Here is a 251,144-nt window from a genome sequence, read left to right as displayed (position 1 = left end):
TTAAAGAACAAAAGATATAAAGTTATGTGAGAAAGCAGCTTGCCATGAGCTTTTTACCCGTAGTCTGACTGTTAAAAGGAAGAAAAGCCACTCTACATTAATTTTCAAGAATCCCTTATTATGCCGCACAGAGAATTAAAACCACAGCATGATTTTAATTCTCTTCTGCAAGGCTATTGGACTATCCCTGTTTGTGCTGCAGCAGAGCACCTATGCACATGTGAGTGCTGGGGGCAGGAGACTGAGCCCAGTGAGCTCCTCTTGGGCAGAAGGGTTCCTTTTAGCAGCTTCCCAAGAAGCAGGGGCTGAGGCCTTTCAGGTTTGAAACAAGAGTTGGGCTGATGAGAGGAACAGAGATAACTAAGTCCCTGTTTGGCATGGCCTACTGGACGGCATTTCTACAGATTCAGCAGCTTGGGACTGAGAGGGGAGGCTTCAGGCACCAGCAGTCATCATCAGGAGCAGCTTCCTCCTCTACAGGGAGGGTGAGTGAGCTGTTCCACTGAGGCTGGAATCATGGGGTCAAAGAGACAGAGACATACCGTTGGCCCCAGAGGCTCAAAAGGAAAGAGCAGAGTCATTCCTCTCCTTCCTTGGAGGGTTTGTTTTGAGAGTCTTCTTCTTTTATTGCTGGAAAATCCAATTAAAATACAATGTCTTGCTAAACTTGGTATCTTCATCACAAAAGAGTAATAAGCTCTTTTCATTTTGTGTGTCTTTCAGCTAATGAGTTCTCCCCTTTTATAGAGAAGCTCTGAAGACAGATTTTTATTATCTTTTTCATTATTATTAGAAAGGAAAAAAAAGATTGTCTGAACACAGTACCTCTCAGACATCCTGCCCATATCAAGGGCTACCAAAGCATGTAGAGTGTGATTACAGTTTCCTATTTCATTGCTGAAGTGGCTCTATAAATATCAGTATTCAATGAAAATTGCTGGCAGAAGCATTGCTTTTAAAGCATAAAAATGTACTAAAAAATCTCCGTAACTAGATGCCTTTTTTCACCTAAGCCTCCTAGAGGCTTTATAGGTCCAAAAGGAACAGATTACTGTAAGGATTTTTGAAACAACTTTTTTCTACTGTGATAACCATTTCTGTTTTCCTCAGTTGTTATCAAAGATCTGGAAAGCCAAGGTCTGAAAAACCAAATTCCAGTTGATACTGAGACTGATTTATTTCCTGAGCTGAAAAATTAGCCTCAAATGAATTTGAGGTCATGGACCAAAAGGAAATTTTTACAGCCAGACTTTGATAGCCTTTGGGGTTTGAGGGGGAATCTTGACTCCATCTCTCACATTGTTATCACACATTTGCACATTTCAGCCAGTTTTCCAAGATTTAGACTGAGCAGTGAGCCTTGTCTAAGTAGATGTCCCCCCGATAGCTCTAGTCAAGAAGACATTGCCAGGCTGCTGTCCTCGGTAGTTTGTTTCAGTACTTAATCAATGTGAAGACTTAAAAAAATAAATTCAGGCTGTATTTCTTCTTTGAATTGATCTAGCTTCAGCTTCCAGCCTTCACTTTTTGTTATACCTTTTCCCCTAAGTTCAAGCACCTGTGAAGTTGGCAGAGCAAATGAGTCATTGCTCCATCTTTTTTTTTTCTTTTAAAAATGGGATAGATGAAGTAGCTTTGATCTCTCTTGTGGTAAGACAGTTCTCCAGCCCTTGAATTATTTTCATTGAGGTTTTTTTTCTGTACTGCCTCCCTCCTTTCAAACTGTATTCCAAAAGTGGAGCCCCAGAACTGTACCTAGCACTTGGTGGGTAACAAATTCTTGTATGGAGGGAAATAAGCAATCTCAATTACTGCCCATTATTTGGAATTGCCTTCAAGGATTGTATTTGTTCTTTTGCTACATAGTGCAGGTGACTGTAGGCTTGCTTTGTCTGTTAAATGCTGAACCATTTTTTAGGGCCACAGCTCTTTGCTATATAGCTTCATTTTTTTTTTCTGTAAATAGACTGCATCCCTTGTTCCCAGACCTATTATTTGCATAGGTCTATTTACAGAGCTGTTTGCTCAGAATGGGCCCAGATCACTGCCTTAAAAACAGTACATGGGTATAAAAAATTCAAATGAGAATGCTGTCCATTAAGTAAAGATATCTCAATAATTTTTGAGCATATAAACGTAAACTAAAGATGTCTATGTTTTCCAAGAGAAACTTCTCACGCCAGTTCCAGCAATACTTGGGCTAACCAGTTGTTACCGTTTATCCTTAAATTTTGAAAGGAACAAAGCTACATGTTCTTTTACAAATGCTTTATATGTGTTTATCAGTCATTCACAGACTGTAGGCAGCTTTTCCTCCTTCATGTGAATTGGTTTTGTTTAGCCATATATTATTCTCTGTTCTGTAAATCAAACCAGAGCTCCAACACTTTGTCTTTAATGCAACAGAGAAGAAACTAATTAATTTTTTGGTAATCAGATTGTTCTGCTTGTACCTCCAGACTGCTTTAAAGTACCATTAAAAAAAAAGTCATAATTTTGGATGTAACATACTCATGAACAGTTTCAAAAAATTTTGGACTTTATTAAGCAATACATTAGTTGAGCTAAAATTCTGAGCATCAAAGAGACTTGATTTACTTTCAAATAACTGATATTTAGCTTTAAAATACAGACTACTTGGCTCTCAGAGAAAGCTAATTATTTAAAATTTTTTGTTGCTCTGTTAACTCAGAATTATTTCTGCTGTGAGGAAGCTTTTGCAAACTTTGATAAATCAGAAGACGATTCTTTTATCTAATGGTTGTCCATAATCTAGCAATTGTCTTGTTTGAAGCAGAAGAGACAAACATCTTCAGTTTGATGAGAAATTCATACGTATCTTTGAATAGTACGTAATATTTTCAGATCTCATGAAGTATGATCCATGATTAAATTAAAGACTTTAGGATGCACAAAATTATCTAGTCATTGTCATTCACTTTCTTATGACTGCTAGGTTAAAATTTCCAAATATTATCAGGAAAAGAAAAATCTGTACTCTGTGAACTTCAGAGAGATAAATTTATCTCTTTGAAGAAAATAGTCCTTATTCCCACCAACACTACCATTCATTTACACCACTTTGACAGTGAAAATAGGATTTAGGGTGAGTGCAAACGTATCTTGCTCTAGCTATATGATTGGGAATAGAGCAATTAGTGTGAGTGTCAGCCCCTACCGTTTTGTCTCCTTTCCCCTTATTTGTACCTGTGTTCTACAGTGAGAATAGGGTGACATCTCCAGAATATAAGAATAGGGACAAAGAGCAGAGTGACAACAATTGTCACACGACAAAGTGATAGTTTCTTCTAGCCCTCTGTTGAGCCGTATGACCCGCAAATTATATTTTTCAGGGACTGTATTTCAATAGGGATTTTTAAAGTGATAGCGTGATGTTGGAGAGCTAGAGCTAGAGATAAAACCTCACCCAAACTTTCCGAAAGCCTGGAGCTGGCTGTGCCCAGGGGTCTGCCCTGACACAAAATGTTCACAGTGCTCACGCATGCTCAGCACAACTTGCTTGCAGCTGTTGTGCTGCCCTGCACCACAGCCAGAGTCACTGTGGGATATTTTCACTTTCATCTGAACTGTTAGAAGCTAAAAAACTCAGAAGAAAGGGAAGAGTGGGTGCACATCTCCTTCCCCCGCTCTATTTAATTTTCACTTGCTCTGTTGGTTGATTGTGACTTTTCGGTTGTGTAAGGCTGTCATGTCACGTTGGACTTAGCATCTGAAAGCCAAAAATACTCGAGGGGCTGGAGGATCATGTGGCTATTCTTCCAGCCAAGTTTCCTTCAGATCTTTAAGCAGCTGCTTCAGAAATGCATTCTTGCTGCAGACCTTCTGGAGACTTGAAGGGATTCATGTAAGGCCTCACTAATGACTCTTCTGTGCAGTGAACTTTGTGCCCAGGAATGCACTGTCTTCCATGAGTGCCAAAAAACACAGTTGCTCATTGGGGGTGGTTTGCTTAAGATAATCTGAACAGAGAGCCCACCCTTGTTCCCCTTTCAGGGAAACACACTTGGTTGTACTCTGACACATAGGATGAAGATGTTGATGAACAAAGACTGTTACTGTTATTACTGTAATGTACTTTCTTGAAGGATCAAAATAATTACAGCTTTGCCGAATGAAACCTGATGGACTTAAGTTATTTAGCTGACAATGCTCACCTTAGCTCTGAGACAAGCTTAAATGCATAGTAAAGCAGGGAACAGAAAATTCCATCTTGTCTCCAGCAGATGCTAGGCTGTGGCTTCTCTCCCTCATCTTAGATGCTTAAAGCAATCCCCAGTTGCTAGAACACTTAAGTTGCTTGAACACTTTAGAGATTTTGTTGCTCTTCCCATTTACTTTTCCCATTTACCATTTACTGTGGTATGAAAGTTCTGTTTCTGTGCTATATTTTAAATACCTTCTTCCCAGGGGCACCTAAATACAATAATTCACAATTCACTCAAGTAAAATAATCCCATTCCCACCAGTGTGAGAAGAGCGTTGGCCATGGGTGAGGGAGGAGGAAAACACCATGGTCTGCAGAGGACAGTCCGATAAAATAGAAATGCACCAGTGTCAGCATTGCTACTCATAGACCTCCACTTCTGATGTGGGTTGGGGCTGGTCTAGTGTCCTTCCCTTTCCATGTTTCCTCTGCTTGTGCTGCCAACTTGACAACACAAAGGGTGCAATTTCTTTGTGTAATTTTGACCTTCTGGCCCTGAGATTACATCACTTAGGTTTCCCCTTAGAGTCATGAACTTGGACAACTTCTTTTTGTAAGCAAACCTCTCCTGCAAGCTAAGCATTTCAAGCCTCTGCTTTACATCTTTGAAAGGTGTGATCCAAAGCTGAGTGAAGTCAATGGAAGGACTCTCACTAGCCTCAGTGTATTTTGGATAAAGCCCTTAAGTGCAGCTCACATTCCATACATTTTAGCTTGGATTTGGATTTTCATAAGCTTTAACACTCCAGAAAGCTGCCAGCTTCACAAATCTACATCCCATAGTATGTGTTTTCAGCTTCTTGGTTTTGTAAGAATGCTTTAAAGCTGAGAGAACAGTTAATTTGTCAGGACTATAACATGAACCAGTGAACTCAACAGCACAGAAACACCAGTTTTCACTGAAGATACTGTGTGTACTTCTAGTGCATGAACATTTGCACATAAGAAATATGAATGTACATAATAGCAGGCTCTTTTGCAATGAAGGAGGTAAAAAGATATGTACAGCAGGAGGGTGCACCCAAATCCAGAAAAAAAATTCTGAATGTATCTGCTTTCATTTTCACTCTTGCTTACTCAGTGTAGGCTCAGTCTGTTTTTAATTCATATCCCAGAGCAGGTTATTAGAATAGCACTGAAATTTCTAATCCAAACTGAGACTTATTAGCTCAATCAGTTCTGACCCTGTCCCAGCTAAAATCAAAGCAAAACTTTGATAGGAACAGAACCAAATCCCTTTGGCTGTCTGGAAAGAAGAAATACTAATGATGCCTGAAATCAGTACAGCTACATCCATTTACAGGGTCCCTGTCTGGCTCCTGGAATGCTTTGCTATTTGCCATGACTGTCTCAGAAGAGTAATATTTTTGCATTCATAGCAAAAATAAATGTAAACCACGGAATAGTTTTGTCCTGTGGTGATGATTAACTTCTGAATATAACCATGAAACTGTTTAGTACAGGAAGGAAACAGTTCTTTTAATAAATAAATAAATATTTTTAAAAAGTAAACAAAAACTTTTTTTGCAACTTTTTTGAGCATTGAATATGGAAATGAATCTATACAAAATACTTCATTGCAGGTAAAAATAACATGATTTGTTTACACTGGCCATAATACATCCAAGATAATTAAAACAAAGAGAGGACATTATGGGAGCTAGTTAAGTAAAAGCTCCAGTCATATTTTCAGGCTATGAAAATTTTGCATTCATTTTTGAAAGTATAATTATATAGTCAAAAGTACTATGCTGCTTTGTTTACCACTTGAAGTAGTTGCTGCACCAATGGGCATTTCACAAATCCAACTCCAGTCTGATAATACTAGGGCAAAGAGACCAGCTGAGAACTTCAAGTCTATCTCACTGTTACCTCCATTTGCACTTGGGTCTCCAGGAAAATGATTTATTCTGCTTTGCTGCAGGTTTGCAATAAAGGAGAAACCAGCAATATCGTGAACTCTTCTCTTCTGCACCTGTTGGTATTATCTTTTTTCCATGGTACAGCTGCCAAGGCATATGGAGGCTCTAGTTCCTTTGTGCAAAGAGATTCCTTATCATCATCTTTTCCAAGAAGTAAATTTAGGCTAACAGCAGACAGGAGAAATGTGACACGAGCTTTTGCTTATTGTGTATCAGTGTTCTGGCTGCACCTGCAGTTTATCAAGTTAAACATAAGAATGATTGACACTGTGGGAATAACAATCATGTAGACATGTCATTCAGGAGGCAATAACGCATTTTTTTCCTGCGCTTTGTTTTAAGGAAGTTGGTGTTCAGCTTGAAAGTCTGTAGAATAATTTGTTAGAGATCTGTAACATTTATTAGTAGAATGTGGGCATAAAACTAATAAAAACCCAAACCCTTGATATAGGTACTCTTTTTTTCACTTGACTCCCTGATTTATTTATTTATTTCTGAAAAAAAAAAAGCTGAAACTAACCAGGCTTAATGATTTAAAAATAGTGTCACCTAATCAACCCCTTCCTACTGTCTCACTCATTACTAAAAAGGAAGCTATAAAAACCTTCATTTGCACCCAATAACAGGATAGAGCACTGCTATATAGTTAGTCTGACATGTCTGAAGGATAAAGAACCTGAAGTAAAGTAACATCACCAGTCTGTAATAATGAATAAAGATCTGTTGGAAAAAATTTCGAATTTCAGAGCAGTCCTTCCTCGAAGCCTTTCCTGTCTCGGTTATCTTCATCCTGTGCTGTGTTTGCTTATGGCAGCTGGAAAGACTGTAGACCCTTATAGAGGCTGCTGGGCTGGGTGTTTTTTGCCCTTCTCTACCTCGAGACCTCTGCAGTTACCCACAGAAGCTCTTCAGTGTGAGCCGAGAAACTGAGATCTCATTGTCTTCCCATGATCATGTAAGGAAAGGTTATGAAGTGCAAAAGACAAGTATCAAGCTCTCAAAAGTCCTCTAGCAGAGCTATAGTGCTAAAATTTTACTCATTGGTGTGAATCATTTCATGTTCTTGCAGAGAAGTGCCATGAAAGGCCCTGGTCATCTCAACAAGCTATTTATCTTTCCTGGGACAAGGTATTTGCTGTTGATCTAATTTTTAACAGAATACAGAAACATTAACTTTATGTCACAAAAAGCAGCCCTCAAGGCTTAAGGAGAGAAGAAAACCATGTCTGGGTTTACACTTTGATCATGACAGGAAGGAGACTTTTTCCTTTCAGATCTACCCGATTTCTCAGCATCTTTTAATCAGAGTAAACTGCACATGCTGTAGGGTCTCTAGCTATATTTTGCAAGTGTTTTCTAGGGTTTCCTTCTTTTTTTTCAAAGCAAGACCTAAATCCAAAAAAGTCTTTCAAAGTTGCACTATCCTCCTCCTGCTACAGCCTACTTCTAACACAGGCTCCTGAATCTCCAGGCTTATAAATGTAGATAGTATTTAGCTGCTTTTCTCTCCTGTTTGTCTAAGTTGTGGGCACTGTTTTGGTTCCAGTGAAGGTGCCTCACAGGTCCTATGCACAGATCATGCAACTATCACACTTGAATAGTGTTGGCAGAATAAGTTGTTCAGTGGCTTGTTGTGTTAACATTGATGTTCACCCTCCCTCCTCCTTTACTTGCTCAGCTTACCAGCAAGAAATCTACTTCAGTGACAGCATTCAGCAAGACAGCATTCAGTAAGATAGCATTCAGTAAGGCTTCAAAGGTCCAAGCCTCTGAACTGGTCCCAGTAACTGTATAGCATTACTTGGTGCTACAGGTTTCATGTTCCCAGTTGGCCATAAATGTGATCAGGAGGCTGCAGCACCCTGCCTATGAAGACAGGCTTAGAGAGTTGGGGTTGTTCAGCCTGGAGAAGAGAAGGCTCTGAGGAAACCTTACAGCACCTTCCAGTGCCTAAAGGAGCTACAAGAGAGCTGGAGAGGGACTTTCGTACACGGGTATGCAGCGATAGGACAAGCTTTAAGCTGAGAGTAGTTTAGATTAGATATAAGGAAGAAATTCTTTACTGTGAGGGTGGTGAAGCACTGGAATAGTGCTTCACAAGAAGTTGTGGATGTACCATCCTTGGAAGTGTTCAAGGCCAGGTTGGATAGGGCTTTGAACAGCGTGGTCTTCTGGAAGGTGTCCCTGCCAATGGCAGGGGGGTGGGTTGGATCTAGATGGTCTTTAAGGTCCCTCCCAACTCAAAAAGTTCTTTGATTCTATCTATGAAATTTTTAAGGTCCAGCTGGCCTGACTGCTGTAGTCTGTGAGTGAACCACTGCTGTCACTTCCTTGTAAGATACAGACAAACCACCTCCTATCACACCTGCACACGAAGGGACGCCCTGTCAAACCAATCCTGCATCTGCAGAAACAGCTTCTGATGAGTAATTACAGATGTTTTATCCATGTACAATTAGGCAAATGCTGCATCTCCCCCTGGCCCCTCCTCTGACACTTGGCTTTAAAAATGGGACTCGCTAGTAAAGGAGGTTTTTTTTCCAGGGAAAACTCGTTCCTGACCGGCGGTCAGGCAGCTGAGAGGTGGGTAACCTGTGCCCCTGTATGGCCTGCAGGGGGGTTTCTCCACAGTGTTACTTTCTTTTCCTTTTTTTTTTTTCCCTCATTGTGTCCTTGCACATTGTGTCCCCTCTTAATCTGTTTGAATCATGTCTGTACAATAAACCCCTGAACTCCCTCCACGCACCCTGTTACCAGCCAAGCCCAAAGCCCTCAGCTTTCCTCAGCACCCCTCTGGTGCAGACCTCCCACTTACTCATTCTGACTCTCCATCAGAATTTGCGCGTTCCTTTTCCCACCCAGGACTTTCGACCCCAGCCACCACCTCACTGCAGTGAGGGACCTCCATCCTGCAAGGCCTCTGTTCCTGTATCTCCTCTGAGTTCTGTGGGAGTCTAGTGAAAGTCAGTTCCCAGGAGGCAAGGCCATTTCTCCAGGCACAGCAGCTACTGCATTGCAGCATCATCAGCTGAGTGTAGAGGAGACTGGGAACTTCACCATTTGCAGGGGCCAGGTTTTGACTCTGAGTGCAACAAGTTTTCTCCCGTGTCTTGTTATGCTCAGAGTCCTCAGGTGAAACTGTGGTGCTGGATCCCCACAGCCCCGTTGAGCTCTGTGAGCAGAAAGAGAGGCAAGCAGCCCAGACACTAGCAAAGTCAAGGTCTTTTGTGTGCATCAAGGGCTGCTGCCTTAACAGAGTGGTAAGGTCTGAGTTTCTGCCTTTGAGCATCAGGATCAAAGCAGTAGGGTCTGAACAACAAGATCTGAACAGCAAGGTGTCAAAATTCTTGCTGAGTTGTGAAGTCCGCAAGAGCCTTGTTCCAGCACAGGCTGCCTCCCAGCTGCAGGAAGGCAACAAAGTGCAACAAAGACCATCTTGCCTCAAGATTTAGGGTCTTAAATTCCTGCGAGGTGCTGTAGCTGGATCCTTTTCTCACTTTCCCAGACACATGAATGTCCGTGCTAGATCAACAGCATAAAATGTGAGGCCATAGAAGATGGCTCCATGCTGCCCCACATCCAGCAGGTCTGGCCCTGTAGTACATGGATTAGGAAAATGCTCTCAGGCAAACATCCACCTAAGGAACCCTTGCTAAGGAAATGCAGCAACTTGCTGAAAGTTGTTAAGTTCTTCCAGTTTGTAATTGTGGTATTTTAAACACTTTACAACCAGATGAGAGAGAATATAAGGTATCTGGACTTTAATTGTTTGGTGTGCCTGGGAGCTACCATCTGGGAACAGCTCTTTTGGGGACAATTTGAAGCAATTTCTTCTTGGGCAGACCAATGGAGACAAAGCTTCTTATAGCCCATCACTCTATTTCCACCTGCTAAATAGCCTTCCTCGCAACTCTGGGCCAAGGATTAATGGGGAACTTAAGTGAGGAGTCCTAATCATCTTAGACATGAGCTTCAGGGAGTCTTATTTGTATGTTTGGTGTATAATGATGAAGGTCTATCACTGTCATTCATTTTGCAAGAAAAGACAATCCCAAAACCATGGAAGAGTCAGAAGTGCCAACCTGCTACGGCCTGTCCTGCAGCCCCACTCTGTACACCATGTTCTGTTGCCTTCCCAGGTGGTCATGCAAGAGAGCTGCTCTGTGCAGCATTATTCTGTGCAATCCCTAATGCTACCTTATGGGATAATGGGGATCATATATGTAGGATAGGCAGGGCTTTTTGTAAAACAGCATTACTGGAAGGTACTGTGAAATCCTGGATATCAAAAGGGATTTATATGGCCAAACCAGTCTTGCTGCCTTCCTACAGTTCAAAACACTTCCAATTTATAAGAGAAAATACACCAATTAAGAAATACAAAGAATTCTTTTTTGCATGTTGCAACATTAGAACTTCAGTACCCTTCTTTTACTCAAAATAAATAAATACGAGTAAGTGTGTTTTGGCAGTGGTAGTGTGTGTGTGATTTTAGATTGTGACTCTAGGGATAGGTTTTCAGCTGAGTTTTCATCTACCTGTCCCCAGGATGGTAGGGCCAGGGATAGGGGTGTCAATGGCCATGCAAGGACAAGCCTGTGATGGAGGATTTCTGAGCTGTGGTACTGAAGTCTTGCTCTCTTTCTCCAGGCCTCAGGCTAAGAATAACAACTCACCTCTGTGCTGCTGTGACCACTTGCAGGTGCCTTTGCCACGGGAAGCCAGTATGTCATCAACTGTCTGACTTGTGAAAAAGATGGTGGGAGATGCATACCTGGAGGGAGATGTATATATAGGATATATGCATCCTTTCTCAGCTAGTAGTTTTTTAGAATTTGAGTTTATACCTGATAATGGGAAGGTGACTTAGTGCAAAGGAAATATTTTTTTTTCCAGTCTTGGTGGGAGAAGGGCTTTGCTAAATAAAAAGATAGGCAAGAGAGGAAACATGTTATTCCTGGGCATTACCTGGAGCAGATGTGATATCTCATAGCCTCATGGACCCTAAGATTCAATTCTTAATTTTTGATTGCAAAAATGCTATGCTGTGCTTATTGATATCCCGGAAAATAATGTTTTAAATAATGATATGTTACCAGATACATAGTTCACCTGCAGCATTTCATTTTGCAACCAAAAAGCAGGCAACATACAGCCTTTTTAATAAAATAACATACCCTGTTGATCTTATTTGCACCTAAAAAGTTGAAGGAAAAGTTACTTCTCCATGAATACTTTTAAAGTGGGTGCTCAACTTGGGTTGGGATGAAAGGGATGACAAAGATGGCTTAAATACTGTATTAGCTCTTTAATTTTTTTATTTATTTGTTAGCCCGGTATTATACCAACACAAGATGGAGGGTTGCTGGATCAATATGCAATTGTGGCTAAAAAACCCTTGCTGATGCATAGCTCCAGAATGTACCCAAAATGAACTTTTCCTGGCTAAAAACTCTCTGTACTTTCCCATGATAATATCTCACCTATGTCTAATTGCTGATGCAGGCATTGTAAGATGAGAAAAAGAAAGAAGAAATAACAGTGAAGTTTTGTAACTACAAACAAATTTGATCATTTGAGAATTTCTTGATTGGTAAATGCACTGATGTCTTAGAAGCTAGGATACCATGGAGATAGTTGCCTTAGCAATGTTTTAACCACATAGATAATCACAATCAAACCTGTCTCTCGTGGCAAAATGATGCTGCATTATTTTATCCTTTTGCAAAGGTTTTGTGAATGTGCAGTAATGCAGTTTATGAGTTTTTATCTAGATATAAGATTTTCTCTCAAGCTTCTTTTCTTTGTCGTTCTTTATTTTTTCAGTGATGTTAATTCTGAAAATAAATGTCTTTCATGCTAAGGCTTTGTACATGTGACAGCCTGACTGATTTAGTCTCTGTTCACCTCAAGATAAAAAAAAATCCCTCTTATGGGGTGAGAAACAATCAATTTTAAAGGTTGTGTTCAGGTTTTCATCTTTTAAAAACTTGTACAGCCTGAGTTGCTGTAGGTTTAATGTTTCCACAGCATGACATAATTTAAAAAAATCTGTGTATTTTCACAGCAGGCACTCAGACAAACCAAATGTTATGAAAAAATGGAATAAGTAGGCAGATATCTCTATTATGATTTACAGAGTATCTCAATAAAACCAATATGTAAATATATAAAATGATATTGAAGACAAAAACAATTATCTTTTTTACTTGGAGTTGGAAGAAGAAGTATTTGCATTTCAAAGTTATTTATTAGGAAGGAAGGCAGTTTGCAATTTTAGAACAGGCAAAACTGCTGCCTGGTAGGGCAGCAGGTTACCAGAGATGATGAGAAAGTGTTGGTGAGGCATGTGGCCTCTGTGTGGTGTGTGTTGGCCCTCCCAACACCTCCAGCTTTAGATTCCAGTGCTGGAGTGACAAACCTGGCTTTCCAGGACTTTCACTCAGGATTTTGTCTTGGATTACAAAAGATCTATGATTTTCAGCCCATGGAGAAGCCCTAGACTGGCTCAGTGACAGCGTTTGGTTTTGCTTCATCCATGTCTGTGCTCCTTACACCAGGTGAGAAAAGGGCTTGTCACCTTATGGAAATATCTAGAGGAGAGGTATTATCCATTGAAAATTGTAGTGTCTTTAGTGTTTCTTGATATACGCTAGTCATGTCTAAAAATGGGAACTCTGTGAAGCCAATAGCTGCTACCTTCTTAATTTCAGTAATTCACCACACTGTCCTTACCTTCCCTTTCATTTTTCTCCCTTTCAAGAAAAACAAGAAAGCACAAGTCAACAAAGGCTTATTTATGTTGATCATTTCCAGACTGTTAAACATAGTCTTGTAGAGCAGCTCAAGTTGGAAGGGACCTCAAAAGACCATCTGGTCCAATCCTTTGTGGGAAAGGGAGCCTAAATGAGATAATTTAGCACCCTGTTCAGTCACATCTTGAAAACCTCCAGCAATGAGAGCTCTACACTGTCCTTGGAAAGGTTGTTGCTGTTATTATTACTGTAAAAAGTGTCTTTCTTATATTGAGATGAAATCTATCCTCATGCAGCTTGTACCCTTTGCCTCTTTTTCATGTGGCTCCTTGTGATGAGAGAGCCTGTCCTCTTTTAGTTGCTTTTTAACTACTGGAATAGTACAATGAGGTTCTCTTGAGCTTTCACTACTGCAGGGGGAAAATACTTAAATCCTTTAGTCTTTTATCCAGCCCTTTGATCATCTTTGTGGCCCTCCTTTGGACTCCTCCAGTATGTCCACATCTTTTTTGAATTGCGGGGACTAGGACTGGACATAGTACTCCAACTACTGTGCAGTTATGGGAAGAGCCAAGTTTGCCAATCTACTTGTAAGGACAGATGAAGAAGACTAGGATACATGAACTAAGGGCATGGAGAATAGAAAGAAAAAGAAATGCAGGACTGGGGAAGGAAACACCTGGGGAATTTCTGATTCAGATTTGGCTAGCAAGCCTGCCTTTGCTTGGAGCCAAGACCTGTGTTTGTGGTGGCTTGTATGTGCAGTCTTTTTTCAGTAGCCTCCGTTACCTTCTAGTCTGCAAGATCGTGAGAGCGTAAATCTGCACAAAATCATAATTAGCTTTTTGTTATTTCTGTTTCAAGTGATTTCTCCTGCTGGGACTGAAGCAGAGCCTATTACTGTGCTATTTTTGCCCCACAGCCCTGCAGGTCTACCTGTGTGTCCTGTGCTGAATCTCCACAGGGAGGAGCAGGTATGTGCTCCGGCAAGGCTGTGCTCCCCTGCCATAGGGATGCTGGAGGCTGACGGGCCTGTTTCCTAAGCTCTTGCTGTCCCCTGCAGTGGCTTTGGTACTTTATGCTGAAATATTCCCATGATTAAACTCCACAGCGTGTGTTTAAGACAGACTGATCTTTAACTCAGTTATCATGTTGGATTTGTGCATTTTGTCAGATTCTGAAGTGTTTTTTGTAAGTTTTCACACTGAATTTTAATTATGAGAACATAAAAGATTTTGACTGTTATACACTGGTTTTTGTTAATAATCATATAATAAAACCTAATTTTTATCAAGGTTTGATTCACAATTCATGAATGCCCCTGGCAACTGCTGGAGCAGCATACTGTCTTCATAAAACTCAAGTACCTGCTCTCTACTTAATGAGGGGCCATCATCCGAAGAAGTCTGGCAGTATGACAGGGCTTTTCCAAGGGAACTCGGGGACTGGGAGGAGAGTGGTGTCTTCCATGAGGCTGTTGTCACTGCAGCTGCTGGAGAAAAGCTGCGTTGTGGTGGTGAAGCAGTGCTGGTGTAAGCTGGGAAAATGTTCTGCAGTGGTGACTATTGTGCCACTGATGCAGAGACGATTTTGGCTTATTTTATGGGACAAGTCAGTGCAAGTTGATGGGAAATTTGTAGGTAGAAAAGAAAAAAGTAGAAGACTCATGTCTGTTTCAATGCTTCTTATAATGGTTAATTTTGAAGTTTCAAAGATGTTTAAAACATTGGAAATGTTCCTGGTAGAAATAAACCAACAGGAGAAATATCCAAAAATGCACTCAAAAAAATCTTCTCCTTGGCATTTTTAACACGCTTGCACTGAAGTAAACATTGAGTCAATTCAATTTAATCCTAATATATTTGTTTTCACTTTCTTTAGGAGAACGCCCACCAGGGACAGATGTACTTGGATAACAAAGATGACAGTACAATTTCTAGACAACAAGAGATGGAGCTGAATCAGACGTCTTCACATCAAACCAGTTTATCTGCAAAGGTGGCAGCCAAACCGGTGACCAGAAGTTGCAATGAGCTGCATCTACTAAAAGAGTATCATGGCATGGTAGCGAGTCTTGGAGAACCACAGAACCTTTGTGAAAAATCAGCTACAGGGGAGGATGGCTGCATTGCTCTGGGGAAGGATTTCACTCCTGTGCCCATGCAGGGAAGGTAAGAATAAGGACAAACAGAATATTTTTTCTCCAAATGCAAATTAATTTTTATTTCCTCGTAGAGCAGATATGTACGTTCATTGAGTATTGTTTCTCTCAACCACATAGAGAACTGGAAGCTTAATGGGATATCAGAGCAGTTGTAATTGCCATGGAGGGGATGTGGATCACTGGATTTCTAAACTAATCTCAGCTTTAATAGCAGACATGGGCAAATGTTTTCTGTTTTCAAGATCAGACAGTTGGCTTTTCTTCCCTACTTGGTGTCAGAAAACACAGAGACATTTTTCACATCCCACCTCTTTACCTGTTTCAGAAAAATGCATCATAAAGCCATAAACAGAATCACTACAGCTAAGGCTGTGAACACTAAAGTGACACTAACAGCCACTAATGGCATCAACTGTGACAGCTGACACACCACCTATCAAGTGTACAAGGTGTGTGTGCTCCTCATGTATCCTCTTCTGCATCAGCAAAGGTGTAGGTTGGTGGGAAGAGGTGTTAATCTTTCCTATTGTGACAGATACAACATCAGCAATTCTATTTGTAAGCATTTAGAAATATTCCATAGACCCCAAAATATTTCAGGTGGCTTTTCAAACATTTCTTTTTCACCTGTTCACTTTGCTAGACACTTTTGGTAGCAGGATGGAGCAAGCTTTGCACCAGAAGAAACCACGGTGAGTGGAAGGTAGCCAGGGTGGACTGTCAACTTTGTCAAGTAGTTTTGAGAATTTTTGGAGGTGACTTGAGAGAGCCCAAAGTGAGAGAAGTGTTGTACCTATTCCCAAGCTCCCGTAGGGCACAGGCCTTGAAATGCTGCCTGGGGATATCTGCATCAAGCAAGATGGCTTACATTGCAGTGGTGAGTAGAGTGCCAGCACAATTTCCGGATGCTGGAGAACTTTGCTGCATGGCCACAAATTAGGAAAAAAACAGGGTAGATTTCAAAGCAGTTTAATGTTTAAATTGGATTTTTTAAAAACTAATTAAAATTAAACAAACACAAAAATATGATTTATTTAATGGCATAAATAAAGTGAATTAGAAGCGTAATACAGAGAAGAATCCTTCGTCTTAACTGTAGTCAGCCAGAATTTTTATCCAAAACCCAGAATTTTCTTTTATTTCTCTCTCTCCTTTCCTCCCTCCTCATCATGTGGTTCTCCATAGCTGTTCGTGTTCATGTGGCAGGTGTAGACCTGGGGCTCTCCCCAGTTCTGGGCAGGTTGGTCACATCTCTGCTTTGCTGAGAAGGGCTGTGATCTGTCTGCATCTGATGCCTCTGCATCTCGGTTAGAAAGAAACTTGCTTATTATACTGGGAAGAAAGGGAGTTTGGGGCATTTTGGTAAGTTCCCTGATTTGGGCAAAGGGGAGCCAGGCTAGCTGGGTGAGTTTTGCCGTGGTTCTTACTTATCTACAGCAAACCCAGTATGCAGATCTGAGAGTGTTTCTGTCAGAGTGAGAACTGGAAATCATTATAACTATGCTTCCAAATATTAAAAAAATAATCAAATTATCAGCTTTACCACAAAACCCCTATATATACTTTAGAACTTATTTTTTTCAGTGTTTGAGTATTTGTTGTATTGACTAAGAATTTTACTAAGAATTAAATCTTGTAAAAGTTCTTCAGTTCAGCATATGGGGGGAAAGAGCTAATGTCTTGTTCTGAAAGAGCATGGTAACTACCACATATATGTGAGGATGGGAGGAAAGCAGGGAAGGGAAGAACTGAGTGCATCTGGAAACCAGGGTTTTTTGTTAAATTCACATCTATGTCTTGCTACAGCTGTGTTTGCCAGTGCTGTTTACTATCCTGGCACAGGACCAGTTCTCACACTTCTGGTTAAACTTCTTTCTGTTATTTTTCTGTGAGTGATATGAATTTGTGTGCCGGCCATACACAACTTACTGTGAGCCCATGAGCCACGGTTTGGTAGTCGTGGTCACAGGTTCCAGAGATGGAAAATAGAAGATCATAGGGGAGCCAACCTTCCTGTGAGCGCAGGAAGTAACTCCAGGTCTTTTGCTAACACTGTTTTCCTGTTGAGTAAACTGTAGTCAGTGTGCGTGATTTAGGAACAGATGTACAATTAAATAGCCACCCCCATGTTCCCTTGCAGACAAATCTATATCTAGTCTTCTACTGCAATATATTAGGGCTCAGGAAAGGATCTTTTGAAATTTCTTCTTGTTGATCCTTAACTCTTGCTCCTCCAATATTGATTTTTTTTTTTTTTTTAATAGAGATGACACTTACCAGGCTCTTCTTAGCATGTGTTTTAACCAATATACATTAGGTGCAGTTAAAATACTGATGTGACATGTATGAACCCTCTATTATGACCCTTAGGTCACTGGGACTACTCAACACAATGCAGATAAAAACATGGATAAACCTTAGCACACTGATGAGTCGTTTGATTAGGTTCATTAGAATGAGAATTAGCTTTTAATGTAAATTGTTCTTTTACTTGCAAAGAAAACTATTAATGATTAAAAAAGAGGACACCAAATCTTTTTCCCTTCCCCCCCCATTAAGTGTTTCACTAAATTGGCACACCTGTATGGTTTGTTTTAATGTATCTACTTAGTGTAAATTGCTGAATTATCTTCCAGGTATAAGAATCCTAGGTTCTCTAAATTGTTCGAATGTACACTGAGACAAGACTTCCCAAAGAAACTATTTAACAGAACAAGGGATTTATCTTGGTCTCTAAAATTACCCTTAAAAAAGTGTTCTTGAGTTAAATGGGGCCCTTTTTCCAGGGACATAGGTGTTCACCCCATCCTGGACTGAACATTTCCATTTGACTGCAGGACAATCCTGCAGGTATTTTGTGGTCAGTCCATATTATCTCAGGCTGCCTGCCTGTCAAAATGCCTTCTTATTTACTTTGCATGTTGAAGTGCAGTACCTTCTGACTCCAGCTTTGACTGCATTGCCTTAGGCTCCCATGGCTCTGTGTGAGGAGGTCTGGACCATTCACATTGGGTCACTTCAATGATCTTGTCTTTCCAGAGTATCCTTCCCCCAGAAATAAGCCTGTCTACCTTCTTGTGAGCAACATACTTCCTTCAGTCCTGCTCACTCTGGGAAATGTAGGCATGCTTCTCTGAAGTGGACTATGAATGAGCTCCAGCGGCCTTCAGTTCTGTGGGAATGCACCTGGCCTAGGTGTATGTTTGCACTGAACTGTGGTGTAGTTTGGACTATCAAAAATGAAGGTTTTAAAGTACTGAAAAATGGCAGTGAAAACTGTATTTTGATTTTTCACTTATCTCGTCTTCCTCAGCCTTTAAACAACTGCTTTGTGGCAGCATGGGCAATGCTCTTCACCTCAGCACTTACATCTCCAAAGACACAGGCTGCTTCCTTCCATCATGTCTCTTGTATGTGCGGGATGTGGCTCCCAAAAAGCCCCTTTGGTCTCATCATCATCAGTTGGAAAAACTTAACAGCGTAGCTTTATATTAAGAAAATCTGAAATCCTCCTTTGTGATCCACAGGAAGGGGTGAAATCAGATATTTTTTCTTACGAGTTCATGAGCATCAAAGACCTCTATAGAAATGAGATGAAAGGGAATTCTTAATCCCATATAAGCAATTCACTCCTTTGTGATGAATTTGGATGAATTTGGCCCTGGAATTTGCTGGTCATTTAATATGATATTCCTTGGAAGTTTTTTTCTTTATTCTTTGTTCCTCATTTAAACAAAGATGGTCTTTGTACCTTAAACAAGAGTATGTCTTGCTGTCTTTAAATCTATATCTGAGTATTTTTTAGCGGGAGTCCAAAAACTATGTGATCCCAGTATGGGGTATAACTGGAATACTTTATTGAACATGTGCCTCGCAGTATAAGGGTCTTGGGGACAGGACATGTTAACGAGGAGGATGAGCTATATTAATTAGGGAGTTACACAAGTTTTGCTGCGGTTTAGCCAATAGGTTAATATTTTTCTCAACCAAGATTACATAGGGGGAAAGGGATTAAAGGGGTTTAGACATGGTGTGATACAATTATCTCAAGAGTCCTTTCTGATTTCTGCTGGAGCCAGACTTAATCCACAAGGCAGAGCTTTTACAGGTCTTGTGAGAAGGGTCCAACTCCTTCAGATCACAGGACTTTTGTCAGCCTCTGTTGCCCAAGGGTTATGGCTAAGATAATTTCTTATGTCTGCTGTGTCATAAAGAATTTCTACACTCCAACATTTTTTAGATGTGTTCTGTGTTAATATGATATGATATTTAAATACCTTGAGAGCTAAAAATCAACCCTCAAAGTACTTGTTCTCTTTACTTCAAAGAGTAAATTTGAACATAATTGTTACCTGGTATTAAATCTGCTCTTCACTCTTGTGATCAGTGACAGGAGTTGAGGAAAACAGCATGAAACGGACTGAGAGGAGGTTTAGGTTAGATATCTAGAAAAGGTGGTTTAGCACTGTAACAGGATCCCCAGGGAAGTGGTCATAGCACCAAACCTGACAGAGTTCACAAAGTGTTTGGACAATGCTCTCAGGCACATGGTGTGATTCTTGGGATGATCTGTGCAGGGCCAGGAGTTAGACTTGATGATCCTGATGGGTCCCTTCCAACTCAGCATATTCTCTGATTCTATGATTAAGAAGATTTATCTATGGGATAATGGAATTTAATCTCTTGGGGTTTTTTTGAATCTACTTGAATTTGTTTTTAATCAAGCAAAACTATTTGTCTCAGCATTTCTCCTGCCCCTCAGTTTCACTTACGTAATGCTCACTTATGTAAGAAAAAGTTAAAAAAAATCAATTAAATCCAACTCTTCCTTTGTCCTGAATCTGTGGATCCAGAATCAGCAGGGAGATTGGTCTGCAATGAGAAGATCAGTGACTTAAAAATGTCTATTGAATTCTTGGTTTGTAGCAATACAATGGAAAGATTGTAACTTTATTTCCTGTTAGTTGGAGAAACTGAGAGAGGATAAGATATGCATGGTGAAAAGTCAATATGAAAGTGAAGTTACGCCTTTAGCCTTGAGGGCTTATAAATCTCAATTTTGATTTTTAATTATGTTGATGCATTACTACTTTTAAAAGACATTTATGAGATTTAGAATTAGATGTCAGGAAGACATGGTTTCTGTCTAAATAAGTAAAATTTATGTGACAATTTAAAAACTTCTTCAGACGGGGAAAAGGTTGAAGGAAAAAACCCCCTCAAAACCAATAAAACCACATTTTCTTGTGTATCTTAAGATTAATTTTGATCTCTGGCTATTAGAGCAAATTGGGATCATTCTCTGTTCAACAGTCAAACACGGAAAGCATAATTTTCACATCATAATTGCATGTTTATGTAGGAACTATTCTGACTTTTCATGTCAACCACACAAACATTAGATAAGAGTTCAGGAGAGATAGATGACTTCACAGCAAACTGCCACCTTCATCATCATTCTCATGTGATTCCTGGTGATCTTGCTTGCTGCCTAAATGATGGCATTTCTAACTTTCTTTCCATTTCTTGTTAATAGTGAATGTTTCTGAGTTTTGATTCTCCATGAGGATCTTTAAATGCTATAACAATGAAAATATTGAAGAAGTTTTAAAGTCACAACTTTGCTAATTCATTTAGTTTGGTTCATTTGGTTTTAGATACAATTTCTCAAATATTTGTTGCTTACATGGAGGCATGTGGCTACAGCAGAGCTTGTCCTGAGCAAACTGTGTAGGAGCATGGGACTGCTGAGACACTCTTAACTTGGGTTAGAGTTCCCTGCTGTTGCCCCTACTGTATCATAAAATACCATTCAAAACCTAAAAAGCTCAAAAGAAGCAATAAGCACTTGTAGCAAAACTTTAGATTGAATGATTGGAAGTATAACAGAAAGATCACATTAAGCACAGTGGGCAAACAAATAAGTTATTGCAAGATTCTGCTGCCCTATTCTAATTTGCTGTTCCCCATTTCCTGGGAAAAAGGCATCTTGCAGTGGTAACGGAAGGAAGACTGAAATCTGGTTATACAACGCAACTTAAGGAGAGGATTTGACTTCATTTGAGTAAAGGAGCTGTGTTCAGCCAAGACTATTTTAACATAGTTTGTCTTTTAATGAAACTTAGAGAAACAGTCCTCACTCATAGTAAGTTTCCCTGAGTCCAAAGTTGTTTAGTTGCTTTGTTGCTGTGTATTATTCACCATCTCAGTGCTTATTTCTTATAATTATTCATGGTATCTGACATTGGTCATGTAATACAATTTCTGTTCTGCCATTGACAAACTAAAATCATAGAGCTGCCACGCAGCCACTCAAATGCTTTTTGATTCTGACAAAACATTTTGTAAAAAACCCACCATTTTTAATGTTTTGTCTAAGTGCTCTGTTGAAAGAAATAGGAGGTACTAAATAACTGCCTCACATTTTTCCAATTGTCAGGCTAAAAACTGAACTCAGGACTCAGTGAAAAACTTGCAGTGTACTAATCTCCAAAGATCCAATGTTTCAATTGAGTCCCTGTGACATTGCACAAAACTGTTAAATTTTGCAAGGAGCTGCTCTTTTCCTAATAGTTAATAATATGGTTATGTGGGTTTTGTCATTGTGAGACCTCTTAGGTCAGTTGTGGAAAAATGCCAGTGACATACAAGATGCAATCCTCTTTGGGGATGGACAGCTCTTTCCTCATGTAAACTGCTGTTTAAACAAGGAAAGGCTTTTAATGGCAGTAATGATTCTTTTACATTGAAGGGTTAAGCCAACCAGTCAGTCAGACTTTGAAATGTGTTGCATGGGGACAGTCACAGTTGAGCAGGATGGAATGCCTGGGGCATAAATAGTTGATGTGAGGAGCAGCTAGCCATGTAAGATGAAGCAAATAACTCAGATACTCAGTATCTCTCCATGAAGGTTTTTCATTGAAAAATTGTTTGGTGTGCTTTGTTCCTGGATGATGTGCATGTGTGCAGGTGGCAGCTCTGACATACTAAATAGTTTGCAGAAATCATAACTTCATATTTGCAGGTGGTCAAATTATACTAATTAATAATATTAATTAATAATTAATGAGATTTCCACTTTGTCCCAATTTTTCTACTACGTAGATGTGCAAAAGTTTTATGTTAGGAAGAACAATTGAGTCTTTGCTGACAGAGACTAGGAAGAAGGAAAATAAAGCATTTGAGATCAATAGTCCCTACACGTACCACTGCATCAGGTGGCCAAGGGGATATCCAGCCCCTGTGGAGCTGTTGTTGGGCAGCAAATGGTCTGCATGATAACATGGAAAATTTTCTGTGGGCCCAGGCTCTGAGGTTGAAGGATAGAACAAGACAAGACCTGAAAGTGAAGACAAAAATAGTTGAGAAATGGACTGATGCAGTCAGCTTGTGTCATTTAAATTTAAGCCATGAACCTCAATGAGCCTGAGGTAGAGCAGAAGCCCATGAACTTTGCAGAGCATAGAGTTTACAGGACAAGAGCAGCTTTATTTTATGGCACAGTCAAAAAAAGAAGTAATGCTACTGGGGCTCCCTTACTGTGAATGTTCCACATGGGATGGATGTGCAACCTCCACTCTGCTCTGAGGGGTATTAAACACACACCTCCTAACTCTTCAGTAAGTGTACGGTTCACCAGACTCCAAGGCAATCATATTTTTTTTCTTTTTTCAATATAACATTTGAAATATATAATAAAACATCAATTGAAACAGCAACTGTAACTTAGGTATTCTATTTTCTAAGAAAATTTCTTGATAATCAGCTTTTTGGATTATTTTTTGCTTTTATTATTCTGTTGAAAATATAAGGGCCTGAAGGAAGAACACGGAAAGGGTTTGCAGCCTTCCCTAACAGTCAGGCTGATCAGGTGAGAGCTTGGTTAGCTCAGCTCATACTGAGCATTTGACCAAAAAAATTGCTTCAGCCTCTGCCCGAGCTGCTGGAGAGCTACTGCTAATGGAAGAGAGAGGAGTCTGAGATACAGGTGTAAGAAGAAGCATTTGAAAGAAAAGATATCAATAAAATGCAGAGACAGTAGGAATACTGGGAAAGATGAATGGAAACCCTTCCGTGCAGCTACAAAAAGATATTGGGTGAAGGTGAAATATAGTGTGAAGTAGTGAGAGCATGGTGTAGTGACCTACGGACTGAATCAGTTAAAAGCAAGTTAATGCTTGTTGTTGTAAGCCAGATTCTGATACAATCAGTCCTGGGATATGATAAAAAACCCTCAACTCCACCCAGAGCTGCAGTTAAAAAAAGATTATGAACCTGTGAGCCGGACAGCCACATTAGCAGCATTCCTTGCTTATCCTGTATATCTTCTAGTAGTGAGTACTTACAGTTTGGTCTTCCAAACAAAAAAAAAGACATGTTAACAAGATAAAAACATGGCAGGCTATGATTCCTCATAGAGTAAAACAGTCTCACCTTGCAAGGGGTACAGAAAGAAACCTTTTCTTCCTTTTTTTTCTTTTCATAGCTTACTGTTAGGAGTAGATATTTTAGAACATAGTTCTGCTGGCGATAGGGATGTTTCAGTCTGCCCAAAATTTTAAATGTCTCTCCTGTTAGAATTAATTAACATCAGAGTGTTTTGTCCTCTTGTGTTAGGAGCACTGGAAATCATTCCTCAACTGCAGCAAAAATTTCCTGGATAACAATGGTCATGCATTTAAGAACTGCAGTTCATGTTAAATTGAATGTAGTTGATGGAAAAATAGATGGAATAAATTAGCCAGTAAAGTAAAAAAAAAATAAAAATAGTGTCACATTCTGTGGTCTGGCAAATCATATGGCTCTTTTAAAAACCTGCTATTCATAAGGAGCTCAAGTGATTTACTCTCTGAAATACAGAAAAAGCTGATAAATGAGTCACCAAAATCCTTACAGACAGTGACCAAGCAAGCAATTTTCTGCTTCATAGGGGCTAATGGAGCTACAGGGGCAATGTGCAATAATTGTCCTAATGTACCAGCAGCACACAGAGACCACACAGAGATCTGTCCACAGCAGGTTGAAGCTAAATGAAGGACAGCACTGTGAGCTGGAGCCAGGGCTATCAAAACTGGGTAGGTTCAGAAGTAAAGCACTTGAGTTTGTTTTTTTAGTTTTATTTTTTTCCCTTGCACATTTTTATATGATTTCTTTTGAGCGGGGTGAAATAGCAGTTACAGGGTGATTGGCAGTTACAGCTACTCACAGTTTTCAGAAGCTCAGCTGAAGCTACTTAGTCAGTCTTGTCTGTGAATTAGCAGCATCCAGAAGCAGCTGTTAAAGTCTGAAGGCTTTTGCTCCCACTTTCAGAGCCACTCTCTTTTCTGTGCTAGTCAGTAAGGACAGTAAACACAGCCCATTTGCCATTCGCTCCCTGGTATCCTTGAGCAGAGTTTCTGTAAGGACTCCCTTGCCCAACATGGAGCTCTGGCAGTGGAGGATTATGAAAGCATTTCTCTCAGATGGCCGTGCTGGCAGCTACCTTGAACCGATATGTCTGGCAGGGCTTTGCACTTGATGTTTGCGGAGGAAGCACTAGGCTTTTGAGGAATTTATTGTAAGAAGTCTAATCCTGGCTTAATACAGTACTTTCTTGAGAAGGGTAGGTAAATATTTTACAGGGACTTTTCCACTCACTCTTGTGTTCTTAAGTAATTTATTTTCTCTGCTGCTGAGAAAATAAAAAAGTAAAAGTAGTTTCAAATATTATTTTGTTTTTAATCTTTCTAGAAGTGATAGGAGTATCTCTACCTCTTCACTCATACCAGTGACATGTGACCTGCAATCCTCTTTAGGAATCTATTGACAGCTGGTTCATCATGTAAACCTCTTACAGTGAAAAGCATAAACCTGAATTTAGTGAATCTGTCTGCTAAAAAGAATAGTAAAACCAGAATGAGGGTAACAAGGAATACCCTTCTGTTTTCTCTGATGTGTCTTTAATCTTCCAAGCTAAAAGAGAAGGGCTATCTTGTAATATTATATAAATATGCATTTTTCTGTTGCATCCATTGGCAGCATATGTTTTCTTTGCTCAAGCAGACAGGATGGAGACTAGAGAATTCTGTCTCTTTATGCTTGCTAAACTCTGTATGAACCTGGGAAGATTTAGGTCATACATATAATGCTTTGAGATCATTAAAATTAAGTATTGACACCGGTTTCCTTATATGTAATGAAATTTATTTACTTGTACTCAAAGTTAATCATCAGGATCCTACCTGTGCTGCATATGTATCTCTTCCAAAATGAAGTTTTCAGGGTGTTATGGTCTACATCACATTTAGTCTTCGTTAACAAGAAAGTTGCAAGTAGGAGCATACTTTGTCCTATTGTGGTTACAGCATTTGGTTATGGACCAAAATAAATTAACATATAAACTGGAGTAACACTTCAGAGATGAGACTGTAACATACCTCTTGCCATGAGGAAAAAATGCTGATGGAGACCACGCTTTCTAAATCAATATCCTCTTAAAATTTTGTCTATATGCTTTTGTCTCAAATTAAAATCTGTTCTTTCAGCTCTGCTGTGTGTCATGATATTTTTTCTCTCCAGCCATACTTTTTTCCTAAGGCAACTGAAGGAGATAATTCCTGTAGCTTTAGTTCTTCCACTATTCTAATTAACTTTCGCATTCCATAATATTAAAATAGTACAGAATTATACTTTTCTCCGTGAAAATGTGCTATGGACCTCTGCTTTCTCATAAGCATTTCTGTTTGTTTGTTTTTAAAATGTTTCTTTGCAATTGTAGCCTACTTTTAAGTGCCACGACTCAAACATAATTCCATTATTTGGGCTTTAAGCTGTTTTTTTCATGTAGAGGAAAAACCATTATTCTGTGTTGATTCTTGAGGTGTAGAAGGGCTATCTCTACAGTAACTTTTAATAAAAACACCTGATTATGGGCATTTTAGTGTCTTCTTTTGTTGTTGTTCCTTTTGTTTTTGTCTTGTTTTGTTACTTTTTTGATTGTTCTGCTGTTTGAATATCCACTTTTTCCTTTGCACTTCCATATGGTCAGAATATGTTTCACTTTTCCTTATATCACACGCTATGGATAATTTCTTTTTGTAAAGTTCCCATGCAGACTGTATTAAAAAAGACATTTGTTGATGCAGTGACTGTTGACAATGGTTTCTGGAGTTGTCTTATTGAAAAAATATATATGAGATGCCATGTTTTGTTAGTACTTTTTCTTACATTTCAGATTTCTCTTGTTCAGAGGAGTTGTTTGTTCAAGAACACTAAACCTTTTTGATCCATTTGAGTTGATAATCAAATAGCTACATAACTGTCTGGTCCAACACATGGAAAATGACAAGACTTGTTTTTTTTAAATTTAAATATTTTTCTTTTCATCCTTTTAAGAATACTAACAGGTGTTTTCAAATGAAAAATTAGTAAATTATTCAGGCACTGTATTTGCTTGAGGAATCAAAACACATGTAAAATTTTTTCTGTCTTTAAATCTCTGTATTAGCTGTGCTCCACAGCATCTCTGCTCATATGGAAGCTGCTGGTACAGAAGCTGCTGACATAACCATGTCAGGATAGGCTTTCCCCTTTTCTGCAGATAATCCCTTGCTGAAGAATTTTCTTTTTAAGTCAGGGGCACTGACCCTTTCCCTTTTCTACTTTCTCTTTGTTTGGGAGCACAGACTGAAGTTTTATTGATGTAACCTCATTCCTGGATGGCCAGGAATTTTCATGTGCATGTGAACAGTTATTGTCCACATGGTTACTGAGCACAATATTATCTATTTTTTAACGATCAATGTCTAGGATTTATTTAGCTTTGATACAGTGCTGATTTTTAGAATATACATAGCTAGTAATATGGCATTTATCATCAAGAATATGCTATTTCAGGAGCAACAGGGAAAGAAATCACCTCTGTGAGACTATGGAGTAAACAAAGTTACTCCATTCTGTATAGGGCCAAAGGGAATGTAGTATCTGAGAGAAAAGAGTGGCATCTGTGTGACTGGGAGGAAAGAAGTGCTATCAAGAAGTATGATGTACAGTTAAACCATGTTGCTGTAACAAAGCCATCTGCCATGTAGGAAAAGGAATTTCCTTCTGAATTCTGAGAGGTATAATTTTGGGGGTTTTTGTCTTTTCATTGCACAGGAGTATGTTCTTACCTGGAGAAAGACAGAGCTTGAATAAGGAGGAAGGAAGGCTGAAATGTCATTATTATTCTTTGTTTTTGTTGTCAGTCTCACCACTCGAGGGGAGGCTTTCCGATTGTAATTTGCATGCTACTTTTCATGAGACAATAAAATTCTCAGAGTTTCTTTGGAATGCATTGTTTATAATCCTTGGGTTTTGGTTTGATTTGTTTGTTTAGATGTTGGTTTTTTCCCCCTTCTTTTTAATTTGAGAATTTCAGTTGAATATGCTTATGGACTCAAATTTTCTATTTCAAATTTGTCTCACATCAGCACTGAATCAAAAATCTATGTTTTAAAGCTGTTTGTTAACATAGATTAGATAGCTTCTCCTTTGACATTTTAGCCTTAAGGTCCTACAGATACTCAAGACCTCTCAAGGTACAAAAAGATGTCTGGTAGTAGAACAGAACCCAATACTGTGGAATGAGTTTCCTGAAGCTTGTAAAGTGCATGTTAATATGTTACAACGATCTTAATGAAGGGCTATGGCAGGGAAGAGCACAATCTTTGTGAGATAAAACCGCATTTATTCTTGAATGGTTGCACTGAATATTCTGCAAATGTATGAGAAAATATTGTATTGTTATAAACTACCTTTTTATTCAGTTTGGTTTCTTTAATTTATTCCTCTGAGATTTTCAGTGCTTTAAAAATTTTTGTGTTTGATATAAATCAAGATGGAAAGCAATGAGCAATAATGTGGAATTATTTTGTTTTGGAAGTTTCCTGTTAGGAAGTTAAGAATAAGTCATGTTTGGAAGGACTTGATATTTTTTTGTATACCTAATTCAACATTGACTTTTTGATGAAAAATCTTCTGTATGAAGAAGAGATTTAATTTAAGAGAAAATAAAAAGTACATGAAAAAAAGTACTTTTAGACATTGTTTGTGTAAGGCTTATATATTATTTAGTGAAGAAGTCTGTTATCTCAAAGTTAATTCCCTTATATTATATAACTATACAAGGTTCCTTGTATAGTTAACATGAGAGATGGGGAGGATGAAAATTATTTGAAGAGATCTTTCTCTTGCCAGTGACTGTAATTAATCATAGATCAGACTTTTAGATGACAAAGGTTATATGAATAACCTCAGTGTCTTATGCTCAGCCAGAACCTGATAAGGAATTCTTAATACCTCCATTAATAACTAAAATAATTTAAAAAGTAAATATAATGGAAGGACTTCCAATACACTTAAAAAAATACCTATTATTTTATCAGCTTTATAATGTTAATTCAAAATTTGGAAGCTATATCTCCCCCTACAAATTATTTATCTGAAAATTTTACTGCTCTTTCTTCTCTCTCTACCCTGAGTATCTCACGCCCTAGCTTTGAAGCAAATTTTAGCATTTTTGCTGGGTCTAGTCCACTGAGATCAGGATCTACATAAAGATTATGTAAGTTGTCCTAGTTGATTATACCTATTTGAAATACCTCATGAAATACCTCATGAGAACCTGACTATTTAGCAGAAATTAATATGCTTGAACTTTCCTTGTTTCCTTTCATTGTGACTAAAGGACAAAATATAAGTCCCAGCAAGCTTACAATAGTTTGGATCCATCATGTGGTTTTTTTTAAAACAAAGCTTAATTTGATGACTACTTGTTGTTTTTAAGATGTGTGGTGGCCTGTTGCTTGCCTTCACCTTTTCTGTCTAACACATCTCCAGGCACATTAATCAACCCTATTTTTTTGTGTTAATAAGCCTTTTTTTGTAGATGTCTGGCTTTCTCTTTTTTTTAAATCTAAGCAAGGGAGACAATTTTTTTTAGTGGCAAAGTTACTTTTTTATCTAAAAGTTGCAGTTATCACTAATGTTATATCCAAACTCCTGGAATGAAACACATGGAACTTCAATTTTCAAAGTGTTTAAAAAAAATGAAAAATAGAGTCTTCATTACTTCATAGCTTACAAATTACTCTTTTCAATCTCCAGAATTGGGGTGAGTGGCATAAGAATATATTACAAGACTATGCAAGGCCAGAAGCATAATTACATGTGACAGCTTGTCAGTACATTAATTGGATTAAGGAAAATTTTATCAAAATAATCCTGTTTTACCTTTGTGCATGAAAGTGTTCCCTCATCTCAGAAGTGGTCTGTGATCTTGCTTTAATAGTGCTTTCTTTTCTTGTATCATTCTTCAATTCAGCTAGTCTGTAAGTAAAGCTTGAACATATGTTACCCCAAACCTTTGAGACTATGACAGTGTATCACTGTAATTCTTGAAGAATAACCTCTCGAGATGGTCACATAAACCATTTTTTTCTCAGACCCATTCCTCTGTTCATGTGTCCATCATTCAAGTGCCCCATATTGCATCTTTAAGAGAGTCTGTTCAGATATAAATTCAAAATATTAAGTTGTAACCACTTCCTTAATGTTTGATATTCTTTAAATTACCTCAAGGGCTAGAAAAAAAATTTGATCCCCCTTTATTTGTCATAAATTAAGTTAGCAACAGAGCTGGTTGAGCTAAACCCCGTCATGAATGCCAAGGCAAAATGCTGGCATTTAAAAGCCAAGCCTGCAGAATATGCTAAAGAATTACAAATACAGTCATACTTTAAATGTTGATAAATTGCTTCCCTATTGTAGACTCATTTTTCAATATGACTTGCAGCATTTGCAGATAATACCTCTTAAAAGGTTATCTGTTTAATCCACAGAGAAACTGGGGGTTTGGAATTTGGACCACTACCCAAACTGGTTACTGCTACCTTTTTCAAATTTGCAGCTTGCTGGCAGTTGCTAACAGCTAAACTGTTAGCTAAACTCTTTTGGCAGCACCTGCTCCCAAAAAGTATTTTCTCCTTCAGACTGTCTGCAGTTTTACATGTGGTTTCCTGTAGCTTTCCAATTTTCTTTGCTGAAGCAGAAAATGTAGAGGAGGAAACAGCAGACACATTTTTCAGTGCAACTGCTCACTCCTTCAAATGGTAGGCCCTTTTGACCTGCCCTGTCACTGTGGTCCTGCTGGTTAGTCATGAAGGTCTGGGTTGGCCGAGGTCCCCATCCTGTCCCTGAGCCCTTGTTGAGTGTTGTGGGACAGACTTAGGCTGGGAAGGTCATGGCCCTGCCAGATCCATGTCCACCCTCTGGACCTGGCTCTCTCCCCCAAGGCAGTCAGACCTCATGGTACCCTGACATGAGAACAGAAAATTTGTGGAGAAAAACTTAGTCCTCTTAGGTAGAGTCAGAGAAGCTTCAGGGCAGCTTAAGTGTTCTTTCTTTTATCTTCACCCACAGCAGTGAGGTCCTAGTCTGTTAACTACCTCCCAACGTCTTCTTGATGAAGACATTCCCTGACAGAGGCAGACAAAGACTCTTGAGGTACACTACCAAGTCATGGAGATATCTGAAAATTTAATTTTATTTTTTCCAGGAAAGTACTATAACCCTACAAAGCCCAATCTGATTTAAAAAAGGAACCATTGGAAGCACTCTATTTTTCAAGCTGTTTCTGAACTTACAATTGCCCTTGCAGAACATGTTCACTCTCCAAATCCATCAGAAGTGAATGAAGCAAGCATATTGTGTATGCCCTATATAAGGAATCATTTCCATCTAGGATAAGCTCAGCACACATTTCACTACATCTTCCTTAAACATGTTCTTCAATTGCTTGGGGTCTTACCATGGTATATGCTTATTAATTTGGAATCACAGAATCATTTAGGTTGGAAAAGACTTTTAAGTTCATTGAGTCCAACCACTAATCCAACCCTGCCAAATCCACCACCAAACCCTGTCCCTAAATGCCACATCTACCTGTCTTCTAAATATCTCTAGTGGTGGTAACTCAGCAACTTCCGCCGGCAGCCTGTTCCAATGCTTGACAACCTTTTCTGTGAAATTTTTTTTCCAAATATCCAATCTAGACCTCCCTTGAAACAACCTGAGGCCATTTCCTCATGTTCTGTCACTTGTTGTCTGGGAGAAGAGGCCAATCCCTACCTCACTGCAACCACCTTTCAGGTTGCTGTAGAGAGAGGTAAGGTCTCCTCTGAGCCTCCTTTTCTCCAGGCTAAACAACCCCAGTTCCCTCAGCTGCTCTTCATAAGACTTGTGCTCCAGACCCTTAATCAGCTTATTTGCTCTTTGGACAGTCTCCAGCACCTCAGTGTCTTTCAACATGAGACCTGCCTGTTGGCTGTACCTTTCACAGTACTGTACCTCTTGCTGTCAGGTAATGCCAGTGCCAGGCCCACATGATCCACCTTTGGGGATCCCTCTGGGGGATTCTATACAGTCCTGTCTACTAGAAAGGAAAGTCAAAGAGAAAATGAGTCTGTATGAGGTAATGCTTTCATTGCTAAATTTTCCTGACATCTTAATGGTGCATGCTTTTAAAGGGTCTGGAGGTTATTTTTTGATTTAAGTGAAGCTACATAAAGCAGTCATCAGAAAACATCTGGAGCCTGTTTAGAGAGGTGAGCTCGGGAGTCTTTGATCCTTCCCTTGGCTCTGAGCATATCAGTTGACCATGCTTCATTTGCAATGGGTAGTCATAACAATTTCCCCTAACATCCTACCACTGAGGAGAAAACATCATGGAGGTTGTGTCTCCATGTGGGCACACATACATCATAATGTTGATGGATGTATGAATGCATATGGCTGCTTAGCACACAGTACATGTAAATGTTTAAGAGCTGAGTGCTATGATGTTGGTCAGCACAGTTTGTATCATGTAACTCCAAAAGTAGACTTTATTAGAAACTAACAAATAACCAAACTAACAAATAACCAATCTGGTGGGAGAATGTGTTTCAAGTGCAGACAAAAGCCAGTGTGTTGTGTTTTTTTTTTTTTTTTTTTGTGTGTGTGTTTTGTTTGTTTGTTTGTTTGATTGATTGGTTGGGTTTGGTTTTTTTTCTTTCAATTCTGTTTTTCAATTTATTTGTGCATTATGCTTGTTTACAGATACGATAAGAGTAATTACTTCAGTACATATGATTTAATATAAATGTTCACTATTCAGGGAATAGGAAGATTCTGAAACAAAACTTTAGCCTAAAAGAATATCGAAATGATAAATTAAAATCATGCTGTTGTGACTAGTCTCCTGCATGATTATTTAGTTCTCATATTCTTACTCTGGACTTCTCTTCTAGGAAATTTTGCTTAAATTGTTGTTGTATTTGTTACAAACTCTTGGCTCAGTAGTGTTTCTGAGCTTTTGTGTAAGAGGTAACCTCACGTTTATAATCATTTTAGTGATTACTAATTCAGGGAAGCATGCTAACTTTTTTCCCCTGAAGAGATTGTGCTTTTAATTTTTTTATATAGTGAAATTTTTAATAAGTTATATTCAAAACTACTGATGTTCTTGCACAATACCTATGCTTCCATACTCACATCTTCTTCAATTCTGACTAAATCTTTTCCATGGAATTGAGAATTATTGGTTTCTGTTGTCATAGAAATAGCTCTCTTACTGATAGTTGTGTGCATAACGTGGTATATGGGAGATGAAGCATTATATTAGCCGATATTTAAAATGTATGCCTTTTAATAGGGAGTGAAAACTTAATGTATTATGTGGCATGATTTATCTTTTCAATACAAGGCAAATAATCGGTTCCAGTCAAACTTTGTGATTATTTTAAGTGTTTGCAGCCTAACTAGGATGAGTATGGTCTTTTTCTTTCTCAGGTTCTTGTAGGATGTTTTTTTTTTTGGTGTCCTTTGCTGTAATGCATTTGGGATTGAAAGTTTGCTTATGGATGAACATCAGTGCCACCACAAAGTCTTCCTATTCCTTTTGTTTAAAGTAGCAGGTGTAATCACATTAGCAAATGCTTGAAAATGTGGTCAGCAGGCAGATCTAGGGCTCAATGGCTGGAATTAAGTTCTCTCTTTCCACTTCATCCAAAGTCCCCTGAAGATTTTGCAAGTTATCACCTACAGGTAATGGGAAACAGCAGTGTGTTGTAGGTGAAAATTGCAGCCCTCTGACTAATATCCAATGAGTCATCAGCCCATCAGTGGGAGCATCTGGAGTTGCCCACATTCCCTTCCTTTCCTGCTCTCTCTTTACCTCTCCATAGGTCCAGGAGGGCAGGGGGAAACTGCTTCTCCTTAAGCTGCTCAAAAGAGTATAGGAGATTGAAGACGATGTCTCTGGTGTACAGCTGTAGAGAAGTACAAAATGCCACCAAAAAAATGTGACCCTTTTTCATCCATGGCAGCAGTGGCACAGCCACAGGTTTTCAGGGCTTCTGCAATAGTTGTCCAAGGTTTGCAATTGGACCCTCATTTAATGCTGTGGGTGAGGTCCTTCTAGAGCTGCTGTCAGGCAATCAGAACTTCACCTGTGGACATCTTCATGACTTGGCAGAATATGCTGTATCATCTGGGGTGGGACAGCCCTCCTACAATGCTGGTTCTTACTCTGGGTTACTATGGAGACAGAAATTGCAATTTCTTGAAAGATTAGGCATGGGAAAGTATGTCTTGGACTGCAAGTAACCAGCTCAAAAGACATGCTTCCTTGGAACAAACCTGTACTCCTGCAGAGAGAGCCAAAATCTGTATATATAACTGTCACAGTAGTAGCCATGTAGTTAAGAACACAATCTTCTGTTAGAAAGATTCCTCTAAATTTAAAAACAACCCATGCCCAGCAGCAGCAAATGTGAGAATGAATATGCTCCCAGTAGTGGTTATACAGCAGGCAGGACATGCTCTTCTTTTTCTGATGTCAGTTCTACATGGATCTTTCTTTGTGAGTAATGTTTTGCAAGTGTTTGAAGAAGTCCTTGTAAAATACTTTTTTCACAGGGTTTGGTTTTAGTTTTCTCCCATCATTTTGACTGAAAGGGAAATGAGAATGTTAATTTTTTTTGTGTGAAGATCTGTGTGCATATCTAAATATAAATGTATACATGTGTAAATGCAATTATTTCATGTTTCTTCTGAGCAGCCTGATCTAGTTGAAGATGTCCCCTCTTATTGTAGGCAGGATTGACTAAATGACCTCTAGTCATCTAATCATAGAATAGTTTGACCAACTCAAACTATTCTATGATTCTCATATCTGATGGAAAACATGCTAATGACTTTTGGATCTGAACCATGAGAGAAGAATGGTGAACACAATTGGTGTCCAGCTAACCAGCTCCTCACCCCCACATAGTATAAATCCAGAGCAGTCTTCTCATCCTATTAACAGTCCTACCCACAATGGGTTAACGAGCTGATCTGGTGATTAGCCTCTTGGTAGTGCTTTTGAATTGCTCAGTAGACATGGATTGCCTATGGGTATAACCAAATTTTCCAGGTATTTGATTGTGAAGAAACATTCAAATGTAAACTGATCCCAGCTTTTGAAATGTGTCACATTGGTTTTTTTCCTTATTTACACAGTGTCACAATTACCAGCTACATGCAGTGTTGAGGGGCACCAAGAATGATGTTAAGAGGGTTTTTTAGCACTGTAGACTTGTTCCTCTATTAACGGGGGATCCTTGGGCCTTCCTATGCTTTGCTTGCAGATGATCTCTGTTATCTTTTGATTGAGTGGGTGATCAAATTGCACCAATAGCATCTGTAGTGGTTTGAATCTTGTTTTCCCCCCAGAGGCTAAGAAAAAGTGGTAACCCCCAAGGGGTGGAAACCCCTGGAAGTTTTGAAGTTCTGTCCAATGGGCGCTCCTGTAGAAATGTAAACATACCACAATCAACCGGAAGAGATGAGTTGTAGTTTGGTTAGTAGGTAGAAGTGGCCATGTTGTAGGAGCCACGAGGAGAGGGCAGGAGCCCTCTGGGGGAGGCAGAGGCCCCCCCCCACCCCAGCCCCAGTTGGGGGCTACAAAGACTTGGAACAGTGTTAAGCTGGACTATATGTCTGTAGCTGTGAGCTGGGGGATGTTTTTCCACTGTGAGTGAACAGAGACAGAGCAGAAGCGGCGGCAGCGTCCAGAGGCTATGGCTAAAAGCCAACTGATAAGACCTGAACCGGAGAAGCAGCAGAAGCTAGCAGCAGAGCTACAGAGTTCTGGGGGTAAGAACTGATACCAGAACCCCCAAAAACTCCTTTGAGACCCCTCTTGGAAAAGAGGGAGATGGACTTCTATTTTGGAGAGCAGATTTGGACATGCAGCACCAGAGAGGGAGAGAGAGAGAGAGAGAGAGAAGAGCTGAGAAGCTTAGAGCGTCCTGGGAAGCTGGACCAGGACGGAGAGGAATGTGGAGGAGGGCTTTGCCCCACCCCCCGCTGCCTTGAGACAGAGCACGGAGCTCTGCAAAGGGGAATTTGAATCCCCTGAGGAAGGGACTTTCACGAAGATGCCCCTGCATTTCGTGATATACCTGTGGTGACGTGAGTCTTGTCCCTGCTCGCAGTCCACAGGTGAGGCCTTCACTTGGACTGAAGGAGAGCCGAGGGGCTTGGAGACCCCCTTGTGTGTATGGAACAGAGATCCAGCTACAACAATCCAGTTACTGCTGCATGCATGTGATGAGGAGACCTGCTGCCTTAGAAGAGACTCCTGCTGTTCAGAGACTGGAAGGGATCTGTCCTTCTTTCCCTCCTGGACTTTTATTTGGAGGGGAGAAGAGATCTGATCCATTGTAAATACTATATGTCATGGTAGAGATAGTTGTGATCGTGTGTATAATGTGTTATAATATTTATTTGTACAGTCATTGTAATATATTCCCTTTCCCCCATTCTGAGTCTGGTGTGTTTTGTCTGGAAAAAACTCATCTCACATTGGGTTGAGATGTGGGAGGGGGAATGGAGCTAGGGAATTAGGATTTTGGGGTATGTCAAACCATGACAGCATCTCTGCAGAAGTATGAGGGACACAGAGGGGCTTGCATTAGGCTCTCTGTTCAGGGATGACTTTAATTTTTATAATCCATGCTATTTTTTAGTGATGTTTTTCCAACTTTTCTTTCTAGAGCTTTCAGACTTCAAGATTCTTTTATGCCCTAATTAGCTTTATTGTTTATATTGCTCTCATTCTTTAATTAGCATAATCACGTCATGGGGGAGTTAAGGCTCTTCTGCTTTTTCTCTAATTATTTTTGTTTTGTCAAGCCTGGCTGTTTCCTGCTGCTTATTCTTGTCTATGTGTTTTTATTCTCTGCAAATTGATGTTGTCATGCACTAATTGTTTTCACTTTATCTGAAGACCTTTTCCATTTTTACTGTCTTCATCATTCTTGGACATCTGTTCAGCTCCGCAGTTCCATTTAAAAGTGGCAGATAATATACCAGCAATTGGGGGCAACAGAAGTGTAAAAAGAAAGTGAAGGTGATGTCTTTAACTAGCCTTCTGGATTCTTCAACTCAGGTTTTGTCACTTAAACCACTTTCCACCAAACCTTTGTCCTCTCTTTCTGGTTGCTGTTCCTGTGGTTGCTTTGACTTCAGCACTTTTTGCATACTGGTCATTCACAGTAGTTGTGAAGAGTTGCTGAAGTGAGGATTGTCAGTGGATATATATGCCTGAGTAACACAAAGCAGTGTTGGTACCAACTCCTAACAAGTAGAAGAAAATGGAAGTTTTTGTAGAAAGTGTTCTGGTTAATAGTCTTGGAATTTGCACATGTCCTAGGAAGTAGACAAGTCAGTGTGGAAAGGTTAATGGTGTACACAATGCGAGATTAGATAAGAACAGTACAGAGTATATATTATTTGAAACCTTTTTTTTTTTTTCCTGTGGAACAAGTCACATCGTTTTGTTTAAAAGCAGAAACAGCTAATTGATTGATCTTTGCATGAGTTAAACTTCTGAATGCACAAATTTAAGGTCCACTATCAGAATTGTTATCACAATTGTACCCTTTGGGTGCAGACTGAGTATAGTAGAATGCTGGGATTAGCCAGGAGCGTATCAGCAGCTCTCAGTGAGCACACCTTTAAAGTCCTGATAGCATTCTTGCTATCCTTATGGGTTCCCTTTTGTAAAAGCTCTAGGCAGCCATTCACATTTAAAACCATGATAAGATTAGAATAGCACTTGTTTCAAAATAGAAGTTTCTCCACTTGAACATCTTTGTGTGAATGATATTCTCTTATTTAAAAGATGTGCTTCAGAGTATGCGATCATCTCTTCACAGATGAAGCGTCAGTGCAATGACACTGACAACCTGAGTTGTAACCCGCCCAACATTTGACTCGAGGTACTGGATAATTCAATCTTTCTAACTCATTCATTCTCTTCTGTTGAGACTAAAAATATGGGCTAACAGCAGAGTTTGAATGAGCGTTGTGGCCACTCAAGATTGAAATAACCATATCCAGTTGTTCCACACCTAGCATATCTTCTGAATGAAAACACTACTGAACAAGCAAGCTGAAGCATTAATTGGAGGTTTTAATTTTTTAATTTTGAATTTCACAAAGTTTTACATACATCTTCACAAATTGCAAGAAATTTCTGTCCTCCATTGTGGTATAAAGTCAAATACACAAATCCTTCTTTTTGGACTGGCCTTATATTTAGAAGATTGAATTAGCAGTCACCTCTGTGTACTTATTTGGTTGTCTAAGATTTTATAATTTCTTTTCTCTTGCAGTCCAGCAACAGTAAAAGAAATTTCAGGTTTCCTCTAGGTGTCTACTTCTAGGTGCAGATGTTTTGACTGTATGTCTAGGAGATTTCTTCGAGACCTTCTGGTGGTGGGTGGCTGCAGTTTTGAATGGAATAAATCAGAGTGTGTCCGAATAACACTGATTTTGACGGGAAATGTCTCTGAAAGAGCCAAGTCTTGGGAAGATGTTCTAAAATGACTGCAATTGTCCTTGATTGTCTTCAGATATTTCTCAAGCTTTAGGATTTATGCTTTAGCAAAAGGCTTTTTAACAACGCTAAGCTGCAATACGGCAAGAAGTAGCTTGCTCTCTGTTTCATTATCTGCAGTACTAGGACCAAGACTTGACAGAAACTGTTTGGAAGGAATTGTGTTTCAGGAACGACATACTTGTATCGAGATAAAGTTTTCTTCCCTAATACCAAGAGTGCCAAGATTACTGTAGAGATTAGTGGATTTGTAGATGGTGATTCATGTCTGAATTAACATTTATGAGAAATAAATTATCCTTTTGTTTTAGATTTTCAGAAGTATGTTAGTGTAAACTTATATGAATGAGTCCCCCGCAAGCAAAAGGAGGTAACTACCATGTCTAGTTCAAATTTAATGAAAACCTGAATTTAGGTGAGCACCATTCTTAGAGAATATTTAACTAATTAGATGGACTTGTAGCAAAATGTTCCATAGAACTGTAGTGAATCATTTTACTTTAGACTTATTATTCTGTTTTGGTTTTTTTTCCCTCCAAAGATATCACTTCAATTTTTCAAAACTATTCAGCTCGAGGTCAAAAAACACTGGCTTTACAGAGAAGACACCACTACTGAAGGTTTTCTCAGAGGAAAATGGGTGAGTTACTTTCATTTTACTCAAAATATTTTTTCCTAAGCTCTCTTCTATTTAACTGCATGTGGTTCTTTCTTATATCCTGACACAAAACCTGATGGGAAATAAAGTGAATGACAGGGGTTGTAAGTAAAGAATTACTCTGGAGGACCTTGGGAGGAGAGAAGAGGCTGTAAACAGGGAAGGATGTAGGATCTGAGGTCAGAGTGATTAAAGAGCCTGATAGAGAACTGCAGGTTTTGTGCTCTTATTTCCTCCATGTGGTGTTACATCATGTTCATTGAAAGACACAGCAGAGCTGTAGGAAGATCCTTATAACACAATTTGCACACCAAATCTTGAAGCACAACTGCCTGGTGTTATCAGAGAACTGGTTGTCTTGGGCGCACCTAAATGTTGTGGGTTCCTTGTTCTTGCTCTGCCATCTACCCAGCAGCATCACCAAGGGGAGCTCAGTCTGTACTGAATAATTCTTTTTCTATTAAATTTTCCGTTAAAATCTATCACATTGAACATAAGGTTTTGCAAGGTCAGTTGCATCTACTACCTGTTGAAATAAAGCACTGTTTTGTTTTATTATGTTTACTGAAAACGTGTGACAGGTTGCAGTGTATGGCTCTTCATAATCCAGATTTTACCACAGATGATGATTCATGGGACAACAGCTCAGCAGAATTTGAGCAAAGGTTTCAACTGGAAAGTGAAATGACAAGTTTTTCCAGATCTGCTTCTTCTGAGAAATATGAAATCTTGGACAACCTTCATGTCAAGTTCAATTTATCAAAGATGAGGTCTGACTTCAAATATTCATTTATTTCTGTTTCCTTATATATATATATATTAATTTCTACAGGTATTAGTTTATAAGCAGAGATGTCTAGAAAATGATTTATTTACACAAATTAATAAAATAGCACTCCATGTTTAGACCATATCTTGCCACTGATAGTTTAAAAATAAACACTGGTGAAATTGGTTACAGTCTCTACCTAGTGATTAATAACTCCTTGTTCTTACAAGCATCAGTCATACACCTATTCTAAATTGCAATTAAATATTTTCTATATTGCTTTTAACATTTCTTTAAAACCATTTCTTAAAAGCCCTTTGGCTTGATTCCACAGCTTTTTTTCTTCAGTGTTTTGTTCCTACATTTTAATTAAAATATGTATCTAAAAGTTTTTTTGTAGTCATTATAGTAGCTTTTCACATATACACAAAGCAAAATATAACTTAACATTCTTCTGTCTTGAACTACATTAACATATTTCACTCCTTACTTAGAAGTAGTCTTTTACCTCATTTAGGCGTGGAGGAAACTGAATCTGTTAATATATTAAAAGATAACAATGTGATAGGACCTTAAGTTCAAATTTTCACAGGATATTTTTGCTGGGGATTTAACTAGCAAAACCTTTAACCCTGGATACTAATTCCCTCTGTCCCTTCCAGAGTTTCAAGGGTTTTTCTAGTTTTGTTTGGTGTCTGCAACCAGCTCTGTAGATTTTCATGGAACCCAGCACTGCATGTCCCCATCTCCTTGTTGATCCATTGAGCCTTTCCAGCGAGATGTCATTGAATCTTTTCCTTCTCTGTATACTGTCTTAGCTCTCCACAGTTGCTTCCCTTCTTTAATTGTGCATATGGTTTTGTGTGGAGTGCTGCTCTTCTGCACTGCCACTGAACAAACGGAGCAGGAGAACTTCAATGACTGCAATTAGTGTAAAATGAGCATATGCAAAGGAGTATGGTGGGTGTCTTCCTTCACATTTATGGTAGATTTCCCTGGCATTTGATGGAACAAAGGTATTGATAATGAGTGTGGACTCCATCGTTTCCAGTACAGCATAGGTTTATAATCTGGGGAGGAGCACATTCTTCTGGCAGAACTTCCCTTGAAGCATTTTCATTGCTTTAGTGTGGGTTGTACATATGGGATCAACTCCTTGGCTGTCATAAATCTGCATAACTCTGCTGAGATAACAAATGAAGTTAAACTGCCTGACACAATATGCGGATTAGACTAAAAATCATTTGGTTTAGAACAGGGGGGGTGAAATCCTTCATAGATTTATGCTTTGTGCATTTCCAGCTGAAGTCAAATAGGATTGTGCCAGAGGCATATATCAGCATAGGATTTGGCACAGCGTTTGTACTTGCACTGTTGTGCCAGATTAGCACTGTAGAATGGAAGAGACAGATTGCAAACCGACAGGTGAGTCAAAAGCTAATCACATCTCAACTCTAAGCTGTTAAAAGTGCTGCTTCCCTAATAAAAAATGCCATGAAAACAAACAGATGAGGGGAAAAGATCGTTCTAAGTTCTACATTTAATAAAATAACCATTTCAAAAAACTTATTATACCTTGCCAGTGTCTTTAGATGAGTTTCTGATATTTACAGACAAGTGGTTATGAATTTATAAATGCTTAATTCATGTTTTTTTCTCTTATGTCTTAAAATAATGTTATTATGTTTCTTGTTTCAATAATAATTTGAATTATTATTGTAAATTATAATTCCTAATTGCAAACAAAAAAAATCGAGTACATTAAAATTAAACCAGTCTGGACCAGGATTTATGAATTCATAGCATAATAAATTCTCAAAAACACCAGAATAAAACTGTAATGTAGAGATGTGGAGAATAGACAAGCAGGATGGAAGCTTCATGACTAAGATAGCACTAGGTATTTTCCATAAATCGCACTATACCAATAGAAGTTATCAGTTATGAAGTGCTGATAATGGCTTTTGTTGTCATTCCTTTATTTTCAAACCATTATTATGTTTTTCCCCTCATTGCCATCTTGTTTTACAGTAGAGCAGGGCTACTTGGAATTTCTAGAAGCCACCTAACTGGCTTCCTTCCCGTCTTCCTCTGCCTTCTCTAGATTTTCATGCTGTGCGAAGTTTGTGTAAAGTTGTTACCACTTGTATTTCATAGAGTACTGTAGCCCCTTTGTACCAGTTTGTCTGTGGTAACATATTTTTATTAGCTGCTGGTTTTTATTAGCCTCTGTTTGGAAAATTCTAAGGAGGAGGAGAACTTTAGAAAACAATGTTTTCCAAAAATGGGTGTCCAGTCATTTACGTTTCTTTCAGTCAATGAATTGATTTAGGGACTTATTTCCACTGTGATTAAAAATTATTTCTGACACTCTTCAGACTACTCTGCTTTAATATTTTGTCCTGTAGCATCTATCAATGCAGCTTGTTTTTGCACTATTCCTTTTTCGACTAATTATCCTGGTAGCTTGAAATCTTCTCCTTCTTGCTTGTCATCAGGTTTAAATCAAACCTTACATTTGTCATTCTGTTGGAAAAGCAATGTTTGAATGTTTACTTTTGAAAAAAATGGATTAAGAACATTAATGCTTTCAACTAGTGAAAATATGTAGTGAGGGCAAATCAACAGAAAGATTTCTGTAAATTAAGACATCTGCATGACATCTTGATGGGCAGTCAGAAAATTATTAGTTGAGTTGTATTTCAGGGTGTGATTAAAAAAAAGAAATTTAAAAGTGCTGAATCTTGAGATTTGTTGCTCAAGAGCATGCATTTTCAACATCTATATTTTAATTTAGAGTTATTCTTGCTTAACCCACTCAATAGTAAGCTCTGACATTTCAGAAGATTTTATGGCATCACATTTCCAGAACAGGGTATTTTTTCAAAGGGCACAGATGTGCTGTGGAAAAAACACCTGGTTTTGCTAGTTGATTTAAGCTCATGTAGTATATTTGATTTAAAGAAACACTGTTAAACCCAGAAGATTCTTAAAGCTTGTTCTTGTCTTCAGGTGTTTTTTTCCCAATACCTTTCAGAGTGTATATTAAAAGTCCAGTTTTGAGGAAGTCATTCATGACACCATCCCTGTATGCAATAAGCTGTGCTTTCTGCACAGCCATGACACTTCCCTGTGACAGCAATGCTCCTTTGCCTCTCTGGGAGAGACCAGAAAGAGCTGATGGGTCTATGGATCTGTCAGGAGCCAGCAGTAGTAGTGGAGAAGTGGCTCCAGGATCCAGCACCAGCTCATGCTGCAGCCTTCCCTTAGCTTTCCCAGTGGGTAAAGCCTTCTTTCCTATGCATTGAGATCTAGCTGGCAGCAGATCTGGGCCGGGAGCCTTTTTAGTCACCAAGGCTTCCAAAGTCTCTGCTGGTCCTGCATCCTGATGTCCATACTCAGATGTGATATTATCATTCAAAAGTTCTTACCATGATGTTTTTGAAATGTCAGAGCTACTAAGAGAACAGAAAGATTTTAAACTAACCATATAGTAAATATATGTTTCTTGTGTTTCAGATGCTGTCTAAAATTCCTAAAAGTTTCAGGCCTTTTTATCTTTGTAGTTGTCTGCTCTGTAAGTATTGAATTTGCAATCTTCTCCTGGCCCACATTGCCTTAGAATTAGTTCAAAATGGGCTGTGATATTTTCTCTTAGCTCATAAAAAATGTCTCAAGGTTGGGGGCAAGATGGCAAAAAAAGACAATACTATACAGGGCTTCATGCCCTGTTCGGTGAACTAGTCACCATGCAGGGCAATGTGGTTGGGTAAGCAGTTGAGTTGGAGGAGGAGGCAGCTTACACTCAAATCTCTCCCTTATGGATGCTTGTTGAATTTAGCATGAGTCTTTTCATACTGGCACCTGAGGAATGCTCCTAGGAAAAGATGTGCTGGGGAAGATGCACCAGCAATGGCAGTGCCTCACAGCGTCAAAGCCAGAAGGTCATGGGGAGATGGGCCTCTCCTAACTGGGGTGGCCAAAGTGCTGCCCTCTCTTAACAAAATCTTCAAAATTAGAGAAATCTTAGACTGCAAGACTTGAGAAAAATTTTGAAAAGTTGGAGTTTATTCTTTTAGCTGTTGTTGGAACTCCTTTTTGAGTAGCAGGGCTTCTGTATCGGAGGAAAATATATGACACCCTGCATTTCCTAAGGTATGGGTGTTGTTTTCCAGACAAATCCTGTCCAAAAAGATATTTGTGTAAAATACATCAAATATGTGACTTGGTAGTAAGTTAACAGGAGGAATGCTACTTGCCCTTGTTAAGTACCCCAGAGGTGCTTTACAGCTGTGGTGGAAACACTTGAAAATATTGAAACAGTTTCACAATTGAATGTACAATTTGAGAGTCTTTTTTAGCTATTTGAGATAAGTTTAGCAGGTATTTTTCAGTTTTTGTGTCACTAATGAATGTTTGGTTTTTATACTTGCCCTAGATTTTATTTGGCATTTATCCAGATCAAGGTGTTCCATGGCAGATGTTGGCTGTATCACCTCTGGAAAGCTTCTGTATCCTTCTTTCATTGAAAACAACCCTGATCTGAAGTTTTATTGATAAACTGGTTGAAAGAGTGGGTGTTTTCTGTCTTATACCCTGGGAGGACTGGGTGTCCTCAGAGCCTTGGCTGCGCTTAGGCTTGTCCTTTGACAGAGGCCACAGCCATGCTCCCTATCGAAGTCTTACTGAATGGCACCTGTTGGGACCAAGAAACTGTTCAGAAGAACAAGCAACAGAATAACCACAACTAAAAATGATTCATCACAGGTGAATAGAGATCTGAATGTGAAAAGTCTTTGAGGGATGAACATTCAATTAGTAAACAAACAAAAACCCCCAAAATTACAATAAATTGTAATCAATTACGTTTCTTGTTCCCACTATGTTTTTAGTTTAATCAGTCTGATCCACAATCTGCTTGACTCTTATTTCACTAATGTTGAAAGAAAATTCACCTGTAGATATACCTCACAAACTGCTGGAAGGTTTCTTGTTTTGAAAAGCTGCAGTAGAATTTAATTTTGCAAATGCTGAGTTCTCCTCTTTAACTGGTCAGCTCCATGATTTTGAGCAGGGAGAGTCCATTTTAAATAGATTTGATTATTAGCATCCTCATTGTGGCCAATAATGACACTATATAATGTGCTAATTAGTAGGGTAAATGAGGAAGAAAATGTTAGTGCCTGAGGGCAATTTATAATTAAAAGTTGAGGTTGCTTTTTGGAGGAAATAAAGAGACTTTTAGTAGGATCAGTGACAACTTCAACTGTAAACTCCCATCAATACACTGTTTACATCAATGTTTTTGTCCTCCTTGAACCAGATGTATATATAGAAAAAAAGACTGTGAGACAAAGAATATAGTCAGATTTTAGCAAACTTTTCATCTTCCTTAGAGGTCCTAAAAATGGGTTTTTCTTCCACAGAGCATAAATTAACTTAATGAATGAAACAACCTCTCTAATTCTTTTTCCCGTTTGAATATTTTTTATTTTATAACTCTAGTTCTCTACCACACTCCTCCATCATTTTTCCTTACAGAAAACATTTTAAAATAATTCTGTTTGTTGATGTTGTTAGAAATGTACTAAGCATTTTGGCTGCAGGCAATGTTCAAGCTGTTAAATAGATGGATGAAGACCAGGACCACGTGCAGAGGCAGGCAAAGGAGCAGAACCTCAAGGCACAATTGACAAAATGCTATAGAAAAGAGTTTGTTAGGGACTCACAGAACTTCTAAAACTGATGGAGCACAAAGAGATAGGATGGATCCAACATAGACAAAAATCGAACTGGATTGCTAAAACTCCAAAAAGGGGGGGAGAAAAGTTATACAGCACTCTTCCAGTGGGAAGACCAGGAGGGACAGAGTGGTTACTTGGGTTACAAGTGGCTAAGCTTGTTATACCATGAGGATATGATGTAGAAACAACCTCATAAGCTACAAACAGGAATAGGAAATCAAAAGAGAAGACTACAAATACTGACGCAGAAAAAAACACAGTTAAGGACATTATGCAAAAATGGATGCTAAGACCCATGGTAATATCCTAGAGAAGCTAGCATAAGTGACCTGGTCATAAATCAGGACAAATAATATATAACTACCTCAGAAACTTGGTGAAAAATAATCAATACGTATAGCATTCTCAAGGTACATTTTACAGTAGGCAGAAGAGGATATACAAGTAGATGTTAAAAAAAGCCTAAAGTCAACCATGTGCATACAAATATAAGAGAGAATCTCTGTCAAATGTGACTTTTTGGCTGCCCCTGTACTTTGAATTAATTACATGATGAAGGGTAGAACAGGAACTAGATATTTTGTGGAGTGACTCATCTCAGCTACCCCTGAATTAGTCATCGTAGGCTCTCTTTATAGTAGAGAGAACTGACGTTTCTCATGAGCAATTCCTCTCATCTTTGCCTAGTAGTCTAAAATGAAGCAATGAATTCCATCTTAAAAACACGCTCTTTTCACTTTTTTAAGGAAGTAACAAACTCAGATGCAGATGTCCACAGTACACGTGCGTAAACTATGGTGAATGAATAACAATTTAAATGTTTAGCTACTGCATCCCATTCTGTCATGTTGTCTACACGAGCCACATAAAAATGAAGTAACATGAGTTGACTCTCACACACCCTTCAATACCTTTTAGGACCAACTAGTCAGAACACCAAGATCAGAAAAAAAGCAGTTCTTGGTTTAGCTGTGAGCAGCAGACCCAGTCTGGTGCCAGGTGTAAACACAGACAGCCACTGTGTAATGCTTCACAAAGCAAACACAAGCCCAAATCCCTTAACAGGCTAACTCACAGCAGTAATGTAGTTTCAAGAATAGAACTACATCAAAATGAGGCAGTTTAGCAGAAGTGAAATAAAAAAGAACAGCTCTGGCTGTAAATCATGTCAGGGAGATTTTTTGCTTTAAAGAGACACACTGGAGGCCACATTACAAAGAAAAAGTTCAGAAGAGAAAAAGCATGCTTAAACTGCAGAATAAAAGGAGATATTAAAAATAAAAAGATAGTTTCCCCAAAAGTTGGTCATATTTGAATGATTAAAATTTAGAGAAAGTCACGCTCTGGCAATTTAAGGGAGATATAAAACCGAAGTAAAGCAGAACAAAAATATTCTGAAGATCAGCTTGCTAAAAAAAAGTTGCATTTGGATTCATATAAGCATGTCTGAAGTTTTCTTCTGGTTTATTTTGATTCCACCTTTCATAAAGGCTGCTATCTCCTGCAGTCTAACAATGGAATTATGACAGCATCTCTAAAAATTGTTTGGAAAAAGATAATTCTGATGGGATTTCATACCCTCAGTGTAGACTGGTGAATGATGTTCTGTTGCACTTGCAATCAAAGGAGAACCTTTTTTTTTTTTTGCTATAGATCATTCTGATGGTTTTGTAAGTGCACAGAATGGAATGGAAAAAGTATCCTTATCTTTAGAGGAAAAGAAGGAAGAAGCCACTCTTCTTGAAAATAAGGTTTAATTTCCCTCCCTTTAATTTTAAGCATCCTTTCTAATAGCTCCTGAATGTGTCATCTAGGTAATTACAGGATTTATTTTAGAAGTATTTCTTAAAAGGAAGCTGCCATAATTGTGTGCACCAGAAGCTTTTCAAGACATAAATAGCTACACTCCTAGTAAAAGGCAGACTGTCAAAAGTTGTCCCAAACTGTTGGGTTAATGACTTCAGGTCAGCAGATCTTTTAGAAGTTATAATTAACATCTATAGTTAAAAGTATAGATATAGTTCTAGTTGATACTATTATTATGTATCAATCAGGATAGAAAGACTGTAATACCAAATGACACTTAAAACTTTCAGAAACAAATGAGAACTGTTGTAATTTCTGTTTATGTTTGCTAAGGGCTGAGTGTGTAAATTCTTCCAATTGGACTTGATCTCCTGATTTGTTGCATGTGAGGTTGTCTTTTTATCCTTTCTTTTGTGATTTCTTTAAGAAAATAGATGTGTGAGAGGTTAATTTTTTTAATGAATGGCATGTGGGTGTCACTGGTGGTGATTGCTCTGCTTGCCTTGCTAAGCAGGGTGACATTTGTATTACTTTGAATGCATTGGCTGCCCACCTGCCACTAGATCTGCTAGGGTCTTTTTTAGATTACTGTGAGAGATTACTAGATCCAGAAGTACCTCTGCATAATGTCACAAAGCTTTATCCATTAGACAGTGATCTAAAATGGATGGCGTTAATGAGGCTCACTGGAGGCAAGGCAGAGCACTGCTCTGGGTCCCTCTAACTATGCTGTGTTTTTTCTTCTCTTATTAAAGTCTCTGAGTTCTGTGGGCAACACAATTATTTTGATAGGTATACGATTTTTTTTTTACAGGTTCACTCTTTGTAGTAAGCTCAGTTAAATGTTAGGTGTTAAAACTCATTAATTAAATTAAAATACTCAAGCACGTGATTAAGATTTATGATTTAAAGAGAACATATATGTGTAAAATCAAGGGGGTTTTGTTTGTTCATTTGTTTGGTTTTTTTTTGTTTTGTGTGATGTCTTAACTTTCTGTCTGCCACAGGTGGGCATAAAACAATTACAGTATAGCTCTAGTATAGTAACAAACGAAACTGTGAACTGTTTAAAAGCTCTGACTTTCCTCCCCCCAACCCCTGCCTTCTCCAACACACAGGGATGCTTCTTTTTCAACCATGCCAGAAGTGGACTGTTACAATACTAGGTTTAAATAGTCCTAGATGCTTTGGGAACAATAGAACCAGAATTTTGAGTGGATTTGTGGGTTATGATTGGTTGATTTCTCAATTATATTAGACTAGGAATGTAATTTGACCACATGTCATACGAGATATCTGAGGAGGAAAAAAAGAAAAAGTAGATGAGGGAGCTGGAGGTGAAGGAGTCTGTGAGAACTTCAACTAAGAGGAGCTTGAAAATAGGTCTTTCAGATGTTTGAAACGTAGTGAGCAAAACTTTGCCTAAGAAACAAATCCTCTGGCACTAATAGGATATTGATTTAGTTTTCCCTGTGGTTGGAGTTTCTACAATTTCTACAGTGTTTTCACCAGTACAAAGTCTATGATGTTAAATTGCTGAGCTAACGGTGCAGCCTTAGTACAAGCGCTTAAAAAGCCGTACTTCTCTGTCTCTCTGTGTAGTTCTGTATACTATTTTGAAGCTTTGCTATATCTGCGATAGCTTCTGAAAGGACTGATGATCCCAAAAGTCGCCAGAAAGGTGTATTTGTTTTGAACTTGCAACTCCTGTTTTCTTAAGAAACTTGGTCAAAACAGTATTGCTTGGTGAAGAAGTAGACATTTATTCTGTTCTTTTCACAGTTTCTGAAGCATTTCAGCTGAAAAATGTGTTTTTCAATATAAATTGACCAATCTATTTTTTTTCCTAGAGTTTGTACAGCCTATACTCATCTTTATTGGAAATGTTACACCTTAACTTTATTAACAGCTATGAATCTGACTGACTTTCGTGACTCTGCTCTGTTGAAATTAGATATAGGAGGCCCATTTGGAGCACATGTAGTTGATGAGCAAACAGAAGAATACATCATAGTACAAATCAGCCAGAATGAAGACACAGGATCAAGGAGGAGGCGCCAGCAGCAGGTGATGGCGTCTAAATTTTCTTTCAGTTTTTCTGAGATGTGTTTTATCAGTTATATTTCCATCACCACTGTGTGAATTAAGTGGTCGTGCTTTTTCCTGCTGTGAAGTGTATCAACTTCAGCATTAGAAAACTTACTGTAGTAAGAGTAAAGTTACATTTTCTTTTGCCTTTATAAGACTTCCTCAGCTTCCTATATTAAAATTTCACAAAATTTACGCCTCTTGGCTGACACAGAGCATGGAAATTCATGTGTTTAAACTGCCAATATTTAAAAAGTTGTCTTTGAAGGCAAAAATGATTGCAAAGTGCCTTTTTGTGCTCAGTGAAATACATTTTCACATTTCATTGCAAATTATTTTCTCAAACGTGAAACATTTATTGGCTTTGTTTCTCTTAAGTCTTTCTCATTGTTGATGTGTTTGTAATGAGTTCCTTCTGCTCTTCCCAGACAATTTGGTAAAAGAGGATTTTTTACAGCCTGTCATTGGATATCACTGAAAAATAAAAATAAGCCTCATCATTTAATAAATAGCACTGACATAAAAACAACTGCCTCTCATTCTGTATACATGACAGGTTGACCTGCCTCCACCAGGGCCAGCACAGCTGAACAATGCCATCAGTATTTCCACTTACACTCCCTCTCACAGTCTACATCGAAAGACTAGTCCCACTACCTCAGTGTGGCGAACAATACCACAACAGCAATTACCCTGTTAAACCACCCAGCCCTGTGATGAGGAGGTTGCTGCAACCTGTGCTGCTGGCAGTGATCCCCAAGCAGCCTTTGTGCTGCTGTGGGGCAGCCAGAGCACAGCTGACTGCAGCAGCCCACCTCTGCTGGCACACCAGTGGTGATCCATGACTAATGGAACGTTTTCTTCACTGAATTTCTACTAAGTCCTCTTCGTGATGTCTTGGGGTCATGATGTTGCTTCTGTACTTTTCATTGCCTCTGCCTCATGGATGTTAGTTTTTCTCCCAGTCAGTTTTAGAAGTGAACTATGTTGCAGTCATTGAACCTGTCTGCCCTAGATGCTCCTTGTATTCAATGCAATGTGTGATTTGGCATCCCTCCTCTGGAGGACCTCCAAGAGGTGTCTGTCATTTCATTGATTGAGTGAAGGTATGAGGATGAGTTTGCTCCAATCTCAATATCTGTAACATACCTAGTCAGGGGGAATTAATTTAGACTGATATGTATTATGCCTGACCCATAAAAAATTCTCCTAAACAGTCAGGAGAGAGAAAAGGAGGAATAAAACCCTAGATCAGAGGCGTATCATTATCACTGACTTCTGTTAATATTGCCAAATGTGACTCTCTTGCAGGTGGTATACAACTGGTCTCTACCCTTAAGTTCAAGAAGAAATCAGCAAATCATCACAACTAGAACCTTTCAGATACCAAACAGGTTGGCTAAGAGACTGAAAAATGATCCATTGAAGCAGTAGTTTACATAGACTCGATTATGAAGGAATAGAAAATGTTTTAAAAATAGTCTATCGCTGCCTGATTCAGAGGGGCAGGAAAGGATGACTTCTTGTTTCTTTTTAAAAGGATTTACAAGGCTGGTTTGTACTTAAGTTACTTTCCAAACAATACTATTTAGAGGGATAGAGTGAAAATGTTTGAGGATTTGCTTGCAATTGTAAAGATATAACATATATATTTACAGGCACTCAAGATAAAATTAATGCACAAAAAAACATAATGTTATTTCATTCCAGGAATAAGCAAAACTTTTTTTCCTTTCACCAGAGGCACCATCTTCGTAAACATTCAAGCTTTCCTACAGGAGTCTGGAAGCGTTCCTCTCTCCATGAAGCATCAATACCTTCATGCAAATATAGAGGCACAAGTAACAGTTGCATCCGTCATCTTAGTAGGTGTCTACGTGCTGATCATATTTGAAGTAAGCCAATCTTGTACTTTGATTTTATTTTTTCCCCTGCACTGTAAATGGATCACAAGGAAGGGTTTCATTCTTAGGTTTTGATATGATTTTAAAATGTGTATGCAACTTCTTCATATGCCATCAGTATTGCTAATGACATGAATAAGATATGTATGAGGAAATTGTTCTGAATTGTAATTGATTTTGGCAAGTTACAGTGATCTTGTACATTTTTCTATTAGGTTCTAGAAGTTTTTTAACATTTCAAGAGAATTATAGTTTGGCCATAATACATCTGTATTATCTTGTAAAAGGTGTGAAAAATTTGTTTTAAAGGTAATTTTTTTTTAAGGTAAGGTAAAAGAAAAAAACCCTTTGGTTATTTGCCTTCTCTAAGGTACCTCGAGCTATGAATTTAGTGTAATTTTAAAAGGTTAAAATGAACACACTTTTTATTAAGTAACATTTAGGCATTCTTTCACTGTATTATTTGAAGAAAAATGAAGTCTGAGTTAAGATGAAGTCAAGGGACAGGGAACTTTAAACATACATTGCAATGTCATTCCAAAACCTTGAGGTACCAAATCCAATGAAAATGCATTGCATCACAATAAGAATGGAAAAAAAGTGAGAAATTGCACAGAAGTCCAACTGGTTTATTTGAACTGAAAACACTTACTGTCTGGTTAACTTAAAAAAATAGTAGATGGGGAGGAACGCTTTTTTAAAAATTTGTTTTTAATTCATATGAGCATTCACACTGTCAATGAATTCTCTGAGTTGAATCATATCTGATTTACATTAGTATGAAACAAAGAAATGAATCGAATCAAATCAAGTCTACAAGGTGCTCCATAGTTAATATGTCCACATGCTCATTTTTCTTCCACGTCTTGCATATTTTTAAGCTTTTCATCTTGTTACGCATTAAAATGGTAAGGTAGTTGAACACCACCTAATCAAATATCAATAATGGCTTCACACAACATGACAGATGCTTCAGACATTTAGATTATGTTGTTCAGCAATGGTGATTTCTTTATGGACCGAAAAATGCCTCTATGTACCTTATAAATGAGGAATGAGATATAATATTAAGTGTGGAGTGGGATTGGACTAGATTTTACTGTAAAGATATGTAGACATGCAGCACAGCATCAAAGTAATCTTAATACTTTTAAATGCAGCTTTTATATTCCAAAAACCCCCAACTATGCAACTCTTTAGCAATTGCAAAAGCATCAGGTTTTAAATGTATGTAAAGGGTGGTTTTGTGTTTGCATCCTGAAAAGCTACTTTGGAACAATGCATGGGGAAAAGGAAATAAAGGCTTGAAACTGAAAAGCAGAGATAGGGAAAGCATTCGTTTTCCTGTTGTTTTTAAGAAAAAGCTTTAAAATAACTTGTTAACTTATTGTTTCTGTGAAAATATCAAGGAAAGATTTCTGTTGTGGGCAGAAAAATTATTTCTGCAAATTCAAAGACAGAAATGAATACTTAGAAGTAAACTTCTTTGAAATTTAAGGTGTGGAAAGTTGTGTATTGTGTCATGATGTTAGCTATTTTCTCCATAACATCTGTAGGAATGACAAATGCTACAACCAGAGTAAGTTTTAAACTATAAGTTTTTAAGCTGGAAATAACTATCACAGAAACAAAACTGGAGTGTTATATGGTTCCCTCATGGATTTCTTGCAAGCAATGGATGTTAGTATTGTGAGAATATGTAATAGTCACTTTCCTTTTATTCAGTATTTATAATTTCGGTGACTGAAGTCCTGCTTTCTCAACACATTTCACTCTATCCCATTAGCTGTTATCACTGTTACAGAAATCAATGGGAGCAATTTTTCATGGATTTTGTTGCTGCTCCCCATCTTTTATCAGTCTTTATTAGTTTCCTGTGTTTTACTAATTATTATTTGCAATATATCTCCAAATTCAGACAGTGTTGACACCCAAATCAGTTTTAGAGCTGTATGTTCACATACTTTCTTTAAAGATGAAGAAAGATGAAGCATTTTATCTTTTCAAATCATGAGAGCCACACCTCTCAAGGCATACCTCCTGTTCCTTCAGCACAGCCCTTTTCCCCAAACATGAATCATAGATCTTGTGCCCACAAGCTGCTCAGCCACAGTGTCCTTATCTTTTAATCCTTCCTTCCCCTTCTCCCTGTAGTCTTTGCTACCTTAGTCACCAAGGACTGTGCAGAACAGGCTGCAAGAGCTTCTGCATCCTGCAGATACAGATGATGGGAGAAGCTGATGAAGTAAGAGGTTCCAGTTGGAAACTGAAGTGCATTTATTGTAAACAGTCATCTCCAAACTTTTACCACTGTAAAGACACAGGGCAAATACTGCTTTGAAGCAGCCGTTTGTCTCTATGTTAGCATGAAATTTCTATATCCAGCATCATTCTTTGTTAGTGAAGAAGTTTCAGAAAGTGCTGTTCTTCAGAAAACATCCTAAACTGTTGAATTTAATTTCTTCAGGCATTTATTTAAAGTATTGTTTCTTTGAAACTGATTACATAAAATATATACATGTAAAATTCAAATATTCATAAAATACAAATATGTGTTCGGTAAAAGAAGATGCCTCTTTTCCTCCTTAAATTCTAATGATTTTTATTTTCATGCTTACCATAAACATGAATAACTCTTTACTTTGCAATTCTACTACTCTACCTCTTGAAATTTTTACATATTGCTTTTAATTCTCTTTAGATGATTATATCTTAGTTACATTTTCTGTTTGAAATCTGAGGCCTTTTTTCTTTTTTTCCTCTTATGCAATTGTCCTTTCCTTTGGTAACTAGATATTAATTCTCTTGAAATCGATTTATCTTCAAATATCAATCAGTTCTCTCTTTGCATTTCAGTCTTCTAATCCCTTCCCTTCTCCCAAAGGAGAAAAACATTCTGATTTTTGTGGTGTTTTTGCTTAAATCTAATCTCTACTATTTTATAGACTTGATGAATACAACAATGTTGTTCTTGAAAGCATCCACTATGCAAGAATTTCAAACAGGTGCATGTTAGAAAGAGAGAAAGGAAGAAAGTGGAAGAAATAGAGAGAAAGAAAGAGAGAGAAAGAGAGAGAAAGAGAGAGAGAGGTTTACCTTTTTTGATCTCAGCTCTACTGTCTGACCTGAGGAGCACAGGTTAGGTGGGCTATAAGTATGTTTTCATGTTGGTCCACAGGGACATCTGATGTACAGTGCTGATGTACAGAGTTCTACCATGATGTTGCTCTACTAAATTAGTTCACAATGTATTTTCAGATAGGTTTTTTCTAGTGTTGATCCTCAAAATGTGTAGCCTCTTTTGATTGAGAACTTGAAATAAATCAAACAAAGAAAAATTTAGAAAATTTAATTTTTTTATATTTTTTTTACTTTTCTGCTCCAAATATCTTTGTTCTTTCAGCTAAGAGTGTATTTTATCCTTTGCCTTCTTTGATATCTGTTCTTTTTTCCAGAAAAGCATTTTTCTTTGAATATAACTAAAGTGAACATTCAGATTCAGTAAGCAGTGGCGTATGGTTGTTTCTGGTCATACAGCCTTGTCAAGGAAAAGTAGTGAAGGTAAAATCTGTTGTTAGATATTAGATAAATGCAGTTAGATATCTTTGATGTGTCCCATTTTCCCTGTATTGCCTACACAGAGAATTGTAGAATACATCGGTTACACTAAAAAGAGATCTATCTGTCTATCTCTATCTTAAAATATCTGTTAAAATGTTAAAGTGTTACTGGTATTCAGAAAAGTTCCTTGAATTGCTAACGCTCTTATTAGTAATCATTAACTGCTTATTCACAGCTATGTTGAGGCTTCATTAATTTGAAATATGTAAGGAGGACTGTTAGACATCAGTTATAGCTCATTAATTCATTAATTGAAATGAATGAATGTGTACCCTTGTCCAATATTTTCCTTTAATAATGTATTTGTTTTGTGTTGTGTGTTAAAATGGAGTGTTAGCTGTTTATGCTACTTAAATGAACTAGCAGAAGCAAATATGAAAGTAATGGCCTTTTAAAAGCTATTTTATAAAACATTTCATTTAATCAGGAAAAAAAGGCAGAATGAAATTTATAACATTAAATTATTAAAAAAATTAGAAAAAATAGGAGATAGTAATAGCATAGCAAATAGCAGAAAAGTGATACAAGCAAGTATCAGAAATTCTGTGACAGTCTCCATAGGTCTGTTTTTTTTTATCACAGGTGTTATTATTTAGCTTCATATCCTGTCTTATAAGTATTCCTAAAAAAGATCTTGCAGGATCTTTTAAATAGCATTTTAATGATCTGTCATCTTGAATAACATTTACATGTCCGTATTTCTTCTTAAAACACAAATATTTAAAAGTGCAAGAACTGGCCTTAGAAGCTCTAGATTCTTACTAGCATGAAGTATGTGCTTATAATCACAATTTTTATTACTTTAATGGAAACGGGGTATGTCAGTTTCCATATTACTTTTCTATTATTAACTAGCTTAAATTATGAATAAACATCCCCTAAGCTTAATTTCTTTAACTCAAAGCAGAGTGATTTTTAATAGTGTCTAAGCAGCAGAAATTAGCTTCAGAGACCAAAACTTTTATGTGGTTTAGTCTGACTATTTTTCTAGCATTGCGGGCTTGTTGAACCACTGTTTCCTTGCAGGAAACACTTTTACAAATGAAATAAGATGTTATTACTGCAGTTTATGCTCACACAGTCCAGTTTTTGCCTATTTCCAGTAATGAGGCTATAACATCAGAAAATTATGCTCTAGAGAGGGAATAGGCAAAGGAAAGAAATATTCATTGGTTATATGAGGTATAATACTAAGTGATAGCAATAGGCTAATCTTAAGGGAGATTTTTCCTGATAAGGAAAGTCACAGAAACTGTGACTGATCACAGAAGTGATTAGCTTACTCAGCATGGCTTCTCAGTTCCTATCCATTCTTGTATTGATCTGTCTTTAAATATAGACTGAGAAGAGTGTGGATTAGAATGTTCCCACCTCCACATATATCCTCCTAAAAGATTGGTAGCAAAGGAACAGAAGAAAATCTATAGCCATTATTGGAAAAGATGGTGCAAAAAAAGAAAAGAGTAGTTGCTGCACTCCCTAGGCCTTGTGGGAGAGAAGATATTCCTACTGCTATTGATTTCATTTGTTCTAGGATGAAAAAATTGTGAAGAGGAATTAAAACACTGTTGTAGGACTTGGCAGAAAATTAGGGTCTGATTATTGGAACAAACCACCTACTCTCTTTGGTAAGTCTAAGTGATACCTCCCTGGGCAAGAATAAAAGTTTCCCCTCATCTGCCCTCCGGTCTGGGGATGGTAGGGAGTAAAAGAGCCCAAAAGTCATAAATACTGTAACTCTGGGGGGTTGCACAGAACCTACATCCAGAGTAGGGAAACCTAAACCATAAAATCCAGTAGTAAAACTTATTTTGAATAGAAATCTAGCTTCTGGAACAGTCTAACTGCAATCTGTCCTGGGCAGCAAGTGGTTTTGGATCCAATTTGGAGTCCCCATAACCCTAAAGCATGATTACCATTCAAAAGTCTACTTTCCCCTCCCCCTTATCTGAAATGGTGCACTATAATGAGGGCACTCTTGATGTCCACGTGAGTAATGCTTTTAGGACATAAACTGAGGGTGGGCATTGGGAATGATATCAAGGCACGTCAAGCAGATAGATGCAGCAAAGCCTGGTGAGTTAGATGCTGGAGGACTGGATTGAACAAGGAGATCCAGACATAGGGCAGATCCCTCTGTCCAGAGTATAATACTCACCAAGTGGTACCCTAGATATTGTCTCAGAAAGAGCAGCCTGTCACTGAGCTACCAATTAAGCCGTACAGACAGTCAAGATTTTCTGTCATTCCTTAATGCCTTTCTCTAATTTAGGAGGAGGCTGTGACCTCTGTGCATTTTGACAGGCTCAAAGTTACTTTAAAGCAGCTGTGCAGGAGCATTACAAGTTGTTTCTTATGTGGAGCATTGAATCAGTAACCCTGAGGTGCCAGGATTTCTACTGCTTGTGTAGAGCAGAGCCACTGCCACCAAGGAGACTACAAAAGGACATAACCAGCATCAGTAAGATAAACTAGTCATTTTTACCTGCCCTAACTGCAGCAAAAGAAGTGTAAAGGAAGCAAAATACTGAAAGATGAGGAAGGGTTGAGTTTCAGTTTAAACAAAAATGAGAGTTGAGTTTCAATTCAAACAAAAATGCAGTATAATAACAAACAAAATTCTCAGCTGGATCCCAGCTTGATATGTTATAATAACAATTTCATATTATTAATCCAATATGAATATTGACTTTATGCTGACTATTGCCTGTCTAAGTGTTAGATCTGTCTTGGTAAAAGTCTGACTGTGCTCTAAATATGTGTGCTTTAAAGAAAAATACCTTATTTTGGGTGCTATGATACTTCTGAAGTATGTAAATTGTCCCTAATTAAGAACTTAATAGGAAAAAATTGCCACTGGATGGTGCTGCTTGCTATTCTAAGGACTAGGTAGGATTGTCTATTCTAAAAGATGTTGTTACCCAGGCTCCACTTTTCACAGAATGTGATTTTTTGAAATAATGGGAATCATATTTTCAACAGTAAATGCAAAAACTAATTCCCGAATGTCCATTTTCTATTTTCAATTGCCTTTTAAACCTAATTTTGAACCGCATTTTGTTCAATTTGTGAAAGACTGACAAACACAAATGTTTTTCCCTGCCTTGCATACTACGTATTTTGTGAATTGGTGTCTTTCTTTTCTGTTTGAGAGATGCAATAGAACATTAAATTAGCTTAATTGAATGCTGCTGTTCAGCTTCTACCCTGCCTACGGCAACCAGAGGGGTAGAGAGCCATGAAGTCTTAAAATTTTAACAAGTTGTTAGAACACACATACACTTCTAATGCACACAAACAAGAATGAGAACCACTCAGTTCTTTTTGAGGCCTCAAATGGTGTCTTTTTTCAGCAAAAGCAAGGCCAAAAGTGAATGAAAAAACATGAAAGTGTAGGGGGCAGGCTTGAAGGGAGGTGTTATGGCATGAATTAAAGAGGAAAAAAATTCTGAGTAGAAAAGTGATGTGAAGAAGAGAGGAGATGGCAGGGATGAAAGGCTCTCCAGAGGAAATGCTAGCTAGAGCAGAAAGTTTCCTGTAAAGGTAATGCAAGTACTGTGGTTTGCCATGCTGTTGTTCTTAGTGCATGGATGTAATTCTACATGGTTATGTTATCCTACTCTCTAAAGGAGGCTGACAAAGATTCACTCAGGGAAAATAAAGCATATTTCCCCCACAGTTTGGTGATTTGCTATATGAAATTGCTTTACTAGAAATTCACGATCTTATTAGTCTTTACAATGCCAAGAAAACTAGGGCATACAAATGGTGGCAACCTCTTCAGTTTCAAAAAATATCCTGAAACTGCAAATGTGATGAGGGTCTTTCAGTCCTCACAAATGATGTTTTTAGGACACAAAAAATGAGGGTGTATATTGGGAATGGTATCAAAGCATGGAGTGGAGTGGATGGAGTCAGCTAAGCCTGCTGAGATAGGTGCTGGAGGACTGGATTGACCCTTGCAAAAGGGTCTGCAAGACTGAAAGCTCATTGCTAGGCCATTCTGTTGATACACAATGGCTTTGGTCATGTCAGCCCACAGTAGCAGTTTGGTTTATCATCTTCTAGGTCCCTTACTGGCTCATGACCAGAACTCTTTACTTAAGTCATATAGCAAATGTTTTATGTAGGTAAAATATTACAGGAGTGTGTGTCTTTTTCTTACATCAGAGCCATCACAACAGGTAGAGGTTGGAAAACATCCACTTGTGACTGAAGTGATATAGATATGGCAGCCTGCTCTCTTCTGTATGAATCCAATAGAAATATTGACTAGATATGATGCTGTACCTTTTTATCCCTTTTTACTCTAATATTCTGAAGTGGGAGGTTATTTCAAAACCAGACTTTACTTAGCAGTCAAGCAGCCATTTTAACCCTCATCATATAAGATTAAACCCCCTTCTGGATCTTCTCTCCAATATTTGTACAAATACTAATGCCCTCCTTCCTTCCTAGCTCTACACTCTTTTTTCCAGCTTTGGTTTTCCCCCGAGGTTTCTAAGGTAGGAAAACATAAGAGTTTCAACAGTCTTGTTCATTTCATACACTAGGGATACATTTGTCTCTGCATTGTTAAAGGGTTGCTTTGAACCTGTTAATTCAATGGTCCATATCAGCATGAAGCTTTAGTCCATCTGGTTTTCTCTACAAAGAGCAAGCAGCGATATCACTGAGGAAGAAAGCTCACAGATACTGAAAATGCAAATTGTGCACCTTGTTCATTCAATGCTTTTTATAGAGCTGTGGAATAGAAAATACGTTTGAAGAGTATAGAATTGACTTACAGATTTTCTATATAGAAGAGGGAAAGGAATTATTTGCTTATCAAATCTGATTTCCTTTTATGACAGGATAACCCAACTAGTTGAACAAGGGAAGCCAGCTGATGTAATCTTTCTGGATTTTAGTGAAGCTTTCAATACTGTCTCTCACAGGGTCCTTCCAGACAAAATGTCCAGCACACAGCTGGATAAACACATCATGTGGTGGGTGAGCAATTGGTTCATGGATGGTAATAGGGAATGGGATAACATCAGACTGGTGATCTGTCACTAGTGGGGTTCCTGTGCTCTTCAACATCTTAAATGACTTGGATGCAGGACTGGAAGGGATACTCAAGGCAGTTTGCAGATGACACAAAACTGGGAGGAGCGGCTGACTCCCTCAAAGGCAGGGACACCTTGACAAATTAGAGGGCTGGGCAAGCACCAACCATACGAAGTTCAACAAGGGGAAATGCCAGATTTTGCACCTCGGATGGGGCAATCCCGGATGTCCGTACAGACTAGGAATGAGATACTGGAAAGCAGTGCCATGGAAAGGGATCTGGGGGTCTTGGTCGATGGCAAGTTGAATATGAGTCAGCAGTGCCCTGACAGCCAGGAGGGCCACCTTGTCCTGGGGACCATCAGGAAAAGTATCACCAGCTGGTCGAGGGAGGGAATTGTCCTGCTTTGTTCTGCACTGGTGAGGCCTCACCTTGAATACTCTGTGCAGTTTTGGGCACCATAATATAAGAAAGATATTAAGCCATTAGAGAGTCACTTGGTCACTTGGTGTGTTGAGCCTGGAGAAGAGAGACTGAGGGGAGACCTCATCCCCTCAGTCTACAACTTCCTTGTGAAGGTAAGAGCAGGAGCAAACACTGGTCTCCTCTCTGCAGTGACCAGTGACTGAAACCAAGGGAATGGCCTGAAGTTGCATCAGGGGAGGTTTAGGGTAAGTATTAGAAAAAGATTCTTCACCCAGAAGGTGATTGGGCACTGGAACAGGCTCTGCAGGGAAGTGGTCACAGCACCAAGCCTGATAGAGTTCAAGAAACACTTGGACAATAATCTCAGGCACACGGTGTGACTCTTGGGGATGGTCTTGTGCAGTGCCAGGATTTGGAATCATTGATCCTTGTAGGCCCCTTCCAACTCATATTCTGTGATTCTGTAATCAGATTATTTTTTCACAGAAAATAATTTGATCTTCTGAAATTTATCTCTCTCTCTTCTATGCACTATGTTTTACACATATACAGAATTGATGTCAGTTGATGAAAATTTATGTAGTTACCTAATCATAGAATTTCAGGGCCATCTTTCCTAGATAAAACTCCTAATATACCTTGTATTTCTTAGCCAGTTCACTTAATGTACCAGAGGGATAAAAGTGAACTATTACAGGCATTGTCTTGGACACCATATAATACTACTTTTAATAACTTTCTATTTTAGATAATCTTGTGTAGTGTCCTCCTATGTTGTGAAGCATTGCATCAGGAAGTGGTAGATTGATGCCTTCTATGACTTTCCTTAAGGCAGGGCTGTTTATATCAGGACTTCCTCCACTGACATCGAATCAGAACAAGTGATTTGGCATACTATCTTAGTGGAAATGGGTATTATAGCAGAATGCAATGGATGGGTACTTTCTTACCTTGGGGTTGTGTAGATGTTCTTCAGGAGTTACAAAGTTTGCTACAGAATCTAATGTTTCCATTAAAAAAAATAAGCGTTTTGGGGTTGGGAATTTGTCTTTAAAAGAGCTTATTGAATGTATAAGGAATATTATTTTCATAGTTCCACCAGCCATTTATTGTGCAATTAATAAGAAGGCATGTTAGTACTAAAATACGCAGCTAATGTTTCTAAATCTACAGATTTCTCCAGTCTGCTCTAAACTGGTCTTGGTCACATATTTCATGTGTATCGTAGTACTATTATACTGAATCACCATTGATTTCTTGTAAAAATGAGTAAGCTTTTGGTCCAGGATTTTATTTTTTTTTTCCAAGCAAGGCATAATGATGTACAGTGATGTGTTTTTGACGTATTTTGACTTACAAAAGTGAGATTAATAACAAGATTTTCTAAATATTTAACCAAATGTGAAGTCTTATTATAGGATTCACATGTCTGCATGTATAGAATACATATGAATAGTCCTAATCTGCAGACAAAGCTAAAAATAGCTGTTCTTGCTGTCACTGATTTCTGTGATCATCTATCAGCAGCGGTACCCTACATGCTTGCTTTAAGATCTACTTTAGCCCATCCCTGAATACTGCATCAGCATAAGTCGTACTCTCTAAACTATGTCAAGCAGGTCCCTTTTGCCTCATTAAAATCCCTACAAATGCTACTGTTTAACTAAGTAATTCTAAGACAATTAATTTCATGTTACCATTCATTTAGCACTTGCTGTTAAGACACATCCCCCGCAAGGGGGATACAGGAGGTGTGTTGCTCTGCTTTCACTAACTGGTACTGGTCAGACAGTCTCTTTACTGTAGGTGGCATGTAGAAAGTCAAGTAAATATATCTGGGACCACAGACCTTCCTTTGCTGCTGCTCTAACCTCATGAGTATCTGACTATATCCTGTATTTCTAATCTGTTGCTCTACGTTCTGTCCAAATTGTGCAATTTGCCAGAAATAAAGCAAATTTCTGTGAATTGAGAATTTGATACCATTCAGCTTTGAAGTCCATCTGCAGCAGGACAGAATTCAAAGTACAGCAAGGCTTTTTTTAATACTTGTTTTCTAACATAAGCCCAAATTTTCAGTTATGTTGCTTGACAGGAAAAATTACCTAAATTAGTTAGCTAAATTACCATTGTTTTTCTGTGATTTTCAGTTTTGATTTCAACTTCTGATGCTAGTTTTAGTCTTTGGCATTAATTTTCCAAACTATGGGATTTTTTGATCCACTTATGAGTGAATCAAATATGTGTACACATGAAAGACTAAAGTTTCATCTGTATCCTGCTAAAATAGCTCGAAGGCAAAGCAGACTACCAAAATTTATAAGGTACGTGATAGCAAATTATAAGATAAACACCATCAAGGGATCTGACTGAGGAACACATTTTCAGAGGCATTCAGGCTAATACTGTCTTGATTATCTATAGGAAAAACAAACTGAAAAAAATCTTCCAGTGCTGAGGATATCTTTTTTAACCAAACAAACCGTTATTAAAACATAAAAAGGAAGAGACACAAAACATTAAGTCAGGAAAAAAGATATCCTAGAGCAAATCTTACTCCCCTTCTCTCCCTCCTGTTCCCCTGAGAATAAAGAATTGAACTAGAGACTTTATAAAGTCTAAGAGGGATTTGCCAGTTGATTTTATAACGAAGATCTGAGTTACTCTGGAGGTAGGTGAAAATTGCATAAAACCTCTGTGTGGATATAGGCTTGGTAATAACTGCATCCTTGTTGAAATGCAGCAATGCTGCCACTCTATCAAATGTAAATTAATTTATCAGTAAAATAAGTAGTTTAATGCAACAGGCTTCTCTGGAGAAAAAATGGATAAGAAATGAATTGAGGCTGCATTTGAAACTTTATATCAAAATTACTGGCAGTCATCTTTCATCTGCTGTTTACCACTTATAATGAAGGACTTGTGGAAAGAAAATTTATCAAATCTCTTCAGAAGCATATTTTGGAAATATTCCTGCCCTGGATTTCAACTGGGAAATGTGTGCTCTGAAATGGCATACAGGTCACCATCAATTGGCTTCTAAATAATTTCCTTTTACCTCCTGGAACACTATACATGATTTAGTGATTGGAACTTTGAATCATTTTTATAATGATGCTTTTGTAGTCTACCAAACGATTTGATGTATGCAGTGTAAAGATTCCAGAGCCCTTTCAGATAGATAACGAAATTTAAATCTGGGCAAAGCCTAGGTTGTCTAAATCCATACTGCATTATATCTCTGGAATTATATATTTTTAATTAATATCAAGTACAAGAACTTGTGGAATAAATTATTTGTGTTGCTTTAATTTCTTACTTTAAAATAAACTCCTGAACTAGTAGTATGGAAACTGTTATACATAACGAGCATTCAGCAGATTGTGTTTATCACACAGCAGGCAATCATGAGACAAATTTCTACAGAAAATTATGAAACAAAATCCCTGTAGAAGTTTTTCCTATTCTTCACTTATTCTGAATTGACGCTGTAGCATTGACCCTAGGATGTTGCTATCAACACACCTACACTGTTGATGCTGCTTTTAAGAACCATAATTGTTGCAGCTTTGGGTATTTTCATTGCTTATATAAAATTCTGTAAATATCCATTCCTATTTTTGCAATTTCTTTATCTCTTAGCCTAGTAATGTCCTGTATCAGTGAGCTCTACAACTGAGTTGTGCATTGTAAAGAGTGAAATCTGGGCTGCATTGTTTACAGTAGCAGTTTGTATTGGAAGAACTGTCCCTTTGTAAAAGGTAGGCACTGCCCTTTACTGTTGCAGTAAGTGAGCACTGCTAGGCATTCTTCAGAAAAAAATGATGTTCATGGTGAAGATGCTCTTTCTACAAAAAGTATGAACTCTTTGTATGTATATTTATAGGTATTATATTTATATAAATATATATTAATATTTTAATATGATATATAATCTAATAGTCTGTATTAACATATATATTATATTTATACATATCTATAAGGTTTGCAGTTGGATTGGGAGGTGAGGAACTCTAACATGCAAACTGATATACCAAAAGCTGTGTATGTTTCTTGTCTGTTCTGTCTTTCTCATCTCAATGCTCATTGCTTGTTTTTTAAAAGAATGCACGAGGGTATGCACTTTCTCAGGCGTGAGAAGGATCAGATGAGTACAGATGATTTCTCGCTTAATCTTTAAAAATATCTTTAGATTCAGAAGTCCACTAAATCTCTCATCTTTTCTGCGATTAAATCTCTTGTGTTAATTTGTTTCTGAGTTCTTTCAATTCTCTACTTGAACTGTTGTTTATGGATACACTTTGAGATTCAACCTGAAAAGATACTAATCCTCCTGCCAAGCTTCTAAAGGGTTTGGATCAGATCTGCACTGTTTTCCAAAAGAATAATAATGGAACGTTACCTAACATAATGACCTCCAAATGTGTATTAGGTGGAACTGTGGTTCAAAGAGTGTGACAGTTTATAACACCCATCTCTTAATTTCTCCATTTGTAGACTTTAAAAAATGCCTTTGCAAATATATTATTTGTTTGGGGTTTATTTTATATGAAAAGAAAGTTAGAGAATAACCCACTCTTTCCTAAACCTTCCCAAATCTTAACTTTGAATATTTACATTAGAGTTTACATAGGTGTGCTTTCAAGGCTTTTTGTTACTTTAGAACTTTCACTTGTTAGGTTGCTGGAGTGAAGAGTTGTACATTTAATGAGTTTTTTGTAATAGGGCTTTGCACCTTAATATTCTTTGTTCATTCTTCAGGATGTATTTTTGTATATCCTTCTTGGATATACAGAATGAAGGAACTGACAGATGACTCCATTTGTACAGTTTCCATATCTCCATCTTTCTCCAGAAATTAAAGCAAACTTCACCCATAGGTGACAGCAAACTCTTGGAAACCGAAAATGCAGTCAACCCAGTGTATGCAATTAAGTATACAGAAGTGACAGCAAAAATGTTTATGTGGAAACATGCAAAAAATCCATAGCCAAACAAGTCTCAGGAAACCTATGATATCTTTCTGAGAACTGCAAAAGAGCTATCTAACGTGGGTGGTGATTAGATGAGGAGAAAACCTTCAGTCTGAGGATTTCCCAGTAGCTTACACTTGAACTTCCTTTGCTCTGGTAAGAAGCTGATCCCCTTCCCTAATAGACGTCTCTACTTGGCATCTTTTATTGGAGATAGCTGTAAGGTCTAATTGCTGCACCCGATCGTCAGACACAAGGACTATCAAACATTATCAAATACTCCCCACCTTTGCAGAATCAGAAGGGCCATATGTGTATGTACATGTAATCCTCTGAAACTGGAAATTAAAAATGCACCTGTGATTTATTACACACATTTTCTGGGGGAGCTGAAATCTATGCTATGTACTTTTAGGTTATTAGGACATAAAAACCTTGGTCTATTCTCCTGCATAATCATATAAGTAGGTTATTCTTCAGTGAATTTTGAAGAAAAACAGCGAACGAGACATATTTTTTCTTTACTCCTGAGCCCCGAAGAGAAGATACAAGGACTCCCTGAAACAACATCTCAGCCTTGGCCTTATTGATCAGCACAACTGGTCTACTCTGGCTTCCAACTGGGACGTCTGGAGACACACCATCTATAACGCTGCTGATGCTTTTGAGAAAGCACGCAGGATCACTCTTGAGGAGAAAAGACAATGCAGAAAGAATCATGTCTTGCAGAATATACCACCTAAGGAGTCTTTCTGCTGTGCCTTTTGCAACCAGACGTGTCTATCTGCAATTGGCCTTCTTAGCCACCAGTGTGCTTGTAGCAAATGCGGGTAGAGCCCTTCCCAAATCTTCGTCCACGAAGCCCAGCCATGATGATGAATTTGGTAAATTGTGTAGTTATTTACCATTTCTGTTAAAAATCTATTTTCATGGAGGAAAAACAAAATCAAATTTTGCTTTTCCTTTACAAGCACACAGGAAGGTCTTGAGATGCCCTCATCCTACTATTTCTTTTCAGCAAAATACTTTTTATGAAGTTGGCAGCAAATGAAATATTTCTAGATTGTCTTATTTCTTTCTAAGAATAACTCTAACTTGTGCCAGAGTAATATTTAAATACATTAATAGTAAAAACTGTTTATTAGATTTGGTCTTTTGTAGTGTGATTTTCATTAATTACATTCTTACTTAACTGAGTTATTTTACACAATCTGTGATCTTCCAGACATAACTACAAATGAGCACTTGGAGAAAACAACACATTTTCAGGGCGTTCTTGCTTAACAAGCACCTATAAAGAATCAGGTGGAGCACCTCCTAGGCATGCATCTTCTTCCCATGGGCTGTGAAGGGAAGCCAACAGGACTATGCTTTTTGATCCTTAAGTTAGGGAAGATGAATTGCTTTCTTTCTTGGGTGAACTGCTGGCAAACATAAGAAACTGGTGCTGAAGTTCCATCTCTACCTGGAGAATAGAGATGAGACTTCCTAGCAGGGTTTGCACAGGCATTTTTTTTGTGGGTTTCTTTTTGTTTGGATGGTTTTTTGTTTGTTTTTTCATTGTTGTTGCTGTTGTTTTGGTTTGGTTTTTTATGGGTTTTAGGGTTTTTTTTGTTTGATTGGTTTTTGGTTTGGTTTGATTTTAATAACATCCCATATTAAGGCAAGGTAATTAACCATTCTCTGGTCAGAAAAAAAGCCCAAACAAACCAAGAAAAGAATTGACTACAGCAATTTCTATCCTTTTCCCTCCTCCTTTTTGATAGCAAAGAGATATTTAGAGGAGTCTCTGGTCAATTCTTACCCTTTGTTGCAGATTGTTCACAGGACCCTTGCGGCGATGTTGGGCTCTTTGGCAGCTTTAGCAGCCTTAGCTATTGTTGGGGAGGTAAGTTACCAAACTGTAAGTGCTCACTTTGGTTTTGGGTATGGTGTCAGGTATCATAAACTTTCATATTTGCCCTTTTGTGATTGGGCACATGACAGAGTAGCGTTTTTTTAAGAAGGAGAGATGGTTGGACAGATACTGGGATGGAAAAACAAGTCAGACAGGCTACTGTATAGACAAGGAGGGTACAAAAAAGTCTGGTAAATGCTTTTTTGTTTTGATTTCCAGGAAGTGGAGTACAACCATTTTCAGCTTAATTCAGAGTTTGTTTAATACTGTTATTTTCAGTAATGTTAGGCTACCAAGCAAACCAAAATGGAAATACATTGCTTTAAACTACCCCAAATAATTACACTTCATGCTTGCATGTTCCAACTCTTTTGTTTCCTCACTGCTTACTCTTAGCTGATATATAGTGAAAATTCAGATTGATGTTCTCTGTTTTTCTCATAGCCACATCATTGCTATGTTCCCTTAAATTCCCTCCAGTTTGTTCACAGGTGAAGTGGTATGCTTTTGTTCCCTTAGCAAAAGGAAACTGGAGTGTACCATATAATTTGGTTATTTTTTATTTCTGTAATGCCATGTAAGGAACAACTAGACCAACCTATAGCCTAACGTAGGCTTTTGCTAATGACCCACTTAGGACGCCAGCAGTACTTTGAATTAGTAATAATACAGTAGTAATGGCAATAATACAGAGTCCTTTTGTGTACCTTATAAGAACACTTATTAATTTCCATCACAGCTTATTTAAATGGTTCATCAATTAAGTGGAGTTTGTATTTCATAGCTAATCACAACTTAGGTGTTTTGTAGCATTCACTGGTAATTGTATTTTCTGATTGCAGAGGCCAAGTATGGTCAAAGTGGTGGAGTGGATTGACTATGAGACACTGGCATTGCTGTTTGGAATGGTAACAAACATGTGCCTTTTGCTCTAAATGTGCTGAAAGAATGAAATTCAATACAGAGATGTTTTCTTTTAAAATATTTTGTTAATTGCACTTTACTGAGATAACTTACGATGAAAATTTGGGCCTTAAGGAATTTACCAAAATGGAGGATGATCAAATCCCTGAGTCTTTTGAAATGTTGTTCCTTTTCTATTTTTTTTTTTAATCTGTGAAATTGTTTTGATAACATGCTAAAAACATCCTCAGGGTCTATAAATGGAAAGACCCATTTAAGGGGCAAGTATTATCACTCTCATTTATCTTTTTAATTTTGTTTACTCAAAAACTTCCTCAAACACACTTTGCTGGAAAACTGGTTTTCTTTATCTTAGTCATTCCTATGTTTGGAGCAACAAAAAAGCAAGCCAGAAATGGAGAAGAAATATCTGATTAGATTATAATCATGTATTATTTTAATCACTTTGCTCAGAGCTATTTCTGGTAAAAAGAGTTGTCCAAGTGCTATTGAACTCTAGCACAAAATATAAAATATACAGAGACAAAATTACAATTATCTGTTGCCATTCTGAGCTTTTCTTATTTCCTGACACTGGTCCCTGCTCCCCACCTTCCCCACAGAAAAAGAAAGCAAAAAAAAATATTCTGATGGGAGCAAAGATAGAAGGACAGGAAACTTCCCAGACATGTGAGAAAATGCAAGTAATTCTTGAAGCCACTATCTTCTGTACTCTGTGGAGAATTACTGCAGAAAGCAAATAGACCTATTGGTTTTTCTTGATTAATGACATAAGGGAAATACATTGAGTAGTTAATGTATGATGCCTACTTGGTCACTATGAATAAAATTCAACCAGACTAGTATGACATTTACGGACTGCTTATGCTGAGAAGTAAATTTCACCATGTGATGTATTAACTAGAGATATCTGGCAGCTGTAGTGGACATTCTAATATGAAGGTGATCAGATGCTCAGAGCTGTGTCAGATAAGAAGTACATTTTTCAGTATCACAAACTGCTTCACTTTGTTTTTGAGTAATAATGCTGTTGCAAGTTATTATATTTTTCTTCCTCTTTTTGTAGATGGTTTTGGTGGCCATATTTTCAGAGACTGGATTCTTTGATTACTGTGCAGTAAAGGTAGGTTTGTTTTGGTGCTTGTAATTATTTCTGGATTAATCAAGTTAGTATTTATGCTAATATGTTACACCAAGCACTGTCTTCGAAGAACCTTGCTTAGGGTAATGTATACTTGTCACACTAGAAATGATAGTGGTCAACTTGTAATATTGGAAAAATCTTTTAAGGATGAAAGGAAGCCCTTAATGCAATTCTGTTTCTAGAGGAGAAAGTTAAAGGCCCCCAGTAGGGTACACAAACATATGGACAGTATAAAGCTGAGTTATTTCACTAACTTCCCCAGGATCACAGTTCTACTGTAACTGAAATCTCTACTTATGCCTGGCAATGGGAGAAAAGAAATATGGGAACTATCATTAGCTTTATGATCACACATGAAATATGGCCACAGACCTTTTTACAGTAGCAGAACAAAAGATTACATGAAAAGCGTTATTCATTGAATCATAGTCATAGATTCATAAAACGGTTTGGGTTGGAAGGAACCTTAATCATCTAGTTCCAACCCCCCCTGCCATGACCAGGGACACCTTCCACTAGGCCAGGCTGCTTAAAGCCCCATCCAACCTGACCTTGAACACTTACTGGGATGGGGCATCCACAACTTCTGTGCGAAACCTGTTCCTGTGCTTCACCACCCTCACAGTAAACCTACCCTCTTTCAGTTTAAAGGACTTCCTCTTATCCTATCATTACATGCCTTTGTCAAAAGACCCTCCCCAGCTCTCCTCTAGGCCCTCCCTAGGTACTGGAAGGTGCTGTAAGGTCACCCTAGAGCCTTCTCTTCTCCAAACTGAACAACCCAGATCTCTTTCAGCCTGTTCTCACAGGAGATGTGCTCCAGCCTTCTGACCATCTTTGTGGCTCTCCTTTGGACTCACTCCAGCAGGTCCACGACCTTCTTATGTTGGGGACCCCAGGGCTGGATGCAGTACTCCAGGTAGGGTCTCACAAGAGAGGAGTAGAGGGGCAGAATCACCTCCCTTTATATGCAGCCCAGCACTCAGTTGGCTTTCTGGGCTGCTAGTACACACTGATGTATCATGTTGAGCTTCTCATTCACCAACAGCCCCAAGTTTTTCTCCTCAAGGCTGTTCTCAGTCTCTCTCCCCAGCCTGTTCTTGTGCCTGGGATTGCCCTGATCTCCAGGCAAGACCTTACACTTGGCCTTGTTGAACTTCATGAGTTTTCCACTGGCCCCTCCAGGGCTTTATCCTATGGTACTCCACCAAGTAGATCTCTGAAGAGGCTCTTTATAAGGCCAGGTTAGTGAGCTTGCTTATGCACCCTCCTGTTTGCAATAATGATCTTGAACTCCACCAGTTCATGGTCACTGCAGCCAAAGCTGCCTTTGAAGTTCATATTCCTCAGAAGTCCCTCCTTGTTGGTGAGAATGAGGTCCAGAATAATATCTCGTTGTCTCCTCTTTTGCTTACAGGAGGAAGTTATCAGCAATGCAGTTCAGGAAACTCCTGGATTACTTATGCCCTCCTGTATTGCCCCTCCAACAGATACCGGGGACATTGAAGTCCCCCCACTGGGGCTTGTGAACCTTAGGCTCCTCCTACCTGTGTATAGAACGCCTCCTCATCTGCTCGGTCTTCCTGGTTGGGTGGCCTGTAGCAGACCCCCACTATAATGTCACCTCTCCCTGCCATCCCTTTAATCCTGATCCATAAACTCTTGGTCAGTTCCTCATCCATCCCCAGACAGAGTTCCATACACTCCAGCTGGTCATTGACATAGAAGGTAACACTCTCTCCTCACCTGCCCTGCCTGTCCTTCCTAAAAAGGCTGTTTCCTTCCATTCCAAAACTGCAGTCATAGAAGCCATCTCATCATGTCTCTGTGATGCCAATAAGATTATAGCCCTGCAGCATGCACATGTCTATAATTTATTTATTACCCATGCTAGGTGCTGTTTGCATAGGGGGGACTTAAATTGTGCCCCTGATGAAGCTGATTTAGTGTCTGGAGTGGCTAGAATTCCTTTGTGGTGATCTCCAGGTGCTCTCCTGTTGACCTGTGATCTCTTTTCAAACTCTGACCATATCTTGCTGGCACTGCCATCAAACTGGTAGGAGTGAGATTGAGAGGACTGAGGTCCCCTTCTCTGGAAACTTTAGTTTAAAGTCCTTTTCACCAGCTTGGCAAACCTACGATCAAAGGTACTGTTCCTCTTCTCTGATAGAAGGACCCCATCAGCCCCCAATAGACTGTTTCTCAAAGGAAGTCCTGTGGGCTAAGTAACTGAATCCCCCGCTGTGGCACCAGTCCTGTTACCATTTGTTGATTCATGAGATCTGACTAGCCCTTTCAAACCCCTTCTCTTTGATGGGGGGATTGATGAAAAAAAACCTCGAGCTCTAGAGTTCCTCATCACCACTCCCAGGGCTCTGTAACCTTCCTTGATATTCTTCAGGCAGGTCCTGGCTGCATCACTGGCTGTCAGTTTACTCTCAAAACACCCACCATTCTGCCTTGAGGGTCAGGAAGGATGAGGGCCCTTGGCCTGTGCCAACTGTTCACAAAACAGTTCCTGGTTGCTGGATTATGGAGACTTCAATTCTCTCCACTTGACCTGTTCTGAAGGATTGTTTGTAGGGTAAATAGTGCCCAGGATGAGGAACACTTTCATCTGCTGCAAAGCTTCATTTTCTTCAGAAGTGTGGAAAGAAAGAAATCAAAAGTGACAAGGAGGACTGCTTTGAACAAAACCCCTAACCAAACCGTATGTGAACACAATCTCTGCCTATACAGATGCCCAGTCTGTGTAGCCCTGGCAGTGCTGCTCTGAGGATGGGGGATGTGTGCCAGCTTGTGGAGGGGATAAGAGATCTAAGCCATGTTAGTCTACCTGGGCATGCAGGCAGAAGATGGGGGCTCAGCCCTGCTCCTGCCACAGACCCCATTCATGGCTGGCAGCAGAGCATGAAATTTCTTCAGACTTGTTTCTTCATTTGCGTAATGGGAATGTTTACCCACTTCCATGAAATGTTTTTCTGCTAAATTAGTTAATACTGGAGAGGGTGCTGTTGGAGGTTCATGGAATAGTAAATGCTCTGAGCTCACTGTTGCTCAACTTTGATCAAGTTGTTTTATCTATTGTTTTTTGAAAACTAAGCTGGAGTGATCTAGTCCCTTAATTTTGTTTCTTTTTTTTTTTTTCACTAGGCTTATCGGTTCTCTAGAGGCAAGGTATGGGCCATGATTACCCTTCTGTGCCTCATTGCTGCAATTCTTTCTGCATTTTTGGACAATGTTACCACTATGCTGCTCTTCACTCCAGTAACCATAAGGTATTTTATTGTTATGGTTTTGGACTTGGTCTTTTATAGCCAGCAATCAGTAGTAAACATGTGTGCAAATGCTTGTTTCGACTTTTTTTGATCAACTAAATGGAAATCAAAACTTCAAATACTCTTACTGTAGTAGAATAAAAAAGATGGCACTTTCAAAGGGAAGTGTTAACTTCTCCCGCTGCATTAATATTGAGCACATATCAATCCTGTTATACTGCTTTGGCAGCTAATTTTTCTGGTTCGTCTTCATATCTGAACTGCAATAGCATATTGGACCATATACTCCCTAGTAGACAAAATTTTTTTCCTGTAAAGCAGAGTGAATTTTTAGTTAAAGCTGTCTTATCCTTTGCTGGCTAATATCTACAATTTTAGATGTTTTAGTGAAATTGTTATTCCTTCTAATACTAGTGACAAATATATTTAAAAAAATCCAGATTTCAACTGTTTTGAAATATGGGACTCTGAATTTTCTTCCTGTTGGTGATCATGTAATTGGAACAGACACTGGTTAATCTCACAGTTTGAGATTAGATATTTGGAACTTTGAAAAGACAATGGTGAATTTAATTATTTCAGATTTCTGTAAATTGATAACACCTGATTTCCAACTACAGTTAATCAATATGAGATTATAAATTACTCTTTAACCTGAATTTAACCTGTGTCTGGTCTGGCAAATCTGTTTAATCCAGTTCAGTTTTGGAAAGATCTAGTGAGTTTTTAAAATGATCCTAAGTGATGTAATGCTTGCAGTCATTATCATGTTAAAGTACACAAAATTCCATTAAGATATGCCCCTACTTTAAAATGCAGTGTAAAACAGCAACAAAATATTTTGCAAGTTTAGTTTATTCTAGATTGGGAAACAGCTGGTGGATGAAAGCTTCATTTGTCTTCTGTCCGATTACCTTTTCAAGAGATCACTTTGCCATACCCCAATCAATTTTTGCACCTCTAGCAGTAAGCAGCACTGGAACTACTGAACACTAAGTTTTCTTTAGCTGTGTTGCAGAATATTTTGAATAAACTATTTCACAGAAATAGTTAGAAGGGACCCACAAGGATCATCGAGTCTTAAGTGAATGGCCCATACAGGGGATTGAAACTGCAAACTTGGTGTTAATAGTACCATGCTCTATAATTGGAAATAGTTTGAAATCCAGAGATTAATGTAGCATAAAAAGGTTTTCAGAGGCAGAGCTACTGTATCTTTTATTGTGTTTTTGAAGAATCATAGAATAGCCCAGGTTGACAGGACCTCAAAAGACCTTCTGGTCCGAGCTTTCATGGGAAAGGAAGCCTGGATGAGATTATCTGTCACTCTTCAGTCAAATCTTGAAAACCACCAGCAATGGGACTCCACTACATTCCTGGGAAGGTTGTTCCAGTGGTTAACCGCAAATTCTTTTTTTCTTATGTTAAGATGAAATCTCTCCCTTGTACTTGTTGCCCCTTGCCTTCTCCATGTGGACCCTTGTGAAGTGAGAGCCTCTTTGTAGCCTCACTTTATGTAATGGACTGTCATACTAAATGTATACCAAGTACGTTAGTTTTATACTAAATGAGCTTGTGACACTGAAGGAGGGGAAACTCAGTATGTGGGAAACATTTGTATTTGAATCACTATCAAAGCTAACATAAAGTTTTAACTCACCTACTAAAACCAAACAATTGCCTAGCTCAAAAAGCTTCATGCTGGGCATCCTTTTTTGTTTTTATATTACTGCCATTGTCTACAGCTTCACTGTGTTGCACTGTGCAGTCATTGCCATGGAGATAAAGCTCACAGAAATCTTACCGACTTATGAATATATGGCTTTCTATTTCCTTTAATAAGGCATAAACCATTATGCTTGTTTCACTCTGCATTTTGTAGTAAGCTGATAAAAAAGGTAATATTTACCCCTTTTAGCTGTAATTTATTTTCAAGATACTTTATTATTGGGAACTAGAAAAGGCTAACAATTGTACATGAGGAGTTATATAACCAGGGCAAGCAAACTGAAAATTGTGACCCTGACATATAGCTAACACAGTCTGATGGTTTTATACTTTGGGTTTAGTCTTTCCTGACTTACGTCAGAGTTCTCATTTCAAGTCCATCAGAAAGAAAGAATCATTAAAGGAAAGTTAAGGTTATATTTTTAAATATTTGGAAATCAAGGAGCAACGGAGTTAAAATACAAGTACGGTTGTGGTCTTGTACCACAATTAATATATTTGGGCCTGTTGTATTACAAAGTATTTTTTAGCTGAATGATTTCAAACTGTTGGGAAAAGAGTGTATTTTTGCAGAGTTATTGTTTTCTGGAGTTTTTATGTGCTGATATATATGTCATCTGACAGTGTTTTTTCTGGGTTTTAAATTGACACTTGGTGCTAACACAAGTGAATCAAATTAAGCTTTTGTGCAATACACTCTTCTCTTTGAAATATAGGTTTTAATAATACAGACTTAGACTGAACAGCGAAGCTCAACCCTTCCTTCAGGGAATTGTGTGACAGCACTGCAGTGAGAGCAATACTGAGAGAGCATTCTTGCTACCCACTCTTTCCCTCATCCCGTATTAGGTAGAGGGGGTAATAATTTCAGTGTGACCTCCATCTTTATGTTCTCGAGCAATGTCTTGATAAGTTGTGAGGAGAGTTCCTTATTCTAAAGTGCTTAGATGTGATTTTAACTTTCAGCCTTTATTGCCACAGCCCATGTTTAAACTCAAACATCTACTTAGAAATGAGTGGGTTATGTGGGTTTGTGCATAAATGTAATTTGTGTGAGTTGAAGTAACTGTGTGAAGACTGCTATGTGTAAATTTTAAGATTCAAGGCAATTTATGCATAGTGTAAGAAGTTAATTTCATTGTCTTTATACCACAGGCTCTGTGAAGTACTTAATCTTGATCCTAGGCACGTCCTGATTGCAGAAGTAATCTTCACAAATATTGGAGGGGCTGCCACTGCTGTTGGGGATCCTCCAAATGTGATTATTGTTTCAAAACAGGAGCTGAGAAAGAAGGTACATACTGCGGTCTGTTTGGCTACTAAAATTAAGTGGTGATATTGACTTATTCGGTGTTGATACTTCTTTTCCCCAGACAGCCATATAAACAGAACATAATCCTCGTTTTCTGCCATGCTATTTCTTTCTTAGTAGGATGATCAGGCAGAAGAGAGTGATCTTTTGGGGACAAAATAGTGATGAAGAATAGAATTTTTGATATGGACTGAGAATACCAGTTTCCTTGTTGTGTTGTTGGTGGTGAGGATTTCCTTATCAATGACAAAGTGAGGAAAGAAGTAAAGCAACAGAGAGCTGCAGAGGAGGCAACAAGTTGGAAAAAAAGAAAAATGAAAATGAAATTAAAACCCATCCATTTTTTTAGAAGAGGTTTTTTCTCAAAAGTTAAATATAATGAGACAATTCTATTTCTTTACAGCAATTCAAACCAGAAAGAATTGTCTATATGCAAGACCTCATAATATGAAAGGCTGCATTGCCCATGTCACACATGAGGCACTTTATCCTTCAACCACAGCCCAAGGGGACATGAGGGGTGGGAGGAGGGTGGAGGCTCCTCCCATGCAGCATGGGCCACAGCTGGCTCCCACCTCCTGCCAAAGTTTTGGTATCTCCAGGCTGCAGTGACAGATTTTAACTTCCACCACTTGGCTCTTCTATTGTTTGTTGGGCGTCTGGTGCCAAAGGGTGGCTGGTGCTCAGGGGAACTGCAGAACACAAGACACCTGCCAGAAGGAGCATCCCAGTCCCATCTTCTTCCACCCACATGGCCCTCTCTGCTCTGTGGATAGGCAGAGTTGCTGCTGGCAGGTGTTCACATTTGCAGCTTTCAGCATCTGCACAGAGCTGGTGTTTGCATGAGTTTACTGTGCTCTCAGCTATCCCTGCTATCCCTGAACATGAGGGCATCAAGTCCCCCTTCTGCCTCTGGCACTCCCAGTCACCTCTTCCTGGTGTGCTGTGGGGCATCAGGGAGGCATTCTGCTCAGGATGCAAGAGGCAGCCCCTCCTGTGTTGGGTCAGCTCTGTCCTCCTGCTGGCTCTGTGTCACCACCAACAAGCAGTGTGATGGAAGGGGCATTTATGTAATGTGCACATCTACAAGAACACCAGGAATATGTCTTCTGGTTTGGTCAGGTGTCATAAACCCCCAAAATAAGTAAATCAACCTAAAGTAATTTAATGTGAATTGACCTAGTGTGAAAATAACTGTGCGATTGGAACAAGGGAGTTGTAGTATAAAATCTTCTGGTTTTTTCAATTTTTTTTTTATTTAGAGTAACTTGTGTATCTATTGCCCTACGAAAGAAACATCTCTTTTAATTAACTGAATACACTCAAATTAAGTACTGTCCAGATTCGCAAATGTCTGAAAGTTCATAGTATTTAATAAACTGAATGTTTACCATCAAAATATTTGAAATGTACTGCAATTGGCTTGTTTGGAGGGTGACTTTGAAGACTGTAATATTCCCAGCTGAGGAGAGGATTTTACATTTTAAATATGAAATCCATGCAACTCTTTGAAACATCTGATCTAAAGGAGAATAATTAGCACCTGCCATGCAGGTCATTTTCCTAAATACTCAGGAACTCATCATCCCTGTAGAACTTTGAGAAGCAGCTATAAACATGGGAAATAATTAAGCAATTATATTGAGAAGGAACAATTTTACATTTCTCTTGAATTTTTAGGAGGACTCAGATGTGTAAATACGCTGGCAAATATGACATTATAGCAAATTCTATATCTGAAAAAAGCACAAAAAACTTTCCAGATGTTTTCACTCTGGCTTATTTTTTGTTCCATCACAGAAATAAGAACGTAATAAACCAGATCAGATTCAACACAGGACCATAGTCCTTGTGCTGCGTCTTCTCTGTATTCTCAATTGTTATATTTTTGTATATAAATAAAAGAGGGTCAAAGACCTATCCTTGGCTCTGAGGCAGAGTGGCATGGTTTGGCTTATGTCCTCACTGCTTAGGGCTCACCCCTTCTAAAGGAGATTTGCCTGGGAGAGTGCTGGTAGGAGTAACTGGATAAAGCCAAGAGTGAGGGCAGGGAGGGAGCTGGACCATCTGGCCTCTTACAGTCTGAGCTGTTCAACTAATAGCTTGATTTTGTCCACCTGCTCCAGCATGCTGTCTTTTAATCAGAAGGAGAAACACAGACATTGTTGTCTTGTTTCTAAAACTAGTTCTAGCAAAAACTGCTGTGAAGGAGGGTTACACGATCTGCCACAAATCTGTGTCTAAAATGCATGGGAAGCCTGCTACATTAGTACCAAGTAAATTTTTTTTTTTTTTAACTGTTCCAGAGGTAAAAGTTCTTGAATGCAACGATGATATTATGGAAACAGTTCTTCATGCAGTATTTTTTTATAGTATCTATTATGATTTTTTTTCTATGGAAAATATCTAATTTTCACCTCCTTTTAACATTATAGTCATGTTTTTGGACATTCTAGCGATTTTAGGAATTTCTTCCCCTTGATATTGTCATTGAAATTCCATTTTTCATCCTCTTTCACTTCCTTCTCAGTGTTATCTTTGCACAGTAAGTATGAGAGTACTTGGACAACTGCCCCTGCAAGAAGCTGAACAGTGAATTGCACTACGTAGATGATTGAGTTTTCTGCTTTATTAGGTGCTATCAGGAGTCAGATTTTACCAGTCTTCCTGAACTTTTACTGCTGTACAGCAACCTCTAAAAGCAGCCATGTAAAATATTAGGCAAGCTTAAACTTTTTTAGGAAACCTTGGCTTTTCAATCGATATAAAATGAAGTGCAGCCTTGTTACTTTGGGTGCTGTTATTGGGTTAGAAAATGTTAAAAATGCTTTATTCTTTGTTTATTGTAATGCCGGAGAGATTTTTCTCCCTAGGTTCAGGGCAAAACTCACATTATATTAAAAATACCTTATTTAAACTATGTTTGAATAAATGAGGTTTTTGTAACATTTTGCTCATTAAAATGTGGGGATAAGTCTTTTTATTTGTCTTGAGATGCAAATGAATGTCAAAAGAATTCTTCCTTTGTAGCTGTGCTAAATTTATAATCCTGATATATTCCCTACCATCATGACTGGAATCAGTGGAACATTTGCATAATAGGAGAGGAACATTTGTTGTATTCTTGCTTGTTCTTAGCTGGAGTGGGAATAAGTTTCACAAAATAGCATTTATGTTGAGATTTTAGGGAAGGAAAATAAGAGTTCTCAGTAAGAGCAAATGGAAAACTTGTTTAGTGAATATAAAACTTTTTCGTAGTGTTTTATTATCTTCAGAGTGCTGCTACTGAGTGGCTATTGTTAACAAAGTTATATTTTTATCTTGAAGAGATATGTCCTTCAGACTTTGGGAACTCCATTTATATATGCACAATAGAGTACGAATCAGTTGGATATGGTCATTGCATTCAGAAAGGTTGAACATCAAATCCTCTGTATTTGGGAACTTCAAAAGTATCTATAATCACACCTTTGAAATCAGAAATTGCTTGTGCTCTAAGCATAGGCTATGATTACAAGTTCTTTAAATAGTGGATTGGGAATAGGTCTCCAGAGCAAAATGACGGTGTGAACATAGCGATGGTGAACACGTACACTAGCCTATCTAGCCCTAATCTGCCTAAAAGAGGTAATGATAAGGGCAAAGACAGTTTTAGTATGTACTAGCCAGTGGATTACATCCTTTTATTTACTGTTTTTGTTAGCATGTGATAAAGCTTTTGCTACTAATCTGATATTTGTTGAGGATTTGGGGGTTTCAGCATCCCACTCAGAGTTATTCCTGCCATTTAACAGGAATTCCCTGGAAAACTCACAGATATCAGGTTTTCCTGTTCTGCCTTTTAAGGGACTTTCAGCCTTCATGCTGAAGGTGATATTAGTTGATTGTATTCAATGAAAAATTGTGGTACCAAAAATTTATGAATAAAAGTACGTACTTCTGAAAAATAGAAGAGAAAATCCTAGTGAAATGGATTCCTGTAGTTTACTAGGCTATTATTATTAAGTCTACTGTATACAAGCTTGTTAAAACTTTTAATCAGTTTGTAGAACTCTACCCTTTCAATGTTTCCGTGATCCCTTTCCTCAAAAAAAAAAAAATAAAAATTAAGTCCTAGGTAAAGTACATGAAATAAAATTTATGGGTTTACATCTGATTTCAAATTTTTTTTCCCATTTCTGCATGTAGTAATCATTAAAGAGTATAATGCAAAACAAAAAAGGAGGTTCATCAGTGTCTCAGATAAACATTATCCTCATGTAGCTGGGTTAGACCATAAGTGATTTCTGACTCAGTGACACCATGAGCAGCTCCTCCAAGACAATGTAGATCTCAGTCACCCAGCTGGAAGCATTGTTTAAACCAGTGTAGAAATTGCTCTTCCTCATTTTATTAGTTTTAGAATACTAAGTAAAGGGCATTGTGGCTAGAAACACAGATTTTGCTGCTCCCTGAATTGCTGCACCCAGCTATAATTTTTGCTTTTTCTTTGCTCTAAAATGGCATTTTTCTTCTGGAAGGGTCAGAATTACTAGAATTTAACTTCACATCTCCAAAACCAATAAAAAATAATAATCAAGAACATTTTGATTAAAGCTAACCTTTCAGGAAAACAGTATGATACTTCCTCCTAATATGAAATTGATATATTTGACTTTGCATTTTAAACTATAAACCAAGGAAAGATGCCCACTTTGTTTCAACTCTGAATCTCTAGGCAGTGGAACCTTTAGGCTGTTGTCTTGCTAAAACAAAATCTTTAGATTTTCTATCTGCTGGGGAACAGGAGATATTTGACGCAATCAGCATAGCCTCAAGGAAGGGACATTTGAAGCATGTTTTGTATTTATCTGATAGATTGAAATCTCCTGGAGGAAAAATATCTCTTGCCCATTGTGCATGTCAATTCTATTCCAGTCTATTGTGCAGGAAAAGAAAATCTTTGTCAAAATGACATTTTGTTGTATGCAGCAGACATGTAGAGCACTTTAATGCGTTTTTACAGCGGTGAATCCTGGCCCCAGCAGTGCGGAGGACTCTGGAGGTACAAAATGTGCTTTTCACAACCACAAAGGGTATGAACGTAGGCTCTGTGGAAATGCTGCATGCCCTTCCTGGGGTTTGGAAAGGGGAGCAGGAGCAACTGATAAAGCTACTTTACCACTATCTTGGTATCCTTTACTGCATCATTTGTATCTGTGGTGCAGTGAAAACCCTTTAGCCTCTTAAAGTTCTCCAAGAGGTTGCCAGTTGGCTACTAGCTACCATGTCTGGTGTGAAACTGGCCTTCTTTTTCCCTGAAAGCACATTCTCTGCGCTGCAGAGAGGCTGGTGCTAAACACCCAGCCCAAAACATCAGGGTAGGAAGTTGTCTGTATTTCACTGTAAGCCTTAGAAAGTATCAGCCATAAAAAGTAGTGCACTTGGTAGTCCTCAGCCTCCTCATGGCTACAGGGTGTCAGTTGTCCAAGGCTAGTGATCATCAGGATTCATTTTCACTCACTGTCTCTTGTGGATCGATACAAGGAGGTAATGGAGATGAAAGCCAGGAGCAAGGGATGGGAAGAGAATTAACTCCAGTCTTGGATTATCACAGGCAATGCAGTAATGCAAGCTCTTTTCTGAAATAAGCACACTCATGTTAGAAAACTATTTGTTTCAGCTGAATTGGAAAGAGCAGGGTAGCAGGTTTTCTATTTCCTCAGGGATCTCAGAGATAAGAAAGATCAATGGGGTGATATTATGAAGTTTAACAAAATCCTGAATCTCAGCCCACCTACTCTCTTTGAAAAGTTAGTGTAAGCCCTTGGATATGATGCCAAAAAATCTAGTAGACATTTTTTTTCCTCTTGTGATCATGTCTGCAAATCACTTTTAAGGCTTATCTACGTCAGTTCTTATGTCATAAAGCTGTGCTAATCCTGATTTTTTTAGGAGTATTTGATCTCTATCTCATTTCAGTTCTTATAACTATCAGTCAGATCTGAGACTTCCTTCCTAACCTCAGTATTTTAGTTTACCTTCTAGGTTAATGTGATTTTTTTCATCAAGAAATTAGTTTTGTGGATTTCAAGTGACACATTTCTTGTGCTGTATTTTTTCAGAAGCTTCTGCATTGTGGCATTGCAGTAACAAAGCACAGTTTTGTTTTATTTTTCTCTGAAGTTGGTGTGATAACAAAAAAGTAAAGGCAAGTGAATTTCTATATCTGCATTTCTTTGCAATAGGCCACTTCCTTAAATTCAAGGTCCTTTAACATGTGATGGAGACACCACGTATTTAAACTTGAAAGTTACTAAGAATTCTTTGGGTTCCTTTTTATGGTTTTTTTTCCTGCTTTAGCTTGTATCTTTATGCCTGTGTATCTTCACAGAGAATTTCTACTATCATACCTGACCCCATAGCTGGCTTCTTCATGATGTGGGCACATTGCTGCCAACTTATGACAAGCTTCATCTTCACTGTTTTGTTGTTGTTGTTGTTGTTGTTGTTGTTGTTGTTTTTAATAAGACTAATTTGAGTGCAAAAAAATAATTTTCTTCATTCCGGTAATTCTGTATTGAGCATATTCTGATCACTCCTAATTACTTTACTGCTCCTCGACCAGTTTCCCAGTAATTTTTTCTTTCACAGGATAATTTTTTTCTCCAGTCAGATTTAGGCATTATGATTTTGCCTGATGTAGCTTCAGTATTTTTACATCTTAATTTCCTTCAGTTTCCTACCTCGCTTTATGCCATTTTAGAGACATAGAAAACTGAATGCTAATTTTTGCATATTTTCTGAACTGTTTAATAGCACATTGTCAATAGTTGAGAAATTTCTGAACCAAGGCCAATTCACCTTTGCTTTTATGGTTCTTATTTTTCTGATCAAAATTTTCTATCTTTCTTTTTGGCTATAATCTTAGATGCAACTCATATAAAAAGTACATATATTGTCAATGTTAAATGACTTTAATTAAGGAAATAAACATGGGAGATATACTTTGGGGGCAGGTCTTACAAACACTGAGCCTTTGCAGGATTTCTTTTTGTTATTTATTGTTATTTGTAAATTTCCTGGAGTTATGAATGTTGATTTCATCCCTCACAGAAATGTCTTCTGTAGCTCTGAATCTTGACTTGATGCCCAGAGGCCAATCTTTCTAAGCATTTATAAAAATTGACTTGTAAAATCTATCTTACAGAGATGTCATACACCTTACTAGCTGACCTATTATGTAGGCAAACAGAATGAAGGTATATTATTTTCCATTGTGGTGTCACAGTCTTCTATCCAATTTGTAAAATAATCTCATTCCAATTCCTGAAGGGTCTTCCTTCTCCTTCCATAAAAGCAATGGTTGTAGTGAGTTATAGCAAAAGGCCAGCAAACGAGAAGATGTAGTTTCACCTTTTAGTGTCTGGAGAGTAGAAGAGTCAAGGAATCTATTATATAGCAACTAAGGATGACTTTCTTTAGCTCATGAAGCTTAAATATGTATTTTTAATAGGATCAAATTCTAACCCTAGGTCTGCATATTTACGGTTTGAGATTTATTTAACTGTCTGCAAGCTATGGATTTTTTTTTGCCAAAGAGCACCAATATTTATCTGGCTATGAAAGTTCTTTACGACTGTAATCAGTTTCTGGTGTCATGTGGCCCTTTATTATGCCCTGTGGTACAATAGAGAAACTTTTTTTTTCCTTTTTTGGACCAGAGACATTTCAGCTAGGAAATTTACACAAAAATTCTTTTGGTAGGAGAAAATATAGAAGAACACACATTTAAGGTAGTAAGTTCCCAATAGTCTTAACACACCGGAGGTAATATCAGCTGATGCTGCAAAAGAAACTGTTTTTAATATACATTGGAATTAAGGAAGGATCTGTAGGGAGCTCATAGTGAAAAAGCAAGGGACAATAAAGACACAGAGGTGTGTCACAGGGAGATACACTAAATCTCTAGAGTTTCTGTGAAATCAGTAGATGCTCTGAAAATTCAGTTTGGGCAACCTGAGCTATCCAGGGCTTGGACTATGCTTTCTGACATGTGCCACAGAGCTCCTCTGTTGGAATCAGTGGTTCAGACAACCTCTGCTCTGTGAATGTAAGATAGTTCCTTACTACCAAAGTACTTGGATGTGATCTCCCTTGGAGCTTCATGGATAACTGCTCTTGGGCAGGGAAGCCATAACTACAGAGAATCCCAGCCCAAAGGCTAACCCTGATCCATTACAGTGTGTTTAATATGGAACAACGGAATAGTTCAGTTGAAAGGTACCCTAGAGGTCATCTAGTCCAATGTTCTGCTCAAAGCATGGATAACTTCAAAGTTTTAGGGCAAGTTGTCGGTATTCATTCTTATTGTTTGAAAGCAGTAGCTTTATAATATGTTCAGCTTAATCTTTTTGAGAACCCCTTTATTAAAGGGTTCCATTGTGCAAAATCTTTAGAAGTGTGTTGATTTACTGACAAGGTGGAAAAAGAAACAGAATATTGACATATATTTTTATTGTAGAAGAATGGTTCAGATAGAATTATTGTTAAAATATAATTGATAGAATTATTGTCAACACTTTAACACAAAAACTGGTCATTAAAATGTAACTATTTCAAAGTTAGTGTGATTTAAAATTATTTTTCAGTAATTTAAGTGAGAAATGAAAGTTAATGATTCAGTTTGGGTTTATTTTTACTATCTGTGTCAGGAACACTAAATGTGTTTCAGAATAACTTGCAATGTTTTCTTTTAGTCCTCTGAATTATATGGCTTGTCTCCTCAAAACAGATGAAATACAGCAGATACTGTACTTGGAACTTACTTTATTGCTTTATATTTATTTTTGATTGCTAAAGTACATATAGCTGAATGGTTTTCCCTGCAGGTAATATAGAAAAATAAGTGATTTTTTAATTTAGTTTTTCGTTTTTATTTTCAGGGTTTGGATTTTGCAGCCTTCACAGGGCATATGTTTGTGGGTATCTGCCTTGTTGTTCTGGTCTCCTTTCCTTTTCTCAGACTTCTTTACTGGAACAAAAAACTTTACAATAAGGAGCCAAGTGAAATTGTTGGTAAGTGTGAGCATGAAAAAAAGTTATTATTGTTACACTTAAAATGTACTAAATGGAAACTGAACACAATGCAGTCTTCAGATGGAAGTACCCATTCTCCTTCAGTCTCTGAACATTAATTTTCCAACTAATAAGTAAGATTTTATTTTCAGTGGTGATATTTTCTGATTTTTAGAAATTGATGCATTTCTGGTACTCAAATTGAGGCTTTGACATGAATTATTAAATATATTTCAAAATTTCCATGGATATTTTGCATCATTTGTTATAGCCATAGGCTTGAATACCAGAATGTTCTGTATTCCATCACAAAACATCTGCTCAAGGTACTGAGTTCACAACATAGCTTTAGAAATAACCCAAGTTTCCCTTGTGACAGGAACTGATGCATTCCCCTGCTGCTGGTTTTCTTCCGTTGGATTTTTCAGCATTTTTTTCCCTGATTTATGGTCAGTGAAAGACATTTCATCAAAGTAGAACTTTCCAAATTCTTTCCAGCTTGCCTCTGTGGCTCTTCTAATCCTAAGTTTCCCTGGTGCATAATTTCTACAATTCAGGAGAACTAATCTATATCTTTTTATGTCCTGCACCTCAGTAGTCTCTGAAGCTGTTAAAGTAGCTTCAAGACTGTTGCCTATGTCGGTCCCTTTTTGTCTTCATGCTTTAATGTCTTTCTATTCAGTCATTTTGAAGTTTTCGTCATTATTCTAGGGCTTCTCTTTCAGTGATGAAGTTTAATAATAACTCCAAAATGTTCCCACTGTCTTTTTGAGGTAAGAAGTAATTCACTAAGTATAATTTCTTAGCAATCTTTGCACAAGGATAGTAGAGTATAACAGTTTTTTCCATGGGATTGATGCTTTTTTTACTTTTGGCTGCAGAAGACTTAGGGTTCAGGCCTCCATTGACCATGTAACAGATGCTTTAATGTGCCATATGACATCTCTGAACCTGGGTGTGTGGCATCTCTTTAGCATGGGGAGGGCAACTTTTGATAGGGTTGATCTATCTTGGCTTCATTTGTAATCTGTGGAGAAAGATAAGTGCTCTTAAAAACTAATGTAGCTGTCTGTGATAGAACAGTTATATTGCAGCCCCCAAAAGCCTACTTCTTTCAGGTATAAGGAGAGTCCAAGGTGACCAACTTGGTGTCAGAGACCTTCATGATAGGTAACTCATTTAGGCAAAATTAGTACCACTTATAGTGCCTTGCCTTCTTCCAGGGAAAATTTGCTTTAGAATTAAGACTGTATTAAAAAGGCAGAAGTGACAGTCCTCTCTGTAGTGCATTATACCATATCTCTTGACCCTGTTCTCATAAAAAGGTCAGAGAAGAGGTTTCACTGCTTAGGAATTTCTTGTGAAGACATTTTATTTTGAGGGACTTCAGCACCCATTCAGCACAAAGTGCTCTCAGCTTACCTGTATGTCTCTAGGGGCCAGAGTCTTTCTCAGTATTAAGATCCAAAACGTTTTTGAGGTGTTCTAGAGGTAATACTACCTAACTGTTTTCTAAGAGAATTCAGGAGAACCTTTTTCTTGGGGAGGAGAGGAACCTTTGCAAATTCCCAGATAAAATCCTGTGCAATTATGCATCATTATATAAAATTATTACTTTTCTTCATTGCCTGGAAACTCATTATTAAGTTCTTCATATTCAGCATTTTTTTATAACTTCCCAACTTTCTTATTTTAAAGAAATTAATCTACTTTTATTAATTTCTTATTTTCTATAAAAGTCATGGCTTCATGAACATTTCCATGAATAACTAGAGCTATTATATACTTACATTATCTTTAAAAGTACTAGCTTGCAAGGTATCTCAAGATAAGTAATACCTAAGGAGCAAGAAAATTAATTCTGCCAACTCTAATGGTTGATCCTGACATAATAGCATTATTCTGGATATATATTTTAGAAAATAGAATTGTTACTTTTTGCTTTTGGCTATAAACTTTTAAAGCTTATGTTTTGGATTTTTAAGAAATAAAGTCTGCATGACAATTTTTTAGTTTAATTTGAATAGTACACTTTATTCAATAACATAGTATTTTTGCCAGTGAAACACTGGTTAGCATATTTCCCTCATTTCATTTCTTGGTATCTTTGTTATTTGCAGCTTAGTCTGTTCAGATATAGCAGTCTCCTAATCAGTGTACCATGTGTTCTTATAATCAGCTCGTTGTCCTTTGCTGCGACCCTAATCGGTAGCTGTTCAATTAGAGTAAATGCTGAAGAGCCACTCTTTCTACTGAAAATTTCTGTGAAAGGGGAAGAGAAAGAGACCAACAGAGCTCCATTAGGAGATAGCTGTCATGGTTTGGATTAGCAGAATGGGTTCTAAGGTGCTTTCAGGGGTCCTTTCATCTCAGGTTGCAATGGTTCTGTGATAACTTCAAATGGCTCGTTTGAAGCAGCTGTTTTAATCAACTAAACACTAGCCTTCTCTCACCCTGTCCCCAATTAGCAATTAAACAAGATATGTGAGATTTAATTAGTATATTTTTTCCACAGATTTTTTTTTCCCTGTGAGCCATGTGCTTTAAGGTTTTTTCTGTTGCTTTAGGCTACACAGAACAGATTGTTGAGAATGGATTAGCACTAATTTTAAAAACAGACAATGCTTATATTCTGAATATACATTGTTAGCTTAATTTCAATGCTGTAGGTTACCAGTGTCTCTATTGGCTTCCAGACTGAACTGGAGCACCTCTGCAGCAGTAAAAATGCATGTTTATTCCTCAGAAACCACTATCTGCCTGCAGTGGCTTTAAGCAGGGCTTATTACAAAGGAAATAAAGAATCTGAAGAACTAAGCCATGAGAGAGAAAATCTGATGTTTTTTAAGAATGAAGGGATATTTTGAGGACTTTTTTGAGTCTGTCTTTCAGGTGACAAATTTGCTCCTTGTTCTATGTGATGCAGGAAAAGATGCTAGGGTTAGAAGAGTATGCTGAGAAGGTTTAAAAAGTACATATATCTACACTTTCCCAAAAGGATATGTAAGCGGAAATAATAATATATGAGTCTGAGAGGAATTAAACTTACTGTTCCCACTCTCCCTCTGAAAACCTGAAACCAAAGTTTTTTGTTCCCTTAAAGGTTAACAATACATTATTTAATTCCTGGGAAGCATAACAATACAGTGGACCTCAGTGTTTGGGAAAGTCGCTATCCCCAGGAGAGTGGGTGGCACATGGTCTAGTGACAAGTATTATTATTGCCATTTCTACCAAAGAGGAAGAGTTTTCTCCTAACACAACAACTTCTTTGGCACCAGCTCCCCATTTCTCCTCTGTTGATTGCTCTTGTTTCCTATTGTTTTGCTGGCTGAAAGAGAGATTCACCCTTGAAGCAGGAGTGGTGATGCCAAGGGGGGGGGGCACATTATTCTCCCTGGTGTAGTTCATGGTCTGCAGCAGCTGGGAAAATACTGATGGTAGTATGAGAGTCAGCATGTAAAGCCAACAACAGAAGGAACTTTCTAATTAATCATAGTCATGTGCAAAGTGCTTAATGTGTGAAAAACAAAGCACTGTTTCCCACAATGTGAAATGTGGTAACCAGATGAGTGAGCAAATCTTTTTCTTTCTTCCATGTGGAGCCTTACAGATGTTTCTCAAAGAGAAGAAAAGGGAGAGGAGGAAGGGAAAAAAGAAGTACCAAATGCACTGAAAATGTGGAAATCTAGAAGACGAAAGAAGTAGGGCAATGATAATTAAGGGTTGTCAGTTGTTCAATTGACAGGACTGTGCTGCCTGAAAGATGTCCAGGCATTGTTCCTGAATTTAAAATATGTACTGCTTGCATCAGGACTCATTTTGTGGGAATCTGTGCAAACAGCAGCAGAGCTAAGAGGATAGTCAAGAGAGAAAAAAAGGCAAAACCGAAAAACTCATTTAACAATAATGTCTGGTGAGTTTTCCCCTCTGTGTGCCATAGTGATTACAAATGTCTGCTGTAGTGCTTTGTGCTGCAGGTGATTGATCAAGCACAGACATCATCAACTGTAGTAGTACCTGAAGAGATGGTATAGCCCAGTGCTATAGCCTGGTATATAGGTGGTAAAGCCCCAGTTATTATTATTTTGTCCTTGTGAACCCACTTACCTGTCATAGCTCTGATGTGCCTGCCCGGGGGAATGGTTCCCTGGGACAGGTGGCTCTAGTTAAGAGTTTTGTTGTTTTCTTAGGGAATAGGGTATCTGGGTGGCCTCTGCATTCTCTAGCAGTGGTGGTGCATGCTATGTCCTCATACTATACCCTGCAGTGTGATGTGAAACCTTTAGGTTTACTGCTGGGGAAGAACTACTGTGATGACTTGCAAGAAAACCCAGTACTGCTTCAGACACTCTGAACTGAAAAAAGCCCACATAAAATAATAGTAATGTCCAGGGCCACAAGGACACTGCAGGGACGCAGAGAAAGCCCAGGATAAGGTGTTATGTAGCATCAGTACATGTGCTGCTCAGGCTCAGAGAACAGTCCTTAGTCCTCTTTTAGTTAGTTACATATTTGTAACTGCAGGGACCATCTGGAATCAGTGAGAGGTATATCAATTATGTAGCTGAATTAACTACGTTGACAAATCTCAGTCCTGAGGTGTGTCTGTACCTATGTAGGTACTTTAATAACTGCCAGTAAAACATTATTGGTATTTAATGTGATGTTGGAAGTAGTGGGCTGTACTCACTCGGAAGATGGTTCAAGTGAGGAAACCAGCAAGCAGATTTTGAAGAGAATAACGTCCAAAGAAAGGAATATTTCAAGATGTTTTCAAGCATTCAGCTCAATCTGTGTGGCAGTTTTGCAATATGCACTACACTCTGCTGTCTTTGCTCAGGGTGCTAATTTCATTGGAATACAAGAGAAGCATTTTTAGATTTTGAAGAATTATATGGAAGTAAAATGTGGGCTGGGTTTTTTTGACTTCCTCCCCCTCTCTTCTCTGCAATTCAGTTATATATATTAACATTGATTAGTGAATAGTTAACATTCTCACTCTCCTACTGTATATGTTAGCCTGCTAAACTAAAAGATTCAACTTTCTTATTAATTATATTGGTATCTAATATAACAACTTTCTGGCATATATTGTGTCTTTAATTTGAAAGGACTGTAAGACTTTAAGTCTGAAAGGAACTAGGCAGTCTTAATGTGCCTTCAGACATTTTGTATACTTCTTTTTGGATAACATATCAGGATCCCCTAGGGCCATGCCTTTATGTTCGAAAATGTAAACTAAAAGCTGTCTTTTATTATTTGCACCTTCAATAGCTCTCTCAATGATGAAAATAAGCGTAATTTTTTACTTGCCACACATTGAAACTTTCTAGATTTTAAATATTTTAGATAATTTTATGCTTAAATTCCTATATATGTTCTTTGAATTGCTTTAGAGCTAATGGAGTATTCCCCTTGGAAAGAGAAAAGCATTGATCTGTCTTTTCTTGTCTTCAGATGATAAAAATAGTATTATGACACTGCAGAACAAGGGGAATATGACAATCTCATATTATTTGCTTAGTGCATCGATAATGTAGCCATCACAGGAAGGCAGCTGGAATATTACTTTACCTGTCTTACGCAGAAAGAAAGTATAATATAGTGTCATTTTGAATCAATAGAGCTGCATTTCACAATTTATTACACACATTTTTCATGGAAGGAATCAGTACAGAAAAATCACTGATGGGAGGTAAAAAATTAGATAGTGATACCTCCTGTTTCTTTTACAGCACTTATGCCCATCTGTTTTTGTACAGGAACTTCAACTGTGAAACAGTTGTACAGATATACACTGGTTGGAAAGACCCAGCCTTTCCATTAACAGTGTTTTGACAAAGCTATGACAAATTTTTTCACTTTATTGTGATGGCTCCAAAGTTCATAAGATCTTTCTAATATACAGAGCTTAAAAGGACTCTTTTGGTTAACACTAGGTCTGTATCTGTTTGTTGTAGAAAGCTTTCACTGGGATGATGTTTGAAATACAAGTGTAATATTGACAGATTATTAATTGCTCCTGTCGTTTTTATTTATCAAAATGTGTTGAACATGTTAGTCACCATTTTTACATTTAAACCGTTGATGAAAGTTATTATGACTCTGAAGTGTGCTTCATTATTTTGCTCCTCACTTTGTCCTACTAAAAGCATTAGAGGAGGCACTATCTTTTGGAATAATCTAAAAGAGAGTTGTCCTCTTGTGGCTGTATCTTTTCATGATTCTTTTTCTCATTAATACCATCTGGCACCACTTCTGCTTTTCCTGGTATTGAAAAGACATCAGTAGTAGTCATAATTTGTACAAATGTTTATAACTGGAATGTATCTATTGACTTTTGAGCAGAGTATAGTGAATTAGAGATTTTTTTTTTAATTGAGACTTGTACTTTAATGGAAAATATCAGTAAAATTGATTTTCATTCTTAAGTCTGGCAGTCTGAATTAAAATCTTTTTATAGTGAGTAAACCAGAATTATTTTTCTAGATTTCACACCTGAGGAAAATTTTCTGAAACAAACTGCAGTGGAATTTTAGATAAATGAATGCTCAAAATACTTGACTCTTGACTTCCCATGACCCTGTGCCATTCTCAGTGTAGCAGAACAGAGCACTGTGAGCACATTAAGCAAGTGCTAATGAGCACACATAGAACCTAAATACATTCAGATTCCTGCTGTTAAAAGACAGGGAATTGCAGTAGATGAAACTAAGGGACAAAACCACAAGGACTGACATAAGTTTGTGGCTGTCAATCTGACTTACTCAGAGATGAAAACAGAGCCCATATCCCCTGAGAGAGAGGCATCCCACCTGTCGTTAAGGGACAAAACCAGTGTGTGTCTTTATCAACCATCCTGGAATGTTATGAGAAATCTAACCCTCTTTAATATCTGTGGATTATTCCATCTGAGTCTTATGTGACCATCATAGATGTGTTAAATTGACTATTCCCTTATAAGATGCAAGGGTAGGCCTTGTTGTACCTTCTTTCAGCAGATAAAATTACAGAGGGAAACTCAAAGAACAGTGAGGATAAAACTCCAGTTGTTTTTTGAAGGAGAAGGATACTTGCTGTATGGCAGCTTTCTGAACAGCCTAATCCTGGGCCTGCTGCAGCCTGCCCCAGCTTGCCCAGAGGACAACTCCTGGGAGGTGACTTAGGTGTGTGGCACCCTCCGAGCCTTGCAATTTTCTGCCCAGGCTCCAGCTGCTCTGCTGCAGAGGTGAGGGCATCCTGTAATTCCTGTGCAATGGATGCAATCCCATGCTGGGTAACAGAGCCGGCATTAGATACCTTCATTACCACATGGGGCCCCAGCTGTTGAATTGAGTTGAAAAGCTTAAATAAATGTCCTGTATTGCTTTATGCACCACTGTGCAGATTTCTTGCATTCCATTGCAAGTATTTAGCTAAATAAGGCAAAGCATGTTTTGTTGTAGTTTTGAAGACCTCGCAATGTTTATGTCTCTGCTTACCTTTATCCACTATTGATGAACTGGACTATGCAAAGGAATAAAGAGAAGAACATTTCAGTTCAAGGTTTTTCGCTGCCTCCTCCCCTTGCCCTTCTCCCCGAATTAGAGCCTTACTCTTGTGTCTGTTGAGGGGTGCTGCCTCTAGAAGAGAGGCATGAGCTATTGAGCTGAAATATCCCTCGAGGTGAATTTTTTCTACTCTTGGGTTTCACCTTTTGGATTTAGTTTCTGCACTTTTAAAATGGAGATGACACTTACTTATAGTCTAATAATGCTTAGAGGATTGATTACATAATATCAGGGATTTAAAAATTACTAAAAGTTATAGTTATTACTATTACTAGATTAAACTAGAATTCCTGATACTTAATTTGCTTTTCAGTTAACATTTAAACAGAAATATTCTTATTCTGAGAAGTTATCTAAGAAAAATAATTGCTTTACTGAAAACAGTTAAGCTACAGTAGCATGTGGAGAAAAAAACTAACCAAAACATTTAGAGGAACATGCTTAGCATGTTGTTAGTCACAACTCAGCAGTGTAAACTTGTGTTGCTTGCAAAAAGATAGTTAATGTATTTATTGCACGTGCAAGTTAAAACTTTCTGCTTAATGATAATTCTTATCATCTCATCAAGATTGGTCATGCTCTTCTGAGTATATTCAATTAACAAAACTGGCCTTTTCAGATTCTGAGATTAGAAATTAATTATACACAGTTTTTGAGGATGTCTTCTTTGTTATTGGCAGTCAGGTGGCAGGGAATGTGTGATTACTCGAGTGAAAATAAATCTGACTATTAATTGTCAGACTTCAGAAATAATATGCGTTTTTAAATTAAACTTAATATTCTTGAAAATGCAGAAAATATTTTCTAAAATGTCATAGTCCAGATCAGCAGCTCAAATTCCATTAATTTCAATGGATTCAGGATGTCATATTTGTGGTCTCCATGGCAAAATATGTTAAATGACAAAACCAGAATGGATTTGCAGCATAGGGTTTATATGCCTGATGATCCTTTATTTGATCCTATAACTAAGCCAAAAATTATTATTTTCTAGTTGTAAATGGATTTTCTGTTGGGAAAAAAAGAGACAGAAAAAGAATAAAAGATAATTTTTGTGAAATAATAATGCTAGGTATATTGCTGTGGTGCTCTGTGAGCTTTATGAATGTAACATATTCACAAAGATTTTAGTATCATAATGGGCTGAGTGTGCTGACTGAGCTGCATCTCTCCTGTCTTCTTGTACTCCAATCACTGCATACTAAACTTAGCTTTGCTTCTATGACTTTGACTACTGCTACTGCAATTGCAGTTAATTTAGCTGCTCTAATGATAAACTGCCATGCTACACATGTACCATTTCAATTACTAGCAACAGACCTAGCAGTGGTAGGATAAATTAGATAGTAGGCTGTTCCACCATAAAGCTAACCCTGTGAAAATATTGCAGATTGGGTTTGTTGGACAAGTGGAAAGAGCTCACCCTTAACATGACCATGTAGTTCTCTGAGGTCTTTTCCAACCCCGTTGATTCTATGATTCAATGATCAGTTCTCATACAAGGAGTGTACAGGAACTTATGGACATGGATAAACGGGGTGCGAGACCTTCCTATTCAGTGGCAACCAAATACTGCCCTTGTGCTGTTTTGGCCATAATTTCAAAGTGATTGATAAGACTCTGTAGCTACATTAGGCCCTTGTCCATGTGTAACATAGTATGTCATAAAATATCAGATGTTCCAAAACTCTGGGGGTTGCTGCCTAAGTGGTTTTGCAGACATAAAATGGGAAAAGTATAGCAAGAGGACTCAGAGGATTTTATCCATGTTCAGTGTTGATGCTGACTTCAAGGTCCTGCATTATATTTCCTTCAAATCAAAAACTACTGCTAATAAATATGTATCACCTGATGCCACAATGAGCTGTTACAATAAGAGTGTGCATGAAAGAGAAATATGAGAAACATTCCATGGAATGACCTAGAAAATCTCTTCACAAATTATTACAACAGGAATTGTAGCATAAAAGATGTATCAACTGTTCTCATTTTCAAAGTATAGTCTGCGCTGAAGTAAATTCCACAGCAGGTCAGTTGTTCACATCCTTGGGATGTTTAGAAAACTAATGACTAAAAAATCAAGCATAGTGTACATAAAGGCATGATCAAAGCCATGTATATATGCCACAAGTATAGTTTTTAACATAGACCAGAAAGCACCAGGGCGATCTCGCTCAACCTAGAGATTAGCCCCAGGGCACTTCAAATGAGGAACAGGAATTTCCAATGCCAAGTCATGCTACTTTCTACTCCATCTGTTTTTTTTTTGTGGCACAGATACAGTGATGATAGGTGCCTCTTTCTAAAGGAGAGAAGATAAAGATACTTCGTATGAAAATAATTGTTGGGGATTTGCATCTCAGTTAGATGGTGAATGACTCAACTTCCCTTTATCAGCAAAACCCTTGGTGAAATTTCACTTGGAAAGGATGGGGAGAAATGCTACAGCAGGATGAACAGATGTCATCAGAAAAGTTGTTGCAGCAAAGACAAGCTATAGGGAAGCAGAATAGCAAACTGGATGATCATGCTTCATGAGTGTTTGACAGAGAAAAAGACAAAACTACACTTTTTCTCTTGGACTGAGGACAGTTTCAAAGCTACAGTCCAACTGACTCAAAAACAACATAAGAAAGAGGTACAGAAGGGACTTTTTTTCCTCTGGGAGAGAGTGGAAAATTACTGCTTATATATTTGTGTGTGTCACAAATGTTGATGCAAAAGTAAATGATGACAGGAGAGCATCTCCACACAAAGTGACATAGATCCTTTGATAAGAAGGACCTATCCATGTTTTAATATAATTTTGTGTCAGATTATGCTCCTGTCAAGAATCACCAAACATATTATGAAGGAAAGCGGTAGATTCTGTACCTTTTTGATATCTGTGGTTCAGCTATTAATCTCTTCTGGGAAGAAGCTGAGCAGTAGTTTTTTAATAACCTAGGATAGTCATTGGGTTTTCAATAGTGTGAATTTATATTTCTGCTCTTGCACTGTAAAACTTAGTCAAACATTACCACTTTGACACACTTTGATGTGTGCTCCTCTATAGACACCTACCATACAAAATGTAAGTTAATTCTTGTTCAGATACCTTTTTTTTTTCAACTATGCAGACTCTGAACACACTTTTGCTTTTAAATGTTTGAGTTCTGTCAAGTATAATGCCTTCTCATGGTCAATCTTTACATGATTCACTCTGTATTATCATTGTAAATACTTAGTCACAAAGGTGGGGAATTAAACATATTTAGTACTCGTTTTGATAACAGATACCATGAACCACTAGGGATTTGCAGCAGAAAATATTAACATCACTGCCTACATCAAAATGTGTTTTAATTTTTCTTGTTATTACATAATTTATTTTTTTTATGAATAACACATGTAGTTTGTTTACATGACTTCCACATCCATCTTCTCCCAGTCAACCAGCAGTAGGACAAGAGGGCATGGTCTTAAGATGTACCAGGGAGGTTTAGGTTGAACATTAGGAAAAATTTCTTACAGAGAGAGTAATCAGCCATTGGAATGGAAGTGGGGGATTCACTGTCCCTGGAGGTTTCTAAGATAAGACTTGATGTGGCACTTAGTGCCATGGTATAGTAACCACAGCGGTGTTGGATCAAGGGTTGGACTTGATGATCTCAGAGGTCTCTTCCAACCTGCTTGATTCTGTGACTCTATGATATTTTAGGATAATAGCAATTTGCTGATTGAATAGGGATCTTAAAATATAAAGCCTCGAATTCTTGACACATTGTCTTCAACAACATGAAATTTGAGTGGAATAGAAAAGAAGGGTGAGGAAACATCTTCTTACTTCAACAGGAAGCACTTGTGCAGACAGTTTCTGAATGAATATTCTGCTTTTGTTTCTTTAGTGATTTCCTGTAAAATTTAAAGCTTTTTTTTCAACCTGCCCAGTTTAACATCCTTTTGAATATGAATGCCTGTTTTTTGATCATTCTGTGAAAAAAAAAATCAAAAAGGATTGAAAATCCTAACAAGATTTTGGAGTCTGATTTCAAAGTGTTAATCAGTCTGCCTGAACTTACTCAGGATCAGATACCATCCAGGTCAGCACAAAGGTGATGGTAGCTGTGTTAACGCATATTTTCAGTGCCTAAGAATTAGAGCCTCTTAGGAAACCAATAAAATATTATTAAACAATATTCCTTTAGACTCTGCCAAATTTCACTCTTGCCTTACATCGATAAAATTGCTTGTATGAACATACAAGCATGCTGTGTTTTCTGTGTGCAGTGAAGGAGCTTTTGCTGTAATGCCTAACTACAAAGTGAACTAGTGTCTTGCTAGCAGTATATTAATGTGTACTGACAGTTTATTTTCTGATGAAAAATGAATGTGCTACGATTTTAACCCTAAAGCTTGCTGAAGGCATTTGCAGACATTTGAAAACAGTACTTACTCTTTTTGAGAAAGGACTTAGTGATTAATTTATTTAAAATTTTGAAAAAATTGTATTTATTTTTCATTCCCTTTAGCTCTGCAAAAAAACAACAAAACAGCTTCCTAAGTGGAAAATTTTTGGGAAACAGCTTTGAGTCCAGGGCACACTGCACATATTTTGTGCATCTCTGGTCTCATACATTGAAGGAATTTTATTTCTTTTCAGAGCTGAAACATGAGATCTATGTTTGGAGACTGACTGCACAGCGCATTAACCCGGCCAGCAGAGAGGAGACTGCTGTGAAATGCCTCTTGATGCAGAAGGTGCTGACTCTGGAGATGCTCCTGAGGAAGAAGCTGAGGACATTTCACAGGTAAGCAAGGGCCAACATGTCCCACCTCTCCTACTCCAGTCCTCGGAGGAGACAAGCTGCAGGCACGGGCCATTCGTTGCATCAGTAGGGAGCTCCTACTCATCTCAGTCTACAGCCAGCAATGATAGTGTGGCTTTGCTAACACCAGGGGTAACATTTTTGTTTGCTTCGACCAGCCCAGGGCTCATACCTAGCAACTTCAGTAATATCTGATCAGGCATCCTCACTGGGATGAGACCTATATTCTTAGCTGTCTTGATCATATGGATGTTGGGGCAGATAGGAAGCCACCTTCAGCCTCAGTAAAACCCAAAGTATTTTAGGACAAAACTGATGTGTAAGGCCCAGAAAACAGATATCAATGTAACCCAAATTTAAAGGCTTAGAATTTTCAGGTAGATTTTTGTTTAAAAAGATCACAAATATGTCATTACACTTTTCTCCGCAGTTGTGGCTTCAGTGCAGTAAAATGTTGTAATTTCTTTTTTTTACTGAAAAATTCAAGTGTTCTTTAATGAATGGTTGAGTTTGAAAAGCATGTCGCCAGTGAATTGCTGTGTTTTAAAATTATTTCATAATCAAATTTTTATTTTGAACTTGAGTGTGGATATAATTATCTGCTTATGTATAGAAAAGAAGTTTATATAAACTAGGACTAACAAAAATTATAACCTTGTTTTGTTTACATTTTGATAAAACCAGATGTTATGCCATGGAATTTGATTACTGAGAATAGCAGTGATAAATATTGTGCATATGAATTGACTAAAGCAAAACTGTAATGATTAGTTTTAATTAATAAACATGTTAATATGAGCAAGAAAATGTAAGTATTATTTTTTAAACTATGCCAGTAATAAGATAGTTTTAATTATTTTTTATGATATTGTGTACTTTGAATTGAGTAACAGTATTAAAATTTAAAGGATAAAAAAGGCTATTAAAATTACCTCCTTTTCAAAAGGTTGTAGCAGATTATTAGACATTACAATACTCTAAAGAAGACACTTCTGAAATATAAATAAAAATTGTATATTCAATCTTGAAAATCGGGATTCCTCCAGCACAGCACATTTACACCAATGTGAAAATTCATTAGCATTAACAACAGTGCTCCTGAACTGCAAACCCCAAGGCTTTTTGCTGGAGGGCCTGACTATGCTGATAACGTGATGAGGTTATTTGGATCTTAAAAAACTTCATTATAAAATGCAAATGCGAAACATATGTGTTCTGACTTGTTAATGTTAGCACATGACCCTTGTTTTACTGCAAAGTGACACACATCAGCTCCTGAAACTACTAAGGGAACTACATATTGCAGATAGCCAGATCCTATGCTAAGGTCCATACCCTGGAGTCTAGCTCCTTCCCAGCCTGTGGCTCTCCATGAACAGAAGGGTTTGTGTATTAGTGGAGCTTGTTACAGAGTGGAGTCTTAACTGAATGCTCATGGGAATTTTGCTGCTGGCTGTAGGAAGGCTGTGACTCCTTTGTAATATGAGTTACTCCATAAGGAAAGAGGTGATGTATATGTTATAAGAGGGATTTATTCCAACACTCTTGGCACTCTGGAATAAAGCAGGTGTCATTTTCTTTCAGACAAATTTCACAAGAAGATAAAAACTGGGAAACAAATATTCAGGAACTTCAGAAAAAAGTAAGTAGATGGCAGTTTTTCTCAGTATTCGTGTAAATGAAGTTATGCCTTTATATTGGGATAGTGCTTTGAATCTAATGGAAATTTAATAACTCATGATAGCAGAAAAGTTGGTGGGCAGGGTGGCTGGCTTCTCAGTGGGACAAGGTTGTTGTTAGTGAGGTTTTGTTAGGTTTTATACTTTTGTTCCTTAGAAAAATAAAACTTAAGGAATCAAGAAATGATTCATCACTGTTTTCTTAAATTTTTCATCTGTGTCCAGAAAGGCTCAGAAAGTGTCAATAGGTTGTTTATAGTGACGATGAATGATGATAGACTACACTCCTCCTAATGTACTCAGTGCTGACTCTAATTTGCTATACTGTGTGTGACATTACTGCTTTTATTATTCAAGAAGGGATAAACGACTTGGATAAATCCTGTTCTTTTGGCTGAGCACACATTCATATCACCTAAGTCTTTATGATGAAACTGAGGAGATGTAAACTCTGCAGTGGGATTAATGTGTCCTAAATTTGATTGTGTAAATGTCACAATCTCTCTACGTCACTGGCATCGCTAATGAATCCAGACCTGTTTCTGAGAGCTCAAGTCCTTGACTGGGAGACCCCTGTCCTAGGTGTCTACCAAATGATACCAAATCACAGCAAACCCAACAGATTTTCTTACAAGGTTTTACACCTTTTCCAAGGCATTGCATAAGAGACAATTCTTTAAAAGCACAGAGATTTGTATTTTAGCAGAGATTTAACTCTAAACAGGGAAGGAACTCAGTCTGGGAGAAGGTGATTCCCTGGGTTGGTGACGAAAGTGAGATCAGAGCACAGAAGCAGAGACACAATGGGAAGCACTGAGTCTGACAGTTGAGGCCGCAAGAGGATTAGCACAAGGAAGCAGAAGCTGGCCACGGAGGTGTAGAAACTCCATAGCGATGATGGGCTTGACATGTCTGTGAGAGCTGTACAGGGGGCATGAAAGATTTGACCTCTAGGGTAGTTTATAGGTTTTCAAAGCACACATGAAAAAAAGGATGATTTCAGGCAGGGCCATGAAACCACAGAGTGCTTAGAATGCCTTCTGAGGTAGGAATTGCATTTCTCCTGGTGAAATGAGGTTGTGATTGGGGGTGGCTGAGCACAACTGAATGTATACAGCAGGTGCTAGATACTTCTATCTTTTAAAATACATTGGGCCACGTATTTGTGTTTTTCATAGGTATGCATAAGATGCATACTTATAAAAACTATTTAAGTAGTTCTGTTATTTTATACTGAAGAGGAGTATACAATACAGGATTAGCAGTTTGCACTTCACACATGCTTTTGTGAACTCTGTGCATAATAGATAGCTCCTTCTTTAACACAGTTATTAATTTTATTTTCCTGTCTGTCTGCAGCACAGAATAACAGACAAAATTCTCCTTATCAAATGCCTGACTGTGCTGGGATGTGTTATTCTTATGTTTTTTCTCAACTCATTTGTTCCGGGGATCTACCTAGATCTTGGTAAGTTTCATAGTTTTGTTCTATCTAAGTAAAACAAGCAACCTCTCTGAAAAAAGCACAGATGTATTTTTCTGAGTCTGGACCTTCTAGATCTTTTCAGAAAGCCATTTTTCATATGTTTCTGGCCTCACAATTCTACCAGGTTAATCAGAACGGCAATTTCTCAGAACAGGTTTTCAAATTCAGTTTCTCAAAAGGTTTTCAAAATGCAGTCACGTCCCAGTTACCCCAGGACAAATAACAGAGAGTGCTCATGACTTCATTTTCCAGACCTTCTGATACTAATAAGCTGGCTAAACATTACTGAATGTGCAAATTTGACCTTGGTATCATTGCACTGTACGTTTGAGTGAATGACCAAGATGCATTATAGAGATCAGGAAATAATCACTTCATGGAAGAACAAAGAAGTATAAAGAGCTTATTAAGTGTATTAAGTATTATAATTAATACTTATGTATAGAGAGCTCTTTGTGTAGCTTCTGGTCTCCAATACTTTATCACCATAATAAATCACTTGCTAACATAAAACCAGGAAGACACTGTATTTATGTGAAATAAAAGTAGTTGTATGCATACTTTCTATATATAGACATATGTGGAAGTTTTTATACAGATAGTTGTATATCTGTATGAGAACAAGATCTGCATATCCTGAAAAGAGAACCAAATCAAATCTCACATATAACTGAAGGACAGTAATAAAACATACCTGTGCATTGCCCAATAAAAAGTTGATCTTTTTGTCTGCTTGGCTGCTAATCACTTCAAAGTTATGGAATTTCAGATTTATGTTCTTCATGCAATCTGAATTTCCCCACTAGGTACATCCACCTCAGTGGCTGAAAGATGGAACAGTCTTGAAGAGGAATAGCTCATAATCAATAAATCATTGACTGGATACTCATATACACAGATATTATATTGACATTTATTTTTTCTGTGCAAAATACACAGCCAGTTAGAGCTCTACAATGGTAATCAGGTTGTAAACAAGACCTCCCACATCTGCTGCTGACAGACTATTTGCCATGGAAATGGGCAATGTTAGCCCATAAAGATTATTAGCTGTTAAGAAGTTAAAAGGTGTACTGACGTATTATAACAGCAAAAGTGCTGTATTAATAAGGTATAGGAAAATGCAGAAATTGAAGATATGTGAAAGCATTTGAAATTATGGTGGCTGAGAACATAAGGCTCTCACATTGACAATTTAAGAAATCAATTTATACCCCTACTTTTCTGCCTCAGATAAGTGGCACTGAACCATAAAGGATTTCTTGAATTAAACGTAACATCTCTAAGTACTTTTGAAAAGCCACAGAGTCAGTAAAGATCAAACAGCACTGGTTGCATATGCTCTTGGTAAGATATTTTTTCAAAACTGCAAAGCAGTTGGAGTCAATGCTAGAAGAAACATAACAACTAGTGATCATTTTTTGTCCTATTTTATGCCAGTAAAATAAATGAAAACCAATGGAATGTTTGCCAGTATAGGTTTCTGTTATTCAGTAGCTGAGTAACAACCTTGAAAGTAAATAGGACTGTATGTGTTCTGTATGATTTCTCCCTGTTCTGCATTCATGGCAAACTGTTAGATTAATGAATAAATGTTACTAAAGCATACACATAATTTCTACTAACATATAATGAAACCCGTAAACTTCTACTGAGAAGTTTACAAGTTCCGTTAATTTACAGGTTTATGGATTCTTATTGTTGATTCCCCAGTTCCACTATCTTGGTGATAGCTGTCACTTATTTATCATTACTGAAGTAGTGCCACTCTGAGTCTCTGGATTTTAGTTCTCCAGTGCATGGAAATGACTTTCCTAATATACACTAAATCTTGTACTCTGTTGGTTTGGGTAAATTTGTTCAACATGTTTTTCTCATAACAGTGAAAGTAGATTCTAGTTCAGTGTTTAACTTTCTACTAGAATAATGGTTTATACAGAAGGTGAAGTGTTGGAAATTTAATAACTTTAAATTGCATTTGGTAGAGTGAATTAGAAAGATTTTAGAATTCTTTATCAGTCCCCCGCATTGATACAATTTTTTCATTATGAACATTGAATCATTAATATAATTTGAAGGTACTGACATTTAATTTAAATAATAAAACTTCCATACTTAGCTGCCTTTTAAAATGCAGAAATCTTTCCTGTTCAGTTTTCTTGTACCTCTTCATCAATTTACTTCATCTAATCCTATGAAATATCTATGTTATTAAAAAATTAGTACTGAGACTTTAAATAAACAGATATTGCAAATTTTCAGATTTCTAGAGAGCTTTCATTTGGCCCTATGGAACTATGGACCATTGATAAAACACCTGAGAAAAGATGACAAAGGATGAAAGTAAAGCCCCTTTGAAGATTGTACCAGACTCCTGTTTTGACTTTAACTGTTAGGCAGGCATGTCTAGCTTTGAACTATATTGAGATCCCCCAAAAGAGACAAAAGATTTTAAAAGTAATATAAAGCAAAATTTTGTTGAAATTTAAGCTACTTTTTGTTGTTGTTGTTGTTTGTTTGAATGGAGGATGCTCAAAGTGACTGGGCCAGAAAGAATACCAAAATCAATTTGTAGCCCAATTCCTTCTCCTTCTGTGGGGCAGGTCCTTCCTCTTTGGTTTGGTTTCAGTCAGTTAAATGAGTAGTTGATCTACTATGAAATATGTGCAGTTCCCTCTAGTATCCATGAAGAGGGATCCATTGTCTCTGTGGCCCTGCTTTTGTCTGCCCCTCTCAGTGATCCCTGTATGCAAGGTGGGCAGCCTGCTCTGTGCAGATGCCCTTGCTCTTGCTCCCTTCCACCTCTGGACATCTCTTTTCCAGGGCCAGTATCAGTAGTTTCCGTTAAAGGGGAAGGTCATCTTCTCCTTTTAGATGGTTGCAGCAGATTCTGTTGCTCTCATATTCAAGCAACAAGCTTCAAGACCAAGGGAAAAGAGATGTTGCCTGTTTCAGAGAAAACATACTGTCTCTATTTTGTCTGCAGACTGCTGGAATCTGGGACAGTATGCCAGGAGAAATACAACTGTGTTTTTGCCTTATTTGCATATTAATTCCCACCTTATTGCCACCATTTTCCCTGTTGAAGACATTACTCTTGCATATGTGAACCTATGGTGTTACCATCCATGGTTTTTCTCATGTTCCTTTGATGAATTATTTAAGCAAGGAGACAGGGAGAGATTTTTTGGACTCACTGAATTCTTCCATAATTTAGGACTGCCGTTTGCTTGCCTGAGGGAGCTGTCTTGGATTTTTTTGTTTCTGCAGAGGGGTTAATATCTTAATGCTACAGCCTAAGTCTATTCTGGTATCTTTGGTGACAAAGATCTCTGTGATCCTTCAGATATCAATATTCAAGCTAATTTCCTTCATCTGCCCATAAAATAACCTTTGGGGCTGATCAATAATCAGTGGAGGTGATCAACAGCTGTAATTCAGCTAGGTTTCAGCTTTGGTATGATTAAAGCAGTGTTAGCAAAAATTTCAAACTTAGGAACTTAGAAAAAAATCATGGTTTTATTCATTTAACTAACTAACATGATCACTAAGACCTTTCTGGGTAGTAGGACAAGTTCTATAGTTAGCACTCGATGTCACATCTGTCAAGTAAACAGCCAAGATTAAAATTTTCCACATAATTCTTACTCTAAATCTAAAATCCCTCAATATTTACAGACAAAGTTTATCTTGTTTAATGACAACTTTTTATGTAGTTAAATCTAATTTCTCTTGCAAAACTTTCTCTTGTCCTCTAAATTCACTTGGTTTAACTTCGGACTGTAGACTTAGTCTGCAAAGTCTGCTGCAGCTACTTTTGAGGGTCTGAAGCTCTCTTTTGCAGTTTATGGTAACTAGCTGTATCTTGCATTATTGAAACATTTTAAAATGGTGACTGAAATACTGGAAAAGTAGGAAAATAACTGTTTTCATTTAATTTAAACTGACTTCTCTTTGTTTGGTAGGCCATGTTATGCAGAGCTCCTTTTTATTTTATTTTATGTTTAGGGTAAGTATTAGAAAAAGATTCTTCATCCAGAGGGTGGCTGGGCACTGGAACAGGCTCCCCAGGGAAGTGGTCACAGCACCAAGCCTGACAGAGTTCAAGAAGTGTTTGGACAATACTCTCAGGGACATGGTGTGGTTCTTGGGGATGGTCCTGTGCAGGGCTAAGAGTTGGTCTCTGTGATCCTTGTGGGTCCCTTCCAACTCATCATATTCTGTGATTCTGTGGTCACTAACCACTTTTGAGTTACTGATAAACCTTTGCTCTTTATTATCTTATGTATCCCTTTTAACTGCACTTATTCACCCTGTGGACTCTTGTCTGTGGCAATTTCATTCTTCCCTTACTGTTTTCCATTAACATTCCGTCTACACAAAGCTATGATGCTGCTTTCTGTGACTAAAGTAGTTTCTTTACTTCTTGATCTGACAGTGGTAAATAGAGCAATGAATTGTAGCATCTGCAAGACCATTCAGCCTAATGTACTAAGACATAGTAAGATTAGAGCCACAGTGTCAGAGACCGGATTTGTATCTCACTGGATTGTTTGATTGATGGGTCGAATAAACCACCGGGGGGGGTGTGTGGGGGTGTGAGGGAAGGGCTAGGTCTAGGCCTGGAGCCAACATGGCTGAATCCATGCAGAGCACATGGCAGGGAAAGCCATGTGGCTGGGTTGTCAATAAGGTCTGCCTGGTGGCCTGCCCACAACATGCCCCCTGGAACCTCCAATTGGCTGTGGCACCCCTCACTTTGGCTAGGGGGACAGTGAGTGGCAGTGAGCCAAAGGTCATGCTTAGAGGGAATGGTCACAATAGCCATAGTCTATAAATAGACATGCACATGGTCTCCATCATCCTCTTGGCCTCTGCCCTCCTGACCTGTCAATATGTGACCTCCAGAGTGATAAATATGTTTTCTCCCTTTCTCTTTTTATTCTTTCTCCTTTTAATCTCTCTTCCTTTACTCGTGTGGGCAATTTAAACACCTGTTGTCCGTAGTCTAATTGTGGTAATTCACTTAAGTTTGGGTTGGTGGTTGTCTAGTAATAGTTTATAGTTTGCTATTAAGTGCAGGGCTTCTGTGATTTGAGTTCTTTGTACTGTTATAGTGAAATGCTTTTCTTTGGTTTGCATGGTCTATAAAACCCTTTTTGACAAAACACCTATTTTCTCACCAAATTAAAAGAAACCTCTTAGAGAAAAATGTGTGGTTTTTCTCTCAGTGTGAACTCAAGGTATCAAAGAATCAAAGACTTTGCAAGGGTTCATGTGGATAATATCTCTTGAAGTCCAAAATTAAAGTATACAGCTGGTAAAAGCAAGTAGCTTCTGGACCAGGGTGTAACACATGGGTTTAGGTAGTCCTCTTTGAAAGTCCTCAACCCTTTCTGGAGACTCTTGCAGTTGTGCTTGCAGGGGCTGCTCTGCAGCCCTTTCCCCCAGGTGTTATCAGCTCCTATTGTCAGTGTAGTTAGATGTATCTGTCCTCGTTCAGTGCTCTTGAACTCCCTGCTTGTGCTTCATTTGTTTACTGTTTACTGTTCTGGTATGCAGTGACACTGGTTTAGGTTGGCTGGTACTTCTACACTGAGGTCCAGAACAGCTCTGCATGGGACTGACCTGCTGGCCTCTGAGTATGTAGTATAGAGACTTGATTGCTCTGTGAAGGTGCGAATTGTTTTAAAATGAGAATGGAAATAATTGTGTTTGAGAGATTTAGTACATCTTTGATTCATAGTCATGTTAAATAGATTCCTGATATAGTGTACATGAATAAGAGTTAAAAGTAAATTTGACAATTAATCTGTAATAAGAATGTTGGAACGGAGCTAAATCAGTGCAGTCAGCATTGACTTGGATTTAGAAAGACTGGTCCAGATGTTAGTTACTCATCCATGTCAGCAGAACACTTTGCTTCTGGAAATAAGAGAAATCTGCTTTTCACGGTCCTTACAGTTTTAATTTATTTTAGTATAGTTTTCAAAAAAATCTGCCTTGAAATAGCTCAGTTGTCTTTATAAATGTGTAGTTATGCATGGAGAATATCCCCTGTCTATGCAGCTGCCCGTACACTTGAGAAAAAAACAAGAACCAGTAACATTTGTGTCTGCCATCACAGCCTTCAATCTTTATTGCTCACTTCTAGAAAAGCTGACCTTTCCTTTATCCTGATATTTTCGTCTTCTCTATTTTAGGTTCAAAGAGTCAATAATCTATGGCAATAGAGTGTGTTTGTTTGTAGTGACCTTTACTGAGATAATTCTGTACTTTCTTAGACTTATGGGTTGGTGCAATACACATAGGTATACATCTGTCAGTACATCTTCCCTGTAGATGCAGTGCCTAGCTAATAGCAATCTCTAACCAGGGTTTCTTTCTTACAGTGCTCTATTTTGAATGCCATCCTATCTTATCTATGAAATTGTGTTTGAAGACTTAATGAAGTTAGGTCTTGACATTACAGTACAACGGTGAATATGATTTCTGCACTCTGACTTCACAGTATTACAGCTATGCAACAAACTCCAGAGCATCCTTTCCTGAGGCACGTGTGCTGATCTGGGATTATAGAGCAACCAGTCCTGTGCCTCCTTGTTTTATGCTACACTTCTGGTTTTTATTGCTGCAGTTGCAGAATAGGTTTCTGCTTCTTTTGCCTTGCATGGGGTTATAGTTTCCACTAATTTTTTACGTATTCTTTTGTTACTCTTGTACCAAGTATTTACTGGTGTGGTGCAAGTCTTAGACTGTCATCGTCAGTTCTGTCACCATCACAGTTATGTTCCCAAGGAGCAGCCTTAAACTGTGGTGCTAAAAATAACACAGAACAGAAAATGATTTCTATGAAGCTAAACCTGTGAAAAGAGGCTGCTCAAAAGACTAGGAAGTTGCTTTGTGAGAAGCTAAGTTTATTAAAAAAAAGAATAATAAAGATAAAACAGTACTTATCTGTGGACAGCAAGTACTACTTCTAAACATTCAGCAAAATTTCAAAATGCGTGTTTTCAGGGATGCCTGATAAAATAAACCAAAACATTTCAGAAACCAAAATACAGAACATTTTCTTTTACATTCAGAACTCCAGATGATACATATTTTTTGAGTAGAGTAAGCACTACTGGAAATATGTCTTTGATTTAACTTTTTCACCTTAATATTTTTACATGCTTTTACAAGAGAATGATAGAGCATATACTTTGCATAACATTACAATTACACCATGGTATATTCAGAACTGGCACACATCCTTAGGTTACATTTTTAGGGGTTGTGGAGCTAATTAGGTATCTTCTGACTAAGCTGTTAGGACACAGTTATAGACGTTACTCATATATTCATTACCATGCTGTGTAAATAATTATTCAAAGGTAAGTGCGAAATATGTTTTAGCTGGTAAACCTGTAAACCATTGTGGACTTAAAATGGTTTTTGCAGTTCACAAAAAGTGGCTGTGGCCTTTTCGACAAATATAAAATTTTAAAGAGTACAGAAAATGAAAATCATACTTTTCTCAGGGACAAATGTAGAAAAAAATCAGTGTATCCCTCCCCTCCCATTGTTTGCAGAGGGGAGCATTATATTTTCATTTGGTAGAAGGTGGTCAAGCTGATTTAAAAACAAACAACACTCCACTTATTTCTAAGCCACTATAAATATTTGACACTGAATATTGTTTTGCCTGAATCTTCCTTGCTGCTGTTACAACTCCTTCTCACTCTGTCTTGTCCTACCCACTACTGCTTGCCACAAACAGGTTGCTCTCTGCCCCTTGGAGCAGCCTGGTATTCACCTAAAGACTTGCCAGGACCCTTTTAATCATCTTATCTTTGAGCTAAATATCTTGGATTCTTTAACATTTTCCTCAAAACTCAACTTTTCAGGCTGTTGATTCTGCTTACTTCTCTGCCTTAGGTTTCTTAATGGGTATGCATCTTACAGTATATATTCTCAGAGCTTACCAGGGATGAGGAAAACAGAGGTTGCTTCACAGAATTTATTATTCATAGTCCTGGTTCTGTATTTCAGTGGGCCATTAGGTTCAGTTGTGATTGCATTTCTTGAGTATATTATCCTGCATCATCTTGAACAGCATGCTGTTTTGTCCAGGCCAGCACTGATCATGCAATGATCTCACTGAGTGACTTTGGTTTTCAGTGCAAATGTCTCATGTGCCATTTCAGTTTCCAAAAAAGTGAAATATTCCAGAAAAGTCAAGAAAAGAAAAAGTATCCTCAGTGTTCATAAATACATTACCCCAAATTCTGTGTACGTAAAGTGAATATACAGCGTCCACATTTTCACTTTGTTTGCAGGAAGCTTGTTATGCTTTTCAGCTGGCAGTAGGTCAGATAAAATTACTTTTGCTGAGGAATAGAAATTATTCTTAATGAGCATTTGAAAGGCCTACAAATTGCACAGTAATTTTTCTTTCATTTCTTTCTCTTTCTCCTGCCTACCTCCAAATTCTAGATTTCTGTTTGATTCTATTAGATTGTTTTATGTTTGCAAGTTCTTCTGCTTGATTATTTTAAAATAAGGGGGTTTTGAGTAGGATTGCAATTGTGTTCTGTTGATCATGAGCTATTTATTGTTCCAAAGGTGGTTTTTCCTACTGAGTATGAGGAAAGCAAAGAACTCAAGCTATTTCCACTGTACTTTTTTTCTGGCACCAAGCAGAAGACATGGAAATCTTTTCTTATGAAGAATGGATTATAAATTTGCAAGGTGCCTTTTACAATAAAATTTCATTTTCTTTTTCCTAAAATAAATAGAAACTGTCACCCTCTTCAACAGGTAGAAATGGAATTTTGATTCAGTTTCTCTCCAAGTTCTATTTCTAGTAAATCAATTTTTGTGAAACCAGGGCACTAAAAGGCAGTAAAGAAAGCGGTCTGTGGAACTGTAAATGGGCTTTGCTTTCACTATAGTAATGAGAAGTTATTTTTAAAAATCATTTCTGTTTCTCTTCCTCATGACTCTTTTGTGACCCAGGAAGCTAGAAGGAAATGACCAGAGAAGCCAATCTTTAATGCAGTCTAGTACTTTCAGTTCTTCAAAGTGAAGAAAAATGCTTCAGATTGGATCCAGGACAAATGCAAAGCTACCCGAATGCATAGAACACCGACACAGCATGTTCACTGTCATGAACATACTTAGAAAGGCCCTGGAATAGCTTTAGCAAACCTGCCAACTTACAAAGGCATGCTGTCCCTAGCTTTGTAGCTTACTTTGACAAGCAGGTCAGCTGAGATAAGGTAGTCAAGCAGTCATGGCACACATGAACTACTGTGGCCTTCAGGCTTCAGAAGAAGACTTTACTTTTGTCCAGCTGTGGGATGCTTGAAGTCCAACTGTGGTACTAAACAGTCTTGTGAAGAAAAATCTTGCATGAAGTCCCCCAAGTTCCTCAAGAGACTTCCTCCTCCTCCTCTCCTCTGCACTCCCTCTGAGAGATGGGTGACTGTATCTCCTCTTTGCACACACAGCAAGGAGAGCAAATGCACTCTAAACAGACCATGTGTGTAGACTGAAATAAACTCTGGGCAGCCAGAACTGGCAGCTGATGTGTTTGAACTTCCCTCTGGAGGGCTGTACTTGTTGAAGTTCTGCAGGAGGACACCTCCCTCTGTAACCCCAGAGAACAATATTGTGAGGCCAGGTGCTGTTCCTCATGCAAAGCTGCTTGCATGAAGCTAATGCATGCTGGTAACACTCATGGTACCAGAAAATGCCTGGCTCCGTCCACCTCTCCTGCAGTTGAATTATATTTCATTAGTTTTAGTGATTAATTGTTATCTACATATAGCTTGTTCAAGTTGATTTTTTTTCACTGGAGATAGAAGCATAGAAATAATACCAAGATATTACCACAGATGGCTGTAGAACTATTGAGAAATTCTTTAGTTCTTCATGTCATTGTACTTATATACAAAATATGTGTGAGAAAATGTAATGTCACATTTTTATAAAATAGCAGTAAACTTCTGCTACTTAGCTTCAAATCTGCACATACCTACTTCCCCTTGCAGTATTCCACTAACAGGAATTGCCATCCTCTTTATTTATTTAAGACACAGTTGGGCTCACTGTTCTTTACTGGAATTCAGAAATCAGCCAAGACAACAATCAGAAGAAAATTAGGCATTGCATTTCCATAACCCCTTTCTTTGTGTTCAGAGTAAATAGCTATTTAATTTTCATGAACAGATTCCCTTTGTTTTATAAATCAGCAAATCAACTTTGCTATCAAAGAGACATGGTAGACAGAAACTGACAGTTCTCACTTTCATCTGCTGCTTTGGAAACTCTGGAACCACTCCTGTCCCTGTCATTTGCAACTGTTTTTGCAAAGTCTGTACACATGACAGCCAGAGATAGTGTCAAACTAGCTGGTTTAGCTCTCCTCACCAAAATGACCAGCCACAGTGACTCACTCCTGTGCTGCTGGTTTCAGTTTTCAGATGGTTTCAACTAGTTCAGGTCTGGTTGCCTGCACTGATCCCTACTGATCACACTTAACCTGAAATTCTCATTTAAAGAGTGTAGTGGGTCAGTGAAAACTCCTAAAATGTACTTGAGAGAGTATAATGCATTCTTTGATTAGGGAACACGATGTGACACTGTACAGGATTTTTTTGGAAAATAGTTAATGTTTACAGCTTCCTGAACCTTTGGTGTCTTTATTTCTTTTATATTTAGATAGTATTTAAATGGAATATATCTTAATTTTAAAATGTATGTTCTTCTTTTAACTTAATGGAAAACCACTTATGCATAAGATGTAAGCTGAATGGCCTAAAATTTTATGAATCAGTCTATGGCTCTGAATTTCCTTACAGCTGTTGAAGGCTTTTGGAGATGGCTCACTTTATTCCTCTATCTACTGAGTAGCAGGGGCCTGTTCTCCCTATGTCACATTTGGTATTTGATTATAAGTTTGCGAGATAAAGTCCTTTGCCAGCAAGGATCCTTCTTCCTCACTTTTTCTGCAATTCTGTGAATCCATCACTTTCTGAATGTGAATGTGTCAAATAGGTGCATGAAACAGTCACAACAAAAGAGCAGTAACTTGAAAAGGTAGAAGGCATTATATCCATGCCATTATAAAACCCTTTAAATTATGTATCTTATTATTTTGTATGAAAAAATAAATCTGCTATTTAGGGAAAAAATAGATAAGAAAGACAGAAAGAAGAGCATAATTCTGAGGAAAAAAACCACCCAACCTGCTTTTGTTTCATGTCTGAAATCCCATTCTATTTTTTAAGATAAATATACCAGAGGGATCAAACAGCTCTAGAAGGAATTTTAACTGTGCAGAGAGAAAGTGAGCCTTGCTCGGGCAGGAGATTCGCTGTTCTCTGGTTGACTGTGCATTTGATTTGTATTTTCTCTCAATCAGTTATCTAAATATGCATATTATTAAACACTTCAGGATGTATAGAGGGATCCTGTCTGAAGAGAGTCCCTTTTGCTCTAGGTCCCTCATCTGTTCTAAGGACACTTTACTTTTCTGTTTATCTTCTAGAGCAGGAAGCCAAGGATGCAGTCCCCTTTCAGAAGCTGCAGAATCCTTCAGTATTCCTAAACACCTAAAGGTTTCTCTGTTATTCAAAGTCATTGATTATTGGGGTAACCCAACTCTACCTTATTTGACTTTTTTTTCTTTTATATTTTATTTTAATTTGAAAGCAGAAACCATTCATTATGTGGTATCTGTGAACGTTCCCTGTTCCAGAGTCAGAGAAAAAAGTGTGGCAAGAACTTTGACAATACTGTAATTTATATGTTGGTAGCACATTACAAGTTTGTGAAGTGTAAAGTTTTGTTCTCTCTTTCTCTCATGCAGGCTGGATTGCCATGTTGGGAGCCATTTGGCTGCTAGTGCTAGCAGACATCCATGATTTTGAGATGATATTGAACAGAGTTGAGTGGGCAACCCTCCTTTTCTTTGCAGCATTGTTTGTTCTCATGGAGGTAATATTCTCTGATTCTAAAGCCTGAAGAGTTAAAAATAATTTCAAATGTGAATTATGTTCCTGGGCAGAGGCCTCTTGCTTGTTCAATCCCTCTGTAATATTGTTGATCAAGTGTAGTTAGGGTAGGACAGAGAAGAATTTCAGATTGCAGGTACTACAGAGAGGAATGTGGTCAAAGCTGATTGGACCTCTATGATATTTAATATTTCACTATAAACTTGGTCTCACTCTCTGTCCTTATTCTGCATTTGCTAAATATATCTGACACAATCATTTTCATATAAATTGAATTTTAGTTTCTGGGTTTGTCAGTGGTCTATATATGCAGATACTTTATATGAATTTATGTGTTTGTTTTGCAATCATTTATACAAGTGATAGGAAAAATAACAGATCAAGATTTAACTGGAGTTGAAAACTGTGCCTAATGTTGTGTGCTACATGCTGGCTACTAAATGGTCTAAGATCACAGAATCACAAAATATGATGATGTGGAAGGGATCCATAAGGATCATCAAGTCCAACCCTTTAACTGTGCACAGGACCATCCCCAGGAGTCACACTTTGAATGGGCCTGAGTGTGTTGTCCAAATGCTTCTTGAATTCTGTCAAGCTTGGTGCTGTAACCACTTCTCTGCAGAGCCTGTTCCAGTCCTCATCCACCCTCTGGGTGAAGAACCTTTTTCTAATATCTGACCTAAACCTCCCCTGACACAACTTCAGGCCATTCCCTCTGATTCTGTCTCTGGTCACCACAGAGAAGAGATCAGTGTCTACCTCTCCTCTTACCCTCACGAGGAAGTTGTAGACTGCAATGAGGTCTCCCCTCAGTCTCTCTTCTTCAGGCTGAACAGACCAAGTGACCTCAGATGCTCCTCATACAGCTTCCCCTCAAGGCCCTTCACCATCTCTGCTGCCCTCCTTGGGACATTCTCTAATAGCTTAATGTCTTATATTGTGGTGCCCAAAACTGCAGACAATATTCAAGGTGAGGCTGCCCCAGTGCAGAGCAGAGTGGGACAACCCCCTCCCTTGACCTGCTGGTGATGCTTTGCCTGATGCCCCCCAGGACATGGTTGGCCCTTCTGGCTGCCAGAGCACTGCTGACTCATATTCAGCTCGCCATCAGCCAGGACCCCAGGTCCCTTTCCACAATGCTGCTTTCCAGCATTCTCATTCCCAGTCTGTATGAAATTTGAGGGTTGCCCCATCCCAAGTGCAGAATCCAGCACTTTCCCTTGTTGAAATTCATATGGTTGGTGATTACCCAGTCCTCTAATTTGTCAAGGTCTCTCTGCAGGGCCTCCCTGCCTCCAAGGGAGTCAACAGCTCCTCCCAATTTTGTGGTCACCTGCAAACTTGCTTAGTATCCTTTTCAGTCCTGTGTCCCAGTCATTTATGAAGATGTTGAAGAGCACAGGGCCTAAGATGGAGCCCTGTGGAACCCCACTAGTGACAGGTCACCAGTCTGATGTTACCCCATTCACTATTACTGTCTTACCCATGAGCCAATTGCCCACCCACCACATGATGTGTGTATTCAGCTATGTACTGGACATTTTGTCCAGTGGGATACTGTGAGAAATAGTATTGAAAGCTTTACTCAAATTCAAAAAGATTACATCACTGGCTTCCCTTGATCAACTAGGTGGGTTACTTTGTCATAAAAGGAAATCGGGTTTGAGAAGCAGGAATTTCCTCTCATGAAGCCATGCTGGCTGTTGACCAATGACTATGTTGTCTTTCAGGTGTTTTCCAATACTTCCCAGAATAATCTTCTCCATAACTTTTCCAGGCACTGAAGTGAGACTGACTGACCTGTAGTTCCCAAGGTCCTCCTTTTGCTTTTCTTGAAAATCGAGACAACGTTTGCCAGCTTCCAGTCAGCTGGGACCTCTCTAGATTCCCAAGACCACTCAAAAGATATTTCCTTGGCGTGTGTTTTGAAAGGATAATATCAGTGAATTTCAGTTTGAAATGCTAATTTAAAAAGATATTCAGCTCTTAAAATGCCTGGATATTTTGCTGTGTAGTTTTTTTGCTTATCTGCTTGACAACAGTCCATCCATCTTTGTATCCCATTTTATTCCCTATTTGATAATTTTGTATACCCTGAGGAGTTATTTTTACCCCATATATTTGAATAATTTTTTCTGTGACTATTCTCATTAACTTGTCAATTAGGCCTCCAATTTTTCAGTTGTTATTTACTGAGTTTAAATGATGTAATAATGTTGTAGAAACGTGACTGACAAAACCAAGGTGACTACCGACAAGGCCATAGCTAGTGAATTGTCTAAGTGAGTAGCCTTGGGAAAAGCCCATGATAACAAATTTGCTCACATAATCTCTTTCCTCCCCACTCCCCTCCCAGTAATGGGAAAGATATCAAGAATTTGTGAATTGGGATCTATTAAAAAAAAAAAAATCACCAGCAGTAAAAGGGACAATATTTGAAGCAAATAGAAACAAAACCCAATCCAACTAACTCTAATTATTGCCAAACTGGAATTCAAAATCTTGTAACCACCGAGAAGATGAATGGAAACTGATTATCATTATCAGGCTTGTTTGTGAGCTACTAGATATAAAATTGAGGAAATGTTGATTTATTGTATGCCCATTAGTACAGCATTTTTTAGTTCTCTGTTTTAACAGACTCTATATACCCTTGGATTTTCTAGCTCTTATAGGGAATCCATACTGAAGTCATATTTATTTTGTCTGCTGCTACTATAAGAGTTTATTAGTTGCATTCCCTGATGTATTTATTGTTTTATCTTGGATTGAATGGTTTTGATTTGAGTGCTGTGTGACTGCACAATAATGTAATAAAACAAGCAGGAAGTTATTTGCCATTTACTGCAAGATTTTTGATACTACTGTCGTGATTCACTGAACTTCATTTTTATGGCTTCTCAGGTCACCAGTGAATAGTTTGCTAATGAAAGAATATTTTTCCTGACTGTCTAGAACAACAGTAGTTATTCTACTGTTATTCTAAGGTCATGAAAGAAATTTGTACAGATAATCAAGAAAAAAACAGGGAGACATTAAATTCTTCCCCATAATGAATGATAAAAATGTTCTATGTGTCATCACTGCTAATTTTGATCTGAATCTGTTGCTCTTTGGATTAGTAGATGACAGTCCTTGCCAAGGTATTTTTCTTTTCCTTAAGTTACCAATGTCAAGAGGAAACAAGTCAAAACAAAGATATTTGTGAAGTATAGGAAATCTTTCATGATCTAGGCATTCAGCAGTTGTGAGCTCATATTGTTCACCCTTGGTGATCCTTCAGCTTGGATGGTTCCCAGTCTGAAGCGGTTTCCTGCTGCTATAAGTGTTCCCTTTTCTGTTACAAGGCACATTTAAAAACCTGTGTGGGACTTAGGCTGAAAGTAATTTTGGAAAATGTGATTTGAGTTCCTGAGCAACAGGAACTCTTGGTGGTTCTGCCTTTGGGGGCTCATCCAGTCTAGTGCATGTTTTACAATGAAAAATGGAAATCCTTTGCAACTCTCGTGTTTTCTATTGTATCCTCTGGGTAATTAATCTTTACAACTGTCTTTTTAGTCTTTGTCCATAAGTGGCTGTTACAGGCTATAAAATCCTTCTGCTTCTTCTGTCTCTGTAGCATAAATTCCTGTGCCTCTCAGGATTACAGTGATTCTTTGTTCACTTTTATAGTAGAGATTGACATTTTACCTTAGTCCCTTCAGGCAGAGTTTATTTACAACAGTCATCATGACATACTGTCCACAAGAGGGATTAATGTAAATTTTTGTGCATATATTAAACTTTGTTTTAAAATGGCAGTAAAACTCTATTTTGAACTGAATACACCAATTTTGCCCGAAGACACCAATCAGTGCAAAAATACTTATTTCTCTTAGAAGACACAGGATATCTAGGAGACCCTCTGTGCATTTTACAGGCAGGGGAGGCCAGTGGCAGGGTGCTAATTGCTGCCTTTCACTTAGTTGCCTGCAGGAGATTGGCCTGGAAATTATAGAGACATCCTAAAATTGGTTATGTGATTAGTACTGTCATCATCTCTAAAGAGATGGGCTACCTGCAGACTGACTTGCAGGAGTGATGTGTGTGTTCGTCACTCTCTTCCATCTTTTCTGAACATCTCTTTTTCGGAGCTCCAGAACAAATTTTGTATGTTACTGAAAAGTAATATGTTCTGTTAATAGATAATTAATAAGGCAGCAATATTAACTGAATGTAACTCTGGGCTATAATTGATGATAACTACGTGTTAAAAAGTTTATTTTGAAGTGTGAACACAAAGCAGTTGTAGAAAAACTATTGTCATTCACTAAGAATATTGCTTTTACATACATCTAAAAAGTCACTGTCATAACCTTCAAGTTAATAAAGCAACACAGATAGCTTAGGAAAAAAATGATAAAATTACCAACAAGAATTAATTTCTTAGGAAACTTTCTCCTGGGAAGTTAAAGTAGTGAAAAAATGTCCTTTTTTAATGTAAAGGGTATGTGTATGTATTTAAAAGTTTTGTTGCTTGTTTTCTGCATGCTGTGACTTTAATTGTAGATAAACCTTTTATTTTTCAATGTATTGCTAAACCAAATAATATTTCTGGGCCAAATTTATGTGGTGACACACATACTGCAAGTGTTCAGCTGATGTCCAATCGAGCTGCAGGTACAGGAGTTGCCAGTCTGAATGAAAGCACCATAGTAACTGACTATACACTGTTGTATACCACACCACTTGGTGCCTGTTAGAATATTTGTCCATCTTTGTCGTTTAATTTGACAGCATGTGAGTTGAATGCTCTTTTTTATCACTGATGTCTCTGCAGGGCTCTGTCTGACCACCACATGTGGGGGTTATGTGGAGTTGTGTTGTGTGACTGCTAACTTCAGCAGCTCTGTGAGGGAACGCAGTCAGTAAGTTAGGCACTGCAGCTGAATGATTCTTTTACTTGACAGAAAAAAAAATTAAAGCAAGCCAACCAGCTCAGTCTAGGCTGAACCAAAAAATGATGTTATCTTCTCCCCTGAGAAACTGAGAAGTCATAAAATAGATACACCTTATTCAACCTGAAAATAGTTCTTCATTCTACTCACCTGTAAGAAAAGAAAACAAAACCAGAGTGAATTAAAGGCTAGGTCTCATGAGTTAAAAATCACCCTTTTACCGTGTGGGTTAAGGGAATAGGTCATTGTCCTTGGGTGTGAAGACTCAGTTTGTACTCTGTCTGCCCAAGGAGAAATCAGAGTCAGCAGCACTGGGTTGGAGTCCTCCACCAGTGTCTTTTCATCCCTGGTAGCAACTGTGGTTGAATGGGATGCTATCTAAGTATCCTGTACAAAAGGAAATTGTTTTCACAGGAAGGACAGAGCACTCTGCTCCAGGCTGTCCTGGGGTCCAGTGTTTACACGCCTTACCACCTTGGTTCAGGTGCCTAACCTGGGCACTGGAAAGCTATATTTCCTGCTTTTCAAGTGCTGCTGCCTCTGTGCCAATTTCCATTCACCCAAGATCTCTCTCCTGGTTTTAGCAGATAGGTACTGTTTTTGGGTAGTTTCTGTTGGTTTTATTTGTTTGTTTGGTTGGTTTTTGTTGCTGCTTTTTTTTGACAGATCTGAGAAAGCTGTATAACAGAAACATAATTTGTTTTCCTGCTTCTTCATCTGAGACTGAGCACAAGATGCCTGATTTTATCTGATATTTTAAACCGATGATATATTTCTACCTGTATTGTGGTTTTGGGGAAGTCGTTTTAAAATCAATTGTGTTCAGGTGTTCAGAAAACATGTATCCACTGAATAATGTAATCTTTAAATTTCAGCCATTCTCTCATCCTGTGTCCCATGCTCTTAAGTAATCCTACCATTTTTTTCAGTACAACCAACCCACTTCCACAAAACCAGCTAACAATTTCTACTGTCTTTTCTTACCTCCAATTACAGAGTCGCTGTAGAAGCTACATGAGTTGAATATCAATATCTTGTAAATGGGAAGAAATTGCTACATTTTCTTACATCCACTGAAAAAAATTGTAACTACATCCTGTACTTTACTAATTGATATCAATGTCTTTCTTTTTTTTAGGCTTTGGCTCATCTGCACTTAATAGACTATATAGGAGAGCAGACAGCTTTGCTAATAAAGGTGTGTTCAAAATATTGTCATGCCTAGGCTTTGCCAACAAAGATTTGGGAGTTCAAAATATTAATAATTTTTTAACAGGCCAGGAAAATCATTTTCGTTCAATAGAGTAATGAATAATACTTTGATTTTGAATTAATGTTTATGATGACATTCCTGCATCAGCAATATCAAGAAAGCATGTCATATTTTGGTATGGATGATATTTAATATATATATATATATCTATGTCCACAGCCACAATAAATATAGCCATAAATGCAATAGGGAAGCCTTTTCTCTAGTCTAAAAACTCCAAAAATACAAACATAAAAAAAGTATGAACAGTTAAAGGTCAAAATTCACAGTTGCACAGTGTATTTCTTGTATGAAATTTGAGTGTTGGAAAAATCAATCTTTGTATTTTTGTTTGTTCAAAGTTTCTTGGAAAAAGAACAGTAATTGTGTTACTAAATGCATTTTCTCTAAGAAAACCTATCCTACCTCAGAGCCTAAAGGAATAATAAGTGTCGATAAATTAAAACTGTGATGAATGTGCAATTATGCCATGGGGGAACGCAGAGCAACACTGATCTCAGAGTTATAATTTTCTCTCTCTCTCTCAACTCCAGGTGGTTCCTGAGGACCAGCGCTTGGCAGTGGCCATCATTTTAGTGCTCTGGGTGTCTGCTTTGGCCTCTTCTGTGATTGACAATATCCCCTTCACGGCTACAATGGTAGGGCCTGTGCAGTACTGCACATGCTCCTTCTGATGCTGGCAAGGGACTGAGCTTACTGCTTACAGTTTGCTCTTTTATTTTTTTTTTTTATGAGAAACTTATACTCTTAAGGTATGCAACTGGCCATTGCTGCCAGCAGCTGTAGTTAGCTGTGGGACTAGAGGCACTGTTTTAGCTGCATTTTTGCACTTTCCCTTTTATATCCACATCAGTTGTTGAAAAGTAAACTTGTCTTTTTGATGCAAACTATCTATCCTCTGCTGTCAATCTTTTCCCTCTATGTGCTGTATAGTTATGCTAATGCTTTTTTAACACCTGAAACTTTTATTGCTACCTTACTAATGTAATTAGTTTAAAAAACAGCAAATTATGTTGAGCATAGCAAATGCTTTTCAGAAGCTGAGCTTTAATATCAGAAAATTATCAAATTATAACAAATTAGGGCATGCTCAGATAGGTTTATTCAATCAAGTTCTCTGTTTAAAGTGAGATAATCCATTCATTCTGTAGGAATGTTTCATTGTTGCAGCTTGTTCTCAGCTAAGTATGCTTTTCCTGTACCTTTTTTTTCCATTATTGAATGGTCATGTCCACCCTTAACCTGTGTCAAGGTTTAAGACATTGCTTGTAGAGCATATGAGAAATTGGGCAGATTTGCGACTACTCTATAGATACATATTAGTATGGTATTTTGCTTTAATTATCATGGTGTTTCCTGTAAAATTATATTGATTTAACAACAACAGACTGCAAGCAATAGGCATGAAGGGAAAGACTGGTTCAGAACGAGTCACCTCCCAGCACATACCTAAGGACTATTAAGCAATAATGCAGAAATCTTAGTGTAGAAGATTATCCCTCATATCCAGCTAGTCTATGAAAATTGGCTTGGAGCAATACCAAACAGCACCTACATGCACATCAAACAAAGGGTCTTTCATGCATTTTGAAAGGAACCCTCTTTTAAAGGGTTTTCAGGTGTGTTTTTGGGAATGGGACAGAAATGCAGGAATCCTTTGGGATGCCTGAAGACCATTTCTTTTGTATCTTTGAGGGTGAGAAACGCCGACAGAAGGGAAACAATCTTTGCCAATGTTTTAAACATTTCAAATTTATATCTTTCTCATCCTGTTCTGACATGAACCTAAGAGACTGCTATGATTTTTTTTCTTTTTTTTTTTAATAGGCAGGGATAAGAGATAGGAAGAAAAATGTTGGCATATTCTCACCTATGTAAAAGCAGCCAGTAGCTGAAGAGTTAAGACATTAATGTATTATATGGCAAACTGAAGATGAGGCCTAGATTCACCTAGTTCAGTGAATAGGCTTGCCCTTCAGTCTTTATCATTCTGCATTAGAAAATACTTACAGAAAATTCCTAAGTAACTAAGTCCCAAGTTCTTATGTAAGATTGTATAAACTTTCATTTAAAATTCTTTTTGTTTCTTTGGCACTTTGTTCCTACTCTTAAAATAAGCAGTGTTTGGTTTTGAAAGGCTATTTGTCAGTATGTGTCAAAGTTATGAAATTCTGATGAGTGGTATTAAATGTGTGGAACGTAGCCCTTTTATAGAATGACTTTTCACTAATCAGGGACTTTTATATATGAGTTTGGTTTGACATTCCCTAGTGACACAGGAGTAATGGGGCACCTGCTATGATGTAGCCATGAATGATTCTGTCCTTTCCTGGCTAAAAGTTTTAACTTCACAGAAGAGCCTGCACTTATAATAATGAAAATCAGAAAATCAGAAGTATGAATCCCTCCAGGTCTTCATAAATCTCCTTCAGTGGTGAACAAATGTCATGACAATGGGTCAGTCTCTGTTGTGTTTTTTATTAGTCATAGGCTTGATGGACGAGTTACTGCATAGGGATGTGGAACACATCAAGTTCCTTCATTTGTTTTGAGCCCAGAGATACAAAATATCTGGGTGGTTTAATAGATATCAGCTGTATGCTCTGACTGAAGAAAGAGTGTTTGGAGGATGGCCTCACAGACCTCTGCCTATAGTGGATTTGCCAATGACCAGTAGGAGTTAAGGGAAATCAGTCTCACAGGGTGACATCTTGTTTGGCTTGTACATGAATTCCCTAAGTATCACACAGAGATGATGAAAGGCCTGGTGGTAGGTCACAGTCAAGGACACCAATGATGTCTTTTCTGCATTAGAAAGGTGAACATGCCATGATTTTTTTAACATATTCCAGGAATGAGGCAGTCTTGCCATCCCAGTTCTTTTGGCTGTGAGCATCCACTTGACTGTGGAAAAAAATACTGTGATGGCAAGGGCATCTGGAAAGTTATACTGTTTTGTTCCTTCACGAATGGGAAGGTTCAAAGAAAACAAGCCTCAGTTCATTCATGGGATGACCCCAGCACTGCCTTTGTGTTGTTGGATAAGGTCTTCCGTTCATCCCCTACAACAGTATGCAGTACATGTTGTCCAGAATTGGAACAGGGAGAGGGGATGCACTGCACAAAATCAGTGTAATAACTCAGAAATGGAGCAAGAATGGACAGCAGTAAGGCTCTTCTATGTGATGAGAATGATCCCCCCAGGCTGAAGGCACCATAGATGTGAAGAGGCTCAGCTCCTGTTACACCACATTACTTGCTTATGTAGGAGTAACCCATACAATTGATACGTAGAGTGTTTTGAATGAGGAACTGCCTGAGAAATGGAAGAAATATGAAATTGCATTAGAGCCCGAGTCTTGACTTAGGTGCTTGGGTGAAGGGAAGAAAAACAGAAAAACCTGCAGATAGCTCAGTAACTGTGATACTGTGTTTCCTTAAAAAAAAGATAATCAGGATTTAAGTAGAGTTGTCCAAATTTTTCTTGAAAACAATCAAGTTAATATATGGTTGTCCAAAATTTCCTCTGAGTTTCTGTGTTTGTACTAACAAGATAACCAGATTCATAATGACTTCCTTTGTATAGAGCGAAAAAATAAAAATGAAAAAAATGTGAACACCCAATTAATGGACCTTGACACCTTTCACTTTGTCTGTGTTTGGATAAAGTCGACTGCTTAATTTAAAGTTTCAGATTTGACAGCATTAAAATTTGTGGCTTAACAGGTAGTTAATTAACCTTAACAGGATGTAGATCAATATTTTAAAAAGGGAATTAGAATAGGTGTATATCTGAGCCAGCATTACCAAGAATTCTAGGAAATAAACTATTTTATGAACTAAATGAAAACAGATAAGGAAAATGATTTCCTAGAAGAAATTCTAGGCATTTTCAAAAGTTTCTAAGTATCTATGGAGACAAATTAGGATTATTTCTTATCCTAGAATACAACACATTATCTGCAGTCTTAAGAAGAAAACATAAATATTTTGTGTTATTTTAAGACAGATATATTTTAAAGTGCAAAATATTCACATGTTTAAAGAAAGTGACCATATTGATGATTTTCAGCAGTCTTCAGCACCAACATCATGGAGAAGGCTTCTCTCTTACTAAAAAATTCTGAAATGACAAAAATAAGATCAATTTATATTTGAAACACCTTACCCTGAAAATACCTTTTCACTGCAACACTGTTGTTGGTCAAATTCGTCTTTGCTCTAGACAAGAGTAAATCTTGTGTAACCCCACTGCTAAAAATGTCAGTACCATATGGAATTCATGTACAGAAGTTGCTAAACTGGAATCTCTGCAATGAGGTCAGAACACAGCAAGTATTTTTTGCTGCAGAGGATGCTGTAGAAAAATAATTGCTTACATGAAACAGTGGAATGAGTTTCTGAGGGCACTTAGCTCACCATAGGTTGAGTACTTTCATTGTTTCTATCTTGCCATAATTCTTCAGAATATCTTCTAATTGCTTGTTTCATATAATTCGTCCTGCATGCAAGGATCATGAACTGCTCCCAGATAAGATGAGGGGATTGAAAATTGCCTGAACTGTAATCCCTGGACTTTTCCCTTCCCTTTAAGATTGAAAAGTAAAGATCCAGCCCCCTAATTAAATAGATATTTTTATGAGTGGGTGTTTATTGCACTTCTTTGCATAAGCATGACTGGCAATTGTGATAGCTATCTTCAAATGATAGGGAAATTAATAATTTCTTGTCACCATGTAAAAAATGTACTACAGCAAAGCCTTTTAGAATTATACAACAGACTATTTCAGTTGGAAGGGACGTGCAACAATCATCTAGTTTAACCATCTGACCAACTCAGGACTGACCAAGAGTTAAAGCATGTTGTTAAGGGCATTCTCCAAAAGACTCTTAAATACTGAAAGGCTTGGGGCACTGACCACCTCTCTAGGAAGCCTGTTTCAGGTTTGACCACTCTCTCAGTAAAGAAACGTTTCCTAATATTCAGTCTGAACCTTCCCTGATGCAGCTGTGAGCCATTCCTATGTGTCCTGTCGCTGGATCCCAGGGAAAAGAGCTCAGCATCTCCCTCTCCACTTTCTCTCCTCAATGTTGTAGAGACCAGTTGCGTCACCTCTCAACCTCCTTCCCTCCAAACTAGAACAACCCAAAGTCCTCAGCTGCTCCTCTCAGCATATGCCTTCCAGCCTCGTCACCAACTTCGTTGCCCTCCTCTGGACGCATTCAAGGACTTTCACATCCTTCTTGCATTGTGGGGCCCAGAACTGCACACCAGCACTCCAGGTGAGGCCGTACCAATTCTGAATACATCAGGATATTTGCCTACTTTGAACGACTGGTTGTGCTGTTTGGTGTACCCCAGGATGGGGTTTTCCCTCTCACCTCCCAAGGCTTCCTCCTGTGTCATGGTGAGCTTGATCATGCTACCCAGCACCCCCAAATCCCTCTCCACCTACTCCTCTCTCAGTTTATACTTGTGTCTGGTACTACTCCATCCTAGGTGCAGAATCTGGAATTTGGACTTGTTAAATTTCATCCCATTAATCGTAGCCCAATATTTTAATCTATCTAGATCCCCCTGCAGAACTTCCTGTCCCTCAAGAGAGTCAACAGCACTTCTCAGTTCAATGTCACCAGCAGACTTGCTAATGGTGCATTCAACCCCTGCATCCAGATCACTGATAAATATTTTGAACAGAACTGGCCCTAGAACTGAAGCCTGAGGAACATCGCTGTTGCCCTGTCACCAGTCAGATGCAACCCCATTCACTGCAAGCCTTTGGGCTCTGCCCTTCAGCCTGTTCTTCACCCAGTGCCCTGTGAACTTGCTTGTCCCACACCCGGACACCTTGTCCAGAAGTATGCTATGAGGGACAGTATCAAAAGCTTTACTAGAATCCAGAAAAACTGCATTTCTTACCTTCCCTTCATCCACTAAGTGGATGACTTTATCATAGGAGGGTATCAAAGTAGTTAAACAAGACTTCCCTTTATGAACACATGTTGACTGTGCCTGATGATTGCATTGTTCTTTGAATGCCTTTCAATAGTACCCAGTATAATCATCTCTATATTTTTTCCAGGAGCTGAGGTTCTGTAGTTCTCTGTTTCTTCCTTTCGTGCCCTTTCTGTAGACTGGAATAACACTGGCAAGCTTGTGAGTCAGCAGGGACTTACCCAGATCCCCAAGATCTCTGGTAGAAGACCAAGAGGGGTTCTACCATAACTTCAGTACTCTGAGACGAATCCCATCAGGCCCTATGGACTTGTGAATATTCAGCTGATACAAATGGTCCTTTTACAGTTTCAGTGTCCCAGATTTTGAGTTTGAGAAAGATTTTGTGGTAAACTCTGTGAACTCTGACTGTATGTAAAAGGCTATGTTGCCAACAGCAAATCTAATCTGTGTTGCCAGCTGCAAATCTAATACATATAGGTACATGTGGGAGTTTCCTAAAACCACCCAGAAAATGTTTTGTACATAAAAAATTCATAAACCAGGAGCTCAGTTATTATGTTTCACACATTTTAATTTTTGAATGACAAGGGTTCTTTTTTTCATGTTGCACATCCAGCTTTATTTGTCTGCAGAATAAATGTGGTGAATGATGTATTGATGCTCAATGTCATTCTATTAAACCTCTGATATTTCTCCTCCTTTTTCAACAGGCTAAATTCACAGGGAAATTCATTGAGAGGTAGACTTAATAATTTTTTAAGGCCTGAGTTTTCCTAGTATTGTCATTTAAATAGCCATGAATTTCTGCCCTTAGAATTCTAGGTGATATGATTTCATTACCAGTATGCTCCTTAGTTTAATTGATATGTTTTATCAGCTATGTATGCTGGAACCATCTGTTTATATTTTTCTTTTGTTACCAGAAGTAAAAATACAAGCACAGTAAATCCTCATTTTAGCTGAGTTTAAATACTATTCCTTCAATATAGTGTAACAAAAAATTTCTGTTAACCATTTGGTTGGCAAGGTTACTTAATCTCTGACAGGTCTTTGTTAGAAAGTAGTTTTGGGTGCGCTATTTATTGCCTCTAAAGTATCAGACAGTTTTCACTTGCAGTGCTGAATGTTTCTAATGTATTTCCTGTTCTTAGTGCCAGCTTTATTTTTGAATCTTCCTTGCCTTCTGCCCTACCAGAGTTTTCTATGATGTCTTTCATTTCACCACTTGATAAAAGTGTAAGAATGGGCTGTAGCTATCAGTAGAGACAGAGCAATAACAAACAATTTGGAAAGCTATGAATGGTTTGCTTTCTGTGAATGCATATTCTCTGCAGTTTCCACAGCAGACATCTTTGCCACATGCAGTTCTTAGGAAAGAATGTGTTGAGAAGTATCATGTTGTAGAGAAGCAATGAATCCCTAAAATAAAAGTGTGAATTGCTATTTCGTTGTCATTTTGCACAAATAGACAAAATGGGCAATATCATAGAAGCGTGGAATGGTTTGGGTTGGAAGGGACCTTAAAGACCATCTAGTTCCAACCTAGTTCTCCTGATCTGATCCCTGACTGCTTGTACAATCTCTCTGTATTTGCCTGTCGTGCTTCCATCCTCAGGCTTCTTTTTTTGTGTTTGAGTTTGTCCAGGAGCTCCTTTTTCATCCATGTAGGCCTCCTGGAATTTTTGCCTGATTTCCTCTGTGTCAGGATGTGCTCCTGAACTTGGAGGAGATGACCCTTGAATATTAACCAGCTTTCTTGAGCCCCCCTTGGCCTGATGCCTTCTACTGCACTGTGCAGATATAGGACAAGAGTAACTTGTTTAAGTTACTCTTCTTGCACAAGAAGGGTGAGTGTGATTACTTGTACAAGTGTTATGTTTGGAAGCAGAAATAGCTGAAAGGGCTTCACTCTCTATGAGTCTGCTGTCAGCCCAGAAGGAGACGCTTTCTGAAAGAATAGACTCTAATAGACTCCTCTTCGGTCTCCTCTCTGCAGATCTAGGGTCCAGCTAGTAAAGATAAATCATAATTTCTGCTTGTATTTCAGAAGGTCTTTATAGGTTCTTCTTCATCTTCTTGACTGATGGAATGCCATTCTCATGACAAGGTTTTATCATAAGAATAAGTGAATAGGATAAAGGTCTTGATTCAACTTTTTCCTTGGTATTTCGGAGTCTTAGAAAAGAGTCTGTGACAGCAAGGTGTGAAAATGTCTCTGTTGGGGAGACAACACAACTGAGATGTACAAACTTCACCATCGGTCTCTTTTTACAAAAAGGGAGTACGTGCCACAGTATAAAAGCAAAGATTTTTATGAGAAAACTAACAGTATTTTATGAAATGACCTTGTAGTAATTGCTGTATATAATTCCGGTCTAAAATGTTGTAGTTTTCTCTTTTTCATGATCTTCATTTAAAGTTAAAATTGAGCTTCCTTTCTTTTTGATTGTTTCATCTAGCTTAAATTTTCAGGATGTTAGAGAGCTGAGAGGGATACAGAGAAATACACTGTCCTGTAGAATCATATTTTTTATTCTGAATTAATTACTAATAAATTGTATTTTCTAGGGAAGGTGGATAATTTATAACAGTAACAAAATCTTGTTCCATTTTTAGAAGCTTGTAATACTGATTTAAGATTAAATGGTGTGAAAGATAAAAATACATATATTTCCATTTTTATTCTTTTTGTGTTTGCAATGTACCCTATGTACTTCCATGGTATGTAGTGTAAACAAACATTTTCTTCACAAAGGTTGATTTTGATCAGGATATTTGTATAGACAAATGTGCCAACATCTGTAGAACTAGCACTGTTTCTGTTGATCAGTTTATATGCTATGTATATCATACACATGATACCTGATATAGAATCAAGATTAATGGCTATCTCCTTTCTGTATCAAGTGTTGTAGGACACTCTCCTTTTTTCAAGTACAATCATTATTTCTTACAGTTGCAGTTTTCTGTTTTAACACCTAGAGGAAGATAGTCTTGCAAAGCGTCGGTGAGGGGGTTTAGCTTTGCTCTATTGAGCTACATCACTCATTTTACCTAAATCTTACCAATCAAGCTGCACTGACACATTTCAATATCAAACTTTCCAGCAAAATTAGCAAGTTTTCAAGAAGCTGGTCAAACAGAGATTTATTGTGGTAAGACCATTGAAATAAAGGGAATAAGACAATATTTTCCTGATAAGACATTATTTTTCTCCTTCTAGTATTGATAAGGTTGCTGTTTACATACTCTGAAAAGGGAATAATGAAGGAAACATGAGGCTTCCTCTCTGTTGAGAGGCAGCACTTCATAAGACCATGAAAAAAATCTGCATTCCAAATAAGTTAAATCAATATGAGAAAGATATTTATATGTATCACAGCCAACTATATCCCCATTTGCAAAGTATCCTAGCTATTGTTATGACTTGAATTGGAAAAAGTTGTAGAAATAATTAATGTTTTCAAAACTATTGAAACCTACAGTGAAAAGATTCCTTCTAACCCTTTTATATTTTACATTTCTGTTTTTAGTGCTTGGATTAATTAAAGCAGTAGATTAAACCGAGTTTTGAGATTCTAATAGTGCAAAAATGTTGTCTAACACATAATTGCGTGAATGAATGTGGCAAAAAGTGTTAAAGGTAATTTTGGGAGAAAACAGAGCGGCAGGTTTGAGACCCTGTGCATGACCCTTATCTATTTAAAATGCAAACATTGAACCAATGAGAAATGTCCATTGGCTTTAATTGCTTTACAGTATGTCTTCAAGAGTTTTTGATGATTAGATGCATTTTCTTAATTTTTTTTTTTTTGAGCAGGAATGTTCTTGGTATGAGTGAACTGTTTTCATTATACCTACTTTTAGATCAAAGAAGAATTAGATGCCAATGACTTTTGGAGACGTGTGGCATGAAGTTGCTACACAGGAGATTCCATAATGTTTGCAAAAAATTAGTATACATTATGGATTAATTAAATATTTCTATCTGAGACACTGCAAATTGACATTGAATGTTTTGCCTTGACCTTTCGTCTGGCTATTCAAAACTGAAACTTATGGTGCAGCATTCCTTGTTGTAAGTACCTTATAATTACAAAGGATATATCCCTGTTAAAAGCGACTTCCATTCCCTTTATATCTTGTAGCTGTTATGCATTGGTAGAGATTAATTCCTTTAGACAGGGTAAATGTTCAAATTTAAGTGCACACAAATATGTATTGCTAAGGCAACTTTCAGTGTTTGTCCCTTACTGGAGAAATGTACATTAATGGGAGCAGAGATTCTTGATCTAGCCCTACTGCCTGTTGATGCACTTAGGAGTATAACATTGCTGATGATAATTTTAACAGATGATTATTATGAAGTCTTTCAGAAAGAATTCACAGTATTTCTAAGTGGAAGAAAAGCAGTGTTATGGCAAGGAGAGAACAAAAACCAATGTGGATTAAGTGCATATTTGGGCTCCTAAAATACTTTGTTGGGTTTAAAGAAAAAAATTAAGAAATGGAGATTCAAGCACAGTACACAATTGCACTTTCTCTTGATATATTGCAATGTATCTTTGAAAGAACACACAGTGAGTTGAAACCTTTGTTCAGTGATTTTCTTCAAGAGAGTTTCTGTGTCTTCAGTCAATAGACATTTACAGGACACTGAGAGCTCCTGACGCCGAGTTCCTTCATTAGAGAACCAAATTTTCTGATGGTACTATTATGCACATGTGGCTGCAAATTCCCTAGCAGGGAACCACCTTCCAGACTTTATGTCTAGGATATCTGTTTAGCATCTTGCTTCCCCTGTCCTTCACAGTGCTACTCTTTGAGGGGCCACAGGGCTCTGCTTTCTGAAAGCTCTCATTGGTCAGGTGTGAAAATGGCATTACTTGCTCTGCACTTGGGAGCTGTCTGGCAACAGCTTTAAGACTGACCTCAACAGCAAGAAAACAGGTTTATCATTTTAATCTCCTCTGCGTAATCACCTTCTCTATGCAGCTTGGGACATACACAAGGAGGAGTCTAAATTAAAAAGGTGTTGCTAGTCTGCACAGTTGGGGATTATGTCCTGCAACAAGTGAGTTACTATAGTACATCAGGATACTTGCAAATAAATCTGAGAAACTAAATAGTTCAATTTGGTTCTCTGCTTAAAATTATATAGTAGGGGGAAATTCTTTAATTAAGTTGAGCAAGGTGGCATATCCTGTGATTTTAGCACTTGTTGTTAATTGTTTTTTTAGATGTTGAAACACAAAATTGCTTTGAAATAAATATAACTTCATTTTGGATTGCATGTCATGTTTGAGCAGTGATGGTTCAGGAGAAATAAAGTTTGTGGGGAGAAATGTCATCTTTCATTACTGTTTCATGGAAAAAACCCAGACAAGTTGTTGGGCATGCTGAGCCTTCTTTAGGTCTTAAAAAAGAAATAGACATTTTCAGGCAATGTAAAATTCAAGAATGCTTGTTTAGACATTAACTTATCAAGGTTGATCAATTAAAGGATTTAAGAGGGATGAGTAACACCACCAGTGGGAGGAATGGGTAAAGGATTGGAATTCTTTATAAAGCCTATATATTGCTCCATACCAGAAGAACATGCACAGTCAATAAAGGTGAGCATCATTCAGCTATCAAAGTGAAAGCATTTTCCAGGAAGCATGGAGCTGTTCCATCTCTGAGATCATACCCCTTGAGGGGGACCTGTGAAATACATTAAAATGACAAATTAGAGGATTAAAAGTCATAACTCTATTCACTAGTGAAATTCCTGGACTCTGAGAAGGCATTAATTTCAAGGCATATCACAGTTTATTTCCACAAATCTCTTCCTACTTGATCTCTTGCTATTCCGCATTTGCTTACTCTTTCCCTTTTGGTTCCATGGGCTTCTGTTCATGTTAAAAACAGGAGAATAACATTGTCATCTCCCCCCTTGCTAATAACCTTCTCTCTGTAGGTACTGATTACACTTTTCTCTCAAATCAAGTGGTTACAAAATTACCTTGAACTCAAACCAGTTTTTCCCAACTAAGGTGAAAGTTGTTTAGCTTTGAAGGATGTTACTGGCTGAGATCTGGTGCTACTAGGAAGCCTGCCTGCTGTATTTTTGGGCTCTATACCAGTCGCCTAATGAAGTCTATTATGTCTCTCTGCAAACCTCATTTCACTTTTCAGGAAGTTTATTTTATTTTATTTGCTAAAGTGTTTAAATGAAATTCATAAAACTTGCTCTTCTGGCTTTGACTGGCATAGAATTAATTTTCTTCTTAGAAATAGCTGCTTCAGTGTTGTGCTTTGGATTTACTATAACAATAATGTTGATAACACACTGATGTTTTGGTCGTTGCTAAGTAGTGCTTATTCCAAGTGAAGGATGGTTCAGTTTCCCCTACTCTGACAGAGAGGAGGTGCATGAGAAGCTGAGGGGTGGGTGAGGGGGGATAGGCAGGACAATTGACCCCAACTGGCCAAAGGGGTATTCCATACCATAGAATGTCATGCTCAAGATGACAACTGTGGGGGTTGACGAGGTGTCACTGGTTGTTACCAGGAGGCGGACTGAGTATCAGTCAGCAGGCAGTGAGCAATTGTATTGTACACCACTTATTTATCTTGGGTCTTATTCCTTTCTCTCTCTGTGTCTCCCTTTTTAATTACTATTTGTTAATATGGTTATAATAATAATAATTTACTATTATTATAATTAATTATTATTATATTTTCTTTTGTTTCAATTATTAAGCTGTTTTTCATTTCAATCCACAAGGTTTAATGTTTTTTTTCTGATTCTCCTCTCCACCTAAGGCGGGGGGGAGGGGGCGTACAAGGTAGAAGCTGCATGGTGCTTAGTTGCTGGCTGGCTTTAAACCACTTGCAAATATTTTCTGGTGAACTAAATCTACATTCTCTGGTAAATATAATGTTAGAATAAGAAGTAAAATAACTCATATCTACTTATGAATTTAGAAGCCTGCCACATGGACCTTTCTCCTTTTTTCCCTAACACATAAAATACTTCTGATTGTAACAAGGATTCAGAATTATTTTGGTTAGTGACACATGATCTACAGCCATTTTGACTGAAGGTTTGGGCATCTTTTACCACCCTCTCCAGCAGGAAATGAAAGGGAAATTGATTTATAGTTGCTGTCAGTTCCCTGTAGAACTAGAAGAATCTAATGGAAGGCACTTAAAACCTTAAGACAGCCTCAGTTTTGGTAGCAGTACTTGTGCTAGGCTTGGCTTAATGTTGATACCTTCTCCTTAGCTTGTGGGACTAGCACAATCAGTGGGGAAAAGTGAGTGTAGATCAAGCATATGATGCAAAGATACTAATAAAGAAAAACAACATCAACTACAAAAACACTCCTGAAAAAAACCCCAACAACTCCTCCCCTCCAGGTTAGTCTTTGGAATTGCTGGTAATTTAAGCTGTTTCCTTTAATGAACTTTATTTATATTGTGCTGATGGTTGGATAATGTCTCCTGATTCTCTCCCTCTTTTCTTCTTAAACCACAGATTCCTGTACTTCTCAACCTGAGTAAAGATCCAGATGTTAACCTGCCTATGAAACCATTAATCTTCTCATTGGCCATGGGTGCGTGCCTTGGAGGTAAGAGTTTATGTGAGAAAGCTGACATAAGGTAATAGCTATGCAACTGTGACATGGATAAACTGGCACAATAGGTTCAATCATTTTACTATGCAAAGCATATGGAGGGCCTAATCCAGCTCCTTTTGACTTAAAAGCACTCCTTGATAAGGATCCCAGTTACTGGTGCTACGATAGGATTTTTGCAGTCTGTTTTTGGAGTCTATATCTGCATAATCTACAGACACACAAAAAAGCAGTCCAGATGGTGCTTATAGGGTTCTGATCTTTTGTGAAGAGAAAAGACAAAGATACATTTACAGCCATCATTGCTCATTGAAAAGATGCAGAAACTATATAATAGCTGAGATCTGAATGGCTGCTTCAAAGTCTGCTGAAGTTACTGATAGGTTTTCTGGCTGGCTTACAGAAATGATTTGAGTATCCATTTTCTAACCTTTTTCACTCCTCATTCAAAGCAAAGTCCTTTTGAAGTCTTTGGGAATTGCACATCTAATAATGAAATTAACAGCCATTCTTCTAGTGCCCATCTTGGTGTAAACTGGGATTTTGTGCATTAGTTAGTTTCATCATGTTGGGTTTTTTTAATTAAAAATATGGCATTTATGTGTTGTAGGCCCAGGATTTCCTCTCTAATTGTTATAACAATAAGACAGAACAGCCATCCAGTAGTTTTTAATTTAATATTTGCAGGGTTTTTTTACATTCTGCTAATGGCTTACGAAGGTGTTACAACTCAACATTTCCAAATAGCAGGTCCACTAAGTACAATTAAAGTGTGTAAGTTTTTAATGAGAAATAAAGTTAGTATTATTTTTTTTTACTACTTAGAATTTTAATGCTAATTACATTGTCTTGGGCTGTGTTTTGATCTCTAAATGTTTAGATAGTTTATATAAAGTTAAAATGGATAAAATGTTGTTTCACCCTGGATCCATGCCTTCTTTCCCTCCATACCCCTCCAAACAGTTTGCTTAATTTTCAGGGATTAAAACTGAAACCAGTTTTGGGTATAATACAAGTTCTGGATTGTTTATTTAGCTAAGTGATTGCTAGTACAAGTGACCTTAATACCTGACAAAGATTATAGTGATATAATTTACAGATTGAATTTTAAAGCATGTTACAATTCCAGGACAATTTATACCAAACCATAGTTATTCATTTGAGGAATATCTCTTTGTGTTTATCAATACTCATCATTATACTGTGACTTTAATCTGTTCTTTAAAACCAGCGATTTGAATAATCAGCATATCTTTATATAGATGTTTGCCATAAAAATATTGTCTTTCTTTGCATTTTGATTGGACTCAAAATTCTTAGAGGTCTTTTGCACTATGTTTCTCATTTTGTTAAATTTTCAGATTAAAAAAAAATCATAAGGAGCATAAAATTAGCCAGATTATGCTGGCATATTCTCAGTGGGAGCCACTTCACCAGCCTTGGAGCCTTAACAAGTCTCATCTGATTTTCCTCCAATATCTGTTATCATCTTAACCCATTAATTTGATTTGTTGAAGGGGTGCCTGGATTTTAAAAGACTTCTGTGTGTATGTAGTATGAGACAAAAGTAAAAATGTAAATATTACCATGAGAATTATTTGAATTAAAGATATTAGAGATCCATAGGAGGTGCCTAGGTATGCTCCATACAAATATTTGCATAAAAATTTATTATCAGCAAAAGCTTAAACTCTCCAGACTGTGATCTATTAGGATAAAGCTGAGCATTTGCTGTGTTAGACTGAAATTTAATATGCTTCTGATTTTCCATTGTCAAAACAAAAAGCTAATGGATAGGAGCTTATTGTTGGAGAATAAAAAGTGTGGAAAAGCTTTAGATTTAGAAGATTTAGCCCTGAAAAGTAGGGGGAAAGGGGCTTTTATTTTTCCTAAAAAGGAAGTGTTGATAGCTTTTAAAAACTATTTCCAAAAGAGAATTCTTATCAGCCCTGAAGTAATGTGAAAGAATCCTCAAGGAAGACTAATCCTACTGTGGAAGGAGTAGATGAAAATGATATCATTGCTGCCTGGTGCTCAGGGCAAAAATTGGATCTTATCACTGTTTATGCAACCAAAGGAACTTGGATAAACAAGACATCTTGTAGAAGAGTCTGATGTAATAACACATTATAACTACATATTTTAGGGTTAGCTGTTTCCTACATAATGCAGTACTTATTTTCTGGTAATTTGATACCATTTCTGGAGTTGAGAGTAAGCACTGCTTATGTGTCTGTAAAAGGAGTGTCAGCATTAGTGTCTGTCTTGGAAAATGCCATGCAGCATTTTCTCCTAAAAAATTTCCAGTGGTTGCAACTACTTTTCTCCTATTGTCACAAAGTGGACAGGCAGCTACAGGTTTGGAAGATAATAGGATGAGAAAAGACAGTAATTTCCCTTCATTGCTTTAGCTGTTGTCCTGGAAGGATGGAGTCAGTTTCAAACAAGATGAAAAGACCTTTGATGGTATAACTGCCACATTGTTGGCATTGTCTCCCTAAAGAGAGCTGCTGCTGTTAAATTTCTGTCTTTCATGGCATTGGGCTCAGACACAAGGACTAATGGAATATCGTGTAGGTGCTCCTTGTTCTGTAAAATGTGTCTCTGCAGGTGAGAAGGGATGAAAAATTCTGACTCTTAATCAAGGAAGCCGAGTACAGTGATAACTGTGAGCAGTTCCTGGTGAGAGTCACAGTTTTGAACTCTTTGGATATTCCTTGGAGTTTGCCTGTTGTCTTTGGCAGAAATTTGCTTGTTCAGGTCCAGTCAATCTTACAAGGTTAAGAAATAAACATGATAATTTTCCCGGGGATCTGGTTCTAGAAATTTAGATTTTTGTTTACCCCAGCCTCCCTGTTTGGTGATGGGGATACTAGAAGTTCAAGATGTTTATTCATCCACTGAAATTGCCAGATGCTCTCTGTTGAGTACATTGGAACTCTCATGTGACTCAGAGGGGTTCCCAAACACAGGTCAAATGAATTCAGACTTTTAGGCCCTTTGATTGGTCAAATCTTCTGAATGCTGAACAGCCCTATTAATTCACATCTGTCTGGGCATTAGTGGCCAGGCTGACTAAGTATCTAGAAAAATTGTGTTGCTCGTGAGGTTTTTTTATGTGATATGCCAGTATTTCAATTACATTTTGACAATGAAGAGAAAGAAAATAGGAAATCTAAGAGGTACTAAAGGAAACAAGCAAGGAAGGAACTTCTGTGGTGTTCTGATGAATCTGTATCTGTATTTCTTTTGCACGAGAGGACACTGGATAAAGCTTTGTTCATTAGTGCTTCCTATTTTAGTACATGATAGAATTATGACACTTTGGAGACTGAATGTTATGTAGACCTTCCAATAATGTCTAGGGAACGGTGCCCTGAAATTCTGGAGAGCAAATGAAGGTTGCTAGCTACAGCAATTTCAGAACAAGAGGAACTTTAATTGCACTTTTTCTATTGACTCATGAGTTTTAAAATAGCATGAAATAAGGATTCAACCTAAATTAAGTAAATGTACAGTCAGAAATTCACCTGTTAAGATTGTTCAGTTGTGTAGAACTAGATTATGTACTGAGCTGAAGAGGTTATAGCTAAAATATTATTTGAAGGGTTTTTCTACATTTGACATTTAAAGAGGTGGTATTTAATTGGCTTTTTATCTCTTTCTTTCCCCCCCCCATGATTTATAAACAGTATGCTTTTGAAAAAAAATCAAATTAAATTTGGAAGTGCCTACCTTCTGAGATCTCAGGTGCTAGCACAGAAAAGTGCAAAAACTACTGCAAACCCTGTTCTGTGGTCCAGAGGGAGTATTTTCTACAGTGTATAGTTTTTGCACTATTTTTCTTCTCTGTGTATTTTCTGGAAGGACAACACCTGAAAGTCATCGTTTTCACAATTCTGCAGAAATAGGCACTCTCTAAGATGCATACAGCCGTGTTGTTCTGGCCACACAACTTGGCTGTAGGCTCTGCGTGAAGACAGGAGGTAGGAAGAGAGGATTGCTGGAACTTTTCTTCTAACCTTATAGGGTCAAAACACAGGTGTGAGTAAAATTCATTATCCACAGGACATGTGCTAATTACAGCTATTACAGCTATCCTACAGTGTAGCTAAACAGTGGGATTTCTCTCAGTGGTCCACTGCTGTAGCTATTCTGCCTCTCAGCACCCCTCCTTAGGTCCCCGGTGCAGATGGGGCCTTGCACAGTCGAGTGTCACTGATTCATTATTCCCTGCTGATTCTGTTCAATAAAATCCTAAACTAGTTTTAAAGCTTCAGACACACTAAAGGTATAAAGCTAGAAATATTGTTTATATTCATAAACAAACCCTCTTTCTTTGCAATATGAGGAAAAAGTGATATCCTTCAATAAAACATAAAATGTATTAAATATATGATAATTAATATTATGAAAAAATGTAGCTACTTTGAAGTTCTTTTATAGTTACAATAGATGAAGGTTGTATAACACTTTTCAACTTGAAAGATTAAAGAAGTCTATAAAAAATGGTATAAAAATATAGCCATTATTTAAGAGGAGTATTATTCATCTTTGGTTTTGAATTTAACTGTTCTATAAAATGTGTAATTGAAATGGTAGGAAAATAATTTGGTGGAGACAATCTACCTACCTGAGCTTGATTTTAACCAGGACATGGATGTTGAAAGTTGCTGTTGTTTCTAAAGGAGTCTTTTAATGACAAGAAATCCTAGGGCTTAGTTTCCTGTCTGGGTGAGATAGTCCTGATTTAGGTAAGTATTTTTTTATGGATATAAAACTCAGTCCAAATGAAAGGGTGGTGTTATAAGGAATTAGAACAATCTTTCAAAAGGAAAGGGACATCATTGCTCTTGACTTTGAAAGGTAGGCAAATTAAATAAGGAAATTTAGGAAATCTCTCAAAGTTTTTCCTTAAAGACCTCAGGGCAATCTTTAGCAGCATTATGTCTCTAAATTGTACACATCTAGAAGCATGTGTTTTGGATGTCTTCCACTGACGTCTAGTTTACTTTCTGAGTATACTTTGCATTGTTTCTGTGATGTTTGCAATGATGAAAATGATTTAACTGTGACTGCTGTCCATTAAATGGCAGTACTACATGCTTATTCTTAATGAAAAACTCATTCATATGTTAGCTGAAAGTTTTTGACTTTTGTTGTAATCTGAAAAACAGCATCATCGGATATAAGCGTGAGGAATCTTTTCACTCTATTTATACTTGAGAGCCCAAACTGTCCTCTTGCTGTTTTCTGTAACAGTCAGAATCTGTAACATTCTATAAAAATCCAGCTGCTGCTTTCCTTAGCTCCCTCATGACATTGAAACTCTGAGCTATCTTCATGCTTTTTCAGTGTGAGCTTCTTAAAGCCCAGCAGTGCTGAAAAGTCCTTGGTGTGAGATCCAGGCTAGTTACCAGAGTCCCCGCAGCTGAAGGATGTTCTTTAATGTTTAAGATTACCAAAGATTATCCTCTGTGACATGGAAGATATACAGAAGATAGTTGTGAACCTAAAATATAAAACCAGCTAAAACTGAGTTGACGGACTTATGTTTGTCAGTATGAAGGCAATATCAGAGGCCTGTTTGGTTTTAAAACACTGAATTAATATGGGAAATAACCCCCATACTGAAACTAGTATATTTTTCTCAGCAAGGACATTTTTCTAAGCTTAGAAAGAATTACCTTGGCAGACATGCATATACAGATGTACGTATGTCATTAAGCATGAAATATTAAGTATATGGGCTAACAGATCCTGTTTCAGCTGTACTGATGAGGATTTATAGTTTGGATGGTAAATCTTATATTTTAAAATGCAAATAAAGAGATCTGTATGTAATACTGATTTAGAAAAAAATTATAACAAACATCAAAATCACTTGATTATAGTACTAGCATTACTGATAAATTTGAAATGCTTCTGTTAATGGTTTTAAATCTGTGTAAAATAACTACAAGCTATAACGTTCTCCAAAGTAGGGATAGGATAGTGATCAGAGTTGGCATTAGAAGCTCCCACACAGTATATGTGGAGATGTGTTTAATTTTCTTTACTTGCTTTGTACATTTCTTTATCATAAATGACAGAAAATTCTTTCCAGAAGCCTTGGCCACTTCTGCTTTCAGAATTATGTGGAACAGACAATCTCATTATGTTGTATTGGTGAGTTGCTGCAATATGAGAATACAGACTCTGAATAGCTGTCAGCAGAAGAGGTATATTCAGTTAGAAGGTAACACTTGGGCTATCAGACAGAACAAGGCAGGGAAACTATTGCAAGCTTCAAAACACTTAAGTGCAGAAGATAATACTGGACCATCTACTTTCCTTCTTCTGCGGATGCTTTCCAGGCACCTCTCTTCTGCACCTTGAGGTGCAAAAAAAATCTTGATTTGCAATATTCATATTGATTTATATTGTGGAATCAGACACTCTGTATGACACTAAGGAAAGTTATAATCGTGCTCCAGATATTATTTATGTATATATTAATAAATCTCTCCAGCACAGTTGCAGTTAGCACACCTAAAGCATTGGTGTTGTGAAGAGAAGCAGAAGTTGTGAAACTGTTTTAAACAAGGCACTTGAACTGTAGCAAAACATAACAGAGGTAGGCTCTGACTGAAAGTCAATGTGATTCAAGGTAGAATCTGAATTTAGAGTAGCTAGATATTTGAAAATAACTTAATGGAGGGACATATTTTTTTATTTTAGGAATATTTTTTGTGTGCTGCTTAGCTTCAAAGTAAGTTACGATAAAGTTGAATAATGTACTTTTATGCCAGGTTTCTACACATAAAACAATTTTTCAATATTTGGTCTCTAATAGTGTTGCATGTGGCAAAGCTGTGAAATTGAGTTGACATAGTTTTAGTCTCTGAATCTAAAAGTCCGAGATAAAATATGTGCAAACTGGGACTTGTGTGCAGCATTAAAAGCTTTAAATGGAACCTATTTGAATATGTGTCTCAGGGCATGGGGGAATGCCATGTCAGAGTACACTGCTGATATTATCCATCATTGTACTAGTTTGTTTTACACTTGTACTGGGTAGGTTGACTTTGAGAAGGGGCTTTAGTGATCACCTCAGGTCTTATGTATCTTTTACAGATGCCTGGATTTTATAGAAGCTTATTGATTTATTCATGTCATTAGAGTAACAAGCGCAGGATGTTCAACAACTCACCTTATTTATTTCACACTTTTGCTAGAAAAATGAAAAATTTAAATTTCACCTTTTCCTCTCATAGCAAAAAAGAAGCAATGAGCATTGACTAGTGCAATACTTCAAGTAACTATCTAAATAACACCACTGGTGATGTTGTAGTGGTGATAAAAAATGGTAAATTTCACCTCATTAAAAGCATTGTGTTGAATGCAGTTCAATGAACTTTTTGGGTAAGTTAACCTAAAATTTTCATTCGCATTCTTTAATTTTTTTTTTTTTTGTATAATGTACATGTTTATGCATTTATGTAGAAACATACCATTCAAAAAGTTTCCAAATCAGCAAAAGAAAAAAATACTGGTATCATAAGACCACAGGTTATCACAAATAACAGTATGGAATAAGTTCATGCATGCCTGTGTCTTGACTGGGACTTCTAGGGACTGCTAATGGTTTAATTGGCCTTGATTCTGTTCTTTACTGGCAGCAAAGTTTGATTATCCAGGGCTTGTTAATTTTAACATATAAAAAAATATTAAGATATTCAAGACTTGCATATTATTAGAACATATTAAAGACTTGTGGACATTTAACAGATGAATATAAATGGCTTTTTTTTTAATGAGGGAAATCTGGATTACTTTTATGTGAAACTGAAAATTTGTGAAAGCTATGAAGGCTGTCTCCTGTAAGGCTAATCAAATCCAGAACTGGACAGAACTGGTCATTGTTCACTTTGGCAGACTTGCTATATTTGCTCAGTCTATGCTTTAAGTAGAGAAATGGAATATGCTATGGAAAGGAAGCCAGTCACATCATTCTACCTTTATTTAATGATGTAAAGTATATGGGAGATTGCACAGAATTTTCTTTTAAAAATTGATTGGAAGGAAGGAGTTGGCTTCCTTCAGTAAGTTTTGCTATAATGCTGTAATGAGATGGCTTGATTACGGCAAAAAGCAGGGCTGAGAATCCTCACCCTAAAATTATTCATGACTATAGCAAATTCCTGGTTTCAGAAAGAAAATACTTCTCTGGACAGAGCAGTGAGAACAGCTGTGCTATGTAAAACTGGGCCTGTCACAGATGTTTTCCAAAGGCCAGGGAAAAGCTCTTTTCAGGGCTTTTGTTGGCATGAAAATAGGGTAGTCTTTTTGCTTCTATGCTAGCTGGCCAGAGATACAGGGAAGAGAAAATGCAGAAAGTCTCCCAGGTGAACACAGGTATAGCTTGTTCTCCACCGTCAGAGCATGTGGAAGGGAAGCGGTCTGTGATTCTCACGGCAAAACAAAACTTTTCTGTAAGCCATCCACTTTTTCGCTTGCTGTTACCCAAGGTATTATCTCCTTTATATTCGAGAAAGTTACTGTTTATGAAGGCTGCTCACGCTAGGTCAAACAGCTTTATTAGTGATAATCCCTTCCCTTTGATTTCTCAGTGCTTTGAGCAATAAATACTAATCCTGCCAGGCACTTTGAGGTGATTCTCCAGGCAAACATATTAATGCAGCAAACACAAGGGTTAGGCTTGCTCTTGACAGAGGCAATACCAAAGGGACTTCTGAGAATTAACAATATTTAGATATAATAAATGTGCTGCTGACAAGTAAAAATCAACAGCTGAGAATGAGGCTTAAAGTGAGAGGAAGCAAGTTATTGCTGCAAACTCTCTCCGTTTTCTTGTATGATTCTCATCTGATTTCCCTGCCCTTTCCTTCAGTAAGCCTCATCGGTTCTCCTAGCATTGGTTTTCAGTGCATTGCAGGTTATTGCGACTTGGGCAAACTCTGGGTACTGGGAGAGAGGCTGTCTGGGCCCAAGGGAGATGCATTCTCTGTCGTGTGCAGGCTTTGGGTTTGCATTTGGCAGTCTCTGAAGTAGTGATGTAGCAGAGGGTAATAGCTGAGCACTGGGTTGCAAAGAAGTAGCTACAAGTGGAAGCAGAAGGCTAGAAGAGGCAGGGCTGGTGGATAGTGCAGGTATCAAATCACCTTATCAAACCTTGTCAAAATCTTCCTGCTTGTAGTTCTGAGTTAGCTGGAGATGCAAAGGCACGTTTTTATGTGTGAGGCTTAGATATTTCTTGATAGATTTATTCTTAACTAAAACTGTTGAATACTGCCTTATACTTGCAATTGATTTCACATTGCCTAAATATATTCATAACAGAAAGAAACTTTTATGTCACCTTTTCTAGACAGAAGCAGAACCTCCTATTGTGTTTCTGCAATGATTGAGCAAAGCTAGAGCAGGTCCATGGAAAAATGCATATGATCTGTGAGGATTCCTCTGTCATTTTCTTCTCTGTAGCTTAGGCAGCAGCATGTGTTTAAGCATCTGTATCATTCTATGATCACACTTGAAAGTGAGAATTATTTTTTTCATTAAGAAAAAGATCTCTCTTGATTTCATGCTTATAAATTATTAAGCATAGTTAGTATTGACATCAGTACTCGTAGTCCGTCAAGAATGAAAGGCAGAATAGATATTCAGGATAAAATGTGTTGCTTACCTCATATGTATCACAAGCTATTGATATTACAAAAATAACATATAATTCATTGTAGTGAAACCAGGTTCTTAATAACCATCTGCCTTGCAATAAAGGAGGAGTTACAGTAGGAGTCAACAAAAAGTTACAATAAGAGTCATCAAAACAGATTGGTTACTGCAATATTATTGTTTCATCCATGTGTTATTTTGTTTTGATAATACAAACAAGCAAGGAAGAGTCTTTTTAACCTGAATTATTCTTAAGATTGCAGATGATGTGAAGATGAAGTCAAGCTTGGGTAAAGTCCTAAAAAATGCTTATTCTTAATTTGCATCAATTTGAATGAATTTACCATGTGTAGATTTCTGTGTATATTAACCTAGTCTTTAGTTTTGCATGATTCTGAGGTCATAGTGTTGCTGTTTCACTACTGACTTAAACCTGTGCCGTGGAGACAGATGTTCTTGGGAGGCGAAACAAAAGTTTGCCTCTGTTGTTAATTTCAGTGTTGTTCTTTGAAGCCTGCTGAGCCGGTACCTAATTAAACTGCACACACGCTCCAAACAAATGAAAAAGAAATGCTGCTCCTCTCAGATAACATTTGAGGTGACGATTTCTTCTCGAGTGAAATCTACTTGGGGAAATCAATTCACTGCTGAAGTAGAAACTCTTTCCATAATACTTCATTATGTGAAGGTATTACTATAGCCCATATACAGTACAGGAGAGTACATGCTGATCAGAGATCTCAAATGTATCTACTCACAGCCATGGGACGAGTGCAGTTTCAGTTCCCTTTCTTTAATTTGAAGCCAGAGCTATATTCCTTGTCTACAGTAATAATAGTCTGAGAGTGATGACTGATTTTGCTACACATAGAGCAGAAACCTCTTATGAAATGTTTGGAGGCTGTAGACTAGTGATTATTTTGGAATTGAAAATTCCTAAAGTGTTCCTACCTGACTCCTCTAATAACATCAGCTGCATTCATTTGTTCTGTTTTTGCATTAAGCCACATGCTTTGTGTCTTGGCTTTCTCATGCTAGTAACTGCCAGGAGCACTGTTGTTCCACGTTCAATTTAATTTTTTTAATCACACATTAAAATAATTAAGATATACTTTGAGACAAAGAGAGGGCAAGGGAAACGAGCTGTGCCATTTCTAATGACCAGTGCTAGACACTGTTTTTTAAAGGTTTCTGTTCCTCTAGTAAGCTTAGTCATCCTTTTTTCTCCTCACCTGAAGCACGTGTGCATGTGTGTGGGAGTGATTCACTGTGTATGATAAGAAGCCGAGCTCACAAATAGTCCTTGATGTCTCACAAGAATGATAGTAATACTTTTATGATCACTAAGGATACACCCTTGTATTGATGTACAGTTTCACCAACATCAGCAGAATTCCTTGTAGACAGACAAGACCTCTGTACTGATCTCCAAATCCTTTGCAATGTCAAAGTCTTAAAAACAGAGCAACTAGAAAGCAGCTCAGCTAACATATTTCTGGTAGAACAGAAATAAATAGGAATAAAAAAATAAAGGGTCAATTAAATATATGGAATAAAATGTCTATTTGGGATGCAGGGAGTGGAGTGGAATGCTTTTCTCATATCAAGAAATTTTCAGCTTCTTTCTTCATCCGTAGTGGCATCTGCTCAAGAGCTGTTTTAGGCTGCAGCTGAGAAAATAAAACCAGTCTCTTGTTCTTAATAGGTATTGCTTAGGCCACTCAGCTGAGACAACAGATACCCTTATTTAGATCTCTACTCTAGGATGAAAATCTCAGTTTGCTGCCTATTTTATGTTGATAATTGACCAACTTGGAGTAAATAAGAGTCATGCTTTCTCTTCAGACTCAGTTGGAAAAATCTTGGCCATACTGGGGCCTTTTATTGGAAAGCTTTGGCTCTCAGGAAATCAGCTAAAAATAATAATAATAATAATAATAATAATAATAATAATAATAATAATAATAAAGTCCTGAGTGACTTTTGGGAGTCTAGGTTTTTTCTCAAAGTTGTTTCTTTGTCCCTAGAATGACAAATCAAAAATATCTGAACTATAGCACATCATTTTATTAGAATTTAAGAGTTTTCTATTATTTCTTTAGAATATTTTTGGACAACTGCTCATTTTGTGTGCATTTTCAGGTGTAGAAGGCCGTATGGGTACCATGTGCAAATACTTGGGGCAATAATACTTCTGCATTTATTCTGAGATACTCTTAGGTAAACTGATCTCTGAGTGACCTGAAGCATTTACTAAGTCAAAACAATTAACTGGGACATTAATTGCATCTATTTCTCTCAAAGTCAGACCAGAAGAGTTTCCATGGAGCTGAAACTTTTAACAGAACCAAAGTGAGAAGAGTAACTGTATGCCAACGGCAGCAAAGGAAGGCTTGTGCTTAGAATAATGGATTGTTAATCTAGTGATGTATGGCAAAAGAGGTGACTTGCCACAATATAAAAAAAAAAGCTCCTAGATTGTTACCTCCTTTGTTCAATCAACAGAATGGAGGAGTCACTATCACTTCCTGAGTTGTGCCTTAGATCAGAAACATTTGCTGAAGCCATCTGCTTTGTAGAAGTCAAGTCTGCAGTATGTCTTAAGTTTGAGGTATGACTCACAGCAAAGATATAGAAAAATGGGTCAATCTTTCTGAGCTCTGAATACCTGATTTCTCTACATTGTTAGATTCTTGAAAGTTTAAAGGAAACACAGAAATAAATTAATTACTGGAAAAGGCTTAGGAGAAGAGAGGTGTATCATTCTTCCAACAGGATAGATGCACATTGTAAACGTGGCAAATTATATTTTTTTTTGGTGTGTTCCTCTCTTATGGGGACTTGTATAAAACAATTTGGTGAAGTTTACTGAATGAAATTATGTTCCATTATATATTAAAGCACCATAGTGATTAGGTAAGCAAAGTTTGTGATTCTTTTGCCTTAGCAGAGAGATTTAAACCGATCCATTCCCCTCCATTGTCTCACTTATTTTGTTTTAAATTTTTGTAAAAAAACCCCCAAACAAATCTCAGGAATTTGTTAGTTTGTCTATAAAAAAGGCACTAATTTATCATTGTCAAACTTGTATAAACAAAAAAGGCATCAATTTTTCTTAGCATCCTCAAACTATCTCGTCTTTTCTTTCCAACTCATCTGATGGTACCTTCTTGTATGCAAAACTAAAAATCAAGAAGTTTATTTGAATGCAAGTCTCTGGTGTCATTTTGACAACTGTTTTGGTGTTATGTTCCTTCCCTATTTTTCTGGCTTATGTAGAATCAGAGATTAATACCAGGTTTATTTTTCAAGGCATGAAGCTATTTATAGGATGTAGAGATATTGTCTGTAAGTTTCTTTCCAAGTCTATACAACAGAAATTGATTTCTCATTTCTAGCATCTTAAGACTTTAGCACAGAATAAACAGAGGAAGAGTAAGAAACAGAGCACAACTATAAACTGGTATTTGTTTTCTGAACTGCAGGTAATGGAACACTGATTGGAGCATCTGCAAATGTTGTTTGTGCAGGAATTGCTGAACAGCATGGTTATGGCTTCTCTTTCATGGAGTTTTTCAGGTACAATTTTAAACTCCTCACCTTAAATCTGATGGGTTTTTCTCTAGGCAAACCATGAATCTTCTAAGGGGAAAAATTTGGAGAAAGGGTCTACAAAATAGACTTGTGTTCCTAATTTGTTTTTGGCGACTGAAGTGCAGGTGGAGGTCAGATTACTTATTTTCAGGTAATGTTGATAGAATGCATGAAGGTGGTGAGAGCATAGTGTAACTCCAGGTGAAATAAAGCCTTAGAAATTCCTGCTTTGATCGCCCTCAATCTTCAGCTTTGTATCAATAGTAAATTATTGCTTTATTGTTAAATACGGTTTAAACTTATGTTCTTATCTGCACATTTTTGTGGGTGTTCTATCATCAAGCAAAACTGGAATGTCCTAATTTAGACTGAGTCAATGTTTATTTCATGATCCCGTGAGTAAACCTTTTTATCTAAAAGCAGTTCTTTTGACCAGCTGCTAAGTGTGATGAGCAGCTAGTAATAGCTCAAGTTGTTGCTTAATTATTGTTTAATTAATAATTGATAGCTGTTGTTTAATAATGGGATTTTATTTGCAGATCATTCATCAGTAAATTTTTAAGGCACATGGTGTACTTAATGCATACAGCAGGTTAATATTTTCCAAATAGCTCCAGTTTTTGAGACTGTGGTTGAAAGCTGTAAATGGAAACTAGCAAACAGAGTACTAACCATGAAGTTCAATTTTAAAATGTAGTTGATTTAACTAAAACATAACTCCTTGCTTATTTTTCAGCATATTTAGGGCAAAGGATACTGTTGAGTTCACACCAATCTTTTTCCCTCTTTTTTCTTTACATTGTTTTAATTTCTCAGCTTTATCAGCCTTCCTCTATATTATTTACCTCAAAGCCTTCAAACCTGTATTATTAATATGAGTGATCATACACTGTTGTCTGGAGCTGATCCAATGGTAACCCTAAAAAGAGAAGTGCTCTGAACTGCTGTTGCTAAAATTCTTGCTATGAGTATGTGCTACTTATATGTCTTAACCCACAGTCATATGATGACATGTTTTAGAAAGGTAGTCTTATATAGTACATAGTGATAGCTAACAAACTTCTTGGAAGTCAACCCCTTGCACAAAAAAAGATTATGATACAGCAATAATGAACTTGTGGATTGTTCTGTTCCTATTTCACAGATGTTTAACTTGTCATTTGGGGATTTAACTCGTATGTAGCATTAACAATGTCTCTCCTATTTAAATTTTGTAATGAAATGTTCTTAAGGCTTCTGTGGCACTGACTGAAGGAACAAGGATGTAAAGCCTGGCTAGTCTCTTCAGGACTGTTTACTGTTTCTTCTTTGGGAAGACTGATGACAGTACACAGATGTTCTGAAATTGCCTTCTATATGTATGCTTTTAGTGGAAATGATTACTGGGAAATGCTGTAGACATTGTGAATAAAGATGTGAGAACTGAATCCGTAGTGGTCTCAGGAAGATAGCAATGGATGTTAATTAGAAGAAAGAACATGAGCCCACTTTTGCTGGCTGCCTCTCAATCATTGAGCAGGCAGATCATGAGCTCCTTCACTATTTGTGTTAGAAAATATTTGTTTCAGTCAGATGTGCCCAAATTCACTATTTTTTGAGGCTTCTTCTGACGTTAGGAGGTGTTACATATATCCCTTGAGGATTTTGATCTTGCTTACTTTTATTTATGAAGGATGTCTCAAAGCATTTAAGTGAATTTTCTGCATTTCTTCCCTGTTTGCCCAGGATGACTCAGTAAGTTTCCCATACCCATTGAGGGTCCTCTGCAGCGCTTCTCCCAGTATAGGCACACATTGTTACTCTCTCATCTTGCAAAACCCTTTGAGCCACCAGAAAAAAATCACGGATACCATGTGTGGCGGGAGATGATTGATGACCCTCTGCTGACTGACTTTTGCTAAGATATCTTTATTGCAACCTGTGCTAGTAGTGTTCTGTCCCTCTCAAATTTCTGTACAGGAAACACTGTGGTCTTACGAGCTTGATGTACTTCTCTCTGGAGTGCCTTCATCAGAAGAAATTTTGTGCTAGGGGAACACGTGACTGCATGACCATGAAGTCTTTCAAAAATCTCTCTAGCCTTCTGGGAAAGCTCCCACTTCAGAACAACATCTAATTGCTTCTTTCCTTAGATCAAGAGTCCTATCTGCTCTAGGACCTGAGTGCACTTATCTCCCAGACTGCTGGACATGACTGGTGTCATGACCCATTTGGGGGTCTGTGCATTATAAATTCTTGTCAGGCTGGACAAAGACACCAGTCCACATGCCAAGGAACTCTTATGCTTTATTCTATAATTGTCTTAACTCTGGCTTAAGAAGCCCTTAACTTGTATAGCACACTTCAGTGAGCTCCCAACTCCCACAACAAACTTCAGTAGGGAGTATAGGGTAGAGTATGATAGCTGTACTTTGCCAAGACAAAGTAAGGAAGGGGAGAAATGAAGGTATAAGAGAGAGACATTACCCATCAACACATGTAAAAATCATTTCTGTCTGAACAGTGCTCACAAGAGGAAGAGCAAGATTGCCTATCAGAAAAGATTTCTTGGTTGCTAGGAATTCAACTTGCTGTTTCTGGACCTTGTGAGCGTTTTTTCATTGTGTTCCACTGAAATAAAAAGATTCACGTGCCCCTTAGAATATACGATATTGTAACAGACTTAGACCATGAAAATCTTTTTACCTTTAAATCTGTTAGACATGGTGGTAGGGAAAATAAAAGGATCTTCTACTTGTAAATCAGCAGCAAAATGAAGAATAGGGGACATGTGAGCCTCACTGATCAGGAAAATTACATGCCGACAAAGAATGTGGAGAAGGCAGAAGCTATCAATGCTGTGACCAGCAGCACAAAGTCCCACTGGAGACCAGTCACTAGTGCTCCCCAAAGTTCTTGTGATCCCCAGCGGTGCCTTCCAAGCTCAGCCCCTTAGGGATTCAGTTTTTAACCAGCCCCAGAAATCTGAAGGCAGATAATGAATGACTGCCACTGGATGATTCATTTGGAATAATTCAAATTCAAAAGGAAAGAAAAATAGATTATGACAAAAAGAAAATTGAGACTCCTAGGAAGATCAAGCTCAGAATAGCAATTTATTTAAAGATGCTCTTGCATTTTTGTAATTAGTCCAGTCAAATTATGCTCTTTTTCCACCTTGTAAACTTCATCACCATACTCTATTTATGTGTTTTAATCTTTCCTCCTGAAAAAGAAAATCTTAGATGTACCCTAATATTTCATTATCCTTCTAGTAATTCAGAAAGCAGAGCTGAACATGACATTCCAGGCACAGTCTTCTTATTTTTTCACATTTACTGTAGAGCTATTTGTCTTTGTTAAGCTAGGCAATCTCAAATTCCTGTTCAATTTGCTACTCACTGTTAAATGCAAGTCTCTTTCAGTTTTCATATTACTTACATGAGTGTGAGTATATCTGTTCTCCTCTCAAATTCTTTTAGTTTTCCTACACTCTGGACACAAAGGCAAATATTTAAGTGGCAGAAATGGAAAGAATTGTGAGTCAGTGGAGTTTGGAAAAGGAGATAGAAAGCAGTGGGATATTTGCTGTACGTGGTCAGGGGTAAGCATCAGAACAAGCAAACATCAGAGCAAACAAATGATTGTTATGCCTCTGGAGAAAAGTGCAACTTTTTTTGTAGTCTTGATCCTGTAGAAAACATCAGATGCGTTAATAATATGAAGATAATTGCTCAGAGGCAGCATATATGAGTAAGCAGAAGGCAGGGAAAAATAATATGTCTATTATGATTTTAGTCTAGTTATCAAAGAAACATTAAACATAAATAAGAGCTTAACATAAAGGAAACACCCAAATGTAGGACAGAACTCTTTCACTTGGCAAATGGTCGGATAAGGCCATTACAGTCTTGTTGCCTGGATGACTTCTAGAGGTTAATGTAATGATTTTAATATCAATTAAGACTATAAAATAATTAACAGGGTTTTGTTTTTCTCAAGGAATAAGATAAAAGAAATACCATTGCAGATGTCTCTGCTAATCTAGATGCTTCATTTCATGACAGTTTTAATTTTTACTAACATATGTCTGAGTTTGTTGCAATATGGCATTCTACTAGGTCAGACCACCCTGTGGAATATGAAAACAATGCATAGAAGTCTTTTTGTTACCAATGAAAATTTTTATTCCAGCTCCATAGCATAACAAGTTCTCATTGCTGTAGCGGCCTTAATTATCTTTTTTCTACTTGCTAATAAATTTGACAGCTTGATTTTAATTTTCTCTGTAAGAATGGCATTTATAAGCTTATAAAGATACATGGTACTTCAAACATAAAATAAGTTATGTTCCTTCATCTTATTGCAATTCAGTACCAATCACCCCTCTGTGTCCATGATGCATAATGTGATATGTTCATCATTTATCTGTGATTCGTTTTTTCTATCTGACAAAAAAAATAAAGTGAGTATTATGGGAAATACTCTAATTTTATTTCAAGTAAATTTTGACTGACTATGACTCTGTCATGGTGCTGGATATATTGGTAAGGGAAGAATGGATTGGATAACTCTGTGTAAAGGGATAAGAATATGGGAGAGATTACTTGATACATGAAGAAATCAGTCTGCCCAGAGGACCAGGTATGAGCCTAAAATCCTAATTTAGAGTACAGCTCTACGGTCAGCTGGGCATGATCCTGAGGGCACTGTGCATATTTTCAGGTTTTGTGTTTTTCTATCACTGCTCTCCCTTCATATGCCATCTGCAGAGAGGAACTAATATTCTCTGTCTTCTCTGAGAGTAACAATAATTTGGAAGTGTCAAAAAATATTGGTTTCTGATAATAGCTTAGGAAAAAATTTGGTTTTGTCATAGAATTAGTTTTGGGGGGTATTCACAGCAAAAATATTTTCAGTAGGATATCCTATTTATCCACGCTTGAGTGCATTTGGACATAAAGACTGTGAAACAGTGCTTCCCATACGAACTGTCATTCATGGACGTGGGAGGACAAATGTCACCGTCTGTGTATCCCATTTACGCAATTTATTGAAAATAACTGTTTTAAAAAAACATTGGGACTTGTAAAGCCATATAAATGTCTCTACTGAATTATGTGTTTAGATAGCTGTTGTCCTTTTAATTTCTGATAATTTAGTGACTTTTTCTCCTATTTTCTTGCTATTAACACCACTCTGTGCCACAAATATGCTGTTGCTCTTCTAAGGCTTATTCTGATCAGAATAAAACCAACCCTGCATTTTGGGTATGAATTTTGATGATGGAGACTTTGGTTGAGCAATGTGGTATCCAAACACCTGAACACAATTCACCTGTGAGCTTTCTGATCAACTGTGCAGCTCCAGAAGGTAGAATTCGGGGCTGTTCAAAGTAACTGAGGAAGATTCAGTGAACTCCTGAGTAAAGTTTTAATGATCATGATACCAAAGTTATCTCAATCTCACTTCCAACTATTCTTCTGATCAATAAGAAAGACTAACTGGTCATGGTTTAAATATTAAGACTTGACATGATAACAGATTTCTTCTTTTAAAATAAGTGCAAATACAGCACTTGATAAAGCACTCTCAAAAAACATGCATTAACACATGAGCAAGTTTTAGCCTTTCACAACTTTTTCTTCAGAAAATCTCTATCTTTAAAAATCTGGATCTCTTAGGTTTAATGAGAAATAGGTTTAATTTGTTTTTATCTTTATTTTGATTTCTTTACATATGTAAGAAAAATATAAGGGTTTTTCTTAATAGCTCATTTTAACTCTAAATTTCAAATGCAATTACATGTGAAAATCTCTAGTTATCAGACTTAGGGAACTGCATTTCACAAATGTGATCTAGATTTTAACATCCTGTTTAATATTATGCTAGAAAGGGCAAAGCTATAAACAAATTTCAACTGTTCACTCAACAGAGCAAGAAAGGTAGTTCAGTATGTATTCATCTTTAATTATTAGGTTCTAATCTGGTTTTCTTAAGAAGAATGACAGTTTTCTCTGGGCTATCCACCAGCAATCAGTGCCATATTTTAAGGTGTCAGTGTTGATCTAACTGATCCAACTGCTCTCAAACAAACATTACATTGACATCTGTGGCAGTTGAATACAGTGAATGCTGCTTATTTTAAATACTTGCATAGCTTGATTCAAACTGCATGGCAATAGGTATTCCTGAGATAGTGCGGTGCACACCATTTTAAGAATATTTCCTGAGTTAAGGGTGGTTTGGGTTTTTTTAATGTTTGTTTTCATTTTATTCAAGGTCAAGAAACAGTGTAAGTGGAAATGTAATTGAATGTGGATTTACCTTTTCTATTTTTAGGAAAAAGGGACAAAAGTAGTATTTTGAGCCCTAAAGTAAGAGGATATTTACTTTTCCAAATTTAAACATGGTTTCAGGCATTGGAATGGGCTGCCCAGGGAAGTGGTGGATTCTCCGTCCCTGGAGGTTTTTAAGATGAGGCTGGACGTGGCACTTAGTGCCATGGTCTAGCAACTGTGGTGGTAGTGGATCAAGAGTTGGACTTGATGATCTCAGAGGTCCTTTCCAACCTGTCTGATTCTATGAATCTATGATTTATCTGCACTGGGAACTTTTCATGGAGCTTAAAATGTTCCTAAGTCTTCTAAGTAAAGCTTAACTTTGAATTGTTTGGCCTGTGGAGATACAAGTATTACTTTTTTCTTCTCTTATTGCTGTGAAGTCTTTTGGATTAGCAAATTAGTTTCAAGTAAAGAATGATGGGACTTAAATACTCATAATCTCACTCATCTTAAAATAAGGCTATGTGATTCAGGTATTAATATTTTATTGTGATTTTATCTTTTAAATTCTGTGAAATGTACATGTGTCCTGTAAGATTTTGAAAAAGGGCATTTAAAATGTAGTTTCAACGATCCAGTGTTTCATTTGGCTCCATGGGAAGCACTGATCCTCCAGACATATATCACTTTAATATTGTGGGATAGGCTTATGGAAGTAGTATCTTATCATAGGATCAAAGATAAATCATTGAAAGATTCAGGTTGGAATGGACATTAGGAGATCTTTTATCCTATCTTGGGCTCAAAGCAGCATCAGCTATGGGCTGCATAGAAACAGCACACCCTCTTAGGGCAACCTGCTCCCCTGCCTGGTCTTCTCTGTGGGGAAAATATTTCTCCTCTCTTGTTTTAACTTGTACCAGTTTTCTTTCACTGTCCTGCCACACACCATCACAAGGAGCACAGCTTCAGCTTCTCAGTCACCCCTTGCAGGTGCTTGGCACATTGCTAAGTGCCCCTGCAGCTGCCTCTTCTCCAGGCTGACCCAGCCTTGCTCCCCCAGCTTCTCCTCACGGGCCAAATGCAGCACCCCTCACTGCCTTGGTGATCCTCTGTGAGGCACCTCCAGCTGGTCCATGTCTTTCTTATGTTAGAGGACCCCAAACTGAACACAGTGTCTGGATATAGTCTAACAGGTTGTAGTGAGTTGACCCTGGCTGGATGCCAGGTATTCACTACAGTAGCTCTCTCACTCCCCTCTGCAACTGGACAGAGGAGAAAAAAACCAGCTAAGGATTGATGAGTTGAGATAAGAGCTGAGAGAGGTCACTTACTGATCACCATCACAGGCAAAATCTCAAAGTGGGGATATTAATTAAATTTATTACAAACAGGATCAGAGCAAAAGAGTGAGAAGTAAAATAATCTTAAAAACACCTTCCCCCAACCCCTCCTTCCTTCCATGTTCTCCCTCCTCCCCCACCCCCGGTAGTGCAGGGGGACAGGAAATGGGGGTTATAGTCAGTTGTTGTTTCTGCTATGCTGCTCTGGGAGAGGAGTCCTTCCCCTGCTCCTGTGGGGTCCCTCCCACGGGAGACAGTCCTTGATGGACCTCTCTGGCATGAGTCCATCCCTTGGGCAGTTCTTCCCAAACTGCTGTTCCGTGGGTCACTTCTCCATGGAGCGCAGTCCAATACGAATGAGCAGTACCAGCATGGGTCCCCCCCAGGGACCACAAGTCCTACCCAGGAAAAACCTCCTGTAGTGTGAGCTCCTCTCTCCATGGGCTTCAGGTCCCTGGCAGGACCCTGCTCCATCTTGGGCCTCCTACAGGGTCACAGCCTCCTTTGGATATCCACCTTCTCCAGCATGGGCTTCTTGATGGGCTGCAGGTGGGTTTCTGCACCCTGATGCTCCTCCATGGGCTGCAGAGGCACAGCTGCTCCACCATGGTCTGCACCACGGGCTGCAGGGGCCTCACCTCCAGCACCTGGAGTACCTCTTGCCCCTCCCTCTGCACTGACTTTGGTGTCTGCACTGTTGTTCCCATGTTCTTACTCCTCTCTTCCCTGGCTGGAATTCTTTCTATGCAATGGCTTCTGTTCTTAAATATGTTATCACAGAGGCATTACTACGAGTCTTGATTGGCTTGGTCTTGGCCAGCAGCAGGAAGTCCGTCCTGGAGCCGGCTGGCATTGGTTACACCAGACAGAGGAAGCTTCTGGCAACTTCTAACAGAAGCCACCCCTCTAGCCCCCCCCCCCCAAAAAAAAAACCTACCCACAGAAACCCACTACATAGAAGGGAACAGTCCCTTCCCTAGATCTAAGGCCCATTCCCTTTTTCATGCAGCCACAGGCGGTTGCCTACCTTTGCTGCTGGGCTTCCTGCAGGCTCACATGAAGATCACCACATCAGAACCTTTCTTGCTGTGCTGTTCCTTGGTTGCTCTGTCTCCAGATGCTGTTGCTCCAGGGGCTTTTCTTCACCCTAGGCAGCAACTTGGCATTTATTCTTGTTGAATTTTATAAGGTTCTGTCTGTTCCAGTGCTTCAGTTTGTCTAAGTCCTGCAGGATGGTGGACCTGCTTTCTACCTTTCCAACCAATGTGAGATTATAGCCTAGTAATTCCAGTGCAACTTTGTTCAGCTGTTGGGGTAATATTAGTATTCAAAATGGTGCCAATATAAGAAAAAAAAACCCTGCAAATATCCATTTGTGTTGAAATTGGATTTTGATTCAGTCTCATATGTAGGTCTTCTTATTTGATCCTCTGTGTTAATCTTATTTAAATTATTTGAATAATTAAAAACCCCAAACCCCTAAATGTGCCCCACATAGTTTTCAAATAATAGATCTGACTACAAAGTATTGACATCAGTTAATTAGATAAGGTTTCGAGATTAGATAAGGAAACAAATAATAGTAAAATGGGACATATGCAACAAATTTATATAGCTCAAGGTATAAATAAAAAAAAAGTACAATGTTCAATTTGTAAAATACTTCTTGTTCAAAACATTGTTAATTGAGCACTGTCTGATACAGTCCTCAGTTTCAAGTCTTTCATGCTGAAGATTTCCAGGTTGGTTTAAAAGTGATTATAAATTGTATAGTTCATTCATGTATGTATCCATGAAACATACAAAGAAATTGAATTAAAATGTTATTGACATAAATTTTGAGTATGGGTCAGTAGTAGCAAAGCATGAATGCTAGTACCTCAAGTGAATAAAACCATTGTAACCCCATATCATCAAGATACTTGACTATGGAATTACTATCAGATAGAAAGATTCAATTTTTCAGAGGGAAAAAAAAAAGGCAACAAGCTGAAGAGTAAACACAAACCATATAAATTTAAGAGCCATATCAACTTTATTGATGCTGAAAAATACTCTTATTTTAAATTCTGAAGTGTTGCTTGCCATTTAGGATGTCTGATACAGAGTTTCTGAATTGCCTTGTAGGACTTCAGAATCTCTTTCCTTTCCGCTACTATAAAGCTACTGTTTCTAGACTCCTATGAATATAAAATATTAGACATGAAATCCAGACTATCTCCTGATATAAATGCTTATGAAAAAATAGAGAAAAATCCAAGCCACCGCTTGCATTCCAAAATCTGCTATTTTGCATATATACTGACTCTCCAAAACTTTGCTTGTATGGATTTCAAGAAGGTGTAAATTGGGGAAAATTTACCAAGTGGGATGATGACAATCTGTGCAGAAGATTGAGGGTTTTTTGCAACTCTGTGGTTCTTTGGAACTCAGAATCTTTGAAGTATACAGAAATTCCTAAATTTGAATGTTTAAGTTCAGTAGGAATACAGGACATGTTCTAAAGAATGTTGATCTTCATGCAAGTGAGTAATGAATGTAATTCTAAAGGCTCTTCCCTAAATGTTACATAGGTTCTTACTCTTCATATTTCTGGTGTATTTCCAGGTATGCCTTTTTTCCTCTTTTGCAGTATTATATGTATACATAATACGCATAAGGGTATCCATCTGATTCTTGTAGATATTTTTAGTTTACTGACATTGCATGTCATTAAATTAATTAAAGAAAACAAATATACGCATAAAAATAGAGCATAGAGTGAATGACTGTTTTGGATTACACTGAAACCAGATGAGAATTTAATTTTTTTGTTAAGACGAAAGGCAGGATATTGATCGTAGTTTATTCTAGAAAACATAATTGCATCCAGTATGGAGGGAAGAATTAGGCGTAAAATACTCCTCTATTGCATCTGTGCTGTAGAAGTCATTAAGCTGATATAACCTGTTGGGATAGGAGCAATCTTTTAAGACTTAATATTAATCAATAGTATTTTACAGTGTTAATCTACATTGAACAAATTTGCCTAAGTACACCTGGACAGCATTACTTTCCAAACTTTGTATTTAAAATACACAGGATGGATTTCTCTCTATGTACATATAGCTGTACTGAGTACAGAGGGAGCCTGGAACTCCTACACAGGTAACGTCTGGCAAGATGAATCCCTTTCATGTCTATTCTAACCAACATTTTCTAATTTTACTTCATGTTCAGGACAGATGGCAAGGGGAAGCTAGTCAATAGGAAGGGAAAATTTAGATTAAAGAAGTTGGGAGCTATACTGAAGCATTCTGGAAACATGAAGGGATAGCTTTCATGCAGTCCGTTTTGAAAACACTAGTCCTTTTTTTTCCAAGAGTAGAAAAGGCAAAGACATAAACCAATGTTTGGCTTCTCCTAACAGACACTGCTTTAAAGTATTTTGAAGAAATGTTATCACATTTTTAATAATAGAACAATATATTCACCTGCTTAGCCATCTTCTGGCCAATATTATCAACTTATAAATACGTATAGGCTTTCCTTAAATTCCAACACAGTTAATGACTAATTTCTTCGTGTTCTGTCTTCTTCACTACTCCATGGTACCCCCATTACCGGAACCCATCACCAGGCTCCTTGCAAGCAGAAAAAGATGGATTCTAATCATGAACTTTGACTTATGTCTGCTTATAGCAAACAAAAACTGAAACTGGTTTTACAGAAAATTCTTATGAACTTCTCTGATTCATATTCTGAAATGATAGGCCAGCTGCAAAGCTAGAATGAAGAATAAAATTTTAATTTTTTGAGTTCTAAAAAAACCCCTTGGCTATACTAGAAGTGACTTAAAGGTCTATGGTGAAGATGTGATGTAATATGGTTTGTTCCCCCTGGGTCCTTGACCCTGAATCTTCCAGTTTGATTAATGGGTTGGTATGTGCTATATTTCCGATCTAGTATTCCTATCTGCATTTCTTTCTTATAGGAACAGGGTGAGGATAGGGGAAGAAGAAGTGAAGAGAGAAGGAAGGATGAGAGAGGCCGTCATGCACCCAGGTCTTATTTCAGAGTGAAGCTGGTACTTGGCCTGATTAGACTCACACTGCTCACATTCTTAGAGCAAAGCTTTTTACACTGCTGTCAACAACTAGCTTCTCATTCTTCACCCGTATGTGTCTTGACCATCTACTCTACTGCCTTTGTGTTAAATTTAATGATTTTTTTACATGTAGTTGAATATTGAAATGTGAATCAAATGAGATGTGCATCGGGATGGAATGATTCCTGTAGCTAAGCCACAGTTAGCGCCCTCCATGGGTTTGTATTTTAACATACTTAAGTGATCTCATTTATTGTCTTTTTATTAGAGTGGTTTGGAATAAAAAATGATCTTTTCTGGAATGGAGATTTAAACTGTACCTGTGAAGGACAAGCTCATTCTTGCCTTGGCTTGACATTTGTGAAAGATTTAAAATCTTGTATTTCTGTAGACTCTAGTTTAATGCTGTTGTTTCCATAGCTGACTTTTTGCATGTGATGAAGATGTACAAATTTTTTGAAATAAGATTCTCTTTCTGTAACTTTCAGGTTACAGAGTTATGATGATCATTATGAGTGAATATTGTGGTAAGAAAGGTATTTTTTTTTGTAGCTTTTTGTTTAGACTGCTCAAATATTTTTGCAATTCTTTAATAATCTAAAGAGGGTGAAATAGAAGTTTTACTACTATGGGTAGGTGAGATAAAAAGATTTTGGGAAGTGCTTTGTGAAACTTTCACAAAAATAATTTTATTTTAAAATGAACAGAATAGTATTTTTATGAAAAAGTTCTTGAAGTATCTCCAAAGTCCAGGATTTTAGTAGCAGATTATGATCTATGCTGAAAGGTGGATTTGAAAATCAGAATATCTGCTCCAAAGAACAGTATAGTGGTTCTTCAGTGTCTCTTTAAAAAGTAATGTAAAAACTTAAAAAATTAATTACTAGAAAAATTCGCATGAAACAGTGTTTCACTGAGAGATGATGGAGTTTAGATAAAAACCGCTTTCTTTGCTTACATGTCTGGCCATGAGGATTCGTATTTTACCACTAATTATATGGGCTGAAATCATAGCTGAGAATATTCACCTTTCTACCAAGCTTTTGAAAAGCAAGTAAATTACCTCATTTTTCATTTTACTGCATTTAATTTCCATCAGATCCTGTAAAACTAGCCCAAGTGGTACTGTATCTAAAAGCACAGAATTTCATGGTTAGATAGAAGATATGATTCAAATAGGTGTTATGCAGTTTTAGGGCTTCAGGCATGAAAATAGTAAGGCTCTATAGTGGATTAAACTTATGCAGCATGAAGGCAAGAGTTAATTTGCAGCCTTTCTGCTTTTGCATTAAGGTAAATATGCTTTTGTTAAATGCTAAAAGGTGCAAACTGAAGGTCGTATACACCATTATGCTGTTAGTTTTGTATGACTGTGATTTAATCTTTTTTTTTTAATGGAGCCTGTTAAATCAGAGAGCAGTTAAAAGAGGTCAGTGCATTATTTTCCAAGATCATTCATCAATGTCAGCAGTGCTAGTGAGAATGTGGGCCATGTGTCAGGAGTTATTGTGTCCATGTCTCTGCTGCTGTTGGGGTCTAGCGCTTGTGTTTCATTGCAGAACTTTAAATGAAAGGTTTAATGGTGCCTTACCTGGTGTGAGATGAGAGGAGTGTCTACAGTCTCTTAAGTGACTCCACTCACTGATGATCCTGATCATCTCATATTGTCAACTTGTTTTGCTAGCTAGGATTAGAGGTATATTTATGGCAAGAAGAGAAGTAGAACTGAAATAGTCTTTGCTGATTTCTCCTACCATGTTTTGGAGCTAACAACTGGCTTGGATTTCTTTTTGTTACCATCTTATTATATGTACATGGAAAAGGTAAGGGTCTGCTTTTGACAGATGTGGTGCCCAATTGGCCTGGATGTTATGTAGTAGCTGTATGTTATACAAGGGGGAAAAAAATCTAACAATGTAGAGTCTTAATTTTAGTTCATTTTTTTAGAAAATACTTATAGAAAGGAGATGCTTGCCACAAATGGGGGAAGCTTCTGATACATTTTAAATTACAGAGGTAAAACATGATAAGAAATGGAATGGCTACCTTAAAAAAAAGGTCCATGCTCTTAACAAGTATAGTTTCCTGAAATGTGCAAATTACTTCTGTGACGTATTTCTGTGATGAAATCACATCAGGTGTCGTGCCCCTCCCCTTCTTGCTGTGACCATCAGGGTTCAACTGGTCAAAACTGGCTTTCTTTTTCACTGGAAACTCACTGTGGCAGGAGATAATCTTGTTTTGCCTGTGATAAGGGTACAAGTTGTTTTCCTTCCATGGTGTTTGTTATTCTAGGACTCATTCATTTCCTGTGTTTGATGCAACACTAAATAAGTGTTTTGGTGATGTACAAAGCCCTTTCCTCTCCCCATGACTTTCAGTGAAGAAATCCATCCTTGTTGGGGCCTTATAGGAAATACCGTCCTGTAGGTTAAAAGGTATGCTCACAGGCAACTAAACCATTTGGCTGTTGGTGTCTTGTTACTTGGTCTTGGGTGGTACCTGGTTCAAAAGTAGTTAATCATACTGAGGTTGGCTGTGGGGTTGCAAAGGGTAAGAGCTGTGTTTTCTGTTGTTCCAGTGGTCAGGTCAGATGGCCATTTAGGCCAGTGCAAGTAACCAACCTATGAAGAAGAAAAATATGAGCTAATAATAATCCTGCTAAATATTACAAGTTTTCTGTGTATTGACTTGTGCATGGAACATGACTTGCTGGAAGGTTTTTTTGTCTTTTTACACTAGCTTCACAGCTGTTTGTATTTAACTGCTTTTACATGTTTAAGAATTTTTCATCTGCTTACCAATTTCTCTGTCAGAAAGATAGTGGCTACTACATATGCTTCTCTTGATCTTTTTGTTTAATTCCTCCTGGGCCTTCCTAAGAGGTTCTAAATTGCTGTCTTGTGCCTAAATCCTTGCCTTTTGAAAAGCAAATTCAGAAGTTGTGTTCATAGAATCATAGAATCAGCTGGGTTGGAAGGGACCTCCGAGATCATCAAGTCCAACCCTTGATCCACTACCGCTGTGGTTACTAGGCCATGGCACTAAGTGCCACATCCAATCTCTTTTTAAAAATCTCCAGGGACGGAGAATCCACTACTTCCCTGGGCAGCCTGTTCCAATGTCTGATCACCCTCTCTGTAAAGAAATTCTTTCTAATATCTAACCTAAACCTCCCCTGGCACAACTTGAGACCATGCCCTCTCGAGTGTTGAAACACTCACATAGTTTGTTAAATAGCTGTGAAAAATCAACTTACTGAGATGCTGGCTGAACTGTTTGAAAAAGTTAATTTGATTGCTCTCCCTTCTATTCATGGAACTTTGTTTACTGATTTGTTTCATTGTGACCAAGACTTAATGTGTCTTGAAGAGGATTCTCTTTGAAATCTACTGGATTACATTTTTGCTTTTCCTGGGGTAATGAGGAGCTTTTTAAGAATGAAAGGTATGCTTTTCTCAGCAAGAGTAGGGGTTTGTCTGTAGTGATAGTGATAAATGAAATCTTAAAGAAAGAGGATGAGTAATATAGCTGTGAATGATAAAACCAGGGAGAGAGAGGAGAAAATTGAGACCACTCCAAAACAACAAAGGGCAAAACCCAGTAAAATTCTAAAAAATTCCAAAAACCCACAAAGAATTCTTTTGTATTTCTTAAATATAATGTATCAGTGAAGACTGTTTATAGTAGAGGCTATTTGCAGTGACTAGGAGAACAGTGAAATACAGGTCTTTTCCTCTGCTCTTGCTGCTTCAGTGAGAGCTCATTGTAATCAATGATCCCTTTTATTTAAATTTAGACTTTGGATTGTTGTTGATAGTGATATTTCCATGCTCTACTTCCACTGATTATTGCAACTAGCATATGGTCATTAGTATATTAATAAAATATAGTACTTTCTACATTTTCATAAATAAACTTTATGAGAATAAAAGCAGTTTAGATTATGTCTCATTTTTAGACCTATCACTATATGGATTATTTGGTCTAGGTGCTAATATGATAAGAAACATAGTAGTATTCTCTTCTATAGTACATAGTCTGTCACATTTTATTACTTAAGTGCAGGGGTTTTTTTAAAAAATTGCTCTTATTTGTGGGTCTGTAATTTTGTAGCCTGTCACCTAGAGATTGTGCCTGTTTGACAAGAAAGGTTTTCTTTTTGAAGGTTTTGCAGTAATATTTTTTGACAGATTGATTGTGTAAGCCTTTGTGTTGCTCTAATAACTCCTTTTTAAGGGAGAACTTTAATTTATGCCAAACTCAGAAGTTCAGTGACAGACAAAATGTCCTCCCTTAGTTAAGAGGTTAAAAATAATTGACACACTTGTATGCACAGAATAAACTACCATAAAAATAATAATTTCTATGACTATTCAGATAGGAAGAGATAGAAACAAATTCAAAATGAGTGGTCAACTTTTCTGTAAGTTTTGAGACAGTGAGTATGATTCTATTAATAAATACAATAAACAACCATTACTTAAATAATTAAGAAAAGCATGGTAAGCCAGTGCTTGTCATAATTACTGTTGCGGGTGGGGTAGAATTATAGGTTTTGAAATTTCTATGTTTTTTGATTATGTAGAAATTTAAAAAAAAATACGTAGAAATTTCAGAAATGCAGCTAATTTCTGAACTATTTTACTGTAGAAAAATAATTAAATTTCTTTTTTTTTAATGCAGATGACTATTAAAAAAATTTCACTGTTCGCTAAAATACACTGCTGTCTTATTTGCAAGATGGTTTTCTGACATTAAGAACGTCTGGTTGGAGGAGCCCTGGAGAGGGGTGAAGTGGGATCCTGGGCCATGAGTGGAGGGTAACTCCAGAGAGATTGCATAGGGACAGTGTGGTCTGTGGGTGCCCTTGGGGCCATGGCAGTTTGAAGTGTAGTTGAAAATCAGATGATTTCCCAACATGAGCAGTGTCTGCAGGCTGTTCTGTCTGATATATATGGATTCATAAGGCACAGCACAAAAGCCTGCATATCTAAATTCATAAGTATGAATTATATGATATTATTTTAAAAGGAGTTTAGCCTCATTAGTGGCTTTTTGGATACTTGACTTGAAATGTGACTCATCATCGCATCTGAGTTCATCCATTTAATTCAGCCTATTAATCGGTATTCCTTCTGCATTCAGTGGAGAGGAAAGGGAAGACTTGACATCTTTAAGGGATGTCCTGAGATGGAGAGAATTACCTTCTTGAAGCTGACTGAAGGGAAGACCTGACATCTTTAAGGGATATCCTGAGATGGAGAGAATTACCTTCTTGAAGCTGACTAAAACCAACCCTATGCCGTTGCATCTTAAAGCTAAATAATGCAGATTGTACCTTAGGTAATGCAGATATAGGTATAGTTAATATTGATCAGCTCTTAAATAAAAGCTGTCCCATAGCACATATACAAAAGAATACTGATACATGACATTAATTTTACTACTTCCTAGTTCATGAGAGCTAAAGGGTAAAACTGTTAATTTATCTTGACCAATTTTAGTGGAATTTATGCATCAATGTTGGTATGTCTATGAAAACCACAGTAACTGAAAGTAATTCTACATTAATATAGTGTATTTAATTAAAAAGTTAATATTTCAAATTTTTAATTAACACTGCAGTTGAAAAACAAGTAGATTAAACCCACATAAATTTTGAAGTAATTTAGTCTTCCAAACATCCTAATGTAATCGTCAAATATTATTGACCAATTCAAGCACAAAATTTTCTGTTATTTTTAGTCCAGAAAAATATAGAACAAAAGAGTGAATGAATACACTATTTTAATACAATTTTTATTCTGACTGTATCTTTATTCTGACTATATACTTTTTCATGTAACAAAAGTATCTTGATTCTCAGTACAGTAGTTTACCAGAATATAGGTTTCAGCTTCAATTACAATACCTGATTTGATAAGAGCTAATTGTCTAAGCTCCCATCCGAGCTCCTGGTGGGGATGTAAGGCCTAACCACACATAGTTAACCAGTCCTGTATCCAGGACATCATCAGTCTGATAGATATGAGATACAAAGACCCACGCCATCCTGAAATGGCAGGTGGAAGGTGAGTGGGACAGTCTTCACATCTCCAATGGTGCTGCGTGCCTTCATACAGGCAACGGACTGCACTATCTCACAATAGAATCAAAGGAATCTAATGTATGATTTGTCTCAACCTGCAGCAGACACATCTGCTGTACATGCTGCTTACTCTATTGCCTAGATTTTTCACCTTCCACTGTGGGAACTTGAATAAAGAAACTCTTTCATGTACACTTCCCATCTACATGTGCCTGAATCTGGAGCTGACTCCCAGCATTGGTTTCTCATCAGGCATACACTGATATTGTGCAAAAATTCTTCAAATGCAAATGCAAAAGAGAACATAATCGATAACTAGGACAGAAGCATAGTAATGAAACTATGTACACTGAAAAAATATATACACTGAAAATTTAAGATACTGCAACACATTCATCTACATTCATTTTACACTCTACTCTTTTTTCTTGTCTTTTACTGTCCCTCTGTTTATATCTCTTCCCTTGTTATTTCCTGCCCAGTAGCATGTAGCCTTTTCCTCTCCCATGCAGATGTGTGAGAATAACAAGAAAGGCAGAGGCAACGACCGAGCAGTTATTAGTCAGTGGTCAGGACTTTTCAGGGGGATCTGGCCAAGCCAGATTAAAATCGATGATTCATCTGGATACAGAAATGAAAGGGACTCTAAATGGTAACCTCATTCTTCAGCCAACCGCATGCTGTTTTGGGGCTGATGATGATCTCGTTATGATTTTTTCATATCAGATGTCATGTGGCAGAGCCAGATGCACTGGTGAGCAGAGGACAGAGGTAAGGGCTCTGTCCTTAGGCATGCAGGGTGGGGATGGGATGGGACCATGGTTTCAGCAGGACTGGGTGGCTCTCTTTCTCTTGTATTGCTTTCTCCCCACTTACACTTTCCCTCCTGTGGTAGTTTGAGACCCCAGAAATCAATTCCCGAGTCCAAGCTCCCCTCCCACATCTCACCCTAGTGTGAGATGGGTTTTCCAGACACAAGACTCAATATGGGGCGAAGGGAATTATATTACAATCACTACACAAATAAATATTATAATACATTATATATACAATTTTAACTATCTCTCCTATGATAAATCAGTATTTACATTGGATCAAATCTCTTCTCCCTCCAATAAAAGTCCAGAAGGGAAGAAGGAAAAGATCCTTTCCACTTATGAACAGCAGTGTCTCTTCCATGCAGCTGCTGTAGCTGGATATTTTTCCATTACACACAAGGGGGTCTCCTCTCACCCCTCTCAGTCCTTCAACTCCAAGTGAAGGTTTCTCTTCCATGGACTGTGGTTGCAGGGACAGGCTTGCTTCAGCACATCATATCACAAAGTGCAGAGGTCTTCGTGATGGTCCCTTCCTCAGGGGGTTTACTCTTGAGTCAGAATGTCTCGGGCAGCTTTCAGTTGAAAACCTTTGCCTTAAGAGTTCTACCAGAGTTCCTGTGCTCTATCTCAGGCTGCCAGCTTGGCAGCAGCAGCAGGGGGGGCCAAGGTCACCCCCTCCACATTCTGTCTGGCCATCCCAGTCCAGCTTCCAGGACATCTTGAGCTTCTCAGCTCCTCTCTCTGGTACTGCTGCATTCCAAGACTCCCTTCAAGTGGAAGTCCACCACCCCTCCTCTCTAGGAGGTGTCTCAAAAGGGGTTTTGGGTTTTTTTTGGTTCAGTTCTTACCCTCAAAACTGTGTTTGTTGAGCTTTCTCTGCTCTGCCACCGGCTCTCTCTCTTTCCTTGCAGGATATCTCTCTGCACTGCTGCATGCCCCCTTTGCTGCTTCCCTGTTATCTCTTGGCTTTCTGCCACAATTCTTCGTTCACTGCTGCTCTGCCGCTGCTCCTGCTGTCCACTCACAATGGAGAAAGACTCCCAGCTTCTCAGTTACAGACCTTGGTCCAGTTTAACACTGTTTCCAAGTTTCCGCAACCTCCAGCCAGAGGCTTGGGGGCCCTGGCCCCCCAGCGGGGCTCCTACCCCTTCTCCTCGTGGCTTCAGAACATGACCACTCTCCTCTTCAACTACCTCATCATCCTTCTTTTCCGGTCTAGTGTGATATGTTTTAATTTTGAAGGAGCACTGATTGGGTCAACACCAAGAGAGACACCACCCCCTCGGGGGTTACCATTTTTTTAACTCCAGGCGGAAAAACCACTTTTTTTCCCCCACCACACCTCCTAACCCTGGAATGAACATAAAAGGGCAGTTCACAGTGAAGTGTAGCCATATGCTGACCAAGTTCTGATTCCCTGGGAATACGGGGTCTTGAAAGGGATTCTTCTGCTGTGCCTTATTAGTGCATTCTGGGTGAAGGTTGTGCATGGAAACTTAGGTAGCCAGTGTCATTGTATTTCACTTTACATAAAAAATATATATGCAGGAAGCAGGTATCATTTGTCCAGTGTATTTAGGAGACAAAACTGGAGGGACACTGATTTGTTTTGGCATTCGCAGATGTAAAGTATGTTTAGTTAACAACTTACAATTCTTTACCAGTCAGCTATTCAGTCTGTTGGAAATAACCCATAGCAAAAGCTGTGTTTAAGTCACCCTAAAATTCTCATTCCAGGGAAAATTCTGAATATATTTTCACACTTTCGTTGTCACATAGCAGACAGATTTTTATTTCAGTTCTGCATTTATAATTTATTATTTATTAAAATAAAAAGCTCATGCTGAATACCTGCTGCAAAATTTAAACTCAATGAGAATAACTTTGGTAAGAACCATGTGTTGTTGATAGACATAATCAGTACAATCTTCAAGTCTAATCGTGTATGAAATGGAAACCTCAAAGTTTTATTGACTAGGGTGAATTTTTGCTGCATAAGAAATGCAAGATCAGCTGTTTATGTTTATAGCTCATGGAGACACTGGGGTCCCAGAAGAATTCTTCTCAATGAGATTCATAATAATCTTACACATTTTATCCTGACTTTTCCTTTTGAATGGTTCTGTGTCTGGCTTGCTACATCCTTTCTTAGATTCCTAAAGAAGTGGTCTATAGTTTTCCTTAGATTAGGATCCTCTAGGCAGTTGAACCCCAGATAAGAACCTATTGTTCACAGATTTCATCATTAAATATGATTATTTATGTATAACTTATTTGATTGAAAGCAGCTGAAATTTTTCTGTTAGCAGAAATAAATTCCTATTGAAAATGAGACAGTATTTTGAAAGGAAAGCATTTCAAAATATACATTGCTATGTATATACTAATATCTTTCATAAATAACAGAATTCATAGAAGTTATAAAACAGGGTTTTTTGTGCAATAATAGTAAATGAAGTGCTATCCGATTATTTCCTGGGGTCTTTATGACGTAAACTATGATTTTTTCTTTGCTTTTACTACTGCCAAGACTTGTTACAGATAGTTAAGGTTTACAGGAGTGTGACTACAATGAAATTTGCCATTATTAAACCCAGGATAACTAGAAATATTTCCATAAATTTTGAAGATTGATTGAAAAAAGTCTAAAGATCAAATTGGAAGAATTCGAAATTAACAGCAAGTCCACTCAACACAAGCTCTGCTAACTGAAAGGTAAATCTGAAGTCTTTTCTTCTGTTCTCATAACCTTAGTCATATAGATTGCATGACATCATTTGTCTTCATAACTCAAATTCATATTGATTCACAAAAATAAGAAAAATACCAGATCCCATGGCTGTCCACTAATATGCCTAATTTTAAGCATGGGAATAGTCCATAAAATCAAAAATATATAGATGGTTTAAGTACTTTGCTAAACTGGGACCAAAAATATAAGTACATGGATTTTAAAAATGTTGTTCCCTACACAGTGTGCTGGCCGCATCAGTGAGATATTTCATTTGGTGGCTTTTGCATAAAAATTGTCTAATGGTTCTTGCAGCAATATTTTAGCTTTGTAACCTCTACAAATAGCCTCCTAAAATGTTCTGTAAGAAAAAGGAAACTGTTAGTCGATAAGAGGAGAATTTTCTTTCATCATGTAGTAGTTTCTTTGTATGTCATTGTTGCACCTGCTAGTGCTGACTCTTAACAAGTTCCTCTTAAATTTGCAGTTTTGCATATATGATTTATGATGTTTGTTTTTAAAAAAATTCCTTAAAATTTGCTTCAGCTGGAAAGGTTTCCACATACTAGTGTCCACAAAGTATGTTTTGCTGTCTAGGTGCTGTGCTATTTTGGGTTACAAAAATGGTAATCTGAAAGGAAAACATCTGTTCTTTCTAGAATCTCTAACAATAACTTCTGTTTACATGACCAGCTTTAAATGAGGAAATATCCTTAGAGAATCCAATGGAGACATTAATACATCAACTTCATTTTATTATTTCAGTTTGGAACCTCATTTCTTAAAACATTGTATCTAATTAAAGGGAAAGTCTATATTTATAGTTCATTAGCTAGAAATAAAGCAAGATTATTTTGCTAGCAAGAAATTAAATATTTTTTAAAAACTTTTATTATAGAAGAGAATTTATCCAAAAAAAGGATTTAAATATTATTTTTAAAATATTATTTTTCATGATCATTTGATTCAGAAAGTGTAATACTAAAGTGGTTAAGATTGGAACTATGTAGAATTATAAAATAAAGACGTCCTTGCTTAAAGAGGAATCCAAATATCTAAGTTTAAAAGGTTTAAAAGGGTTCTTTATTCTAGAGAAGAGTGATGAATGGGATTACTTTGCAAGTAAGTCTTAGATAATAATACGGGCACTTCTATGTGGTGGCAGTGGGAGAGAGTATATTGGTCTGGTTTATCTTTCAATTTCTCTGTCATAAAAAGGTGATTTTTTACAAAGAGGTAGCCTATGCTTGTTGCATCTTTATGCAAACTCACAGTGGAAGGAGGGCACGATTTAACTATAGAAAAATTGGGTAAATTGGCATAATTACCCCGAAGTTTAACTTTATCAGTCTATTTAAACAACTAAAAAAAGTCTCTTCCTCCTCAAGATTTTTTTTCTGTCTCTAAAATTCTCCTTATCTTAGCAAACACAGGTATCAGAGCAGGATAATATAGACACCTCTGCAGATTCTATTTGTTGTATTGACTGGATCTCCACTGACTGCAGTGAGAACTTAGCCATCTTCCATGAGATGTCTACATAATAGGAATCTGAGTTTAGGTGGATGAATCTGGAGCTGCATACCACAGTCTGGGACATGTCAGGGAACTCTGGTGTAACACAGATGTTCCTGACCTTGAACAGTTGTAGCAATGTAATCATAATTACATGGCTAATGAAGCAGAATGCACTGGGCTCCATGATGCTGGGACTAGATTGATGCTGGTACCTGTGCTTGCAGAATTAATGCTAGCTCAGCCTTGTCCACACCTTTGACATTGCACTCTGATCTGTAGTGTAACTGGTGACATGCACCCCAAGAAAGCTATACTGCTGTGAAAAATAAAATCCCATCACTAAAAGCAACCACAGCAGAATATGGAAAACCATCAAGCCTCTGTTCCCAACACTGGAAAAACCAAATTGACCACATGCCTACCCTCTAAGCACCTTCAGAGAAAACAGAACAAATCCTCAGACTGACAGAATACCTGTTGTTTTCATGAGCCCTTGGTGTGGGAGGTGGCAGAGTTAAGTATTTAAGTATTAAACAGGTGTTTAAGAAACAGGTGTTACCATTCCCAGTATGCCTCAGACCCTAAGCGGACTGATGAATGATGGGGACAACGGCCCATGAGCTGGACTGGCTGAAGCACAGAGGTGGATGCTCTGGATGAGGGATCTCCAGTTCATTCATTGTGCTGAGGTCCACATCATTGCTCTTAACCTTGTTTCTGAGTTAGGTGGGAATATCAGAGGCTGAACTGCTTTTGTTTTGTCGTTGTTATGGTAAAGGCTGATCCCGTCTCATTTTTAAAAACAAAAAAGTGAGGACTGTGGTTGTTGAAAAGTATACTTTGGTGGTGTGATATGTCTCAGTTGGGCATTCTTCAAATATTTTGGGGGAGGGCAGAACTGGGACAGTTTTGGTAAACTCTGCAGTTCCTCATGTCTCTTTAAAGGCTAGGCATTTATGGAGAAAACACAAGTCCTGCTAATGATAGTGTTGAACAAGGAAAAATATTTTCTATACATTTTAATGATATTTCCAGAATCCCTAGTACATTTGTTTTATCTCTTCCTGTGAAAGGGCACATTTTTGCTTAATGCAAACATTCAGACTGTGTACCGTCACTGTAGGCACTTTTGGATTATGTACAGAGCTTGTGAGATGGTTCAGTAATGTGGTGTAAGCCAGGATGTAATACGAGAATTGTAATGCAAGGAATTATCTTCTTCCAGATGGAGCTGTACCTTGCAAATAGGTGATTGCAAGGCTTCTTCTAGAACAGCAAATAGCTCTTGGGCCTTTTCTCTAGCTTTGGGAGTAAAACGACCTGGTTAATTTAGCAACATCTGCATCTGTTGGTTGCTGATACTGCATTTTTTTCTTTCAATGCTTGTTTAATTCAAATGGAATTCACAGAAACATACATTACCATATAAGTTGTAGGTGGATAAATTCATGCAGTAGAAGGTCATATTCCCGGACTGCAGGAGCTATCTATCAGTTCCTGAGGCTGGTATGACGTTTAGTAGCTAAGTTGTTTGATTGCCAGGTTTGTGAACTGAAAATGTCAAGGCCAGATCTTTCAGTCTGGCAGAATATTTCATTGTTCTTTTGATACTAATTGCATTTTCAGTTTGTGAAGTCTGGTGTTTCTTCATGTAAGTACTTCATTTGGAAATATCTTGTGCTTCTGTTTTATACCATGCTAGTAAAAGGCACAGTTATTGTGCAGGTAGTTTCATGAGGATTGCATATTCTCAGCCCCAAGCTGCCTACTCCACCGAGATTTGTTGCACTGAGTCACACACTTGCTGTTACCACAGTTATTGCCAAGGCCCAGCACAGTTAAAAGGCAAGACAGAGTAAAAGCACTGATCAAAAACATGGTACCTGTCCAGCCAACTTGTAGTCGTGCATATAAGGTTGTTCAGTAATAATGAATACAAAGAGAAGGCTAATTTAGGCTGCCAAGGTGAGGTGTTTAACCTACCCTGTACTTCCCATGTGGTCAATATAAATAGAAGATTATCATAGATGTCATACTGTATCTGGATGAATGTTGGGTTAGCACAAAAATATCAGTAACTGTATTGAATTGGAAAGTTGGAACAGAAAACTCATCTCCTTAGAATAGTAATTTATTTATCCCAGTGTCCTGGTTTTGGCCAGGACAGGGTTAATCTTTGCAGTAGCTGAGAGTGGGTCTGGCTAAGGCCTCATTGCTGTGAGCTGGGGAAAGGGACTCTCTTCCAGGGAGGAGGGATTACTTCTAGTCAAGAAAACATGGCTGCAATTGGGTTGAGTAGGGCTCTGCAGTGAGCAATTTGCAAATAAATCATGCTCTCTTTTGTACACTTTTGTTATTTATATTGTTGATGTTACTGTTAGTTTTCTTACCTCATTGCTGTTTCCAGTAAATTGGTCTTATGTCAACCGGTGATCTTTGCCTTTTGTTCCTCCATATCTCCTCTCCAATCTGCTGCAGCAGAGAGGGAGTGATCGAGTAGCGTGTGGTTTGGAAAGTCTTGATGGAGGCACTGAATTGGGGAGTATAATTCCTAAACCACAACACCCAGTTATATAGCAAAAGTTAATACACGAGAAATCATTATGGAGATGTGCGAGAAAAAATTTGTGAATGTCAAACAGAAAAACAGATCTCTTTCTCTAAAAAAAGTGAGGAAGGATGTACAGATGAGTAGTGGCACTGATCAGAAATGGGGGATCCCATGCTGGAGCAGTTTTCTTTCTGCTCTTCATTTGCTTTTGTTCATATTGAGCTGTAGCTCTTTTTATACCTTCTTCTTATCTCCTCATACATAAAGTCTTTTACATACATTGAATATCTGGAAATCTTTTTTTGCTCTCTTTACTGTGCTTTGAAATGAGTTCTGCCTGGCCCTGCAGATGTCTTCACCTCAGTCATGAATAATTGACATTTTGCAATTTGTGTTTGTGCGTGTGAGAACCGCATTGTCATCCTGTGCTTCTACTCTTTAGAGCACAGATATTGCTACATGTTTTACAGACATAACAAGCGCGTTTGTAGAAAGAAGCAAACTCTTTTATGAGACTTACTAACTATAGGGGAAAAAAATGTGCGTATTGATCTGAAGATAGATAAGGACCTCACTGCTCATGTGTGTGCCTATCTCTTTCTGTTAGTTGGACAGCCTGCTGCCTATTTCAGAGTGCCTCAGTTCTGGACACCCCACGTTAGGTGACATTAGTCCAACTGAGAGAGAAACACATAGAAATATAATATTGAACCACAAAATAGATGTCCATGTAGTTGTACCAGGACAAAATGAAGTGGAAGAATACTGACAAGATGACTTTACAGGCAGTTTAGGGGTTCCCTATCAGTGTTAGGAAGCATTATGGGCGTAAGGCACCAACTTGAAAAATAACAAATTGTGATGAAGGCTGGCACCAGGATGCAGCTGAAAACATTGCCCTGTGAATAAACAGTGAGATGCTAGTCTACAGAAGTTGACAAAGCTTCTGCTTTTGTAAGAAGAGAACTAGTGGAGAGATGCAAAGAGAATCCTGCAATGATTGAACTTCTGAAGCTTAGTATTTCTTGAAGTCAAAGAAAATGACATTGAGAAGCTGAAGAGTCATAAGTTAGTGTTTTAGTTATGTGAATGGTCAGGAAAGAACATTTACACACAGGGCTAATCTGCAAGTGCTTTAGATGAAGCTTGAAGTGTGAGTCCAAACTGATAAATGACATGTGAGGGTAAGGAGTACAATGATAGTGCTATGCAGAAAGGAAATAAATGGAAAGATTTACAGGGGGGAAAAAAAGAGAATGGTGCTGGCTGTCATGTAGAGTAAATTGATAGCTAGACATCAGTAAAGACCTTGAAGAGGAGTGCACTGAACTTTGATTTGAAGAGAGTGAGTTTAGATTAATTGGAGGGAACAAGATCAGTGAATTGTCACCAGAGGGAACATTGCTGAGTTTCATGTAGTCTGTAGTGAAATCATCCAGAGATGAGAGGTGGGAGAAGTGGGAGAAGAGGATCAAGGACAACATCTCTTTGGCAAGAAGACACAGTGTGAAGAGAGATCAGTGAAGAGCTGGAAGATGAAGTGGCCTCCAAAGCCAAGAGTAGTACAGGCAGCCATGACAAAAGCAGTGACTGCTGGGAGGAGCATTGCTTCTAGTTTCACTTAAGAGGTCAGTGGAGGGTTCTACAGTAAGACTGATTTTGTTGGCAATAAAATGAAATGCTCTGTTATTATAAAGGATTTTTAAAGTTTCTGTCCCTGACAGAATTGAAAAAAAAATATGGATTGAGGGCCAAGCTGAGGCTTGAAATGAAATCTCCTCTTGGCTGTAGTAGTTTACATTGCAGCTTAGTTGAGGAAAATTCTATTTTTATATACACACACACACACACTAACATGGAGGAGAACTACATGACCTGCAATAGACTGTAGAACTGACCCCACCAGATGCTGTGAGCATTGCAAAAGATTTATGCTCTTTACAAGGAGAAATAGGCAGAAGGTAATGTGTATCTTTCTCATTGCCCCTGCAGGGCTTTTTGACTTACAGCATAAAATAATTTCCTTTCCCTGACACAAATGCATGTACATACATACCAAGAAAAAGAAGCTTTATGTCGGTATACTGACATTCAAAAAGCCAATGGTTAAATCTGCAATCGCTTCACATATTTACACAGACTTTGATGTTCTCTTGTTGTTCTCTTCAGACTGCAGAATAAGTATTTCACTTAAAGGGTTACTAAGATTATCCCACATTTTTAATATTGTATAGCAAATCTAGTAAGTACGTTCTTCTGACGCAAAGTATATTTAGTTAGTGTATATTCTGAAGTGCAAGCAATTAGTATGTCAATGCATAGAAAAATGTGAAATACTAAATATGTACTGAAGCTTATCATTAAATAAATTGCTTCAGGGACACTTGTAGAAGTTGTTTATTTCCACTGTATCTATCAGAGCACAGTATATTTGGTGCAAACTAATAATGTAGTTGCATTTAGAAAAAGTCTTCAAATACGTTTTTTATCTTTAATAATTTTAACCAATGCATACAAGCAGTTCACTTGTTCTTTGTATTTTGGCAGATATTATTCTTCATCATAAGAATAATTGGAGTTTTCAGTTAAGAGACACACTGCTGGAATATTAATTTTTGGCTTTGTGAGATTTCTGAACAGTATTCAGAATATGTAACAGTTCAGAATACAAACTACATGCAGAAGTATTATCAGTTTGAGCCATAATCATATGTTATTCCCTACTTTAGTAATGTTTTCATGTTCAATAGATATATATCCGAGTAGTAAACTGATTAAAAAGCTCATTACATTTGCATTTTGTTAGAGATCATTCATTAAGTTATACAGCTGTTTTACAATATTTTCGTAAATGAAATTTCACTTTTCTATTCCTTATTAAAGTCTGAGATATATAACATGGAGGTGTCAACAGCAGCACACTAAGTAAATCATCTTGAAGTTTAAAATGAAATTGTGATAATAATTTTTCTTTTTTTATAACTTAATAATAGAATTCTAGTTTTTCTATTTAACTTTCAATTCCTTAGGGATTACATGAAATTTCAAATCAAAGTGTATGCTAATTCATGCTGAATTTTAAATCCACATTTCTTTGTCTTCCTTGTTATCTTTGCACACCTATAAGCACTCTGATAATACAGAGGACTCTGAGACTAGAACTATATTAGGTAAGCACATGCAAAACTAGGTATTTCTGTCTAATCCTTCCTGAGTTATATCAAGTTATCTCCTTGTAACAAGTATGTTTCAGAAAAGAATGCCTTTGAAAAGCTTTTTGTTCCTCTCTTTCCATCAAAGCCTAACTTTTCATCTGCTTTCCTGTGCAATCATCTTGCTGTGAATATGTCGTTGTGTTTTCCACCTAATAACTTCTGAATATGCTTATCAACTTCAAACACTTTTGAGAGGGGGGAGAATGGTGGGTAAAGGGGGCTTCATTTCTCAAATATAATTAAAATATCTGAAATGTCAGTGGCTGGGAAGAGGAAAAGAAACCCTATTAATATTCCCTCTGAAAGAAAAACCAGTCTGAGGCTATACTTCTTTACACATTGCAAAAATCCATGCAGGTGAGTATCGTTATAAGTTACAGTAGTAAGATTTCTACTTAGACAGAAAGTCAATCAAACTTAAGACACAAATTGGTACAAAATAGGGTTTCAATATTTTGTTCATGGAGCTTCTTGTCAGTAACAGAAAGATTTATCTCACCTCACTTTTCCATTCGACAGTGTTGATATCTTTATTTCCACACTTGGCTGTCATTGTAGTTAATGTAAAGGAACAGCTCCCAGAAGGTGATTCATTTCAGTTATATGCCCAGGAACAGGGTCTGAGCTCCTAAACAAATTGGGTGGAAGATAGTCCTGTTCTGACAAACTGTGTGTCATAAGCCGGGGATAAGTGAGTTGGTGGGAGAAGGGAGGAAAGGGAACTTGGGAAGGGAACAAGTTCAGCCAAGTAGAGATGATTGTAGGAGAAGAATTGATGAAGTGCTTGCTCATTTCCATGCTCTTTGTAATTTGACTTGGGAAGATAAAAAACCAAACTTCCTTAACTCAGTTTCAGTTTCTATTCTACCTGGGAGATGATATAAATTTCATACACAGTTGTTTGTATTGATCAACACTTATTTGAATTCTTACATGTGTAATGACTTATGTGCTGATACAAATTGGCTTTGTTTTCCAAAAAATTCCTACTTTTTTCAGCTTCATTCAGATTCATCAGTTGCCAAGTTTCCAGTTAATTATAACATGCTAAATTTGATTAGACAGTCACTATAGTTGCTGAACAAGAGTCTTATTCAAATATTGCTGAAATTAGAAAGTAATTTTCTAATTAAATAGGGTATTTTGGCAATTACCAGAATTAGACAGAAAGTACTGGATTGAGAATACTTGCTTGAAGAAATTATGTATCTCTAAACACTGTTTTACAAAACAGTTTGCAGGAGATCCAAACAAAAAGGTAAACTAGATGGCAGAAAGAGACATAAGTCTGGGAAACTCAAGAGTACATTGTCAGTATGAAGTTTATACACATTTGCTGTATGTATGTTGACTAACAAGTGTTCTTAAGAGAAAATATTAGTTCTCAGCTTGAGCTTACTTTATTACATGCTTCATGTTTGCCTGCCAAAGCATCATACAGACATTTGAAGTTACATCATAATCATGGTTTTACAGAGCATTTCATTTTCTCAAATAATTTGATATTTTTAATAGAACTGGCAAGGTGATTTTCCCCTCTGTTACTAGATAATATGTCAGACAGACTATTCTGATGTCTCCCAACACAATCAGAAGAAAGGAGGATTTACTGTTTACGTTATTTTCATTGGAATGCATTTGAAATTAGATGTAGTAGTATTTACTGTATTCTTTGCTTTTTACTGCTTGAACTTAGCAGTGAATTTTGACAATTTAAAAAAAATCATTATCTTCCTGATTATATTTACATTCAGGGTATTGCTTTAATGTAAACAGCACTAGTAAACCACTTGAATAATAACTTCCTGTTCAACACTTGTAGTTTTTTATCTTCAATGAAGGTTACTTCAAAAGGGCTATTCTAAATTTTAAAACAGATATATAGCAATTTAATAGGCTAAAATTATAATGCTTAGGTAACGATAGTGGTTTTAAATTGATAGCGATTAAGAGCCACTTTTATGGGAGCAGATACAAAACTTGTTCCTGAAAAATAGATAAGGTTTTGTTCGGTTTTGGAGTTTTTTGATGGGGATTTGTTTGCTTGTTTGTTTGAGTTGTTGGGGTTTTTTTATTGCAACATGTCAATTTTATTCTACGAACCTTGAAAAAGTCACTAAAGAAAAAGGAAAGTATGCATCCTAGGAAAGTTTGAAAACCAGTGCTGGGTTGGAGGTTTTTTGTGTTTATGTTTTTTTGTCTTTGTAGTACTGTTTGACATATATTACTAAATATTACTTAATTTAAAAAATATTTGTGTCTTTTTCTGAGTTCAGTTATTGTTAAGGTAGTTATTATTTCCATTACTATTTGCTACTGATGAAGGCTAAACAAAAACTAATAGAGATTCAAAACCAAGTGTCATAAAGGTAAATTGCTTTCCTAGTACTACGGAAATTATTTAAAGAATAGAATTTCTAAAGACAAAAGGGAAAAAACCCCCATCTAATTATTCCAGTCAAGAAATACTCATATTCCATCTCTGGCACTGTAAGGATATTAATACCATGTTTTTGTTTCAGATTTTGTTTCATAATGCTACAGCTGAAATGCATTAAAATGCATCGCTGTACCTTCTGTATCTAAGACAGGAAATTCAAAAGTGTATTGACCTTATCCGGAAAGACCAAATTCAGAGAAATAAACTAAAATAGAAAATGTCTTAAACATATCTGAAAAAATAATACTGCTATTTTAGAAAGTTAATAGTGTGTTTCTGTGGTGGGATTTAACGATGGTACAGAATCACTTGATGACACTTAAACTAACTGTTCAGTTATTCCAAAGACTAAAACAGAAAAAGGATGAAGACTAGGGTGCATGTAGCCTGAGTGTAAATGGTTGGCCCAGATGATCTCTACATAATTCACTTGCTGACAAACTTCTATGACACTCCTGTGTTCTGTTACCAGTTCAGTGTAGGCCCATGAAGCAATGCCCATATGGGTTTATACTGCATTTTTGTGTTCCTGGAGTAGCAATCCATCTCTTCCACTGCAGAGGTGGAGATAGGAGGAGGGAGGGAGAAACTAGTGTAGCAACCATCTTAGTTTTCACCCATTTGGGGGAAATATGAACGTAGTTAATTATCTTCATAATTAAAAAAAAAAATCTAATTATTTTATTTTTGTTTTTCCCTCATTTCAGTCACTCTAAATTCCCAAGGCAGGCCTGAGTGACACCTATCTGCCATCTGTAACAATTAGACAGTGATGATTCTGATTGACTTGCAACATCTGTGAGCTGGCTATGTAGTTAAACCCACATTAAAACATCCTGCTAGTGGTACTTACCTGCCTCTCTATACTATATTTTTTCTATTTTGTCCATCTGTTAAGTCTCCTCAGTGTAATCTAGTTGTGACCTTCCAGTACCTGAAGAGAGCCTACAAGACAGGTGGGGAAAGACTATTTACAAGAGCATGTAGTGGCAGGGCAAGGGGTAATGACTTCAAATTGAGAGTATCTTTAGATAAGATATAAGGAAGAAATTCTTTACTGTGAGGTTGGTAACACACTGGAACAGGTTGCCCAGAGAAGTTGTGGATGCCCCATCCCTGAAAGTGTTCAAGGCCAGGTTGGATGGAACTCTGAGCAGCCTGTTCTAGTGGAAGGTGTTGTAACTGGATGGTCTTTAAGGTCTCTTCCAGCCCAGGCCATTCTATGATTGTCTTTCATTTCATTGGAAATGTTAGTATATACCTGTGACAATCCAGAGGGATATATTTATATATTACTTATTTTTTTAGTGCTTTGTATCTGGGAACTTAACCATGCTGTGGAATGGATACACTTAGAGTAGCATTCACTGTATTTAATCTTAGTTTGCTAGTGCACTTAAAATTAGACCTGTAGTTTATAGAAGTTTTCCTTGTAGTGAGCTCATATCTGTGGCTTTTCTGAGATAGGAAGACCTGTACAGTGTAGTGCACCGTGATGGCAGTGAAGGCTTTGAGGCTCCATCTGCCCCCTTATTTGCCTTTGATTGACATTTCATGGTGGGTGGGAGAGAACCCTCCAAGTACACACTGCTGGAATGAAAATCTCTACTCTCTGCTCTTTGCTTAGACTGTGTGGCCTATAGCATGTGGTTTGTGGTGAAAAGTTTACTGGCCTTACATCATCAACAGCCTTTTAGCAGTAGGCATCTGCTGAGTTCATACTTCTTAATTCAAAATGCAATTGCATTGCTCCTTTGTCCTGGTGAACTGCTGTATGTGAGCTCTCTAACATCACATTGTGTGGTACGTGAATGGGAATCTCAAAGTGGAGAGAAAGAAAAGAGGGGAACAGGGTGGAACATACTCTTTCTTATACATCATCTGTCTTTTTAGCAAAGTCCAGGGCTTTTAAAATAGTTGAGAGTGCTCTGATGAAATTATTAAAGAATTGACTGATTAGTCTCTTCTGTAAAAATGTCATTTCCTTTTATCTTGTGCTTTAATCAAAATAAAAGAGTACATTTGGAAGAAAATAAAACCTAAGAAAAGTGCCCCAAGATACCATTTGCGAGAGTGGGGATTAAGGGCACTAATGGAAGTAACATTCAGGCAACTTCCATATTTCCTGCCATATCCATTACGTTTGATTTGTTTAGACTACATAGAAATACAGTTTAGTCTAAAAAAATTTGTGGATACAGTCTGTTTCAAAAATACACAAAACATTTTATTTTATGAGACATTTCTATAGCAGAGAGATTTGAGCTATAAAAAGGTATTTTAATGAAAATGTCCTTAAGCCTCCAATTTGCTTTTTGCAAGGCAAAAAAGCATATGATTGTCAGAATTGAGTTTACAATATGTTAAATGTTTCATAAAATGCAGAAACTATAACTATAAACATTGCAAAACCTATTTCAGCAGTCCTAATGCATTCATTTTTTGCACAGTAAACCTTATACAGTTTTGTATAAATCTGTCTCATTAGTAGAATATTTGTATCAGAACCATTCAAACAATTAATGAAAACATGTATTGTCAGAGAAGACATACTTAATTGATTTTCTCTTCCAGTTGGCCATAATGATTTTAATCTTCTTAAGCTCAGACTCACAACTACACCCCACTGCACCCCTACTACATCCCCCTACATGTCGGAGATGAATAAGTATGGCTTTCCCAAGAAGCTGAACCAATTACATATATTTGCATTTCCTAGACTTTAGAATGGCATGAAGGTTTCATAACAAAGCAACAACTTGAGGGCTAAACTTGTTTTGGAGTCTGCCTAGAGGATGTGGAGAACAAATACGTTGCTAAGATATGACAAGAGATCCAAGGATGACATGAAGTGTTGATCAAATAGAAAAATCACTAACAGATCATCTTGAATCTTTATGCCGCACTTTATCATGGCATGTTCTACTTCTTTAGTAGGGTATGAAGTGAACTACTCTGTCTATATAAAAGATGGTTCCCTGATGATCATAGAATCTTAGAATTATTTATGTTGTAATAGACCCTTAATATTATCAAATCCAACCATTAGTCTAACACTGCAGAGTCTACCTCCAGGGGTGGTGACTCCACACTTCCCTGAGCAGCCTGTTCCAATGCCTAACCACCCTCAAAGTGAAGAAATTTTTTTGAATATCCAACCTAAGCCTGCCCTGGTGCAACTTGAGGCCATTTCCTCTTGTTCTGTCTCTAGTTGCCTGGGAGAAGAGGCTGACCTCCACCTTGACACAACCTCCTTTCAGGTGGTTGCAGAGAGTGATAAGGTCCCCCCTGAGCCTCCTTTTCTCCAGGCTAAACATCCCCAGCTCCCTCCTCCGCTCCTCATAGGACTTTCTCGCTAAACCCTTCACCAGTTCTGTTGCCCTTCTCTACAAGTGCTTCAGCACCTCAATGTCTTTTTTGAAGTGAGAGACCCAGAACTGGACACTCAAGATGTGGCCTTACCAGTGCTGAGTACAGGACATTTCCGGTCACTTCCCCAGTCCTTCTGGCCACACTATTTCTGATACAAGCCTGGATGCCACTGGACTTCTTGGCCACCTGGGCACACTGCTGGCTCATGTTTAGTGGCTGTCTGCCAGCACCCCCAGGTTCTTTTTGATAGGGCAGCTTTCCAGTCACTCTTTCCCAAGCTTATAGAAATGCATGGGGTTGTTGTGACCCAAGTACAGGACATGGTACTTTGCCTTGTTGAACCCCATACAATTGGCCTTGGCCCATCAATCTAGCCTGTCCAGATCCCTCTGCAAAGCTTTCCTACCCTGCAGCAGATCAACACTCCTGCCCAGCTTGGTGCCATCTACAAACTTACTGAGAGTGCACTCAATCCCCACCTCCAGATCATTGGTAAAGATATTAAACAGGACTGACCCCAGTACTGAGCCCTGGAGAACATCAGTAGTGACTGGCCACCAGCTGCATGTAACTTCATTGACCACCATTCTCTGAACTTGGCCATCCAGCCATTTTTTTACCCAAGAAACAGTGCATCTGTCTAAGCCATGAGCAGCCAGTTTCTCCAGGAGAATGTTGTGGGAAGCAGTGTCACAGGCTTTACTAAAGTCCAGGCAAAAACCATCCATAACCTTTTGCTCATCCACTAAGCGGGTCACCTTGTTGTAGAAGGAGATGAGGTTGGTTAAGCAGGACTTGCCTTTAATAAACCTGTCCTCGCTTGTCCTGATCCCCTGGTTGCCCTGCAAGTGCTGTGTGATGGCACTCAAGATGATCTGCTCCGTGACCTTCCCTGACACTGAAGTCAGGCTGACAGGCCTGTAGTTCCCTGCACTTTTTTTCTTTTGGTAATCAGAATTTTGGAAGACCAAGGAAAGGCCCATTGCTTGTTCTGCATATAACTATGTTGAGGTTACAGCAAAACACCTTTAGGAGGATGTTCTAGACTGTAGGAGGCACAACCTAACGCCTTTATGTTTTCTCACTCAGGATATGATTTTCCCTATCTTAAGTTTTATTCCTGGCAGTAATTCTATGGGAAATCTTGGCATAGCCTCAAAAGAGATATAATATCATGAGAAATTATTATAATTTCAGCAAGTAGAAGAAAATAGAATTATAGGTTTTGTTCTGTGTTTTAAATTACACAGGAACTCCTGTGTATGGTAACTAGTAGGTAACCACACTGTAATTTTTATGTAATTACAGACTATATGAAATTCAGAGCAATTTAATGTTAAATTAATGATCACTTTAGTTTTAGCCACCTGTTTCTGAGCTACAACAGGTGTCTGGATTTGAAGGAGTCATGGGCATGTGATAAACATTTTGAATATGTTTCCTTTAAGCTGTTATTATAGTCCATATTTTTCTTTCAGAAGAAATGGATCAGTATGTCAAAGACTAGGAATGATGGAAATGTTCATACAACTGAAATGATAGGAGACTCATAAGGTAGTCTGCACTGAAAGAAAGGAAAAGAAATAGGATGAGTACTGTGGTTATATCCTTTTGTTGAAAAGAACACTACTTTTCAAATTGAATTAAAAGGTGTAACTTCATTAAAACATGTAACTTTCATTCAGAACTAACCTTATGTATGTCCTAAGTATGCCCACATCCACGTCTCTTTTTTGAGGCTGCTTTCATAGACTTTTAGATGTTCTTTTAAAATGACCTCATGATTATCATAATTCCAGAGCAAAGTACTGCATACAATGAGAGACTGTCCAAGATTGAGAAGAATTATATGTCTTTTGTTCTTTGTTAAATATTTTCTGGTGAGATGTCAGTCTTCAGGTGTGCAGATGGTACTTACTTATCCTGTGTTGAATAACAGAGGAACAAGTAGGTGAGTGAGAATCACAGACTGACTGAGGTTGAAAGGGACCTCTGGAGGTCCCTCTCAAACAGGACGACCTAGAGCCTATTTCCCAGACCCACATCCATGTGACTTTTGAATACTTCCAAGGACGGAGACTCCACAATCTCCCTGGGCAACCTGTGCCAGTGCTTTGTCAACAATACAGTAAAAAAGTGTTTCCTGATGTCCAGACAGAGCTTCCTGTGTTTCAGTTTGTACCCAGTGTCTCTAGTCCTTTTACTGGGCATCACTGAAGAGGGCCTGGCACTGTATTCTTTACACCATCCTTTCAAGAACTTAAACACATTGATGAGTTTCTCTCTGAGCTTTCTCTTCTCCGGGCTGCACAGTCCCAGATCTCACGCCTTCCCTTATTACTGATACTCCGGTCCCTTAGTCATCATCTTTGTGGCCCTTCACTGGACTCTCTCCATTATGCCCATGCCTCTTGTACTGGCAATCCCAGAATTGGATGCAGCACTCCAGGTGTAGCCACACCTGTGCTGAACAGAGGGATGGATCACCTCCCTTGATCTGATGGCAATACTTTTCCTAATGCGGCCCAAGATACCGTTAGCCTTCCTTGCTGCAAAGACACATAACTGGCTCATGTTCAACTTGGTGTCCACTATGAACCCTGTGTCCTTTTCTGCAAAGCTGACATTATACCTTCTACATAACTTAGAGTATGAAACTGAGATGAAGCAAGAAAAGCAAAATTTTAAGCCTGAGTCAAACTCCATCAGTTGAATTTAAATTGTGCATTAAATTGCAAACACAAATAGGAGTAGAAATTTATCTTTTTAACTCTTACCCCTGTCTACCACCAAGATTCTTTCACTGCCAGTGGTTTGGTCTTGGGAGATTTCTGCTGTTGCTTTTCCACTGAGAATCTACTGAAGGTTCCCCATTTCCTTGGAGGCATGCTCCTTCCACAGATTTCCCCATGGACGCACAGGCTATGCAAGTTATGAGCTGTCCATGAAGGCAGTGCCTATAGGCAAGGTTTGCATGCATAAGAACATCTTGTATTTCATGTCCCAAATCAGGCAGAACAGGGCACAGAACCTGGGTCTTGTAATACTGGGTCTTACTGGCTCTTGAAGCATCACAAAATAGAGCTTTAAGGTAATGTAGGAGATCAGTTTGTCCAAGAAAACTCAATTCCAACCCCAAAGGCTTCACTATTATTATTTAGCAAATAATATTGGTTAAACTTATAACCTAAGAAAACTGTAATATTCACTTCTGTAGAAACTTATTAAAAATGGAATTTGTTCCTAGCATAATCATACACAGGTTTGCTTTTCTCTAAGTAAATACAGGACCAGAAATCTTGCAGTGAGGCAGAATTAGAAATATTTAGGTCACTTCCAGTGAAAAGCTTCACTTTCCTTGCTGTTCTTGTGCCCACGGTTGACTTCTAATACATATTTCACACTTACCTTCACAGAGTTTCATTTTCTTAATTTCAAATTCTCATTTTGATTTGTTAAGAACATGTTGAATTCTGGTCTACACGGAGTCTGAGATTAGTCCCGTGTTGGGACGATTTACAAGCTCTTTGTTACTGGTTTGTTGAAGTTATTAATAAGTAAAACTTTGTCCAAGACAAATGCCTGGGGCTCTCACTAGAAATACTCTATCTCACACAGAGCTAATATCTGTTTTTTTGTGCATATTTAAGCTGGTCGATTTCATTTAGATAGCAGTTTTACATGTATGCTTCTATCATGAAGAGGTGGAGGGGAAAAGTGGGGTGAATGCTAGATCCGGCCATCCTTCCCCTCCTTGTATCTGACCTTGCTTCCTCTCTGCAGTGGTAAAAACTCCCTCAGCTGGCTGTGGAGAGTCAGGATGTACCTTTCAAACCATGCCAGCTATGTGTATATCCCTGTCTGCAGAGAGGGAGAGGCAAGGAAAGCCTGCCCAGTGCAGGACAAAAATGTATTTTTATGACAGATATCCTTACTGTTTCTTATGAATCTGAAGTTTTAGTACAAGAAAGGTTTTTATGACTTCTAAACTCTACTGATCCTTTCTGCTGGACAGGAGCAACTGAATGACATGGTACTTTTTGACTCCAAGAAGTATGCTGGAAATTAGAGTTCCTGGAAGTAATTTTTCATTGTTTAAAATGAATTCTTAGACTTAATATTTAACTAAAGAAAACATTTGCAGCTATACCTTGTGTTGTATGTGGCCTGGGACAGGAATTTTATGTTCCCTGGGGGAGAGCAATGGTTAGTGTAAATAGCGTAACAGGGCACTGAACCAACTCAAGTAATTGATTAACTCTGGAGTAACTAATACTTACTGACTGAGTTTATCTCCTCTCTCTCTGGTACACAAATTCCACATTGAATTTGATCCAATTACATTAGTGCTCAGGCCAGCATGCCCGAAATTCAGACCTCAAGTTGAGAGGTAATTGTCCATGCAATGAGAATAACAGTTTCGCAGTTGTGCCCTGTGCAAACATCCACACTAAGTGAAATGAGGTTCCTCCATAGACTGACTGTTTCTGGCTCCAGCTACACATCTGACTGGCACTGTGATGGTGGGGGTATGATCATAGTTCCTGTTTGTGGCCCTGTATAATTAATCCATTCTCTTTCATGCAGTTCCTCCAAGCTTGAGAGAGTTTTGTTTTCAGTGGTCAATTAGACTTTCAATCTTTCTGGGTTCTTCCCTCCCCTTGCCAGTCTTCACAAAGACATATTGCCATTTGCTGCTGAACTACTGTGCATTTTCCAGGGAGATTTGTTAGGTTGCATTAATATAGATTAAGATCTGCTCTGTCTCCGCTCCTCCCAGTGCCAGCTCATTGTTTGCTAACTGTGAGGTCAATAGATTTATGTTTTCTGTTGTTGGTTTTACTTTTTTTGTCCTATTAGGACACATTTGTCTAAGTGAGATTAGGAAATGCTACAGATCAGATTTGCTGAGAGAAAAAAAACAAAGGGTCTGAGAAGTAGTTTGCTAGCCAGCAAATTAACTTATTTAATTTTTGCCATTTTTTAAAATTAAAATAACTTCAGGAGATGCTTCAGCTCAGCTGTTTTATGGTATTATCAGCTCTATCATAGTTTAGTGACTGAATAGTGATTCAGCTCTTTCAAGAAACCAGTCGTTCAAAAGCAAGGATCTGACCAGTCAGACTGGAAAAAAAAATAACACTTCTCTGCAGTATTGTGCATGTTCATATGAACAAAAAGAAGAAAAATAAATTCTCCAAACACATTTCAAACTTTGTAGGAAATATTTGAAAGTTGTGACAATTCTGTGACCCTTTCTAATAATCTTTCTCTCCTTTCACCATTCACCTGTTGGATACGGCTGGCCCTCCTCTCTACTCTTGCTTCTCTTTTCCCAAGTTCAAATAGCAGCTTAACATTAATGTCTTTGGAGCCAGAACAGCAATAATGATGTCCGATACCAAAATTGTGGAAGAGGCCAGCATACCAGGTCCAAAACCCAAGAGAGAGGAAGGAGAAAACCTCTGGAGCCAGGCATGGTGGGAGCTGTCCTTCTGGGCAGATCTTGCAGGCAATTTTGGGTGATGGACACAGGAACACTTTTTGGACACATGGAGACAGTCCGGCTTCTTCCAATGAATGTCAAGGAGACAGAAATGAGATGATCTGTCAGCCCTATCAGTTTTCTCTTTGTATATTTCCTATTTTGCAAGGATTTCCTTTTGTTCTTGGTTTCCATGTATTTCTACTGGTATGTGAGATTGGCTCACTTTGATACCGGGCCAAGAGTAGCCGTGAAGAGTGGCTACTATGGACAAACTTGTTCTTTCCTAAATAATTTCAATGTATTTTTTAAATTAATTTAAATTAGTTATTCTGCAAACTTTATAGTAGAGCTGATTATTTTTGTGTTAGCAGTGACATTCACCCCTGGTAAAATTCCCTTGTTAGTAACTCTAACCAATGACTGCTAAAGGTGATAACACTTCCGATCTGCTGGTCTCATCTATGCTTCTGCCAGTCAGCTTTTCAGAAAAACACCAATGAAGGAAACTGTCTCGTGAGGATCTCAAGGTTTAGAGTAATGTTGCAGCTGCAGGTAGAAAGCAGACATCAATGACAGATTGAGAAGTTTAATTTTCATGTTATGCAGGTGGTTTCATAGTCTGAGGAAGTGGGGGCCAGACTTAATGCCCCAAATGGTCACTTCTAGCTGTAGATTCCTAAAGGAAGGAGCTATTCATTCAACCAAGCTCAGAGAATGGTGTCCTCCTGTCCTCTACGAAATGGGCATCTTTGTTAGTGCTTTGTTAGAGGAGAATAGGCTTGAGGAACCTTCCTAAGGTCTCCTAATAAGTAAGGCAAAAAGGCACAGTTAATACAGCCACATGGAGTAAGTTGGTCTTAGTTTAAGGAAAAGAATAAATGAAATGCTGTACTTCAGAGACCACTGCCATGCTTTGCTGAGTTTTATGGAAACTCGTCTGAACTTGGCAAAAGAAAGTATATAAGGAGGGTCATTAGTGGCATGACCATTTCTCATCTCAGTTCTCTTTGTGATTTTAGTAGTATAAAAAAATGAGTGTGATCACAGCAGTGGTTCTTCACAGATCCCAAGTATCATACAATAATGCTTTTGAGTTTCAGAAAACTTCTTTCTTTTCACACATCTGAAAGACCTACAAATGTAGCACAGCAGGACTTGGCCAACTCCATCTTATTCTGTGGGGAAAAAAGAAATCGTTGTTTTAATAGAATAGCAGAGTTTTAACATTTTTACAGGTGCCTGGGGTTGATTTCCAACAGTCTGTTAGTACTCAAGTCTGTTAGACTTCTTGAGAGGTACGTATGTAAGAGGAATGATAGCTGACTACAGATCAACAGGGAAACCATTTAAAGAGCTTCATCCATATTAAGTTACAAAGTGCCATACCAGCATTACACAACTAATCTGAAGTGATACACCCTTGAAAATCTATTCTAATGCTGCATAATTTGTAAGAATCATTATTTTGCTGGTATGTTGCACGTTGAGTGTGAGGAAAAAACACACAACAATAAAACAACAAGGCACACCAGATTCTGATACAGTGTACATTGGAGGAGATGTCCTGAAAACAATGAAATTATGTGAATTTTGACCTTGTATCTCTAAAATAGGCTGGAAATAGAAATATAATCTTGAATATTAGACTGTCATATGCTCAGTACATCTATGCTTTTGGCATTGCTGTAAGCATATTTGTCACTTGGAATGAGTAGGATAAGTTAAATTTCCTTTTTGTAAATTGGTTGGAGAGCAAACTATTGTATCCTTGTTAATCTTTATTTTCTTGTTCTTTCAGGTTAGGTTTCCCCATGATGATTGTGTCCTGTACCATTGGGATGTGCTATCTTCTTGTTGCTCACGTTGTAGTAGGTTGGAACTCATAGTAATTTATACTTTCAAGACTCAGATAAGCTTTCTCTTTCATTTAGTTTACATCAGAATGCGAAGAACACATATAAAAGCAAACAGATGTGTAAAACCCCAGCATATGGTATTAATCAAATTGATTGTCAGCATAAACATCAGATTTGGTCATTCTTAACCTTTTGTTTTATGAACAATTTGCAGAGCTAGACAATCAAAATTGAAGGAATGCATATATTTAATTATGAATGCAGTTATTGTGCAGATAAAAAGGAACCATCTCCAGGGAGTATGCTGTGCTTGAAAGTTTGTATTGACACAGTCTGAGTATAGTCACAGATGATAAACTCATTCACAATAGCAGATGTTCAGTAATTTCTTTTTAGGACTTCATTTTTCTTTGTCAATATATTTAGCTATTTGTATGAAAGTAACTAATATTCCAGTTGTAATAATTGACAGTTAAGCAGGAAGTCTGTACACTATGAAAGATGTATCATTATCTACATTTAAAAATAAACATGTCTTAAAAATGTGCTGTGGAAGGAATTATTATTTTGGAACTGGGACTGCATTCTGTGGAGGTTTTGTTTCTCATCTTAAAGCTCCTAAACAGTGTTAGGCTACCTTTTTTTTCTTTAAAATAAACTAATGCCCCTCTTCTTACAAAAAGATGGACATAAATTGTGATAAAGCATTGGGCGTCTTCCATTTAATTATTAATTCACTTTCATGAAGGAGTACTCTAAATATTTTAATATATGGAAGAATGAGATCATACTTTTGCTTTGATTTCCTTATCTCTGATCATAGTGTGTTAAACCACATATTATATAATTGGCTGTCAGAACGGGTCAAAATTCTCATTAGGAATATTAAGTCCTGTGAGGCATTTAAGGGCTAAATTCCCATCTTCCAAAACCTTGGTGGGTTTGGTCTGAATTACTGGTGGATCTGTCTTGAGTCAGAAAAACTGACAACCTGTTGAGTGCAACCCAAGTTGACTAGGCTGAATTACAGGGAGCCTTCTGCTTAGTCCTTGAGACAAACCAGGTGAGTGAGAAAGAAGCAGTATCTCCCACAAAAGGGTGTGAGATTAATTGTACACCCCATTTTATTCATATGCAGGTTGTATTCCTCACCATCATTTCTTTTTAAAGTCTGAAATTTGATATTAAGAGGCTAAGGGAAATGAGGCACAGCACCCACTCAAAGTAAGGGTTGCTGCTACCCCTCCTAGTAGATTCAGTGACAGTGGAGAACATGTGTGGAACCAGAGAGGAAGAGGTTTCTCCATTGATCTAAAACCTCTCACCAACATTTCCATCACAATCCATGTTCAGCCCTCTGGATCAGTGAATTCTCCTATGATGAGGCTGAGTTTTGCGACACTGTTGAGAAATGAGGTTGCTCTAACAGTGACCACCTGTTAGAACACAAGATCTTGTCCCAGAATGAACATAACCTCCACTTCCTTTTATATATATATAAAAAACAAAAAAAACCCCCTCAAAACCCCAAAAAACCACCAACACAAAAACAACCCAGAAAACCCCACCAAAGCCCTGCAAAAAGCCTGGATAAAACTAATACAAAACAAAAAATAAACAGATGAGCCTAAAAGACACTCCTCAGAAAATTTGAAATTGAATTTGGCCTGTCTCAATCTCAATGTCAAGAGCAGTTTACTGTGTAATAACTGGAATTCTGTTTCAATTAAAGAACATTTATTTTAATCAGCATAACATTGATCTCTGGTTAAAAATAGTCACACGGTATTTTATAGCCCTCAACATTTCTCATATTGGAGTAATCCTGATGCAGTCACTGGTTGCGCAAAAACTGTTGTATTAAGTCCTAGAGAATGCAAAATCAGCTTCAGGTAAAACACAATGATTTAAGGTTTTCTTTTCTTTTCTTTCCTATTTTATTAAAACAGTGTTGGCATGTAGGAGTATAAAAATGAGACTATGGTCACACAATACTATGTGCTAATTATTTCTTATTGTGCTTTATGAAGGATAGGAAAATGAAACAAACCCTCCTGCCAATCCTAAGCAAACTCATGCTAATAATGAGATCGTATTAGCTGACATGAAAATGCATGTCTGTATTTACAGTTTGCAGGAAGGAAGAAGGCAAAAATGCAGCAGTTGATTTTCACTCACTCAGCAAATACTTTGGAACACTTGGTGAAAGAGAGATCTCACTGGCTTTAGAAGGGATACATCAACAGGACTCAAATGGGATTTTTTTTCTGTTGTGTTACTTGTTCTGTCAAAAGAAGACAGGTAGTGCACAGGGAGTACAAAATCATATTGATCATCATTTTAGGCAACAAAACTTAGGTTTATCCTGCTTCTAGGACTTTTTTTAATGACATACTGTTTTTCTGAGAATTTTCTTCATTTAAAATGACTTCCCTTCCTTAAACAACATTTTTGCTTCTTTTACACAGCCAAGAAGAGCTCATTAAGAGTTTATGTGACAAAACAAATTGTAAAAAGAAGATAAAATTCTCTGTTTACACAGAGCTTTATGGGAGTGTAGGGAAAATTACCCAGATGCCTCAGATAATTTCAAGGTAATGAAGTACAGTTTTCATTGCCTTCCATTATAGTTATCAACATAATCTGCGCATCCGAAGGGCCAAGTTACAGTGGCTACATCCTTGAAAAAACTAGCATGCAGGATTCCATAAAAATGGATTGAATCTGAAGAGTGGGTACTGTTGCCTTAAGATAGTGTGGAGAAAAAAACTCCAGGCCAATTTAGTGTATAAGATAAGATAAAGAGAGTAGGTCTGTTAATGAAGCCTCAGGCCAGGGGAATACACAATGTGCCCATGCCTCCCCAGACAGTGGTTCTATTATTTTATAATAAGGTCCATCCAATCCCAGGTCTGCCCCCCGACACACCCCTTCTTCTTCATGTTCTTCATAGCACGCACAGTCCTTGGAGCTTCTCCAAAGTTCTGGGCTTGAAGGTTGCTGTGTCTGTGTGATATCTTCTGGTCCAGTCTTTTCTACAATTCTACATTGAAAAGAAGACTAAACATGCTAACAGAATTTAGAGGGATTGATATGGAATGGGTTAATAGGGTTGGGTATGTGTAAACATTTTACTACACGGTAAGGGATATAATACAGCTACATTAAAATCTACATTCACTAAACAACTTCTAAAAGCCACAAAAGTTAAAAAAATCCATAAAGCTCTGAGGCATCAGTGAAATTTATTTTTCCAGTGAAATTCTCTCTAAAAGGCTTAACAAAGTATTAGTTAAGTAATAAATAATGTAGAAATACACTATCTTTAGTATGTTTGTGGATGATCTCAAAGGATTGTATTCTTATTTTCATTGACATCCCATTGGGGTATTTGATAATATTTGTTTTAAGCCATGTAGTAAATATAAATGTATGACTACTGTGAGATTCATTTAACCTTTCTGAATGGTATAAAATGCAGTAAGACAGCAATACATGAATTATAGCACTACCAGGCAATGTAAGCACTGCCCAGTAAAATAAACCATCTCCAGTAGATAAGCTGGGCAATTACTGAAAACAGGGAAAAGAATCGAGGGTATATTAGAACTTCACCAAATACTGAGCTATCTAGCAGGAACAGCATTGAAAGTGGCCGAGGGTCTGCCCAGCCTAACATCTGTCCCTGACAATGGGGCTTAGCAGCTGACTCTGAAAAGGAGTAGAGCAAACATAAAATTATGTTCTCTGTGACCCAAAGATTTTTGAATGAGAGACAGCAGCTTTGTTACACTGCACCTGATGGACTGTCCTTCTACAAACTTATCCAGCTCTTCACTGAACCTGTGTACATTCAACATCTGTCATAAGAAGTTTCACAAATAAACTGTACACTGAATACTCCAGATGTTTGTTTTGAACTTGTCTTTTGCTAATTTATTTTTATGACACCTCTCCTCCAACACCTTTACCAAATCTTTTGGTTAGGAAGGGGTAATGCATAGGCATCCTTTTTTCTAAATCATGATTTTATAGATATATTTTTAGTCTAGACATCACGGTCTATTTACTCAGTCGTTATAGGGAAATACTCCCATATCTTTGCTTATCCCTTTTTCCACCTTCTGAAGTTTCACTATGGCCTTTTTGAATTGAAGATATGAGAAGTATAAACACTAGCCAAGACAAAAATACACCATGGATTTACACAGCAGCCTGGTGATCTACTCAACACCTGGTCTACTGACACCTAGCAAGATGCACCTATGTCAGAGGGGAAAAACAGTTCTAGCACAGGAGCTATTGGGGCACTGATAGATCTTTAAACTAGCTTGGAAGGGGGAAAGAGACAAAACCAGGTTCACCAGTGATGAGTGATGGGAAAGTGTACCAAAACTTGAAGAAATGGGCACTAATAGGATCCCTCAATTGTCTTCATGAGGTATTGGCTACAATGTGCTGCACTTGAAACGTTTCTACACCAATACATATAACATGAAGAACAAACAAGAGGAGCTCAAAGTTTGGCACAGTTCCAGAGATTTGACATAATCGGCATAAGTGAAACCTGGTGGGATGAGACCTGCGACTAGAGTGTCCTCTTGGTCTTCAGGAGGGACAGGCAGGGCAGAAGTGATGGAAGGATGACACTGTATGTAATAGAAGGGTTAGAATGTATGGAGCTCACAGCTGACAATGGCACAGTTGAGAGCCTCTGGGTAAGAATCAAGGGGCAAACAAATACTGATGTCACTATGTAAGTCTGCTATAGGCCTCCCAGCCAGGACAATGATGCCAATGAATTATCCTTTTTGGAACTAAGGGACACTTCCAAGTAAACTACCTTTGTCCTTATGGGGGATTTCAACTTGCCAGAAATTAATTGGGAGCATCACAAAACTTGTAGAACCTGGGTCAGAGGATTCCTAAAAAATCTGGATGACAACTTTATGGAACAGGTCCTAAGGGAGCTGACTTGGACAGATGCTCTCCTTGGTCTGCTGCTTCTCAACAGAGTGGATCTCGTGAATGAAATGGAGATTGAGGGCTGTCTTGGCCACAGAGACCACCAAGGGATTGAGTTTAAAATCTCTGTTAACAGAAGGAAAAGTGCCAGCAAAACCTCAACTCTGGACATGAGGAGAGCAGACTTCAGACTGCTCAGGAAATTAGTAATTAAGGTCCCTTGGGAAAATGTTTGCAGGTGCTGGGGTCCATCAGTGCTGGTCCCTTTTTAAATATCACCTCCTAAGGGCACAGGAGCAGGAAATTCCCAAATGTCAGAAGTCAAGCAGGTGAGGCAGAAGGTCAGCTTGGCTGAACAGGGATTTTCTCTTGGAAATAAGGCCAAAAAAGGAAGGTGTATGCCCGGTGCAAGCAAGGTCAAGTGACATGGGAAGAATTCAGAGTTTCTGCTTGCTGGTGTAGGGAGAAAATTCTTGTGGCCAAAGCGCAGCTGGAGTTGAAGCTGGTCAGAAATGTGGGGAATGATAAAAAGAGTTTTTTCAAATACATTAAGGGCAATAGACTGTATAGCAATATCAATGGCCCGTTACAGGATGAGGATGGTCACCTCACACAAACAGGGACAGAGACAAGGCGGAGGTGTTTAATGCTTTCTTTGCTTCTGTCTTCAACACAGATGATGGACCAAGAGGGTCTCAGTGCCCTGAGCTGGAGGACCATGACTGTGAGAATGATCAACTCGAGTCGACCCTGAAATGGTGCTGGATCTGCTACTCCAGTTGGATCCCCACAAATCTATAGGGCCTGATGGGATTCATCCCAGAATCCTCAAAGAGCTGGCTGAATCATTGAAAGACCTCTCTCAATGGTTTTTGAGTGCTCTTGGCAATCTAGAAAGGTCCCAGCTGACTGGAAGCTGGCAAATGTCTCGATTTTCAAGCAGGGCAAGAAGGAGGACCCTGGAAACTACAGGCCTGTTGGTCTCACTTCAGTGCCTGATAAAGATATAGAGAAGATTATTCTGGGAAGTGTTGGAAAACACCTGAAAGGCAACACAGTAATTGGTCACAGCGAGCACAGCTTCATGAGAGAAAATTCCTGCTTATCCAACCTGATTTCCTTTTATGACAAGGTAACCCACCTAGTTGATCAAGGGAAGCCAGTTGACGTAATCTTTTTGGATTTCAATAAAGCTTTCAATGCTGCTTCTCGCAGTATCCTGCTAGACAAAATGTCCAGCACGCAGCTGGGTAAACACATCATGTGGTGGGTGAGCAATTGGCTCATGGGTGGAACACAGGGGGTAATAGTGAATGGGGTAACATCAGACTGGCAACTTGTCACTAGTGGGGTTCCACAGAGCTCCATCTTGGGCCCTGTGCTCTTCAACATCTTCATAATTGGCTTGGACGCAGGACTGAAAGGGATACTAAGGAAGTTTGCAGGTGACACAAAACTGGGAGGAGTTGTTGACTCCCTTGGAGGCAGAGAGGCCCTGCAGAGACACCTCAACAAATTAGAGGGCTGGGCAATCACCAACCATATGAAGTTCAACAAGGGAAAGTGCTGGATTCTGCACCTGGGATGGGGTAACCCTGGATGTAGACTGGGGAAAGACATACTGGAAAGCAGTGCCATGGAAAGGGACCTGGGGGTCCTGGTCGATGGCAAGTTGAATCTGAGTCAGCAATGCCCTGGCAACCAGGAGGGCCAACTATGTCCTGGGGGGCATCAGGCAAAGCATCACCAGACAGTCAAGGGAGGGTATTGTCCTGCTCCACTCTGCACTGGGGCGGCCTCACCTTGAATATTGTGTGCAGTTTGGGCACCAGAATATAAGAAAGATATTAATCTATTAGAGAGTGTCCAAAGGAGGGCAACAATGATGGTAAATGGCTTTGAGGGGAAGCCGTATGAGGAGCGTCTGAGGTCACTTGGTCTGTTCAGCCTGGAGAAGAGAGACTGAGGGGAGATCTCATTGCGGTTTTCAACTTTCTTGTGAGGAAAAGAGGAGGGGCAGGCACTGATCTCTTCTCTGCAGTGATCAGTGACAGGACACAAGGGAATGGCCTGAAGTTGTGTCAGGGGAGATTTAGGTCAGATGTTGGAAACAGGTTTTTCACCCAGAGTGTGGGTGGGCACTGAAACAGGCGCTCCAGGGAAGTAGTCACATCACCAAGTCTGATAGAATTCAAGAAGTGTTTGGATGATACTCTTGAACATGCAGTGTGACTCTTGGGGTCCTGTGGAGGGCCAGGATTTGGACCCGATGATCCTCGTGAGTCCCTTCCAACTCAGCATATTCTGTGATTCTGTGATTTCTTCTCACTGTCCATTTTATTCTTAATAATTATTAATATCAGTTCTTGGGTTGTTATTGACAAGCTGAGGAATATATTTTTATAGAAGAACATCTTACAATAACGAGCAGCATTTCCTGAATTATAATTATTAACTCACATTGTTTAGTATGTACAAAGGTCAATTTTACTTCTGTATCTACATGACTTTACAATGGTTCACAGTGAATGTCATAGACCAATTTTTCCCAGTCACTTGCTCTTGAAAGCGTTTTATGTAATTCTTTGCTATTAACTGGTGTCTTCTGAATAACCCCTAGACTTCCACATTTAACATTTTACTTAAAAATCGAGACCATTTAAAAATATGTTGACTATTGCAGAGCTAGCCTGATTCCCTCTAGATTGTCATGGAGGGTCATACCCCTTATTCTGTGGTAGTTTAATATTTTTAAGAGCTGTTGGACTGGATATATTTAATCTCTATAGTAACTACAGATCAAATCAAAATGAGTTTAAAAACTGGAAATGTTTTCCTGTGTGGCACAATGATCCCTGCCAGGAGATGTTACTAAGGTATGATTGGAAAAATATTTCCATTTTTGTTAGAATATTTGAAGTAAAATGTGGGATTTAGAAACAGTCAACCGTCTTGAAAAAGATATAAATATTCTTCGAGGAATAAGCCAGCTTCCTATAAAAGTAAACTTACCTAATTTAATGGATTGTTCCACAGCTACTCATAAGAGCCTATTTTAGGCCATATTAAGGCTTCTGTTATTAAGTCTTTGTATGCACGAAGTCTAGTCCTAGAAAGTAATTCTGGTTTTCATAATAAAAATTGAAATAAAGTGCCTTTTTTTCCAAGAAACCAAGATTAAAATGTATAGTTAGAAATGAAAATTTCTTGACCACCCAAAAAGCTAAAGTATTTGCAAAAATTGTCTTCAGACAACTTGCACTGCAGACTTCCTCCAGTGACTCAGAGTGATTTTGTATTTAGTATGTGTGAACAAGTTCAGAAATAAAAGGCTTGTATTTCCTGCTGTGTTGCTGGTTTTCTTTGTATCTTTCTATAGTCAAGGGATTTGTTTACATATTTTTTTCCTGAATGTATCCAACTGTCTCAAGTTCTTTTTCTAAATAGATGCTTTGGACTTTGTGAAAGAAATAAATACTGTTAATCTCATAGCAGAATATGCAGTTATATGCAAACACCATCTAATGTTTTAAAGATACTAACAAAAAATGCGGCAACATCAGCATAACAGTTATCAGATGGTTACTCCCTACATTAACCACCATTAAAGAATTCATAGCTTCTGAACAGCAGAAAAGCAGTGGCACCTGAAATAGACAGAAAATAAATATGCTAAGAATGAGCCTCTGTGTTTGTTGCAATGGGAAGCTAAGAAAATTATTTGGAACCAAGTTAAAAAAAATGAAATAGCTGAAGCATTAAATTAATATTTCTGATGTGAATTTATGATAGGAAATCCTAGCAACTCAGAATAAGTGCTAACCAGTTCAGATGAAGTAGCATATGAAGATTTGAGTGATTTATGAAGGACAACTGAAAATGAGTAAGTGTTAGCGATTTATTGAGAAGAGGATTAAAATCTTCCCCCATAGATACTCTAAAGGGAGAGGATGCCAGAAGAAACCTTTCTTCACACATTTCTCATTAGGGAAAATATTACAGGATTAGCAATATCCTAGTGGCAGTCAAAATAATAAAAAACAAAAATGGTTTTGCACTACGTTTAAAGTTGACCACATGCTGTTATTTTCTCTTTACAGGTTGCTGTTGCAACTTTGATAGGCAGCAGTGATTTATTAGGAGTAGTTTCAATTAGTGCTTTGCCTAATGAATCAGTAATGGGAAAAAAGCCCTCTCAAGATGTGGTCTTGGCCATCATTACTATTATCCTGGCTGGAGTAAAAGACTTGCTGCTATTTTTAAGAAAATCAACACTTACTGTTTTGTCCATGGTGTATGAGCTGCCTAACTGTACAAGATAATAGGAGGAAGGTTGCTACAGAGTGCTACAAGAGGCACAGTAAGTGGAGAGTTAACAGATTTTTGTTTCTTTCCTGCTTCCTTCCATCTCCCTTTTTCCTTTCAAATTTATTGTCTACCAGACCTTTTCCCTTCATAGACATCTCTTGCTTTAAAACTTATCCCTTATTCTTTCACACTCTGTTTGCCAAACGAAACCCTAACTCATTTGTGTTTGTCTCCCACACCAATTCTGATTTAAGAAAAAAACTTGAATGACATTCAATGTATAATGTGTGGCTACATCATTATTGATGTAAAGCAACATGCCAAAAAATATTTGTAGCATTTGTTAACTAAAGATGGCTGCATTTTTCTAAGAAAAAAATATAGAATCATGAAAGTGAAAACTGTGTGATGAAGTAGATGAGTAAAGAAGCTGCCTTCCACTTGAATGTAAAACTTTTAATTTGGTATTTTTTGATTCTACAGTCTTTGCAAATTCTTTTCTGTTCCCATGTGCAATAAAATACTTGTTGTGACTGGAAAAATAAGTAGGTGGTCAGATTTTCTCCAATGTAGGTTAGATTTGGAAATTTGTTTCAAGATAAATACTCCAAATTAATATAAATATTCTGTATTTCCAGAATATTGACATATTTTTTGCATTTTAATTGCTGTAAACAAGTTTAGATGGCAATAAAATCCAGAGATTATCTGTTATATATTCTGCATACAAACAAACAGGAGAATTTTAAGTATTTAAATTTGTAAATATTTGTATTTTAGATTTAGCATTTGTTAATAGAGCTTTTTAAACCTTTACAGTAAATTTCCCCTAAGATAATTAAATTTTACATTAATTTTCTGTGGGCCATATTATGCATGTATTTTTTTTATTGCCTTTGTAAAAAAATTGTCAAACTTGGTATCTCTGCACAGGAAGAAAATTTAGAATTAACCCATCAACTGTTTTTTCTGTTCATGAGATGGATATACATACACAATGCCTTTACTTGTTGCATACATAGATTGAAAGAGTTTGCAAGGTAAGCACTCAGGAGAGGAAGAACACCCAAATAAATGTTATACAACAAAGCTTAGATTTGTTCCTTTGTGTTTTATAGATAAAACAGAGCCCTGCGCACCACTTCTATTATAAATAGCTGCATTTATTCTTTTTGTGTAGTATTGCCTGCAGAAATCCTCCTCGGATTTCAAATGTATGGTTTATATTTTCTGTTTTAATGATTAATAAAGATACCACATAAACTGGACCTCATACAAAGCTCACGTAGGTTCATGTGAAACAGCTCCTCCCAACCTGATGTATTAAGCATATGTTCTTTAGAGAAAGTCCTTAATTTGGGAAAATATTTTTTATTTATGAAATATTTAAGTGATATTTTGTTCCTCAAAAGGCATCTGTGTTCTTCTTGAATGGTGAAACACTTGCTTCACTGCTTTCCTGAACTGGGCTTTGTTTGAGTATTTAAGGTTATTATCTTTGTTCTACTACTTTGACCCTCAACACTTGGAGAAAGGGAATGAGTTTGTCCCTGAAAAGGTGATGAACTACTGAAACGTATATCTAATTGTCCCATTTGCACACACAAATCTGAATTTGGAGGGTTACAAAATGCTTGTCCCCAAAGGGCAAGCATTTCATAAAATAAACCCATCTGTACAGTGAAGTAGGAAGAACATCCGTATTTATTGGCAGAAAAGCCTTCATAAAATCTTCAGAAATCCGTGGTATTAGCAGCAGTGAGGCAGTGTGTAAGCAAAGTTTCAGGGTCTCTGAGAAAGTTTTACTTCTCAGAAAAAAGTACAGCTGAGTATAATAGGTTGTCTGATTAAGATGGTATTCTTATTATGTTAACAGGTTTTGTGCTAAAACAAAATCTGCATTAAAGTCCTGGATTTTGTAAACAAGCTGTCAACAACATTTTTTATGTATTCACATTATGTTTTGGCTTATTATTCTTAGTAAAACTGATGTCAACTTGCGCTACACCTGACTGTGGAACGCTAAACACATTGCAGGGATAGAACATAAAGGGATTCATACAGTTTTCTCCTCTATAATGCTAAGCAAAGTATCCTGTATACCTTAAATACACATCTAGTTCTTCAACATGATTAAAAGAGAAATGTCTCATAATGGCAGGAGGTAAGCAACAGTGAAGACACTGCATCTCATATCGCAATTCAGAGGATGATAGAGAAAAAGGATGGCAAGAGATTTTATGCAGCAGATGAGAAATGTATGCTCAGTTTGCAATCTGCATGCCATTAAACAGGGAGTTAGAGTCAGACCTGCTCTCTTTTCTACATTTCTGGTTAGTCGATGCCTAGCAGCTGGTGTGAGCTTTTCACTTCTGTTCCCTTTATCATCATTATTTATTAGGGAGATGAATTCGTCAGAGCTGCTTCAAACAGCACAGCAGTGACATTTGCTTTGGTAACTGAAGAATGACAAAGCTCAAGGAAGGAAATTAAAGGAGAGAGGATTTCTTCAGCCTTACTCATGAGCCAAAGTAACCCCGCAGGATGGAGCTATTGATTTTGGCATGAGATATCTGCCCCTGTATTTTGGTGGCTCCTCCTTACGAAAGCCCTGATTGAGGACTCTGCAATGAATTCTCCTGGGGCAAAATGGAGCAAGAAGCAGGACTTTGTTATTAGGACTTTGTTAGGCTGTTCAAGAACCAATTCGGAATGGTAGCATGAAAATAACACCCCCTTTGAAACCATCCTGAGGGTCGCAGATCCCAGTGGCTTCTTACAGCAGCTTCATTTCACACTGAGTTCTTCTGTTTTGCTGGATCTTTATAGTTGCTGATTGCTTCCAACGACATACTCAAAACATCTGCTCAGGGCAGCCAAGGGGGCCATCACAGGACCAAAAGCAAAAACAACGAATATAAAAAAATCTCCCCGGAGAAGACAGATGCGAGAGAAGCCAATAAACTCCTGGCTGCACAACTGTCTCAGCTTTCTAGAAAGAAATTATTTTTTTTCATCATTTGGCCTGATGGAAGGACATACTCTCTGTTGCTGGTGTAGTCATAGATGCCAGTGGTGGTGGAATGAGACTTCATGGCTGTAAGCAATTGGCAGCAATAGTGTCTTATAAGGCAATTTCTCTCAGGCTGAAACAGATATGGAAGGGAAAGGGTAACTGAGCCATGACTAGAAAGCCTGTAGGGTACCCTAGCAGTCATTACAGTTGTTCATGTCATTGCAAATGCTGTTAGGTGGTGGTTAGTACTGATTTTGTGCAAGCGTAGACATTTGTGCAAAGAAGAATTCCCTTGTCACCCATAAAATCTTGTGCAGAATTGACTCTGTTTCTGTGCACGTATCTCGGGATGGGCCAGTGTAAATAATAAACAAAAAAAGGGAGTATGAAGGAAAAAGAGAATCCTATGGTGTAAGGATGGCCCATAACCAATGCCCAGGTCATGTCTGGAAATAAGTCTAGTAAGTATAATATGCACAAATGACTATGAGTTGGGTAAGTAGTTTTGAGGCAATACTTTACATGCACAGAACTTAGTGCAATTCATACCTGAGTGAAATTCTCCTTTTAAGAGATGTTTTTATCCGTCTTAATTCTAATTCTAACTCTTCTGATCAAACTAGAGTGTTTTGTTATTTGTTTTTTTTTTTTAAATAGCCTTATGTGTTCATCTTTTAAACCTGGCTCAGCTAAGTAACCGAAACCCTGAAGTGGTCCTGTTGAAAATTTTTGCTAAATGCTCATTTCCTCCCCATGTAGGAGGAGAAGGAACCCTCCCAAGTCTTTCAGCAGCTTTTTCACCTCTACAGTATAAATGTGTACCTCTTTAATGTCTCCTAAAAAAATGATGCTGTAAGCTAGTAGCTTTGGAAATGTTGTAGATTTGTGTTAGTCCTAAATGAAACTATGCTGTTTTCAAGGCATCATCTCCTCGGATGGTAAGATTGACAGAGAGATAGACAACAGGTTAGCAAAGGCATATAGTGCTTTTGGAAAACTCCATAAAAGAGTATAGTGTAATAAACACTTGAAGAAAAGTACCAAGATCAGTGTTTACAGAGCCATTGTGCTGTCTACTCTTTTATATGGTTCCAAATCATGGGTCATCTACCGCCACCACCTGCGTCTCCCAGAATGCTTCTGTCAACGCTGTCTCCGTACAATCCTAAACATCCACTGGTCAGATTATGTGACTAATACATCTGTTCTAGAACAGGCAACAGTTACAAGTATTGAGGCCACGTTGCTGAGAACACAACTGCGCTGGGCAGGACACGTCTCAAGGATGAAGGACCACCGCCTCCCTAAGATCTTGCTTTATAGTGAACTTGCCACCGGCTGCCGCATGAGAGGAGCCCCGAAGAAAAGATACAAGGACTCCCTGAAACAACATCTCAGCCTTGGCCATATTGATCAACATAACTGGTCTACTCCATCCTCTAATTGGGAGGTCTGGAGACACACCATCTATAACGCTGCTGCTTCCTTTAAGAACGCACGCAGGATCACTCTTGAGGAGAAAAGACAACGCAGAAAGAATCGTGCCTTGGAGAATATACCACCTAAGGAGTCTCTGCTGTGCCTTTTGCAATCGGATATGTCTTTTGCAATCGGATAGCCATGATGATGATGATGATGATGATGAAATGAAACTATACTTAGGAACCTAAGACATGAACTGGAACTGAAATTTAGTTCCTTTTTCTAGAAAACCAGAAACTCTTTTGATGGAAAATGCAAGCCAGTATACTAACATAAGGGGGCTGATGGTACATACATCTATAGGCAGTGGACAAGAGGGGTCAGAGAAAGCTGACACATAGAATCTACTTAGAGGTTACCTTTGTCACCCTTTATGGTAACACTTTTGTGACTCAAAATGCAGAAAGATGAGACTGTAATTTCTGCCCAGAGAAACCCTGGCTGACAAATCTATTACACCTGTTATAAAGCACCTGTGTTTTCAAGAAAAAGTGAATGAGGTATCTATCCACATCTCTGAAATAGTGGCTAGTTAGTAAGCTGATGGAGGCACAAATTTACATTTACAGCAGTATATTTTGTCTAATAATTTATTAATTATAGCTTACTTGCTACTTTGTTAACACACACTTGGCTCTGTTATTAATGAGCTTAACTCCACTGATTTTGCTTTGTGATGGAAATTTCTGTAATACAGGAATGTCTCCAGCTCTGCTGGACTGGGTTTATTAATACATAATATAGTGAAGTGTAGCCCTGTAACCTTTAAGACTGACCTACCAAGGACCTTGCTCCAGATCCCTAGATCAAGACTGGTTTCTGTGATAATGCACTGGTTCACACTAGAAATAAAATTGATGCTCTGTATTCACTTGGTGTGAAAAAGGATACAGTAATTTACAACAGTTCTAACTCTGGTTTGTGCTGATTTGTTTAATGTGATAAATTGATGCAAAAATCCCTTGTAGACGTGAACACACAGTAGAAGAAAACCAATTAATTAGAATTTGGATTAACTGAGTATCAGTGTTTAGTGTGGAAGTGGTCCCTGCTGCTATACAGAAAGCCTTAGCCCTCAAGAGTCTGTGACTAAAGGACACCAGACTGAATCACTTAAGTAGTCATGCTGTCAGTAGACATTAATGAAATTTGCTTTTGCATACTAATAATAGAGACTCTGGTCTGTATCCTGTAAATCTTTATTAATTTCTATCTAAAAAACCAAACCAGCTGCAAAAATATTATTAGTAGGAAGGGATGAGCATAATGGTAACTGCTGTTAATCTGTGCATGAATTATCTGGCTTATCAGATCTACCAAGATGCCCTTGGCACCCAAGCACTGGTTCGGAGAGCTGAAATCCATGGTGCCTCAAATGCAGTGCAGTTGCTATGAAACTCAAGAGAAAAGAGGATTGGTTTGTGCAGGAGTCTTGTTGTCTTTGGTGTGATTCATAATTGCATTTGAAAGGCATTCAAAATATATAAGTATCAGGTTACCTCCCCAGGGTCCAGTACTGACTGTGGTGGGTCCCTGCACGGTGTGCGGATGTGTGTATCTGCCATCTACCTTTGGACCTGAGCTTATGTGCAGTGAAGAGGACTGTCTTTTAATATCTTTCTGGTATTTATTCCTCTTCTTCTCCCATCCATCTACAGGCTTCTTGAAGGTGGAAATTCGTCCACTTTGTTATTTGCTTATTCTTTGGGGGTTTGTTTGTTTGGGTTTTTTGTTTGTATTTTTATTTATGTTTTGGATTTTTTTTTTAAGTTTCAGGTATTTACTCAAGATAAATTTTGAAAAAACATATACATATTTGATGCCTGTCACCTTTTGGGGAGGGAAAAGATACTGCTACTTTAAAAGTCATTTATTACTCTGCCATTTTTTTTTCTATTTCTCTCCTAAGCTTGAGAAAAAACCAAGATTTTAGCCACTTGTCTGGTGCAGTCTGTTTAACTCTTCATTTTATCATAGAATCACAGAATGGTTTGGGTTGGAAGGGACTTTAAAGACCATCTAATTCCAACCAAGAAATCCCAGACAGAAAAACCAGGATCTCACAAACCAGGGTGCCACATTTTAGCTGTTGAATTGCAGCAGGTATAATACTGTTAATCACATTCCTGTTGTTATCTATAGAAGAGGCTTTGTCATGCCATTATTTTCATATGCCTGTCACCTTCCTCCAAAGTAAGGTTTAAAAATCAGAAAATCTATATATCTATATCTTATAAGATACAAATGATCCCAGTGGTGCTTAAAATATGAAAGCCTTTTTGTCTCATGATAGTACAAAATCAAAGAAGTGCCATCAGAAAACCATCTTAAGGTTAGGCAAACAATGCAACTGGGTCTGAGATGTCCATAAATTATAAATGCACTAATTAGGATTAATTAATATCAGCTTGCTTATTATGTAAGTACTCTAAGCCAGTGTGATATACAACATCACAGAAGTATTTTGTGACAATGTTTAAGCATTTTACAAAGGTGTGCAAACAACTTGAGCACTAAAGGGACAAAGAAAGCCCTGTGCAGTTACAGATGGGAGGCATGGGAAAACCTGTACACAGAAATCCTTGTAACCAAGTTTCAAGCAAAATAGCAGGAGTGAGTTGGTGATATGTTTTGAAGCTGGCTCCCTGCCAAGTCTCCAAACTCATCACAAAAACTCCCCCCCGCCTCCTGAACCAAGGGAAAAGAAAAAAAACCCAAGAGAACCGAAACGAGAGAGAGACAGTAAAAGGAATATATATAAATATATTTACACTTATGTTACAGTTATATACAATTGAAATATATATACAATTTCAGAAGGAAAAGGGAAAGGGAAGGGGGAGGGGGAAGGAAGAAAAAAGGAACAAAACCAAAATAAAATATACATGATCTAACCCAAGATCTAGCAACCAAAGGAATTAGCAAAAGAATATCTTACTACTCTCCTTGGGACAACAGAAAGTCGTGCTGGAACGACCGCCGGCAACCCGTCTCCCAAGGTCGGCAAGGCCTTACCAGGCCTCACTCCCCAACACAGAGTCAACAGTAGGGAAACCTGAACCTCCAAAGCCGCCGGAAGGAAAGAGAGTGAAGGTCTTTCCTTCTTTCCTTTTATACCCTGGCTTATGTAAAAATTGTAGGGAATACTGGATAAATCTGGGTACTTCCTTGGTTACAAACTGGTCACCAAGGAAGGCCTAGACTAAACTACAACAGTTGGTAATGAATAAACTTTATAGTTTTGTGGTTTTGTTTTGTTTTGTTTTGTTTTGGGTTTTTTTTAAAGTTTATACTGTGTATACATACACACTTAGTTGCAATGCAATGTAGCCTGTTGTGCAGTGGATCTAAAGGGCTTCTCTGCTTTAAAGCTGAGACCAAAACAAGAACCCTGGTACAGGGACAAAGTAGCACTGGCCCTGCTAGCTGAGAAGTCTGAGATTTGATCTGCCTTGGCAGAGTTGCTTTCATCAGAGAAAAACCCGTGGCCTCCAACATCTTCTTGGTCTTCTAAGTTTGGTTATTCTCAGAAGCCAAATGCCTACAGCAACATTTTCCTGAGACACAGGAAGGAGAAAATATTAATTGTTTGCCTTCCCTGCTCATGAAGTCTCAGCAACAGAGATTTTTTTCTCTTTGTTCCATTTGCTGTAACTCCTGAATTTCATGTGATTGGGTACTAAAGGCCCTGGCCCTCAGACTCATGAGTGTCTTCTTTTCATAGATATTAGTATGAGCAATTTTGATTATAGCAATAAAACCCAGAGTTAATTACTGCCTGAGATTTAGCTGATTGCAGGGCTTATAATCATTGCAGACAGGAACAGCAAATATTAGGAGGGAACAGAAAAGACATGGCCCCTGGAGATGTTGAAAGCTGTGGGGAGATTGTGGTCATTGCACTCTGCGGTTCAGACTGCAGGAAAGGGAGCCTGGAAGCAAGGTGGAAAGAAGCCTCACAACAGTGAAGAGGCTCATCAGAAACAGCCAGCTGGGACTTGAGTAAGGATTAAGGGGTTAGGCAAAAAGCCTTCATATCAGGTGGAGGAGAAGGAAAAAAGGAGAGGGGAGAAAAAAAGACGAGTGTGGGAGTTTGTTCCGAGTGACTAGCATATCTGTCAGGAAGGGACAGGATGTCTCTTCAGCCTGTAGGAAAGGTTTGGCCCCATTAGGAAAAGGTTAACCACAGTCCCAAAGGCTTGGGCTGTGGCAAGGGTTTTATAAGCCAGCAAAAATCGGAATGTGAAGCACAGATAACCTCACTTTGGTGGTTCTTGCATTGCCTTTGGAAATATTTATGTGTAGCTTTTGACGTCAGCATATAAACCTTTTATAAGTTTCCACTAATTCAGTCCAAAGAGGCGTTCATGTATTCAATGTATTAAATTAAAAGTGTAGAATGCGCTTCAGCAATATGGTATTTGTGTACAAATATTCAGCAGCTATGATGAAAATTAATTCCAGAATTAGACTAATCTAGGTATTCATCTTCTTCAGTTGTGTTCAAAATGAAAAGAAAGAACACTTGAGAAGTAAAGTTAGATTAACTAGCAGTGTATGAATATTCTGGGTTTGATTAACTGTTTGATTAACAATTTTTCTACTGAAAAGGATCACCATAGCACTGTTCCCCTTATCTTGTACTTTATAGCAAGGGTTGGCTTTTAAATTTGTATCTTATTCTCTCTCAACAGTATTTGTCTTTCTTTCTTGCCTCATTGGTTCAAGATAATTATTTATACCAATTTTACTTTTAGATTTTTGTAGCCTTGACAGCTTTGCCTACAGGGATATTTTCCTGGTTTACCATACAATTTCATAGCCACCCATCTGTTCTGCTGAGATCAGGTTCTTTAATAATTCTCCTGTATTGACAGTAAGAGGTAACTTGTGGTAGTAGCCTACACTTTGGGGTGTTGTCAGTCTTGAGTCCCTTACATTTTAAAAGTAGAGGCATTTTTACTGTCATGTCCCTGATGCTTCTTCATGTCCCTATGGTGGAGCACAAAGTTTTTTTAGGCACTGTGACACTGAAATTTTAGCTCCAGAGTTTTGGTTTAAATTCTGTGTCAGGGAAGAAAGACAGACTTTGGTTGTTTACTGAAATGTTCCTATTATCATTTAAATGCTGCAATCACTACTAGAAGAGTTATGGCTCTGATCACTTCTAATACTGTAGTGACAAACCTAGATGGCACTCAGGTCCCTATTATTCTCAGCCAACACTGTAAGGAAGTTTAGATGAGAGATGTCCATCTCTGCACAATGGACAGTTCTAAGACATTCTAAGCAAGTCAAAACAAGCTCTCTGGGAATTTTCTAGCCAAGATGGGAAGTGCCTAAGGAGTTGCAGGACCTACAGACCTACCAATAATCCAGCACATGACAACGGAGATAACATTTTCAACAAGTTAATCCTATCCCTGCTTCAGACATTTAAAATATCTGTTGAAAAAAAAAATATTAAAAATCTTGGCTTTGTTTTGCTTTCTTATCCGAGAAAATGACAAAATAGTGTCTTTTTTTTTTCTGACTGCTTCATGTGGTTCCATAAAACATTGACTGAAACAGTCATTTTAAGCCTACTGTTTTGTAGCATAGTTTTGTGGAAATGGCATAAAACATAAAGAACAAAGTTATGAGTACAGTTAGGTATTTTCTATGAGATAAATGATTCAGAGTAAATGTGACAATTTAACTCTCTAAAATATTCCAAAGTGCCCTTTCCTCTTTTCCCCGTGTTCTTTACTTTTGTTTTTATTTTAAATTTGAGAAAACTTAATGCCTTTTTTTGTTTTTGAGTTTGGCAAACTGTGATTGCAGATACTGGGAGAGAAAGGAGGCATGAATGGTGCTGGAGCCAGAATCAGTCACCAACAAAAATTACAGTCTCCACATGTCCCAGTTCCTGTTCAAGGGCAAAGGAGTAATGCATGCAGGAGACTGCTGCTTGCTCTTTCATCCACTGCTGTGCTGAGACAGTCAGTGGGCGGATACTTTAGACATATTGCTTTTATAAAGGTGGTAAATCCGTGGCTCCATTAAAAGTAATGGAAGTTTTACCACCAGATTTTGAAATGCACAGATCTGTTTACTCTTCATTTCTCTGGGTTTGTTTTGTTTTGTTTTCCTCTAAGACTTGTCTTGCAACTAGATGGTCCTACAGAATCTCACAGGACCGACCATCTGGGGGTCTTGCACTCCTACCCTCTCTGTGTAGTGGATTCCCTCAGACAGTTGCTGCCTCTCTTGGACATGGGAAACTTCCCTAATACAGTGCCTTACCTTACTCTTAGAAGCGTCTGTGTGCCACAGAGGATGCTTCATATCCTCTGAGAGCTCAGATGAGAGAAGAGATATTTCAAGATGGGAATATATGAGTGGCTGGGCACAGCTGGTATTTTGACACTGCTGATAAGTAAAAACTTTCTGTAGGTATGTTGTCCAAAAAGTGTGTACACATACATATATGTATGTATATATATAAAAAGCATGTACATATATATGTATATATGTGTATACCTGCATACAAAATAGTCTTTATAACCTTTTCTATGTGGGAACCCTCCCTGCCCCCATGTCATGCACTGGCTGCTGATAGCATGGAATTTTTTTCAGTTGCAGTTTTCATGACTTACGGACAGCTGTCTCTATGTCTCTGTTGTGATGACAATACATTTGAATGTGTATGGAGAACTGGAATACAGAGTAAATGAGTATTGTTATTATTTTATTATTTCTGTGCTTACATTCTTGCATTATTTTTTTTTAAAAAGGCCTGAAGCATATGTTTTACAGTCCCATTTGCTACCATTAGCACACAGACACACTCTGTTTCAAATTGACGTTTAGAACAGATGTCTTCTCAAATCCATTTTAAAAATAGTTTGTACTTACCCCAGGGAGATCTGGAATCCTTCAAAGCCTACAGCAATTTACATTCAGAAAAAAATTTTCAAGTCAAGCTTTATCAGCTCATGCTGTGCAGTTTGGTGTGTTCAGAGTGGATTGAGAAAAAATAAGAGCTTTGTAACTTGTAGCAGTGTGAATATAGGGCTGATACAGTCTTCAGGATAAAAGAACAGCTTCTTTTTCTTAAATAAAAGGAACAAAATCAATGTTTTTAACCTTGCATCCTCTGCTTGATTAGAGGTGTTAATTGTTTCAGCATAATCACTGTCTATGTTCACAAAGTGTGGTCCCCTCAGGACTGGTGTGCTACCTCTTATCAGCTGCGTTTGAATGGCACCACTTGGCTCAGCTGTAGCTGTGCTTTGCAAAGCATGTCAGATGGGGTCAATAGGTCTTTTCAGCTCCTACTTTGCAGCCATGTATCTGCCTGAGTGCTCTTTAGTTATTCATATGCTTTGGGTAACTGGGCATCACAAGAGGAAAAGTCATTTTCCTTCTGTGTGTTTTAGTCATACACCATTCCAGTCTTATCTTCAGTAAGTTTTAGAGACATATTTTGGGAAAGGAGTAGGAAAGTTTATGGGGTCATCTGCAAATCCACTTATAAAGCTTTTCTGAACCAACTTTCACTGCCTTTCTGGAGAAATCCCAGATGTGTCTCAAAGGATTGAGGAAGGGGTTTGAGCATTTAGGCCCTTGAGCTTCTTATGGGTGCAGCTACTTCTTGACAGCAGATTCTTCAGCCTTCTGAGTCAACAAGGTGGTTAATAAGTCTAGTAGAGGAAAAAAAAGGAACAGAGTTAATGGGGAACCCAGGTTTTTGAACCTGTATGGTATCTTCAAGTGCTGATAGGTTTCTGATGACCTCTATCCATCCTTAAGTTTACAAGACTTCAGTCTCAATTTTTATTGCACTAAGCCATTGTTGACATTACCATTCTTTAACACTGACTTTGTTTTCTATATTTCCTCATGCCAAGTAATAGCTTTTATACCTTTTCCTCATCTGTTTTTCTTTTCTGTAGAACAAGAGTGTCCTGAGACAAGTGTTAGCAGGAAAGTTGTGTCCTAGTGTGGATATTGTAGATTTATATCATACTTGAAAATTACTTATAATTTGTTCATCTCAAAGAACAATCTCTTCTTCCTTTGCAACATCTCCCTTGGACAAAGTTTTCATGTGTTGGAGGCATTCTCTTTTATTTCTTCCTGTATCCCTTACAAGAGAAAAAGAAAGTGTAATGTATTTCTTCCTATTCTGTTGCCCTGAATTCTTCTACTGCCAGGTCATAATTTTAAAAGAGAAAAATTATTGGGAAGAAAAAAACTTAAATAGTAAACTCTAAATCAAGGGACAAGCACATCATTTGACTGTAATGCAATGTATGAGCGTTTCCATCAAGCTGAAACATGATTCATGATTGACTGCACACTGGTAGAAACATTCTCTGGTGCAGTCTTGCTGCAGGTCCTATAATTCGTACCCCTTAACAGCTTCAAGAGCAAGCTGGAGCTTTTTAAATAATAGTTTGCAAGAATGATAATTGCAGACCTGTCATACAGTGGGGAATGCTACAGAGGCATTCAGTGCACAAGGTAGGCCTGTGATTTTCTGGAAAAAATCATGATTGCCTCTAAGGATGGTTGAATTAGAAATAACTGTTCCATGTCATGTCAAGAGAGCAGCAGGAGATCAAGCACGTGTCTGTAGCTGAAATACTTAAAAGGTGGACTAGAAAGCGTAAAACTGGCTTTTTGCATTTTGCCTTCCATGATGCATGAGATCTTTCAAAGAACAGTGCATTTCTTCTTTTTCTCTTTTCCCTTTTTATTTTATTTTCTTTTTAACATTCTACACTTTAGATCAGTGTAATGGTTTGAGCTCAGCTGGAAATTAAGCACCATGCAGCCGCCTGCTCAACCCTGCCCTCTCTCCCCTCCCACCCTGGTGGAATGGGGAAGAGAATTAAACTAAAACTTGTAGGTTGAGATAAGAACAGTTTAATGATTGAAAATAAAGTAAAATAAAGTAATAATGGTAAATTATGATAATAATGATGATAATAAAAAGGGGAAAAACCAGTGATTGCTCAATACCTGCTCACTGAAGCCAGATCACCCTTTCCTGAAACCAGATTGGCCCCCCTTCCAGGTAACTTCCCCCAGTTTATATACTGGGCATGATGTTGCATGGTGTAGAACACCCCTTTGCTCAGTTCAGGTCACCTGTCCCAGCTATGCTGCCTACCAGTTTCTTTTGCGAACCTCCTCACCGGCAAAGAATGAGACAAGAAAAAAGTCCTTGACTTAGGAGACACATGACTTAGCAAAAACCCAAAACATCAGTGTTTTATCAACACCATTCTCCTTCTGAATCCAGAACACAGCACTGTAACAGCTACTGAGAGGAAATTAACTCTATCCTAGCTAAAACCAGAAAATCAGGTACCTGAAATAGTAATGCTATCCAAAGACAGAGTTAGCAGTCAAGTTGCCTTACTCCACTTACTACACTAACTGGAGAAACCTCTTTTTTACATGGGGGTCATCAATATTTGGCCTTTCAGAGGCCTTATCAAAAAAGCTTAGAGGGAACTGAAGCAATTTAGTACACCAAGAAACAAGAGGCAGTTAAAAGGTTGTGTGAGCACAAACAGCTACCTTTAGCATGGACATGAACAGTGTTTTGTAGGTTATATAGTATGAGTAATTTACACAACAACCAATGAAGAACGATTTGGATATTACCCCTACTATGGGAGAAACTCTTAAGGTCATACAGCAGGTGAAAACTACCAAGGCAGATGGGGTTGATGGAATTCCACCTGAAGTCTGGAAGCACAGGGGCCAAGCACTCCATGCTAAATTTCACGAGTTTGTGGTGCGCTGTTGGGAACTAGGTGAACTACCATCAGACCTTCATGATGCAGCCATCATCACCTTGTATAAGAAGAAAGGAGATAAATCAGACTGCTCAAACTACCATGGTATTGCTCTGCTCTCCATTGCTGGCAAAATCCTGGCAAGAATACTTTTGAACAGACTAATACCCACTATAGCAGAAGAACTTCTTCCTGAAAGCCAATGTGGTTTCAGAGCCAACAGGAGTACCACAGACATGGTATTTGTTCTCAGACAACTGCAAGAGAAGTGTAGAGAACAGAACAGAGGTCTCTACGTAACCTTTGTTGTGCTCACAAAGGCTTTCGATACTCTGAGCAGAAAAGGTCTGTGGTAGATTTTGGAACATTTAGGTTGTCCCCCCAAGTTCCTTAAAGTGATCATCTCACTTCATGAGGATCAGCACGGCCAAGTCAGATATGGCGATGCACTTTCTGAGCCCTTTCTAATATCCAATGGTGTGAAACAAGGTTGCATTCTCGCACTAACCCTATTCAGTCTTTTTCAGCATGATGCTCCAAAGGGCCATGGCAGACCTTGATGATGAAGATGGTATCTACATTCAATATCGTACCAATGGAAGCCTGTTCAACCTAAGGTGACTGAAGGCCCATACGAAGACCTTAAATCATCTTGTCCGTGAGCTGCCCTCGTCTCTCACACAGAAGCAGCTCTGCAGTGTTTAACATCCTGCTTTGCTAAGGTTGCTGCGCTTTTTGGGCTGGAAGTCAGCTTGAAGAAGACAGAAGTTTTCTATCAGCCAGCACCTCAGGAAGTCTTCCATCATCCCCATATCACCATTGGTCAATCAGAGCTTAGATCAGTCCAGCAGTTTAATTACCTAGGTAGTCTCATCTCCTCAGATGGTAAGATTGATGGAGCGATAGACAACATGTTGGCAAAGGCATATAGAGCTTTTGGAAGACTCCATAAAAGAGTCTGGCGAAATAAACACTTGAAGAAAAGTACAAAGATCAGTGTTTACAGAGCCATTGTGCTGTCTACTCTTTTATATGGATCTGAATCATCGGTCATTTACTGCCACCACCTGCGACTCCTAGAACGCTTCCATCAACGCTGTCTCCGTACAATCCTGAACATCCATTGGTGGGATTATGTAACTAACATATCTGTTCTAGAACAGGCAGCAGTTACAAGTATTGAGGCCATGTTGCTGAGAACACAGCTGCGTTGGGCAGGGCACGTCTCCAGGATGGAGGACTACCACCTCCCCAAGATCATGCTCTATGGAGAACTTGCCACTGGCTGCCGCAAGAGAGGAGCACTGAAGAGGAGATACAAGGACTCCCTGAAGCAACATCTCAGCCTTGGCCACTATTGATCTTCATCGCTGGTCTACTCTGTCCTCCAATCAGGAGGTCTGGAGACACACCATCTGTAACACTGCTGCTTCCTTTGAGAAAGCACGCAGGATCACTATCAAAGAGAAAAGACAACTCAGAAAGAACTGTGTCTTACCGATACCATCTAAGGAGTCTTTCTGCTGTGCTTTTTGCAACTGGTCTTGTCTATCTCACTTTGGCCTCTTTACCCAGCAGCGCGCTTGTAGCAAATGTGGGTAGAGCCCTTCCCAAATCTTCGTTTGCGAAACCTGGCCATGAGTATAATCATCCCTGTTACAAAGAATAAACAGCTGTAAGGGAAGGTCTCTCTGTAGCAGAAGACATGTAGCCTCCCTAACATTTTTTACTAACTTATGGGGACAGGAGAACAGATGTGAAAAGGGAAAAGCTTTTTAAGCTTCTTGACTCTGGAGGAGGAAATGACATCATATGAGATATCCTTAGGAACAGATGCCCATCCATTTGGTGTTGACAGGGCTGAAGACTAGTCTGCTGGGAACCTGTTTACTTCCTTTTCTGCCTGCAAGGCAGGAAAATCATTGCAAAATCACTCCCCAAGAGGTCCATTTGTTGCTGTTTGGGATTTTCTTTGTCTATTTATCCCTGCTCTGCCCTCACCCCCCAGCTTTCCAAAGCATAGCTAACTCTTTCCTTCACTCATAAATTCTGCTCTTTATTTCATCACTCTGTGTGGCAGTGTTTTCATATTAGAGAACATCTGAGATTGCCTTGCCATTACTCTGAGACTTGCCAAGTCTCCCCACCGACTTTTATCCCCTCTTCCTTTCTCCCATCCCTGTCTGACTCCACACTGTTCTTTCACCTAGAAAAGTCATACACTGTGTGAGACCCAAAGCATGGGATGTCTCTGACTTGACTGGCATGCCTGTTAGTCAAACTTCAATCATTTCTTTGTTAGAACCTCTTTTGACAGAGGATTTATACTTAGCAGATTCGTGAAAACAGCAGTTATCCAAATTATCACTGCATTATGTTTATGCTCCTCCATCTCCTCACAGTGATGCAGTCTAGACTATTTCTTAATTTTATGTTCTTCAAAGAAAAGAAGAGAAAAAAAGAAGGGTGCTGCAAAGCCCAGAGGCCATGTAAAAATCTCCATTATTCAGAGTGTGTTGGCTGCATTTCTGTCTTTCAAACCTGTACAAGTTCTGCTGACACAGTAGTGATTTAGTGTGGCGCAAAAAACCCAAAGAATTTCAAGATGTTAAAGCAAAATAGTTTAAATCATGCCCAACTGAAGACAAAGAAAGAAAATAAATTATAAAAAAGCTTTGTTTTCAGCAAGTAAGTTAACTTTTCTGTTTTCTCAAGCACATCATATCTTTCCATGTAAATCACTTTGGAAAGTGGATGTGCTCTTTCAGGTTCAGCAATTTCAATGTCACCATCATGCTGGTATAAGTCACATCAGCTGATATCAGCTGGTTTAGTGTTGTGTAGCATTAAGGTACAAACCGCATCTGACTGGGGATACGTGGAAGTTTTCATACAGTCTGGTTTCCCTAACTGAAAAAATGCTTGAGATAGGAACTAAAACTCACAAAGTCTGAAGAAGCTGATCTGTATAAAAGAATACAAATAACATCCTAAATTTCCAATAACCTCCTGAAGACAGAAGTCTGATCCTGATGTAAATGTGAAGTAACTGATGATATCTTGCTGAACAGGGTTTCAACACAAGAAAATTGCAATAAATAAACCCAAAATGATTTGAAATATTAGTTGCAAATTTATTCAGCTTCTTTTATTTTTGAGCAGATTATGACCCTGTATTTCAAAGTTGCTGAAAAAGAGTAGGGATAAACTCACACTGGAAATCACAGCTTTTGAAATAAGTAGTATTCTTCAGACTTCTGGGAGATGGCTTACACTATTGTAGATGAAACAACAGACTGTGTCACACTAGCAGAGCCAAACCCAGTGAAAAATTTGAAAGTGTTAAAAAAATCTCTCAATCAGTTGAAGAATTATTCAGATGATAAGGTGAACATTAAGATTTGAAGTACACACATTCTGATACTCTGCTGGGCTATCATTTGGGCAGCCCACCAGCATGTCATCAAAATGAAGCTAAAATACTGAAACTGGTATTTTTCAGCTGTTGTTCAGCTCCATGGACAAACAGGACTCCTCCTATCACACATTTCAAGGATAGGCATTCTTCAGATCAGTAAATTTTTTGGACTTACGGTTCTGGTGACTCAACAAAAAGGAAGAACAGGCAGAATCTAAGTGAGAACTTGTTGTAGTTTAACCCCAGCCATTTACCAAGGCCCATGCAGTTACTCACTCACTCCCCCACAAGCAAGATCCTGGAGAGAATCAGAAGGGTAAAAGTTAGAAAACTCAGGGTATGAGATAAAGACAGTTTAATAGGGTAAGCAAAAGTCACACATGCAAGCGAAGCAAAACAAGCAATTGATTCACTGCTTCCTATGGACAGTGATCTCCAGGAGAGTAGGGCCCCATCATGCGTAACAATGACTTGGGAAGACAAACACTATCACCCCAAATGTCATCCTCTTCCTCTTTCTCCACACCTCTTTATATACTGAGCATGATGGCATATTGTTTGGAATACGCCTTTGATCAGTTTGGATCACCTGTCCCAGCTGTGTCTCCTCCCAACCTCTCACGCACCCCCAACTTCCTCACCGGTGTAGCAGTACAAAAAGCAGAAAAGGCCTCAGCTCTGTGTAAGCGCTGCTCAGCAATAGCAGAACAATCTCCATATTACCAACCCTGTGTCCAGCACAAATCCAAAACCCAGCCCCATACCAGCCACTGCGAAGAACATGTTAACTCTACCCCAGACAAAACCAGCACAGAACTTCACTTGGGTGTATATATAAAGTTTGGACTGAATGTTTACAACATAAAGATATATGGGATGAACTTACCTTTCTCATGCTTCTTCTGATTCAAGCTTCTAGTTGCACACAGACATCTGTTGACTTCCTCAACTGTGCTGAAATGTCATTTCCTTGCATTTTTAAGAAGATACATATAATATAATTACATATTTGGACTCTTTATTCCTACTAGTCTTTTCCATACCTTGGTGTATTGCCTACCGTGTTACACATTATAGTATAGTATTTCATAAAAAAATTATTCCATGTTAATTAAAATATTTTAAAAGCATTGTTGTGAAACCCCATTATTAATAATTGCCTTCATTTCTATGCAAAACAACAAAAAGCCAGACAATGATTAAGAATGTGAAACAACAAAGTAATACATGTAAATAGGTAAGGTCTGTATTTGCCCTTAATCAGAATAAGAATAAAAAATATTTTGCATTGTAATGGGTCTTAGGCCTTTGGGCACCTATCTGTGATTAATACTATGTATGATTTTCCTTTTATTCCTTTCTTTTGTCTGCCTCACAGCAATTTGCAGTTGCAGGGGAACTACCTAATCACTGCCTCACTTTATACATCTGTAAAATAGGGGGTATATTACCATGCTTAATCCATTTTTATACATATGAATGAGGAGTTCTGTACAAGTTCTCTTTTTCTGTTGCTAGCTCTTGAATAGAGAATATGTTTTTTCTTTCTGAGTTTCTCAGAAGAAAATTCAGTGCTAGGAGAAACTTCTGCTATAACACAGATCTCTATCACCTAAGCACTGACGGAAGAAGCTGTTGTCTTTCCCTTTTTAATTCCTTTCCCTTTTTGGCAAGCAGACCCTGCTGGGCACCTAGAACACAGCCAGCAGATGCTGCTGGGGGAAGCCTGGGAAAATATTTCTTTTGGCTACTTGTTGGCAGACACTGTACAGTGGTAGAGGACTATTCTTTATGTTTCACTGCTGCACTGATCTGATTAAAAAAAGGGAGAGCAGACTTGTAGTGTTTGAGCTGAAAAAGACTTGAGAAATTATGCTGGCTACACAGGACCCTGAGACCCAGCTGATGAGCCAGGGACCCTTGCAATGCCATCTGGTCACTCAGCAGCAGACATATATGAGGAGGGAATCACAGAATCATTTAGATTGGAAAAAACCCTTAAGATCATTGAGTCCAACCATAAACCCAGCACTGCCCAGTGCACTACTAAACCATGTCCTTAAGTGCCAAATCTACAGATCTTTTAGATATCTCCAGGGATGGTGACTCAACCACTTCTCTGGGAAGCCTGTTCCAATGCCCGATCACCCTTGCAGTGAAGAAATTTTTCCTAATATCCAATCTAAACCTCCCCTGCTGCAATTTGAGGTCATTTCCTCCTCTATCGCTTGTTCCTTGGGGAGGAAACCAACCCCCCTGCCCCTCCCCTCACTACAATCTTCTTTCAGGTAGTTGTAGAGAGCAATATAGTCCTCCCTGAGTCTCCTTTTCTCCAGGCTAAACAACCCCAGCTCCCTCAGCCACTCCTCCTAAGACTTGTGCTCCAGACCCTTCACCACCTCTGTTGCCCTTCTCTGGACCTGCTCCAGCACCTCAATGTCATTCTTGTAGTGAGGGGCTCAAAACTGAACACAGGATTCAAGGTGTGAATACTAGAGTAGGAAGAACTACACTGAATCTGCAGACAGCCATGGCAAGTGCCGCTAAGGTTCTGGATAAGTGTTTTTTATAAAGGCTGATTCTGTCCTTCAATTAGTTTCCATTTAATTTCCTTTCATGCTTAATTTTCACATATGAACCTTAATCAATTCATCTGGTGCTAGTTATGTGTCTCAGTTTGAGACAATTTGTAAGGGCAGAGACCTCAGACAGAAGAATCTTCCCTCAGATTCAATACCCCTGGCTTCTCCAATACAAAAAGAGAGCCCAAATAGGCCTGGATATAAGTGAAAAAATACCTGGGTGGTAAGGGAAGTCCAGAAATTCAGTTACATATGCTCAGGTTCAGGTAGGAACACTTCTGGTACCTCCTCCAGGATGGGGAGCTTTACACTGGATGATGTAATACTGTGAGTCATGGATATTTCGGGAGTCTCTGACACCTTCTAAGATATTGCAGCTGTTTCCTAGGTCTGTGAAGATCAGTCCACCACGGCCCATTACAGCTCATCAACAAGAGATGAGTACCTTCAGGCTAGGTGTGAATGTTCCAGGGAGTCATCACAGCTGAGTCACCTGTGTAAGGAAAAATAAATACGCCTCCACCTTGCAGGATTTGCCTCTTTCCATACCTTGTTTAACACCCAGCTTGTAGCCTGAGGAGTTTGATGTGCACAGCTTCAGCCCCTGGCCTGGGCTGCCACTCTGCAAATCGTTAGCAAAGCACACATCAGCAAATCACACTGCTGATTGAGCCATGAGCACCAATAGTCCAGTCTCTGACAGCACCTGGGTGGTCACTGCAGGTGGTTGAATGTTTGAGTCATTAATCACTAGCAAATTCAGTTTCTTTAAGGAATGGAAACCACCAAAAGGCCATATTTGGAGAAAAGGTGTATACCAGAACTTTTGTGTAACCCGGTGCATCACACAACAGGTTCCTCGGACAGGTTAAAACAAAAATTAAGTTCTAGTAACTGTTCTTGAATTAGTCTAATTTTTGTCTGCTTAATAATGAAGGGAGAATGAGCATAACTTTTGTGTCTGTATGAAGTAGTACCTAAATATTAAGGGAAAAACCTAATGAACTGGATCTGACAGTCTGGGAGAGGCTACAACAGCTCCATGCCTAGGTTCAAGCAGTAGCGAGGCTGAAGATGCATTCCCAACAAGCACAGTTATGCACAGCACATACATGCATCATGATTCACATGATAAACATGGCCAGCCACACAAATTCACAGACAGACACACAGACAGAACAAACAGCACCAACAGCCTCATCCTGCCTTCCTCTCTAGCTGAGCAGGATGGAAATCACTGGTAGAAATATATATAGATACACTTGTACAGCATGGATGCCTCCAGCAGCTGTGCTTCTCAGACATTCAGTCTGCCCGGTTGTTGGCTCCTGGCTGAACATATGAGCCTCTAAGGCCACAGCAACTCTCCAGTTGCTGGTACAAACTCCAAGCACACACACACTCACACAGACATAAGATTCACCCCTAGGGACTTGGACAACAACATCCCTTTGGCAGCTGGCTGAGACTCCCCTGGTTCTTACTGTCCAATACACTCCTGATCTTGCTCTGTCATCCAGCCAATCTACACACTAGCTAGTTGGCCTTGATGCTCATTAGCCATCACATGTGTACTCACTAAGTGACACTTGCCCCAGTTGCTAAGCTTAGACCCTCAACAATAGACAAAGGTACCAACCAGCCAGCTACTTACAGGTGACCAACCTCTTATCTCTTACCCTTCTACTTTTTGATAATTGTTCCCTCCCAGTTGTTTAAATCCAATATGTTCTTCTTCCCTAAGCATCCCATTAGGAGTCTTGTGCAATCCCCAAATGTTTTTCCCCTGCATAACTGTCATGCGTCCTACACCTCTAGAGAAGCAAGCAACCTCCCTCAGCTCAAAAGGTGCTTTGGAGTTGACTCCTCTCAATGCATTTCACAACTGGGCTGTGGGACTGAGGCTCTGGACAGGGTTTCCCTTCCTCAGAGTCCCTAATTTGGGGTTCCACCTGCCTTTGAGCCCTTGTGCTGCTCTGGGCTTGTGGAGATGGGCCTTTAATGGTCTGATGGCTCCTGTGATGTGCCTGGGAGCAGGTGGAACAGTGTGTCGTGTGGACTTCCCAACTGTGCTCCTTTGTGGGAGTGCAGATATAAACTTTTATCACATAAACTAAGAATAAATATATTCCTACTACTGCACCACCTTTAACTTTATAACTCTTCCTTCTCTGTGAATCTGAATTCTTTGAAACTGTAGATTTTTCTCTTCAGGCAATGCTATGAGACAAAATTTACAAGAGAATAGCTAAACTCTTTAAAGGTAAACCTTCTAAAAGTGAGAATTACAATAATAAAGTTTAATAAGTGTTTTCTAGTTCATGATTTAATCTCAATATACCAGAGGAAATATTTTTCCTGCAGTTTTCTACAGACTCAGACTAACTGTACCAATCTGATTCTGCAAATGACCTCTAAGGTTGAATGTGCTAAAAACCAAAAAAAGTAGCTGTTTTCATAAATTATAGAACACCTAAGCCTAAACCCAAACTCTCTCACTCTTCCAGTTAGGCATTCTGTAGTTACGATTCTCAGCGGAACTATATAATCAGTATTTATACTTAACATACTGAAATAGCATTTCAAGGCAGAATACAGAGTAGTAAAATCAGAGTATTTTCAAAGCTCAGTTGTTTGTGTTTCTACAAACCCTTAAGAATATCTCTCTTATATTTTTTCTAATGGCAAGAAGTGCTTAATGGAGACTTGACTTGGAGACACAGAATGTAGAAGCTGTTTGCTAATATCTTTCTTTTTAACAAATCTGTGTTTCATAGCAAATGCTTGTGACAAATGCTTTTCGTTTCACTTGGAAAAGGAATAACTTATTAAAAATAATACTGAAAACCATATGGGTCTGTAAGCAATGCACCAGGGACATCTACCAATCCAGTAAACTCCCTATGTTCTAAAACTTTAGTCCACAACCTAGAAATGTGGAAGTGTTTGTTCATGTTTAACACTTCCAGAGTGCTATATGTCTATAAGTAATAGAGGGTAATTTTTACAAACCAAATCACTAAGGAGGAAGAAATGTCATATATTTTTTTCTTCTCTTTCTAAAAGTACATTTCATCACTCTCCTGAATGACCCGGGAAGATTAGAAGCGTGGAGCTATCATATGTATCACAATACATTTTCTAGATGTAAAAAATCGAGAATTTGACAATTAGAATATCTATTCACATGCCAATATAGCAACAGAGCTGATATTTTCCATCTCAATTTGTCATTTGAAATGTGGATCTTACTCTGGTGTTTCTTATTAAAATGTATCAACAAAAAGAAGATGAAATAGAAACTGAAAATTTTGTCATATCTCTAAGAGCAGCAGTATGTCTTTTGACTTTTCTGAGATGGTAAAACTTGATATCAGATTCACTCTTTCCAGTGTGGAAGGATTTCATGATGTACTGTTTAAAAAATTACAAGTCTAGCTTTTACATTTGACCTCTGAAAAGTGGTGATGGTCTTATTATTTACAGTTTCCTTGCACTGCTATTTTTCTTTAGGCACAATAAAAGGAGTTCAAAAGGGTCCTAGATGCATTTTATGGTGTTGTGGATCTGAGGAGGAAATGATTTTTGTTGGTATCGTTGTGTTTATATTCAGAAAATACCATTTACTTTAACTGTCAGGAAATTACATTACCTTGAAAACAACAAAGCCCTAAACTGTTTCTATAACATACATTATATGTTGAACAAAAGGCAATTAATAAATATCTAGTCTAAATTTTTAAAACTCTAAAAATAAAATACTGTGTTTGTAGTTCTGTAAATTTCCCCAGACTGTTGCCAGAAAAGGAAAATGTGCAATGAAGGTGATCTCATTTGGAAGTGACATCACAGAGATCAGAGGCACTGAATGGCTTTCATCTCTGCCTGGAATTCACTTCCTTTGAGAAACCACATATGTTCAAATAAGGCCAAATTAGGTTTGTGACAGCCAGTCCGCTGCAAATGTACATCATCTTCAAATACGCATTGGCAAAGAGAGTTTAAATTTGTCTTTGAATCCTAATCCTCTCAGGATAACATCAGAATTATCCAAACACTGTCACAGCCTCTAAGTTAAGTAACAGCATCCAAACCTGAATACATCTGTCAGTGGCAGATTGCAGCTAACACCATACAATTGGCAGCATGCAGCCATAGACTGATTAGAAAGAGCCAAATGATTTTGCTGCTTAATCCCTTCCTTTTGTTTGCTAATTAATTAATGTATACATTAAATTAAAAAAATAAAATCCAACTTTCCTGATTCATGTTGAAATAATCTGTAATTAGATGGATAACTTTTTGCAGGTTTTCCTGTAGGTGTCTATTGTAGTTTCCCAGAAGAATAGAAAAATGTGATTAGACATAACTTTTTACAATTCTGCAATAGCTCCCTGCAAGATCTCTCTCTAGTTTATAGATGAAATTTATTACTGGACACATTTTTCAACCCAGTGAATTCCCCTTGACAGCTAAAAATATTGGATGCTTGCTATTTCAGAAGTCTTCTATTTATCCAAAGCATTTGGAAGTTGTTCACTGTCCTCCTACTTTCAGGCTTCCCTATGTCTAAACAAAGATTTCTCCTACATATAAATCTGCCCATCAGTGAGCAGTTGCTATTTGGCAGATAACTAACAACAGGAGAAAAAAAAAGCATAGTAGATGGGTGTGTTTCTTTCAGCAGATAAAAAGAGTCTCTATAAGTCGATGTAATAAAGATATCTGACTTTCTCCATTTCCAGTAATGATGAGGGCATTTGTTCAAAGTGAATATGTACTATACAATTAATTAAATATATGACTTTCCTTATTTGAGAAGCTGTAGGCATCATCACTTCTTATGGATGAACAAAGAAGAAAACCACATGTTAGTGTTCGCCTGTTTCATTCCCTTGCCCTCAAAAGAATAAAACAACAAATATGGGAAGTGTTTTAAAGAGAATTTGTCTTCTACTTCAGCATGTAAGAGACTGCATGTAGAACAGATTGCTTTTCCTAAACTAGATTTACTGTCATGTACATGTATGTTTCCAAAAGCCAGAACTGAATTCAGTGTCAGCTGGATGCACCTGTACTTGACTACACACACCCTGCAGAGGTCACAGCACCATGGTAGACAGTAGTGATGGAAAGAATGGAGGAAGATGGAAGGAGGGGGTTGTTGTTGGCTGATGTTGCTGGCAGTCCACTCATACCCTCTGCTGTATGCTTTTGTAGCACAAAGAAAGCAAAGCCAGTCTTCCAATCTAGGTCCAAATTAAGGAATTTGCAGTTATTTGGAAAGTAGAAGGGCAGAAGATTATAGACTGGATTTGTAAAAACAGGAAGGTGTTTGGCTTGCCCTTGGTGCTGGGCAAGGTGGAAACCTGAGAGAGAAAATGATACTCTGCAAAGCAGAAATGTGGTTCGAAGCAGAAGAGTGTTTGAAATTTGCCCCAAAGTAGGATAACTGCATCTCTTATGCTGTTTGTAAGCAACAGTCCTGAGCTGCAGAGATTATGAGTAGTGCTGTGTTTGTCACAGTGCTGAGGGGCTGGATGAGGGCTCAGAAGAGCAGTCCCTATCGACAGGCACAGGGCTGCCACTGAGCTGCTTGGCTGGATGGTCTGGAGGCCAGTGGAAGGCTGTGAAGAAGACACATGCCATCTAGGCAGAACATCAGCAGGGCCCTTGCAAGCCATCCAGTTTTCCAGAAGCCTCTGAGACGACACGGCTCTGAAGGGCCTTTGTAGAGCCTTTGATTGCAACCATTCATCCCATCCCCCCACAACCCATGCAACCTCTCAGGATATGTCTGGTGTCCTGTGTAACATGCAGAGCTGGCACATGGAGCTGTACCCTGACACAGACTCGACATTTAGCAGCATTTCCTACTTCTCTCAAAACCATCTGTGTCCCTCCCAGTGAGGTAGGCAACACCTTCTCACTCTTAAACTTCCTTTAGTCCTGTGAGGAGCAACCAGATCCTGACCCAGCTGTGTCTGGAGTCCTTTTAAATGCACACTGAGTTTTGACAGGTAAGGAAGAACTCACACTGTGCACAAGCAGTTCCACCATTCCTCCTAGGAGCACTAAGGAGTTGTCACCTCTTCCCACATTGTGACACCAAGTGCCCTTTGCCCTAGTGTGCATCTCCCCAGTCCTCAACACTGTGTCTGCTCCCTCTAGAGGTAAGATGCAAAGGCTACATGTGCATTGTACATACAAGTAAATAGCAGAGCAGGTCTGGAGATCAAAGCAGATGCAGACCTGGGAGATGCCTTTCAAGGGAGTTTATTTTGGACTAGTTCTTGCTTTCTCTGGTGGACTATATGCTAGTTAGAAGTTGAAGTGCTTTACATGTGTGCTCCTGGCACACTTCCTCCAGTTTACTTTAATCCATGAGTAATCTAGTTCATGCCCTTTGATGACACTTTAGTAACGTGAACCAAAGCATAACAGGGAAATCTGCTTCAAAAGTGTACTTCTGGTGAAACAGCAATATGGCGTCACTTAGAGAAACCTGGAAGACCTTAGACTGGAAAAGTCAATACATGTGATCTGCATGAAAATGTGGTCCACAAATCCCTTAAACATCCTTTCTCTAGCTACCCCAGGATCTCTATGTATTTTTTTGAAAGATGAATGCAGACTATACTTATCCCATTGAATATAGCAAGATATTTCCTCAGGGTGACCTCTTCCATTGGCAGTGGTAGTAAGATCAACTGTGCCAAAAATTTGTAATAATTCAGGAAAGGATAAAGAAAAGAACAGAAGGGTTTGTTGAATTTTCTTTCACTGTAGAATACTAAAACTGGAATAAATATTTAGATGCAGAAAATTGTTTTTCTTCCTAATGTATCGTATCCCTCATAATTTTATGGGGGTGCTGAGTGCAATTCCTCACAGAAGAGCTTCACACCGGATGTTTTACTTGTAATATGTGCCAAGTTTTTCCATAATCAGCCATTGCTACTACCTTTTCCTTATCAGACCACAATAAAATTGAGCAAACAACAACATCCTAGCTGTACTAGTATTTGAATTTCTGATTTGGCCACTAAAGTGAAAAATTTGCAAACATTTACAAACTTTCAGAATAAGGCTCTTCACTTATAGCTGTTACACATCACATGTTAAATATTTTTCAGTCTCAGAAAAGGAAAAAAATCTCAGGGGTAATATATTAAGGACCTTACTGCAAAGTGTTAGTTTGAATAAGTTTGTAGGAATATTCATTTTACACAAAGTATAACAGGAAATATCCTGCACTTACCTGATAGATTAGGTGTCTTCAGGGAGAGTTGCAATCCTTGCTCTGAGTCAGGTAGATTAGGGATTGAAATATGGATCTCTCAAATTTCTGACCAGCGCCTTGACTCACTGAGCAGGATCTGGAGGCTGTCAGAGGAGAAAAGAGACAATGACACCTCATTTCCCTTATTTTTGTGGATGACATCAAAGTCCCAGCCCTTAAAAGCAAAACACCAAGGATGGGATGCAGATGTGTAAATGTAAGTGTCTAAATTTGATCTTTGCTAGGATAGATGAAGTATTTACACAGAGCTGGGAGATAGGTCCCACATTGCTGTAGGGTGGGAGCCAAGTCTGTTCAAGGGATATTAAGATGGCTCTAGGTACCTATACTAAGACAACAGAACCTCAATCTTAATTTCAGAAATACAAACCCAAGATACTGATTTTTTTTTTCTTTTTTCTTATTTGGCCAAAGCCAAATGTTTATCTAACAAAACACATTCCCCAGTAATCTCCTGGTTTTATCTGGTAATTACTCATGTGAAAATGGAAAACAAATTGCCAAGATCACTCCTACACCATTGCTGAAAAGAGGAAAAGACATATTTCCCTCCATCCACTATTTCAGTCACAGATTCTTCTCTAGGAAATAACCACATGAGTAAAAATTCTTCAGATGTCACACATCCTTATGAAGGTCTCTAAATGTCCAAAGAAAATGAGGTGGTAGCACAGAGCAATGAATTCCTCATATAAGTGGAAAAAATGTCTCAGTGGCAACCAGAGTGATTCAGCAGTAGCAAAGGTTTTGCAGTGTGTGCTGCACTAGGCTTTCCTGACTTGATGTTAGGGCAAAACTACATCTGGGAAGGTTGCTGGATTTTACCTGTCAGCACAGATCATGTAATGCATAGAGCAGCTCAAACATATTACCACAGCCTCACTGAAAATACTGGCTGAGATACTCTCAATTTTAGTTAAAACTACTTTTTAGTTTAACTACTTTCAGCTGTAGTTACATGAGAAAATTGGGAAGAAATCATTGTTTTAATGTTTAAAAATTCAGTTAATAAACAAAATTATCCTTATAATAGGGAGTATTCTGGTTTCCACATAACTGACATATTGTTTACCGGGTTTTTTTTTGAAGGGCTCTGCACAGGTCTCACTGGTGAAGCACTCACTGACGGTAGTGCTCAGATGTTGTACATGCAGGAGCACTGCTGCTGTCTTTACATGAGCTGTATGAGCAGCACTGCTTTTAAAATCTTCCTAAATAGGAAAATGAGCTTAGCAATGGAATATGCCCAGAGCAGACACTAGTGTTCAGATGGTAGGTGTGTGGATGTGTGAGTCACTGAACTCAAATCTTTGTTTAACGTTAGTGTATGACAAGATCCAAATGAACATTAATCAGTTGTATTTTAAGAGCACAACCTCATATGTTTTATGCAAGTGTGAAGGAATCTCATGTATTAGAAACATTGATAGGGTTTTCTGTACAGTCAAGGAGCAGCTGACAAGGATACATGTCAGCTGCTCCTCATAAACTACAGTTGTTATTAACACATGAACAATCCTCCATCCTACTGAAGTCTGTGGCCTAGAAGGATATTTTTAACTGAGCATATATTTTGGATTATATTTTTCTTCTTCCATACTAGGGAGAACTGATGTATCAGTTTATGATGGCATCACACTGAAATCTAAACTGAAAAATGCTTTAAGTGGCCTCTCCGTACCTGCTTTAAGCTCATCCCGGGATGTCTGGTAAGTTGTCATTATTGCTATTATTTGGATGTCAGTAAACAAAAACAAAATGTCCTTGGGTTCAGATCAGCTCAGAGTTGGGATGCTCTTTGTTTCAGAAAAGGGAACAACACACACTCTCAGGGTGTGGGAAGCAAAGGATTATTCTTGCTGTGTCACAGAGGAAAGAAGTGGCACACGGACAGACTGGATGACTTGCTTGAGCTCACATAGGGTCCATAAGGAGAGATGGACTCTTTCAACAATACTTCTGTCTTACATCCACAAGTTCATCCCTTTCCAAAGAGAAAATTTAGAGGAACTTGCAACACAGGAACTCAGTTTCCATCTCTGACTCATTAATTTCTCTGCTAATGATCCTCTGCTCTCCAAGTGTCCGACATCATCTTGCACAGTAAAAGAGCTAAAGATAGGATCGACTTCTAATCCTCCTGCTGCTAAAGTCAGCTAGCAGCTCAGGGGTAGCACACTACTTCCATTTTGAGAAAAGAGTAGGCTGTTTTCCAGGGGCTCCTCTGATAAGCCCAGCCCAGCCCTGCTGACAGGGAGCAGGGTCTGAGGCAGTGCCAAAACAGTCTGGACTGCCCCTTCTTTCTTTCCTGACTTGGCTGTCTTCTGACTGGGTATGAGAACACTCCTTTTGGTTTGGGGAATTATCTTATTACCCTTTCTTTTCCTTGTTAACTCAGGATACTGTACCTAATAATTTTTGGCTGCCATTGATCTCTGTTAAAGTGGCCTGAATATGTGCTGGCAAAACCTTTGGAGACTGTGGGGTACACATAGATCTCTGTTTTATCTCTGAGCATCCCATGATACATACTGATTGCTTATTTCAGCAAATACTGAAAGAAGTTCAGAGCATCTGGAATCTGAAGTCCTGCCTGCATTTTTAGTGTAAACATTACCATGCTGTTACTTGGCAGACTGTCTGTGGGTACTCTGGCAAGATGCAGAATTGGGTTAACATGATACCCCTGGACAGTGAAATTAATCAATCAGCTGAGAAAATTTACATTATCTAGTTCAATACCCTCCACTTTCTTGCTTCTTGCATGGCTACATCTGGGGGAGGTCCTTCTGTCAATCCTATTACAGGCAGGCTACAAATCATCATAAGGGTTTGCCCAGTGTGACATGGTAAGGTGCTAATGAATTTTTCTTGTTTTTTAGCAACACCCCTCTTTCCTTGCTATGGTAAAGGAAGAAGTCCCAGAAGAACTGTAATACCTGGTCTCTGTTCAAAAGAATTATCTTTGCAATGAGACAATCCTCACCATTTCAGATTGAACAAGGCTTTAGGCCTGGATTATATTTCAATGCAATGCAAAGTGATGACACCAGATCAGAAAATCTGACCCATTTTGTGTGGTGAGTGATAATTTTGCATGTTGGAACAGGGCATCTGTCATTAAATGTATGTGTGCAAACAAAGAGAAAGAAGGTTTTTTTGTTTTATTCTTGCTCATTATGTAGAATTGCAATAAAACCTTGACCATGCTGCTGGAGCTCTCTTCAAGGGATGGTAATAAGGAAAATAAGGCTTCAACTCATGAAAAAATCAGGTAAGTGAACAAGATTTCTGGTCTTCATCATAGATGTCATTTTAGAGGAAGATTTGAGCACTCTGAGATAGATTTCTTTTTCTAGAATATAAATTTTTTTGTTCAGAAATTTAACCAGACAAATCCCAGACATTTTATTCTGGTGTCGGAGGAACAAATTAAAAGATGTCCAGGAGTCAAAAATATAAATCTGCACGTATTTATTTAGTCTTTTAAATTATGCTTAGACATATTGTCCCCCTCCCCTTAAGTTATGCAGGAAAAATGACATTTGCAAGCCAATCAGAACCATTTATTTCAATGTAGATCAAAACTTTTTTTAAAAAATAGTTATTATTAACTACACGGGGAAATTTATTTACTGCCTTTATAACCAGATTTAAATATTTCTTTATTTAGGTTTTTTTATACCTCCTCCTGCCTGGCATCACACCATGACTTGAGTTCATAAAATGCTGCCAGCCAAGCATATTGAACTCATCTATGAGACCTTGCTTTTCAAATGCAAACCCAAATATTCTACAGATACGCAGATTTTCCTTTCTTCTTGTTCTGTTAGATCTACTAAAGTAGAATTAAGTAACTCCTTTCTGGATAATGAAAAAAAAAATCAAAAAGTACTAAAGCATCAAAACTTGATGCATGAAGTTAGATATATATATATATATTTGTCAGGAATGACATTACTCCAGCTGATCTGACCTAGGGAAAGGCTTGACAGGTTTCCTAGTGTCCCTTTCATGACTCTCTGCCTCTCAGTGAGGCTCATTTTCGTTTGTGCCAGGTTCTTCTCTATACCTTCAGGTCTGCAGGACACAATCTTTCTGCAAATGTGTTTGGCTCAAGCCCAGTAGCCCAGAGGCAGGGCGTTGTATGCTGCGGGGCTGTGCTGGTCACTCTGACATTGTTCATGTCAACACCTGGTCTGAAGCATTTTTAAGGACTGTAAGTAACTAGGTTAGCTGTCTCATTCAATCTGCCTGTGATTTATGTGCTGTCACAAAATGTGCTCAGCAGGATTCATAAAGTATATAGCAGGAGTAAGCACCCCATGTGGCTGACTGAGAATGTGCTGGGAAGACTTAAGTTTGCCTGCACAGTGTTTTTTCACAGCAGAGACAGATGCAATATCTCAGCTGCCTGAGTTCTCACAGCCAGACAAAGAGGTAACACTAAAGTCCTATTTATGCTGGAAATTGATATCTGCAAAAAAGGTTTTCAGATTTCAAATGCTCTAAATTTTTTCAGTATTTGTAAACCCAAGGACATAAAAATAAAATAATACTTGTAACTTAAGATGCATAAACAAATAGAGTAGTGGTAGTTAGAAGATTATGGTCAAATTCAGTGTCCATTTGATGTTCAGCTAGCCCATGGGAAAACACCATTCCTATCTCAAGCGCTTTACAATATCATGTAGCTTCCTTAAAAATTAAAACTGCCAGCAACATATGTCAAATAAATTTTAAGCAGATTGTTATGTAGTAGCCTGCAACGTGAACATTGACTTCAGGCTTGTTTGTGAGGCACCTTTGCAGAAGGGAAAATCATTGGCTTAGCATTGTCCGTGTATAATAGTGAATAATACTCATCATATATATAGCTAAACTAAAATTTAAACAACACGGTATCAGGAAAAGCAGAAAAAAAGGGTCAGTTGTCATCCCAGAGCAATCATCTCCTCTGAGAAATCTGGTATCTGAGCTTAAAGGTGTAAAGGCATGAGAATAACAGCAGGAGAACAATGCAGAAAAAATATCACCACAGCAGTTTAGGTGAACGATTACAGAGTGAAAGACAGGCTACAGAATAGCAAATCTGAGATCTTTAGCATTACAAAGGTTAAGGCACAGTGCGATGTGGGGAAGTTAAGGCATTTGATGAGACAGTCATTATTCCTCAAAGAAAGAAAGGTAGAATCAATACCACTCTTCAGCTTGACAGGGTTTTACAAGATCCCCTAATTGCTTGGTTTCCTCCCTTTGTATCTTTCAGAGAAGTAATGATACCTGGCTCTATAAGTCACTGCTAAGAAGCCAGCTTGACAGATTCAACTGAGGAGTTTAGATTTCAGCTTAGAGCCCCTCCATGGGCAAGACACTACTGCAGGAAAGGAGGGAATTATTAGGTGTGTGGCAAATATGCCAACAGCTACGGCTGATGGATGTAGAACTGCAGTCTCTTTGAGGGATATAACCAGAATAATTCTGTGACTTTCAGGGCTTGCTGAGCTAGTGATGCTGTCAAGACTGTTATCTGCTGACATGCTGAGGTGTCTCCTTCCGCTAAGTGAGGATCCCAGCTGCTTGGTCAGCCAAGGCTTTAACTGTAAATAAACTCAGGCCAGCTCTTTAGAAGCCTCCATCCTTTTGATCTCTAAGGACACAAAAAAGAAGGGGACTATTGCCATGAGTATTTCCTAAGTCAGAATATCCTTGCTTAACCTGTCTAAGTTCTGTGAAACATCCCTCAAGAGAAATCCATATCTAGTTGCTTAACAGCAACTGCTTTAGTGGGTATGGAAGCCAAAAATCTGGAAGGTTTAATAAGATAGAGAGCTAACAGCCAGGATCTGTTTGTAATGCTGTTTCTTGATAAAGAACAAGTACCTGGCAAAGATTTCTAACCTGAGGAACTTGGTAGAAGATACAGAGAGTGGTTTTCCTGGAGGATGATGTGATGCCCTTGGCATAGACTGGGGTGGTCCCTGGTAGTGTGCAGTAAATACTGATGGGATTTTTGGTATCTGGCAATTGAAACAATATTGTTGCTACTTCTCTCTTATAAATATTTTCAAGTTCTAGGAGTCCCACTACTATAAATTGAATGCAGAGAGATTTACTTAAGAGTAATGTTTTAAAACTGCAATCATTTATCCACAAATTGCAAAAAAACATGCTGGCACTCTTGCTTTCATGGCTCAATGCTCAAAGTTTGTAAAAAGAAGAGTGATTTTGCATTGAAAACCCTTGAGAAATGCCAGTCTTCAATTGCTGATTTGGGAATGACATTAATTACAAAATACCCAGGCAGAGTAACTACATAGAAAGCTGTCAGTGACAATAGCATGAATATTCCTAAGGGTTTTGTCACACAACTCGCTTGTTTTTACATTGATTCCAGTTGATTAATAAGATAACAGATTAAAATGTTCTTTTTTCCAGATCCAGAATGCAATCTTAGCATTGCTGCACAACTCAAAATTGCACTCCTGTGATGGTGTCCTGTTGGGCCACTTGTTCCTGCATGTTAAGCCCTGTGCAGACTCTGCAACAAGGTATACACAGTTTTAAAAGACAAAATAATTACGTCTTAGCCAGCAAACACAAAAGATAGCTGTGTTTACCTAGCCAAGTGGTTTATTATGTTCCCCACCCCACTAAGATACTGAAAGATTTTTTACAGGCCAGGTAGGCATTAGTCAGGAAAACCTTTTAACTACTTTTCTCCATGACACAGATGATCTTCCTGAGTTGCTACCCTCCAGTATTGCATTTATTTTGTTGTGTGGTTTTGGTTTTTTTTAAATACCCTTATATGACAGTGCTTTCCTTCTTGAATCCTTGAGCTAGCAATGATTCTGTCTCAGAATTCTTACCTGTCTACAACTTTATCTTCTTTATTTTTGCTCTACAGACTTTTTCACAGCTCTTTCTCATACTGAGCAATTAGAAGTCTGAGCCAAGGTTGTGCAGTTGGGCCACATTATTATGGGGCTACACCACCTTGCCTTTCATATTCTCCACCAGGAAGAGGTCAGTGAAGCAAGGAACAGAAACTACAGCAAAGACTTCCCCATATGCTGAAATTTCACTTTAAAACAGCTTGTAATTTATATTTGAAAGAGCTTCTGAGGTAAATTCTTTGAGATTTTCCTGACCACTTTCAAGATAGAATGGTGTTACATATTTTACTTTGCGCTAGAAATGTGATCCTAAAGTACAAGTGCAGAGTGATTAAAAAGATAAAGAAAGATCTTCACATGTGAGTTTTAGTCTCACAGGCCTCTTGTGCCCTCCTGGCACAGGTTAGACCCTTATAAAGATTATAGTCTTTTCTTCTGCAGAATTTTTAATGAAAATGAGCAGTATTTTCAACCTCACATAAAATCAGAGATTAATTTAGGTTAGAAGAGAGCTCTGAAGGTCTCTAGTCCACACCCTGCCCAAAACAGCGCTGGCTTCCAAGCTAGATCAAGTTGCTCTCATCCAGTTATGAAAATCTGCAAGGATGGTGATCACACAAAATCTCTTGGCAGGATATTCCCATATTTGGCAGTCATTTGGAACATTGGTTTCTTTGTGTTCAGTTAGAATTTTTGTGGCAACTTGTGCCTGTTTTCTTTTGTTTTTGCAGTGTCACTGAGAAAGAGCAGTGGTGGTCTGAAAAATAAAAACTAGACACGATTCCAGTATGGGGGAACTGGAATAGTTTATTGAACATGAGAACATGATTTTTAAAGGTATCTGAGTTTGGACATGTTAATGAAGGGGACGAGTTATGTTAATTATGGAATTACACAAGTTTTTACTGCAATTTCTAAATAGTTAATTTTTCTTCTAGTAGGATTACATGTGGGATAGAGGGATTACAGGGGTTTAGACATGGTTAGATACAATCATCTCAAAAGTCTTTTCTGATTTCTGCTGGAGCCAGGTTTGATCTATGAGGTAGAACTTTAACAGGTCTTGTGAGAAGGGTCCAGCTCCTTCAGATCACGAGGTTTTTGTCAGCTCTTGTTTTCCTTTGCTGAAAGCTGGGTTTGGGCTCCCACAAAGAGCTGAGAAGAGTCTGGCCTCCCAAGGAGAGAATGTGCACCAGTTGCAATCACAGGCGACATAGACTCAGATTGGGGAAATTAATTTAATTCATTACCAATCAAGTCAGAATAGGATGATGAGAAATAAAACCAAATCTTACAACACCTTTTTCCCACCCTTCCTTCTTCTTGGGCTTAGCTTTACTCACAATTTTTCTGTCTACTCCCCTCTCAGTGGCATGAAGGATAGGCAATGGGAGCTGTAGTCCCTCCGTTGCACATTGTCTTTGCCTTCATCCTCAGGGGAAAAACTCCTCAGACTCTTCCCTGGCTTCACAAACTTAGTTACACAACTAAGTATAGGATCAGATGTCCAGCTGTTATGCACTGCCATTATTTCCTCCACTGTTTTCCATTGTTTTTCTCCTCTCACTTTTGGATGCATAAGAAGGATGCAAATGAAATCTGAACTTCTTTCAAAATGGAAAGAAATCTGTGATTTAGTTCAGTAGATTTTTGTCAATATTTCAGCTCTTCTGTTATAGAAGGACAAACTTCAGCTGAGAAAACACAGTGAATGAAGAATATACCAGCATGTTTTATAGTTTACATTGCGAAACATAACAAAGCATAAAAAGCTTCAGAAGTTATATAAAAAACACAAGACCCTTGCCCTTAATGTTCAGTTTGGCTTGTAATTTGCTTAAAAGCTTTGCAGATAGAAACATTTATGTTTCAATAAAAACGGTTAGCATATACATTAGTGTACTTAGATTGTCTTGTTTGCATGGGAAATGAAGTTTGAGGTTAATCTCATTTAATCTAAATGATGCTCACATTAGATTTTGCCAGGGAGCTGCGTAGCGAGGGATCCCATGCCTGTGCAGCAAAGCAGGCACTTACCTCCCATATTTCTTAAAAGAAGCATTATTTCCAGATGCCTTATGCTTATATTGTATCCTTAGTTCAACCCAAACATCAGAAAGCAATTAACCGTTTTCATCCCTGTTTCTGGCTGGATGCACAGGAAGTAGCAAGCTGCTTGGTTTTCAGAACATTTAACATGAAGGACTGAATTTCCACTTCAGTGCATGAGATTCATCCCTTTGCCTCCTATTAACATTAATGGGGATCCCTTCACTAAATCCCCTGCAGTACACTAAAAATCTCTTCCTATTTATAACTCAGAGTCATGTTGTTGTTTCTCCCTGGATTTTGTCCTGAGGGGATTATTTCCATTTTTATGCCCATACTTTCACATATAATAGGGGGAGATGTTTTTACATTTCAGGCAGTATAATTTGCTTTTTATGAGTCTCTAGGAGATTTAAGATGATTAACATGTTGTAGTTCTAATTTTCCTCTAAAGGTGGTCACACCAAGAAACAGTTCCTCTGTCCCCCAAACAACAACATTAAAAAAGAAGAATAACGTACATCCTCTTAGATGTCTTGTTTAGTTTTATTGCAAGTTGCTTCAAGACCTGAAATCCCAATCTGCAGCTCATCTGGACTGTCACTTTACAAGAATACACTGTCATTCCTGCATGGCCCACGTGAATAGATCTTGCTTTAATGTGCTACTGGGAATGTTGATGAATTTTAACCTCTGGAAAGAACTCACAAATTTCATAGTAAATAGGTAGTCCTTCTGTGGAAGCACATTGCACTATGTGTGTATACAAAGTGAGTTACTGAATTGTCTTTGCAGCTGGAGATACATAATAGTAGTTAGAGTTATTTGGACAAAGCTGGTCAAAGCTGTCACTTTAGGGTGGAGCAAAATTACAATAAGAGTTGAAGTGGGAACGCTGTGCAAACATTAAGGAGTAAATGCTTTAAGAAATGCCTGAAATGTCTAGTATGACCATATAGCAAAGCGAAAACATTGTGTTCAAAGGCTGTGTTTGTAGTAATAAACAAAATGTGCCTAGGAACTATCCTGGGCATTGACTGGTATCAAGTGGTGTGCATCTCTGCAAAGAAACTGTATTACTCTCCTGACCTGTTTTCAGTTGGGATAGAATTAATTTTCTTCTTAATAGTTGGTGTAGTCTTGTATTTTTGCATTTAGTATGAGAATAATGTTGACTGATGTTTTAACTGTTGCTAAGTAGTGCTCACTCTTAATCAAGGACTTGTTGGTTTCCCATCCTCTGTCAGCGAGTAGGTGCACAAGAAGCTGGAGGGGATCATGGCCTGAACAGCTGACCCAAACTGGCCAAGGGACTCTTCTATACCATAGAACATCATGGTCAGTATATAAACTGGGGGAGTTAACTGGGAGGGGCCCATCCTATTGCTGCTAGGGGACAGTCTGGGCATCTGTCAGCAGGTGTTGAGCAACTGTACATCACTTGCCTTTCTTGGGGTTTAGGCCTCTCTCTCCTTTTAACTACAATTTTTATTGTTATTATTATTATTATATTTTGTTTAAATTATTAAACTGTTCTTATCTCAACCCATGAGGTTTACTTTTTTTCCTGGTGCAGACAGGGGTTAAACCATGACAGCTCCCAAAGCAGTTTGCCTGCCTGCAAACTGCATGTGTATGGGGAACAGTCCCTCCCATGTGCTGACTCCTGAACCATGCTTGGGAATAATTTGTATCATGCTGACTGGTTTGGGTCAGAACAGTCCCAAAGTTCACCTATTTAACCACAGAGAAGGTTGTGTTCCTTAATTCACTAGCATAAGTGTATCTGTACTGCTTGCACATATATGTTTGCTGGTTTAAATAACTGGCATAAGAAGAGTAGTAAAGATCCATCAGCTCAGGCTTTACCTGAGGTAGCTGCCAAGGTGCAAAATTTTGACTCCAGGAACTGACTCTGTATGTGAGCTTCTAGTGGCACACGCTGACATTGACTCTATCCCATCCTTGTTGCTATTGCTGCCCCTGCTATCTAGATTAAATCTGCCACGTTCATTTTTTGGTGTGGACAGGCCATATGTTCCTTAGAATTTAATTTCCATTTTAAAAATCATTTGGGTGTTCAGCTGCCTTAAACTTCCTGAAGTTTAAGGTTACAAAAAGAGTTAAGGTCACAAACCACTCAGAAAACTCTTCTGCAAATGCATCTCATTGACTGTCACAGGCAGCTGGCAGCCAGAGGAGCAGTGCTGCAGCTTGCAGCTGGTTCTGGAGAACCATGCCCGGACCCATTCTGCTTCAGGACAGACTCTTGTCGTGTAGACCCCCAGTTTAGCCACAGATTTCCATGATACAATAAAAAGATCTCTGTATATGAGTTAGGAACTCACATGCCTGTCGTCAACCTGCCCTTGCTCACTTAATTTAGTTTCTACCATAGCCCAGTCATACTTGAACACCTTCAGTTAGCTGTCTCTCACATATGGTGCTTGGGACTGTAAAGAGCTTCTCAGGTGAACTTTGTGGCCTGTGTTAATCTCAGTGTTTCTGATTTAATGTGCAGGCTAGCTAATTTAGTAGTAATTCGTATCTGCTTACATTAATCCACAGACACAGCATGGTGCGCAGCAGAGTCGCATGTCAAGAGAACAAACAGCCATGCAAACTACTGCCTGTGCATGTTTGGATACTTATAGAAACACAGTTTATTGCTCCTATAATATGCTGGTTTGTGTCTGTAGGCCAGAGAGGCTTGTCCTTTCCTGGCCCAGTCCTCCCACCAAGAATAGTTCCTTCTGCACATACGGAAGGTCCCAGGTAGACTCAGGTCCAAGCTTGTGACATAAGCTGCAGGATGTCAACATCAGCTGTTACCTGTATTTCCTTTGTTTCAACCACAAGCTCAGGGCAGAGGATGAGGAGTAGTGCATTCAATAAAAACTTCACAGGCATAGTGAAAATGTGGTTCACTCCCTATTGCTTGTGAACACTAGCAGGGAATCTCTAATAACCATAAATGGCTGGGTCTCAGGATTGTGGTTCTTCATGGAAAAAAAACAAAAACCAAAGGCAAACACTAAAACACTTTTAGTTGACTACACTATGAAAAGTATTAGAGCTTGAGTCAGAAGAGAGAGTTCTGTCAGCTGAGTGACTCATTCATCTTCACATTCATACTAAATGCAATTATCCTGGCTACTGGCAGTTCTACATCTTTAAATATGTAGATGTAGCCTGTTGTAGACCATGCATAGGTTTTTAAATGGACAAAAATAATTTAACAATAGGAAGTTTTGTTGTATTTTTGTATCAAAATCATCTGCGTCTTAACTTGAAAATCTACAAAAGACTCTAACCTTTCTCCTTCTCCCTTTCAGAAAACCACCTGCACTTTAAAAAGAGGGGAGATCACATATAGGCAATGTTTAATCCCCAGTTTAAAAGCTAAGACAGGTGGCAACAATTATATGTATTTTATTGACTGCCCTATTTTTTTTTAATTAGCTTGGAGCCGGATTCATTAGATGGTGGGAAAGACTGAAGTACAGTCCCCTAAAAATCAGGAAAAAAATCACATAAACTTTTCCTTTTTTTATTTTTGCAAGTCCACAGTGTGCCAAGAATCACATTTCTGAGATTTTTTTATGTCCCTTCTGGCTATTAAAAGGCACTAGTAATTCTACAGTTACATTGTTCATTTATCACTGACTTCCAGCATTTCAGAGCATAATTGTTTTTTTTTCCTCCCGCACATTTCATGGGATTTGATACCAAGTTTTTAAAAAAGCTAAGGGGGACATCTTTATGACAGCCATATCCTGGTAATGGACATAGAGATGCATCCTCAGGGAATGATGGGAGCTCCTTTTAATTACCTGCCTAACCAGGGTCCAACTGATTTCACTTTACTCCCTTCTCATTTTTCATTCAGACTGTACTCCTTTGGGGCATACTCATTGCACTCTAATAAATTATGTTTGCCAATCTATTGCAAGCAATATTTTAACTCCTGGGTGTCTGTAGCACCTACGTCTGTGCTCAGGATGCCTGCTGTGGTGTTCAAGATGACACCTCCTGTGGAATTCAGGTGAATTGAGCTGAGTTTGAGTTGATGGACCTTGGTTAGCTCTAGTGTCAACAAGAAAACCTAAGAGTTTCATCCAGGCTGTGAGTTCTAATGTATGTAACAAGGTCCTTTGCCCCCTGTACTCCCTGTGTTTGTGTTTTATCCTTACAAAGGTTGTTGTTTGGACATGTGTTTCCCACATTTCTCATGCTGTGTTGAAGCAAAGAAAATAGGAGCATAAATATAGGATAACAGGCAGCTTAGGAAAGCTATGTATCCCAGCTTACTTGTGTTAATACATTCTTTATGACTTGGATTTTTAAAAATTTTCTTGTGATATAAAACCAGAAAGTTCATTTTATCAGGATATTAGTCTATCATTTATCCTTTTGAAGGGCCTAAACCCACTGTTGAGTACTTTTTGCAGTTAAGCACCAGAGGAGATTGTTTAGGGTGATAACCAAATGTTTTTTACTGAAGGTCTTTAAGAATGTCTGCTAGAATGTCATAGGTTAACAAGCCCAGATGTTGGAAGAAACTGAGTGTTTTCTTGGGGTCCCTTTGTAAGTCTGTCTTATTTGAGTTTTGTATGAGTTAAAGTAAAAAACTCATCCCAAATCCATGAAGGAGACACATGACTAAAACCAGATTTTTTCCTCTTTGCTCTAAAAGGCTGTAGAGTGCAAACCTGGGAAAGGGCTTTGGTTATCCTACAAGTTTTACGTGGACAAAATAAGCTGTGAGAAAGTTACCAAAATCAAATACTATCCTTGGAAGACTGCATAGATATTAAAAATATGACACTATAGATCTGGTTACTTCCTTCCTAATGGCTCTGTTTGTAGTGGATTTAGGATGTTCAGGCACCATGTCAGAGTTCTGACATTTGTTCGTCTCTTCTGTAGAGAAAAATTCCTACTTCTTTTTCTTCAGATACTGGAGTTCTGACATTAAAAAGAGATAAAAATCACAGTGTACAAGACAGATTTTTATGTCACCTCCCATCTTGCAAGACTAATGTAGCTTTCTATAAGACTGACAGAGAACTACCCACATAAAGACAACGGATTTGACATCTCACAGAAATGGGACACCTTCCATTTCTTCAAAGGTATAGTGCAAGGCTCTCCACAGATTTTCAAAGGCATGTCCTTGTATCCATTACGTTTGCTTCAGCTATTTCCAGAATTATTTAATGGCTAAGATTGCTTGCTTTTTTTCATTAAAATGCTGGAAATTAGGGCAATAAACTCAGAGAAATGTTACTAGTATTCAATGTATGTGCTTCTAACCCTTACTCTGCATGCTTGAGTGAGGTCTGCTTGTTCCCTCTATTTGTTGTCATTGTTTGTGCTATGTTTTGGTGGACACCTGGGCCAGGGAAAAAAAAAGAATAGAAGAAAGAGAGGGAAAACAGGTCACAGCTGAATAAATGAAGTGTGTGAAACAATAGCACATGAAATAACAGTGAATAGCATGATAATGAAATTTCCATGTATGTTTTAATTTTATAGCATAGTATATATTATAACACCTGTCTAGATATACTGTCTCCATCACTGTAACAGTGATTATCTTACATTTAAAAATAGTAGTAACTATGGAAAGTTATTTCTGGCAATGATGTGCTCAGTGGAAGTTTGGAAAACAATCAATAATTCGGGCTTTATGGCCCATCTCTGACAAAGAAGACCTATAGCATGGGCAGTGTCACAATGATGTTTCTAGAAGGTCAAGTATTCCTATGGGCTGCTAAACAAGTTCTAGGTCAGCTTTGGAGAGACTTGGAAGAGCGGTGTAATTGACACCTTTGCCTCTTGGTTTCTGGCTTGTGACATCTCAGGAAGCTGAATACTCTCTGCAGGTAAATAATATATAGCACTAGATTCCCTAGAGTCTTTGTAAGATGCTAATGCCCTTTGAAGAAGAAAAAAATTTACTAAATAAAAATGAGGTTGTTTGTATTTATTTTGCAATGGAAGATTCAAGGCTTTGGAGAACTTGAATCCAATGTATCATTCAGTGTGGGCTTCTCAAAAATTTAACCTCCCTGCTGAAGGCTTTTTCTGTAAGACCCGATATATGATTTTAGAAAATATTATCTTCCTAGTATAACTATTGATAAATCTGTGTTAGAACTAATTTTTAGTTTTTAATACCATCTCCCACCATTACAAATCAGACACAACCAGGTTGTCCTAGCATGGAACAGGATGTACAGAAATGCTAAAATTCATGACGTATTGTACATCTTCTCAAACCTATGCAAGCATGTCCAGGATTAAATTCAGGCATAAGCTTCTTCTCTTTATCACATCTATCAATAGTTTCTGTAACAGGTTTTGCATGAGATATGCCAAGAAAATATACTTTTTTCATTCTTTATTGAATCAGTTTCAAATATGAATCCATAAGAAGCATGTGTCTCCACGGATCCATTTGAAAATCCTGATGTATCAGAAAATTTGTCAATGCAATAATAACCAAAGAGAAGGTATCAGCATGACTTACAAGGGCTTCCAGAAGTACATTAAAAAAATTGATCATCAGTCCAGTGATACTACATCTGTCCTTGACATAACTGTCCATAATGACCTAAGAACAAAGAAAGAAGGAAATCATTGCTTTATTAGTATAGCACAGTTTTGTTCACTGGAAGCTGAAGCCTTCAGTGAGCTCTTCAGAGATTTTATTTCTTTCCCCTTTCTGTGAACAGGATGGAATGATTGGTTCATCTCTAACAGAGAAAATATCAGGATTCAAGTTCTCCAATGCCTTGTATCTTTCACTGCAAAATAAATACAAACAACCTCATTTTTATTTAATAAAACACCTTCAAGGAGACACTCTTAAATGCTCTTAGACAGTCCTATGTGGAGGTTAATAATCAATAAAAGACTGTCATGAATTAATTACAAATATGGAAATAGCTACATTATTTATTTTAACTTCTCAAGGAGAGAGCACACTCTATTTCTGTGCCAAAGCTCCTCTAAATGGTGTGTGACACTTAGTTTGAAATGTGAGCCTTCTTTGGAGATCTAGGTGTGCAGGCCTTGTTCTGGCCTTTGAGCTCCAAAAGGGAGGATTTTCTTTAAGTACTGCTATAGTTCTGTTAAAACATCTGAAAAGTAAATTTTAAATGGTAAATTTTAGAAGCTTTATTTCAACTAAATAAAGTAAGGCTTCTTTGATTATAAAATTAAATAGATAATTGTGTTCTTAGGGGAAGAATAATATTAGTAGCTAAGGCTAAATGCACATTTTAATTTAGCTAACCAATGAAACATATATGACATCTTATATAAGGTTTTAATCTTCCTTGTGGGTGTTTTGCAGCAGACTCTTACTCCCTCCTAGGACCCTCTCATTAAAAAAGCCCTCTGTATTTATAGAGATTTGGCATGACTTTTGACAGAAGAGATTAACCAGGGAGAGACAGACAAAACCCATCTATCCATATCAGATCTAATTCTGTGAATTAAGGATTAACAACTCAATTTTGTTTGGACTGTAGAAGTATGTTAGGGCAATTATTATCCAAGCACTCTATTTGGATGAACACTGTCCTCCAAAGTGGATTTACATTAAACTAATGTACAGTTTAGATTGTAGTGCTCACCTGTATTCATGATTTTTAAGGCAAATGAGATTGTCACTCATACAGGGATTTTTTTCTAATGACATTAGCATTTTGAGCAGGTTAGAATGTAACAAAGACCCTTGTTACTGCGTTGATAGCAGTGTGCAACATTATCTTTGGTTCATTTTTTTATACATCTATTATTTTCATATTTACGACTATAAAAAGCTTTTCTGTGTTTAAACAGCTGTTTGATGCTGGATGGCTTAACTTGCCACTTTCCAGTGAGGTCAGCTGAAGAGGAATAGTCTTTTTTTCAAGTTGACAATAATATGCTCGTTGATTTGTGTAAACTTACTTCACCCATCCCAGTAGTTCCAACGCAAATACATTACTGGCTTGCTTTTATTATTTGCAGAAAAATTTGAATTGGTGCTATCCCTGTTAATCTTGGAAGTGCCAGCCTGCACTGTGCTGTCCCTGAGTAGCTATTTAGATGCCCTGGTGCCAGGTATGAACGGGCCTTGATGAGATGAGTGTGCAGAGCCAGGACAGACAGACATAACATTTTCTCCCATTTACAAGCTTATTCTGATCAATCTGAAATTTATTCAGGGAATTCCCCTCACCTTTCCCTCCTGACAGTTTGCTCCAGAGTAGGTCTGTTCCCTTATTTAGGACCATTCTCCCAAGTAACAGTCTCACCCTACTCATGGTCAGTTTAAACTGTGCCACTATTGTCTTTCTGTCTTAATTGTCCTTTCGCCTCTCTAGTAAGCTTTCACTATCATTCCTCCTCACCTAGACTTCATCAAATCAGGTCAATCAATTATTCTAATCTCCTGTTGGATAATAGAATCTTTATCCTTCTACTACCTTAACATCTCCTTCTGCACCTTTTCCAAATTCAGTTTATCTTTTCTAATCATAGCTAACAAGAAATGTATGTGTTTCATGAATTGTGTAACCAGCACTGCAATAGCACGTAAATTTCTTTGTCTCCTCAAACATCTTAAGATACCATTTCTCTTTATTATAGGTAACCTTGCATTGACTGAGCACAGTTATGCTGTCAGAGACTAGATTTTCCAGAACTTTGTCCCTCGCTCTCTTCCTACAGTCCATCTTTCTGTCAGAGATGGGGGGTGGAGGGGAGGAAGGGGTGTGAAATTCTCCTGTATCTTGTAATATTTGTCACAGAATGGGTAAGGTTGAAGGGACCATGGGGGGCCATCTGGTCCAACCTCCCTGTTCAAGCAGGGTCCTCCTAGAGCACATTGCACAGGATTGCATCCTGATGGTTCTCGAATATCTCCAGGAGCTCCATGTCTCTCATACTGAGGAGCCCAGAACTGGACACAGCACTCCAGGTGTGGCCTCACTGGGGTTGAGCAGAGGGGTAGGATCATCTCCCTTGACCTGCTGGCAGTGCTTTTCCTCAGGCACCCCAGGATATCGTTGGCCTTCTTGGTCACAAGAGCATGCTGCCGGCTCACAGTCAGCTTGTTGTCCACAAAATAGTACGGAATAAAAGATTAAGGAGAACTGCAGTTTATAATTTTCCTGGAAAACATAAAGTTGTGGTGATAGCAGTAATAAAAAAAATCTGTTGAGCAAAATGCATCCTAGTATCTTCCAAAAATCTCACAAGCACTTGAATGAAGCTTGAATAATAATTGCAGGAGGAAATGGAGAAATGAGGATGCAGTAAAAACGGTATCATGATTACTTGCTAATTTTGGTTACTTATCCCACTGGCTCATTGACCCTATGCATGTTCCTCTGTGTTAATCACCATATATTATATATCATAATAGCTAAGACTAGAATTTTCTTACATTGTTATTATAGTAGGCTTTTTTGGGTAATGTTTGAATTCTTTGATAACCAATAAAACATCTTCATGTCAGAAGAGCTTTACATATTTTTTTTCTTTTCTACCACCCTAACTAGTTATATTATGACTTACAAGTAATGTTATGTTCCATGTAGAGATTACCTGAGGTTCTGAGTGAAATAGATGGACAGTGAAAAAAGTATATCGGTCTCTCAATGAGACTATTTTGCTTTGTTAATTGTGGCTTTTTATTGAAAATCGTGGAGAATAACTACAGTTTATTGTACCCTGGAGACTCATTAAGGATGTTTCAGTGGACACTGGTGCAAATCTGATATTTAAATCTACCCTAAACTTTAAAAATATCTTCTAATCTACTCCAAGTCCACAGTTTCCAGCTGTGGGCAGTTTGTAAGCTGGAGAATGTACAGTGTAAATATATTCAGCAAAAAGTATTCCATAATGGACTTTTAAAAAATGCTGTAGTTCAGTAACAATAACTCCTTTTGAACAGTGAATCAACATGCACATAAAACTTTGCACTCAGAGTGTATCTTTTTCTTTTAGTTTCTGTGAATTGAGAAGTCTAACTTTAATGAGAATAATGCGTGCACTGCAAAGGTTTCTATCTTCTTCAAAAAGAATGGAAACCCAGACCTGATCCTGTAGCAGATATTATAAACTGAAATATGGAATTAGCACTCAAAAAGGAGAGAGATTTTTCAGACTGTAAAGCTATGGTAATGTATCTACAACCTTTGGTAACTTCCTTGCTCAGATAGGACTTGCTGAGAGGACTTCTCAATGGTCTAAGGAGACTCAGTAAGGAAGAATTGTTATGTGATTACATTGAGAAGATTTAAGGACTGGACCTGCGAAGAAACCATTTCTTGAATAGAGTAGTTTAGACTGATAGTGTTTTCTGAGTTTAGTGATAGTAGTTTTCAGACATTTCAATCTCTCCATCTCGAGGTATTTCCTTGTAGCATCTGCAGACCTGCTTGTTTAGTTTAACCTACTTTTGCGTTAATAGAGGAGGTTCAAATTCGAAGAGTAGCTTCTTAGCCTGTGTGTCCATGTCACTTTTGAAAGAGTAATATCCACTCTCTGAGAACTTACCTTCCCTGAATTTAAACCTAAAATGTCTTTGGTATTGATGGAAGAAAGTACCTTCGTGTTAACACTCATCTTGAGAGCTTTTCTCTAGAGCTCTAGACCAGCTACTCTCTATGATCTTTTTCAGCTTGACCTATTCTGCAAAGTTAGTAATTTAAAGAATGATCCCGCAAAATACTTTTTGGGAAATGACACACACTTCAGTAACAATTGAACTTTCATTAACAACTGAAATAAATGTGCTGAATTTTTCCACAGAAATCACTACCTTTTCTTAAACAAATTGTTGAAGAATGGAAGAATGGCCCTGTTATCAGGGAAGACAGAAGATATAGTGGATCCCCTGCTTTGTACAAAAACTGTAGCATTAGTAATTAGTGGAAATGCATGAAAAATAAATACCAGTTTTAGAAGTAAAGAGTACATAATGGTGCTGAGGAAGTTCTGTATGCTGTAACAGTTGTGCTAATAACTGTGCATGGAGAAGTTCTTAACAAATTTTCCCCTTATCAATTCTACATGAAGTACAAACACTTCCTAAAGAAAACCAAAAGATTTCTCTATTGCGTTATTTTGAAAGAAAACTTACAGAAGAACAAAAAAGAATCTCAATAACAACCCTTGGTTAAAAAGGGATACCTCTAGATAAAATGTTTCTGAAGAGGCATGATCCAGGTCAGACAGGGACCAGCTATTATCCATGGCGTTGCCAAGCAACACTTTCTTGCATTCTTAAAATTAAAATTACTTCTCTTTCATTTTGCAGAGCCATGGGATTGAAAAGGAAGGTTGAAAGGGAAGGGGCACACAAGCCATTCAAGTGAAAAAAGGAGCCGGAACTTTTTGTGGTTACTTATTCTCCATGTAACTGAGTAATGCATGAACATTCCTGTTCTCTGGCACAAAGATTCATTTATAGTGGCCATGACTGTAACAAGTGAGCAGGTGTGTATATCAGATGGAGCACACCAGTGCTTCTGTATAGATTTCTCAATTCTAATTTACAAAATCTGGATTTCATCTTTATTTGTAATCACCAAATTGTTCTGTGCTAGGATGTATCTCATGCTGGAAAGGGATTTAAAGTGGTGATAACAAGTGACTAACAAGGTAAAGACAAGAACAGCTGATCACCTCTTGTCAACATCATAGGACATCAGATTCAGTCCAGAGGACTGGTTCCACAGTTACACAAAGAAATCAACTAATGAAGTCCCTGGATGAGAGATAACACATTTACTCCACTAGAACTTGAAGAGAGACATTTTCTTGGCCTTAGAGGAACACAGGCTGCACAAGAATTTTGGGAGATTTGACAGAACTGACATTAATATTTAGATGTAGAAAGTTGATCTCATGCATTTCTAAAGGCACAAAACTATAAAGAGATCCAAGAAAACCCACAGATTCAGGGATCAGGTTTAAGTATGAATTGAGATACTGAATTCCAGGCACAGTAGGTGCCTATACGTGAGACAGATGTCTAAGCTTGTAGGATGGAGCCGGTAGAGTAGATGTACTCAAGTGAGATATCCATCTCATTCTCCAACAATGGCACAGATGCCAATGTTTTGTCACCTGAACAGTTGTCTTAAGGCTTCTCCATCTTTACTGATTAGTTCAATGACCTAGCTATGGATGACTATGTGAAGATATAGATTACCACCGATGATAATGAGAATTTAGATGTATGGCATACAGGCTGATATCTATGACATAGATACCTGATGATGTCAGAAAGTGAGGCCTAATGCTCCCCACAGGCAATAATTCAATTGTCGAAATATTGGCATCTACTTGTGTTTCAGCTTTTTGGAGGTATCCATCTGGCTGTTACCCATCCAACATGCCATTCTTGGAGGATACGGCGCTACACCCACACCCCTGCCATTTTTACAAGCCTTACCCACACATCTCAGACACTGTATGATTTCTAAAGGGGTGCTGGTTGTTTTTGTTTAGGTAGGTCTCTGTGGCATCCAGTGCTTTGCTCCACTTATATGTTGGTACCCGTTCTCTAAGGATCCAACCAGTGCAATTGTAAAGCAAATGGTGGGATTCATTTAATCAAATTTCAGAGGTTTAAAGTGTAGGAGCAGGTTTCAGTTGCCAGACAGAGCTGTCTAGCCCCATTTTTATCTGTATTTTATCCAGTATTATCTGAAAGTTCTGCACAGGCCTGTTAGGTATGATACAGGACCTACAGAAGGACAGGTCTGGAAACAAGGTGAGATAATTTGAAATTTGAGATTTGAAATGGTAATAGGCACCTTTTTTTAGGTAACTGAATTGCATCCTATGTGTCTATATCTAGGCTACCAACCTCATATATCTTTTATAGTCTCTAGAGGGAAACAGACCCTTTAGAGGCATGATAAAAATGCAAAATCCTGATACAAATATCTATTCTGCAGAGTCCATTGTAATTGCCTAAAGCAAGGCAAGATGAACATGGCTGGAGTTTTCCACTTAGTTTCATGTTATCTGTAAAGCAAGGATACCACTAAAAAGCAAGGTTACATCTGCATTTTGTTTTCTGAGGAAACACTGCTTAAGAAAAATAAACATACCAAGTGTATTATTTTAATAACACCAGTACCTACAGCTTGTTCAAACCAGGTGTACTTTTATGTGAAGGTTTTTTTACTGGTTTATGCAAAACATAGACTAAGAGTTGCACAAGATGTTTCAAATACAGCTCTAGATCTATTTACTTTGGTAAAGAGGAATAAAGACATCTGAAGAGGTAATGTAAGAATCACCTACGGTTTTCATAACTACATAAATGTTACTGTTGTGCCAATTATACACTGGAGAGGTTAATAACCTCTAAAACAGTGAGCTAATAAAGCTTAATAGGTTAAGATAGAGTGACATTTCTCATGTCATGCTCTGAGCCACTGTGTTCCTTGCACTGTTGGTAAGGTTGAAAATTATTTCTGATCTCATAGTTCTAAAGTTTGTTTCTGTGGTAACGTTTAAGCATCTTTAGTGAAGCATGAGGTCTGAATAAGTATGAAGCAGTGTACACAGTAGATGGCAGGATTTCCAGATGTGAAGGGTTTGTCATATAATCATAGAATATCTCAAGTTGGAAGGGACACATAGGGATCATCAAATCTAACTCCATGCTCCTCACAGGACTGCCTAAAAATAAATCATGCTAATAAAAGCATTGTCCAGATGCTCTTTGAACTGTAACAGACTTGGTGCCATGATCACTTCCCTGGGGAGCCTGTTCCAGTGACAGACCATCCTAATTTTTTCTTACAGACAACACAACCATAACTGTGATGATTTACCACAACAATTTTTCTGTTCTGCCAGTTTTCTGCAGAGCTCTATAGAAAGTAATCTGAGGTTAACTCCTTTTCATTTATGAAACTAAGTAGAACATTTCAACCCTGACAGAAATTGTTAAAGTATAGGGGGTACTTCCACGACCTTCTCTGATTAATAGCTGATTACTCCACTTTCTTTCCCATCCAGCTGACTGAGAGGAAAACTCCAGATATAACCCAATGGATAACAAGGTCCTAAAAGGGAAAAGTGTTAGGAAAGGAGTGTTAGAGTAACAAAAGTTAAGAGATATCATTACAATGCAGCTAATGTAGGACATATCAATATTTCTAAGAAAACTTCCATACACTAGGAACAGAAAAATCTCTTGCCATTGTTTTTTTTTTTTCTCTGAAAAGAAGACCAATACACGTGATTGATTGTCTTACGAAATTTGAAATATGTTCTTAGTCTGATTTATAAAATGCATCATATTCTTTGAGTTGGGATGGAACCCTGAGTCTTAATTAATGCCAGTGCATCTTGTTTAGAAATGCTCTGGGGCTAGAAAACTCCCTTATATTTCATTTATATGTTCCTGTTTTTTTCTCACTGTCCTACCTTTTGTTCATGACTTTAATGAAATATTTGAGTGACCAGTAGAGATAAAAAAATGTATGACATTTGCAAATGCCAGTTTAATAAACATCTCTGGAGATTCTGTATATAGTCATTGGCTTGTCTGAACATTAGAACAATGAAAAGCAGCTGCTCCTTTCCAGTTACAGCTTATGAACAGGTATAACCTACGAACAGCAGATACACCGTTCTGCTGACTGTCAGTGTGCCTAGCTAGTTTGCATTCTTCACCATAATTACCATAGATTATTCTTACAGAAACATATATTTAAAGTTCACCTGTCTTCTCCAATTACTTCTTCCAAGTACAGAAGGTTATTTCACCTGGCTTTCATAAATCTTAATTTTAAATAATGGGATCTTTTTGACAGTTATTTTTCTTATTTTTTTTTTTTAAATACAGTTTTCTTCTGTTGCTAAACCTACTTTTCCCTTATTTTTTCTTGTATCTTTCTGACAGCAGCAGGGCAAGATTGGACTTCTCCAGCTTAGGTTGCTCAGGAGTAGACATAAGCAGCACAGTCACTTCTTCAGGCTCTGAAGAAAGAGACTCAGCTTCTCTGTGTGCATTAATGTCATTCCTTGGGCTGCAAAGGTGACTCCAGTTTCCTAGAGTAAACCACTACAGGCTGAAAAGCCAAAGCTACTCCTCAGAATAAACCATATTGTAATATTTTTAATAGACATACTGCAAATCACAGACCTTTTACAGGACAGTTGTTGTTGAATGCCTAGAGAGGTAAGAGGAATTATTGGAGTGCTAGGGGAAAAGGAATTTCCATGGCTTCCTTCTGATGGATATTTTACAGTATTGCTGGCAGTATGAACTTGCTGTAAGAGGAATGTGAGATGTAACTTAGCTTTTGCAGTTTAACATTCAGGAATGTCTGTCAACTGGTAGAGAAATAAACATGAATGAAACACAGAAGAGGAGAAGCATGAAGGAACATGCAGAAACCTGTCATTTGGCACAAGGGAGTAACAAATTGTAAGACAGAACTAGTACCAAAAAGAAAGCAAATTTAGGGAAATAATGCATAACTAAAGTTTTGATAAGAACAAGGATGATCTCAGATACCATTCTCATCCATGCTGCCACAAAAATATTATTCTAATCAAGTCCCTGGCATCCTTTAAAAGCACAAAAATTAACTATTATTATCCATCATTCACTGAGAAACAAATGAAGTAAAGACCCAGGAGAGCAGCAGAGGACACTGGCGGGAGGAAAAGGATTATAACTCAGAATTCTTGGTTTCCAACAAGTCTAACTCTCTTATGTCCGAAACACAAAACAGAGGAAGATTTAAAAAGAGGGCTGGAGACAGTGATGGGCATTTCCTAACACCCGAGCGCCTTTTTCAGAAGGTCTACTCATGTTCTTTTTGCATAGTTTCCTGTTGACAGCTGTGTTTCTGTTCAACCCGATGCTCTTTTTGAGAATATATCAGTTAGATAATGAAGAACAAAGAAGCAACAGGAAGACACAGACCTTGCTTTTGTTGTTTTGTTAATCGTAGTCTGTAACTGCACAAAATTTCATCATACCATTCAACTACCCAGACGGCACAGGATCCTGGAACAAGCAAGTTCAATGCTATTGAAGTCAATGGCTTCACAGACAAAAAACTGTTGGAGTTTTCCCCCCACATCCAGAAAAATGTTTTTTCGTGAGAATGTGTGTTGGGAGGAATCAGATTACATTTTACTGAGATGGCTCTGGCTAAATCCAGAAATGACCTTTGTAAAAATAAATAAATAAATAAATAAAGCTTATGTAATGTTAACTATGTCAAATGTTCTGTCTTTGAAAAATTCCAGCACCCCACTGCTGTGGTGCAAACAAACTCTGGGATATAACAACCTTTTCCACAAACCTGCTGTCAGTACACTGAGTCCAAATAGTAATTTCAGAGAGAGAATGCAAAATCTCTGTTTAAACTCCTGGTTGTGATCTATAAACTGCCCCCTAAAAGCTCTTTTGGTTTTTATTGATCATTCAAGTTAGCTGATGCAGGGGTTTTATTTTATTTTATTTTATTTTATTTTATTTTTTATATTGATTTGATTTTATTAGGCACTTTCTGTTCTGTCTCTTAAGTGGGGTGAACTTTCCATTGTGTTGTAAGCTCTGGGATTCCTGTGTGATATTCATTAATGAAAAAGTAGGAACACAGAACTCTGTAATTTTTCCATATTAGAAAAATCCACCAGTTCATGGAGAGCAAAGTGAGCTGTCTGGAATAGATCAAGGCTAAGCAGAATAATGTACATGTGTGTTTTGTCTCATTTTCTGACATTTCTCTTTAGAAAAGCAAATGGCTTTCTTTTTTCTCCAGAATGAATGTAATGATTCTGCTCAAAAGTTGAAAAGCCTGGGTAATTAAATTGTGTCCAGTTTGAATGGTTTCTTACGTGACAAGTTGCATCTCACAGAGTTGGGATTGAAGAATTTGTCGGTAAAATAGGTTCAACTGCTTTTTTATCTAAAAGAAGAGGAAAAACTCTGCAGAGGAAGTCCCCCTTGAATTCAAAGAGGGAATGAAACCTGGGCGTGTCCCTGGTGCCCTTCCAAAAAGATTACATTTAGCGTCCAGCTAACTCCCCAGGGCAGCAAACAAAAGCAGAATCATGACTTATAAGAGTAACTGCTCGAGGCTTAAAAAGTAGCAAGAACCTTTGGTATAGCTAAAGATTTGGATCGTGGGGAAAGAACAAGGAACCACTGATACAGATCTTGGAAAGACCAGAAAATATGACATTGTCATGGAGAAGATCTAAGTAGCCTGGTTGGAGTTGCTGCAGTTGTCTTCTGCAATGAAGCCAGTTACGGCAGTGCATCTCTTGGCATCATGGTGAAGTGTCACTCAACCTCTGGACAACAGTGAATCAGAAAACAACTGTCAAAACGACTGCATACCTCAGCCCTCTAAAATGGATCTGCACACATGCTCCTGTGCCCACAAACAAACAGAATGGAGAAAACTGTAGAAGGTGAAAAAGAATTCAAAGTTAAGTCTCAGTTTTCTTTGACTGTCATGGAAGCTGTGAAAGACACTCTAGTGCAGGGTGGTTGAGACTGTTCTGATGTTTACGCAGCACATATTAAGCACCTTAATGAAGAACAATGCATTGTTCACCTGGGATGAGAGCACAGTTTACAAATAGCTAGCGCCAAGGCAAGGATAGGAAAGATTCACAAAAGCCATAGGATCTATTCAGGCCTGACAGTTTTAAAAGCTGTTGATGCAAGCAGTGTGCTGTTTTTGACAAAGTCTGCTTAGGACATCGTCTGTAGCATGCATTGATTCATTTCTGTCTTCTCCAGCAAAACAAATGAACTGTAATTAGGAAGTGTTCTTAGTTGCTAAGAAAGCTTAAAATGATTTTACAATTTCATGTGAAGCTAGCTCTTCTCAAGGGTGATCTCAAGGGCAAAGTAGAGTTGGACCTGTGCTAGGAAAACCAAGTTACTCCCAAACACAGAGATGCACCGTGTTTTGGACTAACATTTCAGCTTGTATAAAATTTTGAAGCAAGTAATTGGTTTTTTTAAATCTTTGTCTGTCTCCCCTGAAACATGGCTATAAAATGAGTTTCCATTACACTGCTGAGAATCCACAGAGCAGCTTAAAGGACTGTATCATTTGGTTAGACTGGGACTTAGAAAAATCACCACATTCACATATTTTCTTGTAATAATTTTTACTAGTTCGCAATGTCCATGTTCAAACAAAAGTATTAGATCCATCAAAAATTTCTATTCCAAAGGAGCATCTGGCATACAAATCATCATGATGTTGCATCATCCAATTTGTTCCTCATTCTTAATATATCCTGCACTGCAGTGCTTTTCATCAGATTTTTCAAAAGCAAACTATACTTCTCTTGTGTTTAAATATACAACACTATATCCAGAGTACAACAGAGGAAATTTTGTCAATCATTCTGCTTTCTCTCCAGTATTCATATTAAAAAAGACCCTGATTTCTCCAAAGGACACAATATACAATGAGAAGGACACGTGTCATGACTTCATTATTTTAGTGTGTTATGAGTTTGTGATGGGAAAGCTACTGAAATATGCCCTACTAAG

General features: G+C 38.1%; 1 protein-coding gene across 2 annotated transcripts; it reads left to right on the top strand.

Annotated features, from left to right (window-relative positions):
- Positions 1-13,805: 13,805 nt before the first annotated feature.
- On the top strand, positions 13,806-187,279 carry OCA2 (OCA2 melanosomal transmembrane protein). 2 transcript variants are annotated; one of them, XM_027646668.1, is made up of 24 exons: positions 13,806-13,876; positions 14,784-15,073; positions 38,553-38,651; positions 39,251-39,439; positions 42,958-43,015; positions 43,877-43,949; positions 48,898-49,055; positions 50,388-50,470; positions 50,818-50,971; positions 66,867-66,938; positions 67,790-67,855; positions 68,938-68,994; positions 72,169-72,293; positions 75,177-75,315; positions 84,258-84,390; positions 96,586-96,733; positions 98,336-98,393; positions 99,790-99,898; positions 111,774-111,901; positions 117,997-118,056; positions 118,665-118,769; positions 131,613-131,706; positions 144,873-144,966; positions 186,697-187,279. In XM_027646668.1, the coding sequence occupies exons 2-24, from the start codon at positions 14,805-14,807 to the stop codon at positions 186,782-186,784; spliced, it is 2,559 nt and encodes an 852-aa protein (XP_027502469.1). In that variant the 5' UTR covers positions 13,806-13,876; positions 14,784-14,804; the 3' UTR covers positions 186,785-187,279. The 2 variants fall into 2 exon arrangements, with proteins under 2 accessions (XP_027502469.1, XP_027502477.1); XM_027646676.1 differs by lacking the exons at positions 13,806-13,876; positions 14,784-15,073 and adding an exon at positions 16,374-16,428.
- Positions 187,280-251,144: the final 63,865 nt, after the last annotated feature.

The sequence above is a fragment of the Corapipo altera genome, unplaced genomic scaffold, assembly GCF_003945725.1.
Source record: "Corapipo altera isolate COAL_440 unplaced genomic scaffold, ASM394572v1 0, whole genome shotgun sequence".
NCBI lineage: Eukaryota > Metazoa > Chordata > Aves > Passeriformes > Pipridae > Corapipo > Corapipo altera.
This window is presented reverse-complemented; position numbering and strand designations above follow the sequence as displayed.

Coding starts and splice junctions, on each gene's coding strand:
- OCA2 (XM_027646668.1), top strand. CDS start 14,805: ATGTACTTGGATAACAAAGATGACAGTACAATTTCTAGACAACAAGAG. Junction 50,471..50,817: donor ACCTTTCAGATACCAAACAG/GTTGGCTAAGAG, acceptor TCCTTTCACCAG/AGGCACCATCTTCGTAAACA. Junction 98,394..99,789: donor TTCAGGAACTTCAGAAAAAA/GTAAGTAGATGG, acceptor GTCTGTCTGCAG/CACAGAATAACAGACAAAAT.